Source organism: Pongo abelii, chromosome 9 (assembly GCF_028885655.2).
Source record: "Pongo abelii isolate AG06213 chromosome 9, NHGRI_mPonAbe1-v2.0_pri, whole genome shotgun sequence".
Taxonomy (NCBI): Eukaryota; Metazoa; Chordata; class Mammalia; order Primates; family Hominidae; genus Pongo; species Pongo abelii.
In genome coordinates this window covers 14,461,093-14,685,319 of record NC_071994.2, presented here as the reverse complement: position 1 = coordinate 14,685,319, position 224,227 = coordinate 14,461,093, and the positions used below count along the sequence as shown (strand labels likewise).

The following is a 224,227-nucleotide window of genomic DNA, read 5'->3' as shown; positions in this document are numbered from 1 at the left end:
CTGATGACAAGGAGACTTTATTATAGGGGAGGAAACAAACAGCTACCAAATTAAGACTATGTATGACATATAAACAGAGTATAAAAAAGTAGAAATGAGACAAAAGAAATAATCCTTCAGATGTGAAATAAGAGGAATAAAGCTTTATGAAAGACCCCTAAGCAGGTGATTAGTAGTTTACCAAACAGAAAGGCAGGAAGACATTTTGAATAGAAGACTTTAGCTTATTAGAAATGTGGGAGAGATCACAGCTAAAATAAATATATTAAAATTTAATGACAAGGAGGAGGAAGTCAAGAGTGAAAGCTGGAGAGATGGGGGAAGGCCAGATAATAAAGAAGTCAAATCATCAAAGAGTTAATACTAAAGTGTTGAACTAAATCTTGCAGACGGTAGGAGGCCATTGGAAAGTATTTCAATAGGAAAATTATAGGCTTGGATTTACATTGAAAAAAGTATGAAATATGGGAAAATAATTAGAAAGTATAAATTTGATTAAAGCAACTAGATTGTGGGAGGGAAAAATGGATAATTATTGTAGTGATTCAGAGAAGCAATGAAAAGTGGTAAGTTTTAGCCTGACTGGCTGATTAAACATGAAATGTGAAGGAATCCAAAATAATCCCCTAGTTTCTGGATTAGATAAAACCTACAGTGATATAAAGCATATAAGACACAACAGAATTGGATAAAATGATAAATTCTATTAGGGTAAGTTGAGTTTCAGATAACTAGAGAACATCAAAGTAGAGATGTCAATTAAGCAGTTGAAAATACAAACCTGGAGACAGAGGAAAGATCAGCTATAAACTGATTGATTTTGATGGTAATTAAAAATAGTGAGGGGTGATGTCACCACGATGGCAGACTAGAAAATAACCTAATCATATCTCCCAGAACAACAACAATTCTGCACCCTTTCCAAGTCAAAAGTCTCTCTGCAGGAGCCTCGGGATTCAGGTAGGAGTTTGTCAAATACCCAGTGGAGCCCAAGACCCAGAAGAATCATTTTCAGAGTGTATACCAACACCCAAGTGGCTGATTTGCCAAGATTTCTTGTAGATTCAAGCCCAGTAATGTCCTAGTCCTTGAAGGGGCTTGTTTAAAGTCTCATTTGGCTTTGAGCTTACAACCAAAACCATCTGCCAAGGGTTCCAGAAGGAATCATGCACACCAATGCCTTGGTGGAAAGGCTTGTCTGCCTGCTGACACTGATCTTGGCAGGGACCCTGAAAAGTGCACTGTGGCTCTGCTTCTGCCTTCCTTAGCTGAGATCCCAGCTCAGAGCTACTCACACAAGAACCCCAAAGGGAGACTCACTCATCTCTTGTAACCCAGAAATCTGAGCCTCCATGATGGGCTTGCCAACCTCTGTCCCACAGCAGATCCCAAGGGGGTCCACTCTCAGCTCCACGGCCTCTCACTGCAGTTGAGAAACTATCCCATCTGTGCTGAGATCTGCTGGGAAATGAGTACCTGTCTGGGCCAACAAGATGGGCTTTCCATCCTACATCACACAGGAGATCCCAAAGGAGCCCAGTCTCAGCTCCAGTCCCTTCTGCTGCAGTCAAGGAACTATCGCATTTTTGCAGGGTCCTCCTGTGAGACATGTGCCCTCTGAGCCAACAAGACTGGGCTCTATAACCTTTATCCCACAGCAGATACTGAGGGGGCCCAATCTCAGCTCTGGCCCCGCTTACTGCAGTTGAGGAACTATCCTATCTGTGCAGGAACTTGCTGGGTGGCATGTACCCCTCTACACTGAGATTGACCTCCTCATCCTCTGTCTCACCGAATATCCCAAGTGGGCCCAATTTCAGCTCAAAACCCTCCTGCTACAGTAAGGTAGCTATACCACCATGCCAGCCTCTGTTTCACAGCAGATCTTGAAGGGGGCCAATCTCAGCTCTGGCCCTTCCTGCAGCAGTCAAGAAACTAGCCCACTTGTGCAGGAATCTGCTGGATGATGCATGCTTATCTGAACTGACATGGGCCCACTAGCCTCCTTCTCACAGCAGCTCCCAAAAGGGCCCAGGCCTTTTGCTACTCTTGCTGCACTTGGGGACACAGCCCACCTGTACAGAGACTTGCCAGGAGGTATGCACCTATCTGGGCCACTGGGACAGTCATTCAGCATTTTCACACAACCCCAGTACCCTTCTTGAGTCTTTCCCAGGTCCATCTGGGTCAGAAAGCTGTGTCAACCTTGAAGCCTTCAAGAGGTTCACAGTAAGCCTAGGCTTAGGGTGTCTTATAATGCTGAGACAGCTGCAGTGGTCACAGGCTCTGGGAAAACAACAGTAAGTCAGCTTAGAATCCCTGGAAATCCCTCTAAAGGACAGGCATAAACAAAGCCAGTCTGTGAAGAATGAAATAAATACCTAATCCCTCAATGCATGGATATTGTCACACTTCCACAAGCATCAAGAACATTTAGGGAAATATGACCTCAACAAATGGACAAAATAAGGCACCAGAGACCAAACTTAAAATGATGGAGATGTGTGATCTCTCATACAAAGAATTCAAAAAAGCTGCTGTAGGGAAGCTCAATGAACTTTAAGTAACATAGAGAATCCATTTAGAAATTTATCATAGAAATTTTAAGAGAGATTGAAATAATTAAAATCAAACAAATCCTGAAGGTATAAAATACAATGAATGAAATGAAAAATGCAATAGTGAGCATAAACAGCAGAAGTGATCAAACAGTATAATCAGTGAGCTCAAAGACAGATTATTTGAAAATATAAATACAGAGGAGAAAAAAGAATGAAAAAATAATAAAGAAAGCTTACAGGACCTATGAGACAACGTTAAAGGAGAACATATTCAGGTTATTGGAGTTAAAGAGGGAATTGAAAAAGACAAAGGGGTAGAAAGCTTATTCGAATAAACAATGATATAAACTTTCTAAACCTGAAGAAAGATATAAATATCCAGGTACAGAAATGTTAAAGGTCATCAATAAGATTCAACACAAATAAGAACACCCCAAGACATAAACAAACACTAAAAGGTAAAAGACAAAGAGAGGATTCAAAAAGCAGGAAGAGAAAAGAAAGAAAATATAAGGGAGATCCAATACACGTGGCAGCAGCAGACTTCTTAGCAGAAATTTTACAGGCCAGGAGGGAGTAAAACAATATATCCAGAGTGCTAAAGAAAATGCCAAACAAGAACACTGTACCCAACAAAGCTATCCTTCAGAAATGAAGGAGAAAGAAAAAGCTTTAACAGACAAACAAAAGCTGAGGAAATATATTGTTACTAGACCTGTCCAACAAGAAGTGCTAATGGAAGTTCTTCCAACCCAAAGAATAGAATGCTAAGGTGACTGTTACACTGTTATTGTGATTGTGGTGTTTAAACCATTTATATCTTTAGTAAGAAGACTAAAAGACAAAACTATTAAAAATAAGAATATTTTAAACTATTAAAAATAAAAATATTGCCTATTTAAAATAGGTAATATTTATCATAGAAATTTTAAGAGAGATTAAAATAATTAAAATCAAACAGAAATCCTGAACGTATAAAATACAACTATTTTAAACCAGCATTATTTTTTATAAAGTAAATTGTGACTTCAAAAATTCAAAATATGGGGAGAGAAGGAAGTTAATGTATGCAGGGTTGTTTTCTTCTTTGTGTTGTGTGTGATCAGTTCAGTTGGTGTCAGTTTTAAACAACTTGCTATGGCTATAAGATGCTTTATATAAGTGTCATGGAAACCACAGAGTAAAAACCTATCATTGATATCCTAAAAATTAAAAGCAATGAATTAAAACATGCTACCAGAGAAAACCACTTACATACAAAGGAAAACAGTAAGAAAGGAAGAGAAAAGTTACACAACAACTATAAAACAAGTAGCAAAATGGCAGTAGTAAGGACTTACCTATCAATAATAACACTGTTATTAAGTAAATTAAATTATCCAATTAAAAGACACAGAGTGGCTGCATGAATTAAAAACAGAACCCAACTATATGCTGCATATAAGAAATTCACTTCACTTGTAAAGACGCACACAGATCGAAAGTGAAGGGATGGAAAAAGATATCCCATGCAAAGGCAAACCAAACATGAACAGGAGTAGCTATGCTTAGATAACATAAAATAGACTTTAAGTCAAAAATTATACAAAAAGGCAAAAAGGCCATTGTATAATTGATAAAAGGGTCACTTCAACAATAGGAGATAACAGTAGTAAATATGTATGCACCCAACACCAGAGCACCCAAATATATCAGCAAATATTAATAGATTTGAAATGAGAGATATACTACAATACAATAATAGTAAGGGACTTCAACAACACACTTTTGGTGGTGAACAGATCATCCATGCAGAATATCAACAAAGAAATATTATAGTTAAACTACACATGAATTGGACCTAACAGACATTTAGGGAACACTTTACCCAACTGCTGCAGAATACACATTCTTCTCATCAGCAAATGGAATAACCTCCAGGATAGACCATATTTTAGCCACAAAATAAGTCTCAACAAATTCAAAAAAGTAAAAATTGTATCAGGACCACAATGGAATAAAACTAGAAATCAAGAACAAGTGGAATTTGGGAAACTGTACAAATACATGAAAATTAAACAATATATCCTCAAACAACCAATGGGTCAAGGAAGAAATTAAGAAGAAATTTTAAATATTTTTGAAACAAATGAAAATGGAAACAAAACACACCAGCATCTATGGGATACGGAAAAAGTATACTAAGAGGGAAGTTTATACCAATAAATAGCTACATTAAATAAATTTCAAATAAGCAACCTAACAGTGCACCTGAAGGAACTATAAAAGGAAGAATAAACCACCCTGAAATTAGTAGAAAGACATTTTTAAAAGATTAGAGCAGAAATAAGTGAAATCGAGACCAAAAAACAATACAAAAGATCAGCAAAATGAAAAGTTGAATTTTGAAAAGGTAAAACAAAATTGGCATAAAAAGGAGAATAAAAAGGAGAATAAAAAAGAGAAGCCCCAAATGAATAAAATTGGAGAAGAAAAAGGAAACATTACAACTGAAACCAAAGAAATACAAAGGATCATTAGAAACTATTATGAGCAACTATGTGCCAATAACTTGGATAATCTAGAAGAAATGAATAAATTTCTGGACACATACAACCTACCAAGATTGAACTATGAAGAAATAGAAAATCTGAACATACCAATAATGAGTAACAAGATCAAAGCAGTTATAAGCAGTTTCCCATCAAAGAAAAGCCCAGGATCTCACAGATTCACTGTTAAAGTCTACCAAACATTGGAAGAAGAACTAATATCAACTCTACTCAAACTATTTCAAAAAATTAAAGAGGAGAGAATAGTACTCAACTCATTTATAAGGCTAGAATTACTCTGATGCCAAAACCGAACAAGAACACAACAAAAACTACAGGCCAATATCCCTAATGAACATAGATGCAAAAATCCTCAACAAAATACTAGCAATCTGAACAACATACTAAGAGAGATTATTTATCATGATCTGTTGGAATTAAACCTAGAGATGCAAAAATGGTTCAACATGTACAAATCAGTAAATGTCATAAGTCATATCAACAGAATAAAGGACAAAAACTATATGATTATTTCAATACAGGCTTAAAAAACATTCAATAAAATTCAACATCCCTTCATGATAAAAACCCTCAACAAACTGGTATAGAAGGAACATACCTGCACATGATAAAGGACACATATGACAAGCCTACAGCTAATATCATACTGAACAAAGAAAAACTGAAAGCCTTCCCACTGAGATCTGTAACAAGGCAAGGATGCCCATTTTCACCACTTGTATTCAAAATAGTACTGGAATTGCTAGCCAGAGCAATTAGGCAAGAGAAAGAAATAAAGGGCACCCAGATTGGAAAGGAAGAGGTCAAATTATCTTTTTTTCCAGATGACATGATCCTATATTTAGAAAAATATAAATACTCCATGAAAAAACTCACAGGACTGATAAACGAATTCAGTAAATTTGCAGGATATAAAATCAACACACACACAAAATCAATAGTGTTTCTACATGCAAACAGCAATCAATCCAAAAAATAAAACAAGAAAGCAATCCCGAGATCTTTCCAAGATGGCCGAATAGGAAGAGCTCCAGTCTGCAGCTCCCAGCATGAGTGATGCAGAAGACGGGTGATTTCTGCATTTCCAACTGAGGTACTGGATTCATCTCATCGGGACTTGTTGGACAGTGGGTGCAGCCCATGGAGTGTGAGTCAAAGCAGGGCAGGGCATCACCTCACCTGGGAAGTGCAAGGGGTCAGGGAATTCCCTTTCCTAGCCAAGGGAAGCCGTGACAGACAGTACCTGGAAAACTGGGACACTCCTGCCCTAATACTGCGCTTTTCCAACAGTCATAACAAACACCACAACAGGACATTATATCCCACTCCTAGCTTGGCGGGTCCCATGCCCATGAATCCTTGCTCACTGCTAGCACAGCAGTCCGAGATTGAACTGAGAGGCGGCAGTGAGGCTGGGGGAGGGGCATCTACCATTGCTGAGGCTTGACTAGGTAAACAAAGCAACCAGGAAGCTCCAACTGGGTGGAGCCCACTGCAGCTCAACAAGGCCTGCCTGCCTCTGTAGACTCCACTTATGGGGGCAGGGCACAGCTGAACAAAAGGCAGCAGAAACTTCTGCAGACTTAAATGTCGCTGTCTGACAGCTTTGAAGAGAGCAGTGGTTCTCCCACAATGGAGTTTGACATCTGAGAACAAACAGACTGCCTCCTCAAGTGGGTCCCTGACCCCCGAGTAGCCTAACTGGGAGACACCTCCCAGTAGGGGCCGACTGGCACCTCATACAGTGGGGTGCCCTCTGAGATGAAGCTTCCAGAGGAAAGATCAGGCAGCAACATTTGCTGTTCTGCAACGTTTGCTGTTCTGCAGCCTCTGCTGGTGATGCCCAGGCAAACAGGATCTGGAGTGGACCTCCAGCAAACTCCAACAGACCTGCAGCTGAGGGTCCTGACTGTTAGAAGGAAAACTAACAAACAGAAAGGAATAACATCAACAAAAAGGACATCCACACCAAAACCCCATCTGTAGGTCACCATCATCAAAGACCAAAGGTAGATAAAACCAAAACGATGGGAGAAACCAGAGCAGAAAAGCTGAAAATTCTAAGAATCAGAGCGCCTCTTCTCTTCCAAAGGATAGTAGCTCCTTGCCAGCAACGGAACAAACCTGGACGGAGAATGACTTTGAAAAGTTGACAGAAGTAGGCTTCAGAAGATCAGTAATAATAAACTTCTCTGAGCTAAAGGAGGATGTTCGAACCCATCGCAAGGAAGCTAAAAACCTTGAAAAAAGATTAGACGAATGGCTAATTAGAATAAACGGTGTAGAGAAGACCTTAAATGACCTGATGGAGCTGAAAACCATGGCATGAGAATTACGTAGCCAATTCGATCAAGTGGAAGAAAGAGTATCAGTGATTGAAGATCAAATTAATGAAATGAAGTGAGAAGAGAAGTTGAGAGAAAAAAGAGTAAAAAGAAACAAACAAAGCCTCCAAGAAATATGGGACTATCTGAAAAGACCAAATCTACGTTTGACTGGTGTAACTGAAAGTCATGGGGAGAATGGAACCAAACTGGAAAACACTCTTCAGGATATTATCCAGGAGAACTTCCCCAATCTAGCAAGGCAGGCCAACATCCAAATTCAGGAAATACAGAGAATGCCACAAAGATATTCCTCAAGAAGAGCAACCCCAAGACACACAATTGTCAGATTCAACAAGGCTGAAATGAAGGAAAAAATGTTAAGGGCAGCCAGAGAGAAAGGTCGGGTTACCCACAAAGAGAAGCCCATCAGACTAACAGCGGATCTCTCGGCAGAAACTCTACAAGCCAGAAGAGAGTGGGGGCCAATATTCAACATTCTTAAAGAAAAGAATTTTCAACCCAGAATTTCATATCCAGCCAAACTGAGCTTCATAAGTGAAGGAGAAATAAAAGCCTTTACAGACAAGCAAATGCTGAGAGATTTTTTCACCACCAGGCCTGCCTTACAAGAGGTCCTGAGGGAAGCACTAAACATGGAAAGGAACAACCGGTACCAGCCACTGTGAAAACATGCCAAATTGTAAAGACCACGGATGCTAGGAAGAAACTGCATCAACTAATGAGCATAATAACCAGCTAACATCATAATGACAGGGTCAAATTCCCACATAACAATATTAACCTTAAATGTAAATGGGATAAATGCCCCAATTAAAAGATGCAGACTGGCAAATTGGATAAAGTCAAGACCCGTCAATGTGCTATATTCAGGAAACCCATCTCACGTGCAGAGACATATACAGGCTCAAAATAAAGGGATGAAGGAAGATCTACCAAGCAAATGGAAAACAAAAAAAGCAGGGATTGCAATCCTAGTCTCTGATAAAACACACTTTAAACCAACAAAGATCAAAAGAGATTAAGAAAGCCATTACATAATGGTAAAGGGATCAATTCAACAAGAAGAGCTAACTATCCTAAATATATATGCACCCAATACAGGAGCACCCAGATTCATAAAGCAAGTCCTTAGAGACCTACAAAGAAACTTAGACTCCCACACAATAATAATGGGAGACTTTAACATCCCACTGTCAACATTAGACAGATCCACAAGACAGAAAGTTAACAAAGATACCCAGGAATTGAACTCACCTCTGCACCAAGTGGACCTAATAGACATCTACCAAACTCTCCACCCTAAATCAACAGAATATACATTTTTCTCAGCACCACACTGAACTTATTCCAAAGTTGACCACATAGTTGGAAGTAAAGCACTCCTCAGCAAATGTAAAAGAACAGAAATTATAACAAGCTGTCTCTCAGACCACAGTGCAATCAAACTAGAACTCAGGATTAAGAAATTCACTCAAAATCGCTCAGCTACATGGAAACTGAACAACCTGCTCCTGAATGACTACTGGGTACACAACGAAATGAAGGCAGAAATAAAGTGGTTCTTTGAAACCAAAGAGAGCAAAGACACAACATACCAGAATCTCTGGGACACATTTAAAGCAGCATGTAAAGGGAAATTTATAGTACTAAGTGTCCACAAGACAAAGCAGGAAAGATCTAAAATTGACACCCTAACATCACAATTAAAAGAACTAGAGAAGCAAGAGCAAACACATTCAAAAGCTAGCACAAGGCAAGAAATAACTGAGACAAGAACAGAACGGAAGGAGATAGAGACACAGAAAACCCTTCAAAAAATCAATGAATCCAGGAGCTGGTTGTTTGAAAAGATCAACAAAATTGATAGAACGCTAGCAAGACTAATAAAGAGGAAAAGAGAGAAGAATCAAATAAATGCAATAAAAAATGTAAATGGGATATCACCACCAATCCCACAGAAATACAAACTACCATCAGAGAATACTATAAACACCTCTACATAAATAAACTAGAAAATCTAGAAGAAATGGATAAATTCCTGGACACATACCCTCTCAACACTAAACCAGGAAGAAGTTAAATCCCTGAATAGACTAATAACAGGCTCTGAAATTGAGGCAATAATTAATAGCCTACCAACCAAAAAAAGTCCAGGGCCAGACGGATTCACAGTCGATTTCTATCAGAGGTACAAAGAGGAGCTGGTACCATTCCTTCTGAAACTATTACAATCAATAGAAAAAGAGAGAATCCTCCATAACTCATTTTATGAAGCCAGCATTATCATGATACCAAAGCCGGGCAGAGACACAACAAAAAAAGAGAATTTTAGACCAATAGCCCTGATGAACATCAATGCAGAAATCCTCAATAAAATACTGGCAAACCAAATCCAGGAGCACATCAAAAAGCTTATCCACCACGATCAAGTTGGCTTCATCCCTGGGATGCAAGACTGGTTCAACATATGGAAATCAATAAAAGTAATCCATCATATAAACAGAACCAAAGACAAAAAAACCACACGATTATCTCAATACATGCAGAAAAGGCCTTCGACAAAATTCAACAGCCCTTCATGCTAAAAACTCTCAATAAACTAGATATTGATGGGACATATCTCAAAATAATAAGAGCTATTTATGACAAAACCACAGCCAGTATCATACTGAATGAGCAAAAACTGGAAGCATTCCCTTTGAAAACTGGTACAACACAGGGATGCCCTCTCTCACCACTCCTATTCAACATAGTGTTAGAAGTTCTGGCCAGGGCAATCAAGCAGGAGAAAAAAATAAAGTGTATTCGATTAGGAAAAGAGGAAGTCAAATTGTCCCTGTTTGCAGATGACATAATTGTATGTTTAGAAAACCCCATCATCTCAGCCCAAAATCTCCTTAAGCTGATAAGCAACTTCAGCAAAGTCTCAGGGCACAAAATCAACCTGCAAAAATCACAAGCATTCCTAACACCAATAACAGACAAACAGACAGACAAATCATGAGTGAACTCCCTTTCACAATTGCTTCAAAGAGAATAAAATACCTAGGAATCCAACTTACAGGGGATGTGAAGGACCTCTTCAAGGAGAACTACAAACCACTGCTCAACAAAATAAAAGAGGACACAAACAAATGGACAAACATTCCATGCTGATGGATAGGAAGAATCAATATTGTGAAAATGGCCATACTGCCAAGGTAATTTATAGATTCAATGCCATCCCCATCAAGCTACCAATGACTTTCTTCACAGAATTGGAAAAAACTACTTTAAAGTTCATATGGAACCAAAAAAGGGCCTGCATTGCCAAGACAATCCTAAGCCAAAGAACAAAGCTGGAGGCATCATGCTACCTGATTTCAAACTATACTACAAGGCTACAGTAACCAAAACAGCATGGTACTGGTACCAAAACAGAGATATAGATCAATGGAATGGAACAGAGATGTCAGAAATAATACCACACATCTACAACCATCTGATCTTTAACAAACCTGACAAAAACAAGAAATGGGGAAAGGATTCCCTATTTAATCAATGGTGCTGGGAAAACTGGCTAGCCATTATGTAGAAAGCTGAAACAGGATCCCTTCCTTACACCTTATACAAAAATTAATTCAAGATGGATTAAAGACTTAAATATTAGACCTAAAGCCATAAAAACCCTAGAAGAAAACCTAGGCAATACCATTCAGGACATAGGCATGGGCAAGGACTTCATGACTAAAACACCAAAAGCAATGGCAACAAAAGCCAAAATTGACAAATGGGATCTAATTAAACTAAAGACCTTCTGCACAGCAAAAGAAACTACCATCAAAGTGAACAGGCAACCTACAGAATGGGAGAAAATTTTGGCAATCTACCCATCTGACAAAGGGCTAATGGATAAGAATCTACAAAGAACTTAAACAAATTTACAAGAAAAAATCAAACAACCCCATCAAAAAGTGGGTGAAGGATATGAACAGACACTTCTCAAAAGAAGACATTTATGCAGCCAAAAGACACATGAAGAAATGCTCATCATCACTGGCCATCAGAGAAATGCAAATCAAAACCACAATGAGATACCATCTCACACCAGTTAGAATGGTGATCATTAAAAAGTCAGGAAACAACAGGTGCTGGAGAGGATGTGGAGAAATAGGAACACTTTTACACTGTTGGTGGGACTGTAAACTAGTTCGACCATTGTGGAAGACAGTGTGGCGATTCCTCAAGGATCTAGAACTAGAAATACCGTTTGACCCAGCCATCCCATTACTGGGTATATACCCAAAGGATTATAAATGATGCTACTATAAAGACACATGCACACATATGTTTATTGCAGCACTATTCACAATAGCAAAGACTTGGAACCAACCCAAATATCCATCAATGATAGATGATTAAGAAAATGTGGCACACATGTGCCATGGAATACTATGCAGCCATAAAAAAGGATGAGTTCAGGTCCTTTGTAGGAACATGGATGAAGCTGGAAAGCATCATTCTGAGCAAACTATCGCAAGGACAGAAAGCCAAACACCGCGTGATCTCACTCATAGTTGGGAATTGAACAATGAGAACACATGGACACAGGATGGGGAACATCACACACCGGGGCCTGTCATGGGGTGGGGGGCTTGGGAAGGGATAGCATTAGCAGAAATATCTAATATAAATGATGAGTTAATGGGTGTAGCACACCAACATGGCACATGCATACATATGTAACAAAGCTGCACGTTGTGCTCATTTGGAAATCATCATTCTCAGTAAACTATCTCAAGAACAAAAAACCAAACACCGCATATTCTCACTCATAGGTGGGAATTGAACAATGTGAACACATGGACACAGGAAGGGGAACATCACACTCTGGGGATTGTTGTGGGGTGGGGGGAGGGGGGAGGGATAGCATTAGGAAATATACCTAATGCTAAATGACGAGTTAATGGGTGCAGCACACCAGCATGGCACATATATACATATGTAACTAACCTGCACATTGTGCACATGTACCTTAAAACTTAAAGTATAATAATAATAAAATAAAAAAATTTTAAAAAAGAGAAAGCAATCTCATTTACAATAGCTACAATTTAAAAAAAATACCTAGGAATAAATTTAACCAAAGAAGTGAAAGATCTGTACAAGGAAAACTATAAAACTCTGTTGAAAGAAATGTAAGAGAACACAAAAGATAATAAGATATCTCATAATCATGGATTAAAATGATTAATATTGTTAAGACATCTATACTACCCAAAGAAATCTACAGACTCAATACAATCCCTAAGAAAATACCAATGACATTTTTCACATAAATAGAAAAAAATCCAAAAATTCATATGAAACTACAAAATATCCTGAATAGCTAAAGTAATCCTGAGCAAAAAGAACAGAGCTGGAGGCATCACACAACATGATTTTAAATTCTACTACAAAAGTATAGTAACCAAAACAGCATCGTACTGGCATGAAAATAGATACAGAGACCAATGGAACAAAATAGTGAATCCAGAAATAAATCCACACACTTACAGCCAACTCATTTTCAACCAGGATGCCAAGAATACACAATGGGAAGAGGGCATTCTCTTTAATAAATGAATGCTAGATGACGAGTTGGTGGGTGCAGCGCACCAGCATGGCACATGTATACATATGTAACTTACCTGCACGTTGCGCACATGTATCATAGAGCCTAAAGTATAATAATAATAATAATAATAATTAATAATAAAAAGAAAAAAAATTTAAAAAAAATAAATGATGCTCAGAAAAATCAATATCCATATGCAGAGGAATGAAACTAGATCCGCCTCTCACCATGTACAAAAAAGCAACTCAAAATAGATTAAATATTTAAATGTAAGTCCTCAAACTGAAACTAGTAGAAGAAAACATTGGGAAAACACTTCAGGACCTTGGTCTGGGCAAAGATTTTGGGTAAGACTTCAAAAGCACAGACAACCAAAGCAAAAATAGACAAATAAGATTACATCAAACTAAAAAGCTTCTGTACAACACATGAAACAATCAACAACCTGCACACTAGGAGAAAATATTCACAATCTCTTCATCCACACAGGGGATTAATAACCAGAATATATAAGGAACTTGAGCAACTCAATAGCAGAAAGCCCAACTAATCTAATTTAAAAATGGTTAAAAGACCTAAATAGACATTCCTCAAGAGAAGACATACAAATACTCAACAGGCATATTTTTAAAATGCTCAACATTACTAATAATCGGGAAAATAAAAGTCAAAATCACAATGAGCTATCATCTCACCCTAGTTAGAATGGCTATTATCAAAAACACAAAAAAATAACAAATGTTGGTGGGAATGCAGAGAAAGGGGAATGCCTGTACATCATTGGAAAGAATGTGAAATAATACGGCCATTATGGAAAACATTCTGGAAATTCCTCAAAAAACTAAAAATAAAACTACCATATGATCCAGCAATCCCACTGCTGGGTATATATCCGAAAGAAAGGAAATCAGTGTATGAAAGAAATATCTATTCTCTCATCTTTACTGCAGCACTTTTCTTTTTTTTTTTCTTTTTATTATTATTATTATTATTATTATTATTATTATTATACTTTAGGCTCTATAGTACATGTGCGCAACGTGCAGGTAAGTTACATATGTATACATGTGCCATGCTGGTGCGCTGCACCCACCAACTCGTCATCTAGCATTATGTATATCTCCCAATGCTATCCCTCCCCCCTCCCCCCACCCCACAACAGTCCCCGAAGTGTGATGTTCCCCTTCCTGTGTCCATGTGTTCTCATTGTTCAATTCCCACCTATGAGTGAGAATATGCGGTGTTTGGTTTTTTGTTCTTGCGATAGTTTACTGAGAATGATGATTTCCAATTTCATCCATGTCCCTACAAAGGACGTGAACTCATCATTTTTTATGGCTGCATAGTATTCCATGGTGTATATGTGCCACATTTTCTTAATCCAGTCTATCATTGTTGGACATTTGGGTTGGTTCCAAGTCTTTGCTATTGTGAATAATGCCGCAATAAACATATGTGTGCAGCACTTTTCATAATAGCAAAGATATGGAATCAACTAAAGTGTCCATTAATGGATAAATGAATTTTAAAATGTGGTATGTATACAAAATGGAATATTATTCAGCTATAAAAAAGAGTGAAGTTTTGTCACTTGCAACAACAGGGAAGAACTGGAGGTCATTACGTTAAGGGAAATAAGCCAGGCACAAAAAAACAAATACTGAATGTTTTCACTCATATGTGGGAGCTAAAAAAGTTTATCTCATTGAGGTAGAGAATAGAATAGTGTTCAGCAGAGGCTGGAAAAAGAAGGGAGGAGGGGGTGATGAAGAGTTTCATTAATAGGTAAAAAATACAATTAGACAGAAGGAATAAGTCCTAGTATTTGATAGTACAGTAGGGAAATTATAGTGAACAATAGTTTACTATATATTTCAAATAGCTAGAAGAGAAGAAATGTAATGTTCCTAACATAAAGAAAAGATAAATTATTGATGTATGAACATCCTAATTACCCTGATTTTAATACACACTGTATACATGTATCAAAATATCACATGTACTTCAAAAATATGTACAACTATGACACAACATTAAAAATGTTTTTAAATGTTTTAATTTTAAAAAATGGAAATAAAAGGGTGTCAATTTCCAGCAGTTAAGGACTAGCTTCCTGCAATCAAAGCCTCCTACAAAGAACAACAAAAGGAAGCCGATTTTTAAAAATATCATTTGTTTGAAGGCTGGAGATCTGAGATTTAAGGAGACATGCTTCCAGAGTGGAACCAAGAGATAACCCAGGCTTTTGGTACAACATTTTGCCCAGAGGCATTTTCTAAATCACAAACATCAAATTAGAGGTTAAGAAGTAGAGAAGAGCTTTCATTACTCTCAAAAGATTGTAAAGAGTAACCATAAACACCCAGGACTTACTGTTGTGATCCTTAAAAGGGCTATATCCTAACAGTAAAGTTGAACGAAAATAGGCTATACCTCTAATAGAAGGATACTCAGACTCAAATCAGGTCAATCACATGATATTAAAGTGAGCTTCACCAAAACTAACATTCTACCAAAAACAAAAATAAATCATTTCAGGAGGAATATAATATCACCCAGAGCATTCAGTTATCACTACAAATTTTCACACACAATGTCTGAAATTCTGTCAAAGTAAAACAAGAAATGACTGAGTAATGTCATCAAGATGACAGAGTAGGAGATACCAGCCTTCATCGGCACTGACCTGCCCTACCGCAAACACACATACATACACAAAAAACATATATAGATGGCTATCCACAAACCAAAATCACCCTGAGAAGACTCAAGGGAGCAAGAAAAAATCTGCAGCAACGCAATAGAGCACAAAAAATGGAGAATATTCACACAGAAAGGATTGCTGGTGAGATCAGCATGTTTGTGATAACTGGAGATGGCTAGGAACAAAAATGAAATGCAGAGACTATTAGTATCAGCCACATACAGGAACCACCATCATCCCCAGTGGCCTGCTCCACAGACAACACTGGCATCTTTTACTTTTTTACTTTTTACATCCAAGAGACAACCAACAGTCATTCCTGCAGGGGAACCTCAGAGAGAAAGATGCAGCTGTACACCACTTTCCCCTCCAAAGGCAGCCTCTGTTGAGCCCCTAAAGGAATGGAACCACTATCTTTCCCAACCCTCAACCCTTGAGTAGCAGCCGCCCTGCAAGTGCCCACATTCCAGACTTGGGATCTAGGGCTGCACTGCACATACCCACATATCAGACACCAAAGCCATTGACATAGCAATCTAGTTCATATTCCAGACCCTGAAGCCAGGGTCTCTTTGAATATGACCATATTCCAGGCAACAGCCACCATAGAGAACTGGGCACCTGAGCCCTGTATCTCTGCATATGTCTCTGCTCAGCTCCACAGTTGCTTCACAAGCACCTATGCATTGCATACTGTTACCAACAAGACAGCAAGGGTGCCAGTGCCCAAGCCACCAATGCCAGTACCACCTCAGATTCAGGATTCATAGACCCTCCACAAGTACCAGTGCTTCAGTGAGATATTGCTCCTCACTGAAGGGCATTAGCTGTGGGGGTCCACCCGCAGACCCTGACCCAAACGACAGATGAATAAAACCTACACTGATACACAGATAATCTCTTTTGCCAGTCCTGCTGAGTGTCCGACCGCCTGCACACCAAAAGGGGTTTGTCACTGCGACCAGCCCTGAGCAGTTCGCACTCCAGGCATTTATTTAGTATACAATAAACAACAAAAGCTCTGAGTCAACACACATGTGGATAATTAACATGGTTAAGAGAGTAGTTCTAGGAATAATTAAAGCTCAGGTACTGCCATCTAAACACCATTAGGGGGCAATATCCCTGGTCGGCCTCCCTGCAAGAGGGTCATCTGGCTCAAAGGTTAGTTAATGGAGGTAGGGTAAACAGACTTAACTGGGGAAGCCTCTATTGTCCCTAGTATTTACCCTATGACCTAACGCTCTAAGATAAGAACTGGCTGCCTTCAGCCTGTTCAAGTATTACAAGCTATGTAACCTTTTGGCCTTCCAAAAGGTTTGTAACTATTTCTTATAACTTTTCCTAATATTTCCCTTTAATATTTCTGCCACCATCCTGAGTGAATCCCAACATTTCAGGCTTCATTTCTATGGCCACTCCACAGGTACCACTCAGCACACATCAGTACCAATGCCATTTGGGCTTGCAAGTAGGATCCAGTGTCAAGAGAACTTCCATCACTACAACATCAGGATCAAGAAGACCTTAGCAGCTACTACCACCATAAACCCCAACAACTCACACTACTGCAACAAACATCCACACTGTTGCATGCTGAGGATCCATGTAATCTTTGTCAGTACCAAACCCAGCTGACAGAGCTGCAAAGAGACTGCACAGCTGTGCACTCAGTGATGCCAGAACTGCTGCTGCATCCCACCTAGCAAACACTCTTGTACCTCCTTTTTACCCATAGGAAAAGTTGTTTATACAACAAAAACTAGTCTGTAAATTCTAGTATAGGTGACTGCTCTACAAATGCACAGAAATCAACATAAGGCAGTAAGGAACATGAACAACTAAGGAGACATACTACCAAAATAACACAGTCTCCCAGTAGCTGACCCCAAAGAAATAAAGATGTATAAACTGCCTCACAGACCATTTAAAATAATTGCTTTAAGAAAGCTCAGCAAACTTCAAGAAAAAACAGATAAACAATTCAATGAAATAAGGAAAATAATAAATGATCAAATGAATACACTTAACAGAGAGATTAAAATTATTTTAAAACAACAAATTTTGGAGCTGAAAAATACAATAAATGAAGTAAAAAATGCAATAGACCCAGTAATGCGATTGCTGAGTCAAATGGTATTTCTGCTTCTATATCTTTGAGGATTTGCCACACTGTCTTCCACAATGGTTGAACTAATTTATACTCCCACCAAAATTGTAAAAGCATTTCTTTTCTCTGCATCCTCTCCAGCATCTGTTATTTCTTGATTTTTTAAATAATTGCCATTCTGACTTGCATGAGATGGTATCTTCCTGTGGTTTCGCTTGCATTTCTCTAATAATCAGTGAAGTTGAGCTTTTTTCATATGCTTGTTGGCCACATGAATGTTTTCTTTTGAGAACTGTCTATTCATGTCCTTTGCCCAGTTTTTAATGGCATTGCCTGTTTTTTTTCTTGTAAATTTGTTTAAGTTCATGGTAGACTCTGAATATTAGATCTTTGTCAGATGGGTAGATTGCAAAAATCTTCTCCCATTCTGTAGGTTGTCTGTTCACTCTGATCATAGTTTCTTTCTTTCTTTTTTTTTCTTTTTTTTTTTTTTTTGGGGAGACAGAGTCTCTGTCATCCTGGCTGTAGTGTAGTGCAGTGGTGTGATCTCAGCTAACTGCAACCTCTACCTCCTGGGTTCAAGTAATTGTCTGCCTCAGCCACCCAAGTAGCTGGGATTACAGGTGCCCACCACCACACCCAGCTAATTTTTGTATTTTTAGTAAAGACAGTGTTTCACCATCTTGGCCATGTTGGTCTTGAACTCCCGACCTCATGATCCACCTGCCTCAGCATCCCAAGAGCTGGGATTACAGGCATAAGCCACCGCACCTGGCCTGATGATAGTTTCTTTTGCTGTGCAGAAAGAAGTTCTTTAGTTTAACTAGGTCTGTTTTGTCAATTTTTGCTTTTGTTGCAATTGCTTTTGGCATTTTCATCATAAAATTTTTGCACTTGCCTATGTCCTGAATGGTATTGCCTAGAGTCTCTTCTAGGACCTTTACAGCTTTGGATTTTACATTTAAGTCTTTAATCCATCTTGAGTTAATTTTTCTATAAGGTCTAAGGAAGGGGTCCTGTTTCAATTTTCTGCATATGGCTAGGCAGTTCTCCTAGCACCATTTATTAAAGAGGGAATGTTTTCCCCATTGCTTATTTTTGTCAGGTTTGTTGAAGATCAGGTGGTGGTTCTAGGTGTACAGTCTTATTTCTGAGTTCTCTATTTTGTTCCATTACTCTACATGTCTGTTTTTGTACCAGTACCATACTGTTTTGGCTACTGTAGCCTTGTAGTATAGTTTGAAGTCAGGTACCATGACGTCTCCAGTTGTGTTCTTGTTGCTTAGCAAAAATTTTAAAATAGTTTTTCTCTAATCCTGTGAAGAATGTCAATGGTAGTTTAACTGAAATAGCATTGAATCTGTAAATTACTTTGAGCAGTATGATCATTTTCATGATATTGATTCTTCCTATCCATGAGCACGGAATGTTTTCTCATTTGTTTGTGTCCTCTCTAACTTCCTTGAGCAGTAGTTTGTAGCTCCCCTTGAAGACATTCTTCACTTCCCTTGTTAGCTGTATTCCTAGGTATTTTATTCTCTTTGTAGCAATTGCAAATGGAAGTTCATTCATGATTTGACTCTCTGCTTGTCCATGTTGGTGTATAGGAATGCTAGCAATTTTTTTAGGTTGATTTTATATCCTGAGACTTTGCTGAAATTGCTTATCAGCTGAAGAAGCTTTTGGGCAGAGAGATGGAGTTTTCTAGATATACGATCATGTCATCTGCAAATAAAGATAATTTGACTTCCTCTCACCCTATTTGAATACCTTTGTTTCTTTCTCTTGCCTGATTGCCCTGGCCAGAACTTCCAATACAATGTTGAACAGGAGTGGTGAGAGAGGTCATCCTTGTCTTTTGTTGGTTTTCAAAGGGAATGCTTCCAGCTTTTGCCCATTCAGTATGATGTTGGCTGAGTCTGTCGATTATTTTGAGGTATGTTCCTTCAATACCTAGTTTATTGAGAGTTTTTAACATGAAGGAATGTTGAATTTTATCAAAGGCCTCTTCTGCATCTATTGAGATAATCATGTGGTTCTTGTCTTTAGTTCTATTTATGTGATGAATTACATTTATTGATTTGTATATGTTGAACCAACTTTGCATCCAGGGATGAAGCCAACTTGATCATGGTGGATAATCTTTTTGATGTGCTGCTGCTGGATCCCATTACTGGGTATATATCCAAAGGAATATAAATCATCCTATTATAAAGATACATGCACACTTATGTTCACTGCAGCACTATTCACAATAGCAAAAACATGGAATCAACCCAAATGCCCATCACTGATAGATTTGGTAATGAAAATATGGTACATATACACCATGGAATACTATGCAATCATAAAAAGGAAGGAGATCATGTCCTTTGCAGGGACATGGATGGTGCTGGAAGTAATTAGCCTCAGTGAACTAATACAGAAACAGAAAACCAAACACCACATGTTCTCACTTATAAGTGAGAGCTGAACAAAGAGAACATATGGACACACTGGGGGGAACAACACACACTGCGGCCTGTCAGGGGTGGGGTGGGAGAGCATCAGGAAGAATAGTTAATGGATCTTGGACTTAATACCTAGGGGATGAGTTGATCTGTGCAGCAAACCACCATGGCACATGTTTACCTCTATAACAAACCTACATTGTGGTGGCTCACACCTGAAATCCCAGCACTTTGGGAGGCCGAGGTTGGTGGATCACGAGGTCAGGAGATCAAGACCATCCTGGCCAACATGGTGACACCCTGTCTCTACTAAAATACAAAAAATTAGCCGGGCATGGTAGCACACGCCTGTGGTCCCGGCTACTCAGGAGTCTGAGGTGGGAGAATCGCTTGAACCCGGGAGGAAGAGTTGCAGTGAGCCGAGATCACACCACTGCACTCCAGCCTGGCTAGAGAGCGAGACTCCATCACAAAACAAAACAAAACAAAACAAAAAACCTACAAACCTGCACATGTAACCCAGAATTTAAAAGCTGAAAAAACAAACCCAAAAATTTAATAGAGAGCATCAACAGCAAAACTGATCAAACCCATCTGGGAAGTAAAAGAGTATTTTAAAATATGCTGATATGGCTTGGCTCTGTGTCCCCACCCAAATCTCATCTTGAATTGTAATCCCCATGTGTCAAGGGAGGGAGTTGGCTAGATTATGGAGGCAGTCTCCCCCATGATATCCTCAAGACAGTGAGTTCTCATGAGATCTGATGGTTTTATAAGCATCTGGCATTTCCCCTGCTTGCACATCCCTCCTGCTGCCTTGTGAAGAAGGTGCCTTGCTTCCCTTTCCCCTTCCATCATGATTATAAGTTTCCTGAGGTCTCCCAAGCCATACAGAACTGTGAGTCAATTAAACCTGCTTTGTTTATAAATTATCCAGTCTTGGAAAGTATCTTTATTGCAATGTGAAAACAAACTAATACATATATATTCAGAGGAGAAAAAAAGAATAAAAAGAAATAAAGCTTATAGGATTTATGAAACATATATAACATTTACATGTTATATAATAGAAAGCCCAGAAATAAATTCACACATATACAGTCAACTAATCTTCTACAAACGTGCAAGAATATGCAATGAGGGAAGGACAGTCTCTTCAATAAATGATGTAACTGCATAACAAATGGGAAATCTGAATATCCTCATACAGAAGAATAAAATCGAATTCTTATCTTACACCATACAGAAAAATCAGTTCAAAATGGATTAAAGACCTGAATGTAAGACCTGAAATTATAAAACCGCTACCAGAAAATATATAGGGGAAAAACTCATGACATTGGTCTTGGCAATGATTTTTTTTTTTTTTTATTGCACTGGAAGTACAGGCAGCAAAAGCAAAAATAGACAAATGGATTTACACCAAACTAAAAAGTTCTTGCTCAGCAAAAGAAACAACAGAGTGAAGAGGCAGCATACAGAATGGAGAAAAATATTTACAGACCATATATCTGATAAAGGGTTAGTATCTAAAATATAAAGAAACGCCTACAGCTAATGGCAAAAAAAAAAAAAAATCAAAGAACCCAATTTTAAAATGTACAAATGACTGAATATACATGTTTCTAAAGAAGATAAGCAAATGACCAAAAGGTACATAAAAAGGTGGTTAACATCACTAATCATCATTTAATTTAAATCAAACCACAAGGAGATACGATCTCACACCTGTTAGTATGGTTATTATGAAAAAGTCAAAAGATTACAAGTGTTGGCAAGATAAGGAGAAAGTTATCAATTATATCTCAATAAAGCTGAGGGGAAGAGAAAATTATTACAGGGCAAGTTGGGTGGGGTTTAGGAAAGCATATGGACAGGGGAAGAATTGTGGTTATGGTTGCAAATCCATTGTAGTCTGCCATATGGTTACAAATGTTCATATCTATTCCACAAGCAAAGTATACCTACTCCCTTTCTAGAGCACCAAAAGGTGCTCAATTTAATTATGGCTAAGATTTCAGGATCTTGTATCTAAATTAGGTGAGAAAGTAGCCAAGTATGAATAAATATTAACTAAAATGCAGATCATCTTCACCCTACATACCCAACTTATAATGGTCAGGCAAGAACAGGAAAATTGCAATAGATAATGCTTTTCAGAAAGGGATCCTGTGGGGACATGACGCTTCCCAGTCCATTGTTCTCTTTTACTGCCTGGGAGTGGTTCCTGATGGAAGAAGTTGAAAAATTTTAAATTTGCGGTATCAAGATTTACTATAAAGCTACTGGAATTGAAATTGTTTGGTGTTGGCATAAAGATAGACAGAAACTGAAATAGAATATAGAAACCAGAAAAAGAACCACAAAGATTTTGACCTCTACCTTATACCATATAAAATCAATTTCAGATGGCTCAAAATGTAAACAGAACAATAAAACATTTAGAATATAACATAGGAGTATATCTTTATTAACTTTGGATAGGAAAAAAAATTTTAACAGGACACACTAAAGATTACCCAGAAAGATAACATTAATAAATTAGATTACATTAAAATTTGAAATTTATCATCAATAGACATCTTCAAATGAATGACAGAAGATAATTTGAATACATATTCCTGGCAAAAGACTCCTATTAAGAATATATAGGCTGGGTGCAGTGGCTCATACCTGTAATCCCAGCACTTTGGGAGGCCAAGGTGGGCATATCATTTGAGTCCAGGAGTTGGAAACAAGCCTGGGCAACATGGCCAAACCCTATCTCTACAAAATAATTAAAAATTAGCTGGGCATGATGGCTCATGCCTGTAGCCCCAGCTACTCTGGAGGCTGAAGTGAGAGGATCTCTTGAGCCCAGGAGGTTGAATCTAAAGTGATCCAGGATTGCACCACTACACTCTAGCCTGGACAACAGAGTGAGACCCTCTCTCAAAAAAAAAAAAAAAAAAGGAATATATAAAGAAATCCTACTAAGTACTAAGAAATAGACTAATATAAAATTGGATATAAAATGTGAATAGGTACTTCTCAAATGAGGATCACCAAGTATCCAATAGGCATATAAGAATGTGCTCAACATCATTAGCATTAAAGGAAATGAAAAACCTCAAATACAACTCTACTACAAATATGCTAAAATACAAAATTACAAAAAATAAAAACATCAAGTATTAGTGACATGTGCAAGTCTCATATTGTGTATGAGGGAAGCATAAATTGATATTTTTAGGAAGCTGTTTAGCAGAATCAACTATAGCCAATTAAAAGTATGCCCTATGACACAACAATCACATTCCTAGGTATATATTCCTAGGTATAACAGAAATTAGTCCATATTTGAACAAAAAAATGTTTAGAATGTTTCTAGTAACTTTATTCAAAAATAGAAAACTGGAAAAAATTGAATCATCCATCAACTGTAAAAAGTGTTCAAGAATCTTGCTCTTTAGTTCAGCTAAAACTGGGTTCTTGTCACTAAACCAGGAAAATTTAGGCATGCAAACACATTGAAGGGTGAGTAGAACAAGATTTTACTGGGTGAAAAGAGAAAAAAAAGAAAAAAAAAACTCAGCAAAGTGAGATGGAGTACTGCTAACAGGCCCCTGACCTCACAGATTGGATCCCAGGCCACCATACAGGAACTGAAGAGAGCAGGCTCCTCTCCTGCATAAGGCCTGAATTCCCCCTGGCTCCACCTACTTCCCCCAGTGTACATGTCAGCCTCCAGTCTGCTGTGGGCATGCCCAGACAAGCCCTGGGCAGGTTTCCCCATCTGCACAAAAGCATCTGATGTAAACACTTGTGGGGCAGGTGGGAGATTCTCCAGGGACCTTTTTTTTTTTAATCTGCCTAAGCATTTGGCTGTCTCATTATCCTCTTTAATGAAGTACATCTAACTGTCATTAGAATAAGGATACAGGTAAGGATGAAGACCAATCTTAACTGCTTCTCCTAACAGAGGGTGCTGTTCAGGAAAATGGCAGTCAGCTCTCCCTCAGAGGCCTATCTAAGGGTCGTTGGTAAAGGGGCCATTGTTGGAGGTTCTGGTTGCATGACCATTTGGAGATTGATGGCCTGAAGGTGAGAAGAGACAAACAGGGTTATTAGAAAACACGTATCAAAATGAAACAAGGGGTGGGTAAGGACAGCTCAGAGATCCTGAGGCCTTTTATTAGTTTGCACAGGGAGAGGGAGGCCAAAAACCTGACTGGTAAAAAAAGAAAAAAGAAAAAAAAATGTTTGCCCTTTTGCTAGCATGTGAGGCTTCTGGGTCCCTTCCCCTGAGCCCAATCCTAAGCCAACCAGTTTAAGGTTTGAGAAATTAATTCTTCCCAGTTTGGAGAATGCATCTGAGGGGAGTGTTCCATAGTATGGATGAGAGGTGAAGCCAGCTGGACTTCCTGGGTCGCATGGGGACTTGGAGAACTTTTCTGTCTAGCTAGAGGATTGTAAACGCACCAATCAGCACTCTGTGTCTAAAGGATTGTTAACGCACCAATCAGCACTCTGTAAAAATGCACCAATCAGCACTCCGTGTCTAGCTAAAGGACTGTGAACGCACCAATCAGCACTCTGTAAAATGGACCAATCAGCAGGATGTGGGTGGGGAAAAATAAGGGAATAAAAGCTGGCCACTCCAACCAGCAGTGGCAACACGCTTGGGTCCCCCTCCATGCTGTGGAAGCTTTGTTCTTTCGCTCTTCACAATAAATCTTGCTGCTGCTCACTCTTTGGGTCCGCACTACCTTTATGAGCTGTAACACTCACTGTGAGGGTCTGTGGCTTCATTCCTGAAGTCAGCGAGACCACGAACCCATGGGGAGGAACAAAAAACTCTGGACATGCCACCTTTAAGAGCTGTCACACTCACTGTGAAGGTCTCCAGCTTCACTCCTGAAGTCAGTGAGACCACAAATCCACTGGAAGGAAGAAACTATGGACACCTCTGAACATCTGAAGGAGCAAACTCTGGACACACCATCTTTAAGAGCTGTAACAGTCACCGTGAGGATCCATGGCTTCATTCCTGAAGTCAGTGAGACCAAGAACCCACCAGAAGGAATAAATTCGAGACACATGGAGACACAATTATGTATCAGTGAAGAGAGGAAGGGAAGGAAAAAGGAAAAAATAAGGCATTTTTTTCAGAGGAGTCCTACAGGTTCAGGATGCATTCGAAAGGGGTACAGACTGAAGATGAATGACTACTCATCTAGAAAGAGGGGAGTAGGTGTCCCTGGTTACTTTCTCTTCCTAGACAATACCCAAGGTATATCAGGGAGGGAAAGTGAGACATTCCTCTTTCTTTCCTCTGTCCTTGTATCCCCAAGTCCTGGCAACCGTGATAGGGTGCCATCCATAGGTGTCAAAGCAGCTTTTACCCATGTTAATGGGGAGGGGATGTGGAAGGGAATATTTGCTCTTACCCTATCTCCTCTGCTGTCAGTAGCCTTTGAATTCCCTAGTCCTCGTTTTGCACCATGGATACTAGCATGACCTTATCCATGAAATGGGAAGCAAACCTCATATCTGACCTGAATAATTTAGTTTGCCTATTTATATTTTGACTACATCTGCATTTCACCAAAAATCTTTAAGGCTGCTTTTATTTCTCAAAGATTAAAGTCATGTGAACTAAAAGGTACCACAGCTTTTATCTTCCTTTTTAAAAAATATTTGATCCAAGTGCTTATCTTCCTTTAGGCCAATTAATTAGCACCTTTTTTAATAGACATAACACATACAATACATACATAACTACACAGACAGGCAAAAGAAATCCAGCAGCCATAAGATTTTTCATTTGCTAATCTCCTAATTGGATTATTGGTCTCTGGGTGGAGCCCTTTAAGAGACAGGGCTAGGAAAACATGCAGCTTCTAGGGTCTAATAAACAGGAACAACTGGGAGGCAAAATAGATTTTGAGAGAGATCCATCCACTTTTAATTCCTGGGGTTCCATGACAAAAACCTATTTCTTCCCAAAACAGGGTGAGTGGTGCCTTCGCTGTTTTTCCCAAGGAGTCCAATGACCCCAGGAGTTATCTTAAGGCCTCACATGTGTGTATCGAGTGGAAAGACAAAAATGGAGAAAAAGAATTTAGACAACTGAGAACAAAACCTTTTTCCAGCAAAACAAGATCCAAGAAAAGAAAAACATAAAGGCCTTTTTAAATATACCTATAACTTGGATATCCACTTTTAATTAAGTTGAGTGCTCTTTAATGCTCATTTACCATGCAAAAATCCTAAGCCTTTGAGAATAATGCTAAGTCTACTCTGCCTGCGCCCTATAAATGGAACAGCATATGAATAACACCTGGATAACAGCACTTCTGTTTACAGCATGTTTACTAAATATTTTGAGCCCAGTGTTGAAATCTACTGTACCAAAAAAAAAACACTTTAAAAATATTACTGCTTATTGACAATGCACCTACTCACCCAAGAGTTCTGATGGAGATATACAAGGAGATAAAGTTTTTTCATGACTTTTTTTTTTCCTCCTGAGGTTATGAGTTTATTGCTCTATAGGATATTAACCATTTCATGACTTTTAACACAATATCTATTCTGCAGCCAATGGAGCAAGGAGTAATTCTGACTTTCAAGTCTTATTATTTAAGAAATACTTTTTTAGGACTATAGTTGCCATAGATGGTGATTCTTCTAATGGGCCTGGGCAAAGTGAATCCGGGAAAACCTTCTGGAAAGAATTCACCCTTCTAGATGCCATTAAGAACATTTTTGATTCATGGAAAGAGGTCAAAATATCAACATTAAGAAGAATTTAGAAGAAATGAAGACCAAGCCTCATGGATGAGTTTGAAAGGTTTAAGACTTCAGTATAGGAAGTAACTGTAGACGCGGTGGAGATAGCAAGCAAACTAGAATTACAAGTGGAGCCTGATTGTAACAGAATTGCTGCAATCTCATAAAACTTGATTGCATAAGGAGTTGCTTTTTTCTTTTTCTTTCTTTCTTTTTTTTTTTTTTTTTTTTTGAGGTGGAGTCTTGTTCTGTCACCCAGTCTGGAGTGCAGTGGTGCAATCTCGGTTCACTGCAACCTCCGCCTCCCAGGTTCAAGCGATTCTCCTGCCTCAGCCTCCCGAGTAGCTGGGACTACAGGCGCCCACCACCACACCAGGCTAATTTTTTGTATTTTTAGTAGAGATGGGGTTTCACCGTGTTAGTCGGGCTGATCTTGATCTCCTGACCTCATGATCCGCCCACCTCGGCATCCCAAAGTGCTGGGATTACAGGAGGAGTTGCTTCTTATGAATGAGCAAAGAAAGTGGTTTCCTGAGATGAAATCTACTCCTGCTGCAGATGCTATGAGCACTGTTGAAATGACAACAAAGGATTTAGAATACTACACATACTTAGTTGATAAAGTGGTGGCAGAGCTGAAGAGGATTGACTTCAATTTTGAAACAAGTTCTGTGAGTAAAATGCTATCAAATAGCATCACATGCTACAGAGAAGTCTTTCAAGAAAGGAAGAGTCAATCATCATGACAAACTTCCTTGTATTATTTTAGGAAATCACTACAGCCATCCCAACCTTTAGCAACCACCATCCTGAGAAGTCAGCAGCCATTAACATCAAGGCAAGACCCTCTACCAACAAAAGATTATGACTCACTAAAGTCTCAGATGATCATTGGCATTTTTAACAATAAAGTATTTTAATTAAGATATTTCCAGTTTTAAATACAATACTGTTGTACACTGAATAGACTACAGTCTAATAGTCTAATAACTTTTTTTCAGATGGAGCCTCACTTTGTCACCCAGGCTGGAGTGCAGTGGCACAATCTTGGCTCACTGCAACCTCTGCCTCTTGGGTTTCAGCGATTCTCCTGCCTCAGCCTCCCTAGTAGCTGGGACTACAGGTGCACACTTCCACACCCAGCTAATTTTTTTCTATTTTTAGTAGAGACGGGTTTCACCATGTTGGCCAGGCTGGTCTCGAACTCCTGACATCAGGTGATCTGCCCACCTCAGCCTCCCAAAGTGCTGGGGTTACAGGTGTGAGCCATTGCCCCCAGCACTAATAACTTTTATATGCATGGAAAAACCAAAAAATTACGGTGATTCACTTTATTGCAATATTTGCTTTATTGTGGTGACCTAGAACTACACCCACAATATCTCCAAGGTGTGTCTGTATTTATGTATACATAATATTAAAATAATTCAAAGATCTAATATAGGGGCAAGTCATATTACAAATTAGATGGCTCAAATTTTAAAGGTATCAATCCTTCCTGTGGTAAATTAGAGGTGATCATAAACTCTTTGACACTCCTTGACCACAGAAAAAGTCAAGTCTAGGTCCCTTTCTCTTGAATCTAAGTGGACTTTGAACATTTTGACTCACAGAATATAGGAGAAATGATACTGTGACTTTCTGGGCCCAGGCTTTAAGAGGACAACAGCTTCCATTCTCTATACCTTAGAGCACTCTCTCTGGGACCCCTGAGCTGCTATACAGGAAGTCCAGCTACATTGACACTGCCCTGCTGTAGAAGCCACCTGCAGTGGCTTTCATCAGAGTCTCAGTTCAGCCAGCTTTACTTGCCAGTATATCAGGCATGAGTGAGGTCCTCTCAGACCCTTCAGACCAACCTATCCATCAACTGAATATCACCAAAATTAACAAGCTGAGAGAATACATGGACACATAGATGGGAATGACAGACACTGGGGCCTATCCAAGGGTGAAGGGTGGGAGTAGAGAGAGGATCAGGAAAAATAACTAATGAGGATCAGGTTTAATACCTTTAATACCTGCATGATGAAATAATCTGTTCAACAAACCCCCATGACACAAGTTTACCTATATAACAAATCTGCACAGGTACTCCTGAACTTAAAATAAGAGTTTAGACACAAAACTGATTCTAAATTTATGTGGAAATTAAATGAGACAAGAATGTCCAAGTTTATGTTGAAGAAGAATAAAGTTGGAGAACTCATGCTACCAAATATCAAGACTTATTCTAAAGCTACTAGTTTCTTGAGACACTCTCTTTCTGGGGGAGCCCTGAGGGGCCATATTAGAAGCATAACTACACTGAGACTGCAGAACTGGAGAAGCCACCTATAGAGCCTGTTGTCAGAGTCCTAGCAATTGAGATATTTACTTTTAATAACTGTCCCAGTTATTAAGACACTTTATGTGTAAAATATGCCAACAAAACAGAATAGAGTTCAAAAATAGATGCACACATTTTTAGACAATTTATAACAAGAACAGTTCAGAGCTGTATAAAGTATAGTTTTCAATAAATTGTCTTACATTGGGATAAAATATACTTATAACTTTTAATAAATTTATAAAAATGAATCAGTTCCAGGCAGATTATAGATCTAATTGTTAAAGATAATACAATCAACAAAATATTAGCAAGTCAAACCCAACAGCATATTATTTACAAAGAAACAGAATTATTTAAAATGACCAAGTTAGATTTATCCTAGAAACGCAAGGGTGGTTCAACATAAGAAAATCAATCAGTGTAATATATCAAATTAATAAAACAGGGGAATAAAATGATATGATTATCTCAATTGTTGCAGGAAAAGCATATAACAAAATGCAACACCTTGCATGATAAAAGCTCAGAAAACTAGGAATAGAGGAAAAATTTCTGAACATTATAAAGGATATTTATGAATGAATACAGATAACATGATTATCTATGGTAAAAGACTGAAAGACTTCTCTCTAAGATCAGGAACAAGACAAGGATGCCCTCTTCCACCTCTGCTATTTGACACTGTACTGGAAATTCTAGCTAGAGTAGTTAGACAAAAAAAAAAAAAGAAAGAAAGAAAGAAACAAAAGGCATCTAAACTGAAAAGAAAGTGGCAAAGCTCTCTCTGTCAGCAGATAACATTATCTTCTACATAGAAAATAAAAAAGAATCCATATAACAGCTAGTAAAAGCATTTATCAAAGTAGCAAGGTATAAGATCAACACGCAAAAATTAGTTATGTTTTTATATACCAGTAATGAACAATCCAAAAAGGAAATCAAGAAAGCAATACCATTTAAAATAGCATCTAAAAAACTAAATACTTAGGAATAAAACTAACCAAGGAGGTGAAAGATTTGTATGCTAAAAACTAGAAAATATTGCTGAAAGTAATTAAAGGAGATCTAAATAAATATAAAGACATATGTGTTCATGGATAGAAAGTCTTAACATTGCTAAGACATTAATACTGTTACCCAAAGCAATATATAGATTCAATGCAATCTCTATCAAAATCCCAACAGCCTTTTTGCAAGAATGGAAAATAAGTTCTTCAAATTCATTTGGAATTACAGGCCAAAATGATCTTGGGAAAGAACAATAATGTTGGAGGACTCACACTTCCTGACTCCAAGAACTGTAGCAAAGCTACAGTTATTGAAAGTATGGTAATGGCATGAAGACAGACATACAGACATACTGAAAAAAATTGAGAGCCCAGAAATAAAGTCTTGCATATATGGTCAATAGATTTTTGTCAAGAATGTCAGGACCACTGAATGGGGAAGGGACAGTCTTCTCAACAAATGCTGTGGGAAAATTGGATATGTATATGCAAAAGAATCAAGTTGGACCCTTACTTTATACCATATACAAAAATTAACTGAAGAGAAACTCAACATCTAAACTTAAACAAAAGACAAAACTATAAAATGCTTAGAAGAAAAGAGTGTGGAAAATATTTATAAGACTGGATTTGGCAACAATTTCATAGATATGACACCAAAGGCACAAAGCAGCAAAAGCAAAAAGAGATAAATTTGACTTAATCAAAATTAAGAACTTCTGTGCATCAAAAAACACTCAAAAGAGTGAAAAGACAATCTACAGAGTGGCAAAATAGTTGCAAATCATATATCTGACAAGGAATTAATATCCAGCATATATAAAGAACTCCTATAACTTAATAACAAAAAATTTTCAAAGTGGGCAAAGAACTTGAATAGACATTTCTCTAAAGAACACAGACAATGGCTAATAACCACATGAAAAGATGTTCAGCATCACTAACCATTAGGGAACTGAAAAATCAAAACCACAATGAGATACCACTTCATACCCATTGGGACAGCCATCACTAAAAAAGGAAAGGAGGGAGGGAGGAAGGAAAGAAAGAAGAAAGGAAGGAAGGAAGGAAAGAAGGAAACAAGTGTTGGTGAGGATGTGGAGAAACTGGAAACTTGCGTCTGCCGGTGGGAATGTAAAATGTTATAACCTCTGTGGAAAACAGTATGGCGGTTCCCAAAAAACTTATACATAATATTACCATATCTTCCAGCAATTCCACTTCTAGGTATATGCCTCCAAAGAACCAAAAGCAGGGACTCAAACAGATATTGGTATACTAAGTCAATGTCAACATTATTCATGATAGCCAAAAAATAGAAACAATCCAAATGGCCATCATCAGATGAATGAATAAAATGTGTTATATATGTATGCAATAAAATATTATTGTCTTACAAATGAATGAAATTCTAATGCATTCAACACCTTGAAAGCAAACCTTGAAAATGTTATGCTTAGTTAAATATGCTAGGCACAGAAAGACAAATATTGTATAATTCCACTTACATGAGGTATCTAGAATAGGGAAATTCACACAGCCAGAAAGCAAAATAGAGGTTACAAGGAGACGGAAGAAGAGAAGGGAAGATACTGCCTAATGGGGAGAGAGTTCTTGTTGGGATGATGAAAAAGTTTTGGTTATAGATAGTGATGACTGGTATGCAGCACTGTGAATGTATTAATACCACTGAATTGTATACATACAAATGGTTTAAATAATAAATAATATGCTAAGTATATCTTACCAAAATTAAAAAGGATAATACAATAGGCTTCTAGATTTTAGCATAGGTGATTATCATCATCATCTTGGAGCTGCTAAAGATTTCCTAAAATAGATACAGAGAGCACTGATCATGGGGGAAAATATTGATAAAATGGTATACATTAAAATCAGGAACATCTATTAAAGGACACTATTTAGAAAGTGAAAAGGCAAGCCACAGACTAGGAGAAGGTATTTCAAAGTATACAGTATCCTAAAAGGTTTACTTTCAAGTTTTGGTAACTTCAAAAGTACAAAATCAAACAAATCATTTTATCATTTAATTACTTAAATTTATTTTACATGTATTTAGTTTTATGAATTTTTAATAATACAATTTAATGTCCATTTTTCATTTCAGTCACTCTGAAGATGGAAATTTTTTTCTATAGAGTCAGTTTGGTGAACATGAAAAAACCAGTGCCACATAGCACAGGGAGGTCTCCAAGAACCCCTATGTCTTTCTATTGAGCCCCAAAGCCCCATCCAGATCTCTTCATCCTTCTTGATGAGTTTTCCTATAGTACCTTTACTTTTTTTTTTATTATTATTATACTTTAAGTTTTAGGGTACATGTGCACAATGTGCAGGTTAGTTACATATGCATACATGTGCCATGTTGGTGTGCTGCACCCATTAACTCGTCATTTAACATTAGGTATATCTCCTAATGCTATCCCTCCCCCCTCCCCCCACCCCACAACAGGCCCCGGTGTGTGATGTTCCCCTTCCTGTGTCCACGTGTTCTCATTGTTCAGTTCCCACCTATGTTCTCACATGAGGTGTTTGGTTTTTTGTCCTTGCCATAGTTTGCTGAGAATGATGGTTTCCAGCTTCATCCATGTCCCTACAAAGGACATGAACTCATCATTTTTTATGGCTGCATAGTATTCCACAGTGTGTATGTGCCACATTTTCTTAATCCAGTCTATCATTGTTGGACATTTGGCTTGGTTCCAAGTCTTTGCTACTGTGAATAGTGCCACAATAAACATACGTGTGCATGTGTCTTTATAGCAGCATGATTTATAATCCTTTGGGTATATACCCAGTAAAAAAAGAGCCTGCATTGCCAAGTCAATCCTAAGCCAAAAGAACAAAGCTGGAGGCATCATGCTACCTGACTTCAAACTATACTACAAGGCTACAGTAACCAAAACAGCATGGTACTGGTACCAAAACAGAGATATAGACCAATGGAACAGAATAGAGCCCTCAGATATAATGTCACATATCTACTACCATCTGATCTTTGACAAACCTGACAAAAACAAGAAATGGGGAAAGGATTCCCTATTTAATAAATGGTGCTGGGAAAACTGGCTAGCCATATGTAGAAAGCTGAAACTGGATCCTTTCCTTACACCTTATACTAAAATTAATTCAAGATGGATTAAAGACTCAAATGTTAGACCTGAAACCATAAAAACCCTAGAAGAAAACCTAGGCAATACCATTCAGGACATAGGCATGGGCAAGGACTTCATGTCTAAAACACCAAAAGCAATGGCAACAAAAGCCAAAATTAACAAAAAGGATCTAATTAAACTAAAGAGCTTCTGCACAGCAAAAGAAACTACCATCAGTGTGAACAGGCAACCTACAGAATGGGAGAAAATTTTTGCAATCTACTCATCTGACAAAGAGCTAATATCCAGAATCTACAATGAACTCAAACAAATTTACAAGAAAAAAACAACCCCATCAAAAAGTGGGCAAAGGATATGAACAGACACTTCTGAAAAGAAGACATTTATGCAGCCAAAAGACACATGAAAAAATGTTCATCATCACTGGCCATCAGAGACATGCAAATCAAAACCACAATGAGATACCATCTCACACCTATAGTACCTTTTCTTTACAGCATATCTAATTTGAAACCATGTCAGTTCATCAGGGAAGTTCTAATAACTAACTCAAAGAAAATGTGTCATGACCTCATCAGTTTCTTTCTCCTCTTGACCTCTATACAAATGATCTCACTTTAACTTCAAAAATCACCTCTATATACCAACAAGAACTAGGAAAAGCATCTTTTATCAAGCCTCCAATTCCTCCACAAACATTTTTCCCTTTTTTACTTTAGGTGCTAATCTCCTTAAATTTGTATAGCTGCACATGTGGTCAGGAAAGAATTCAAAAAGATGCACTCCAAAATAACATTCAATATTCACTTACACAGAGAAATGGCAAACAGCTCACTCTGCTGAAAAGTATTTTCAGGGACAGGCACGGTGGCTCATGCCTGCAATCCCAGCACTTTGGGAGGCCGAGGCAGGCGGATCACAAGGTCAGGAGTTCGAGACCAGCCTGACCAACATGGTGAAACCCTGTCTCTACTAAAAATACAAAAATTAGCCAGGTGGGGTGGCATGTGCCTATAATCCCAGCTACTCAGGAGGCTGAGGCAGAAGAATCGCTTGAACCTGGGAGGCAGAGGTTGTAGTGAGCCGAGATCATGCCACTGCACTCCAGCCTGGATGACAGAGTGAGACTTCATCTCAAAAAAAAAAGGATTTTCAGTTCTGATACACCAAGCACTTTGTGACATATTTTTTAAGTTTAAATTGCATATAATATAGAGGGTCTATAAATAATATCAACTGACAAGGATATTAATAATTCATAAAATCATCATGCTATGATGGGTGTTTTTTCTCTTTTATAAACTTCCTGACATATAAAATACATGTACATAATAATTATAGATCGTATCACATATTACACATTTTATTTTCAGGCTATGGAAAGGTATTTTATCTATATTTAGCAACTTGAATTAAGCACAGAGTCTCACTGGGCATAAAATATTATCTCTAAAGAGTTTTTGTAGGAAGCTGAAAAAGTCTGCAGTGACTGTGCACTTTGGTTTTGGTTTTTGGGTTTGTTGTTGTTGTTGTTGTTGTTTGTTTGCTTGTCTTTTGGCTGTTTGCCTGACATTTGGCAGGTCATCACCAGGCACAGGATTAAGTGCACATTGATTGGGAGGCCGAGGCGGGGGGATCACGAGGTCAGGAGATCAAAACCATCCTGGCTAACACGGTGAAACCCCGTCTCTACTAAAAATACAAAAAAATTAGCCGGGCGTGGTGGCGGGCGCCTGTAGTCCGAGCTACTCAGGAGGCTGAGGCAGGAGAATGGCGTGAATCCGGGAGGCGGAGCTTGCAGTGAGCCGAGATAGCGCCACTACACTCCAGCCTGGGCGACAGAGCGAGACTCCGTCTCAAAAAAAAGAAAAGAAAAAGAAAAGGATTAAGGGCACATTGAAATCTGTGGTCTCTCTATTTTATAATTTACTTTACCCCAAAATGCACACCTTAACTGTACAGAAAAACAACGTAAAGAACGGAGAAGATCAATAGTTTGCTCAAACAGGCAACTACCAAATAAAAAGGAGAGTTAAGGACCAGAGCCCAGGTTTATTGATTAGTACCCTTCCCTTCCCCCTCGACCTTGTGGGGATTAAAAATAAAAAGACTTGTTAATACTAACCTATTACAAAAGTGATGAAGAGGGCATTTGCTTGCTAATGAAGTCTCTGCAGAGGCAGCCAGAAAATCGGCCTGCGGCTGGAGTCAGGCGCAGCGAGTATGACGCTAACATGGGCCGGAAAGGGTTCGTCTGTGTCAGACCCCATCCCACACCTCATCTTTCACTGCTGTCCTGAGAGCCAGCATGCTCAGAACAGTTTCGAAGCCCCCAGGGCGCCTGTGTCGGCGCGGGTCTCCACGTGGAGTCCCCTGGCGGCCGCTCTAGACCATAACGGCTGCGTTGGAACCTCGCGAGAAGAGATGAGGGTCACCGCCGAGGAAACATCGCCCATCAGGCAGGTGCTGCCTCCGGAACTCTGAAGCCGAAGATCCGGAACTAAGGGCACCAACTGCAGGATCACGCCTCTCTGGCCTTGTAGTCAAGTCAGTGTAGGGCATGGTCCGGTTTGGACCATAAGTTCTTCTTCTTCGAGTTTCAATTTTGTACGTTTCTCTTGTTTGCTCCCCAACACAGTGCTACAGGAGGGTTTTGTTTTGTTTTGTTTTGTTTGTTTGGCGCTGAGGAAACAGACTTTGAAAGAGTAAATGATAAGAACAAGGTCACATAAGGTAAGATTTGAACTCACAACTGGTAAGATATGAACTCAAGTTTGACTCTTTCCACTATACCTTTCAATTTCAAGCTTAATGGGCCATCTCAAAGGCAATTTAAGCCTTAAGAGTTCATGGTTTATGTAAGTGAAAGGAAATGTTTATAAATGAAAAATGTAAAGACAAGATCTTAGACTTTGACAATCTCCCCTTGGAGACTGGGGAGATTGTCAAAACCACATGAGAAAAGTTACAAGACAAATCGATTTAAAAAAAAAATTGGTTGCAAGAAACAAAAGCTCTCTCTTACTAGTTTTAGCAAAATTAAGATATATTTGTTATAATATATGGACAGGTATTTTACATAATATAAGGACCAGAAATCAGCCAGGTTTCCGAAAGGAAGTGGAACTAGAAAATGGAAAGCCATCATAATCTCGGGAAGTTCTGTTCTTCCATCTCTGCTTTTCTCTGGGTGTCTTCTCTATCCTCTCACTCTCAAAACTTACTTTTTTCTACAATTTTGTCCATTAGAGAAGAGCATGGCAATGCCACTTCTCCTAAATTTTTACATCTTCTCAACAAGAGACCAGCCTGCACAATCTTGGAAAGAGTATATCATGAACTCGCCTTGCTTTAGATGTTTACCTTTGACCCAATCAGCTAGGATAAAAGAATAATTATGGATATTAAATATGGATGCTAGGGAGAATAACACAGGTTATATACAATCTAATGATAGCTATCTGTGAGTTGTAATTTTCTTATCTATTGAACACCCTCTCTATATTTTTATTGGTTCCTAACTTATGAAGCCCACCTTTCCAAAATATAACATATCACTCTATTTTCCAGCCTCCCCTGCATCTGGTGTAGGTATATGACATGGGTTCTTCCAGTCAGGTGCCCCTGAACCAGACTTTAATTTAGAGGGAAACAACAATGAGTAAGAGAATAAACCATGGCAACCAAAAGCCCAATTTTTCTGACCCTGTAAATGTGGGGATATGGGTAATTTCTAGAGGGATTGATGTTATTGGGACAGTCACCATATTCTATTTACTAAATCCTAATTTAAGGTTTGTAAGTGAACAAACAATTTGAGAGGTAACTAATGGATTTCTCAAGATGGTAATATTGGTGGTTTCATGCAAAACCCTCTCAGGGAACAACAAAGTAGTAAAAAATAGGCAGCTGTTGGTTGGATTTCCCTCTAAAGTTTAAGTTTCTTATCCCCCCCGCAAATTAACATTAATTTGTTTTCATATTTTCCTACAGAAAAGGAACACACTTATTCTTTCATATCTCTATTGTATCTTAGTGAAAAATGCCACGAAATCGTCTGTGGATAAGAGAGGAAACAAGAATGTTGGGGGTAAGAACTAAATACCAATTGAGTGAATAAATGATTATAGTGCTGCGATTTCTAAATATAAAAGGGAAGAGACTGTATTATGTATAATAGACTGTAATATGTATTATGTATAATAGAGGGAAGAGACCTCTATTATGAACTCCTCAAATGGAGGAATGTTAATAGAAGTGTCCTGAAATTGTTATGTAGCATCTGCATTTTCCACATTCAGCCTCAACACATAAGCTATTTATCAGGCTCACATTAAATAAAGCAGAAATTATGAATTTATCAGCTACATGTAAATGACCCAACAACATCTAAAACCACTCATGCTCTCAGAAAACCCTGACTCTGGAAATGGGTAAAGAAATCTCTTTTTGGCATCTATAAATTATTTCAAGCTAAGCTGATGACGTGATTCTAAATGAGATAACCAGATTGTGGAAACTACATTCAGGAGAAGCTGCAGGCCACAGAGTTTTATGGTCAGTGATCACAGTAACACTGTGCTTTCAAGATTACCCCCAAAACACATGACTCTTTTCCCAGTCAACTTCATCAAATATGGCAGGTATTCACCCATATTGCTGTATGATTTTGCATTATCCACTCATTGTTGGATGATGGAACCAGATTAGGATTAAACCAGCAGGATTAAAGTTTGGTTCAGGAAAATTCCCAACATCACAAGTCTATTATTACTTCCACTTATTTAAGAACTGCCTGATCCTTTGCAAGAATTATACTAAGAGCCTTACATAAAACAAGCAATGAACCCAATATTTTCTCTCCTCATTTTCAAGGTTGTGATATTAAAGATGTGGATTCCTAACCCCCTTATCCATTTATCTGGTCTTGATATTGGGGAAAAAATAGTTGAAATGTATTTGAGAATAAATAAATTTGTTATTGTCCATATTACTGTCTTTCTAATGAGATCTACCATTATCTAAGAAGACACAGAGCTCTGGTTTTATTTCATGCATTAAGACATTCCAATGGCCATTTCTCCCTATTCTTACCACTAACTATATCTAAAACTTTGGATAAATACAAGAAGATCTGGAAAAGTACAGATAAGGAAGAATAAGATTTAGGGACCTTTGAACCCAAAGAATGATATGTTAGTCAATTTCCTGAGTTTTCTTTTTATTGCATATATCTCAAACTAGGTTCCCAGTTGAGATATACCTACTAATGTTTTGAAGCCTGCAATTTCAAATACCTAGGAATAAATTTAACCAAGAAGGTGAAAGGAAAACTATAAGTAAAACTACAGAAGACTGATAAAAGAAACTGAAGAGGGCACAAACAAATAGAAAGACATCCCATGCTCATGGGTTGGAAAAATGATGATACTAACCAAAGAAATCTACAATTTCAATGTATTCCAAATCCAAATACCAATGTCATTTTTCATAGAACTAGAAAAAAGAATCCTAAAATTTGTATGGAATCAAAAAAAGTTTTCAAATAGCCAAAGCAATCCAAAATACTTAGAAGAGAGGGACTTGAGACATTTTCAACACGCAGAAATATCCTAACGTCCCTAACTTGATCATTACACATTCAATAAATGTAGCAAAATATTACATGTACCCCACAAATATGTACAAATATTATATCACTAAAAAATAAATTTTAAAAATAAAAATTTGATTGATATAACTAAACAAGAAAAACAAATATATAAAAGAACTCAACACCACCACCAACCAGTAAGATGTAATTAATATTTATAGAATATCTAACATCAGAATATATACTCTTTTTTTTTTTTTTTTTTACTTTTAGGTTCAGGGGTATATGTGTGGGTTTGTTATATAGTAAATTGTTATTATGGGGGTTTATTGTACAGATTATTTAATCACCCAGGTCCTAAGCATAGTACCTCATGGGTAGTTTTTCAATCCTCACCCTGCTCCAAACTTCTACCCTCAAGCAGGTCCTGATATCTGTTGTTACCTTCTTTGTGTTCATGTGTGCTGGACATTTAGCTCCCACTTATAAGTCAGAACATGCAGTATTTAGTTTTCTGTTCGTGTGTTAGTTTGCTTAGGATAATGGCCTCCAGCTCTATTCATGTTGCAGCAAAGGACATGATTTCATTCTTTTTTATGGCTGCATAGTATTCCATAGTGTATATGTACCATATTTTCTTTATCTAGTCTACCGTTGATGAGCATTTAGGTTGATTCTATGTCTTTCCTCTTAAGAATACACATTCTTTTTAAGTGTCCATGGAACATTAACCAAATAAGCTATATTTTGGGCCATAAGACAAACTTTGAAATATTTAAAAGAATTGAAATCATATGGAATGTGTTCTCTCACCAAAATAGAATCATACTAGAAACCAATTAAGAGAAAGATAACAAAAAAGCTCCAAAATTGAAAACTAAGACACTTTTAAATAATTAATGCTTTAAAGAGGACATTTCAATGAAAAATTTTTAAAATTCAATTAAATTATAATGAAAATACATGATATCAAAATGTATAACACTAAATGCTTACAGAAAACAAGAAAATTGTCAAATAAATACTGCAAACTCTCACCTAAAAAAACTAGAAAAAGAAGAGCAAAATAAACCCAAATAAATCAGGAGAAAATAATAAAGATAAGAAAATAAGTCAATAAAATTAAAATTTAAAAAGTAGAGAAAATCAGTACAACAAATAGTTGATTCTTTTAAAAGATCATCAAAATCAACAAACATCTAGCAAGACTGATCAATAAAAAGAAAGAGAAGACAAAAATTATCAAACTCAGAAATAAAGTATATTACTACAGATAATTTATATCTCAAAATAATATTAAGAGACTACTATCAATAATTCTATAGACAAAAATTTGACAACTTTGATAAAATGAACAAATTTTCCCAAAAAGCACAAACTACAACTCAATATGAAATAGATCATTTTAATGGCCCTGTAATTGTTAGAAAAATTAAATTTGTAATTTTGAAACTCCTGAAAAAGACATCTCCAGGCCTGATTTCACTGAAGAATTCTACCAGATGTTCTTAGAATATTCAACACCAGTTTTTCTCAATATTTTTCAAAAAAACAGAAGAGAATGAAACATTTCCCAACTTATTTGAAGAAGCCAATATTATTCTGATACCAAAATCAAATAAGACAAAGATAGTACAAAAGAAGAAAACTATAGATACATATCCTTCAGAATATAGACACAAAAATCATTTACAAAGTATTAGCAAATACAATTCAGCAATACTTAAAAATAATTTTCCACCATGACTTATTCCAGATATACACAGCCGGTTTAGTACTCAAGAAGCAATCAATGTAACCCATCATATTAATAGGCTAAAGAAGAAAAATCACATGATCATGTCAGTTGATGCAAAATAAACCACATTTGACAAAATTTAACACCCATTCATGATATTTTAGAAAGCTCTTAGAATAACAGAAATGTAGGAGAACTTCCACAACCTGATAAAGAACACCTGCAAAAAAACTTACAGCTAACATTATATTTCATCTTTAAAAATTGAATTATTTTCCCCTAAGATTGGTAACAGTGCAAAGATATCATCTCTCACCATGCTTACTAGCACAGTACTAGAAGTCTTAGCACAGATCAATAAGATAAAAAAAGAAAAAGAAAAAGCATACAGATTGTAAAGGAGAAAATAAAAATAATAAGTGAGTTCAGCAAGGTCACAGGATACAAGATTAATGATCAACATACAAAATTAATTATATTTTTATATAATAGCAGTGAACATATGGACAACAAAATTTAAAACACAATACTATTTAAAATTGCTCAAACAATTAAATACTTAGGTATAAATTTAGCAAAATATGTACAGGACTTATATTTTGAAAATTATCTAATACTAATAAAAGAATTCAGGAGGCTGAGGTGGATGGATCACCTGAGGTCAGGAGTTCAAGACAAGCCTGACCAACCTGGCAAAACCCCATCTCTACTAAAAATACAAAAATTAGCCTGGTGTGGTGGCATGTGCCTGTAATCCCAGCTACTCAGGAGGCTGAGGCAGGAGGATTGCTTGAATCTGGGAGGCAAAGGTTGCAGTGAGCAGAGATCATGCCACTGAATTCCAGCCTGGCTGACAAGAGCGAAACTTCACCTCCGAAAAAAAATAAATAATATAAAAGAATTCCAAGTAGGTTACATAAATGAAAAGCCATTTATTGTTGTGGCTGAAAATCTCAACATAGTAAAAAGATTAATTGTCCCAAAATTGACATATAGATTTAGCAAATTCCTATCAAAATCCCGGAAACATTTTTTGTAGATTTAAATAAGATTATCTAAAATTTCTATGGAAAGGTTGAGAAGCTAGAATGGCTAAAAATTTTTTAAAGAAGAATAAAGTGAAAGGAATCATACTACCTGATTTTAATACATATAACTACAGATATTAAGACTGTGTGGTATTGGTGTAGCAACAGATACATGGATAAATGGAACAGAACACACAATCCATAAGTAGACTCATAGAAGTATGGCTGACTGATTTTTTATAAAAGTAATTCCAAGTCTTTGCTATTGTGAATAGTGCCACAATAAACATACGTGTGCATGTGTCTTTATAGCAGCATCCAAATGTCCAACAATGATAGACTGGATTAAGAAAATGTGGTACATATACACCATGGAATACTATCCAGCCATAAAAAATGATGAGTTCATGTCCTTTGTAGGGACATGGATGAAACTGGAAATCATCATTCTCAGTAAACTATCGCAAGGACAAAAAACCAAACACTGCATGTTCTCACTCATAGTTGGGAATTGAACAATGAGAACACATGGACACAGGAAGGGGAACATCACACTCTGGGGACTGTTGTGGGGTGGGGGGAGGGGGGAGGGATAGCATTAGGAAATATACCTAATGCTAAATGACGAGTTAATGGGTGCAGCACACCAGCATGGCACATGTATACATATGTAACTAACCTGCACATTGTGCACATGTACCCTAAAACTTAAAGTATAATAATAATAAAAAGAAAAAAAAAGAAAACTATTTTTCTATATTTATTATAATGCTTTCTAAATTTTGTTTTTAAAACATTTAATAAATCTGTATATTATTCTTATATATAATGTGAATTTAAAAGATAACTTTTTCAATGGTTATTAAATTGTCAAAACTAAAAAAAAAAAAAGTAATTCAACAGAGGAAGTATAGTCATCTCTAAAAATAGTGTTGGACTAACTGGATAACCAGTGGCAAAAAATAAAAGAAAAGAACCTCAAACTAAAGTCTCCTACCTTATACAAAAATTAACTCAAAATGAATAATATGTTTAAATATAAAATATAAAACTATAACACTTTTAGAAGAAAGCATAGGAGAAAATATTTAGTACCTAGGACTCTAGAGCTCTTTAACATGACCTTAAAAACATGATCCATCCATAAAAAACACAAATCAATACATTTTACTTCGCCAAAATTAAGTTTTGTTTTGTGAAATACCCTTGTTAGGAAGATGAAATGACAAGCTACAGAGTAGGAGAAAATACTTGCTAACCACATCTCTGACAAAGGATTTGTATCTAAGAATATCCTTCTTAAAATCCTTAAAACTCAACAGCAGAAAATACACAAATGATCCAACTTTAAAACCAGCAAAAGACGTGAAAAGACATTTCACTGAAGAAGATATACAGATGGCATAAGCATATAGAAAGATGCTCAACATCATTAGCCACCAAAGAAATGCAAATTAAGACCACAATGGGATATCACTACAAACCTATTACAACAACTAAAATAAGAAATTGTGACAATATCAAATGCTGGAGATGATGCAGAGAAACTGGATCTCTCTTACATTGCCAATGAGAATATAAAAATGATACAATCACTCTCGAAAATAGTTTGACATCTTATTTAAATACTAAACATACACTTACCATTAAATTTAGCAAGTGAGCTCCAGGGTATTTATCTTGGACAACTGAAAACTGATGTCTGCAGAATTTACACATGACTATTCATAGCATCTTTATTTGTAATAGGTCCAAAACTGGAAACTATCAAAATACCCCCTCAAGAGGTGAATAAACTCTAGTTGTTCATACCGTAGACTACTACTCAGAAATTAAAAAGGAGTGAACTACATTGTTACACATAACAACTTGATGGATCTCAAAGGTATTTTGCTGGACAACAACAAAAAAGCCAATTACGAAAGGAACATACTGAATTATTCCATTTATTTGACATTATCAAAATGATAATAGTGAGGATATGAAAAACAAATTAGTGACCACCAGAAGTTTAGCATTGTTGGAACAATAAAGATATAGCATGAGGGATATCTTCATGGTAATAGAATAGTTCTGTATCCTGATTATGGTTGTGATTATGCAAATATGCTTATGTGCTAAAATGACACATAACTATACACACACACTATATCAAGGTTAATTTCCTAATTTTGATATCGTCATATAGTTATGTAAGATGGTACCATTCTGAAAATCTAGATTCAGGACACAAGGACCTGTCCATACTAGTTTTGAAAATTCCTATGAATTTATAATTACTTAAACATAAAGTTTTTTTTAAAATTCTACATCCTTCACTAAACTCAGACTTCAGAGAAAGTCGTCGTGTTCCATGCCAAGCAAGGAGATGAAATGTGCACAGCATGTCAGTCACTGGGAAAAGTCCTATCCATTCCAGTTTCCCCTTGCTTGCTGCCACAGCCTGCCTGAAGTACCTCTAAATGCATAGTTTTGTGTTGCCTAGGGGTTAATCTGTAAGTGAAAATAGTATTTTCATTAATTAGCCACTTCTTGGCTCTCCCCAGAATCACACACCAGAACAGAAGCTCATTGCAAACTTCAAGTAGAGGTGTCCAGCGTTTTAAGAAAATCTGTGAGAAAAATATGTCAGGAATCCCCAGACATTGTGAAAATATGGGTGCAGTATGGCAAAAGATGCTAAGTTACGAACTCCAATCCTGCTCCTTCAGCTTTTTCCAACTTAACCACTGCGCTTACCTGGGGGTGTAGGTAGGGAGAGTCGGAATGTTGGTTCATTCAGTTGTGGCAGAACAAAAGCACCCCTGAGAAATATCTACCTGAAAACCAACTGAAAGGCCTTACAGTGATACGTTAGAGGGCTCTTCATACAACTTAGAATTGTCCTCCTCCTGTGGCTCAGAAACTGTCATAGCTGGCCTGTAACTTCAGTGGGTACAAATTATCTGAGACCTCCACATCAGGAAATAGCCCCTTGGAAGAGTGACAGAAAACCAAGGATCTCAAAGGCTCACTATCCTTTTAAAAGGACCCTCTTATAAAGGACCCAGGACTATCAGTTATAGATGTTATGGAGGTGGGAAGAACAAAAGGAACCAAAGTCCAAAAATCAGCTTTGGTAAAATAAGAGAAATCCAGGGAAGGTCAGAAATACCAAGTCTAGTTGCCTGTAGAACATAAAAGCTGTATATGCAGGATAAGATTGTTGACCTAGGTCAAGAATTCTTGACCATACAGGTACATAGTCATCATATCTACAAACTGCTCTGAAATAATAAACTTTCCTTGTCTGAGTTGAATGTTGAGAAATTTAAAATTCTGTTAGGTCATCACCTTCTGTCTTCATCTCGGCTTTTTCTTGATGTATATTCCTTTCAAAGGCTGAACTAAAATAATAATTAGTGATAGTGTTATTTTCTTCCAGGCCATACAAATAATGACTGGCATATTTCTTCACTGCCTGGGACTGCTCTGGATGTATTTGTTATTGACACAAACTATTGCATTTGAAGCCACATATATTCCTCTTGCATTACTAACGGCATATCCATTTTGGTCATCCTTGCTTGTGAGTAAATAATCAAATTTCTGATTGTTATTCATTAATTTATTCATTACATTTAATGACTGTTTATCAGTCAAGCAGTGTGCCAGAGACTGAACACTAAAAATGCACAATCTCTATTCTCAAGGAACTCATTTTACCTGGTTGAAAATAATATACCAATATGAAAAAACTTAGATTCTTATCAGTGACATTCTTTAATAATAAGAGTCTATTTTGTTAAAAGTCTACCTTTTACATTCTTCTAGGATATGGAGAAAAATGATAAGATGCCCAAGGGGCATTTTGGGAAAACAGAAAATTGTTGGTGACTATTCAACTGCCCATATGGTATTTATTTTGCCAGTGGGGCAAATAAAAAATGAGAGAGCATAACTGCTGAGGAAATAGTGGGATATATACAATTTGTGTAGGGAAAGAAACATAAAATCTTTGTGTTGTATTCGAGAAGTATTTGGTAAAATTGAACAGAGATTTTGAAATTGAATTTTATTGTGACTGATAGTATGAGTGATGTGCCATTGTCTTTAAAGGGGATATCATGAAGAAGATATTATGGTAGTTGATGTGCCATGTTTCCCACAAAATCCTGAGTGAAGTTTATTGTAATATCACATTTGTAGTTTGATTACTCAACCAGTACTTATTGAGTACTATGATGTGTCAGGCACCGTTTTAGGTGCCTGAGATACATTAGCAAACAAAACAAAGATCCCACTTCTTATGGAGCTTTTATTCTAGCATGCTGTAGTATATTAGAAGATGATAAGGCTATAGAAGCAAAAAGAAAAAGAGTAGGCTAAGGGGGACTGGAATTTTTTGGGAAAGTGGCAAAGGGATATATGTTATCATCTAAAATTGGATGGTTGAGGTAGGGCTCATTGAAAAAGTGACTCTATTACTGATCTATTGTTATATAATAAACCACCAAAAACCCAGTGGCATACAATTACAAGCATTTATTTTTTACTCATGCAGACTTGGCAGAGATTCAGCTGCTCTTGGCCTGGTTTCAAGCCGTAGGACAGGTCCAGATCCACTCCATATGTATCTTATTGCCTTTAGACTAGTGACTACTAGAGGCATATTCCTCTCACAATGAAAAGCAAGAACACAAGAGGACAATCCTAATCACACAAGACCATTTCAAGCTTTGGCTTGGGTCATGTTTGTTAAAGTCCCAGCTAAAACAAATAAAATGATCAAGTCCTAAATTAAAGAGCAGGGAAGCATAATCCAAGCACCATGAGATCATGGCAAGAGTATGAAAATATATTACTATTACGTAAAAGTAAAAAATTGTGACCAACAGTTCAAACTACCATAGTGACATTTGAGCAAAGACTTGAAAAAGTGATGGTTTTGACCGCAAGGATATGCTGGAAAAGAACATCTCAGGAGAACATTCAGAATGAAGTCTTCACTGAAGCGTTCCTAGAAAAATGTAGTCAGTATTTCTGGAACAGAGTGAGCAAGCACAATAGTAGTAGAAAACAAGTTAGAAAAAATAATGGGGTGCCTGTTAATATAGGGCTATGTAAGCCATTGTAAAGATTTTAGCTTTTACTGTAAGTGAAATTGGAGTTATTATAGTGTTTCATAAACAGAGTTAAATAATCTGGCTTAGGTTTTAAAAGAATCACTTTGGTTTCTGTGTTGAAAAGAGAATGAAGGGGTCCAAAGAGACTTTTTAGAAAGCTACTTCAAAAGTCCAGGTGAGACTCAAACAAAATCGTTAGTAGTGAAGGTGGTGAAAGTAATGATGTAGATATAAGTTGAGGTAGAGCCAATTTAATATCTTGATGGATTGGGTATGGAGTGTGAAAGAAGTTAAAGATAATGCCAGGGTTTTTATTCAAGCTAATAGAAGGAATGACTTGACATCAACTAATATGGGGAAGACTGTGTACAGAACTGGTTTTCAGAGGAAGACAATGAGTTTGCTTTGAAAATGTTGAGTTTGAAATATTTATTTAATATTCAACTGGAGATGTCAAGTAGCCTGTTGGACATGGAATGTAGAGTTTAGAAGACAGAATTAGAATAAAAGATACAGACTTGCAGAAAGGACAAGACTTCATCAACCAAGTATCTGCTGCCTTCAAGAGACTCACCTAATACATAAGGAATCACATAAACTTAAGGGAAAGGGGTAGAAAAAGATGTTCCACGCAAATGGACACCAAAAGCTAGCAGGAGTAACTATTCCTCTATGAGACAAAACAAACTTTAAAGGAACAACAGTTAAAAAAGACAAAGAGAGACCTTATATAATAATAAAAGGCCTTGTCCAACAAGAAAATATCACAGTCCTAAATATATACGCACCTAACGCTGGAGCTCCCAAATTTATAAAACAATTACTACTAGACCTAAGAAATGAGATAGCAACACAATAATAGGGGGGACTTCAATACTCCACTGGCAGCACTAGACAGGCCATCAAGACAGAAAATCGACAAAGAAACTATTGATTTAAACTATACCCTGGAACAAATTGACTTAACAGATATTTACAAAACCATTGTACCCAACAACTGCAGAATATACATTCTATTCATCAGCACATGGAACTTTCTCCAAGATAGACCAAATGATAGGCCACAAAACAGGTCTCAATAAATTTAGGAAAACTGAAATAATATCAAATATTCTCTCAGACCACAGTGGAATAAAATTGGAAATCAACTCTGAAAGGGACCTTCAAAACCATGCAAATACATGGAAATTAAATAACCTGCTCCTGAATGATCATTGGGTCAACAATGAAATCACAATGGAAATTACAAAATTCTTTGAACTGAATAATAATTACACAACCTATCAAAACCTCTGGGATACAGCAAAGGCAGTACTAAGAAAAAAGTTCATACCCTTACATGCCTACATCAAAAAGTCTGAAAGGGCACAAATAGACAATCTAAGGTCACACCTCAAGGAACTAGAGAAACAAGAACAAACCCAACACAAACCCAGCAGAAGACAAGAAATAACCAAGATTAGAGCAGAACAAAATGAAATTGGGGGAAAAAAGCAATACAAAAGATAAATGAAACAAAGAGCTGGCTCTTTGAAAAGATAAATAAAATTGATAGACCATTAGTAAGAGTAACCAAGAAAAGAGAGATGATCCAAATAAACTCAATTAGAAATGAAATGGGAGATATTACAGCTGAAACCACAGAAATACAAAAGATAACTCAAGGCTACTATGAACACCTTGTGCACACAAATTAGAAAACCTAGAGGAGATGGAAAAATTTCTGGAAATTTACTACCCTCTTAGATTAAACCAGGAAGATATAGAAGCTCTGAACATACCAAAAACAAGCAGCAAGATTAAAATGGTAATAAAAAATTGCTAACAAAAAAAAAGCCCAGGACCAAATGGATTCACAGCAGAATTCTATCAGACCTTCAAAGAAGAATTGGTACCAATCCTACTTACACAACTCCAAAAGACAGAGAAAGAGGGAATCCTCCCTAAATCATTCTGTGAGGCCAGTATCACCCCCATACCAAAACCAGGAAAAGGACATAACAAAAAAAGAAAACTACAGACCAATATCCCTGATGAACATAAATGCAAAAGTCCTTAACAAAATACTAGCTAACCGAATCCAACAGCATATCAAAAAAGTAATCCACCATGATCAAGTGGGTTTCACACCAGGAATGCAGGGGTGTTTTAACATACTCAAGTCAATAAATGTGATACACCACATAAACAGAATTAAAAACAAAAATCACATAATCATCTCAATAGATGCAGAAAAAGCATTTGACAAAATCCAGCATCACTTTATGATTAAAACCCTCAGCAAAATTGGTATACAAGGGACATACCTCAATGTAATAAAAGCCATCTAACAAATCTACAGCCAACATAATACTGAATGGGGAAAAGTTGAAAGCATTCCCTCTGAGAACTGGAACAAGATAAGGATGCTCACTCTCACCACTTCTATTCAACATAGTGCTGGAAGTCCTACCCAGAGCAATCAGACAAGATAAAGAAATAAAAGGCATCCAAATCAATAAAGAGGAAGTCAAACTCTTGGTGTTTCCTAATGATACAGTTGTATATCCAGAAAACCCTAATGACTCATCCAAAAAACTCTTAAAACTGGTAAATGAATTCAGCAAAGTTTCAGGATATAAAATTAATGTACACAAATCAGTAGCTCTGCTATACACCAACAGCGACCAAGCTGAGAAACAAATGAAGAACTCAACCCCTTTCACAACAGCTGCAAAAAAATAAAATATTTAGGAGCATACCTAACCAAGGAGTTGAAAGACCTATGACAGAAATAAATAGAAATACATCCCATGCTCATTTGCTGGGTAGAATCAGTATTGCGAAAATGGCCATACTGCCAAAAGCAATCTACAAATTCAGCACAATTCCCATCAAAATACTACCATCGTTCCTCACAGAACTGGAAAAAAGATCCTACAGTTCATATGGAACCAAAAAAAAAAAAAAGCCTACATAGCTAAAGCAAGATTAAGCAAAAACAACTAATCTGGAGGCATCATATTACCCAACTTCAAACTATACTATAAAGCCATAGTCACCCAAACAGCATGGCACTGGTATAAAAATAGGCACATAGACCAGTGGAACAGAATAGAGAACCCAGAAATAAAGCCAAATACTTACAGTTGGTGTATCTTTGACAAAGCAAACAAAAACATAAAGTGGGGAAAGGACACCCTATTTAACAAATGGTGTGGGGATAATTGGCAAGCCACATATAGGAGAATGAAACTGGACCCTCATCTCTCACCTTATTCAAAAATCAACTCAACATGGATCAAGGACTTAAATCTAAAAAAATATATATAGACGATAACATCGGAAGAACCCTTCTAGACATTGGCCTGGGCAAAAACTTCATGACCAAGAACCCAAAAGCAAATGCAACAAAAACAAAGATAAATAGGTGGGACTTAATTAAACTAAAGAGCTTCTGCACAGCAAAAGGAACAGTCAGCAGAGTAAACAGACAACCCACAGAGTGGGAGAAAATCTTCACAATCTACACATCTGACACAGGACTAATATCCAGAATCTACAAGGAACTCAAACAAATTAGCAAGAAAAAATCAAACAGTCCCATCAAAAAGTGGGCTAAGGACATGAATACACAATTCTCAAAAAAAGATATATAAATGGCCAATAAACATATGAAAAAATGCTCAACATCACTAATGATCAGGGAAATGCAAATCAAAACCACAATGTGATACCACCTTACTCCTGCAAGAATGGCCATAATCAAAAAATTTAAAAAAAAAAGATGTTGGCATGGATGCGGTGAAAAGGGAACACTTCTATGCTGGTGGGGGAATGTAAACTAATACAACCATTATGGAAAACAGTGTGGAGAGTTCTTAAAGAACTAAAAGTAGAATTACCATTTGATCCAGCAATCCCACTGCTGGGTATCTACTCAGAGGAAAAAAAAGGTCATACAAAAAAGGTACTTGCACCCACATGTTTATAGCAGCACAATTTGCAATTGCAAAAATATGGAACCAGCCCAAATGTCCATCAATCTACAAGTAGATAAAAAAGCTGTGGTATACATTTACAATGGAATACTACTCAACCATAAAAAGCAACAAATTAATGGCATTCACGACAACCTGGATGGAATTGGAGACTACTATTTTAAGTGAAGTAACTCAGGAATGAAAAAGCAAACATTGTATGTTCTCACCCATAAGTGGGAGCTAAGCTATGAGGCTGCAAGGGCATAAGAATGATACAGTGGACTTTGGGGACTCAGGGGAAAGGGTGGGAGAGGGTGAGGGATAAAAGACTACAAATTGGGTTCAGTGTATACTGTTCAGGTGATGGGTGCACCAAAATCTCACAAGTCACCACTAAAGAATTTACTCATGTAACCAAATACCACCTGTTCCCAAAAACCTATAAAATTTTTAAAAAATAATAAATGTAATGACAAAAAAGAAGCTTAAAAAAGTAAGAAATCTTAAAAAAATAGAATAAAGAGTCATTGGCATCTAGTAATGAGACTAGATGAGATCACCAAAGAATAAATAAACATAGAAAAGAAGAGATAACTAAGGACTAGAGCAGCACTGTCCAATACAATAGTCACATGTACCTACTGAACCTGGAAAATGCAACTAAACTGCCCTGAGAAGTGGTGTAAAGATAAAATACATATAAATTTCAAAACTTAGTATACATTTTAAAATGTAAAATATATAATTATTTTATATTGATTCTCTCTCGAAATAATTTTGGATATGTGAACTTATAGAAAATATATTATTAAAATAAGTTGTATATATTTCTTTTTAGTTTTCTTAATATGGCACTTGGAAACTTACAATTACATATGTTGCTTGCATTACATTTCTATTGGACAGCCCTAGACAATATTGTGACTGAGGACAGTGCTATGATTAGGTTTGTTTTAATACTATCACTCTATGAGTAATAAGAGATTAGATTTAAGAATGTTAGAGAAGTTAGAAGAGGCTACTGCAGTGATTCAGACAAGAAAAACAGGGCCTTAATTCATTTTAGAGGTGCCAAAAATATAGGTTCTGTCTTAGTCCATTTTGTGTTGCTGTAATAGAACACCATAGGCTAAGTAATTTATAAAAGAAAACAAATGTACTTCTCACAGTTCTTCAGGCTAGGGACTCTAATATCAAGATGCTGGCATCTTGTGAGGGCCTTCATGCTGCATCATCTCATGATGGAAAGTCTAAGGGCAGGCCAGGTGCGGTGGCTCACGTCTGTAATCCCAGCACTTTGGGAGGCTGAGGCGGGTAGATCACGAGGTCAGGAGATCAAGACCATCCTGGCTACCACGGTGAAACCTTGTCTCTACTAAAAATACAAAAAATTAGCCAGGCACTGTGGCGGGCACCTGTAGTCCCAGCTACTCGGGAGGCTGAGCTGAGATCATGCCACTGCACTCCAGCCTGGGCCACAGAGCGAGACTCCATCTCGGGGAAAAAAAAAAAAATCAGCAAAACAGGTAGTTGGTATTTTGCAAAGTTTAACAAAATTGACAAACGTTTAGCCATACTAACCAGGAAAAAAAGAGAGAAGATTCAAATAAGTAAAATCTGAAATTAAAAAAGAGACATTACAACTGATGTTGCAGAAATTCAAAAGATCATTAGTGACCACTATGAGCAACTATATGCCAATAAATTGGAAAATCTAGAAGAAATGAACAAATTCCAAGATACCTACAACCTACCAAGATTGAACCATAAAGAAACCCAAAACCTGAACAGACCAATAACAAGTAATGAGGTCAAAGCCATAGTAAAAAGTCTCTCAGTAAAGAAAAACCTGGGACCGATAGATTAACTGATGAATTCTGCCAAACATTTAAAGAACTAGTAGTAATTCTACTCAAACTGTTTCAAAAAAATAGAGGAGAAGGGAATACTTCCAAAGTCATTCTATAAGGCTAGTAAAACCGTAATACCAAAACCAGACAAGGACACGTCAAAAAAATAAAAAGAAAAAAAAAACTACAGGCCAATCTGATGACTATTGATGCAAAAATCCTCAACAAAATAATAGCAAACCAAATTCAACAATACATCAGAAAGATCATTCATCATGACCAAGTGTGATTTACCCCTGGGATGCAAGGATGAATAAACATACCCAAATAAATCAACATAATACATTATATCAACAAAATGAAAAGTAAAAACTATAAGATCACTTCAATTGATGCTGAAAAGTCATATGATAAAACCCAATATCTCTTCATGATAAAAACTCTCAAAAAACTGAGGATAAAAGGGACATACCTCAATATAATAAAAGTCATTTATGGCAGACCTACAGCTAGCATACTGAATGGGGAAAAATGGAAAGCCTTTCCTCTAAGATCTGGAACACAAGAAGGATGCCTGCTGCCACCACTGGTATTTAACATAGTACTGAAAGTCCCAGCTAGAGCAATCAGACAAGAGAAAGCTATGAAGGCCATCCAAATTGAAAAGAAAAAAGTCAAATTATTCTTGTTTGCACATCATATTGTCTTATATTTGGAAAAACCTAAAGACTCCACTAGAAAATTATTAAAACTGATAAACTCAGTAAAGTTTGCAGGATGCAACACCAACATACAAAAATCAGTAGCATTTCTATATGCCAACAGTAAACAATCTGAAAAAGAAATTTAAAAATTAATCTAATTTGTAACAGCCACACATAAAATTAAATATCTAGAAATTAACTAGGGAACCAGGAAACAAATCCACACACCTAGAGTGAACACATATTCAACAAAGGTGCCAAGAACATATGCTGGGGAAAAGACAGTCTCTTCAATAAATGGTGATGGGAAAACTGGATATCCATATGCAGAAGAATGAATATCTCTCACCATACACAAAAATCAAATCAAAATGGATTAAAGACAAATCTAAGACCTCAAACTATGAAACAACTACAAGAAAACATGAGGAAAATCTCCAGGACATTGGTTTGGGCAAAAATTTCTTGAGCAATACCTCACAAGCACAGGCAATCAGAGCAAACATGGACAAATGGGATCACATCAAGTTAAAAAGCTTCTGCACAGCAAGGGACACAATCAACAAAGTGAAGACACAACCCACAGAATGGGAGAAAATGTTTGCAAACTACCCATCTGACAAGGGATTCATAGCCAGAATATATAAGGAGTTCGAACAACTCTATAAGGAAAAAAATCTAATAGTCCGATTAAAAAAATGGGCAAAAGATTTCAGTAGACATTTCTCAAAAGAAGACAAACAGGCATATGAAAAGGTACTCAACATCACTGATCATCAGAGAAATGCAAATCAAAACTACAATGAAATATCATCTCACCCCAGTTAAAATGGCTTATATCCAAAAGATAGGCACTAACAAATACTGGTGACGATGTGGAGGAAAGGGAACCTTTGTACACTGTTCATGGGAATGTAAATTATTACACCCACTATGCAGAATAGTTTGGACGTTCCTCGGACAACTAAAAATTCAGCTACTATATGATCCAGCAATCCCACTGCTACATATATACACAAAGGAAGGGAAATCAGTGTATTGAAGAGATATCTGCACTCCTATATTTATTGCAGCACTATTTACAGTAGCTAAGATTTGGAAGCAACCTAAGTGTACATAAGCAGATGAATAAAGAAAATGTGGTACGTATACACAATGGAGTACTATTAAACCATAGAAAAGAATGAGATCCACAACTGTAACAGCTCTGCTCCCACCTCAGGTCTGCAACACAGGAGAGCACAATTCCAGTGCTCACTGCTGAGACACTTTCCACAATTCTAGCTGTGGAGGCTCCTAGCCCACTCCAGGGCAAGCACTGCCATCTCTGGCCCAAGACTATAATCCTTACGTGGCCATGCTGCAGGCTCACCATAGAGTGACTGACTTTGTATGCATCCAGATTAAAAATGATGTCCTGCTATTGGTCCTGGGTTTGGGAAAATGTCTGCAGCTTTTCCTAGCGCCTTTCCCTCTCAATGTCTCCAAGCTTCTCCCTAAGTTAGCTCCAGGGCTTGGGAGAAATAAAATGCTCCCCCTCAGCCTGGGTTGCTTGGATTTCCAGTGGAAGGATGAGTCACAGAGGGAGGCTTTCTGCTTCTCTCACACAGTGGGACTTCACTCACTTTTATCAGCCAGACATCATCACGGGGACTGTTTGCCCATGCTTTCTTCTCCAGGATCTGGGTGTCCTTAACAACACCAGTGAGTTTCTGTTTTCCTTTTTGAATTAAAGCTCACAGAGTTGATCTTTATGCACTATTTTTTTTTATTTCCAAGTTGCTAATGTATGCTAAAAGCCCCTAATCTGCCATCTTGGAAAAAAAATCGAAACATTATATGTAACTATTACAACACTACAACAATAACACAGTGTAACAGACTATCCTCATTTTACCAATGAAAAAAGCAAAACTCAGTTATAGGTTAAGTAATTTTCCTGAGTCACAGAGAAAGCAAAGAGCAAAGAACTCAACCTCAGATCCTTCTTACTTCAAAATTCTATTTAGTATTGACGTGTGAGTTTCCAGATTTTTCTGGGAAAACAACATCCCTCTCCCATACTACTAACTGACCTGTTCATTTCTTAATGCTGTGGAAAGTTTTATGCGTTCATAAATGTTGTATCTGTGAGGAAAATAAATTTCTGATACACCATAACTGCCATCTTTCTAACAAGTGTCACGAAATGATGGAAGATCTCAGAAAAAACTACTCATGGAAGACACTGTATAATTCTTCTATTTAAATATGTAAACTGAAGCATCAATATTTTATGAATGATATTTTCTATTAATAAAGTATTTAAGCATTATATTCAAAGTATTTTCATATGAAGTCACCAAGATATAACACTTCCCAGTAGTAAATTCATTAATTGGGTGCATTTTCTTGTAAGTCACATATTGGCTTAATAAATTATGATTGACAAAAACTAAGGAAACATTGATACTCCTTTTTCCATAAAGTCACTTCAGAATGCCCTTAGATTCTATTTCCAATACATATATTAAATTAGTAGCCAGAGATTTCATGGCTTTCTCCCATCTCCACAAATAAAAAAAAAACCCTTGAATTATATCCTGAATGATTTTCTCAATGGTCCCATATTCTTTATGTTAAAACATTCCGGAATTCTCTTGCTTTTTAAATTTATACGTAAACATAATGACTGGGTATTAATAAATGTGATCTTTGTTTCCAGTTTATCTTCACGGGGGCCTTTACAGTATCATTAGAAAAGATACGTTCACCATTCTTGGTAAGTCAGAATGCTTATAGCAGCTCTAAAGTTTTATTTGCCAAAAGAAGGAAAGTCAGTGGGTAGGCAGCATTGTCTGTGTGTCACTAGAAACCTATATATAATTGAAGAATAGATTTTTAAAATGTAAGAAATGTAAGTTTCCATTGCATTTTCAAACAAAAACAGAATACATGCCTGTTACTGAAGTCATTGTTATATTTCATTAGTTATAAAAATAACTCAGGATGTATGAAGTTAATCAAGAAACTAAATTTCTACATGACACATCATTTAATGCAAATTAAAATTCAATTAAGATGTAAATACAGCTATCTTGAAATGACCCAGTTTCTGTTATTACCTTCTTTTTCTCTTGCTTCTTTCTTCACATGTCTAGAAACTTTTAATTGTATGGGGGCTACTGTGTATGTGGTGTTTTAAAGAGTCTGGATCATGTTGATTTCCTTTAGTGAATATTGCATTTTGCATTGATAGGAAGTGAGGTGAAAGAACAAGAAATTAGAATAATTATGTATGTAAATGCTAGGAGATTGACTTCTGGAATGGCAGACTGAGAACTCCATGAAATCGTTCCTTAACAAAAACAGAGAAACCACTGGCAAAACAACCAAAAGTAATGATTTCAGAGCATTGGAAATTAATCAAAGACACAGCTAAAACAGAAAATTATCTAAGAGATACTAGTAAACCTCAGAAAAACGGAGAGATCTATAATGTTTTAATTTGAGGCTAATTTCCATCCCCTCTCCCTTCAAGCTCCTTGGCAGAGTATGTATGAAAAGCCAGCAGTATAGCAAGCAGCTGAGAGGACCGACATCATGCGATGCTCTAAAGTGCCATCATCTGAGCACAGTCAATATTTTGTCTGAAATTGCACCTCTGTTCCCAGGATATTTTGGCTATTTTTTGGATAAAGATTTCAGCTCAGTGACAACAAAGTCCTACCACTAGATGGCTTAAACACTATCAATCTGCTAGCAGTAGCACAGCTTAATAAGGCTATGAATTCAGGTAAATAAGGGCTTGGTCAGAAATTTAAAAGACGATCTTGAATAACTAGATAATCATAAGGAGCTTTGAAAAGCTCTGACATATTCTTGGAGATCTAAAGTCCCTCACAAATATGGAAAGCTATGTGCATGCCCAGGAAGCAACAAAGAAAGAAAAAAAGCCCACCACTCATTTACCTCTGGCTGACTATGGGGCCCTAGGCAAGGAAGAAGTGAAAGCTGAAGCTGTCTTATAAACTAACTGAAGTTTTAAGCATATATTCTCATACACACTCTCCTTGGCAAAGGATTATTGACTGACATTAAATTACACTGAGCCAGGGATGGCTCCTAGGAAGCAGATAACCCATGGGCTTGACATTGAGGGAATAAAATATTTACAGAATTAATCCAGGAAACTTAACAAAGAAAAAGGAATAAGAAAAACAACAACAAAAGCAAAAATAGCAAACCCTGGGGGTGGGGAAGCAATTAAATACCAAATATGCGACAATGTATTATGTAAAATGTCAATTTTTCTAAAAAGAAAACATGCAAGGAAACTGAAACATATTTTACATACACAGGAGAAAAAAAGCAACCAACAGAAAAATATTGCTATGGGGGCCAAAATTTGGTACTTTAACTACTCAAAGACTTTAAATTAGATCTTTTAAATATGGTCAGAGAACCAAAAAAAAATTGTTAAAAGAATTAAAAGAAAGCATGAAAGTGATATGTCACCAAATACAGAATATCAATAAAGAGATAGAAATTATAGATTTTAAAAAATTAATACGTTAATTGGATTTCCCATAGAAATCACTTTAAAACATGACTGAAAATATACACAACAAGAAATAAGGCCATCTCCAGTGATGCCAGGCATAAGTTCAGCTCAAACCATCCTAGACTCCAGACTAGTCCTACGGACCCAGACTCTACACCTGCCCTAGCACCAGGCCAACCCTAAGCTGCAGGCCAGTCCCTGTAGCCCAAGTATCCAGAGGACCCAGGGTCTAGGCCTGCTCCAGCAGACCCAAGGTCCAGGCCCACCCCAGTGCACCCCATTGCCAAAATGAGCCACATGGAATGAGGCACCATGACCAGGCTTGAAGACCCATTCCAATGCCCATGGACTCAGGACCCAGACTCATCCCTACAGACTTGGTTTAGACTAGCCCCAGCACCAGGCCAGCCCCATGGACTCAAAATGCAGACCCATATCAGTGGTCCCAGGTGCCAGGTCCATCACAATATCTGAGTGACCTCTAAAGAGTCAGGCTCAAGGTTCACACCAGTATCAGCTCAGCTCTTGTAGACTCAGGCTTCAGGCTGGCCCCCGTGGATACAGGCTCCCGGCCCTTCCCCATATGCCAATCAACAAGTCCACCAAGGTAGATCAAGGCTACAGGCACAACTCCACAGAACCAGGATTCAGGCCTACCTACCTGCTAACCTGGTATCAGGCCATCTTGCCTGAGGACTCCAGCAGCAAGCCAGCCATACCAGATATCCTGCCCAGAATCTTTGAATGAGCTCACTGGTGAAAGTCTTTTCCAGACAAAGCCAGTATGAAAAAACTGGAATAAGGCTCCTACTTCAAATGGACAGATATTAATATAAGGCAAAAAAAGATGAGAAAACAAGAAGACATACCACCAAAAGAACACAATGTGCTCCCAGTAGCTGACCCCAAAGAAATGGAAATATATGAACTTCATCATCAATAATTCAAAATAATTGTTATTGAAAGGCTCAAGGAACTTCAAGAAAATGCAGATAATTTTATAAAATCAGGAAAACAATAAATGACCAAAATGAGAAATTTAACAGAGTGAATAAAATTATTTTGAAAAATTAAATAAATTCTGAAGCTGGAAAATAATGAATGAAATTAAAAATACAATAGAAAGCAGCAACAACAGAATTCATCAAGGAGAAGAAAGACTGTGACATTGAAGACAAGGCATTTGAAAATATACAGTCATAGGAGAAAAAAATGAAAAGGACAAAAAGTCTATAGGATTTGTGGGACAAGATCAAGAGAGGAAATATTCAAAATATAGGAGTTCAAGAAGGAGGAGACAAAGACAAATGGGTAGGAATATTATTAAAATAACATAAGAAAGCTTTCTAAATCTTGGAAAATATATAAATATCCAGGCACAGGAAGGTCCAAAGGTCTCCAATTAGATCAATCCAAGCAAGATTACACCAAGATATAATCAAACTGTCAAAAATCAAAGACAAAGAGAGGCTCCTGAAAGCAACAAGAAAAAAAGAAGTAACTAATGTATAAGAAAGTTTCAATAAGGCTAGTAGGAGATTTCTCAGCAGAAACCTAACAGACCTGGACAGAATAGGATGATATATTCAAAGTGGTGAAAGAAAAATACTGTCAACAAATAACCCAGGAAAGCTGTTCTTCAAAAATTAAGAATGAAGACTTTCTCAGACAAACAAAAGCTGAGAGAGTGTATTATCCTGTGATGGAAGGGTCAAAGCTTACAAAATTTTCGTTAGATAGGAGTAATAAGTTCAAGAGACCTTATGGTGCAACATGATGACTGTAGTTAAAAACACCAGATGTAACAGAGGTGTTGGAATTATCATACTGTGACTTAGAAAAGCTATGATTAATATGCTAAGAAACATAATGGAAAAAAGTGGGCAACATGCAAGAACAGGTAAGTAATGTAATCAGAGAAACAGAAATTCTAAGAAGTAATAAAAAGGAAATGCTAGAAATAAAAAACCTTATAACAGAAATGAATCATGCCTTTGATGGGCTCATTAGTAGTCTGGACATGTCTGAGGAAAGAATTAGTGAGTTTAAGGATCAGTAAATAGAAGCATCCAAAACTAAAAAGTAAAGGGAAAAAAAATGAAAAAAAGAAAACAGGACAAAAATCCAAGAACTGTGAGATAAAGACAAAAGAAGTAACGTGCACAATGGAACTGCCAAAAAAAAAAGAACAAGAGGGAACGGAAGAAATGTTTGTAGCAATAATGACTGAGAATTTCATAAAATTAATATCAGACCAAACCACAGATCCAGAAACTTAAAGGACACTAAGCAGAATAAATGCCAAAGACATACACTTAGGAAAATTATATTTAAACCGCAGAAAATCAAATATTTAAAAAAACTTGAAAGAAGTTGTATTAGTTTGTTCTTGCACTGCTATACAGAAATACCTGAGACTGAGTATTTATAAAGAAAAGAGGTTTAATTGACTCACAGTTCCTCAGGCTGTATAGGAAGCAGGATAGCATCTGCTCGGCTTCTGAAGAGGCCTCAGGAAACTTACAATCATGGTAGAAGGTGAAAGGGAAACAGGCACATCTTACATGACAGGAGCATGACCAAGGTGGGGGGAGGTGCCACACATTTTTAAATAACCAGCTCTCATGATAACTCATTCACTATCATGAGAACAGAGGGGGAAATCCACCCTTTTGATCTAATCACCTCTCACCAGTCCCTACCTCCAAAATGAGAGATTACAATTCAACATGAGATTTGGGCAGTGACACAGATCCAAACCATGTCAGAAGCCAAAAAAAAAAATTACCTATAGAGGATCAAGGATAAGAATTACATAGGACTTCTCCTCATGCACCATGCAAGTAAAAAGAGTGGAGTTAAATATTTAAAGTATTTGGAGAAGTGCCAACCTAGAATTCTGCACTCTATGAAATTATACTTCAGAAGTGAAGGAGAAAGAAAGATTTTCTCAGACAAGCAAATTTGAAGAAATTTGATGAGAGTAAACCTGCCTTGCAAGAAATGTTAAAATAAGTTTTTTCAGGAACCAAAAAACAATGATATTTGTCAGACTCAGAACTTAATAAAGAAAAAAGAGAATTAGAGAAAGAAAAAGTGAAGGTAAAAAATTAAAACTTTTATTTTTCTTATATTTAACCTAACAGTTTGCTCAAAATGATGATAGCAGCAATGTATTCAATGATCATACCTATGAATAAGTGTAATGAAAGAAAGCAATGATACAAAAGATGAGAGGAAGGAATTAGGAGTACTTTGTTAATATAAGATACTTGTACTATCTGTGAAGGTAGTATATTGTTATTTGACAAATAGAGTTGGATTAGTTGTAAATGTATATTGAAAACACTGTGGTAATCACTTTAAGAAGTTTTCTTAAATACTTGATTTGCTAATAAAGAAGAGAAAATAGAATCACATAAAATGTTCATTTAAGCCAAAGAAAAAGGTAGAAAAACAGTATAATCTGAAAAAAACAAGCAAGGACAAGGGAAATGAATAGAGACCAGTCATAAATATATGACAGATATTAATCCACCTCTATCAATAATTACTATAAACACCAGTGATCTAAATGCACCTATCAAAAGACAGAGATTTTTGAAGAGTGGAACAAAAAACAGTATTCAACAATATGTTGTCTATAGGAAACCTGCTCTAAATATAGACACATATAGATTGAAAAGTAAAAGATATCACATGTTAACACTAATTATCGCTTCTCGGCTTTTAGGCTAAGATCAAGTGTAGTACATGTGAACACTAATTGAAAGAAAGTAGGAGTAACTATATTAACTTCAGACAGAGCAGACATCAGAGCAAGGAAAATTATCAGGAATAAAGAGAGGCATTACATAATGATAAAGGGGTCAATGTATGTGGCCAACAGCAAAGTAATAAAATACATGAGGCAATAGCTGATAGAACTACAAGGAAACATATATGGATCCACTATTAGAGTTGAAGACTTTAACTCCTATGATTAATAAAGACATTCTGCAAGCAGAAAATCAGTATATACAGAGTTGAACTCAACAGCACTGTCAATCATCTGGATATGATTGACACCAATGCAATACTCATACAATAAAATAATACATTTTTCTCAAGGACACTTATAACAGCCCCTAAGATAGACCATGTTCTGAGTCATAAAATACATGCTAGTCGATTTTTAAAAATAAATATTGTACAATTTATGCTCTCAGATCACACTGTGATGAAAATAAAAGCCACATTAGAAAGGTAAGCGAAATGATTTCACTTTGACTATGTCACCTCTCCACAACAATGGCATAGCACCCACCACACAGAAAGGATTTCCTTAGTCCCAAGATTTCTACAAGGGAATAAAGAGGGAGCCCATGGTGGACATCCAGCTTCCTCAGCATTCTTGGATGTTTTGCAGGAGGCCCACTTGCCAAATGGGGAACATTAGAAGTATCAGCAGGGGTAGACGATGTGGTGTCAGCTAGAAATAAAAAGCTGGGGCCCACAGCAACCAGCATGTGAATCTTGGCTGCGGCTCTGTATTCTGGTCAGCAGAGGCACCCGACCAGAGAGATTAGCCAAAAGCATCTCTCTGCAGGAAGCACAGTTGAGAGATTTGCCAGGCTCAAGTCTTTGTCTAGCTTTGACACCCAGCATCAGAGCTCTGCATAAGGCTCTCCCAGGCTGAGAAGCAAGTCTGCATTTGGACATTACTACAGAGTGTACCTTCGGGCCCAGCTCAACATGATTAGCTAAGCAGTAACCCAGCCTCAGAGACCTGCATAAGGATTTATCAGGCTGGGAGGCAAGCCAATATATGAGCGTATCTATGAAGCAAAGCATCTGGCTCTGCCTGACACTAGCAGTTGAGCAGAGGCCCCATCAATCTTCAGAGCCCAGTCGGAGGTTCTGTCCAGACCCAGGCGGGGAGGGAATCCTATGACTACACATATCTGTGGAATATAGTCTCTGACCCTAACCATTTCAAATAACATTTCCATAATTGAATTTACAGAAGGAAAAGAGAGAAGGGAAGAGCAAGCATATTTAAGAAAATAATGGCTGAAAACTTTTCAAATCTGGAAAAAGATGGCAACATGCAGATACAGGAAGCTCAGAAGTCTTCAACCAAATTAAACCCAAAGAAGGGTTAACCGAGACATATCATGTTCAAACTAACAAAAATCAAAGACAAAGAATTCTGAAAGTAGCAAGAGATAAGAAACATATCATATTCAAGAGGGTTCCAATACAGCTATCAGCAGACTTCTCAGCAGATATCATGCAGGCCAGGAGAGAGTGAATAATATACTTAAAGTGCTGTAAAAAACAACAACAGCAACAACAACAAAAAAAAGTCAACCAAGAATATTTTGCCTTGCAAAGCCATTCTTTTTTTTTTTTTTTTTTTTTCTTTTATTATTATTATTTATTATTATACTTTAGGTTTTATGGTACATGTGCGCAATGTGCAGGTAAGTTACATATGTATACATGTGCCATGCTGGTGCGCTGCACCCACCAACTCGTCATCTAGCATTAGGTATATCTCCCAATGCTATCCCTCCCCTCTCCCCCCACCCCACAACAGTCCCCAGAGTGTGATGTTCCTCTTCCTGTGTCCATGGAATTGAACAAAGCCATTCTTTTTTTTGATTTTTTTTTCTTTTTTCTTTTTCCTTTTTTTTTTTTTTTTTTGACACAAAGTCTCACTTTTGTCACCCAGGATGGAGGGCAATGGCATGATCTCGGCTCACTGCAACCTCGCCTCCCGGGTTCAAGCGATTCTCCTGCCTCAGCCTCCTGAGTAGCTGGGATTACAGGCACCTGCCATCATGCCTGGCTAATTTTTGTATTTCTAGTAGAGACGGGTTTCACCATGTTGGCCAGTCTGGTCTCAAACTCCTGATCTCAGGCGATCTACCCACCTCAGCCTCCCAGAGTGCTGGGATTGCATGTGTGAGCCACTGTGCCCGGCCCTTGCAAAGCTATTCTAAGGAAATAAGGGAAAAATTAAAATTTTCCCAGACAAAAAAAAAAAAGCTAAGGGGGCTCATCATCACTACACATGCCTTACAGGAATCATGAAAGGGAGCTATTTAAGCTGAAACCAAAAAAACGACGACACAAATTCATAACAAAAAACATATAAAAGTATAAAACTTGGTGGTATAAATAATACAGTCATATTCAGAATATTCTAGTACTATAATGGTAGTACACAAAGCAATTTTATCTCTAATATGAGTGTTAAAAGACAAAACTATTAAAACAACTATAACTACAATAAACTAAGGGATACAAATTACAAAAGATATACATTTTGATATCCAAATAACAAATAGGGGAAAAAGTAAAATGTAGACATTTTGTATTGAAAGTTAAGTTGTTGTCAGCTTTAAAAGCCGGGTACAACTACAAAATATTTTATTTGTGCCTCATGGTAACCACGATACAAAAACTTATAATAGTTGCACAAAATATAAAAACTAAGAAATCAAATCATACCACCACGGAAAATCATCAAATCAGAAAAGACGGTAAGAGAGGAGGAAAGAAACAAAGGATGGTTTAAAAAGAAAATAAACCACAAAACAGCAATAAGAGTTCTTACATATTAATAATTACCTGGAATGTAAATTGATTAAATTCTCCAATAAAAAAATTAAGTAACTAAATGGACTGAAAAACAAAATGCAACTATATGCTGCCTACAAGACGCTCACTTCACCTTTAAGGACACATATAGGCTGAAAGTGACGGGGTGAAGAAAGGTATTTCAAAAAGTGGGTGAAGAATATGAACAGACACTTCTCAAAAGAAGACATTTATGCAGCCAACAGACACATGAAGAAATGCTCATCATCACTGGCCATCAGAGAAATGCAGATCAAAACCACAATGAGATACCATCTCACACCAGTTAGAATGGCGATCATTAAAAAGTCAGGAAACAACAGGTGCTGGAGAGGATGTGGAGAAACAGGAACACTTTTACACTGTTAGTGGGACTGTAAACTAGTTCAACCATTGTGGAAGACAGTGTGATGATTCCTCAAGGATCTAGAACTAGAAATACCATTTGACCCAGCCATCCCATTACTGGGTATATACCCAAAGGATTATGAATCATGCTGCTGTAAAGACACATGCACACATATGTTTATTGCGGCACTATTCACAATAGCAAAGACTTGGAACCAACCCAAATGTCCATCAATGATAGACTGGATTAAGAAAATGTGGCAAATATACACCATGGAATACTATGCAGCCATAAAAAAGGATGAGTTTATGTCCTTTGTAGGGACATGGATGAAGCTGGAAACCATCATTCTCAGCAAACTATCGCAAGAACAAAAAAACAAACACTGTGTGTTCTCACTCATAGGTGGGAAATAAACAATGAGAACACTTGGACACAGGAAGGGGAACATCACACAACGGAGCCTGTCATGGGGCGAGGGAAGGGGGGAGGGAAAGCATTAGGAGACATACCTAATGTAAATGACGAGTTAATGGGTGCAGCACACCAACATGGCACATGTATACCTATGTAACAAACTTGCACGTTGCGCACATGTACCCTAGAACTTAAAGTATAATTAAAAACAAAAAGAATTTTAAAAACAGAAAAAAAAGATATTTCCTGAAAATAGAAGCCAAAAAGAGAAGAAATAGCATACTTAACACCAAATGTCAACAAGTATGTGAAGAAAACAAGCCCTTCATATTGTCATTGGAAGTGTCAAATGACACCATGACCTTGTAAAAATATGTGGTCATTCATTCAAAATTTAAATATACACCTGCCATATGACCCAGCAATTCCTTGCTAGGCACTTACCTCTGAGAAATAAAAACATATGTCAAAACCAGAAAACAAAAACTTGCCCACATGTTTATAGGAGTTTATTCACAATAGCCAAAACCTGAAATTGAACTAGGCAAGAAAACTTTTATCTGAAATGTTTTAGTTATTTTAGAAATAAAGCCTAGGTTTTTTAAATAAAGGTTAATAATTCCTGATTTTCTCTGGCTGCAATAAAAGTATAAAAATGTTTCTTAAAATATTCTTTATAGCATCTCACTGGGCATGGTGGCTCATGCCTGTAATCCCAGCACTTTGGGAGACCAAGATGGGCAGATCACTTGAGGTCAGGAGATCAAGACCAGCCTGGCCAACATAGTGAAACCCTGTGTCTACTAAAAATACAAAAATTAACCAGGCGTGATGGCGTGTGCATGTAATCCCAGCTACTTGGGAGGCTGAGGCATGAGAATTGCTTGAACCTGGGAGGTAGAGGTTGCAGTGAGCCGAGATCCCATTACTGCACTCCAGCCCAGGTGACAGAGCGATACTCTGTCTCAAAAAAAAAAAAAATGTTTATATGGTCTCTATTTTCAAAAATTACTAAAAAACAAAACGAAACTTCATAGTAGATGGCAGGGTCATAGAGGGTAGCTTATCCCATGCCTCACACTTTTTTACTGCATCTGGCTCTCATAGTGCCCCTTCATGCTCCTCTTTCTTAATTTTTAATAGCTTTATTCAGGCATAATTGACATATAATAATCAATAAACTGTACATATTTAAAGTACGCAAGTTGGTAAGCCATTAATACAATAAGACAGTGCATATGTCACCCCCAACAGTTTTCTCTGCCCCTTTGTCATCCCTCTTGCTTATCCCTCCTCAAAACCCTCCCTCCCCCAGGCATCTACTTATCTGCTTTTTATCACTACAGATTAATTTGCATTCTCTAGAGTTTTATACACATGGAATAATACAGTATATATGCTTTCTTGTTTGACTTATTTCATTCAGCATAATTATCCTGAGATTCACTCATGTATATAAATTATCAATCCCTTTTTATTTCTAAGTGATATTCAATTTTATGGATATATCAAAATTCATTTATCCATTCACCTATTGATGGAGCTTGCATTGTTTCCAGTTTTGAGCTTTTACAAATAAAGCTACTATGAACATTTACAAGTCTTTGTACAGACTTATGCCCTCATTTCTCTTTAGTAAATACCTGAATCATAGGGTATATGCATGTTTAACTTTTCAAGAAACTGCTAACCTGTTTTCCAAAGTGGTTGTAGCATATTACATTTCCACCCACAGGCTGAGTATTCCAGTTCCTCCATACTTTCACTCTCTTCTTACAGTGCACTTATTGTATACCTTTTTGTATTAATGATTTATCAAATTGTATACTTTGAATATGTCCAATACCACCCCAACCGAGAGCGGGAATCAAAACAAGTGTTTCTGCTTGTTTTATTCAGATAAGTTTTTCCCAGAACATCTTCATGCTCCAGAGAAGAACATCTGCTCCATGGGGCCTTATTGATGCATTTCCTCAACAAGATGGCTCTTTTCTAAATAAAAACAGATTATTTTGACATAACTATTGCCTATTGTATAGTTGAGAAAATGAAATATTTACCAAATATACTTCATTTTAAAGACTGGATTATGTCAACATACCAAAATTTACTAAGCAATACAGTTGTATGTTTACATAATAATAAACATTTTATTTTAATTTGTCTTTCTTTAAGGGAGATTTGTTCCAAAAGAATAAATTAGTTGAGATCACTATACAACATACAACAGCAACTTCGATAAACATATCCTTTATCCAGTGAAATTGGTTTCAGAATTCAGTCGTTTAATTATTATCTAATTCATATTAGATAGAAGGAAATATACATATCTTTTTAAATTTAACTTTTATTTTAAGTTCAGGGGTACATGTGCAGGTTTGTTATATAGGTAAACCTGTGTCATGGGGGTTTGTTTTACAGATTATTTCATCACCCAGGTATTAAGCCTAGTACCCATTAGTTATTTTTTCTCATCCTCTCCCTTCTCTCACCCTCACCCTCCAATAGGCTCCAGTGCGTTGTTTCCTTCTATGTGTTCATGTGTTCTCATCATTTAGCTCCCATTTACAAGTGAGAACAGGCAGTGTTTGGTTTTCTGTTCCTGCATTAGTTTGCTAAGGATAATGGCCTCCAGCTCCTTCCATGTTCCTGCAAAGAAAATGATCTTCTCCTTTTTATTGCTGCATAGTATTCCATGGTGTATATGTACCACATTTTATTTATCCAGTCTACCATTGACGGCCATTTAGGTGGAATCCATGTCTTTGTTATTGTGAATCATGCTGCAGTGAACATACACATGCATGTGTCTCTATGACAGAATGATTTATATTCCCTTGGATGTATTCCCAGTAATGGGACTGCTGGGTCAAACTGTAGTTCTATTTTTATGTCTTTGAGGAATCACCACACTGTCTTCCACACTAATTGAACTAATTTACACTCCCACCCACAGTGTATAAGTGTTACTTTTTCTCTAAAACCTTATCAGCATCTGTCATTTTTTGACTTCTTAGTAATAGCCATTCTAACTGGTGTGAGATGGTATCCCATTGTGGTTTTGATTTCATTTCTCTAATGATCAGTGATGTTGAGCTTTTTTTCATATGCTGGTTGGCCACATCTATGTCTTCTTTTGAAAGATGTCTGTTCCTGTCCTTTGCCTGCTTTTTAATGGGGATGTTTGGTTTTATCTTTGTAAATTTGTTTAAGTTTGTTACAGATGCTGGATATTAGACCTTTGTCAGATGCATAGTTTGCAAAAATTTTCTCTCATTCTGTAGGTTGTCTGCTCACTCTGTTGATGGTTTCTTTTGCTGTGTGCAGAAGTTGCTTGGTTTAATTAGATCCCATTTTTCAATTTTCAAATTTTGTTTTTGTTGCAATTGCTTTTGGTGTCTTTGTCATGAAACCTTTGCCGGTTTCTATATCCAGAATGGTATTATCTAGTTTGTACAGGATATATTATATATATGATATCATACATATCATACATATCATATACATAATTATATATAATTATATAATATATAATGATGTATAATCATATATCATATATAATTATATATATGAGATATATGATATATCATATATTATATATCCTGTACAAACTAGATAATACTAGATAATTTCCAATGATCAAATGATTATATATGGTATATATCATATATATTATATTATTATATTATTTTATTATTATATATTATATTATATTATTATATTATATATTATATTATATTCTATATTCTTTGTCTATAAATGTAGACAAAGAAATAAAATATAGTATATTTTATATTCTATATTATATACCATATATCGCATATATCATATATATTGTATATCATATATATCATTATATATCATATATTATATATTATATAATTATTATATATTCTATATTCTTTGTCTATAAATGTAGACAAAGAAATAAATATAATAAATAAGGATCTTCTTAATATCATATCACCTCTCTGATCCTATACATGGACAAAGTGCAATTATGCAGCAGCGTTATACATATGCATGAAGTTCTCTACCATCTTCAAGATAAAATCCTAAATATCTAGCTAGATAGCACCTATCTTTCCAACAAAATTTTCTACAGCTCTCCTTCTTCCACTCCAAAATGAACCATAACAAACTCCTGAAATGTTAGTTCTCTGATATTCTGAAACTATGGCACTATGAATTTGCCTACATTATTACAATTTTTTACATTCTATTCACATTTAACATGCACTTGTTTGTCTTCCTCAATAGTCTGAAAATTCCTTGAGTGCAGAGACCATTTCTTTTCTTTTTATCGACTAATGCAAGGCATAGATTGCAGAGTATAGAATAGGCATTCAATAAATAGTCAGTGGATAAATAAACTTGTTTATTGTATCAAAAGTTTTATCATCTCCAAAATTGTTTATTCCTATTGGGATCCTGACAGATCTGCAGTTCTGACAGTCTTTGTAATGATCCTACTATGCTGAAAAGATCAGAATTTATATAAACCTTTTACTTTTAAAAAAACTTTTACTTTAATATACTTGTCAATGATGCATATGGATAATTTCCAATGACCAAATGATTATTTTTCTCTATTGCAGGTGTCTTATACTTTAGTAGCAAACATCGTAAGTGCCTGTATTTCAGTGATTGGTCTGCTTTTACTATCAATTGAGTTTATAATACATAGTAAAAGTTCAAAAAATTCTCTTTGGCCACATGTAAGTACCAGGTTTCTGTGAGAATCTCATCACAATTTTAGAATTATGTGTTAAATATTTACTAAGTGATCAGAGTACTTAAGTACAATGCAAGTCATGGAGGTGACCCTCACCATTAGTCTACCTCATGGTATATGCATCTATTAAAAATGTGAATCAAACTACAAGTTATATTTCTAAACCTAAGACCACCCAAAACCTCAAGTAAACAAATGAAAGCTATTATACATATTAATAGATGCATTTTGAGTAACTAAGCATTATATTCAATTCTGGACCCACCTGATAGCCATGATATTTTTATGATGGGCAGCTCAGTTCATTCCAGGTACCTGCATCTCTGAGGTCAGTTCTCCCAGGCCTTAAAAGATCAAGTTTGTTATAGCAAGACTTGGTCTTCCAAGAAGGAATTGGCATACTCATGTACCTGTGATACCCAAGGGCTTATGTTCAATGTCAGGGCTGTAGTTTACAGACAGAATAAAGCTGAACTCTGTACATGTATGTAATTTTGAATGCATGTAGTCAGTTCTATATCATTCATGACTATGTGGACATTTTTGCACTGCCTGCTTTGAGTCTGTCAGTTGTTCAGCAGGTCTGTGGGAGTCTAACTGTGTTCACATTTGCATTTCAATATCTGTGTATATCTATGTTCCCATTCATGTGGAACTGTGGACATATGTGCATTTATCTGTATACATTTGTTGGTGTAGAGAGAAGGGGCTAGGAGGGCAAGAAGGTAGAAGTCAGTGCTAAGCAAGTTGTGTAGAAATTGAAGCTATAAGGGCCAAAGTCTTCTCTAGGATTTCGGTCCTTCTGCTCTATCCCATCTGCCCAGGGCTTGATGAAGGGCAAAATAGTGGGAAGTTTTACCAATACTTAGAAATCAGCTTTTCTGAATTGAACCCATTGGATATTGCCTGTATTTAAATTCCTAACTAATTAAGTAAATTCTCCTTACTTCAACATCCAAAACTCTTGGTTAATTATCTAGTTGCAAAGATTACACCAGTTTGCATTTTGCTGGATTTTTCTTATTTCTATGTAGCTTTGAAAGTGATTTTACAGTGAGTGCAATGGTATACCTCCTTAGGAACGATTTATGTCTCTGATTCAATAAAGAAATGAGTTTAGAAATTTTAAACTACTTGCTCAGAGTCACGTGGCTAGTCACTTCAGATCATTTTTTCTAATGCAGAATGGTTTTAAATTCTAAATTATCTTACCCCACAAAATTGAGCTTTTACAAAAATCAATTCAGTGGCACATCAAAGAATCATTTTGCTGCTGCAGAGAATGCTAATATTTTATGATACACACCCTGATGGATACCTTAAAGTGGTATCTTAAATAAATAGAAACATAAAGATGTTGCTTAAGATTATATTTGTATAACAAGAATGGCTCATTTTATTGGATTGATATTTAATTATGATCTTAACTCTTTCATTTTTCTAATTTATCTCTTAAACTATCAATATTCATATTAGTAGGAAATCCAGAATCTTCCTTCTGAGGGCCCCTCTCTCTTGACCCTCTCAAGTTACTCAAAACCACTGGGATCCAAAGGTTTGATATTGACTCCAAGCCCTTAGTTAACAGAGTCATGTAGTATCTCATCAGTCCGCCAGTGTGCCCTTAATTTCCACTGCCATGGTTCAGTTACTATTAAATGACGCCATTATTTAACACTGATTTGAGTAGCCCATGGTGACCTTGTCATAAAAGTGCATTGAGTACTGAAGAGGCTTGGGCTTCCAATATTACAGATTCTGTATTCTTGTCTCCAACCCAGCTATACTGTCAGGATATGGGTCTATTGGGGCTTATAGACAGAGGCACAATCCCAGGAGGAAATTCCTACCCCCAGGTCACATCAGCCCTTGTGTTGAGTCCAGGTTACAAGTCCAAACATTCTTTTCTTTCATTGTTTCTCTTTAGTGTCCTTTCCTATCAACAGGGCAAATTTATATAAGTTTCTCTATTAAATAAGTTCTATAACACTAAACCTCAAGGGTGTCACAATTCCATCTTCCCCAGAGATTTATTGGCCTCAATGAAAATTTCCTGTTATTATCCACAACAATAAACAGGAAAACACAATCAATGATTCTCATCATCCATTTGGCAGAAATATATCAGTATATCATCATCCTCAATAATTATCAGTTGTAATTACAATTAAAAAATATTTAAAATTCTATTGTTGAGGGTGGAGGATAGGGTGGGTAGTTTTTCTCTTCTATTTTTCTTCTTCAATTTTAAGATACCTTTATTATTTCTAAAGTGCTCACATAGAAAGATCTGTAAGGAATGTACATTTTCTTTTTGGATACAGAAAAGTGGCAAACTCCTTTCAGAATATCTGTTCATATTAACCATCTTGGAGTTGTTTGTGGCAAGTATAGTCAGCCACTGGGCATCCCAAGCAAAAAAGAGAGGAAGATAAAGATGCAGTGAGTATCCCATTTTTCCCTTAGTAAATCAGAAGATGTTGTCTTCTGTTATGAACACTATTTGAATAACTAAGGTTTTGATATGAATTAAGTATAAATAATGCCATCACTAAGCTGTGATTGTAGATAGCTGAAAACACTCAGCACTAACTGTCGTGCACTTATATGGGTCCCTCCACAACTGAATAAATAATTTTCCCTTTTATAAAGGTGTTTTGCATTACAGGATGCTTTTATGTCCATACCATATGAGAGAATAAGGTAGAAGATATGTGATTTTCTGGCTCAGGTCTGTCTAATTCTACAGACATTACCCTGGAAACAAAAAGTTTTGTAGAAGTTGTTACCAGGCATGGGGATATGGGACTACTGAAGTCTGGAGCCTTTATTTCTCAAAATTTGGGAGAACAAGTTGAATATCTAAGTGTAGAACTTTAGTGTCTTCAGAAACCAAGATTTGGGAGTAATGGAGAAGTTGAAAAAGATGGTAAAGCCTTTTTTCAATAAAGCTATTTTCCTACTTTCTCCATATCAACTACTTCACGTCTAAAGGAAAACTTTACCTCCATTTGACCTCAATCTCACTAAATCAGAGAACTTCAGTGAAAGATATGCCTGCCCTTTTTCCCCAGTACCCACTCAACAGGCCGAGGCTTAAAGATCTATGAGATCGTAAAAACAACTGAGGAGACCACAGTTAACACAAAGAAGAAAGTGAGTTGTCCATATATCCTAGAACACATGTGTAGAAAGGTTTAGGAAATTTAAGCTTCCTCCCCATTTTACCACTTTCTAATCTCATCTGTTTGACCCTTTGACCTGCCTTCTTACCTGGGTCTTAATCTCTTCAGGTTGCTGTTCTGTCCCTTGACTTTTCCAACTGTACCTCTATAGTTTTTGTATAGGCAACACCATATATACCTACAGCTTGGTAGATGTGTACCACCTATAAATTTATAATAATCCAAATGTTGAATCTCCACCCTAGACCTTTCTACTGAGCTCTAGGCTCATATTGCCAACTTCTCTCTAGAGAGTTTGATTCAAATGATTCCAAAGCACCTCAAATAAAACATATCTAAAACTGAACTAATCATCTCACCCACAAAGTCATTACCTTGTCTTTTCCATTTAAGAGCACCACCATCTATCTACCTGCCTGCCCTGGCCAGGGAGCTGAGAAATACTCTCAAATTGAAATAATCTGACAATCCTTTTTATATGATCCCCTAAATGTATTTCAATTCTGTCCTCTGTTTCTTCATCTCCCCAAATGAAAGTTTAAACAGGAAACACTTACCACACGAAAGCCTGATATTCTAGCACAACATTCATTTCTGTAATAATTTAGCCCAATCTACTTTCTTGACTTCATTTCCTACCACTCACCCCCATAAATGCTGTGCTCTAGCCTCACCAATTTGCTTATCATTCCATAAATATGCCTTGTTAAGTTTACCATCTTAATTTATAAACAGCTTTGTTTAGGAATCTCTATTTTGAATTAACCTGATAAAATGAATTAGGAGGGAGAGGAATTTATCATATAGATTTCTTTTATTGTATTTCCCACTTTCTCTTGACACTCAGAGGCTACATCTTCATTTGTACTGCAAAAGTCACTTGCTTTTCAAAACATGTGAATTAGCTATAATTCCAGATGAATTAGGGTATTGAAAACCTGTTATCTGGATCACTGATTGCCTTTCAATGAATTTTCTTTAAGTAAGGTATTAAAATGGGGAGCTGAAGTTCCATCTAAAGGTATTCAAACTCGAAATCTCAAAAAAATATGGCTCTACCTAAAAGCAAAGTAAACAAAAACACACCAAACACACACACACACACACACACACAGTCTTAATTCTTCTCTGAATAAAGTGAAAAGAGAACAAACATGGATTGGGTATATAAGAACATATAGATTTCTACTCCAACTAAATAGAATTTAAACTGACAGGTATTCAATGCTATACTTAATAATGCAATCAAGTTTGAGTAGAAAACAGTATGTCCTTTATGATCAATCATTGTCTTGGGGACTGTCTTTTCATATAGCATTGTCTTTGGCTTTCAATCTATAGAAACAAAAAGGAAGGGAGGATGGAAACCAGGGAGAAAGGGAGAGAGGACAAAGAAAGAAACTAAAAAGTATCAAAAGCACGTGGTTTAATTCAAAAATCTCGCCTGGTGGGGTGGTTCACACCCGTAATTTCAGCACTTTGAGAGGCTAAGGCAGGGGAATTGCTTGAGCTCAGGATTTTGAGACCAGCCTGGGCAACACAATGAGACCCCATCTCTACAAAAATAAAATAAAGTAATAAAATAAAATAAATAAAATGCATATTTGAAAAAATTACCCAGGAGTGGTGGCACATCCCTGCAGTCCTATAGCTACTTAGGAGGGGGAGGTGGAAGGAGGGCTTTTGCCCAGGAATTCAGGGTTACAGTGAGCAATGATAGTGCCACTGTATTCCAGGCTGGGTGACAGAGAGAGACCTCATCTCTAAAAAAATAAATAAAATAAAAATCTCAATGAGGAGAATACTTCTATTAGAATTATTTCCAAAATTCTACCCCAGATTCTATAGTTCTTTATTTTAGAGTGTGCTAATGATCAATTTACTGATATCTAACTTACCTCAGGTTCATGGCAGAAGGAGATCCTTTCTCTACATATTAAAGAAACCATTGGTGAGCTCAGTCAAGGAGGAAAGTTTAGTGGCAAATGAAGAACTTCATTCTGTTCAAGAGGCTTCTTGGAAAATGTAATTTCATTAAATCCATCTCAGTATTCTCTTCCACCTATTTCATTAATAAAAATTAAAATTGATGAATATGGTTATTTTTGTCTATGTGAGGAACTGTGCATGAATTTATCTCAGTTTGAATATGGTCAGCCTGAGTTAAGGGATTCTTCCATACAAGAGAAATTCTATGAATGGGCACATGTTTCTAGAGTAGAATCTATACCTAAAATTGATAATGATGTAATAAATGCTAACTCGAGAAAATTATTTCATTGTGAGAAGGAGACTTTGCATAAATGATAAATAATCCCATTGCTTGTGAAGGCTTCTTTGCTGATTAGCTCTAAATACTACTTCTAATTATTTCTTTCTCACTGGATATTATTAAAACATGCATAGCTTACCTATAGTGAAGAAGGTATATTACAATTAGCCATATCTTTATGTTATTGAGACTAAATGAATTAATAGCTACTGGATTTAGTTTGTCTAGAAAGTCCAGCTCCCAAAACGTTACATATTTTTGCCCATAATTTTACACTGTGGCTTATCACACTCAAATTTTAAGTAAATTATCTTAGAAATGTTTTATTGTGTCTGTAAGGATGCTTCCTATTTTTTAAATTTTCTTTGATCTCCATACCCCACTCCTCCTTCCCTCCCTCCATCAGCAATTGTTCCACTTTATAAAACATGCATATTTTATTTGTCAGTATCTCCCCAAAAATGTATGGCATTCTATTGTAGGAATATATTTGGAATCCATGAAGATCATACCCACGCATAAATTACATGCACAAACTTTGCTCCTCCTAACAGTAAGTTTTAAAGATCTATCCATGTGGCTATCAGTACCTCTATCAGTTTATTTTAAGTGCTGCCTAAAGTCTGTGCCATGCACCCAGCACATTTATACTTTTGCTGTCCCAGGAATGGGCAACTGGGTTCCCCCTGTCTTGCCCCTTAAGTAATTTGGGGGGATACAAATTCAAGATTAGAGTATCTATGTTATTTATGTGTATGCCATTTGTTTATGAAGTGCAAAAATTTCTACCATTTAGAACAGCCTTCTGTTGCAGGTCCTTTATTATTGTGTACTTTTTCTTCAGTCTAGTCTGTATACTTTTGTTCTCTTAGGAATTCACAGATTCTGGTTCACCAAGAGAGTTGCTTCTTATTTTTCAATGTGGCAATGGAATTTTTTTGTAAGCGTGCTCCTTGGAATTGGAGTTCATATGAAGAATAAGTAGCATCTGTTTGGTCTACCTTTATGAACTAGAAACCACAACTGTGAGAGAGACTTGCATAAATGTACAGGTTGAGAAGAAATACAAAGCAGGGAGTAATATTTGAATATACTGGGGAGAAAAAGATAATTGATGGATTAAGGTTTGTAAGCCCTTTGAAGGACATGAGATTATAGCACAGGAACAGATTGCACTTTAGAACAGAGGAAAAAGACCTAATTCTGATCAAGTAAGAAAATAGTGAAAAATTAGCTTTAATGTAAATGTTCTTTATCCATTCCTCCATATGAGAAGGATAAGAAAGAACATGAGAACCTTCGTCTTTCCTTTGAAAAAATTGACAAGGCAGTCATTTAGGAGTGAGAGGTGGTAATGAATAAAGTACTTGTTTGGATTAAGAGTTGCCAGGAATCAGAGGCAAAACTGGCCAAATTATACGCAACGATTTAATTAGAAGCACAGATGAAGACACTGGACTTTCAGATGACATCTTTGTTGGGTGTCTATCCATGCCATGGTGAGAGTTTCCCTAAAATATCCTACACAGGAAAGGTGGCATTACAAGGTGGCAAACTTGCATTTGTGGGTTTTAATAAGATGATAATTAGTGGATCTGTGGGATCCAGGCTGAATGAGGAAGGATATGATGCCAGAAATTTTGAAAGAAATGTAGAGATCGGGGGCCAATAATCTGAAAAGGGGCTGCTAACACCTAAGATGGCTTTGTGCAAACTAGACAAAAGTACCCCGTTCAAAAGGACAGATTGCTCAATAACAGCTCCTCTGGGAAAATGAAATAGAAGGTGAGTCTCCTCTGAACAGTACAATTAGAAATTGAGGCCCTTTCCTCCTAGCTGATCAACCCAGCACCAAGGGAGTCTGCCCTGCAAGTGGAGACCAGGTGCAACTGCAGCCCCAATCTTTGACCCCATTGACATGCATCCTTGAACAAGGTCCCAGCTTCAGAGCCTGAGCTAGTTTAACACAAAGAATAGCTCTAGATAGGGAGTCATGACATGGCAAATCTGAAAGATATTTGTTTTTGATCACAGAGCAGGATATCACAATTGAGATACTGGAAAGAATGAGCTGCAAATGTAAATATAGGGTAGCTGCTCCATTTATTCATACATTCATCATAAACTACTTTTTGACAATCTACTTTGCACCAGGCATAATTCTTGCTTCTGGCAACAGATTTAAACAAAAGAGACAAGATCCTGCCTTCAGGGAGCTTATATTCTAGGGAAAGGAAGTCAGTGACACTATACGGATCATGCACTGGTCAACAAAGCAAATACATAAAAATTTAAAAGGCCAATCTCTCCCCATAAAAAAAAGAAAAAGAATCATAGTCACCCTTGGAGGGTGTTCATTATTTCAAAATTTCATAAGTAAAGAGATAAAGCATACATCTTGCCTTTCATTTTTATAACAGTTTCATTGAGAGATAATTCACATATTATCAAATTTACCTATTTATTTGTGGGTTTTTTTCTTTGTTTGTTTCTTTGTTTTTTTTTTTGAGGTGGGGTCTCACTCTGTTGCCCAGGCTGGAGTGCAGTGGTGCAATCTCAGCTCAGTGAAAGCTATGCCTCCTGGGTTCACACCATTCTCCTGCCTCAGCCTCCCGAGTAGCTGGGACTACAAGCACCCGCCACCACGCCTGGCTAATTTTTTGTATTTTTAGTAAAGCCAGGATGGTCTCGATCTCCTGACCTCGTGATCTGCCCGCCTCGGCCTCCCAAAGTGCTGGGATTACAGGCATGAGCCACTGCGCCTAGCCTAAAATTTACCTATTTAAAGTGTATAGTTTAGTGGCTTTTAGTATATTCACAGAGTTGTGTAAGTAACACCACCTAATTTTGGACCCAAACCCATTAGGAGTAATTCTTATTCTCCACCCACTTACCTCAGTATTAGCAAATCACTGGTCTACTTTCTGTGTCTGTGGATTTGCCTACCAGGGCTATTTTATATGAACGTCTTTTGTGACTTGCTTCTTTCACTTACCATAATGATTTCAAGGCTTATTCATGCTGTAGCATAAACTAGAACTTTGTTGTGTTTCATTGTCAAATAATACATTATATGGATATACCATATATTGTTTGTTCATTCATTAGTTGATAGGGATTTGGGTTGTTTTCATTTTTGGCTATTAGGAATATGTAAGAATGCTCCTATGAACATTTGTGTGCAAGTTTTTTTTGTAATGAGGACTTTCCTGACTCCCCTCATTTACATTTCCATTGATCCCACCTCCCTTTCATACTTTATCATTCTCCTTAGCTCTCATTATTCTTAACATGCTATAAATTTTCCTTATGAATCTTATTATTGTTTTCCTTATTATTAGAATTTCATCTGTTTTGTTCACTACCGTATCCCCAGCATTGAGAACAATGCCTAGCACATACTGGCACTCAGTGGAAATTTGCTAAATTCATTAATCATAACAACGGCAAACATAAAAGAGTTCAACAAACATGACTGTCATCTTTTACTCATAATTAGCCAGCTGATGCTAACACTTTAATAAATTAGACAAAACCTTGCAATCATTCATTTGTTCCTACTATGTGTTGAGGATAGTTGTTAAACACTGAATATACAACTCAAACTGTCAGGTTCAGCATGAAGGACATATATGCACCCGGTTATCACAGTGGAATATGTTTGTAATCGCAGTGGAATGTGTTTGTAAAACATCTTTAGTTTTCAGAGTTCTGCAGCATGAGCGTATGAGGTACCTGAGCGGGTATCATCTCCACTCTACAAAATAATAAACTGAGGACCAAAGGAGTCAAGGGCAGTGCTGTACCCACCACATCTTGCAGAGGATTCTAAGTGGCAAGGAGCTTCTGACAACGATGCTGCTTCTAAGCGGGGATGTGTCTGGGGTTAGCAGTGGGGCCACCACGTGATCAGTCCGCCGACAGATCAAGCATAGCCTCTTCCTCCTCGGTGGGTCAGGCCCAAGGACAGAGGATGATGCCCACACAGCCAGGAAAGGGCGGCATTGTTGTCAGCCGCCACCCCACCCTCGTCTTGGGAGCCTGCAGGCTCCGCGGAGCCACGGGAGCCCCACCGCGCTTCAGGTGTCCGCGAGGGTCTCTCGGACAGCCGCGCTCTTGGACGTTAGAACCCCGCGAGGCAGGGTGAGGGGCGCCACCGAGGAAGCGCCCATTGGGCTCCCGGGGCTGCCAGGCCCCGAATTGAGGAAGTTGACTGCCAGATCACACTCTCTTGGCCCACGCGTGAGTGTAGGGATCCCTGGTTGGATTTTCACTGGCGCTGGGAATAAAACTAGCACCTGCTGAGGGTCAGGTGTTCCCCACGACCCCACAGTCCCAGTGTTTTCCAAACCACTTCCAGTTGGAAAGAGCCTTAATTAATACGCTGTGGCACTTTTCACGTATTTCTTTCAATACCTTTTCTTCCAATGTGTGTTTTCAATAAGTGACCTGTTTGACACACCCAGCATCCTCTCATGTAAAAATAAATTGGCTAATTCACAGGAGGAGAATATGGAGATAGTGTAGTGAATTCGGGATCGCAGGGTCATGTTGTGGCAATAATGACTCTTACTTTCCATCTTTCACCATATTTCTATATTCTTTTTAGCTTAGGAGATGCACCTTGGGTTTTGCACTAGAGATCATATAAACAGAAACTCATATTTTGGATGATAGGAATGGTTGATTTCCAAGAACAGTAACTTAAGAGTTTCCCTGATTGTGTATTCCCTTTCCTGGCTGACCTACAAAGCTTTAGTAGGGAGAATCCTTAACCAGGATTATATAAGTAGATTCTGCTGCTGCTCCTCTGGAGCAGGCCACAGAGTCCTCGTGTGAAAAGTGGCTCTTCTGAGAATCACCTCCTGAAGTTCATATTGTCTGCGTGTATAAATTCAATTTGATCCTTAACATTGAAACCGAAGTTTGCTTTCTCAAGACCTTTTAGTACCTGCCGCATGTCTCAGTCAAGTCTGTTCTATCTCCTTGGGTTCATCTGCTATGGAAAAAGACAGTATGTGTCTTTGGGGTAACCTTCCAAGGCTGCCCAAAACTAATTCAATAAATGCCAGAGAACCTATGCTCTAAGGCTGAACTTCCCAAACATGTTTCATGACTGGCATAAACAAATCTACCCATTTATACGTAATGTGGTAATGTATCATATATTTCCTGGTAACACATCAGCCAAGAAAGGGAATACACAATCAGGGAAACTCTTAAATCACTGTTCTTGGAAATCAGCCATTCCTATCATCCAAAATATGAGTTTCTGTTTATATAATCTCTAGTGCAAAACTCAAGGCACAAGATACGCGAAATGGGTAGAAAGGATTCTGCAAGCAATTATTGTATTCCGACAATGTGCAAACTCATTGCTAGAGCCAGATACTGTGACACTGTGAGATTTTGCAGCAGCGATGATGTATATGGGAAGACGCTTAAAAACCATAAGGTACTTAAATATCACGTGGTAGTGGAAATGTCAGCGGTCAGGAATGGATGGAGTGCCGTGTGGGAAAAAGAAGTGTAGGCCAAATATACCTGGCCCCAATGTGCCACACAAAGAATGTGTACTGTGGCCCAAAGACAACAAGGAGCCATTGAAAGTTTTTTTTTCTTTCCAACTTTTATTTTAAGTTCAAGGGGTACATGTCCGGGTTTGTTACATGGGTAAACTGCATGTCATAGGGGTTTGGTGTATAGATTATTTTATTACCCAGGTAATAAGCATAGTACTTGAAAGGTAGATTTCCATTTTTTTTTTTTTTTTTTGAGACAGAATCTCACACTGTCACCCCAGCTGGAGTGCAGTGGCACAATCTCAGCTCACTGCAACCTTCACCTCCTGGGTTCAAGCGATTCTCCTGCCTCAGCCTCCCAAGTAGCTGGGATTACAGGTGCCTGCCACCATGCCCAACTAACTTTTTATATTTTTAATAGAGATGGTGTTTCACCATGTTGGCCAGGCTGGTCTTGAACTCCTGTCCTCATGATTTGCCTGCCTTGGTCGCCCAAAGTGCTGGGATTACAGGAGTGAGCCACTGTGCCCAGCCCAATAGGTAGATTTTCTATCTTCACCTCCTTCCACCATCCACCATCACTTAGGGCCTAGTGTCTATTGTTACCTTCTTCATGTTCATGTGTACTCAATGTTTAGCTCACATAAGTAAGAACATGCAGTATTTGGTTTTCTGTTCCTGCATTAATTTACTTAGGATAATGACTTCCAACTCCATTCATGTTGCTGCAAAGGACATGATTTTGTTCTTTTTTATGGCCACGTAGTATTCCATGGTGCATATGTGTCATATTTATCTAGTCCACTTTTGATGGGTATTTAGGTTGATTCCGTGTCTTTGCCATTGTGAATAGCATGGCAATGAACATACAAGTGCATGTGTGTTTGTGGTAGAATGATTTAAGCAAGTGATTTCTACATGTGATTTCTGTTTTAGAAATGCCACTGTGGTCACATTGTAGAGGCTGGATTTAAGCTTTTAGGTTCCTTTGCTGTGGTGATTGGGTTGTTTCATATTTTGCTATTTTGTAGCAAATTGTAACTCAAGGGAATAATTCAAAGGAATGGTGTGAAATAACCTGTAGGGTCCAGCCCTACAGGGCCTGTGGGTTTTTCTCTTCGTGTGCAGAGACAAGAGACTGTAGAAATAAAGACACAAGACAAAGAGACAGCAGAAAAGACAGCTGGGCCTGGCGGACCACTACCACCAAGGCGCGGAGACCGGTAGTGGCCCCGAATGCCTGACCGCGCTATTTATTGGATACAAGGCAAAAGGGGCAGGGTAAGGAGTGTGAGTCAACTCCAGTGATCGATAAGGTCACGTGAGTCATGTGTCCACCAGACAGGGGGCCTTTCCCTTTTAGGTAGCCGAGGCAGAGAGAGAGAGGACAGCTTATGCCATTATTTCTTCTATGCTCTTCTCAGAAAGATCAAATACTCTCACTAATTCTGCTACTGCTATCTAGAAGGCAGAGCCAGGTGTACAGGGTGGAACATGAAAGTGGACCAGGAGCGTGACCGCTGAAGCACAGCATCACAGGGAGATGGTTAGGCCTCCACATGGCTGTGGGCGGGCCTGACTGATGTCAGGCCTTCCCCAAGAGGTGGTGGAGCAGAGTCTTCTTTAACTCCCCTCCGGGAAAGGGAGACTCCCTTTCCAGGTCTGCTAAGTAACGGGTGCCATTTTCACAATATTGATTCTTCCTACCCATGAGCATGGAATGTTCTTCCATTTGTTTGTATCCTCTTTTATTTCATTGAGCAGTGGTTTGTAGTTCTCCTTGAAGAAGTCCTTCACGTCCCTTGTAAGTTGGATTCCTAGGTATTTTATTCTCTTTGAAGCAATTGTGAATGGCAGTTCACTCATGATTTGGCTCTCTATTTGTCTGTTATTGGTGTATAAGAATGCTTGTGATTTTTGTACATTGATTTTGTATCCTGAGACTTTGCTGAAGTTGCTTATCAGCTTAAGGAGATTTTGGGCTGAGACAATGGGGTTTTCTAGATATACAATCATGTCATCTGCAAACAGGGACAATTTGACTTCCTCTTTTCCTAATTGAATAACCTTTATTTCCTTCTCCTGCCTAATTGCCCTGGCCAGAACTTCCAACACTATGTTGAATAGGAGTGGTGAGAGAGGGCATCCCTGTCTTGTGCCAGTTTTCAAAGGAAATGCTTCCAGTTTTTGCCCATTCAGTATGATATTGGCTGTGGGTTTGTCATAGATAGCTCTTATTATTTTGAGATATGTCCCATCAATACCTAATTTCTTGAGAGTTTTTAGCATGAAGGGTTGTTGAATTTTGTCCAAGGTAATTTATAGATTCAATGCCATCCCCATCAAAGTACCAATGACTTTCTTCACAGAATTGGAAAAAACTACTTTAAAGTTCATATGGAACCAAAAAAGAGCCCGGATCGCCAAGTCAATCCTAAGCCAAAAGAACAAAGCTGGAGGCATCACGCTACCTGACTTCAAACTATACTACAAGGCTACAGTAACCAAAACAGCATGGTACTGGTACCAAAACAGAGATATAGATCAATGGAACAGAACAGAGCCCTCAGAAATAATGCCACATATCTACAACTATCTGATCTTTGAAAAACCTGAGAAAAACAAGAAATGGGGAAAGGATTCCCTATTTAATAAATGGTACTGGGAAAACTGGCTAGCCATATGTGGAAAGCTGAAACTGGATCCCTTCCTTACACCTTATACAAAAATTAATTCAAGATGCATTAAAGACTTAAATGTTAGACCTAAAACCATAAAAACCCTGGAAGAAAACCTAGGCATTACCATTCAGGACATAGGCATGGGCAAGGACTTCATGTCTAAAGCACCAAAAGCAATGGCAACAAAAGCCAAAATTGACAAATGGGATCTAATTAAACTAAAGAGCTTCTGCACAGCAAAAGAAACTACCATCAGAGTGAACAGGCAACCTACAAAATGGGAGAAAATTTTCACAACCTACTCATCTGACAAAGGGCTAATATCCAGAATCTACAATGAACTCCAACAAATTTACAAGAAAAAAACAAACAACCCCATCAAAAAGTGGGCGAAGGACATGAACAGACACTTCTCAAAAGAAGACATTTATGCAGCCAAAAAACACATGAAAAAATGCTCACCATCACTGGCCATCAGAGAAATGCAAATCAAAACCACAATGAGATACCATCTCACACCAGTTAGAATGGCGATCATTAAAAAGTCAGGAAACAACAGGTGCTGGAGAGGATGTGGAGAAATAGGAACACTTTTACACTGTTGGTGGGACTGTAAATTAGTTCAACCATTGTGGAAGTCAGTGTGGCGATTCCTCAGGGATCTAGAACTAGAAATATCATTTGACCCAGCCATCCCATTACTGGGTATATACCCAAAGGACTATAAATCATGCTGCTATAAAGACACATGCACACATATGTTTACTGTGGCACTATTCACAATAGCAAAGACTTGGAACCAACCCAAATGTCCAACAATGATAGACTGGATTAAGAAAATGTGGCAAATATACACCATGGAATACTATGCAGCCATAAAAAATGATGAGTTCATGTCCTTTGTAGGGACATGGATGAAATTGGAAATCATCATTCTCAGTAAACTATCGCAAGGACAAAAAACCAAACATCTCATGTTCTCACTCATAGGTGGGAATTGAACAATGAGAACACGTGGACACAGGAAGGGGAACATCACACTCTGGGGATTGTTGTGGGGTGGGGGGAGGGGGGAGGGATAGCATTAGGAGATATACCTAATGCTAAATGACGAGTTAATGGGTGCAGCACACCAGCATGGCACATGTGTACATATGTAACTAACCTGCACATTGTGCACATGTACCATAAAACTTAAAGTATAATAATAATAAAATAAATAAAAAAGAAAAAGAAAAAGAAAAAAATGCAGACCCCACACATTCATCTAAAATGCAGGTTTTATTATAAAATAAGTCCTTAATAGATTACACTTTACTAAAATATGTGATTTTCATTATTTTTAAAATTTTGTTCTGGAACATATTTTGAAAAGAATAGCAAATTGTAATAGCTACAGTACTAATTGTTGTTTTATTTTGGGGAGGGGATTGATGGAATTATGTAATGTTTGAATTGAATAATTTTGATTTTGTTTTACAAAGGTTGCAAATGCTGACAGAAATATCCTGACAAATAGAATTTATAATATTATGTTTTAAGTACACAACATTGTCATGGAGCGGAGAGATCGGGGTCACCTGCATAGAGCCTTATCTATGACTAAGAGGGAGTGGTTGCAGTGAAGTCAAATAAATGAAAAAAATAAATAAATTTTTAAAAAAAGAAGATCTCACTAAAAAAAAAAAAAAAAAAAAAAAAATGGGTGCCTTCCAACGCACTGGCACTACCGCTAGACCAAGGTCGGCTAATGGGAGCCCGCCCAGGCACTGGCATTACCGCTAGACCAGGGAGCCCTCTAGGGGCCCTGTCCAGGTATGACAGAGGGCTCACCCTCTGCTGGTCACTTCTCACCGTGTCCCTTCAGCTCCTATCTCTGTATAGCCTGTTTTTTCCTAGGTTATAATTGTAGAACAAAGATTATTATAATATTGGAATAAAGAATAATGCTATAAACTAATGATTAGTAATATTCATAGATAATCATATCTATATTCTATGTCTAATATAACTATTCTTATTGTAAGTATTTTCTTTATTATACTGGAACAGCTTGTGCCTTCAGTCTCTTGCCTCGGCACCTGGGTGGCTTGCTGCCCACAAATAACCAGCGAGGTTGTTTCTAATAAAATCTGGAAAAGAAAGCAAAAGTAGTGTCCAAAACTATAGGGGAATCGGGAATCTGATACAAGTAATTGGAGAGAGGTTGAAGGGAAACAGGAAAAAAGCATTATGGCATTTGACTTTGTGCCAGTTCCTATTATTCACTTCCCAAAACAACTCTGTGGGATTAGAAAACTAATTCTCTGAAATATTAAGTAGAACTTAAAATTAGTAATTAATATAGACAACTGTTATTAGTCTAAAAGTAGTTGTACCAATTATACAGTTAGCAGTCAATATAGACAAGATTTGAACTCGTCTGTATCAACTTGTTTCACAACACTATGTTCCATTTTCTTAGTTTCATGTGTCATTGGTACATCTATTTGGTAACTGATCCTTAGGAATTAGTGGATGATGTAAATCAGAAAGAAAAATAATATAAGTAAAGATTTTGAAACCAAGATCTTAGACTTCAGAGTTGGCTATTGGCAAAATATTGAGAAAAAATCTGAACTAGGTAACAAACAAAGATCCATCAGATATTGTAAAATCTAAAGAGTAAATTCTCAAAGCCATAGGGCAAGAGTTATAAGAAAGACAAATCAATAATTTAAAAATACTTTGGCTGCAAGTAACAGAAAACAACTCTTGCTAGCTTAAGCAAAACAAAGAAACATGTATTTTCCAAGGGCAGGAAGACATCTCAGCTTCAGAAAAGGACTATAACTAGGAAATTGAAAGTTAGTAGGAACTCCAGTAGTTCTCTTGGTCTATTTTTGATTTTTGATTTTTCTGGATGTCTTCTCAGCTTATATGGTAGAACACATTAATGTTCTTCATTTCAAGAGTTTATATAATCTTATCTAGAGGCAAACCCAAACTAAGGTTATAATATCTAAGTTCTAAATATACAATTCCTGGGAAAGTGACACTGATGGATCCAACATGAGACACATTCCCCACCTCTCTTCCAGTTAGTACAATAAGGGAATAATTCCTACAGATGACAAGCATGAAACTGAGGTGAGTGGGCCACATACCCAAAATGGTGTCCACAATAGTGAAATCATAGAGATAATTTATGGCTGCCATCTTTTAAACATTCATGGCTGCCATGTGTTAAATATCTTCCCTACTTTTTTATTGGTCACTAAGTTGTAAAAGCTACCTTTCCCAAAATGGAATCCAAAAAATTATATTCCCTTGCCTCCCTTGAAATCAAAGTGCAGGCATTTGATCTAGGTTCTGCCAATTACATATTCTTGCACTAAAGTTTGATTTAGGAGAGAACAACAAAAGAGACCCTACAGTAGGCATCAACTGGACAGATGATGGCCCAGGAGACAGGGAAGGTTTTATCATGATGCCAGTTCTACAACAGAGTTCTGGGGCAGGAAATGGCAAGAGCACTTCCTTCTCAGTTTTGATCAGCAATTTGTCTCTGGGCATTTTTTGAAAAGCCTACCCTTCCCAGTGATTATGTGAGCTCACTCATGTTCTATGTTGCATAAACAAGCCATATTAAATTATGCTGTCTGCATCTTAGCTTCCTAAGGACCCACAGGATGTCATTTAAAATTGGTAAAAATGTATAAAATCTAATAGGACAATTAGAATTGCCAAGAGGTTAGCTATGTCCAAGAGAGCATATTAGTTGATTAATTTTAAATACCTATTTCAGGGAACAGTTTCATTATTTAAAAATTAAAGACAACAATAATAGGTTTCTCAATGACCTTTAAGTGCTTATCTGATATCACTATTTTTAAAATCACTATGTTTATTTTTTCTATGTTGCCTTTTAGAGATAGATTCCATTCATCCTTTCTAATGTCTACACCATATTTTGGATAACATGCCATCATCTCACATTGTGTTGAAAGAAGAAACCAGAATGCTGGGGGTAAGATTAGTGCTACTTGAGTGGATAAATGATTTTGGTGTTGCAGATCCCAAATATTTAAGGAAAGAGACATTGATTCCTCTATCTCAGTTACCCAATGGGAGAGAGTTGATAAACTGAGTCCCAGCAATCCTAATGCTGCGATTTTCTCTTTGTCTGTGTGTATCTATAAAGAGTTTGAAATAAAGCTGAAACTGGGTCCTAAAGGAGATGGCAAGGTCAGGGTCATAGTCAAGAGATAATCTAGATCATAGGGCTTTGTGGACACTGATCATCTCATAGAATGATGCTCTCAGTGCTCTTTCTCTACATTTATCTCAAGGAAGTTGATATTTTGGAGCACTATCTACTCTTTTCCCCCAACCAAACCTAATATGCTACCTATTTTTGCATAATACAGCCTAATTATTGGGGATTTGAGTGAGCTCAAAAACCAAACTGTAAGATAGTATGGTTCAAGAAAGTGCCTAAGATCACAGGGGCCAAAATCTTGGGATTCAGCAGGACTGATTGCAAGTGTTCCTCCCACCCCATGGTATTAAAATCAAAATTGCTATCACAAAAAAACATTTTTATATTAACTGATTGATAGGTATGGTAAAATATGCATCAGAGAAAGGATCTGGATCCATGTATTTTGCTGACTTGGCCCATAAACATGCCACTAGAACACCTTCATTTGCCTGAAAGCCACCATACATCTGCTAGTTACTAAAAACCCTCATGAATAATCCCTATGTGAGCTACATGTAGCAATTCTAAGCACTTTTATGGCTGCTACCTTCTTCTATCACCTTGGCTTCTCCTCAGTTTTTGGACAATTTTGAGGGCTGAACAAGAATAGTAGCAGAGACTCCTGAGATTCAGAAACATGGAAGATATACTCCCTCCCTTCCCTTTCTATCACCTAATTTGTAACTCTCTTAAAATATATGTATTGTGTCATTGATTCTGACATTCTTTTCTTATAGGCTGCTCAAATAATTATTGGTCTGATCCACTGTGCTCTGGGAAAAACCTGGATACATTTATATATTAATCAATCTACTTCATTTTCAACAATCTACTTGCCTATAGTCTTTATGTCAGGATTCCCATTTTTGGCATCCTCACTTGTGAGTAAATTCTTTTTCTGATGAGCATTTATTTATTCATTCAATATATTTAATGACTGCTTCTGTGGCCAGGCAATGTGCTAGAGACGCCATTTGTGAAAAGGTATAATCCCTGCTGTCAAAGAATTCAGTCTTGTATCTTTGAAGATATTTTAAAGTGGTAAATTTATTTATAAAATTCTTTCATACAAAGAGTTTATTTAGTTGAGTAAACATTGGGGGTCAAAGAATGGTAAGGTTCCAAAAGGGTATTTTAGACAAATAGTAAGTGGTTAATGAGTGCTCAGCTTACTTATAAAGCTCATGTTTCCTAATAATATAGGCAATCTGAGAGCCAGAACTTCATTTCTGGGGCAATAGAAGGAACTATTAAAAGTAGTTCCACAAAGGAGAAAAGAAGAGCGATCAGGGCATTATTGGCCCAAGAGGAATTTGAAAGAATTCAACAGGGATTTCCTTTTTTTTTTTTTTTTTTTGAGCTGGAGTCTCACTTTGTTGCCCAGGCTGGAGTGCAATGGCGCAATCTCAGCTCACTGCAACATCCACTTCCCAGATTCAAGCAATTCTCCTCCCTCAGCCTCCCAAGTAGCTGGGATTACAGGCGCATGCCACCATACCTGGCTAATTTTTTCTATTTTTAGTAGGGACAGGGTTTCACCATGTTGGAACAGGCTGGTCTCGAACTCCTGACCTTGTGATCCGCCTGCCTCAGCCTCCCAAAGCGCTGGGATTACAGGCGTGAGCCACCACACCCGGCCTCAATAGGGATTTCTAAGGAATTTATATTATGTCTTACAGCGCAGAGTAAAATATTCCTCCTTCCATTTTCCCACACACTTCTCAGTAATATCTATCTCCCAAAAATATTTTAGTTCATTCACTCAGTAAAAATTTACTGAATACCTACTATAGACCAGGCTTTGTTCTAAGTGCTTCACTTACAGCAGTGGATACAATAGACCAAGATTAGAAACATATAACCTACCAACACTGACTCTTGAAGAAATAGAAAATCTGAGCAGAACAATATTAGTAAAGATTGAATCAATAATCAAACCCCCCCCCCCCAAGTGAGACTGTCCTTTAGGACTGTGGGTTGCATGGGAGCAAGGTGAGGCCTGTGACTACCAGCTTTCCCCTACTTCCCTGGTGACCTATATGACTCAGCAGAGGCAGCCATAATCTCCCTGGGAATATAACTCCATTGGACTGGGAACCACGCCCCCAGCCCACATAGCAGCCACAGCAAACCCTGCCCAAAAAGAGGCTGAGCTCAGACACTCCTATCCCTGCTCCCACCTGATGGTCTTTCTCTACCTGCCATGGTAGCCAAAGATAAAGGTCATAATCTCTTGGGAGCTCTATGACACTGTCCACTGCCTGAAAAAACTGAATACTTTATCAGATGTTCCTAGGGCAAGTTTGCATCCTCCCTATAAGACCACCGCTGATAGACTCTTGAAAGAATCACCTCCTGGCTGAAGACCAACCAAAACAAAACCAGTGCACTAAACAAAAACACAACCAAGACCCTCACAGAGTCCACTTCACTCTCCTGCTACCTCCACCAGAGCAGGTGCTGGTACCCATGGCTGCAAGACCTGAAGACAGATCACATCACAGGACTCTTTGCAGACACTCCCCAGTACCAGCCTGGAGCCCAGCAGTACTGCTGGATGGCTAGACCCAGAAGAGCAAAAACAATCACTAAAATTTGGCTGTTAGGAAGCCCCATTCCTAGGGGAAGAGAGAGAAAACCACATCAAGGGAGCACCCTGTGGGACACAAGAATCTGAACAGCAGCCTTTGAATCCCAGATCTTCCCTCTGACATAGTCTACCCAAACGAGAAGGAACCAGAAAAACAATTCTGGTAATATGACAAAACAAAGTTCTTTAACATCCCCAAAAGATCATATCAGCTCACCAGCAATGGATCCAAACCAAGATGAAAGATCCAAATTGCCAGAAAAACAATTCAGAAGGTCAGCTATTAAGCTAATCAAGGAGGTGCCAGAGAAAGGTGAAGTTCAACTTAAAGAAGTCAAGAACATGATACAGAATATGAAAGGAAAATTCTTCAGTGAAATGGAGAGCATAAATGAAAAACAATCACAACTTCTGGAAATCAAGGACACACTTAGAGAACTGCAAAATGCACTGGAAAGTCTCTGCAATAGAATTGAAAAAGCAGAAGAAAGAACTTCAGAGCTTAAAGACAAGGTTTCAAATTAACCCAATCCATCAAAGACAAATAAAAAGAATTTTAAAAAATGAACAAAACCTCTAAGAAGTTTGGAACTATGTTAAATCTTCAAACCTAAGAATAATTGGTGTTCTTAAGGAAGAAGAGAAATCTAAAGGTTTGGAAAACATATTTGAGGGAATAATCAAGGAAAACTTCCCCAGCCTTGCTAGAGATCTAGACATCCAATATAAGAACCTCAAAGAACACCTGGGAAATTCATTGCAAAAAGATCATTGCCTAGGCACATAGTCATCAGGTTATCTAAAGTCAAGACAAAGGAAAGAATCTTAAGAGCTGTGAGGAAAAAGCACCAGGTAACCTATAAAGGAAAACCTATCAGATTGATAGCAGATTTTTCAGCAGAAACTCTACCAGCTAGAAGGGATTTGGGTCCTATATTTAGCCTCCTTAAACAAAACAATTATTAGCCAAGAATTTTGTATCCAGCAAAACTAAGCTTCATAAATGAGGGAAAGATACAGCCTTTTCCAGACAAACAAATGCTGAGAGAATTCACTACCAAGCCAGCACTACAAGAACTGCTAAGAGGAGCTCTAAATTTTGAAACAAATCTTCAAAATCACAAAAATAGAACCTCCTTGAAGCATGAATCTTACAGGACCTATATAGCAATAATACAATGAAAAAAACAAGGTTTTCAGGCAACAAATAGCACCACGAATGGAACAGTACCTCACACCTCAATACTAACATTGAATGTAAATGGTCTAAATGCTCCACTTAAAAGATGTAGGATGGCAGTATATATAAGAATTCACCAACCAAGCTCCTGCTGTCTTCAGGAGACCCACCTGACACATAGGACTCACATAAGCTTAAGGTAAAGGGGTGGAACAAGATATTCCATGCAAATGGGCACCAAAAGTGAGCAGGAATAGTTATTCTTTCAGCAGACAAAACAGACTTTAAGGCAACAGCAGTTAACAAAGACAAAGAGGGACATTATACAGTGATAAAAGAACCAGTCCAATGGGAAAATATCACAATCCTAAATATATACGCACCTAACAATGGAGCTCCCAAACTTATAAAACAATTACTGCTAGACCTAAGAAATTAGATAGACAGCAACACAATAATAGTGGGGTACTTCAATACTCCATTGACAGCACTAGACAGGTCATCAAGACAGAAAGTCAACAAATAAACAATGGGTTTAAACTATACCCTGGTTAAATGGGTTTAACAGATATTTACAGAGCAATTCTACCCAACAACTGCAAAATATACATTCTATTCATCAGCTTATGGAACTTTCTCCAAGATAGACCATATGATAGGCCACTAAACAAGTCTCAATAAATTTAAGAAAACTGAAATAATATTAAATACTCTCTCAGACCACAGCAGAATAAAATTGGAAATCAACTCCAAAAGGAACTCTCAAAGCCATGCAAATCCTTGGAAGTTAAATAACCTGCTTCTGAATGATCATTGGGTCAACAATGAAATCAAGATGGTAATGTAAAAATTCTTTCAACTGAACAATAATAGTGACATGACCTATCAAAACCTCTGGGATACAGCAAAGACAGTGCTAAAAAAAAATCAATAGCTTTAAATGCCTACATTAAAAAGTCTGAAAGAGCACAAATAGACAACCTAAGGTCCCACCTCAGGGAACTGGAGAAACAAGAACAATCCAAACCCAAACCCAGCAGAAGAAAAAAAAATAATAAAGATCAGAGCAGAACCAAATGAAATTGAAACAAAACAAAACAAAAAAGCTGATTCTTTGAAAACAATAATAAAATTGATAGAACATTAGCCAAATTAACCAAGAAAACAAGGGAGAAGATCCAAATAAGCTCAATTAGAAACAAAAAGGGAGAAATTACAACTGATACCACAGAAATGCAAAAGATTATTCAAGGCTACTATGAACACCTTTACATGCATAACCTAGAAAACCTAAAGGAGAAGGATAAATTCCTGGAAGCATACAGCCCTCCTAGATTAAACCAGGAAGATATAGAATCTTTGAACATACCAATAACAAGCAACAAGATTGGAAATGATAATTTTTAAAAACTGCCAACAAAATAAAGTCCAGGACTATACAGATTCACAGCTTAATTCTGTCGGACATTCAAAGAAGAATTGGTACCAATCCTATTGACATTATTCCAAAAGACAGAGAAAGAAGGAATCCTCCCTAAATTATTTTATGAAGCCAGTATCACCCTAATATCAAAACCAGAGAAGAATATAACAAAAAAAGAAAACTACAGACCAATATCCTTGATGAACATAGATTTTAAAATCCCCAAAAATATACTAGCAAAAAAAATACTAGCAAACTAGAATCCAACAGCATATCAAAAAGATAATCCACCATAATCAAGTGGGTTTTATATCAGGGAGGCAGGGATAGTTTAACATATGCAAGTCAATAAATGGAATACACCACATAAACAGAATTAAAAACAAAAATCACATGATCATCTCAATAGATTCATAAAAAGAATTTGACAAAATTCAGCATCAGTTTATGGTTAAAACCTTCAGCAAAATTCGCATAGAAGGGATATAAAGGCAATAAAGCCATCTACAACCAACCCACAGTCAACATTATGCTGAAAGTGTAAAACTTGAAATTCTTCCCACTGAGAACTGGAACAAGACAGGGATGCCCACTTTTGTTACTTCTATTCAATATAGTACTGGAAGTCCTAGCCAGAGCAATCAGACAAGAGAAAGAAATAAAGGGCATCCAAATCAGTAAAGAGGAAATCAAACTGTTGCTGTTTGCTGGTGACATGACCGTATACCTAGAAAATGCTAAAGACCCTTCCAAAAACCTCCTAGAACTGGTAAATGAATTCAGCAAAATTTCAGGATATAAAATTAATGTACACAAATGAGTAGCTCTGCTATACACCAACAGCTACCAAGCTGAGAATCAAATCAAGAACTCCGCCTCTTTTACAATAGCTGCAAAAAAATAAAAATAAAATACTTAGGAATATACCTAACCAAGGAGGTGAAAGACCTCTACAGGAAAACTACAAAACACTACTGAAAGAAATTGTAGATGACACAAACAAATGGAAACACATCCCACGCTCAGGGACAGGTAGAATCAATATTGTGGAAATGTTCATACTGCCAAAAGTAATCTAAAAATTCAAAGCAATTACCATCAAAATACCACCATCATTCTTCACAGAACTAGAAAAAACAATCCTAAAATTCATATGGAACCAAAAAGAAACTGCATAGACAAAGCAAGACAAGCAAAAAGAACAAATCTGGAGGCAGCACACTACCTGACTTCAAACTAAACTATAAGGCCATAGTTACCAAAACAGCATAGTACTGGTACAAAACAGCATACTACTAGTATAAAAATAGGCACATAGACTGATTGAACAGAACAGAGAACCCAGAAATAAACCTAAATACTTACAGCCAGCTGATTTTCCATGAAGCAAACAAAAACATAAAGTGGGGAAAGGACACTGTATTCAACAAATGGTGCTGGGATAATTGACAAGCCACATGTAGAAGAATTAAACTGGATCCTTGTCTCTCATCTGCTACAAAAATCAACTCAAGATGAATCAAAGACTCAAATATAAGACCAGAAACCATAAAGATTCTAGAAAATACATCGGAAAAAACTCTTCTAGACATCGGCTTGGGGAAAGACTTCGTGACCGAGAACCCAAAAGCAAATGCAACAAAAACAAAGAAAAATAGATGGGACTTAATTAAACTGAAAAGTTTCTGCACAGCAAAAGAAATAATCAGCAGAGTTAACAAACAACCTACAGAGTGGGAGAAATCTTCACAATCTATATATCCAATGAAGGACTAATATCTAGAATCTACAAATAACACCAACAAATCAGCAAGAAAAAAACAAACAGTCCCATCAAAAAGTGGGCTAAGGACATGAATAGATAATTCTCAAAAGAAGATATACAAATGGCCAACAAGCATATGGAAAAACGCTCAATATCACTAATTACCAGGGAAATGCAAATCAAAACTGCAATGTGATACCACCTCACACCTGCAAGAATAACCATAATAAAAAAATAATAGATGTTTGCCTGGATGTGGTGAAAAGGGAACACTTTTACACTGTTGGTAGGAATATAAAATAGTACAACCGCTATGGAAAACAGTGTAGAGATTCCTTAAAGAACTAAAAGTGATCTACCATTTGATCCAGCAATCCCACTACTGGGTATCTACCCAGAGGAAAATAAGTCATTATACACAAAAGATACTTGAACATGCATGTTTTTAGTAGCACAATTTGCAATTGCAAAAATATGGAACCAGCCCAAGTGCCCATCAATCAGCAAGTGGATAAAGAAAATGTGGTATGTATATACCATGGAATACTACTCAGCCATAAAAAGGAACAAAATAATGGCATTTGCAGTAATGTGGATGGAATTGGAGTCTATTATTCCAAGTGAAGTAACTCACGAATGGAAAACCAAACATCATGTGTTCTCACTCATATGTGGAAGCTAAGCTATGAGGACACAAAGGCATTGGAATTTAGGGACTCGAGAGAAAGGGTGGGATATGGTGAGGGACAAAAGACTACACATTGGATACAGTGTACACTGCTCAGTTGGTGTGTGCACTGAAATCTCAGAAATCACCAGTAAAGAACTTATTCATATAACCAAACATCTCTTATTCCCCAAAAATCTATTGAAATAAAAATTTTAAAAACCCTCCCAATAAAGAAAATCCCAGGACTTTATGGTTTCATTGGTGAATTCTACTAAATATTTAAAGAATTAATACCCACCCTCAAACTCTTCCCAAAAATTGAAGAGGAGGAAATACTTCCAAACTCATCTTATGAGGCCAACATTAGCCAGACATCAAATTTAAACAAAACACTACAAGAAAAGAAAATTATAGGCCAATATCCCTGATAAATATAGATGCAAAAATCCTCAACAAAATACTACAAACCAACTTCAACAGTGCATTAAAAAGATCATACATCATGATAAAGTGTGATTTGTACCAGGGATGCAAGGATGATTCTGCATATGCAAATCTATAAATGTGATATGCCACATTAAAATGATGAAGGATGCAAACCATATGATCATCTCAGTAGATGCAGAAAAAGCATTTGACAAAATTCTTTCATGATAAAAACTCTCAATAAATTAAGTCTAGATATGAAATGCAGTTCAACACTATAGATCCTCTACGTGACAGTCCCACAGCTAACATCACAGTCAATGGGGAAAAGCTCAAAGCTTTTCTTCTAATATCAGGAATAAGAAAAGAACACCCACTCTCACCACTTATATTCAATATATTACTGGAGGTTCTAGCTGAAGCAATGAAGCAAGAAAAATAAAAGCCATATAAATTAGAAAGAAGTAAAATTGTTTCTGCTTGCAGATGACATAATCTTGTATACAAAAAACCCTGAAGACTCCACCAAAATCTGTTAGAACTGTTAGAATTCAGTAACTGAATTCAGTAAAATGGCAGATACAAAATGAACATGCAAAAATCAGTAGTGTTTCTATATACTAACAATGAACAATCTGAAAAAAGACACAAGGAAACAATTCCACTTAAAATAGCATCAAAATAAATAAATAAAATATGAATAAGTTTTAACAAGGAGGTAAAATATCTGTACACTGAAATCTATAAAACAACAATGAAAGAAATTGAAGGAAACACAAATAAATGGAAAGATATCCTGTGTTTATAAATAAGAAAGATGGATATTGTAAAATGGTCCATACTATGCAAAGTGATATATAGATATAATGCAATCCCTACCAAAATTCCAATAACATTTTTCACAAAAATATATTTTTAAAATCCTGGAATTCATATGAAACCACAAAAGATCCTAAATAACCAAATCAATCTTGAGCCAAAAGAACAAAGCTGCAGGCATCACATTACTTGATACCAAAATCAATTATTAAGCTATAGTAATCAAAACAGCATATTACTGGCACAAAAACTGACATATGGATCAATGGAGCAGAACAGAGAATCCAGAAAAAAATCTATACATTTATCTTCAATTGATCTTTGACAAAACTGCTGAGATCACACAATGTGGTCAAGACAGACTCTTCAATAAATGATTTGGGGACAGCTGGATATCCACATGTAAAAGAATAAAATTGGACCCTTATCTCATGCCACATATAAAAACCAACTCAAAATACATAAAAGACTCAAATGTAGGACTGAAACTATAAAACTACTAGAATAAAACAGCAAAAAAATGCTTCTTGACATCAGTCTGGGCAATGATATTTTGGCTATGACTCCAAAATCACAGGCAGCAAAAGCAAAAATAGACACATGGGTTTGCATCAAACTAAAAAGCTTCTGCACAGCAAAGGAAGTAATCAACAGAGTACACAGACAACTTGCAGAATGGGAGAAAATATGCGCAAACTACATATCTGATAAGAGACTAGTATACAAAATGTATAAGGAACTCAAGCAACTTAAAGCAAGAAAACAAATAACCTGATTTTTAAATGGGCAAGAGACTAAATAAAAATTTCTCAAAAGAACACATACGCTATGTCAACAGGTATATTTAAAAATGCTCAACATCACTAATCATTAGAAAAATGTAAGTTAAAACCACAATGAGATATTATCTCACATCTGTTACAATGACATTTATCAAAAAGGCAAAATATAAAAGTGTTGGTGAGGGTGTGGAGAAAGGAGAATATTTGTATGCTGTTGGTAGGAATGCAAATTAGTACAGCCATCATGGAAAATAGTATGAAGGGCCCTCAGAAAATTACAATGAGAACTACCATATGATCCAGCAGTTTCTGTTCTGGGAAAATATCCAAAGGAGATGAAATCAGTACGTGAAAGGGTATCTGCACTCCCATGTTTATTGCAGCATTATTCACAATAGCCAAAATATGGAAAAATATGGAATCGACCTAAGTGTTCATGGATGTATGAATAGATTAAGAAAATGTGGCATTCATACATATATATACACAATGGAATATTATTCAGCCTTTAAAAAAGAAGAAAATCCTGTCATCTGCGACAATATGGATGAACCTAGAGCATATTATGTTAAGTGAAATAAGCCAAGTACAGAAAAACAAATATTGTATGTATTAGTGTGTTTTCACACTGCTATGAAGACATACCTGATAGGGTTTGGCTGTGTCCCCACTCAGATCTCATCTTGAATTCCCATGCATTGTGAGAGGGACCCAGTGGGAAGTAATTGAAACATGGAGGCAGGTCTTTCCCGTGCTGGTCTCATGAGAGCGAATAAGTCTCACAAGATCTGATGGTATTATAAGAGGGAATTTCCCTGCCCTATCTCTCTCTTTGCCTGCTGCCATCCACGTAAGATGTGACTTGCTCCTCCTTGTCTTCTACCATGATGGTGAGTCCTCTCCAGCCACGTGGAACTGTAAGTCGATTTAACCTCTTTCTTTTGTAAATTGCCCAGTCTCAGGTATCTTTATCAGCAGCATGAAAATGGACTAATACAGTAAATTGGTACCAGTAGAGTGGGCACTGCTGAAAAGATACCCAAAAATGTGGAAGCCACTTTGGAACTGCTTAACAGGAAGAGGTTGAAACAATTTGGAGGTCTCAGAAGAAGCAAGGAAAATGTGGGAAAGTTTGGAACTTCCTAGAGACTTGTTGAATGACTTTGACCAAAAGCCTGATAGTGATATGGACAATAAGGTCCAGGCTGTGGTGGTCTCAGATGGAGATGAGGAACTTCTTGGGAACTGGAGCAAAGGTGACTCTTGTTATGTTTTAACAAAGAGACTGGTGGCATTTTGCCCTTGCCCAAGAGATTTGTGGAACTTTAAGCTTGAGAGTGATGATTTAGGGTAACTGGCAAAAGAAATTCCAAAGCAGCAAAGCATTCAAGATGTGACATGGGTGCTGTTAAAGGCATTCAGTTTTATAAGAGAAGCAGAGCATAAAAGTTCAGAAAATGTGCAGCCTGACAATGCAATAGAAAACAAAAATCCATTTTCTGAGGAGAAATTCAAGCCAGCTGCATAAATTTGCTAAGTGATGAGGAACCAAGTGTTAATCCCCAAGACAATGGGAAAATGTCTCAGGGCCATGTCAGAGGTCTTCATAGCAGCCCCTCCCATCACAGGCCTGGAGACCTAAGAGAAAATGGCTTCATGGGCAAGGCCCAGGGTCCCCGTGCTGTGTACAGCCTAAAGACTTGGTGTCCTGCATCCCAGCCATTCCAGCTGTGTTTGAAAGGGGCCAACGTAGAGCTTGAGCAATGGCTTCAGAGAGTGCAAGCCCCAAGCCTTCTGTGAGTGCACAGAAGTCAAGAACTGAGGTTTGGAAACCTCTGCCTAGATTTCAGAAAATGTATCAAAATGCCTGGATGTCCAGGCAGAAGTTTGCTGCAGTGGCGAGGCACTCTTGGAGAACATCTGCTAGGGCAATGCAGAAGGGTAATATGGGGTGGGAGCCCCCACTCAGGGTCCCTACTGGGATACCATCTAGTGGAGCTGTGAGAAGTGGTCCACTGTCCTCCAGACCCAGTATGGTAGATCCACTGACAGCTTGCACTGTGCACTTGGAAAAGACAGAGACACTCAACACCAGCCTGTGAAAGCAGCCAGGAGCGAGGCTTTAACCTGCAAAGTCACACAGGCAGGGCTGCCCAAGACCATGGGAACCCACCTCCTGTTTCAGTATGACCTGGATGTGAGACATAGACTTAAAGGAGATCATTTTGGAGCTTTAAGATTTGACTGCCCTACTGGATTTTGGACTTGCATGGGGCCTGTAGCCCCTTTGTTTTGGCCAATTTCTCCCACTTGGAATGGCTGTATTTACTCAATGCCTGTACCTCCATTGTATCTAGGAAGTAACTAACTTGATTTTGATTTTATAGACTCATAGGCAGAAAGGATTTGCCTTGTCTTAGATGAGACATTGGACTGTGGACGTTTGAGTTAATGCTGAAATGAGTTAAGACTTTGAGTGTCTGTTGCAAAGGCATGATTAGTTTTGAAATGTAAGGACAGGAGCTTTTGGAGGGACCAGGGTGGAATGATATGGTTTGGCTGTGTCCCCATCCAAATCTCATCTTGAATTCCCATGTGTTGTGGTAGGGACCTGGTGGGAGGTAATTGAATCATGAGGGCAAGTCTTTCCTGTGCTGTTCTCATGATAGCAAGTAAGTCTCACAAGACCTGATGGTATTATAAGGGGGAGTTTCCCTGCCCAATCTCTCTCTTTACCTGCTGTCATCCATGTAAGATGTGACTTGCTCCTTCTTGCCTTCTGCCACGATTGTGAGGCCTCCCCAGCCACATGGAACTGTAAGTGGATTAAACCTCTTTCTTTTGTAAATTGCCCAGTCTCAGGTATGTCTTTATCAGCAGTGAGAAAATGAACTAATACAATACCCAAGACTGAGTAATTTATAGAGAAAAGAGGTTTAATTGACAGAGTTCCTCATGGCTAGGGAGGCTTCAGCAAACTTACAATTATGACAGAAGGCAAAACTGGCACATCTTACATGGCAGCAGGTGAGAGAAGTGAGTGCTGAGCAAAGGGGAATGCCCCTTATAAAACCAGCAGATGTTGGGAGAACTCACTCACTATCACGAGAACAGCATGAGGGTAACTGCCCCATGATTCCATTATCTACCATACATGGGGATCATGGGAACTACAATTCAAGATGAGATATGGGTGGGGACACAGCCAAACCATATGACCGTATGGTCTCACTTATATATGGAATCTAAAGAAGTCAGATTCATAAAAGCATGAAGTAGAATGGTGGTTGTCAGGGTCTGGCACTTAGGGGACATATTGGTCAAAATGTAAGAAGTTTCAGCTAAACAGGAAGAATAAGCTCTAGACATCTATTGTACACCATTATGACTACAGTTAATAAGGTATTATATACTTTAAAAATGCTAAGAGAGTAGATCTTAAATGTTCTCACTCCCCAAAAAAATACTATGTGAGTTGATGTATATGTTGGTTTGATTATGGTAATCATTTCACAAAATATACATATATCAAAACATCATGTTATACATCATAAATATTTAAAAGTACTGTGGGAAAATAATAAAATATAGAGGAGGGTAAAGAAGCATGAGGTTAGTGCAGGTTACAATTTTTTTTTTTTTTTTTTTTTGAGACAGAGTCTTGCTCTGTCATCCAGGCTGGAGTGCAGTGGCCTGATCTCAGCTCACTGCAACCTCCACCTCCCAGGTTCAAGTGATTCTCCTGCCTTAGCCTCCCAAGTAGCTGGAATTACAGGTGCCACCACTAGGCCCAGCTAATTTTTATATTTTTAGTAGAGACGGGGCTTCACCATGGTGGCCAGGCTGGTCTCAAACTCCTGGTCTCAAGTGATCCACCTGCCTCAGCCTCCCAAAGTGCTGGGATTACAGGTGTAAGCCACCATGCCCGGCAGGTTACAATTTTTATAGAATGTCCAAGCCTCATTGAAAAGAAAACATTTGAGCTAAGACTTGAAGGAGTGAAGTAATAAGCCACTGGATATCTGGAGGAAGAGTGAGAAGGAGAACAGGTCTTAGGCTAAGAACAATCCTAGAGTGTTTACTGAAGAAGAGGCCAGTTTGGATGGAGCAAATTCAGCTAAGGGAAAAGTGGTAGAAAAGGAGGTCAGCTATATGATAGAAGACATGATAATCTAAGGATCTGTGATCATTGCATGTATGAATATCATTGACAGCCATTGTAGGATCCTGAACAGAGGAACGACATGATCTGACTTAAGTTTAAAGATCATTAAGAAATTATAATGGAGCAAAGGTCAAAGCAAGGAGACCTCCTAAAATCTGATTACAGTTATCCATGAGAGATGATAGTGGCTCAAACCAGGGAGGTAGCAAAACAAAAAGTAGTTTGTTTAGGATATACTTTGATAATAGAGACCATAAAATTTCATAATGGATTGTATCTGAGATGTGAAAGGGGAAAAAGAGAAATAAATAAGACCCCAAAATATTTCCTCAAGTAACTAGAAGAATGGATTTGACGTTGTCTAAAATGAGTAAGACTATGAGTAGAGGTGGTTCGAAGAGGGGAGAATTTCAAGTGTTCAATTTGGGACACATTGGGTTTGAAATCTTTTTTTAGACACCAGGTAGAGATGTCAAGTGCCTATCTGTATATGAGTCTGGAGTTTGAGAGAGAAATATAAGTGCGAGATTATTGTCATATTCATGGTATTTAGTACTGTAAGAAAACAAGAAATTATCAAGAAGGGATCTCAACTGTGTAGATGGGATAGAGTAAAGGACCAACGCTTGAGACCTGGTGTACCTACAGCATCAGGAATTCAGATTGAAGAGAAGGGAAGGGCAAAGACAATTGAAAAAGAGAAAAATAAGAGAGTATGCTATATTGAAAGTCAACTGAGGAAAGTAGATCAAGAAAAAAGGAGCAATCAACTCTTGAAGACTACAGATTAGGCCAAGTTAGATAAGACAAGATCTAAAATTGTTATTAGATTTTATAACATTGAGGTAATGAATGATCTTGACAAAAAGAGGTTCATTGGCAAGGTAGAATTGAAAACCTGATTGGAGTGGGCTTAAGAAATAATTGGAAGACAAGATAGCAAGTTTAGATAACTCTTCTTTGAATTTTCCTGCATAAAGAATAATAACAATATGGCAGTAGCTGGCAGAGCAAGTGCAGTGTGTGTTTTCATTCTGACAGTGATTAACTGGGTATGGCCTCAAAGTTATGATGGGAATCTAATACGTTGAGAGCATTGGTTACCCAGTGTGGATAAGCCACACATGGGTTAAATACATTTTTATGTCATATTATTTTTATGTGACCACGCAGTAAGGAAGCCAGCAGTCATCACAGAGTCAAAAGTGAAGATTAGTTTTATCTAGCCTTATTGATTATTCAGGGACCCACAGTACAATTTCACTGGTTAAAATTACCCCCAACCTCAGCCAGTTATTTACCCTTATCCCTAGTGTCTTTACATATTAGTTACTTCTATTCACTAATTTTTAAACCTAGTATATGCACTTCTGCAAGTCATCTAAATTCCATTTTGAACTAAGGATATAAAGAGGCAAACAAATGTGTGTATAATTTTTTTCAACATATTTGAGTGTTACTATAGAAACACAGATCATAGATGCTTGACTCAGATGGTCACCACAATTGGAAGAAAGGAGGGAGGCTTCCCAGAGGCAGATACTCTTGCACAGAGGCTTAGATCCTTTGCAGTAGCTGTTTTCTCTCCTTAAGATGCTGCTGCAGCCTCAAGCTTGATGCTTATTGTCATGCAAATCACAGCTTAAATGTCATCTTTTCTGAGAAACCTTTTTGAAAAACCTCTTGAATTTCACCTTCAGTGTATCCTTTATCATATCATTCTGTTTTATTTACTTCATATTTTAATATGACATGAAAATCTCTTCTCTATATGTTGTTCATTTGTTTATTATCTGTCTCTAACACTATTTACTGTGAATTTTCAGAGGCCCCATTTTCTGAGAAAGGAACATGCTCTGCTCCCCTCATTACAGACTAGATAATCATATAATGTCATTTAAAAACTGCATACACACATGCAGTTTACACCAATGGAAAAAAAATCAATTATTGATACACTGAAAACTATTGTCCTTCCAACCATGCCAGAAAATAATAGAATATTCAGTATAAGCTACATTTGGAAGCTAATACATGACACTTGCATTTCAAAAATTAAACTGCAGATGAACTATTTTCAATGCTGTTTCTGGTTAGTAAAATATTTTTCAATAACATTATATTGAACTTCTGTGAACATGAACTCACCAAATTATAACAACATATATTTTCTAGCAATAAAACTCATATATTCGGTAAGAAGTTATTAAATAAAACCAGGTAAGTTTTTATTTACCCTCCATGCTATAAAATCATGTTAAAAATATCCCTGTATTTTATGCCAAATACAAGCATCACAGTAATCCAGTAATGATTCTGTATGTACTAAAGAACCATTGGATTTATAGCTGGGTGATTTTTCCAGGGGCTACCACAGAACTGCAACAGCAATTTTGGTATTTCAGCCTAATTCCTCTTAAGTTTCAACTATTCTTTGGATGGGCTTCATGAATGTTATTAAAGTTCTGAGAATCTCTTGTATGATAATGAAAATATTCTTATGTATGCCTCTTTTTGTTCTCAGTATGTTATATCAGGAATTTTTGCAATAGCAGCAGAGAAGAAACGTTCACCAAGGTTGGTAAGTCAAAATGATTAAAACAATTTCATGCTGTGTTAGGTGTAAGAGCCCTGGCCTCAGAAAGTGGTCAACTCATGGGTTGGTTAGAAAAATTTAGCAACAACAGTATAGGCTTTTAAAAATAAAGTTTTATTACAAAGAAAGAATGCTGCAGAAGAGTGCGGCAGGGCATCTCAGCAGGAGAGGACTGAGCATGCCACAGTGGATTTTTCCTTAGGGGTATTTATGGACCTTAAAGCGGGAGCTTAAGGGTGATATGCATGTTAAACGATTACATTTGCAGACATTTTGGTGCCTTAATGTCAGGAAGGGTAGCATGAGTTTAGGCATGCATGCGTTCCAGAGATATCTAGAAATTCTAGTTACTTATAAATTTTAAGTTGAAAAGAGGCCTGGAACTAGGTGCTGACTTTAGATAACAGGGAAATCTAATTACTTCTAAATTACTCAAATAAGGAATTTTTTGTCTCAGATGACCGGCTTGATGGTCACCAGGTGGTCTTCAACCTCCTCATTTCAGAGAAAAAAATTAAATTTATCAAAAACAACGATATCTGTAAGGAGCACATATCATAGTTTCTGAAACAGTGCAAGTCTATCTAAAATACTGCTTTACAATACTTTACGTTATTTTTAAATGGGTATACTACAACAGAATTAGTTGCTAATTTTATAAAACACCAAAAGAATACAGGATGCATGAAGCAAACTAGAAAGTCAGATATGGAAATTTAAATAAAATATATTATTTTTTTCAAATTAAGATATCAAGTATGATAGAACAAATGTATATAGATACATTGAAACAGTAGGAGAGAAAAATATGATTAGAATAATAATGTTAAGATTTATTGGATGGCTTCTATGTGCGAGATGCCTTACAAAGTTTTGGGATAATAGCTCACAGCACAGCAAACCCTATCAGGTTGATAATATTATATACCTATTTTATAGATAAGGAAACTGAGATACCAAGAGCATATGCAACTATCCCTAGATGTATATTAATTAATAGATCTAGATTTTGTAAGGGATGGAGCTGAACTTTGAATCAAGTAACCTTAGGTTAAGAATTCAAACACGTAATCATTGCTTAGGGAATATGGCAGAAGGAATAAATGCTTAGACTAAGAAGGCTTTGGGTGGGAAGAATCAGAGAGGGCTGAACAGGAAGTCTTGGTTAAGAATAAGATAGGATCCAAGTTCTCTGTGAGCTCAGCAAAACAAAGTAAAGTGATGCATGGTATTTATTTACATTTATTCACATATCTATCTTTTGTTTCTCTTTATTTATTTCTGTATTTCAGCATTTCAAATTGGGATTACTTTCTCTCTAGCTGAGATATTCCCTTCAACTTGTTTTTGCACAAAAATCCTGGCAATAAATTCTCTCAGCTTTTGGTAGTTTGAAAACCACCTTATATTGTCTTTGTTTTGAAAGGTTCTTTAGCTGTATATAGCATTCTAGGTTGGCAATTATTTTATTTTACTTCAGCACTTTAAAGATGTCATTCTGTTGCGTTGTGGCTTACATCTTTGCCATTGTGAAGTTTATGTTTGTCTTAGCTTCTCAGACTACTTTTACAGTTTTCTCTTTTAGTTTCTAAAAGATTTACTATGATGTACTTAAATACGGTTTGCTTTATATTTACCTCATTTGGAATTTGCCAAATACATGTATCTACGTGGGTTGACTATCTGGGTTGACATTTTTCATCAAATTCTGAATATTGTCACCCATTTTCTCTTCAAATATTGCTTTTTCAAAATTGCCTTTCTATTTCCCCCTACCTCCAGGATTCCAATTATATGTATGCTAGATATTTTCACTGTATAGACATATCTCTTACACTTTTTTCTTTTTCTTTTATTCTTCTTCTCTTTACTTCAATTTCAACATTTCTCTCTTGCCCTTTGCTTCAGGTCATTAATGCTGTTTGCTACTGTGTCTAATACGCTGTTAAACTCAGTTATAGAGTTCTCCATTTCAGTGAATGTATTTTCTTTTTTTTTTTATTTTTTAATCATACTTTAAATTTTAGGGTACATGTGCACAACGTGCAGGTTAGTTACATATGTATACATGTGCCGTGTTTGTGTGCTACACCCATTAACTCGTCATTTAACATTAGGTATATCTCCTAATGCTATCCCTCCCCACTCCACCCACTCCACAACAGGCCCCAGTGTGTGATGTTCCCCTTCCTGTGTCCATGTGTTCTCATTGTTCAATTCCCACCTATGAATGAGAACATGCAGTGTTTGGTTTTTTGTCCTTGAGATAGTTTGCTGAGAATGATGGTTTACAGTTTCATCCATGTCCCTACAAAGGACATGAACTCATCATTTTTTATGGCTGCATAGTATTCCATGGTGTATATGTGCCATATTTTCTTAACCCAGTCTATCATTGTTGGACATTTGGCTTGGTTCCAAGTCTTTGCTATTGTTAATAGTGCCGCAATAAACATACGTGTGCATGTGTCTTTATAGCAGCATGATTCATAATCCTTTGGGTATATACCCAGTAATGGGATGGCTGGGTCAAATGGTATTTCCAGTTCTAGATCCCTGAGGAATCGCCACACTGACTTCCACAATGGTTGAACTAGTTTACAGTCCCACCAACAGTGTACAAGTGTTCCTATTTCTCCACATCCTCTCCAGCACCCATTGTTTCCTGACTTTGTAATGATCACCATTCTAACTGGTGTGAGATGGTATCTCATTGTGGTTTTGATTTGCATTTCTCTGATGGCCAGTGATGATGAGCATTTTTTCTTGTGTCTTTTGGCTGCATAAATGTCTTCTTTTGAGAAGTGTCTGTTCATATCCTTTGCCCACTTTTTGATGGGGTTGTTTGTTTTTTTCTTGTAAATTTGTTTGAGTTCATTGTAGATTCTGGATATTAGCCCTTTGTTGATGAGTAGATTGCAAAAATTTTCTCCCATTCTGTAGGTTGCCTGTTCACTCTGATGGTAGTTTCTTTTGCTGTGCAGAAGCTCTTTAGTTTAATTAGATCCCATTTGTTAATTTTGGCTTTTGTTGCCATTGCTTTTGGTGTTTTAGACATGAAGTCCTTGCCCATGCCTATGTCCTGAATGGTATTGCCTAGGTTTTCTTCTAGGGTTTTTATGGTTTTAAGTCTAACATTTAAGTCTCTAATCCATCTTGAATTAATTTTTGTATAAGGTGTAAGGAAGGGATCCAGTTTCAGCTTTCTACATATGGCTAGCCAGTTTTCCCAGCACCATTTATTAAATAGGGAATCCTTTCCCCATTTCTTGTTTTTGTCAGGTCTGTCAAAGATCAGACAGTTGTAGATATGCAGCATTATTTTTGAGGGCTCTGTTCTGTTCCATTGGTCTATATCTCTGTTTTGGTACCAGTACCATGCTGTTTTGGTTACTGTAGCCTTGTAGTATAGTTTGAAGTCAGGTAGCACGATGCCTCCAGCTTTGTTCTTTTGGCTTAGGATTGACTTGGCAATGCGGGTTCTTTTATGGTTCCATATGAACTTTAAAGTAGTTTTTTCCAATTCTGTGAGGAAAGTCATTGGTAGCTTGATGGGGATGGCATTGAATCTAATGTATTTTTCAATTCTAGAACTTCCGCTTGATTCCATTTCTAGTTTCTAATTATTCTGTGAAACTTTCTGTCTGTTCATCTATTTTATCCATTTTTTCTATTTTCTTGAACATATTAATAGGAGTTATCTTAAAGTCCTTATTAGTTTTAAGTCTGTTAAATGGATCACGTATGACACTATTTCTATTATTTTTGTTTCCCTAGTGTTTTTTTTTAAATACGGTCATGTCTTTTAACATGTCTAGTAATTTTTTATTAAGTACTCAAAAATATGTATTAAAAAGTACAGCAATGTCAGCTGATGCTTAGTTCTTCCAGAGTGAGCTCACTCATCTCTCCCCAAGGTTCATAAACCAGAACCAAGGCTGAATGGCAGTTAGTTCGTATACTTCTAATTTATCTTCTAATTATAGCATATAACCCTCCAAGGTTTTCAACTGAGAACATGGTATGTCTTCAAGTAACTTCTCTCTTGCAGTCCTGAACCATGTTTTCTCAGCACAATTACATGGCCAAAAACTATGTTCTGTTTCTCAGCTGCTTTCTTCTTAATTCCTTCTCCTACTGACCAGAAAGGCATCAAAATCTGGCTAGCATGTTAATAGAAAAATTTGTTATGAAGCTTACTCATTTCTCTGACCACTTCTTCTACTCAGGAGCTTATCTCCTCAGGTTTACGTTTTCTTTCCAGACCTGAAAGAACACAAAAACCCTATAGTGATTCCTCTCTCCCCTAGCAACTCCTACTTAGACATAATCTGAAACCTCAGCCTCTTGTCCTGGCAAATGCCCCCAAAGGCCTACATGGTGAAACTCCATCTCTACTAAAAGTACAAAAATTAGCTGGGTGTGGTAGCAGGCACCTGTAATCCCAGCTACTCGGGAGGCTGAGGCAGGAGAATCACTTGAACCCAGGAGGTGGAGGTTGCAGAGAGCCGAGATCATGCCATTGCACTCCAACCTAGACAACAAGAGTGAAACTCTGTCTCAAAAGAAAAAAAAAAAGAAAGAGAGAAAAGAAAAGAAAAATTACCTGTAGAACCAACATCTTCTCACCTTTCTGTGTCTTTCTTAGGATTCACAATCCCTTTATATTCCTGAATGTTTTAGAAGTTTTCTGATGCTTTTATATAGATGAAATACCTTTTGTACTATATCATGCTTTTCTAGTTGCTTTCAGAGGCAACACTAGTCTGCCATACCTTTTTTATCATACCAGAAGCACAAGTTTTGTCAATGTTTTTATGCCTATTGGATCTCATTGTTTTCTTTCTGATATTGATTATTTGTGTGCTTGCTTTGTCTTGGTTAGTCACACCAAGGATAAACGAAATGCAAAAAACCCTATAAATTAACCTATAAATGTATGCCTTTGAAAACTACAGTGTACTGAAAGAAGACATAAGAGGAAATAGAATATATTGATAGTCCTATAACTATTAAATGAATTAAATCTGTAGTTAGCAAAATTCCCACACAAGATAAATTTAAGCTGTGATGGCTTCACAAACAAATTCTATCAAATACTTATAACATCAGTCTTAAATTATTTCAGAGAATATAAAAGAAAGTGGACTTCTCAGCATATATTATGAAGTCAGTAAGCCTTGAAGTCAAGATCAGGCAGAGACATGATGAGAAATAGAAAATAAAGCAAATATCATGTATACATGTACATATAAGCAAAAATTCTAAACAAAATATGAATAAATCAAATTAATTATTATATAGAGAAGATAATATGATATAAAAAGTTATTTTTATTACAGGATGTAAGGTTGATATAATATTAAAAATTAAAAAATGTAAGTTGTTACATTAGTAGAATAGAAAACACATATCAGCATCTCAGTAGATAGTGCAAATGCAGTTGATAAAATTTAAAATCATTCATACTGTTTTTAAATCTTAGAAAGCTAGGTGTAGAAAAATGTAAATCAAACATTATATGTCATGCTAAAACAATAAGAGCTTTCTCTTTAATCAGGAATAAAACAAAAATGCCAGTACCAAGATGGTTCACTTAGGCCCAATGATAATCACAAAGAAAAACAACACAGAAGATACACATGAGATTGCTTTTTAAGTTAAAGTGTATCACTACAAAAATTAACAAATCACAGAGGAAGAAAACAAGATTGGAAGGAAAAAACAAAGGAACTACAAAATAATCAATAAATAATTAACAAAGCGACAATAGTAAGTCCTTTCCAATGAATAATTACTTTAAATGTAATGGATTAAATTCTCCATCAAAACACATAGAGTGACTGGATGAATAAAAACAAGACCTAATTAATTATCTGCTGCATACAAGAGACTCATTTTAGCATTGAGGACACACATGAACTAAAAGTGAATAAATGGAAAAAAAAAATTCCTTGCAAATAATAACCAAAAAAGACCAAGAATAGCTATGCTTATATCAGACAAAATAGACTCAAAGGCAAACACTGTAAAATGAGCCAAAGAAGGCAATTATAAAATAACAAAGGGGTCAATTTATCAAGATAATATAACAATTGTACATATATATGCATCCAATATCAGAGCACCTAAATGTACAAAAGGGAATATTAATATATCTGAAGAGAAGATAAAAATAGAATGCAATACAATAGTAAGGGACTCAGCACAAAGTTTGTAGAAGTAAGGAAATAATAAAGATCAAAACAGAAATAAATAAGAGACTAGAAAAATAATATAAAAGATAACCAAATGAAGATTTGTTTTCATTAAAAGATACATAAAATCAACAAACCTTTAGCTAAGACTTTAGCTAGACTAAAAAACCTTTAGCTAGACTAAAAAAAAGACATAAAATTTGAAATGAAAGAGACATTGCAACTGATACCACAGAAATAAAAAGAATCATAAGACACTACTATGAATAACTATACATGAACAAATTGGATAACCTAGAAGAAATGAATGCACTACTAGAAATGTAAAGCCAAGCAAGACTGACTCCTAAATAAATAGAAAATCTGAATAGACCAATAATGAGTAAGGAGATAGAGTCAGCAATAAAAAGTCTCTTATCAGAGAAAATTCCAGAACCTGATTGCTTCACTGCTGAAATATATCAAACATTTAAAGAACTAATAACAATCCTTCTTCAAATATTTTTTAAAAATTGAAGGAGAATAATTTCAAACTGATTTTACAAGGCCAGCATTACCCAGATACCAAAGCCAGAAAAAAACACTGTGAGAAAAGAAAATCAAAGGCCAGTATCCCTAGTGAACATAGATGCAAAAATCTTGGACAAAATTCTAGCAAAACAATTTCAATAACATATTGAAAGGAACATCCGCACCCCACGTGGCACCCCCCAGGACTAAGAACCAGAATGTACAATATCTGCTGTCACCAGCAACCCCTCCCACTTGCCCAGCAGAGCCACTATGCACTAAGCATGCCCTCCCATAAAACAAGGACCAGCCCTCCTGGGACCCACCACCACTAATGATTCTACCAACTCAACCACCAGAGAAAATATGCACCATGAACATTCCCCAGGGTCCAAGGATAAGACTGTCCATCACCCACCATCACCAGTGACCTTGCTCAATTAACCTGCAGAGCAACTAGGTGCCACATGTACTCCTGGAGTCCAAAGACTGGCTCACCTGATGGCCCAGAAAAACTGCACCACTAAACTCATAAATACCTGCAGTCTCTGTGCACACACAGACACCATTGACATTGGTTACAGTCAAAGAAATCACACAGAGACCACTACTGAAAGAAAATTAAATCACACAGAAAGAAATCACCCAGAACCACCAAAGCACCCTACTCACACAATACTGTAGAACACATCTAGAAGAAAAAGATTTCTCCTATAAAAAAGCTATTCCATATAATTGGAAGAGGCACTTTTCCACAAGATGCACAGATATCAAAGTACAGACACACACGCACACACACACAAAAACCATGAAAAAGCAAGTAAACCTGAAATCTTCAAAGAATACAATAATTCTCCAGTAGCAGAACCCAAGTAAAAGGCAATCTATGAAATGCATGAAAAGGAATTCAAAATAATAACTTTAAGGCACTCAGTGAGATACAATGGAATACAGATAGACAATTCAGTGAAATAAAAAAAAATTATGAACTAAATGACAAATTCAACAGAGATAGATATCATAAAAAAGCAAAGAGAAATCTTAAAGCTGAAGAATTCAATGAATGATATAAAAAATACAATTGAGAACTTCAACAATAGACTAACTCAAGCCGAAGAAAGAATTTCCAAACTTGAAAACAGGTATTTTGAAATAATTCAATCAGACTAAATAAAAAGAAAAAAACAATTTAAAGAAATGAAGAAAGCCTATGAGACTTATAGAACACTCTTAAGCAAACAAATATTTGCACTATGGGGTTTTTGGAAGGAAAACAGACTAGGAAAGGCATAGAAAACCTGTGTAATGAAATAGTAGCTTATCACTTCCCAAGTCTTGGGAGAAATATGAACATCCAGAGTCCAGGAAGCTTGAGTGTCTCCAATAAACAACCCAGAAATGTCCACTCCAAGGAACGTTAGAGTCAAACTGTTAAAAGTCAAAGGCACCCATCCCTCTAGGCTCAATTTGCTTCCATAAGAGACTTTAGTCCTAGGGGAACTGTCAGACCCTGTGGTCTTCCACATCAGACAAAGCTGGTCTGACTTGGGCCCTCCTTGGTTTGATGGCCTCACCCAGGGCCCCAGTCTGGCCATGCCTGCTTACAGAGCAGTCTTGGATGCCCTGGGGGACCCACACCATAGCTTCTGCACCAGTGGACTGTGCCTGACTGGTGGAGAGCTCCAGTGAGGTGGCCCCTATAGCCATGCACCAGCCCACACATTCCCTCCTCATACTACAGCTTCCCATAAGCCCATGGCAACTCCCCACATCACTTTGATGGCACATGTCTGCGAAGGCGGGTTTTGCTTTACTGGCCCCACCAGCATGCAGGAGTGCAGTATGCTTTCCCATCCTTGCCGACCATAATTGCAGATAAAGCCTTGAAGGGCAAAGGGTCAGTAAGCCCCACCCCAACAAGCACCCAACCCTTGCACTAACACTGCACAGAGAACAGGGGATCCTCCCACACCCTAAGCGATCACTCCTGCTTGCAGAGCACAGAGAAGGCACTCAGACCTGCACTGGCCAGCACCCTGTCCCAAGCCAACACCACCTCCATTGCAACAGGGCACACAGTCTCCAGCAGGGGACCCCAGCTGCCTTGCCTCTGCCACTGTTGTGAATGCCCACAGGGAGGCAGACACCCTGCATCTACTAACACTCTGCTACAGATGCCGCACCTCAGTCCCCCCAGCACAGTGGAATCCAAACCTCAAGGAGCCAGAGAACAAAGTTGGGGCCCAATACAAGTCCTCCAGAGTTAGAGCAGGCAGTTCATGGGTTGAGAGCTGAGCACTGGCCCCCTAAAATCTCCCAGAAATGAAGCCAGTCAGCTGAATCCACCTTATACCACAATCAAACCCTCAAGGTCATCAAATAGGATAAAAGAAAAAAAAAATCCAAAGGTCAGCAACCTCTAAGACTGAAGGTAGATAATCCCCTAAAGATGAAACAGAACCAGTGCAAGAATGCTGAAAACTCAAAAAGCCAGTGTGCCTTCTTTCCTCCAAAGGACCACATTACCTCTCTAGCAAGGGTTCAGAACTGGGCTGAGGCTGAAATGACAGAAATGTAATTCAGAATATGGATAGAAACAAAGTTCATTAAGCTACAAGAATATGTTATAACTCAATGCAAGGAAGCTAAAAATCATAATAAAACATTGCAGGAGCTGACAGAAAAAATAGACACTATAAGAATTTCACAATGTAATCACAAGTATTAATAACAAAATAAACTGAGCAGAGGAAAGAATCTTAGAGCTTGAAGACTGGCTTTCTGAAAAAAGACAGGCAGACAAGAATAGAGAGAAAAGAATGAAAAGGAATGAACAAAACTTCCGAGAAATAAAGGATAATGTAGAGACTGGATCTATGATTGATTGATGTACCTGAAAGATATGGTTGGTTCTATGCAGAGAACAGAACCAATTTGGAAAACATGTATCATGATATCATCCATGAGAACTTCCTCAATATAGTGAGGGAGACCAACATTCAAATTCAGGAAATGCAGAGAACTCCAGTAAAATACTCTACAAGATCATCCACAAGACACACAATCATCAGACTCTTCCAACACCAATATGAGGAGAAAAAATATATTAAAGGCAGTGAGAGAGAAAGGCCAAGTCATGTACAAAGGGAAGCCCATCAGACTAACAACAGACCTCTCAGATGAAATCCAACAAGCCAGAAGAGACTGGAGGACAATATTCAATATTCATAAAGAAAAGAAATTCCAAATCAGAATTTTATATCCAGCCAAACTAAGCTTCATAAGTGAAAGAGAAACACGATTCTTTTTAGACAAGCAAATGCTGAGGAAATTTGTTACCACCAGACCTGCCTAACAAGAGCCCCTGAAGAAGGCACTACATATGGACAAGAAAGACCATTACCAGCCACTACAAAAACACACTGAAGTACACAAACCAGTGACACTATAAAGCAACCACATAAATAAGTTGGCAAAATAACCAGCTAACATCATGATGACAGGATCAAATACACACATATCAATATTAATCTTAAATGTAAAAGTGACAAGCTGGGTAAGGAACCAAGACCCACCAGTATGTGGTCTTCAAGAGATCCATCTCACATACAATGACATACACAGGCTCAAAATAAACAGATGGAGAAAAATCTACCAAATGGTAAACAGAAAAAACCAGGGGTTGCAATCCTACTGTCTGGCAAAACAGACTTTAAATCAACAAAGATCAAAATAGACAAAGTAGGGCATTACATAATGATAAAGGGGAGGTCAGGAGGTATATGGAAAATTTCTGCTCAACTTTTCCATTAACCTAAAACTGCTCTTAAAAAATTACCTATTTTGGCCAGCCACGGTGGCTGACGCCTGTAATCCCAGCACTTTGGGAGGCCGAGGTGGGCAGATCACGAGGTCAAGAGATCGAGACCATCCTGGCCAACATGGTGAAACCCCGTCTCTACTAAAAATAAAAAAATTAGCTGGGTATGGTGGCACATGCCTGTAGTCCCAGCTACTTTGGAGGCTGAGGCAGGAGAATCGCTTGAACCCGGGAGGCAGAGGTTGCAGTAAGCCAGGATCGCACCACTGCACTCTAGCCTGGCAGCAGAGTGAGACTCCATCTAAAAAAAAAAACCAAAAAAAACTATTTTTAGAAAGTCAACTTGATCCCAAAATATATGTGTAAATAAAAAAGGCTGCGATAATCTTGAAGAAAAACAGTGTGGACGTACTCTCTCAAATTTTAAGACTTATTAAAACTTTAAAAAGACAGTATGATATTATCACTCAAATAGACCAATAAATAGAACAGAATAGTTTCCAGAAACAGACACATGCTTACATAACCATTTGATTTCTGACCAAGGTGGCACTGCAGAGCAATGGGAACCAAGCAGCCTTTTCAGTAATTAGAGCCATCTGAACGTGACTCGTGTGAAAAGAATGAAACTTTAGTGCTACCGTACACCATACACACTCAAAAAAGTCAGTTTCAAGAAGATTTCAGATATAAATGTGAAAAGTAAAATTAAATGCTTCTAAATGATAAGTGTATATTTTCATGATTTTTTGGTGGGTAAAAATTTCCTAAACCAGATATAAACAGCAAAATACATTAAAATTAGAAACTTTGATTCACCAATTGGCACTATTCACAAAAACTAGGTAAGCCACACAGGGAAAGTTAATTTTACAATTATCACCAGTAAAAGACTTGTATCCACAATATATCAAGAACTTCTAAAAATCAATAAAAAGTGCAAATAGCCCAATAAAAATAGACAAAATCCTTGAGCAGCCACCTTATACAAAATGATATTCAAATGGCCAATAAATTCATTAAAATATAATTAACCTGAAAAGGAAACCCTTATACGCTCTTTTTGGGAATGTAAATTGGTACAGCCATTATGGAAGACAGTATGGGGATTCCTCAAGAAATTACAAATGAAACTACCATATAATCCAGCAATCCCTCTTTTACCAAAGGAAATGAAATCAGCAAATCATAGACATATCTGTACTCTCATTTTCATTGCAGCATTATTCACTATAGCGTATATTTGGAAACAACCTGTGTCCATCAATGATGAATGGATAAAGAAACTGGTACACACACACACACACATACACACACACACACACACAATGGAATACTGTTAAGCCTTAAAAAAAAAAAAAGGAAGTACTGCCATTTGCAACAACATGGATGAACCTGAGGAACACTGTGCTAAGTGAAATAAGCTATACACAAAAATAAAAAGAATGTATGATCTCACTTATATGTGGAATCTAATAAACACCAAATACATTGAAACAGAGAGTAGGACAGTGGTAATCAGAGGCAGAGAGGGGAGGAAATGGGGAGAAGTAGATCAAAAGGTACAAACTTGCAGTGATGCAGGAAGAATAAGCCTAGAGATCTAACGTACAGCATGAGGACTATAGGTGATAACATATATTTAAAATTTGCTCAGTGAGTAGATTTTAAGTGGTCTTACCACAAAAAAAGTAATTATGTGATGTGATGGACATGATCTTTTGTGTGACAGTAGTAATCATTATACTATGTATATGTGTATCAAAACATTATACTGTATAACTCAAATCCATTGCAAAATGGTACAGCTGTTTTGTAAGACAGTTTGGCAAAAACGATAAAAATAGAAAAAAATAAAAGTGATACGCTTAAGCTCATTAAAAATTAGGAAAATAAAAATTAAAACCACAATGAAATACTACAGCAAACTTGCCAGAATGGTTAACTTATTGGCAAGAATGTAAAACAACTACTAGTGGAAGTTTAAATTTCTACAACCACTGGAAATTTGACCATATCTTCCAGAGTTGAACATATGTTTACCCTATGACTGAGTAATTCTACTTCTAGATATAGGCCTATCAGAAATGCTTACATATGTTTTATGAAAGGAAATACAAGTTTATAGCCTCCTTTTTCACTGTGGCCAAAACTGGAAATAACCCAAATGTGCATTGGTAAAAATATGGATAGACAAATTATAGCACTCAGATAGAATGGAAAATAACATAGCAATGAAAATGAACAAAACTACTACTAAACATAACAACATTGATGGATTTCATACAAACATAATTTTGAGTGAAAGCAACAAGGCACAAAACAGTACATACTGCATGATTACATTTATATAAAGTTCAAAAATAGACAAAACGAATCAATGGTATTGGAAGTCAGCTAGTGGTTTCTCTTATGGAGGAGGATGGGAATAGAGAATGAAAAGAGATATAAGTGATTTCTGGGTTGCTGAATATGTTTAGTGTCTTCATATGGGTGGTGGCTACATGAATGCTTACACTTTGTAATAATTCTCTAAGCTGCATACTTTAGAATGCATGTTATGCATCAATGTTTATTTTTAAAACGATTTCAATGTAATTTACCACATTAAAGGATAAGAAAATATTTGATCATCTTAAAAGATGTCAAAAAATAATTCAACAAAATCTGTAATCATTCATGGTAAAAAGCTATTAGGAATATCTAGGAATGTCCTTTTGATGACAAAAATATTTATTAAAAATTTACAGCAAATATCATACTTGATAATGCAACTTTAGAAGCATTCCTATTAAAACGAGGCACAAGACAAGAATAAACACTTTCATTGTTACTACCCAGTATAGAAATTTGACATCCTGGTTAATGAAATAAGACCAAAAAAAGTCAGAAATATAAATATTGGAAAGGAAGAGCCAAAACTCACTATTTTAAGAAGGTAGGCATGGCTTCTCCTGGGGCCTTGGAAAAGACCTGTGCGTTTGAGAAACTCAGAGACAAGTGCCTTTAGCTTCATTGTGATCTGCCCCTGCAGAGAACATTGGGTTTATTCATGATGTCAGTATTTATTGCATTCTCTTCACATTTACTGTTACTAGTTTTTCTCTCCCATTAGAATGTAGCACTTTCTTTTTTGCCTCAACACAGGGCCCATAAGAATTTTATATTTAATGAGGAAATGAAATATCTGCATGCAGTATCAGAAAACCATGTGTATTATTGGAATCCTGACACATTTGGAGGTTGGGAACCCTTAGAGTGAACTTTGATTCAGAAAAAATTCAGAAGTTATAACAAATCCTCAGCTTTAACATGTTTATCAGTAATGCAAACTAATAACTTCATGTCAGCTTGTTTGTTCCACATATAACTAGTTGACATTTTGTATCTATTCCAGTTGATGTATGCCATATGGATGAATTTAAACAGTTTTGGCTGTGCAATAATTGGTTTACTTCTAATTGCATGTGAAATTATACTCTTTTTAACGAAAGATGAAAATATTCAGTGGCCACATGTAAGTACAAGGTTTTACAATATTTTTTTCACAGAAACTTACACTTTAAATTTGTTTGTAAATGAGCAGAGCCTATTTTGGTGTTGGACAAATGCAGAGGTGATCAAAATTAACAATTCACATTTGGCATGACAAGTAAGGATCCAAACCACTGAATAGACCTTTAAAACTGGGACCAAAACAAACCTCAAGAAATCAAATGGTGTTACATAAAATAAAATAACTAAAATGTAGATTATTGAGATTCAGATGAAGGATGATGGTAAAGATATAAAAACCTTAAATAAATATAGATATCTCTTCAAAATAAGGATATATTGGAAGTTGGCATGCTCACTGACACCATGTACTACATACATTCTAGTTATCTGTCTCCCCAATCCTTATTTGCAGTGCCCAGAACTTAATAGATGTCTAATAAGTGTTTGTTGAGTGAATGTAAATACTTTTTATTTTACTATCCTCTCTGAAAGTATTCCCAGCAAAATACTCCTGAAAATCAGTAATCAGAAATTCTCTGTACGCAATAGGCAGGTTAAGTCCCAAGTCCCCTGAATATGCTGTAAATTCACCTTTTTTTCACATGGCACTAACCATTTGATTTGAAGGTAAATATTATGGATATGAAAATTGAAATGGAAAAAAAAAGATGAACATATGGTCATTGGCTAAATGTGCATGGGATTCCTGGTCGCTTAAAATTAGAAACCTATATATATCGGAATGGGGGAGACGATACCCTAACACTTCAGGATGTCAAAGACCTGATGGAATTAGGACAAAGAAAGGAAATCCCACTTTTTTCAAATTTTAAAAATGACAGGATAGTTAGGACAGATATCTGCAGTTCAGAATTTTTACACTCATAAGCATTATTGGCGTTTTGGTCATTTTAGGACTACCCTTAATATTTTATGACACCATGTGTACTGCATGCCTTATGCAGAAGGAAGGTCTTAAGAATTCTGAGGCCTATCAAGTGTTCATATCTCTATTTCAAATCCTGCTTCTGCTTTATTGATGTGACAGCTCAGTACATATCTGGAAGTTTTGTTTTTATAGGCTATAGGAGTAAATAAGAATACTTTAAATACTTGATTGAGTAACTAGCTGGTAGGTCTTAGAGGATATCACTCATATGCACAAACACAAAAGATATAGAGCAAGGCCTAAGACATCACAGTATATTCAAAGGTCAGCCTGCCCTACTCCCTGGAAGTTTATTTTGTCACACATCATGGGCAGAACCCTATCAAGCAAATTTAATGACAAGGAGGTTGAAGTATGATGGCTTTCCATACCTAAAGCTACTATAGAGGTCAAATAAGAACTAAAGCCCTATAGGGGAAGATAGAGTATGAAAAAAACCTCTATATGAGTTTTTTTTTTTTATTTCAGTTCCTAAAAGTTTTTCTTCAACACCAATACTGAAATATGCCATACTAGAACTCATGCTCTACAATCTCAGTTGCTAGCATTGTCGTTTGTACATAACAGATTCACTCCCAAATGCAAGAAGTCTGAGGATTAGTAAATATGCTGTTCTGGCTGAGGGGTCAGACACAGCAAGCTCTGAGGCCTTTCCTTATGGCAGACCAATTTGGAAATTACAGGATATCAGTTCCTTTCCTCCCAGGAGGCTCTTGGCATCTGTGAAAATTTGCCTATATTATTGCCAAGAAGAATCTTTGTTTACCAAAAGCTACCAGGATGAGCAGCCTTTCTCAGGCATTCCACAACCATTCTTCTAAAGAAACCACTCAAGTGTTCAGGAAAGAATCAGAAAATATCTGCCCCAAGTAACTTTCTAAATCTTTCAAGACAGAGAAATGGCTAGCAGCTTCTCTTGCTAACAACAGGTTCAATTTCTCTTCTTTCTCCACAGGCACACAGCCACATTTATTTTATAATAAATTTATTTGTATAATTATTGATCAAAGATAAGTATATAATTAATTATAAATTACTTTTTAATATTCTATTTCATTTCACATAGGATTTGAAAGAGCTTAAGGAATACCTGTAGTAATATAATTAAAATATATCTAAAATGAGTAAATACTTTAAAAATGTTTATTAGCATAAATTGTTATAAGTATATAGTATAGTGATATATGTGAGGAGACTTCAAAAAGTTTGTGGAAAATGGAGTTAAAAGATTAAAAATATGAACTTTATTTCTCAACATAAGATCCACCAAGGTCAAGACACTTTTGTAAGCAATACAAGCCATTTAGTCCATCTCTAAAGGACTGAGGGTCCTGGTATTTTAACCATGTCGGTAAAGCATTTTTTTTTACATTATTAACTGAAGAGAAATGGGTGCCCTTCAAAGATTTTTTAAGATTAGAAAACAAAATAAATCCAAGGGAGCCAAATCAGGACTGCGAGGTGGATGCCTAATGATTCCCCATCCAAGTTCTCACAAAATTGCCCTTGTTTGCCAAGAGGAATGAGCAGAAGCATTGTTGTGGTGGAGAAGGGCTCTCTGGTGAAACCTTCCCAAGCATTTTTCTGCTAAAACTTTAGCTAACTTTCTCAAAACACTCTTATAATAAGCAGGTGTTACTGTTCCTTGGCCCTCCAGAAAGTCAACAAGCAAAATGCCTTGAGCATACCAAAGAACTGTTGCCATAATATTTGGTTTTGACTGATTCCAACTTGCTATGACTGGACCACTTCCACCTCTTGGTAACCATTACTTTGACTGTGCATTGTCTTCAGGATCATACTGGAAAAGCCATGTTTCACCCCCTATTAAAATTATTCCAAGAAATGCTTTAGGATCTTGATTCCTCTTGTTTAAAATTTTTATTGAAAGTTCTTCTCTTGTCTGCAGCTAATCTAGGCACAACAGTTTGGGGACCTATCAAGCGGAAAGTTTGCTCAACTTTAATTTTTCAGCCAGAATTGTGTAAGCAGAACGAACTGAGATATCTATGGTTCTGGCTATTGTTCCAACTGTTAATCATGGGTCCTCTTCAATTAGGGCATGAACAAGATGTTAATTGATGTGGATGGTCTGCGACTGCACGTTTCATCTTCAACATCGTCTCATCACTTCTTAAAACAAGTTATCTATTTTTTGTTTGTTTTTCAAAATGATAGACTGGAGTCTTTGTTAGCACACTGCACCCACTTGATAAGAGCAATATAGTGTGTAGATTCATGCTATGAACTTTTATCCGAGAAGGAGCACAGGAACTCAACAGAAAAACTGAAACAAACTTTGAATACCTTGAAAGGAGTGGCAGACAGCAACTTGCACTATGAGTCCGTTGGAAAACTGTGAGTCTTGAGAGCATGAAAGGGAGACAGACTTTCTCCATGATACAAATTCCCACTTGGGAGCTGGGCAATCCAGGCCATGAGGGAGTGACTTAACCCCACCAGGAGCTGGAGCTAATTTGGTGAGAAGTGGGGAGTATATGAGAAGGAATGGCATCAGGATGTGCTTTGCATGAACTCCCAGATGTCAGTGAGGACAGAAAGAAGGCATTCCTGATCCTAACTCACAGGGAATCTTTCAGAAACCTGCCAGCTAACTCAGGCAGTGGTCATAGGTTGAGAGAAGCTACAAACTGAGATGTGTGATCTCATCTCAAGTAAGAATGAGACGTAATCTCAATAATCTCAAGGCCAGAACCAAGAGGCAAGAAGAAAGCTTGCTCTTGCTACAGGTCCAAAACTGGGCACCCCTGTTTTGTAGATCATATTGGGACGGATGTGGCCTGAAAGCCACATCCTTCTGTTTCTGTCTTGGTTGGGAAGTTTTGCATTCTGAGCATGAACTGTCGAACTCAGCTGGCTGTTTCAGCTTTCTGCCAGCAGAAGTTTGTGTATATAAGACCAACTGTGCCAAAGGCATGGGAGCTGGGTGGGTCTTACTGCCACCTGCTACCCCTTTTCCCCATACAGACACTTTTGTGCAGCGAAAGTGGTTATACCCCTCCCTGCAACATTGTCCCAGTGGCCAGGGAGCTGCCCTCTGACCCCCATCAGGGCCACCATTTGTACCCACACTTGGGGAGCTAGAGCACTGACTTGCCTGATCCAACCCTCACCCGGCTTTGCCCTTCCACTTGCTTTGGTAGCAGAACATGGACAGGAATTTTTGAAAGTTCCATGGGCTCACCCATTGCCTAGGATATCTGAGTATTTACCCTGGGTAATACAGACCAAGCATAAATTCCACAGCTGCCACTGCAGCTGGCTCTCTACTGCATGCACCACATCCTCGCCAGAGGTCAACTGGCCTAGCCCATTACAATATCTGATGGCACAATAACAGCACTCAAGAAGAAGAAGGCTTTCTCATGATCTCAGCTAACACTATTGACTGCACCACCACAGTTACTCAGGAGGCCTTGAGCCCATTCATATGCCCAACACATTACTAAAAATCTAACAGTGGAGAAAGCCACAATGCCAAGGATATTTATAACCAAGGAAATCTTACAGAGTGTAAGCCACTCCCGTGCCACCATCATTAGAGCTGGTACTTGCACCTGCCACTGGGAAACCATAGGATGGGTCAGCCTGGTCCAGCTCCACTCAACATCACCTCTGGAGCTAAGAGTGGAGTCCAGGCTACTGCACATCTCACAGACCAGTCCATAGCCTGAAGCATCAGAGAGCTTCTCCAGATGGCTGACTAGAGATTTTCAGTGACAAATTCTCGGAAGGAAAAACCAAAATTACACTTGGATGATCACAGCGCAAATGGAATATTAAGAGGAGAGTGCTGGAGCTTTTTGGAGAGTCCACTGGAAAAATCTATGATACACAAAAAAAGAAAGGAACAAGAAGCTGGTAGAACTTAAACCCCAAGAGACAACAGTATTCTGTGGAAAGTGAATGGAATGCTTTCAGCCTCTGTAGCCCTTGTGGCAGCCTTCTGGTATCCAAACTCAAGGAGAGCTTATTTGGACTTGTAAGCCCAAGTATTGGATTGGCCTGTGATTTGGGGACTTCTCAAGGGCATTACACTGGGCTACCAGCTTGTGCAGGTTCCTTCCTTTCCCCCTAGACTTGAGCTATAGAAGCAAGTGCCATACTGGATGTGCAATCATTATGGGACATTGTTCTGCTATGGGACTTTCAACCCTTGTGTCTTCACATCACCAGATCACTTGCCGACATTTCCCATCATCAGCCTGGATTGCGGCAGACCCACAAGATGATGGCTAGAGCCAGAGGAGCATCAGGATTCACAGTAGTCTTGCTCTCCAAGATTGCCACTCCTGGGGGAAGGAGGAGTGTACCACATCAAGGGAGCACTCTGGGAAACAAAAGAAACTAGAATGTGGGCTTTTCTCTGTCCCAGATCTTCCCACTGTGGGCAGGAAGCACCTGCACCTCCTTCAACAAAGGCACGGGTGCAGTCTTGGGCTTAGTAGGGGAAGACTGGTTCTGCCCTAGCAGTTGAATAGCCCTGGTGCTTATAAAGGGACTTTTCATACCTCTCACCATTTTGCATAAAGAGACTTTTTATCTCTCTCACCCACCACTGAAGACACCACCAGAGCTTCTCCCATGGGAGCTTGGCAAGAGTGCACCTGTAGGCGGCCTTTATGGAACATTCTGAGGTGATAGCATCACCATAGGAGGTGTGCCCTCTGGGTTCAGGATTGCATGAGGAGTGGAGTCCCACTCCCTCTATACAAGAAACATCAGCATTTCTGCAGATGGACAAGGTCCCTGTCTGATCTGAATATCCAGAGCACTAGGACAAGGGTGTGACAGGGAGTTTGATCACTTTCCTCCTGGCCTGGTAGTGGAAATGAAGTGGCTCTTTCCGTCCCCCCACTGCAAAGGCATCAGTGAATTTCACCAGGAGCTCCCCCAGCCACCTCATCAGGGATAGGGCTTTTGCTCACCAATGGGGTATTGAATATACCCACCTGCTTCAGCCACAGCCAATTCTTACCCACAGGTGCCTCCTACTGGCCTGAAGGCTAAACTGCTCAACCCAGTTTAAAAAAAAAAAAAAAATGGAATGCACACCACTGGGGAACAAGATAAGTTTCCTGAGAACTCTGCCATTCTGACCTCAAAGGAGACAATAAGCCTGCTCATACACCCAGTACATCACTACTATGAGCAACATCTGAGAAAGCTATAATATAAAGATTCTCTATAACCAAGGAACTTATACAGTGTCTTTGCCACTGAAAGCACCACCCAGAGCTGAAGCTAGGTCATCATAAACTATACATTATTGTCACATCCTCAAGGTATAAAAAGAAAACTTAGTCCAGTCAAAAAATAAATTCAAAAATAATGAAAAGAAATAGTCTCTCCAGATGAGAAGAAGCCAGAAAAATAATTCTGGCAACATGGAAAAGCAGAATCTTGCAACACCCTGAAAGGATCATATTAACTCTTCAGCAGTGGATCCAAACCAAAATGAAATATTTGAAATACCAGGTAAAGAATTCAAAATATTGATTGTAAATTTGCTCAATTAGATCCAAGAAAAATTTTAAATCTAACAAAAAGAAATCAAAAATAAATTCAGGATATGAATGTAAAATTTTCTAAAGAGATAAATACTTTTTTAAATAAAACAGAGAACACCTACAAATGAAAGACTAATTTAGGGAATTACAAAATGCAGTGGAAAGTATTAACAATGAACTGTACCAAGCAGAAAAAAAGCATTTCAGAGCTTGAAGACATGGCTTTTGAATTAATTCAATCATATAAAAATAAAGAAATAAACAAAGTTTCCAAAAAATATGGGATTATGCAAAAGTTCCAAACCTAAGAATCATAGATATTCCTGGCCAGGCTCAGTGGCTCACATCTATAATCCCAGAACTTTGGGAGGCCAAGGTATGCAGATTGCTTGAGCTCAGGACTTTGAGGCCAGCTTGGGCAACATGGCAAAACCTAGTCTCTACAAAATATACAAAAATTAGCAAGGCATGGTGGCGTGTGCCTATAAACCCAGCTACTTGGGAGGCTGAGGCACAAGAATCACTTAAACCCAGGAAGTGGAGGTTGCAGTGAGCCAAGATCATGCCACTGCACTCCAGCCTGGGTGACAGGGTGAGACTCTGTCTCAAAAGAAAGAAAGAAGAAAAAAGAGAATCATAGATATTACTCATAGATATTCCTGAGAAAGAAGAAGAAAAAGCAAAAAGTTTGGAAACCTATTTGTGAGAGAATGATTAAGGAAAACTTCCCTAGTCTTGCCAGAGACTTAGACATCCAGATTCAAGAATCTCAAGAACTTCTGGAAGATGCATTGCAGAAAGGACATTAGGAAGGCATACAGTCATCAAGCTACCTAAAGGCAACATGAAGAAAGAATTCTAAGAATAGTGAGACAAAACCATCAAATAACTTAAAAAGAAAAATCTATCAGACTAACAGCAGATTTTTCAGTAGAAACCTGACAATCCAGAAGGGATTGGGGTCCTAGCTTTACTCTTCTTAAACAAAATAACTGTCATCCAAGAACTTTGTATCTTGCAAAACTGGTTCATAAATGAAGTCCTTCCCAGATAAGCAAACACTAAGGGAATTTGCCACCATTAGATCAGTCTTGCAAAAAATACTCAAAAGAGTTCTAAACATCAAAATGAAATATCCATATGCACCAGTATAAAAACACTTAAAAGTATAAAACTCACAGGGATTATAAAACAGTAGCACAATGGAAAATAAAAGCAACTAGGTAACAATCAACATGATGACTGGAACAGTACCTTACATATCAATATCAACTTTGAATGTAAATGATATAAATGCCCCACTTGAAAGATATCAATGGTAGAATGGATTTTGAAAACACAATCCAAATATCTACTGCCTTCAAGAGACTAGTAAAGAGTCTTATAGACCCAACGACATAAAAATACTAAATATATATGCACCTAATATCAGAGTTACCAGATTCATAAAACTGCTAGATCTAAGAAAAGAGAAGACACCAATATAATAATAGTGGGGGACTTCAACAGTCCACTGACAGCACTAAGCAGATCATCAAGGCAGAAAGTCAACAAAGAAACACTGGACCTAACAGACATTTACAGAACATTCTACCAAAAAAAAATTGCATAATATACATTCTTCTCATCGGCACATGGAATATTTTCCAAGATCACATGATAGGCCACAAAAAAGCTTCAATGCTTTTTAAAAGATTGAAATTTATATTACATATCTTCTCAGACCACAGCAAAATAAAACCAGAAATCAATTCCAAGATGACTCTCAAAATCATACAAATACATGGAAATTAAACAACCTGCACCTGAATGAGCTTTGGATCAATGATGAAATAAAAATGGAAATTTAAAGATTTTTTGAAATTATTGATAACAATGGCACAAGTTATCAAAATCTCTGGGATATCACAAAAGTAGTGCTAAGTGGGAAGTTTGGGCCAGGCACAGTGGCTCACACCTGCAATCCCAGCATTTCGGGAGGCCAAGGCAGGTGAATCATTTGAGGTCAGGAGTTCAAGACCAGCCTGGCCAACATGGTGAAACCCCATCTCTACTAAAAATACGAAAGTTAACTGGGCGTGGTGGTGGGCATCTGTAGTCCCAGCTACTCAGGAGGCTGAGGCAGAAGAATCGCTTGAATCGGGGAGGCGGAGGTTGCAGTGAGCCGAGGTCGCGCCACTGCACTCCAGGCTGGGTAACAGAGCTAGACTCCATCTCTAAAAAAAAAAAAAAAAAAAAAAAAAAAGATGAAAGTTTGTAGTCCTAAATGTCTACATCAAAAAGACAGAAAGATCACAAATTGAGAGCCTAGAAACATGCCAGAAGGAACTAGAAAAATAAGAGCAAACCAAAACCAAAGCTAGAAGAAAAGAAATCACTAAGATCAGAGCAGAATAATGAAATTGAAACTAAAAAAAAAATACAAAGGATCAATGAAATGAAAAGCTGATTCTTTGAAAAGATAAACAAAATTGACAGACAAATATCTAGATTAACCAAGAAAAGAAGGCCGGGCGCAGTGGCTCACGCCTGTAATTCCAGCACTTTGGGAGGCCGACACGGGTGGATCACAAGGTCAAGAGATCGAGACCATCCTGGCTAACATGGTGAAACCCCGTCTCTACTAAAAATACAAAAAAAAAAAAAAATTAGCCAGGCGTGGTGGTGGGCGCCTGTAGTCCCAGCTACTCAAAAGGCTGAGGCAGGAGAATGGCGTGAACCCGGGAGGCGGAGCTTGCAGTAAGCCAAGATTGCACCACTGCACTCCAGCCTGGGGGACAGAGCAAGACTCCGCCTCAAAAAAAAAAAAAAAAGAAGAGAGAGGATTCAAATAAGCCCAATCAGAAATGAAAATAGAGACATTACAAGTGATTAGACGGAAATACAGAAGATCATCCAAGACTGCTATGAACATTTCTATGCACACAAACTAGAAACTCTAGAGGAAATTGACAATTTCTGGAAAACATGCAATCTCCAAGCTTGAATCAAGAAGAAATAGAAATCCTGAACAAACCAATAATAAGTACTGAGATTGAATCGGTAATTTTAAAAAAATCTCCCAACAAGAACATAAAAAGAGCCCAGGGCAAGACAGATTCACAGCCAAATTCTACCAGACCTTCAAATAACTGACATACTTAAAATATTCCAAAAAACCAAGAAAAAGGGAATTCTCTCTTACTCATTCTACAAAGCCAGTAGCACCCTGATACCAAAGCCAGGAAAGGACACAACAAAAAAAGGAAAACTACAGACCTAAATCCCTGATAAAATTAAATGTAAAAATCCTCAGCAAAATACTAGCAAACTGAATCCAACAGCACATCAAAAAATTAATTCACCAAGATCAGGTGGATTTCATCCCAGGGACACAATGATAGTTTAACATATGCAAGTCAATAAATGTATTCACCTCATAAAAGGAACTTAAAACAAAAACTATATGATAGACTCAAAGGGTACAGAAAAAGCTTTTGATAAAAGTCAGCATCTCTTCATGATAAAAAACCCTTAACAAACTAGGCATAGAAGAAACATACCTCAAAATAATAAAAGAGGTTGGGCGCAGTGGCTCAAGCCTGTAATCTCAGCATTTTGGGAGGCTGAGGCAGGCAGATCACTTGAGGTCAAGAGTTAGAGACTAGCATGGCCAACATGGTGAAACCCCCTCCACCAAACTTGGCTAATTTTTATCTTTACTAAAAATAAAAAATTAGCCAGGTTTGGTGATGCACACCTGTACTCCCAGCTACTCGGGAGTTGAGCTCCCAGCTACTCGGGAGGCTGAGGCAGGAGAATCGCTTGAAGCCAGGAGGCAGAGGCTGCAGTGAGCTGAGAGCACGCCACTGCACTCCAGCCTGGGCGAAGGGAGAGAAACCTTGTCTCAAAAAAAAAATTAAATAATGATAAAAGCTATATGTGACAAACCGACAGCCAACATCATACTGAATGGGAAAAAATTAAAAGCATTCCCCTTCATAACTGGAGCAAGACAAGGATGCCCACTTTTACTACTCCTATTCAACATAGTACTCAAAGTCCTGGCCAGAGCAATCAGGCAAAAGAAAAATAAAAAAATAAGGCGCATCCAAATTGAAAAAGAGGAAGTCAAATTATTTATCTTTGCTAGTAATATGACCTTATGCCTTAAAAACCCTAAAGACTCCTCCAAAAGACTTCCAGATTTGATAAATGAATTCAGTAAAGTCTCAGGTTACAAAATCAACATACACAAATCAGTAGCACTGCTATATACTAATAACAACCAAGCTGAGAATCAAATCAGGAACTCAATCCCATTTACAATAACTACAGAAAAAAACACCTAAAAATATACTTAACCAAGGAGGTGAAGGATCTCTACAAGGAGAATTACAAAACACTGGTAAAAAGAAATCACAGACGACACAAATGGAAAAACATCCCATGCTCGTGGATTCAAAGAACCAATATTGTGAAAATGACCAGACTGTTCAAAGAAGTCTACAGACTGAATGAAATTCCTATCAAGAAACCACCGTCATTTTTCACAGAATTTACCCCAGTAACAATGACCATTATTGAAAATTCAAAAACCCATAGATGTTGGTGAGGATGTAGTTAAATGGAAATGCTTATGCACTATTGATGGGAAGTAAATTAGAACAACCTCTATGGAAAACAGTATGGCGATTTCTCAAAGAACTACAAGTAAGTCTACCATTCAATCCAACAATCCCACTACTGGGTATCTATCCAAAGGAATAGAAGTCATATCAAAAAGATACCTGTACTCATATGTTTATCACAGCACAATTCACAATTGCAAAGATACTGTGATAGTTAATACTGAATGTCAACTTCTTTTGGATTGAAGGATGCAAAGTATTGCGCCTCAGTGTGTCTGTGAGGGTGTTGCCAAAGGAGATTAACATTTGAGTCAGTGGGCTGGGCACCATTTAATCAGCTGCCAATGCAGCTCGGATATAAAACAGGCAGAAAAACGTGAAAAAGCCAGAGACTGGCTTAGCCTCCCAACCTACATCTTTCTCCCATGCTGGATGCTTCTTGCCCTCGAACATCAGACTCCAAGTTCTTCATTTTTGGGACTCGAACTGGCTTCCTTGCTCCTCAGATTGCAGACAGACTATTGTGGGACCTTGTGACCATGTGAGTTAATACTACTTAATAAGCTCTCATATATATATGTATATTATATATATATTATATATATAACCCTATTAGTTCTGTGCCTCTAGAGAACCCTGACTAATACAGATATGGAATGTATCTAAGTGCCCATCAACTGATGAGTGGATAAAGAAAATATGGGAGATACGTATATATACACCATGGAATATATATACACCAGCAATAAAAGAGAACAGAAAGCCAAATATACATGTTCCCACTTATAAATGTGGCTAAGTTATGGGTACTCAAGGCCATATAGAGGGTTATAATGGACAATGGAGACTCAGAAGGGGGAGGGTGGAAGGGGAGTGAGGGATGAAAAACTACCTATTGGATACAATGTACACTATTCAAGTGATAGGTATACTAAAAGCCCAAACATCACCCCTAGGTAATTCAGTCACATAAACAAAAACCATTTGTACCCCTAAATCTATTGAAATTTTAAAATTTGATTTAATTTAAATATAAAAGTGATGCTTTTAAAATCTTTTTAAAAAAATTCCATTTGTAAACTGCCTATTTCTCTGGAGCATTCCCTTCATAAACTTTTTGGTTTTCTTGTGTTTTGTTTTGTTTTGTTTGTTTTGTTTTGCTTTTGAGACAGGGTCTTGCTCTGATGCCCAGGCTGAAGCACAGTGGCGTGATCATGGCTCACTGCAGCCTGGACCTCCTGGCCTCAATTGATCCTCCCACATCAGCCTTCTTAGTAGCTGGGACTTATAGGTGCACACCACCAGGTCTAGCTAATTTTATTTTAGAGGTGCCGTTTCATCATATTGCCCAGGCTGGTTTCAAATTCCTGGGCTCGAGTGATCTGCCCACCTCAGCCTCCCAAAGTGCTGGGATTACAGGTGTGAGCTACCACACCTGGCCCCTCATAAACTTTTTGTAAAGCATCAATAGTTTATGAATTCATTAGTCTTCCACCCAGGCTTTGACATCAATTTTATGTTTGTTCTTTCTTCAATTTTAGCAGAATTCATGTTTCTCTGGTAGGGGCTCTTTTCAAACTGACTTCTTATCCTTCTAAGTGCCTCAAACTAAATCCTGTTAAAACATGTTACAACAACTTGGTGTGAGTTTATTTTGGTGCAAAAAATTTTTGAAATCCGTGCATAGTTTTTCCATAGTATGCATTTCCCATAAACTTTTTGAAGACCCCTTGTATTAGATTGAACCATTTGAAATTGCTGATATCAGACCATTTTTAATCTACAAAATTGTCAGTATTGTATGATCCAATCCAATGTATTAGACTATTCCAATATATGCAATTTGGAATGTGATCCTTGTGAAATCAAGAGGAAAATAATAACGTAGATATATAGGTTTTAGAATACTGTGAATTACCAATATTGACACAGTTTTTGTACTAAGTTTCCTGATAGGCAAAGTGAAAATGAAATTCAATCATCATGTGAATAAATGATCTATTAGGCAGAAATGCTTCAGTTCATTATGAATAAAATGATTCCTGTAATAGTACTTTACAATCATTTATTCGTGTATAGTTCAGTATAATAGACATTGTGTCATGAGGTAGACCAGCGAAAATAAACTCCTTGAAGGCTATGATTTTGTCTGCTTCAGATACTGCTGCATCCCCAGCATCTTAGACAGGACTTGGCACAAAAGAGGCACTAATTTTATGTGTGAACATTCCTATAGCAAAGTCTAGAGTAGCTTCCAAAAAGCTATTTCTTATTTAAAAAAAAAAAAAAAAAAACTTCTAAGGAAATACTAGGAAAACTGTAGAGTCAAGAAATTGTGGACTAACAATGTTGCTTCCTAATGGCCTGTTTTGATCAAGAGATAAAACCTTGAGAGATGGGGAGTTCATGAGATTACATACTTCAAACTATTTCATAAATAAATCATGGACCCATGATAAGAACTGAGTATCAGACCATTTTCAGGTGTATATTATTCTGGAATTATTACAACATGAAGATATTTGTAATGACATTAGGGTTGTTAAAATTAAGCAAGCAGATAGTAAATAAGAAGATTTATGTTCTCTAATAGAATTTGAAAAGTAAGGTTTTCAATAGATGAGCTCTCATTCATTCTGACAGAGTTATTATTATAACTGGGACTTTTCTTAATCCATTCCAGCACATAAATCAGGTTTCCCATATTTTATGCCATAAATCATGTTTTTAAATATATTAACTGGAATATTTTGGTGAAAAGTATGTCACTCAAACCAGCCTTAAAGAATTACTTAATAATACTCTTGGAAAAAAATCTGGATTCAAGGATTATAACTTCATAGTCATCTCATTAGAAAAATTATTTATAAGATTAATAAAAATAACCAAAGAAATTGAAACTTAGAAAATATATGACATTATTAGATAAAAACAATAAAATTACAAAATATGCATCCAAATTAATTTTCTTGCTTTAAAATAATTGATAGCAAATATTTTTAGTGGAAATTATTATTTAACGTAATCAATTGTCTCCGGTGGCCACTCCTACTTTGTGACAATTAAATAATGTCATTAGCATTTAGGAAGATGTCTGTCCTCTTCTCTAAGTAAAATATGCCTGAAGCTCTTTTGAAAGGCATTCCAATTTCTAGAATATCATTTAAGATTCAAGAGAGACCAAATATGATCATTTTTGTCTCACTGTCTGTCAAATCTTTATTACCAATAGTCAGAAGAGCAATTTCTGCTCACCCTAATCCTCAGTCATGTTCAAATGAAAGAGTCTCATAAGAACCATTCATTATAATAAATTCATTTAGTATAATCTATTCATATTCAATCTATTCATATTGTATAATCATTAATTATACATTCATTTAGTATAATGTATTCATATGACTATATTATAATTAATATTAATAGATTATAATATATTCATTTAGTATAATCTATTAATATGATTAGTATAATCTATTAATATGATTATACTAAATGGATGTATTATAATTAGTGATTATACAATATGACTAGATATAATATGAATGGATTATATTATATACAATAATATATATTATTATACTATTATAGTTAATATAATATATAATAGTATAATATATACTATTATAGTTAATACAATATATAATACTATAATATATATAATACTATATTCATAGTATAGAATATAATATATAATGTGATTAAATTGCCTATTAGGCAGAAATCTTTCAGTCCATCATGGATAAAAAGATTTCTGTAATAGTACTTTACTCTAAAACAATTTGCTCATGTAGAGTTCAGTATAGTAGACATTGCATCATTAGGTAGACTCGTGAAAATAAACTCCTTGAAGGCTATGATTTTATTAGAAATTATTAGAATTTTATACATATAGTATATTCTATACTATGAATATAATATACATATGCTATGACTATAACATATGTATTAGTCCATTTTCACACTGCTGATAAAGACATACCCAAAACTAGGAAGAAAAATAGGTTTAATTGGACTTACAGTTCCATGTGGCTGGGGAAGGTCTCACAATCATGGCAGAGGGCAAAAAGCACTTCTTACATGGCAGTGGCAAGAAAGAATGAGGAAGAAGCAAAGCAGAAACCCCTGATAAGCCCATTAGATCTCGTGAGACTTAATCACTATCACAAGAATAGCACCGCAAAGGCCCGCCCCCATGATTCAATTACCTTCCACTGGGTCCCTCTCACAACACGTGGGAATTCTGGGAGATAAAATTCAAGTAGCGGTTTGGGTCGGGGCACAGCCAAACAATATCAATATATTTATAGTACAATAAATTTATATCATTTGTTCCAACTTGAAATGGAAGAAAATGAAAAGAAGGCCATAAATAGTCTTCTCAAATGTTGATACTAACAGAGTGAGCTAGAGAAATGCATGTGGAAAGCATTTTGGCAGTATTTACCATAAAACACCTTTTTTGAAATCCATTTTAATCATTCAAAAGATAGAAAACCTTGGATGAACCAAAATGTGTAGCAAACTTAAATACTGTATTTCCACTTAAATATTCTATAAATATTAAGTATTGTTAAGCTTCTATATAAATATAAACTTCTTGTGGCATAATTTTAATAAAAAATGAGATACACTATTTTCAACTATAACAATGTTATAGAAACACATAAATGAGAAAACAGAAATCACAATTTTGTAAGTCTGCCAGAACTAGGATGGAAGGCACCCGAGAGAGAGAGTAGAGTAAGGGAAGAAAAGGGGACTGGAACCAAGTTCTAAGCAACTCCAACATCCAATAGTACTAATTTTGCTATTTTAACTTATCCAAGTCTCATTTTCTTCTACTCTAAGGTGAGAATAATAATGCTACCTACCACAAAGGATTATTGAGTGAACTCAATGAAATAATGCATATAAAGCATTTAACACAAATTCCTAACCATCTAATAAGTGCTCAACAAATGTTTGTTATTATAGTATTACCTTATATACAGGCAAAATCATCACATTGTATTAAGGTGATGGTACTAGTATTACAGATGAGTTTTCTATTTTCTAAATTTATTGCAATTTTATGTTATCTATATGTTTCTAGAAATTTCAGAAATGTGAAGATCTCTAAGGAATATAGATTTTCTTCTTTTTTATTTAGAAAAGTGGAATCATGCTTTCAATGTATTTGTGGGTATTCTCCACCTTGGAGTTGATCTTGGCAAATACAGTGACCAGATGGATAAAAAAAGCAAATCATCATGACAACAATACCACGTAATGTGAGTGTTTCATTTCTCTGACTAATTAGGAAGTAGTAGTCTGTTATGAACCCATGCTAAGGGATTAAGATTTCAGTAGAAGCTTTTTCTGCTTAATGTTTCCACAAAACACTGAACATGAGCTGAAGCAGTCTGGACTAAATTTATCTGTGTACAAATGAAGATAAACAATTCTCCTAGATACATTTTTAGGATCAAAGGGGTGTGTGTCCATATCCCCATGAGAAAATGTAGTAGGAGATGTATCATTTTCTGGCTCACGTCTATTTCATTTGAAAGATAATTGCATGGAGATCAGTCTACTAGGTCTGTGGCCTATAATTAACAAATACAGTTTAGGTCCCTGGCACCTGGGAGCCTTGGAGCAGAAGGAAGATAAAACATGTTGGGAGAAGAGAGAGAACATGTCCTACTATCAGACACTGCTGGTCTTAGGTGACACCAGCGATACACAAATAATGTATTTCTCTTCTCCAAGCATCTCCTGGAAATAGGCAAACAGCAACCTTGACATTCAAACCCATCCACAACTGCCTGAAAGTGAATCAACCTCAGATCTGATCGGAGAGAAGGAATGAAAATGAAGAATCCAAATAGTATGAGGAAGTGAGGGAAATACAAGAGAACATCGGGTCATAGCTGTGGACTAGGCTGGAACAGAAGGAGTAAACCCCTAGTTACTCTGCATTTTCCAAACCCTATCCTGGACCTTCAACATGTAAGTGATGGGTTATGTATTAAAGTAACCTGAAATAAAGGAAAACTTCTCAAATGGACATTGGCCATATGATTGGAAAAACTATCAGTTTCGAAGAGAAAGATTCAGGTAACTTAATTTAAAAGCCACCAGTGACCATGAGATCTGGTTCTCAAAGCTCCATATTCTCTGGAATAAAATGCAATCCACATGTTTTAAGGAAAGAAAATATTCTTGCTATGTAAATAATGATGAAGCCTCAGAACACCAAGGAAAAGGGGGAAATAGCTGAGTTCTAGCCCAAGAACATGGAAATAATTAATTTAGAAATCCTCATAATGACAGGAAAGTGTAAGAGTGAGGAGCTTGACAAGCCTGAAACACAGCATTGGAGGAGGTGAGTGACTAAACAATCTCAGCTGAAAAACTCAGGGGACATAATGGTATAATGACCTAAACATTGTAAGAATATGAGATTAAGACTTGGGTAAAGGGTCAGGTTTGTGATACTACAGGAAGTAGTAGCCAAGTGGTAAAGTAGCCCAAGTCATAAGAAAAGGCATACAACAATTAAAAACTGAAATCACGGTTGTAGCTAAAAGCAAAACAAACATCTACAAAACAAAAAACTATTGATGTCTGTAAGCAAATTCCAGTCCCTGGGTTCCTAAGTCTTGACCCTCTTCTGCAGGACCTGAAGAGAGTTGGCCTTATGAAAGGAAAAACTCACAGAAAACAGAATGTTGGGAAATGAGAGAAGAGAGTTATCAAGAAACTTTTTAATGTTAAATTATGTTTTGTATACTGTTTACAGTTACACCATACAAATAACACTGAATAAAATACAACCTTATGTTAACTATAATGACATTAATAAATCACCTTCCATTTATTCTAAATTCTTTCATCACATAGTAAATATCAAGCATAGCACTATACTCTTAACGGTTTAATTTGATTAATTTAACTTGAAACTAAATACTCATGTATGTTCTCTTTAGATTTTTAGTGTTTATAATGCATGGCCATTCATTTCTAATCTAAAATGAAAACATCAAAAGCATATGTACCCTTTCCTGGGGGTAAAAAAAAATCCTAAATGGTGAGAATAATCCCATTAACATCCCTTCCAAAATGGCCACCCAAAATTTTGTGGTCTGACACAGACAGTCCTCACTCATCAGCTTTTCAGATTTGATTCATCTGCCCAGAGAAACGTGAAGTAGATGACTCAAGAAGAGGCTCGGGGTCTCTCAGAGTCCAAGTAGGAATTAATCTTCTTATTAAAGAATAAGCTGAAAAAGTAGAGAAGAGAATATATGGAGAAAAGGAGTATTTGTTTGTTTGTTTGTTTGTTTATTGATTTTGAGACGGGGTCTGGCTCTCTCCCCCAGGCTGGAGTGCAGTGGCGCATCTCGGCTCATTGCAAGCTCCGCCTCCCGGGTTCACGCCATTCTCCTGCCTCAGCCTCCGGAGTAGCTAGGACTACAGGCGCCCGCCACCACACCCGGCTAATTTTTTGTATTTTTAGTAGAGACGGGGTTTCACCGTGTTAGCCAGGATAGTCTTTATATCCTGACCTCGTGATCCGCCCGCTTCAGCCTCCCAAAGTGCTGGGATTACAGGTGTGAGCCACTGCACCCAGTCTGGAGTGTTTATTTTCATATGATTGCGTCCTTCCTCTGAATCCCTGCAAGTTGTGTCTCTGAATCACCTATCAGGTCTAATTCAGAAAAGGAATTTAATTGGGAAGAATTTGGAGAGTCATTTATTAGGATACTTCAATGACTTAGAATAAGACCACTCAGGATATATTAATGATCAACTTCTAACACTTAACTTACCTCAGGTTCATTGGCACAAGGAGATTCTTTCTTACATATTAAAGAACAGAATCATCATAACCTCAGTCCAGGATGAAAAAGTTTCATGGTGAATGAATCATCATTTTGTTCATGACCTCAGGCCAGGATGAAAAGGTTTAATGGTGAATAAATGGTCATTTTGCTCAAGTGACTTTCTAGAAAACATACAATGAAGTTTGTCCCAAAGTTTCTTTCCCTTATTCTATAATTAAAAATTAGAATACATGGCCGGGCATGGTGGCTCATGCCTGCAATCCCAACACTTTGGGAGGCTGAGGAAAGTGGATCACAAGGTCAGGAGATTGAGACCATCCTGGCTAACACGGTGAAACCCTGTCTCTACTAAAAATACAAAAAATTAGCCGGGCGTGGTGACGGGCGCCTGTAGTCCCAGCTGCTCGGGAGGTTGAGGCAGGAGAATGGCGTGAACCCAGGAGGCGGAGCTTGCAGTGAGCCGAGATCGGGCCACTGCACTACAGCCTGGGTGACAGAGCAAGACTCCGTCTCAAAAAAAAAAAAAAAAAAAAAATTAGAATATGTAACTCTGGTTATATTTTCTGTTTGGAGATACTGAGCATTCTCAGTCTGGATCTGGTTGTCTTGAGTTAAGGAATTATTTCACCCAAGAAAACTTCCAGGAGTGGTGACAGATTCTCCAAAGTAGGCATAATAAGCAAGATGGATGCAAGGAGGAAGCATAGGTTGATAGGGTAATATTTTAAATGCTGACTCAAGGAAATCATTATTTCATTACTAAGAGTAAAATTAGCATGAAGTATAAGCACCCCCATAGCCTAGATAGTCTTCTCTAGATCAATAATAGTTCTAAACATACTATACTCTAACTACATTATTTCTGAGTAATTTCTCCTCAATGAACACTTGAAATTTGTATAACCTGCCAGTAGCGAGAAGGCAGGTTATCCATATTTTTATAAAGTTGAGACTGCATAAACTAATGCCCACTAGGTTAACACGAAATGTTTTAACAACAGCTCAGCCTTCAGTTTTCTAGAAGGTCCAGTTTCCAAAAATTATAGCATTCCTTATGCCTGATGTCTTAGATACAAATAATGATACTGTATAGTTTTTTCACAGTATGAATTTTATGAAACATTTTACTGAGATTATCTCATTAGATCTGTTAAATCTCTACCCTATTTTTATTTCCTTTATCTCTACACTTTACTCTCAAATATCTCCCTCATGAGGAACCATTCCTTTGTATTTAATATAAATGGTTTTTTAAAACCACTTTTTAATTTTAAGCTACTTTATATGATTAATACATAAAAATTTATACATATGTAATGCATAGATCTCAGTGAGCTTGGGGATAGGTATACACCTATGAAACTATCACCACCATCAAGGCCATAAACACATTTATCACGTCCCAAAGTTTCTTCCCACACCCTTTATTATTACTGCTTTTTACTTTTTCTTTGGGTATTAACATTTAACACACGGCTACCCCCTTAGCAATTTTAAGCACACAATACAGTTTTATTCACCATAGGCACTATGCTATAGAGTAGATCTCCAGAGCTTAGTTATTTTGCATAACTAAAATGTTGTGACTTTTAACCATCATCTTCCCATTTATCCCTCCCACAAGCCACTGACAGCTACTATTCCACTCTCTGCTTTTAAGAGTTTGGCGATTTTAGGCTATTATTTAAAAGAAAAATACAACAGATGCTGGTGAGGTTGAGGAGAAAAGGGAACACTTCTACACTGTTGGTGAGAATGTAAATTAGTTCAGCCACTGTGCAAAGCAGTTTGGAGATTTCTCAAAGAACTTTAAACAGAACTACCATTCAACTCAGCAATCCCATTACTGAGTATATATCCAAAAGAAAATAAATCATTCCACCAAAAAGATATATGCATTCACAAGTTCCATCACAGCACTGTTCACAATAGCGAAGACGTGAGATCAATCCAAGTGCCCATTAATGGTGGACTGCATAAAGAAAATGTAATATATACACCATGGAATACTACACAGGCATAAAAGAGGGTGAAATCATGTCCTTTGCAGCAACATGGATGCAGCTGGAGACCATTATCCTAGGCAAATTAGCACAGAAACAGAAAACCAAATGCTGCATGTTCTCACTTGTAAGTGGGAGTTAAACATTGTGCATACATGGACATAAAGATTGCAACAATAGACACTAAGACTATCAAAAGGGAGAGGAAGAAAGGGGGAAAGGGTTGGAAAACTAACTATTGGGTACAATGCTCACTACCTGGGTGATGGACTCAATCATACCCCAAACCTCAGCATCACGCAATATACCCATGTTTCAAACCTGCGTGTGTACCCCTGAATCTAAAATAAAATTTGAAATTATAAAAAATAAAATTATATAACTTAAAAAAATATTGCTGAGGAGCGCCTCTGCCCAGCCGCCCTGTCTGGGAGGTGAGGAGCGCCTCTGCCCGGCCGCCCTGTCTGGGAGGTGTACCCAACAGCTCCACAGAGACAGCGACCATCGGGAGCGGGCCATGAGGACGATGGCGGTTTTGTTGAAAAGAAGGGGGGGAAGTGTGGGGAAAGGAAGGAGAGATCAGATTGTTGCTGTGTCTGTGTAGAAAGAGGTGGGCATAGGAGACTCCATTTTGTTCTGACTAGAAGAAATTCTTCTGCCTTGGGATGCTGTTGATCTATGGCGTTTCCCCCAGCCCCGTGCTCTCTGAAACATGTGCTGTGTCAACTCAGGGTTAAATGGATTAAGGGCGGTGCAAGATGTGCTTTGTTAAACAGATGCTTGAAGGCAGCATGCTCTTTAAGAGTCATCACCACTCCCTAATCTCAAGTACCCAGGGACACAAACACTGCAGAGGGCTGCAGGGACCTCTGCCTAGGAAAACCAGAGACCTTTGTTCATGTGTTTATCTCCTGACCTTCTCTCCACTATTATCCTATGACCCTGCCATATCCCCCTCTCCGAGAAACACCCAAGAATGATCAATAAATACTTCATAAATAAAAAATAATAATAAATAAAATAAAAAAATAAAAATACAAAAATTAAAAAAATATATTGCTGAGATGGAAAAATAAATAAAATGGAAAAAATTTTAAGAGTTTAGATTCCACATAGTGAGATCATACAGTACAGGTATTTGTCTTTCTGTGTCTGGCTTATTTCACTTAAGATAATATCCTCCAGATCCATTCATGTTCTCACAAATGAAAGGATTTCTTTCTTTTCTAAGGCCAAATTACACACACACACACACACACACACACACACACACACCACAATTTATTCACTCATCCATTGGTAACATTTAGCTTGTTTCCATATCTGACTATTACGAATAATGCTGCAATGAAAATGGAAGTGCCAAATTTCAAATCCTTTGGCTATATATCCAAAAGTGAGATTGTTTGATCATACGTCAGTTCTATTTTTAACTTTTCTAGGGATCTCCATATTGTTTTCCATAACAGCTATACTAATTTACATTCTCACCAACAGTGTGTAAGTGTTCCCTATTCACCACATCCTCACCAGCACTTGTTATCTTTTGATTTTTAATAATAGTCATCCTAACAAATGTAAGATGCTATCTCACTATGGTCTTGATGTACATTTCCCTGATTATTAGTGATGTTAAGCACATTTTCATATACTTCTTGGCCATTTCTATGACCTCTTTTAAGAAATGCCTATTTAGAAAGTCATGGAATAAACTTAAGTGTCCATCAATAAATGATTGGATTTTTAAAATGTGGTGTGTATATACATACTGTGGAATACTACTTTGCTGTGGAAAAGAATTAAATCATGTCTTTTCAGCAACATGAATGAAACTGCGGCCATTATCCTAAATGAAATGACTCAGAAACAGAAAGTCAAAAACCACACATTCTCATTTATAAGTGGGAGCAAAAGCCGGGCGCGATGGCTCACGCCTGTAATCCCAGCACTTTGGGAGGCCGAGGGGGGCAGATCACGAGGTCAGGAGATCAAAACCATCCTGGCTAACACGGTGAAACCCCGCCTCTACTAAAAATACAAACAAAATTAGCCGGGCATAGCGGCGTGCGCCTGTAGTCCCAGCTACTCGGGAGGCTGAGGCAGGAGAATGGCGTGAACCCGGGAGGCGGAGCTTGCAGTGAGCCGAGATTGTGCCACTGCACTCCAGCCTGGGGGACAGAGCCAGACTCCGTCTCAAAAAAAAAAAAAAAAAAAAAAGTAAGTGGGAGCAAAAAAGTTGTTACACACGGACATACAAGGTAGAATAATACACACTGGAGACTCCAAAAGGTGAGAGTGTGGGAGGGAGTTGAGGAATGAAATACTACCTATTGGGTACAGTGCACACTATTTGGGTGATGAGTACACTAAAAGCCTGGGTCCGGACTTCACCATACAATATGTTCATGCAACAGAACTGCACTTGTACCCCATAAATCTATTTTTTAAAATTGCCCATTTTTAAATTTGGCTGCTTTATTTTTTTTTTAGCTATTCAGTTGTATGTGTCCTTTGTATATTTTGGATATTAAATCCCTTATCAGATATATGGTTTGCAAATATTTTCTCTCATTCCATAGGTTGCTTTTTCATTGTTTTTCTTACTGTGTGGAAGCTTTTTAGTTTGATGTAGTCCCACTTGTTTATTTTTGCTTTGTTGCCTATGCTTTACAGGTCATATCTAAAAGACATCATTGCCAAGATAAATGTCAAGGAGCTTTCTCTCTGTGTTTTCTTCTAGGAGTCTTAGGGTTTAAGATTTTAAAATAAATTACTTTATTCATTTTTACTTCATTTCTGTGTTTGGTGTAAAATAAGTCTCCAATTCATCCTTTTCCATGTTAATATCCAGTTTTACTAACACCATTTATTGAAGAGACTACCCTTTCCCCATTATGTAGTCTTTCTGCCTTTGCTGAAAATTAGCTGGCCATCTATGCATGGGTTTATTTCTGTTCTCTCTATTCTGTTCCATTAGTCTATATATCTGTTTTTATGTCAGTACCACTCTGCTTTCTTTACTATAGCTTTGTAATATAGTTTGAAATCAGGAGGTGTGATGCCTCCAGCTTTGTTCTTGCTCAAGATTGCTATGGCTATTCAGAGTCTTTTGTGAGTCCATACAAATTTTAAAATTGTTTTTTCTATTTCTGTGAAGTATACTGCTTTTGATAGAATAGACATTTTAACAATATTAGTTCTTCCAATCTATGAACATGGGATATCTTTCCATTTATTTGTGTCTACTTTAATTTCTTTCATCAACATTTTATAGTTTTCAGTGTACAGCTTTTGCATTTCCTTGGTTAAATGTATGCCAGTGTTTTCACAATTTTTCTCTGTTAAACATCATTTTGTGTGTGTTTATTGGTTTCCTGGTTTTGTTGAATTGTCTCTGTGTTCTCTTGCAGCTCACTGATGTTCTTTAAGATGATTATTTTGAATTCTTTGTCATGCAGTTCATAGATATCCAATTTTAAAGGTCAACCACAAGAGCTTCACTTGGTTCTTTTGGTGGTGTCCTATTTCCTTGATACTTTGTGTTCCTCAAAGCTTTGCATTACTGTCTTCACATTTGAAGAAGCAGTCAGTGTTTCTAATCTTTACTGGTTTTCTTCAGTAGCGAAAGACCTTCACAGTGAGCCCAGCCAGAGATTCTGGGGGCCTCATGTACTTTTTCTATAATGTGCACACTCTATTTCTCTTGTTCCTTCTTAGTGGGCAAGTCTCAGGATTGTGTGCCTTCTTTCAATCCAAAGTCAGGCCTGATGCTAACAGCCTGCCATTTATTTTCCCTAAGGCAATGTCCTGAAGTTTTAAAGGTTGTGCATCTTTTTTTTTTTTTGAGATAGAGTCTCACTCTGTCACCCAGACTGGAGTGCAGTGGTGCAATCTCGGCTCACTGCAACCTCTGCCTCCCAGGTTCAAGCGATTCTCCTGCCTCAGCCTCCCAAGTATCTAGGGCTACAGGCACATGCCACCATGCCTGGCTAATTTTTTTGTATTTTTAGTAGAGATAGGGTTTCACCATGTTAGCCAGGATGGTCTCCGTCTCCTGACCTCAGGTGATCCGCCCTCCTAGGCTCCCAAAGTGCTGGGATTACAGGCATGAGCCACCACGCCCTGCCTCATCTTCTTTCAAAGCAGCAGTGTCAAGCCGGTTGCTAAGATCCACAGCTGCTGTTGAGATCCAAGTGCTGTCTGTGGGAGCTCATTCTGAGCTGTGCATGGGAATGTGTGGGGTACTATTCAAGGTGGGGTTCCCAGGGTGCTAGGAGAATGTGTTGGCTATTTGGGAAGCCCTCCGACAAGTCATTCTTGAGGGTTTATGGGCAGGCCTCTTGGTGGAGTTCAAGAGCTGGTTATCGCAGTGGAATATGTTTGTAATTGCAGTGGAATATGTTTGTAAAACATCTTTGGTTTTCAAAGTTCTGCAGCATGAGCATATGAGGTACCTGAGCAGGTATCATCTCCACTCTACAAAAGAATAAACTGAGGACCAAAGGAGTTAAGTGCAGTGCTGTACCCACCACATCTTGCAGAGGATTCTAAGTGGCAAGGAGCTGCTGACAATGATGCCGCTTCTAAGCGGGGGTGTGTCTGGGATTAGCAGTGGGGCCACCACGTAATCAATCCGCCGACAGATCAAGCACAGCCTCTTCCCCCTGGGTGTGCCAGGCCCAAGGACACAGGATGATGCTCACACAGCCAGGAAAGAGCGGCATCGTTGTCAGCCCCTACCTCACCCTCGTCTTGGGAGCCTGCAGGCTCTGCGGTGCCACGGGAGCCCCACCGCGCCTCACGTATCCGCGCGAGTCTCTCGCACAGCCGCGCTCTTGGGCGTTAGAACCCCGCGAGGGGGGATGAAGGACGCCACCGAGGAAGCAGCCCCCACCGGGCTCCCGAGGCTGCCAGGCCCCCAGCTGAGGGCGCTGCCTGCAGAACCAAGTCCCCCTGTCCCTGTGCTAAGAGGGTAACGCGAGTGCCCGAAGCCCTGGCCTGGTTACCATTCGCGACTCCCTCGTCCTGGGTTCTCCCATTGCCAGGAATGTTTTACTAGTAACCATGGTATAGTTGAGACGATCCACTCTTGTCCTACGCATTTCGGCACAATACAGGCGTCTAGGAGGCTTACCTGGCATTGCCTGAGAGAATCTTCCATCCATTTAAGTAAGTAAACACCAGCGGGCATGTTGGCCTTGTGAGTTGTGGCACCGTGAAAAACCAAGGCCTGCAGTTCTCAGCATATGCCCAATTTGAGCTCCTGTTTGAAACCACTGTTGGTTTTCCCTTCTCTTCCTAATGGTTCAGGTGGCCATAAGACATCCTCTTGAGCCTGAGTGTCAGTTATTTTATAAGATCTCTGTTTATCACCTTGAGATGTTCTGCAGGGTCCCTAAAGTGAATTTCGTGTATTCACATAGCCTAGATTTTAAGTCGTTGCATTCCAGACTTACCATTCAAATTTGGAGTTTCAGCTTGCTCTTTAGGACAGTAGTAATAAAACTACAATCATGGCTACATTTATTGCACAGTGTTACATACTAGACACTTTTCTAAATTATCTATTAATACTAATTTTATGAATGCCATGAGCTCATATACTAAGACCTCAAATAGCATGAAATGAAATCCAGCCAGTTTAGTTGTTTGCAAACTGCAGGAACACATAGAAACTTTGCTGTACTTATACATTTATTTGACAGTCACTGAGCTCCAAAAAAAAAAAAAAAGTACCATGCACAGTGCTTAGAATCTACAGTTACAAAGACGAATATGACAAAAACATACAAAAAATATGACTTATTGGTGGAACTGAAACTGATCAGAAATGGCTGGACTATGGTTTGAGAAATTAGCCTGGAAAGGAAGCTAGAGGGCACATCGTGAAAGCCTCTTGTATGTTTGCAGACTATTCTAAAGTCAGTAGGGAGCCTCTTAAATGATATGATGATATATGAAGAACTGCTGTGGCTGAGATGTGGGGAATAGGCTGAAGGAGCAATGAAATGAATAATGAATGTTAGAGGACAGACGATCGAATAAGAAATCTTCATAATAGTCCAAGCAAAAAATGAGATCCTTGCGAACTCAGCTAGTGATCTTTGTCTACCATTTCTGTCTCTACACCCACCCCTCAATACAGTAACAGATTTGGATTTGGAGTTTTCCATGTTTTAATGGGTTGGTTGATTTGGTTCAGCTGGGTTGGACTGGCTTTTGGGAAGACTAAAGGGGAGGAAGTTGGAAGGGAGCAGTGAGGTATTCAAGTTTAACGATACTTCAGTTGGATTTCTGGGCACCATTTTAATTCCACTGAGGAACAGAAGTTTAAATTAGGAATGGGACAAAAGCCAAGTGCAGGATATGGAAAGCTCATGGAGAAGGTTAGAGGAGAGCTCCAATGCAGTGAGCATGTGGGAACCCAACAGACTCATTCCTAAGATATAAGACTTATGTCAGTGAAAGTAATCTAAAACGACATGGTTAGAGGTGACATCAGTGAAAATGGCACAGTGGGGAACACCAAGCAATTAATAAACTGGAAAAACCTTTCAGAAGCAACATTCTCACAACTCTGAAAACTAACCAAAACTTGCGGCAACCAAGAAATGCTTGATCAAGAAAACACAAGGAAATGTTGGAAACAGACTTTTGTGACATTTTAATTTATCCTAGTCTCATTTCCCACTCCCCAGCTCGTCAGTGCCCTTGAATAAAACAGCCTTCATTCTCTATACGTATAGGTACCCAGTAACAGAGGGAGCAAAGCAAATCTTGTCCTCAAAGAACTGCAGCTGCTTGTTAGATCTACCTGGTGGTTCCATAGAGAAACTCCTCAGAGAACCTGCCTTTACCTCGCCTAAAATAGAACTATCCCGGAGCTCAGGTAAGCAGTGGCATTTGTCAAAAACATGTAAAGGAAAAACCATAATAGTCATTGATTTCTGAGGCAAGGAATAATGGTTGGGACAAATAATAGACTAACTGAAAAGTTTGGGAGAAAAGGCCAGGGAATTAGATGCTTTGAGTAACAAACTCCCACATATTTCTGATAATCTAGAAGGCCACAGACATGCCATGGGCTAGACAGATGCTCAGAAAAGACCTGAAAACATCCTAAGGTCTCACCTTCGGATAATGTTCAGACTCTGCACAAGTAGGAAGTAAAGGATAAGCAGAGTGGTCTTTAATGCATTTTGAGTTGATTTTTGTATATGGTGTGAGAAAAGGGTCCAATTTCATTATTCTGCATGTGGATACCAGTTGTCTCAACACCATTTATTGAAGAAGCTGTCCTTTCTCCATTGTGTGCTCTTGGCATCTTGCCAAAAATCTGTTGACCGTAAATGTGCAAGTTTATTTCTGAGTTCTTCAGTCTGTTCCATTGGTCACTCTGTCTGTTTTCATGGCAATACCATGTTGTTTTGATTATTATAGCTTTGTAATATATTTCAAGATTATGTAGTGTGATGACTTCAGCTTTGTTCATTTTGCTCAAGATTGCTTTGGCTAGTTGGGGTCTTTTGTGATTCCATACAAATTTCAGATTTTTTCTCTATTTCTGTGAGGAATAGATTGAATTTTGATAGAGACTGCATTGAATCCATAGACTGATTTGGGTAGTATGGATATTTCAACAATATTAACTCATCCAATCCATGAACATGAAATAGCTTTTCATTTATTTGTGTTTTCTTCCATTCCTTTTATCGATGGTTTGTAGTTTTCAGTATATAAATCATTTAACTCTTTGGTTAAATTTGTTTCTACATATTTTTTATAGTACTGTAACTGGGTTTGTTTCCTTAATTTATTTTTTGGATAGTTCATTGTTAGTACAAAGAAACCCTTCTGATTCTTGCATGTTGATTTTTTTTTTCTTTTTTTTCTTCTTTTTTTTTTTTTTTTTTGAGATGGAGTCTTGTTCTGTCACCCCAGGCTAGAATGCAGTGGCATGATCTTGGCTCACTGCAACCTCCACCTCCCAAGTTCAAGTGATCCTTAGGCCTCAGCCTCTTGAGTAGCTGTGATTACAGATGTGTGCCACCATGCCCAGCTAATTTTCGTATTTTTAGTAGAGACAAGGTTTCACCATGTTGGCCAGGCTGGTCTTGAACTCCTGACCTCAAGTGATGCACCTGCCTTGGCCTCCCAAAGTGCTGGGATTATAGACATGAGCCACCACATCCAGCCGCATGTTGGTTTTTAACCTTGAAACCTTCCTGAATTTGCTTATTAGTTCTAATAGTTTTTTGGTGGAATCTATTGGATTTTCTATATATAGGATCATGTCGTCATGTCTATGGGGTTTTCTATACATAGGATTCATTTCCTATCTGGATGCCAATGTGTCCAGGAAGTGGAACATGGAGTCAAGCAAGATTATTCTGTAGACTTGAGATTTAACATTCTTTACCCAGTTGAGTTTTTCCTTGTTGCTATTTCTCCCTTTTAGAATGAAAATGTCTATCCTATGCCTGTCACACTATTGTATTTTGGAAGCACAAAGCTTATTCACTTCACAGGCCCACAGCTGGAGGGAAATTTATCTCAGGATGAATCGTGCCTTGAATCTCATGCGTATATCTGATTTAGATGATACTCTTGACTTTGGACTTTTGAGCTGTTGCTGGAACAAGTTAAGACTGGTTCTCTAGGGATAGAATGACTGCATTTTGTATGTGAGGACATATGTTTTGGGGGGCTATGGGATAAATGCTATGGTTTGAAGGTTTGTCCCCTCCCAAATCATGTTGAAATTTAGTTGCCGTTTTATCAATATTAAGAGGCAAGACCTTTAAGAGTGATTCATCCATGATGTCCCTGCTCTCATGAATGGATTAATGCCTTTATCACTGGAGTGGGTTTGTTATTGAGGGAATAGGTTCATTATAAAAGGAAGAGTTTGGTCCTCTTTTGCCTCTCTATCTCTCACCATCTCTTTGCCTTTCCACCATGGGATGACAACAGTAAGACCCTTGCCAGATGCCAACTCCTCAATCTTAGACTTCCCAGCTTCCAAAACTTTGAGCCAATAAATTACACAGTCTGTGGTATTCTATTACAGCACAAAATGGACAAATACAACTTGAGAGGAGCCTAATATATGATGTATCCTGGAGAATGTTCCATGAGTACTTGAGAAGAATGTGTATTCTGCTGCTATTAGAAGAAATGTTCTTTATTTGTATATTAGGTCTATTAGGTCTACCGTGTAGTTCAAGTCCAGGATTTTCTTAACGATTTTCTGTCTGGATGATCTGTCCATTGCTGAAAGTGGGATATTGAAGTTGCCTACTATTACTGAATTGCAGTTTATTGCTCCCTTCATATCTATTAATATTATATATTTGCACACATTTATATGGTGTTCCAATGTTGGGATTGGAACACCCAATTTACAATTGGGTAAATTACAATTATGTAATTTACAATTACATAATAATTGTAAATATATATTTACAATTGTTATGTCCTTTTGATGAATTGACCCCTTTATCATTATATAATTACTTTATTTGTCTCTTTTTATGTTTTTTTACTTAAAGTCTATCTTGACACATATAAGATAGCTACCCATGCTCTGGTCTCCCTTTGTATGGAATATCTTTTTCCATCCCTTCACTTTTAGTCTAAGAGTGTCTTTAAAGGTGAAGTGAGTCTCTTATAGGTTCCATAGAGTTGGGTCTTATTTGTTTATTCATTCAACCATTCTGTCTTTTGATTGGAGAATTTAATCTATTTACATTTAAGGTAATGTTTGACAAGTGAAGAGTTAGTATTGCCATTTTGGTATTTGTTTACTGACTGTTTTGTAGTTCCTTTGTTCTTCCAATCTTGCTGGCTTCCTTTGTGATTTGTTGAATTTTTGTAGTGATATGCTTTGATTTTTTTTTATCTTTTTCATATCTGTTATAGGCTTTCTTTTTTTTGTTTTGGTTTTTTAGTGTGTTTTTTTATACTTTAGGTTCTAGGGTACATGTGCACAACGTGCAAGTTTGTTACATAGGTACACATGTGCCATGTTGGTTTGCTGCACCCATCAACTCATCATTTACATTAGGTATTTCTCCTAATGCTATCCCTCCCCCAGCCCCCTGACAGGCCCCAGTGTGTGATGTTCCCCACCCTGTGTCCATGTGTTCTGGTTGTTCAACTCTCACCTATGAGTGAGAACATGAAGTGTTCTGTCCTTGTGATAGTTTGCTGAGAATGATGGTTTCCAGCTTCATCCATGTCCCAGCAAAGGACATGAACTTATCCTTTTTATGGCTGCATAGTATTCCACGGTGTATATATGCCACATTTTCTTAATCCAGTCTATCATTGATGGACATTTGGGTTGGTTCCAAGTCTTTGCTATTGTGAATAGTGCCACAATAAACATACGTGTGCATGTGTCTTTATAGTAGCATCATTTATAATCCTTTGGGTATATACCCAGTAGTGGGATTGCTGGGTCAAATGGTATTTCTAGTTCTAGATCCTTGAGGAATCGCCACACTGTCTTCCACAATGGTTGAACTAGTTTACGGTCCCACCAACAGTGTAAAAGTGTTCCTATTTCTCCACATCCTCTCCTGCACCTGTTGTTTCCTGACTTTTTAATGATCGCCACTCTAACTGGTGTGAGATGGTATCTCATTGTGGTTTTGATTCGCATTTCTCTGATGACCAGTGACGATGAGCATTTTTTCATGTACCTGTTGGCTGCATAAATGTCTTCTTTTGAGAAGTGTCTGTTCATATCCTTTGCCCACTTTTTGATGGGGTTGTTTTTTTTCTTGTAAATTTGTTTAAGTTCTTTGTAGAATCTGGATATTAGCCCTTTGTCAGATGGGTAGATTGCAAAGATTTTCTCCCATTCTGTAGGTTGCTGCTATAGGCTTTCTTTTGTATTTACCATGAGGCTTAAATAAAAAATCTTGTAGGTATACCTATTTTAAGCTGATGACAACTCAATTTCACTTGCTTACAAAACCTCTACACTTTTACACCCCATACCACATTTTACATTTTTCTGTTACAGTTTACATCTCTAGGAAAGATTAAAATAATGGGAGTGGGTCAGCTACATCAAAAGTTATCTACTCAGTCTCACTTAAAGGTCATTATAGAAGAATAAAATCTAAGAGGTAGCTTTTGGTTTTTGCCAGGAAGTTATTGCTGTTTAGCAGAGAATAGTATCAGTGGGTTGATGCAAAAAGCTTTTTGCAAGGAATTGCTAAGTAGGGGAAAATCCCAGGCATCCATTTCAAGTGCCTTATCTCAAAATAATAATTAGTATTACTTGTTCTCTATATTTCTCTACAGAAAAGGAGTCCACTCATCCTCTATAACTGCTATACAATATCTTTGTTAAAATGCCGAGAAGATTTATCCTAAAAGAAGGCACCAAAGCAATGGGGGTAAGGACTAAGTGCTACTTGGGTTAATAAATGACTAGTGTTGCTTCTTCCTAATAGAAAAAGGAAAAGACACTGACCATATCTTCCCCAAAGGAAGGAGAATTGACAAAAGTGTCCTAAGGTGATGATAACTAGCCTAAAGCTAATTAGACTCAAATGTGATGGCCCCAAAAAAACATTCTGGAATAGTTAAACATTACCACAACCCACCCAGGATTCTAACAAATACATTCTGAGTTTGCTGATATATGAGAGGTCCATTTTCTGCCTGTGTCTGTAAACAGTTTGAATCAAAGCTCATCAATCATAAAGAGGTCAGGCAATGGGCTTAAAACCAGAAAAGGCTGTAGACCCTGGGGCACTGTACTGTCAACATGTGCCCCTTACATTCAGCTCAAGTGGGTCACATTCTGCTTCACTGATCTCCCGCTCAGCTCCCCTCAATCTTAGAATACTATACCCTTTTGTATTATCCACCAATATTTGTGGGACCTGGAATCACATTTGCATTTAAGTCAGCAACATTAAAGCTTGCACTAGGAAAATTCTCAATGTATCAAATGTATTATTATCTCCAGCTGGTTGAGACCTACCCAGTACACTATCAGAATGCAGGGCATACCTATATGCAGTAAAGCCCCATATACAGGAAGGGCAGGGAACTGGTGGTGTTCCCAATACAGTGGTGTTTTAGGTCTAGGTTGATTGCTTTTCATCTGCTTATCTGGCCTGGAAGATGGTGGTGACAATGTGTTTGAGAAGGTATAGGCCTATTACTGGCCACCTATTGACCTACCAGTGAGATCTACCACCTAAGAGAAGATGAAGGGTTTAGGATCTGTGATGGTTAATTTTAGATATCAACTTGACTGGATTAAGGAATACCTAGAAACCTGATAATGCGTTATTTTAGGGTGTGTTTGCTGCAAGAGTGTTTCCAGGAGAGACTAGCATGTGAGTCTGAATGGACCAGGTGGGGAAGATCCATCCTCAATATGGGTAGACACCATCGAATCTGCTAGTAATCTGAAGAGAACAATAACAGAAAAGGCAAATATGTCAGCTTACTGCTGGAACTAGGACATACTCTTCTTCTCCTGTCTTTTGACAACAACTTCAGGCTCTATGGCCTTTGGACTCCAGGACTTAAACCAGTGGCCCCCCCAGGTTCTCCGGCCTTTGGCCTTGGACTGAGAGTAACATCACTGGCTTCCTTGGTTCTGAGGTCTTCTAACTTTTGAACTGAGCCATGCTACTAGCATGCCAGGGTCTCCAGCTTACAGATGACCTCTCATGGGACTTCTCAGTCTCCACAATTCCATAAGCCAATTTCACTAATGTATGTATACATTCTATTGAGTTCTGTCTCTCTGGAGAACCCTGACTAATAGAGATTTTGGTACTAGGAGTGGTTCTAGAGGGGCAGAATTTTAAGAATTAGTGTACTTAATTGATTTGGGGGTTTCTGGAATCAGCTGTCTAATCTGGTTAGACCTGAAAGTACAGAGGGCTTTACTTCCAGTAGTACAGAGAGCACTGATAGTTCATGGTATGAACTTTTTATAAATATACACAAAATGAATGCATTTGATACTCCTAATTCACCACTTATAAGAGGCAAGAAATTTAGTCACTCTATACATAATACTTTTGAACATTTGTGGAAAACCAAGAAATATAATGACCTCAGTTGGTTGCTCTTATCATTGCTGGACAAAGTGACAAAAGAAAAGGATGAACTCAGGGATTCAGTTTCTCAGCTCCAGCTCCACATACATGACCTAAGACTTTCTAAGTGTGCCCTGGGGTCAGAATCTTCTCTCCTGCAGCCACAGGACTGAAATTGTCAGAAATAAAATACAATTCCTCATCATGCAATTGGCTGAATTATAATTTGATGGGATCCTGTAAGTTGGGATGGAGATATGTGGAAAGACCTTGATGAAACTGGGGACATTAAGCTCCTAAATTCTGATGAGCCTTGTTTGCCAACAGAAGTGGTCTGCCCCCCTACCCACAGTAGTATTAACCTTTCCACCTCTGTCTGCGGGAATTAGCTCTGCATTGCTTAAGCAAATAGTAATGGCCTCCCCTGAGGCAGTTGCCCAGCAAGACAATACTAATTCTTGTCTTGCTGAGGCAGTTGCCCAGCAAGACACTACTAATTCTATTTAGGACCCACCTTCAACCTTCTTTGCTTCTAGGCCTATAACTAGACTCAAGTACTCTAAAGTTGTGGTACAAAGTATGATCAATGAGGAAATGTACTATACCTCAAAAAAACAGCTTATGTTTTCTAGTGTATACATGTGTGGGAATTGATATTAAAGGTGTGGAATAATGGTGGAAGGAACATAAAATATGATCAGATTGAATTTGTTGATATGGGCCCACTAAGCCCATATTCTGCCTTTAATATTGCAGCTCAAGGAGTTAAGAAAGGTGCTAACAGTTTTGTTCGTTGGTTGATTGGTTGGTTGGTTAGCTGAAACATGGATCAAGAGATGACCTAAAGTGAGAGAGTATGAGGTGCCTGATCTCCCTTGTTTTACCTGAAAGGGATTCAAAGGCTTATATGGGAATGCTAGAGTGAATTTGTCATGTAAAACCTCCTCACCCACACTAGGAGGGTTCAGAGACATGCTTTTCACCAATACCTTGAGAAAAATATGTTATGACTAACTAGCCAACACCATAGATCTACAGAAGTCAGACTGTTCTGATTCTTGTTTTGACTCTGCTTTCTATTGTGGTAACTGCACCCACCTTGCCTTTGATGGTTGAGTGCTGTCATTTGACATCTGCTACCTCAGAATCTAATTATTCTACTCACATTTAAGTTTTCCAATGGGCACAGCCTCCAGAGAAGAACAAACTGCAGTCAGCCCGTTGGAAAACTTAAATGTGAGAAGAATAATTAGATTCTGAGGTAGCAGATGCCAAATGGCAGCACTCAACCATCAAAGGCAAGGTGGGTGCAGTCAGCACAACAGAAAGCAGAGTCAAAACAAGAATCAGAACAGTCTGACTTCTGTAGATCTAGGGTATTGGGTAGTTAATCATAGTGTTCCTAGATATGAAATAGATAGGAAGACTACTAAATTCTTACTTGATCTGTACAAGCAGAAAACTTTCTGGTCAAGTGAACAAAAGTCTACCTCAAAACATAAAAACAGAGAATTATGACCCCTCAATCAATTCCCAGACTTGAGCCAGTTTACAGATCCACACCCATTGAATGAAAGTAGGCCATGTCCCCACCAAGAAAGGACCCTGATATACTACCTAAAATTTATACTGGTAATCTTTCTCCCATACTTCTCCAATGGGACCTATGGCCTTTTACCAGCAGAACTATACATTGAGGAAAGGGAAATAATCAGAACTTTTGGGGAGTACTGGACACTGGCTCTGAACTGACATTGATTCCAGGAGATGCATACCATCACTGTGGCCCTCCATTTAGAGTAGAGGCTTATGAAGGCAGGTTATTAATGGAGTTTTAGCCCAGGCCTAACTCACAGTGGGTCAAGCTGGTCCCCAAACCCATTCAGTGGTCATTTCCCCAGTTCCAGAATACACAATTAGAATAGACATACTTTGCAGCTGGCAGACTCCCTACATTGGTTTCTTAACCTGTGGAGTATAGTGAGAAAAGATAAATGGAAGCCTTTAGAGCTGCCTCTACCTAGGAAAATAGTAACTCAAAACCAATACTGCATTCCTGGAGACAATGCAAAGATTAGTGTCACCATCAAGAACTTGAAAGATGCAGAGGTGGTGATGCCCACCACATTTGCATTCAACTCTCCTGTTTGGCCTGTGCAGAAGACAGATGAATCCTGGAGAAGGACAGTGGATTATTGCAAGCTTAACTAAGTGGTGACTCCAGTTACAGCTGCTGTACCATATCTGGTTTACTTGCTTCAGCAAATTAACACATCTCCTGGTACCTGGTATGCAGCTATTGATCTGGCAGATGCCTTTTTCTCCATCCCTGTCTACAAGTCCTACCAGATACAGTTTGCCTTCATCTGGAAAGGCCAGTTATACACCTTTACTGTCCTACCCCAGGAGTATATTAACCCTCCAAACTTACGTCATAATTCAGCCTGCAGGGATTTTGATTGCCTTTCTCTTCCACAAGATATCACATTGGTCCATTATATTAATGACATTATGGTAATTACCAGTAACTACTATGGACTTATTGGTAAGACATTTGCATGTCAGAGAATGGGGGGAAAGATGAGTAAAACCCAGGGTAAATCCTTCTATGTCAATAAAATTTCCAGGGCTCTCATGGTGTGGGTCATGACAAGATATTTGTTCTAAAGGCCAAGATGTTTCACCTGATGCCCCCTAGAACCAAGAAAGAGGCACAATGCCTAGTCGGCCTATTTTAATTTTGGAGGCAACACATTCCTCACTTGAGTGTCTAGGTTATCCACCAAGTGACACAAAAAGATGCTAATTTAGAGTGGGCCTCAGAATAGGAAAAGGCTCTGAAATAGATCCAGGTAGCCGTGCAACCTGCTCTGCCAGTGGGGCCTTATGACTCAACAAACTCAATGGCACTTGAGGTAACAGTGACAGAGAGGGAGGCCTCTATAGATAAGATACAGTGAATGACCTTGGGATTTTAGAGCAAGGCCCTGCCATGTTCCACAGATAACTGCTCTGCTTTTGAAAGACAGCTCTTAGCCTCCAACTGGGCCTTAGTAGAAACTGAATGTTTGACCAGGGTCCATCAAGTAACAATACAACCTTATCTGCCCATTATAAAATAGATGTTGCCTGACCCACTAAGCCATAAGGCTGGGCATGCACAACAACACTCCATCATCAAATGAAAGTGGTACATATATGATCAGGCCTGAGCAGGTCCTGAAGGCACAAGTAAACTACATGAAGAAGTGGCCCAAATGCCCATGGTTCCTACTCCTGCTATGTTGCCTTCTCTCTTGCAGTCTTCACTTACGGCCTCATAAGGAGTACCCCATGATCCAGGCAAAAGCCAAAAGTAGACAGCTATAGCACTTACCGCCCCTTTCTGGTACATTCCCGAAGGACAGTGGTGAAGGGACATCTTTTCAATGGGCAGAACTTCAAGCAGTGCACCTGGTTATGAACTCTTCTTGGAAGGAGAAATGGCCTGATGCGAGATTATATACTGATTCATGGGCTGCAGCTAATGGTTTGGATGCACAGAGACTTGGAAGGAACATGATTGGAAAATTAGTGAAAAAAAAATGGAGAAGAGGTATGTGACTAGACCTCTGAGTAGGCAAAGGATATGAAGATATTTGTGTCCCACATGCATGCTCACCAAAGGGTGACCTCAGCAGAGGAGGCTTTTAGTAATCAAATGGATAGGATAAGACCCATTGAGTGGACACTAGTTAGCTTTTTTCCCTAGCCGCCCTTGTTATTGACCATTGAGCTCATTGAAAAAGTGTCCACGGTGACGGATATGGAGATTATGCATGGGCTCAGCAATATGTACTTCTACTCACCAAGGGTGACCTGGATATGGCCACCACTGAGGGCCCAATCTGCTAGCAGCAGAGACCAACACTGATCCCCCACTATGGCACCATTCCCCAAGGTGCTACTTGGAGGCAGGTTGATTATATTGGACCACTTCCATCATGAAAGGGGCAGCATTTTGTCGTTACTGAAAGATGCTTATTCTGGACATAGATTTGTCTTTCCTGTATGCAATTCTTCTGTCAAAACTGCCATCCATGGATTTGCAGAATGCCTTATTCACCATCATGGTATTCCATGCAACATTGCTTCTGACCAAGGAATTTACTTTATAGCCAAAGAAGTTTAGCAGTGGGCTCATGCTCATGGAATTCACTGTCTTGTCATGTTTGCCATTATCCTGAAGCAGCCAGCTTACTAGAATGGTGGAATGACCTTTTGAAGTTATAGTTACAGTGCCAGCTTGGTGACAGTACTTTACAGGGCTGGGACAAGTTTCTCTAGAAGCCTGTATATGCTCTAAATCAGCATCCAATATCTAGTACCCTTTCTCTCATAGCCAGGATTCACAAGTCCAGGAATCAAGGGATAAAAGCAGGAGTGGCACCACTCACCATTACCCCAGTGACCCACTAGCAAAATTTTTGCTTCCTGTCCCTGTGACTTCATGCTCTATTTTTGTCAAACTAACAAGATGTCTGGTATAGAAGTCTTAGTTCCAGAGAGAAGAGTGCTTCTACCAGGAGCAACAACAATGATTTCTTTAACTCAAAGTTAAAGCTGCCCCCCAGCCACTTTGGGCTCCTCATGCCTCTGAGTCAACAGGCAAAAATGAGAGTTAACGATGTTAGCTAGGGTGATCAATCCAGGATGCCAAGGGTAAATTGGACCACTACTTCACAATGAATAGAGGTAAAAATGAATATGTCTGGAATACAGGAGATCCCTTAGGGTGTCTCTTAGTACTGTCATGCCCCATGATTAAGGTCAATGGGAAATTACAACAACTCAATCCAGGCAAGCCTATGAATGGCCCACACTCTTCAGGATTAAAGGTTTGGGTTATCCTGTCAGGTAAAGAAACATGACCAGCCAAGGTTGCATTATACCCAGGCACAACCCAAATGTAGACAGCTGTAGCACTATAGCCCCTTTCTGGGGGCATTCCTGAAGAAAATAATGAAGAAAAATCTTCCCAGTGGACAGAGCTTCAAGCAGTACACCTGATTGTATATTTTGCTTGGAAGGAGAAATAGCTGGGTGTGTGACTGTGTACTAATTCATGGGCTGTGGCCAGTGTTGTGGCTGGAATGTCAGGGACTTGAAATGAATATGATTAGAAAAGTGGTGACACAGGAGTCTGGAGAACAGGTTTGTGGATAGACTTCCGAATAGGCAAAACACATAAAGATATTTGTGTCCCATGTTAATGTCCACCAAAGAGCAACCTCAGCAGAGGAAGATTTCTTTTTTTTTTTTTTTTTTTAGACGGGGAGACGGAGTCTCTTTTTGTCACCCAGGCTGGAGGGCAGTGGTGCAATCTGGGCTCACTGCAACCTCTGCCTCCCCAGTTCAAGTGATTCTCCTGCCTCAGCCTCCCAAGTAGCTGGGATTACAGGCGCGCACCACCACGCCCAGCAAATTTTTGTATTTTTAGTAGAGACGGGGTTTCACCGTGTTGGCCAGGCTGGTCTTGAACTCCTGACTTCAGGTAATCCACCCGCCTCGGCCTCCCAAAGTGCTGGGATTACAGGCGTGAGCCACCACGCCCAGCCAGCAGAGGAAGATTTTAATAATCAAGTAGATAGGATGGCCCGTTCTGTGGATACCACTCAGCCTCTTTCCTCAGCCACCCCATCATTGTCCAATGGGCCCATTAACAAAGTGGCCATGGTGGCAGTGGCAGGGATGGAGGTTATGCATGAGCTCAGCCACATGGACTTCCACTCACCAAGGCTGACTTGGCTACAGTCACTGATAAGTGCCCAAAATGCCAGCAGCAGAGATGAACACTGGGTTCCTGATATGGTGCTATTCCCTGGGGTGATTAGCCTGGTGGCAGAATGACTACATTGGACTATTTCTATCATGGAGAGGGCAGTGTTTTCTTCTTACTAGAAATAGATACTTATTCTGGATATGGTTTTACCTTCCCTGCATTCAATGCCTCTGCAAAAACTACCATCCGTGGACTTACAGAATGCCATATCTATTGCCATGGTAATGCCACACAGCATTGTTTTTGATCAGCGAACTCACTTCAGAGCAAATGAAGTACAACAATAAACTCAAGTTCATGTAATTTGCTGGTCTTACCATGTTCCCCACCATTGTGAAGCAGCTGGTTTGACAGGATGATGGAATGAACTTTTGAAGACAATTACAGCACCAGCTAGCTGGCAATACCCTGCATAACTGGGGGAAGGTTCACTGTAGCAGAGTGTTTCTCCCACAGCTAGGATTCACAGGTCCAGAAATCAGGGAGTGAAAATGCGAGTGACACCACTCGCTATTACCCATAGTTAACTACTAGTAAAAATTTGTTTCCTGTCCTGAAACCTTATACTCTGCTTGTCAGATGTCTTTATTCCAATGGAAGAATGCTTCTACCAGGAGACATAATAATGATTTCATTGAACTGGAAGTTAGGACTCCCAACTAGCCATTTTGGACTTTTTATCTCTGAATCAGTTGGCGAAGAAGGGAGTTATTGTGCTAGAAGGGTTTATAGATACTGACTACCATGAAGAAATTTGGCCTATTTCTTCACAGTTAAGGAAGTATATATTAGTAATACAGGAAGCCCCCTAGGGCATCTCCATATTACCATGTCCTGTGATTAAGGTCAATGGAAAACTACAACAACTCAATTAGAACAGGACTACTGATGGCCCAGACTCTTCAGGAGTGATGGTTTGGGTCAACCCACCAAGTAAATAATCACAGCCTGCTGAGGTGCTTGCTGAAAGCAAAGGAAATATGGAATGGGTAGTGGGAGAAAATAATTATAAATACCAGCTATAGCCATGTGGCCAGTTACAGAAATAAGGACTGTAATTGTCATGAGTATTTTTCCTTATTTTGTTATGAACATGTTTGTGTATATTACATACCTTTGTTTTCTTCCCTCTCTTATCCCCTTATCATGTAACATAAGATGTGTTGTCTTTATGATATAGTTTTTAAGTTGTGGTATTTCAACAGAAGAGTAAACGTCACTCAAGAATTTTGCATCCTCTTCTGGAAAAGTGTTAGTGCATTTTTTGTTGTATTCATGACAGCTGTTAGGCAAAAGTATATCTTTCTTTGGAGATTAAGTATGGTTTCACAAGATGTGTAAGTGGACTGCTAAGTGGACACGAAGCTGACTTGTGATGGGTAATTTTATGTGTCAACTTATCTCTGTCAAAATGTGCCTAGATAGTTGTTCAAACATTATTCTGGCTGTTCCTGTGAGGGTGTTTGTGGATGACATTAACATTTAAGTCACTGGTCTTTGAGTAAAGCAGATTGCCCTTCATAATGTGGGTAGATTTTATTCCATCAGTTGAAGGTCTGAGTGAAACAAAAGGCTGACCTTCCCCCCTCCATTTCCCTCATCCCTCCCCTCATGGAGCAAGAGGAATTTTCCAGAAGACTGCCTTCAAGCTTCATCTGCACCATCAGCTCTTCCGTATCTCCAGCCTGCTGGCCCACACTATAAATTTTGGACTTGCCAGCCAAAATTTACAGAGTACATGTACAGATACATAGTAAATCAAAACGACTGAGGCAAGTCTAAATCATTTCAAGATGTTTGTTTGCCAAGGTTAAGGACATGCCTGAGAAAGAACCCAGAACCACGGGGAAAATTGTGACCCATACTTTTTCTGAAAAGGGTCTGGAGACCTCAGTATTCAAAGGCAAAAGTGCAGGTATTGAGGAAAGAGGAAGAAATTTTTTAAACGGTGCGACTAGATAAGAGGCAAGCAGTTGCATCCTCTTGAGTGTTTCATCAGCCATTCCCTGAATACACAATTTACACATGAGAGGGGGATACAGGAATAGTTACATATACATTTGGCTAGTCCAATAAATCTGCATTTTTACATAAGATAAAATAAACATAGGGTAGAGGAAGCAATCAGATATGCATTTGTCTCAGGTGAGCGAAGGGATGACTTTGAGTTCTGTCCTTTGTCCCATACCTGTGAAGATAAGGTCCTGAGATTTATTTTCCTTTTACTAACATATAATATATATTATACACACATATATGTATATATAAAATATATAGGGTCTGTTTCTCTGAAGAACTCTGGATAATACTTTTACATAATCTCAATACCAGAACAGAAACCCATATATTCCCTATGAACATGAATTTTAAGGTAATCTGATTGAAGTAGCTTTAATTCACTTAAAACTACCTAAATGGATGAGAGAGAAAGAATGGGCACCAGGGGGCAAACTAGTTGCAGGGCAGGTGATGTTGGGTTTTAATCTCCAATACGGCCCCTTCGGTGGTTGCACATATCCTAGTCACTGGTGTGTGCAGGTGGCTCTACTCCGGCTGGAGAATACAGCCCAGCTCCAAGCAGGCCCCAGAGAACCACTTCACATAAGAGCTATAGAAAACCAGGAGTCACCAGAGGGCCTGCTTGCCTGTTTTTTGAACAAGGTCTAGAGCTGTGATCCAGATTGGTTACAAAGGTCAGCACTGGTTGCAGGAGCAGGCAGAGCAGAGAGAAACTGAGGTCCAAGTCACAAACAAGAGAGGATGAGGGAAGTAAGGCAAGATCAAAATTTCCTATTTGGGATTCGCAGTGGAGAACAAGAGCTGAGTCTACAGGCTGGAGCTGGCCTCAGAGAACCAACCATGGGACGGAGACAAATATCAAGAAGAACCTTAAGGGTCCTCAGAGCCAACAGCTCTCCTTTTGTTGTGTGTCCTGGGCCAAACAAATAGGCCTCTGCTTTTTACTTAACTAGAACCAACTAGAAAAATAAATATTAGTTATCTCTAAAGGTTGCTATGAAACAAAAGCAAATACTCCCTGTTTAAATACATGAGGAGACTGCACCACCTAACTGTGGCTGCCGTTTCTCTACTCAGCCTGCTTTCTCTCTGACACATAATTCTTTCACTACTGCTTCAGAAGTACCAGGGTAAAGCAAACATTCTCCTAACCTCTCAGTCACCCAAACTGTAATCATCTGTGATAGATTTGATTTGAGTAATAATGTTGGCTCTCTCTTCTCACAGGCTGTGCAAATAATGATTGGCCTGATTCACAGTGCACTGGGAACTCTCTGGATTCATTGGATTTTGCTAAGAGAGGATTCAAGTGGTTCTGGTCCTATCCCTATAATTGCTGTAGTAATTTACTCATTTTTGTCATCATTTTTTGTGAGTAAACCATGGTATTATTGCTTTCAATTCATTTATTTTTTTCTACTGAATTCAGGTGTCTAGAAATGGGCTAAAGACCCAATCTCTAACTTAAAGGAGCCCATTTTTGTGTGACAGACTTAGAAATGCCTTATGTTTGTTGCATGTTTTAATAATTTTCTTGAGAGGGTGAGGTGCCTATAAGGAAAATATATTAAAGGAGTATGCTTGAAGAATAATAAAGAGACTGGCTATTTGGGTAACTATAAGGCTTATCTTTTGCAGAGTGAAAAATCCAAAGGCCTTAGCTTAATGCCTGGGGCTACAGAGGCAATTTTTGGAGAGATTGTATACAGAAAGAGAGGGAAAAAAAGGAGACCTAGGGGCACAGGAGGAATTTGGGGAAATTAAGCAGAGATTTCTAAAGTAGATGTTTTGAATAAGGGTATTATAATAATTCCATGGTAGCAGTTGCCAAAATTCCCACCAAGGGCACGCCCAATTACAGAAGCAGAAAGTTTACCCAAGGTTAAATTTCTCCATAGAAGAGAGTTTTATTACCTCCTTACCCACAACTTTGTACTTTTCAACCAAAAACAGGGCTTCAAGGGAGAGAAGATTTAGTATAACCCAGTCCCTTTTGCTTTGTGAAAAGGCCTCTGAGGCATCCCTGTACAGTCATTTCACCCAGAGAAGGGCCTGGTGATCTTTGCTCTGGATAAAAGACATTATTTTCTCTAAGGCTTTCCTATAGTGGGAGTCCTCAAGTGGAAGAAGACATTTACCAACACTGAGAACTTTCTGGAAAGAGTGTATGTAATAAAGACAAATCATTTAAACTAAAATAATACAATGAATCACCTATTGCAAATCATCTAGAAAGAATCCTCAGCCCAAGATATGGAAGAGGAGCATATGACAGATATTTAGCCGTAGATAATAATTATTCGATTTTATATCTATTGTGTATCAGGCACCTCCAAAAGGCACTTCAAGTTCATTTTACCTTAATTGCCACAACAACCCCATGAGATAGCTATCGTTCATCGCCATTTGACAAACAGGGAAACTGAGGCTTGGAGAACTTAAGTGACTCTCACAGAGTGACACAGCAATAAAGTGTCAGAGGTAAAAACAAACAAACACAAGCTAAGATGATTCTGCCTTCATGACAGGATTTCATTTTCCTGGGCTGAAGGATCCCCAGTCCCCTTCTTAGTATGTTTGAATCATCTTTTGTTATTGCTGCAGGCAGATTGAAGACAGGTATATGATTTACTGGAAAAAAATTAATTCTTGGTATACCAGAAACAACAATCCTTTCAATTAGTGCCAGAAGGTGATGATAGCACTTAGGGTATGATATTTGTGGAAGGCAACCTATAAATCTTCAGATCTAATGTTTTCTGAAACTGTTCCCACTGATGAAATTTTTTTTATAACATTATGGGAGAAACGTACTTCTTGCAAGTGAGAGCCATGACACTAGCCACTAGGAAATATTTTCTAATAATTCACTTCAAGGGATCAATAAATGACAATTAAAACAAGTGAAGTGCCTACAACTTGTCCTCATAAAATCATTGTGAGCTCCCTAAGTCCCATCACCTATGCAAAGGTCTCATTAATGACCAGAGACTTTAAAACATTTTTCATCCCTATAATAGAGAAAGAGTGAATCTATGCTTTAGAAATTGTACTAGCAGTCACTACAGACATCGAAGGGGGTTTTTCATGTTAAAATCACTTTCTTCAGAAATTCATTCAGTGCTACTTTGGATATTAGGAATGCCACTGGCTCTAGGGAAAGAAGCTATTGAGGGGATTATCATAAGGCATTGTGTGTTTATAAATGCTTATTTCTATCCCCAGTTCATCAACTCAGGATCCAGTAGTGTAATACAGAAGCCTGTTACAAGATATAAGGTATGTCAGAATATTTGGAGCAACTCTAAAGATTAAAATGTTACTTGGTGCAAACAAACAAAAAAAGAAATTACTGCTGGGCCAACTTTTTTGGGGAAAAAAAAACTTTTCCAAATGTTTAAATGAAAAAAAAATATTTAATTTTTGTAAAGATATCCTCCAGTGCATCCTCTGTGCATGAGTGTTGGAGGAGGATACAGTGTGAGCAATAATATTGTATACAGAGACAGACGTGAGAGTTTCCATGAAATAAATCATTTCAAGCTATCTCAACGAGCATACATAACCAAATAAAACTCAAGACAAGGTCTTACTCTGTCACCCAGGCTGGTGTGCAGTGGGTGATCACAGCTCAATGCAACCTGGAGCTCCTGGGCTCAAGTGATCCTCCAGCCTCAGCCTCCCAAATAGCTGGGACTTCAGGTGTGTGCCACCACACCTGGTTAATTTTTTCATTTTTTGCAGAGATAAGGGTCTTGCTATGTTTCCCAGGCTGGTTTTGAACTCCTGGCCTCAAGGCATACTCCTGCCTTGGTCTCCAAAAGTGCAGGGATTATAGACATGAGCCACTAGACCTAGCCACCAAATAAAACTTCGACCCTGAGAGTCAAAGCGTTGGGAAGGGAAGAAATGTAATTAGGATAAGATTAGAAAATTAGTGTCTAGTTAAGGAGAATGGATAAGAGAAAATAATGTGTGAAAAGAGAATTGCCTTCAGCAAAACCAGGTCTAGGAAACATCAGTTAGAACGCAAACCAGATATCATGACAACACATCTAACAAAAAGGATGGTCCTTTTGCTTTTAGAACTTCCCTCCTGCCTCCCACAGCCCCCTTGTGATTAGGATCACAGCTCTGGAGGCAGATGGCCTGAATTTTCCAATTCTGACTGCCTTACTAGTGCCTGTGTAACCCTGAGCAAATTACTTTACTCTGTGCCTCACTCTGCTCATCTAAAAAATAAAATGTGGTTAATAATAGTAACTACCTCAAAGAGTTGCTGTGAGGATTAAATTAGTAAGTAAGCATAAAGAACAGTACCTGGGGCTACACATGGTGGCTCATGCCTATAATCTCAGTCCTTTGGGAAGCCAAAGGCAGGCGGATCAGCTGAAGTCGGGAGTTCGAGACCAGCCTGGTCAACATGGTGAAACCCCGTCTCTACTAAAAATACAAAAATTAGCTGGGTGTGATGGCGCACGTCTGTAATCCCAGCTACTCAGGAGGCGGTCAGAGTGGTATCAGAGGCCATTTTTCTCAGCCCCAGATTGGAAGCTATAATTATGGGCATTAAGCTATTACACTTTTTTTAACTTCTATTCCCAAGGTAGCCACTGTTAATATCATTTTTCATTCTAGTCCTTTTTCTAAGGTTTTTTTTTTTTTTTGTAATTTGTTTGCAAGCAGAGTGAACATGTGACTTAGAAGTCATCTTGTGTTGCTTTTCCACGGAAAACCTTACATCCCCAGAGATATAAGTACAGATGACATCAAAGCCCATAAAGCCCCCATGTGATTTTGTAAACTCCCAGAACTGGCATTCGCATAGTTTAGTTTCTGTATTGGTGCATACTGTCCCAAATTTGCTCCACAACACCCAAAGAAACAGGTGTGAATAAACTCAGCCCCTTGACTGATTTTCACAAAAACTCACAAAAAGTTTTGGGTTTTTTTACTTGAGGATTGGTGGGGGAAGATTATGATTGTAATTTCCAAGTTCCAGTCACGACCTAGATCCCTTTGTAACTCTCTCCCTAATCCCCATCACTCTGTCTTCTGCCCTTTTTTTTCCATCTCCCCACTCCACCTCAATCAATCAATCTATCTATACATATATATATATATGTGTGTGTGTGTGTGTGTGTGTATATATATAATTTGCTGCGTGTCAGGCATGTTCTATGTGTGTAGGATGCATCAGTGAACAAACAGATGAAAATTTATTACCCTTAGGGAGCTTACATTCTAATAGCAGGATAAAAGCAATAACAATAAACAGGACAAACAGGGAAATAATATGGTATGTTAGAAGGTGATAGGTGTGATGAAAAAAAGAAAACGTAATAAGGGCTGCCATGGTTTTGTCTTGAGCATTTGGATGGATTCAACTGAGAATCTTAGACATGAAGATATTTAAAGCCAGGAGTCTTGCTGAGATCTCCAATGGAAAGAACACAACAAAGACGAAAAGAGAAACAAGAACTGAGCCCTAGGGCACTCCAACATGAAAAATAGAAAAAAGAGGAGAAAACAATAATTTTTTTACTTGAAAAGTTTCTTGGTTTAATCATGTTCTAAAGAGTAAAATATTATATCTTATTCATGTTTTCAAGTTAAAGCAGAAAATAAATGTAGAATATATGTTTTTGTTTGAGTTTTTTTTGTTTGTTTTTTGCTTGTTTGTTTGTTTTTTGAGACAGAATCTTGCTCTGTTACCCAGGCTGGAGTGCAGTGGTGCAATCTCAGCTCACTGCAACCTCCGCCTCCCAGGTACAAGCAATCCTCCCAACTCAGCCTCCCAAGTAGCTGGGACTACAGGCACCCACCACCACGCCCTGCTAATTTTTGTATTTTTAGTGGAGACGGTGTTTCATCATGTTGGCCAGGCTGGTCTCGAACTCCTGACCTCAAGTGATCTACCCACTTCAGCGTCCCAAAATGCTGGAATTACAGTCATTAGCCACTGTGCCCCACCAGAATATATGTCTTTTGTACCATAATTTTTAAATTGTTTTTTCAAATAATGTGCATTAAGTGACTCCCTTTTGGGGTGCAGATATTTGAGTTCAGGAACTTTTTTCTGAAAACATATATATTTATTTTCATGTAAACCTGGGAAAGTCTTTAGCTGTCTATTTAAGTATTATCTTAATTGATTCTTTTTTTAAGCATACAACTCAATAGTTTTTAGTATATTCACTGATATGTACAATTATTAACACAGTCCATTCAAAAACATCTTCGTCACCTCAAAAAGCAACTCTGTACCCCTTGGCTATCACTCTCATCCCCAACTTCCCATTCTCCCCAACCTTAGGCAACCACTAATCCACACAGGGTCTCCATTTATTTTCCTACTCCAGACATTTCATTAAAAATGAATCACATAATATGTAATCTCTTGTTAACTGGCTTATTTCACTCAATATATTGTTGTAAAAGTTCACTCATGTTGTAGCATATATCAGTACTTTATTCTTTTTATGACTAAACATTTCTATACACCATAACATTCAAGCTGAGAGTCAAATCAAAAATGCAATTGCATTTACAATAGCCACAAAAGTAATAAAATATCTAGAAATACATCTAACCAAGAAGGTGAAAGATCTCTACAAGGAAAACTAGTTAATACAAAATATTGCTTAAAGAAATCATATATGACACAAACAAATGGAAAAACATTTTATACTCATGGATTAGAAGAATCAAAATAATTAAAATGGCCATACTGCCCAAAGCAATCTACAGATTCAATGCTATTTCTATCAAATCACCAATTATCATTTTTAGCAGAATTAGAAAAAGTATTTCTAAAATTCATATGGAATCAAAAAAGAACCCAAATGGCAAAAGCAATCTTAAGCAAAAAGAATAAAGCCAGAAGCATCCACATTACCTGACTTCAAAGTATACTACAAGGGTATAGTAACTAAAGCAGCATGGTACTAGTGCAAAAACTGGCACATAGATCAGTGGAACCAAACAGAGAATTTGGAAATACATCTGCACACCCAAAACCAACTTATATTCAACAAAGTCAACAAAAATAAGCAATTGGGTAAGGATTCCCCATTCAGTAATGGTGCTGGGATAACTGGCCATCCATATACAGAATAATAAAACCGAACCCTCAAAAGCAATTGCAACAAAAACAAAAATTGACAAATGGGACCTAATTAAACTAAAGACTTTCTGCACAGCAAAAAAAAAGAAACTATTAAACTAAACAGACAGCCTGCAGAATGGGAGAAAATATTTGCAAACTATACATCCTACAAAGGACGAATACTCAGAATCTATAAGTAACTTAAACAATTCAACAAGCAAAAGACAAATAACCAAATTAAAAAGTGGGCAAATGACATGAACAGTCACTTCTTAAAAAGAAGACATACAAGCAGCCAACAAACATGAAAAATGCTTAATATCACTAATTGTCAGGAAAATGTAAACCAAAACCAAATGAGATACCATCTCACACCAGTCAGAATGGCTATTACTAAAAAGTCAAAAAATAGATGTTGGTGAGAATGAGGACAAAGGGAACACTTATACACTATTGGTGGAAAAGTAAATTAGCTCAGTCCCTATGGAAAGCATCTGGAAATTTCTAAAGAACTAAAAGTAAAACTACCACTTGACCCAGCAATCCCATTACTGCATATACACCCAAAGGAAAATAAATCATTTTACCAAAAAGGCATATGCATTTACATGTACATCACAGAACTATTCACAATAGCAAGGACATGGGATAAATCCAGGTGCCCATCAATGGTGAATTGAGTAAAGAAAATGTGATATATATATATATATACACATACCATGGAATACTACACAGCCATAAAAAAGAGTGAAGTCATGTCCTTTGCAGCAATATGGATGCAGCTGGAGGCCATTGTCCTAGCTGAATTAACGCAGAAACAGAAAACCAAATGCTAGTGGAGTTATAATAAGTGAGAGCAAAACGTTGGGTACATATGTACATAAAGATAAGAAAATAGACATTGATGAATGCTACAGGGGGAAGGCAGGAGGGAAGAAAGTTTTAAAAACTACCTCTTGGGTACTAACTGGGTGATGGGATCAATCATACCCCAAACCTCAGCATTATAAAATGCACCCAAATAACACCTGTACATGTGCCCCCTGAATCTAAAATGAAAGTTGAATTTTTTTAAGAATATGTGAATAGATATTGTTTTATTTCTATAGTTTATTCAGAAATAAATCTGCACACCCACACCAACTGGTATTCAACAAAGTCAACAAAAATAAACAATGGGGTAAGGAGTCCCTATTCAATAATGGTGCTGGGATCACTGGCCATCCATATACAGAATAATAAAACTGGACCCTCTGAATGCCTTTTGGATTTTCTTTACTGCCAAACTGCCCTGGTTAGAACTTCTATTACAAGGTTGAATAGATATAATGAAAGCATATCTCACTGTCTTATTCCTCATGAAAGCATTGAGTCTTTCGCCAATAGTTGTGTTAGGTGTGGATTTTTATCAGATGCTCCTTATCAGGTTGAGAAAGATCCCATCTATTCCCAGTATTTTGAGTGTTTTTATCATAAAACAGTGAAGGATTTTCACCAAATGCTTTGTCTATATCAATTGAGATGATCATATGTGTGTTTTTCTATTTTATTGATATGGCATATGAAATTAATTGTATAAGATAAAACCAACCTTGCATTTGTGGAATAAATCACACTTGCTTACAGTGTACAAGCATACCTCATTTTATTGTGCTTTGCTTTATTGCACCTCACAGATAATGAGGTTTTTTACTAACTGAAGGTTTATAATGACACTGCATCAAGCAAAGCTGTTTCTTCAACATCACGTGCTCACTTCATGTCTCCGTGTCACCTTTTGGTAATTCTCACAATATTTCAAATTTTTTATGATTATTATATTTGTCATGGTGATCTGTGATCAGTGACCTTTATGATTATTATATTTGTCATAGTGATCTGTGATCGGTGACCTTTGATATTAACATTGTTATTGTTTTGGCATACCATAAACTGTGTCTATATAAGATAACAAATTTAATTGATAAATATGTGCGTTCTGACTGCTCTACCAACCATCCTTACCCTTGTCTCTCTCCATCTCCTTGGGCTTCTCTATTTTCTGAGATACAACATTGAAATTAGGCCAATTAATAACCATACAATGGCCTCTAAGTGTTAAGTGAAAAGAAGAGCCACACATCTCTCTCTTGTCCAAAGTTATAAATGATTAAGCTTATGAGGAAGGCATATAGAAAGCTGAGACAGGCCAAAGTTAATCCTCTTGCACCCAACCATTAACATAGGTGTGAATGTAAGGGAAAAATTCTTGAAGGAAATTAAAAGTGCTGCTTGAGTTAACACACAAATGATAGGAAAACAAAACAAGCTTGTTGCTGATGTGGAGAAAGTTTTAGTGGTCTGGATAGATCAAACCAACTACAGCATTCTCTTAAGCCAAAGCCTAATCCCTAGAAAGGCCCTAATTGGCTCTTTTCAATTCAGTGAAGACCGAGAGAGATGAAGAAGCTTCAGAAGAAGAGTTTGAAGCTAGCAAGGTTGATTCATGAGGTTTAAGGAAAGAAGTTGTCTCCATAACATAAAAATACAAGGTGAAACAGCAAGTAATAATGTAGGAGCTGTAGCAAGTTATCCAGAAGATCTAGCTAAAATAATTGATGAAGGTGGCTGTATTAAACAACAGATTTTCAATGTAGATAAAACAGCCTTATATTGGAAGAAGACGTCTTATAGGACTTTCCCAGCTAGAGACAAACAGACAATGGTTGGGCTCAAAGCTTCAAAGGACAGGCTGACTCTCTTGTTAGAGGCTAATGCCTCTGATGACTGTAAGTTGAAGCTAATGCTCATTTACTATTCTGAAAATTCTAGGGCCCTTAAGAATTAATCTACTCTGCTTATGGTCTGTAAATGGCATAAGAAAGCATGGATAACAGCACATCTGTTTACAGCATGATTTACAGAATATTTTAAGTTCAATATTAAGAACTACTGCTCAGGGAAAAAAGCTTCCTTTTAAAATATTACTGCTCATTGACAGTGCACCTGGTCACACAAGAGCTCTAGTGGAGATGTATAAGATTAATGTTGTGTTTTCATGTCAGTTAACATAACATCCAATTTCCAGGGATGAATCAAGGAGTAATTTGTACTTTCAAGTCTTGTTATTTAAGAAATACATTTTGTAAGACTACAGCTGTCATAGCTAGTGATTCCTCTGATAGATCTCGGCAAAGTAAATTGAAGAGCTTCTGGAAGATTCGCCATTCTAGATGACATTAAGAGCATTAATGACATACACGAGGAGGTCAAGATAGCAACATTAGCAGGACTTTGGAAAAAGTTGATACTACCTCTCATGAATAACTTTGAGGGGTTCAAGACCTCGCTGGAGGAAATCACTGCAGATGGGATGGAAATAGGATGTGACTGAATTGCTGTAATCTCCTGATAAAACTTTAATGGATAAAGAGTTGCTTCTTATGGATGAGTAAAGAAAGTGCTTTCTTCAGGTGGATTCTACTCCAGTGAAGATGCTATGAACATTGCTGAAATGACAGTGAAGAATTTAGAATATTACATAAGCATAGTTGATAAAGCACCGTCAAGGTTTGAGAGGACTGATTCCAATTTTAGAAGAAGTTTTATGGTGGATAAAATGCTATCAAAAAACATTGCATACAACAGAGGAAACTTTTGGGAAAAGAAGAGTTGATGGGTGCAGCAAACTTCCTGTTATCTAATCTTAAGAAATTGCCACAGGCACCCCAACCTTCAGTAAACACCACCCTGATCAGTCAGCAGCCAGCAACATCAAGGCAAGACCCTCCACCAGCCAACACATTACAACTCACTGAGGCTTAGGTGATCATTAGCTTTTTTTTAGCAATAAAATATTCTTAAATTAAGTACATTTTTAGACATAAAGCTATTGCACACTTGCACACTTAATAGCCTACAATAAACTGTAAACTGTAGCATAACTTTTTTTTTTTTTAGGCGGAGTCTCTCTGTGTTCCCCAGGCTGGAGTGCAGTGGCACAATCTCGGCTCACTGCAAGCTCCATCTCCCGGGTTCATGCCATTCTCCTGCCTCAGCCTCCCAAGTAGCTGGGATTACAGGCACCTGCCACCACGCCCGGCTAATTTTTTTGTATTTTTAGTAGAGACGGGGTTTCGCTGTGTCAGCCAGGATGGTCTTGATCTCCTGACCTTGTGATCCACCTGCCTCGGCCTCCCAAAGTGCTGGGATTACAGGCGTGAGCCACTGCACCCAGCCAGCCTAACTTTTATATGCATTGGGAAACTAAAAAATTCATCTGTTACTTTATTAAAATATTCATTTTATTGCAGTGGCCTGAATCTCCAAGGTATGCCTGCATATTTCTTTTTCTGTGTTGCTGTATTAAGTTTACTAACATTTTGTTGAAGATTTTTGTGTCCATGTTCATAAGAGATCATGGTTTTTAGTTTTCTTTTGTTGTGATGCATTAGTCTGATTTTGATCTCAGGGTAATAGTGGCCTCATAGAATGAGTTAGGAAGTGTTCCCTCCTCTTCTATTCTTAGGAGAGTTTGTGAAGAAGGTGATTCTTTAAATATTTGGTAGAAGTCACCACTGAAGTAATCTGGGTCTGCACTTTTCTTCATAGAAGATTTGATTATAAATATAAATATCTTAATTTTTTATAGTCTATTAAGATTTTCTATTTCTTCCTTAGTCAGTTTTAATAGTTTGCATGTTTCAGCAGGTTATCTAATTTGTTGGCATATAATTGCTCATAGTATCCTTTTATAATCACATTTATTTCTATAAGGTTTGTAGTAATGTTTCCACATTCATTTCTGATTGTACTAATTTGAGACTTCTCTATTTTTCTTTAGTCTCATTAAAGGCTTTTCAATTTTGTTCATCTTTCAAAGAATCAACTTTTGTGTCCATTGATTTTATCTATTGTTTTTCTATTTTGCTTGTAAATAATTTTTGCTTTAATCTTTACTACTTTATTTCCTTCTGCTTTCTTCAGGTTTGATTTTTTTTTTTATTTTCATTATCTTAAGATGGAAAGTTAGGTTTTTGATTTGGGGTCCTTCTTCTTTTTTAGTATAGGCATTTACAGCTATAAATTTCTATCTAAACACTAATTTGTCTGCATCCTATAAGTATTGATTGATATGCTGTATCTTCATTTTCATTCATCTCAAAGTATTTTCTAATTTTCTTTTTATTTCTTCTTTAATCCCTTGGTTATTTAGGAGTGTGTTGTTAATTTCCACATATTTGGGGTTTCCCAAATTTCTGTTATTAATTTTAATTTTGTTCCATTGTACTTAGAGAAAATACTTTACTATTTCTAGCCTTTTAAATTTATTAAAATGTGTTATGCCCTAAACTCCGGTCTATTCCAAAGAATGTCCCATGTGCAGTTCAGAAAACCATGTATTCTTCTGTTGTTGGGTGAAATGTTCTACAGATGTCTGTTAGGTCTAGTTGGTTTATAACGTTGTTCAAATCTTCTATTTCCTTGTTTATGTTCTGCCTTGTTGCTCTACTCATCATTAAAAGTGGGTCATTGAAGTCCTTAACTACGATTGTTAAATTGTCTATTTCTTTCTTTGTTTCTGTCTGGTTCTGCTTTGTGTATTTCAAGCCTCTGTTCTTAGAAAATGTATGTTTATAATTCTTATCTTCCTGATGAGCTGACCTTTCACCATTATAAAATGTTCCTCTCTATCTCTAGTAGCACTTTTTTTTTTTTTTTGAGACAGAGTCTCACTCTGTCACCCAGGCTGGAGTGCAGTGGTGCGATCTCTGCTCACTGCCAGTTCTGCCTCCTGGGTTCACACCATTCTCCTGCCTCAGCCTCCCGAGTAGCTGGGACCACAGGCACCCACCACCACGCCCAGCTAATTTTTTGTATTTTTAGTAGAGACAGGGTTTCACCGTGTTAGCCAGGATGGTCTCCATCTCCTGACCTCATGATCCACCCACCTCGGCCTCCCAAAGTGCTGGGATTACAGGCGTGAGCCACCGTGCCTGGCCAACATTTTATTTTGTCTGGTATTAGTATAGCCATTGTAGCTTTCTTGTGTTTGTTCTTTGGATTACAAATATTTTTCTGTTTTTTTGTTTTCATTCTTTTTGTGTCTTTGAATCTAAAGTGTGTCTCCCATAGACAGCACATAGTTGGATGTGGTTTTTGTATCCAGTCTGACAATCTCTGCCTTTGATTGAATGGTTTTATTAATTCACATTTAATCTTATATTGAAATAGTTAGGTTTGCATTTGACATTTTACTTTTTCTCCATGTTTTATGTTTTTTGTTTCTCTATTCTGCCTTGACTGCTTTATTTTTTTGCTAAGTGGATATTTTCTAATGTAATATTTTAATTTTTAATAATTTTTTACTGTATATTTCAATTATTTCATTAACTGTCGCTCTAAGGCTCATCATATTTTAACTTATCAAAATCTGCATCATATTTATACTAATTTAATTCTGGTGAAATATAGAAACATTATCCCTATATAGCTCTATTTCAATACCTCTTTATGTGATATTATTGATGTATTACATCTCTGAATGTTACAAACACAAGATAACATTATCATTATTACTTTATATAATTCTATCTCTTTTAAAGAAGCAAAGAGAAGAAAAGGAACAAGTATACATTTACAGCTTTTGTTATTTACCATTTATTTACCATTACAATTTATTATTTATGATAAATTTTTTATTTATAATTTCTTGTTCTCCTCATTTGTTCCTGTGGGTTCAAGTTTAACATCTAGAGTAAATTCCTTAGCTTAAAATACATTTGCTCCCCTCCCCCCACTTTTGCTGTTATTGGCAAATATATTGCATTTCCCTATGTTATAGACCCAACAATACATTATATACATATTGTTTCATATTATTGCTTTTTAAATAAGTTAGTAGAAGAAAGCGGATAAATTTGCATTTACACTTTCTTTTATATTTGTATAATCTTCTTTTGTCAGTGATCTTTATATTTTCATGAGATTCAAATTACTATCTGTAGTCACTTGCTTTCAGTCTGAAGAATTTTGTTTAGTATTTTTTGTAAGTCATGCTAGCAACAAATTCTTTCAGATTTTGTTCATCTGCAAATGTCTTTTTCTTGTTTTCATTTTTGAAAGATAGCTTTGCTAGAAGTAGGATTCTTGGTTGACAGGTTTTTTTTTTTCTTTGAACCCTTTGAATTTGTTATTCCACTACCTTCTGGATTTCAGTGTTTCTGATTAGAAGTCAGCTGTTAATCTTATTGGAGTTCCCTTGTACGTCTCAAGTCATTTTTCTCTTGCTGCTTTCGAGATTTTCTCTTTGTTGGCTTTCAGCATTTTTCTGTGATATGTCTACTTGTGGATTTCTTTGTGAGTTTCTTCCTTGGGATTTGTTGAGATTCCTACGGGGTATAGATTAATGGCTTTGAATAAATGTGGAAAGTTTTCAGGCATTATTTCTTTGAATATATTTTCTGCTTCTTTCTCTTTCTCTGCTTGTCTGGTACTTTCATTATGTATATGTTGTTGTCCTTAATGGTATTTCACATCTCTCTAAGTCTCTATTCATATTTCTTCATTCACTTTTCTCTCTGTCTTTCAGGTTGCATAATCTCTATCAATCTATCTTGAAATTCACTAATTCTTTCTTCTGCCACTTCAAATCTACTGTTGTGCCACTCTAATGAATTTTTTATTTTAGCTGTTATAATTTTCAACTCCAGAATTTCCATTTGGTGTTTTAAAAATGATTTATATATCTTTATTGATATTCTCTATTTGATGCAATATTGTTATCACACCTTCCTTTACTTCCTTAATCGTGGCTCACTTAAGTGCTCAAACATCTTTATAATGACTATTTTGAAACATTTGTTTATTAAATATTATATCTGGTCTCTCACAGTTTTTGTTGCCTACAGTTTATATCATCTATGGGTCAAACTTGACTGTTTCATTGCCTGTTTTATATTGTTGCCTATTATATAATTGTTTTGTTGGAAACTGGGCATTTTAGATAATACATTATAGCAACTCTGGGTACTCATCCCCCACACCAGGACTTATTGTTATTTACTTGATTAGAAAAAAACTGTCTGGGTTGTTTCAGTGAAGTCTATTTCTCCCTCCTCACTGTTAAGCTCTGACGTTGCCCCTTATAGGGTGCAGGCTTGTGATGCCCACAGTCACCCTGGGATGACATTTATCTTGGAAAGGCTCTCTTTGTCTCTTTCCCTAACCATACCCAGCTGTTAAGCTCTACTAGTGCTTGCTGGTTGTTCTGAGGCAAAAACTGCTTCACAGAATAACCCAAACAAATTTGAGCTCCTTTGAGGGGATAGCTCCCAAAATCGGTGTTTGAGATTTGTTCCGACTCCAAAAGGGCTTTTCGTAGCTTTCCTTTTTCCCATTTCTCTCTGGGAAACTCATGGGCCTACAGTTTAGCCTGTATCTAAAATGTATCTGTGAACACCTACCAAGTGCCTTTTACCACAACTTTCACTGTTTTTGAGAGTACTTGTAAGCCTAAACTTCTCCACATGCTATAAATGAAGTCACCTCCTTTGGGAACAGAGTGGAGATTTCTATTCTATAGCATATTTCTCTCCCAAAATCTCTCAGCTAAGGATCTGGTGCAGGGGTGAGGAAGTGGGCAGGGACAATGGAGTCTTTCTCTTTAAGAGATAAGGGTTTGGTGAATGGGGGAGGGGACAGAAGCCCCAGTTCCTCTCAACTTGCATCTCATGATGTGAAACCCTTACCCCAAAGCCAGAAAAAGGTCAATTAGAGCCCAGTATTCTCAGTAGTGCCACATCTAAGATAGAGTCTCCATCCCATGAGTAAAAGCTAGGTAGAAGAGATCACCCATCTCTTGGCTGCATTCACTTGGTACTTAGCTTCAGCATAATTATTTGGGCAGGACCAGAAAGGCTAATTAGATGGCCTACCCCTCCTGAGAAGATAGTATAGCACTCTGACTGGGATCTTTGAGGAAAGGGAGCCCCGTGTTTTTGGCTATTCCAAACTAGAGTGGTCTTGCTGATCTGAGAGTAGGGAGGGAGGGTTCAGGTCTTGGTTCAGATACCATACCAGAAACTCTTACAGCGTTTACTGAGTAGATTTTCTTGAATAAATGTTCCTTTATTTGCTATATTCCATTAAAAAGGTTTACAGAGTACAGAGGTTTTAAATGATTAAGATTTTTGAAATAATTTTTACAAATTTGGCTGGGGAGCTGGTTCAGAGTTCCTCCCATTCTTATGCCGGAAGTGGGACTCTCCAAAAATAATAATGTTGTACACTTAATTCTATAAATAATTTATTAGAATTTTTAGGAACATAGATACCTTCTTAGGTGATCCTGGTTCATAAGCCTCTCTATCCTCATTAATGGACATAGGATAAGTGTGCAGAGGCACTCTAAGCATACCACAATCTGACTTTGAACTAAGGATGAATCTTTTTAGTTGACAACTCCAGCAGCATAGTTCTAGATATTCACAAAGCTAAAATTGAAAATCCTAATCACAGTATGCTAGATTATTCATCATTTAGTACGTCATGTATTAAATGCATTATTTATACATGACTAATACATACATGTATTAATACATGACCTGTATTAAATGTATTCAACTTTATTAAATGAAATTTTATTAAATGAAATTGTGCTTGTAATTATGTCTCCCCCATTAGATTAAAAGCTCCTTGAGTAGAAACCTGAGGTTTATTACATTGTAGGCATTGTATAATTAATGAACAAATAAATATTCCCTCTGAAAAAAAAATTATCCTACTAGCTCCTAGACAAATTTGAGGTGGAGTCCTGATATCAACCTCTGTGACGATCAAAGAAAGTCAGATTTTTTAAAACTTTAACTTGAATGTTCTAGCCAGTAGGACAGACTGATTGCTTCAGCAACATCTGTTTATGCTGTCCATAACCAATTTTTCTTTGTATGTCTATTACAGCTTACTTTAGCAATTGTAATGAACAGCATAACTATTTGTGTGACTACACTTGGTATAATTCTATTAAGCACTGAGATTGCAACTTTTGCATTAAATGCAACTACATACAATTGGTCAAACGTAAGTACCAATTTTAATAATAATTAGATCAAAATTTTAATATAAATGAAAAATTATGGTGAATGATGTATGTTGAAGTGAGTAAGGCATAGAAAAGGCCACCAAATGTGTCAATTATCTTTGGCATAGAAATGTAAAGATAAACTGTATTTTCTCTACGTTCTTGCTATAAGCATATTGAAAAATCAGTTTTTCTCAAAAATTTTGATGCACTGTAAACCTCAAAGAGAGATTAAAATTATCATTAAGATAAAATGATAGAATACTTAGAAACCCCAAAGACCTACCTGAAAAACAACTGTAGAAGTCAAACAGTTTAGAAAGGTGGCTGGATAAAAGAAAAACCTGCAAAAATTAATAGATTGTCTTCACACTAGAAATAACCACTTAAACATTGAAATTTAAAAAACAATCAAAAAAACAGCAAAACTATAAATGTTTAATAAGAAGCTTTTAAAAAGGACTGAATACTTTGAAAAATTATGTTCTTGAATGCAAATTTACAAAATCATAAAATTGCAAGTTTCTGCAAATTAACACATAATTGTGGTGCAATTCCATTTAGAATTTCAACAGCATTTTGGAAGTAATGCAATAAAATTACTCTACAATGCATATGGAGAGATGAATAATTGCATAAAAATGCCAAGAAAGTCTAGAAGTTACGTAATGATTGAGGAGGATCAGATAATTTGCTGCACTAGATATTAAAACTTGTTATTAGGCTATTATAATAAAAATAGTACAGTATTTACACACTAAAAGGAAAATTTAACAAAGAACAGAGAGTTGGAAAATAAATCTAAGTATAAGTGAACACATATTATTTTATAGGTGATAACATTACCAGTCAATAGAGAAAAGATGAAATTGGAAAAAAACAGTATTAAATCAATAAGCTATCAATTTCCAAGAAAATAATAATGGACACCTACTTTGTACCACATATAAAAATAAATCACAGATTAAGTATGTGTACATAAAAGCCATTAAAATTAGCATAAAATATAGAACCAATATATTATTTACATAAGCAAGAGAGAAAACCAAGAAAGAGGAAAGATAGAAAGACATTTTATGTCACAAATATTTGCATTTTTTATACAATACAGGCTGAGACAACAATAGCCTAAAGAGTTAAAATACTGCCCCAGTGGGCTGAGGGAGTGGGGTCCCCACCCCAGGGTGACAAAGAATAGGGCTGCCCCCTAGCAGACCCAGAAGACAGAACCACAGAGGATTATCCTCAGGCCTTAAAAATCTAACAAAATTTTCTCTGTTGGGTTTTGGACTTGCTTAGGTCTGCTGCCCACTTCTTTCTTTCTTATTTTCTCTACTGGAAATTGAAATGACTATCCTCTGCCAGTCCCACCATTGTATTTTAGAAGTAGATTACTAGTTTTCTGGCTTCATAAGTCCACAGACAGTGAGGAATTTTGCCCCAAGATGAATCATGCTATAAGTGATGATTTATAGCATGAATCTAGATGCTATAACTGATTTAGATGATGAGATTTGAGGATTTTTGATTTTATAATATTTAGGACAAGTTTAGACATAGAGTTGATTCTAGAGTGGGTTACAACTTTTGGAGATGTTGAAATTAGCTGAATATATTTTGCACGTGGGAAGGACATAAATTGAGGGGAACTAGAGGCAGACTGTTATGGGTTGAATTGTGTCACCAAAACATATATGTTGCAGTCCTAACCCATGGCACCTCAGAATGTGACATTTTGGGGGAATGGGATTATTCCAGGTATAATAAGCTAAATTAAGATGAGGTCATACAGGGGTAGGTAGATCATTAATCCAGTATGATTGGTATTCTTATAAGAGAGAAATTTGGACATAGGTACATAAGGAAGATGGCACTGTGTATTAGTCCATTTTTACACTGCTATAAAGAATTGACTGAGACAGCGTAATTTATAAAGGAAAGAGGTTTAATTGACTCACAGTTTTGCATGGCTCGGGAGGCCTCAGAAAACTTATAATCATGACAGAAGGCAAAGGAGAAGCAAGTACCTTCTTCAAAAGGAGGCAGGAGAGAGAGCAAAAGGGGAACAGCTACAGACTTTTAAACCATCATATCTCATGAGAACTCACTCACTATCATGAAACAGCATGAGGGAGCCACTCCCATGATCCAATTACCTCCCACCAGATCCCTCCCTCAACACGTGGGGATTACAATTTGAGATGAGATTTGGGTGGGGACACGGAGTCAAACCATATTATTCCATCCCTGGCCCCTCCCAAACTTCATCTCCTTCTCACATTTCAAAACACAATCATGCCCTTCCAGCAGTCCCCCAAAGTCTTAACTCATTCCAGCATTAACTCAAAAGTCTAAGTTCAAAGTCTCATCTGAAACAAGGAAATTTCCTTCCACTAAGCCTGTAAAATAAAAAACAAGTTAGTTACTTCCAAGATACAATGGAGGTACAAGCATTAGGTAAATGTTCCCATTCCAAATGGGACAAATTGGCCAAAACAAAGGGGCCACAGGTCCCATACAAGTCTGAAACCCAGCAGGGCAGTCATTAAATCCTAAAGCTTCAAAATGATCTCCTTTGGCTCCATGTCTCACATCCAGGGTACACAGATGCAAGAGGTGGGCTCCCAAGGCCTTGGGCAGCTCCACCCCTGTGGCTCTGCAGGGTAAAGCCTCTGCAGCTGCTTTCAGAGGCTGATGCTGAGTGCCTGCAGCTTTTCCAGGTGCATTGTAGAAGCTGTCAGTGGATTTACCATTCTTGGGTCTGGAGAATGGTGGCCCTCTTATCACGGGTCTAGTGGGCAGTGCCCCAGTGGGGACTCTGTGGGGGCCTCAACCCCACATTTCCCCTCTGCAGTGCCCTAGTAGAGGTTCTCCATGAGGGCTCCACCCCGTCACAGGCTTCTTCCTGGACATCCAGGCATTTTCATACATCCTCTAAAATCTAGGTGGAGCCCACCAAGCCTCAACTCCTGACCTCTGTGCACCCATAGGCCCAATACCATGTGAAAGCCACCAAGGCTTGGGGCTTGCTCCCTCTGAAGCAACAGCCCAAGCTGTGCCTTGGCCCCTTTTAGCCACAGCTGGAGCTGGTGCAGCTGGGAAGCAGGGCCCCAAGTCCTGAGACTGCACAGAGCAGCAGCAGGGGCCCTGCACCTGGCCCACAAAACCATTTTTTCCTCCTAGGCCTCCAGGCCTGTGATGGGAGGGGCTGCAGTGAAGATGTTTGACATGCCCTGGAGATATTTTCCCCATTTTCTTGGCTATTAATATTTGGTTCCTTGTCACTTATGCAAATTTCTGCAGCTGGCTTGAATTTATCCCCAGAAAATGAGTTTTTCTTTTGTACCATGTATCAGGCTGCAAATTTTCCAAATTTCTTTGCTTTACTTCCCTTTTAAACACAACTTCCAGTTTCAGATAATCTCTTTGTTCACACATATGTGAATACACTTCTAGAAAAAAACAGGTCACCTCTTAAACACTTTGCTGCTTAGAAATTTCTTCCACCAGATACCCTAAATCATCTCTCTCAAGTTCAAAGTTCCACAAATCTCGAAGGCAGGGCAAAATGCCACCAGTCTCTTTGCTAAAGCATAGCAAGACTGACCTTTGCTCCAGTTCCCAAAAAGTTCCTCATCTCCATCTGAGACCACCTCAGCCTGGACTTCATTGTCCATATCACTATCAGCATTTTAGTCAAAAGATTCAACAAGTCTCTAGGAAGTTCCAAACTTTCCCACATCTTCTTGTCTTCTTTTAAGCCCTTCAAACTCTTCCAACTTCTGCCTATTTCCCAGTTCCAAATTTGCTTCCACATTTTCAGGTTATCTTTATACCAGTACCCCACTCCTGGTACCAATTTCCTGTGTTAGTCCATTTTCACACTGCTATAAAGCACTGCCTGAGACTGGGTAATTTATAAAGTAAAGAGGGTTAATTGGCTCACAGTTTCACATGGCTGGGGAAGCCTCAGGAAATGTACAATCACGGTGGAAGGCAAAGGAGAAACAAGTACCTTCTTCACAAGGAGGCAAGAGAGATAGAGTAAAGGGGGAACTTCCACAGACATTTCAACCATCAAATCTCATGAGAACTCACTCACTATCATGAGAACAGCATGGGTGAAACCTCCCCCATGATCTAATCACCTCCCACCAGATCCCCCCTCAACACAGGGGGATTACAGTTTGAAATGAGATTTGAGTGGGGACACAGAGATGAACCATATCACCATCTGAACATAGAGGCAGAGATAGGAGTTATATTATTACAAGTCAAGGAACACCTGGGGCTACCAGAACCTGGATGAGACAAGGGAGGATTCTCTCCTATATGCCTTAGAAAGAGCATGATCCTGCCAATACATTTATTTTGAACTTTTGGCATGCAGACCCATAAGACAATAAATTTCTGTTGTGTTAAGCCACCAGTTTGTGGTACTTCATTATGTTGCCCTAGAAAATGAATACACGAGGACAATATGTAAGTACTCAATAAATTTAAAACATACTTAGTTGTTATGAAAATACCCCAAAATAATCATAATTGTGTGAGACTGCTAGGATGAATATTTACTCCTGATTTTCTAAATGTTGATCTTATATAATTTTAAATGGTGAATTAATATGAAGATTTTTTTTTTATTCAGATGGTTGGTATGCTGCTTTTACAATATTTACTATTCTGCACCATCTTAGAGATGACCATTGTAATCATAATCATCCAGTGGGTTACAAGAGCATTTCATCATGAAAAACACACTGAAGAAAGTGAGTAACTTTGTTTCTGGAAGTCCAGTCAAGATAAAGCCAGTTTATAATGAGGGCCCTCTCTGAGAGTTCAAAGTTTAGACTTGGTGAACAAGAGTGTTGCTTCAAAAGTAAGGTCAAGAGTATCTAAAAAAACATGATGAAATATCTTCTGCTTGATATTGTGTGGAATTGAAGTCAAACAACTTGCCCTGGCAAAACTATGTAGAAGTCTTTTAGACTTACATCTCCCAGGAGATTAACAGAGGAAATATATAGGCTAAAAGGGTTTCAGAGATCATACTTGTGATATGGGGATACTGACTGCTATAAACCCAAAAATTCAAATTTAGTTCTGAAATGTTGGTTTCCAACATTTGGAATATCAAATGCCTTCAGAAAATAAACATTTTAGGGGACACTGAAAAGAGTGCTTCTAGAATAGAACAGTAAGAACCTCCAAAAACCCATCCCTCAATAAAAGCAATGAGAATACTGAAAAAGTTGTCAAAATCAACTTTTTCAGAACTTTGGAAATTAGTCAAAGACCTACGACAATCCAATAAGCATTTATTCAAGTTAAATGGCCAAATCATGGTAAGAACAGTGAGCTCTATGGTATTGCAGCATGCCCTATTCCCATCGTCTTACCCTATCTCCTCAGTAGCCTTTAAAAGTAACAACCTTGCAACCATAGTACCTGTGGAAAAAAAACAGCCTAACAACCATAGGAAAGGACAAAATGGGATTTAAGTGCCCCAAAAAACCCCATTCTCAGAGAATTGTTGTTAACTTGTCTGGCAGCTCCCCAGACATCCCCACTGGCAAGACTCTTTAATTTGATTTCATTCAGAACTCAGTCACTGTAAACAGCTTTTCTTTCTGGGATAGAACAATCAATAGCATTTAACATCACAGCTGCCTGAGGCAGAGATAACAGTTGTGCCAAACAAAAGTTCACATTTTTAAAAAAATCTGAGCAGTAAGATGTCCATAGAATATTTTGAAATTATGACAATATCTGGAAACATAAAAGGTCACATGCATATGCAGGGATGTGTACATGCCAAGAAAAGACCTAAAAAATGGCCTAACCTCCCACCTCTGGCTGACCTGAAGAAAATCCAATTCAACCATTCAAGTTAAATGGCCGAATCATGGTAAGAACAGTGAGCTTTGTGGTATTGTAACTTGTCCTATTCCCATCCCTCACAACCCATCTCCTGCTTTTATGATAAAAGCAGGAAGTGATAGCTAAGGCAGAGTTGCAAACTCTCCCAGAGCTTTAAAACTTTACCCCAACACAAACACATGCAAACACGCACACACACAATCTCTCAGCAAAGTCTAGGAAACTTACTGGTTCAAAAGAATTAAGGAAATCTTTGTCCAATCACTAGCTGACCACTAAGTTAACAAAGCAGAATAACAAAGACAATGATAAAACCAACTCCTAGAGGGCTATGATTTACAATGTTGCCACACTATATTATTTTAAATGTTCAATTTTTAACAAGTAAAAATATAAAATATGCAAGGAAACAGAGAAGTATGGCTTAAATACAGGAGAAAAAACAGTTAATAAAAATTTTCCCCAAAAAAGTCTAAATGTTGAGGTTACTAGAAAAAAAAGGTATTTTAAGTCAGCAAGTATAAATAAGCACAAAGAACTTTTAAAAACCATGTCTAAAAAAACTAAAAGTATGAATGCAATGTCTCACCAAAAAGAGAATATTAATAATGACATAAAATAGAAACTATTTTTCCAAAAGAACCAAATAGAAATTGTAGGGCAGAAAATTATAATAACTAAAATGAAAATTTTACTTAAGGGTCTCAACAGAAAATTTGAGCTAGCCATCCACAAACTTGACAGTAGGTCAATTGAAATTACCTAATCTATGAAACAGAATGAAGAAAAATGAACAGAGCTTCAGACACCTTTGAAACATCAGCAAGCTTACCAAAATGTACATAATGGTGAACACATAAGGAAAGAAGAGACAAAGAAAAAAAAAATGGCACAGTGAGTTTGTGAAGAAATATTGGAAAATATATAGCTGTAAAGACTATATTTTGAATAAGTATCTCAAATCAAAAACCCAACTTTCCCCCTTAAAAAATCGGGAAAAGAAAACTAAACCTAAAGTGAAAATAATAAAGACTACAGTAGAACTAAATGAAATAGAAGATAGGAAAACAATAGAGAAAAACAATAAAACCAAAAGTTCCTTCTTTAAAAAAATCCCAAAATAACAAACCATTAAACACACTGACCAAGAAAAAAGAAGACTTAATTTACTATGATTACAAAGAAAAAACATTACTGACAGTGTTACAGAAGTAAAAATATTGAACAATCTTATGCCAACAAATTAGATAACCTACATAAAATGGACAAATTTCTAGAAATACACAAATGACTGAAACTGACTCAAGAAGAAATAGAAATCTAAATACACCTATCACAAGTTAAAGAATCAAATTAATAATCAAAAACTTTCCATAAAGAATAGCCCAGTCTCAGATAGCTACACTGTGAACTCTACCAAAGATTTAAAGCATTAATACTAGTTATTCACAAACTTTTTCCCAAAAAAAAGAGGAGGAATAAATACTTCCTAACTCATTTTATAAGGTTAGCACTAGTTTGGTACTAAAATAAAACAAAGACATTATAATAAAAGGAAACTATAGACTAATATCCATTATGAATATAGATGCATAAATCCTCAAAAACTATTAACAAATGGAATCTAGCAACATACAAAAAGTATTATATATCATGACCAGTTAGGATTTATCCTAAGAGTACAGAGCTGGTTCAATATATGAAAACTAATCAATGTATGCCACCTTACTAATAGAATAAAAGCCAGAAACCACATGATCACCTCAAAAGACATAGAAAAAGCATTTAAGAAAATTGAACACCCTTTTATGATTAAAAAAGTTAAAAAACTAGGAATAGAATGGAATTTTCTCAACCTAAATATGGGCATTTATTAAAAATTTATAGTTAACATAATACTTGATAAAGAGACACTGAATCATTTTCTTGTTAAGATAAGAAACAAGATATCTTGTCACTTATATTCAACATTGTATTGTAGGTTCTATCGAGGAAAATCAGGCAATAAAAAATAAACAAAAGAATTTAGTTTAATCAAGGAAAAATTGAAACTAACACTTTTTACAAATAACATTATCTGATCTTGTATAAAATGCTAAAAAGTCCACAAAAATCTAGTCGAACTAATAAATAAGTTTAACAAAATGGCAGAATACATGGCCAATATACAGAAACCAATTGTATTTTTGTATACAAAAACACAGTTACAGTAACATCAAAAGGAATAAATATACATATACTTCACATTTAGGAATAAATTTTTAAAAAGAAGTGTGAGACTTGTCTACCACAAACTCTAAAACATTATTGAAAGAAATTTAAGAAGATACAAACAAATGAAAAGACATCCCATGTTCATGGATAAAAGACAATATTTGAAGACAATATTACGATGGTAATACTCCCCAACTTAATATACAATTTAACACAACCCCTGTTAAATTACAGTTGGCATTTTTCAGAAATTGACAAGCTTATCCTAACATTCATATGAACATGGAAAAGACCCAAAATAGTCAAATCAATATTAAAAAAGAAAAACAAAGTAGGAAGTGTTAGGTTTTGAAGGGAAGGTAAGGGTTAAAGAAAGATACACACACACACACACACACACACAGAGGGCAGCTCAACAGCAAATGCAGGCTTTACATCCAGCATAAAACCTACAGAAGTGGGGAACCAGTGTAATGCCAGAGCCCACCGCTGCTTATAGCCTGGGGGTACTTATAGGTATGGGTGGGAGGGGTCTAGGCAGTATGGCTTGCTACCCGGCAGGATATTGATAAGATGTTCCCATGATGAGGTGGTTGTGGCCCTTGGTTTGGCAGAATGTCATCATGGTGTTCCTTGGACCTTTGCCCAGCAAGATATAATAGGGATGTTTCTTTAGTTGGGCCTTTGTCTGCCTTGTGGTCAGGTGGTTAGGCAGAATGTTTCTCACAGCCCGAACTCCTGTGAAATGTTTCACTTTGACCAAGGTCTGCAAAATAGCAGGGAATTTACAAAATGGTGCAGTTTGGACTAACAGGAAGGCTCGCACTTCCTAGTTTCAAAAGTTACTAAAAAATTACAGTAATCAAGAAATTGTGGTGTAGCAGGATGAGCCGTGGACAAAACTCCACAGACACTGAGATAGTGAAGGAAGTAGCTTTAATCAGCTGGAAGCATCGGCAGACTAGCATCTTAAAATCTGAGCTTGTTGAGTGCACAATTTCTGTCCCTTTTAAGGGCCCACAACGCTAAAGGTTTCACATGAGAGGGTTGTAATTGATTGAGCAATCTAGGGGGGGTACATGACAGGGGCTACATGCACCAGTAATCACAGTGAAACAGAACAGAATGGAAAGTTTGTTGTATGTCCTTCCATACGATGTCTGCAATCTACGGATAACATCAGTTGCTAGGTCATGGGCTGAATTTTAACTATCAGGCTAAGGTCAGGCAGGCCCAGGACTGGTTTTGGGTCTGGTTTGGGTCTGGTGCCTGGCGCCGGGCTGCCTGCCTTTGGTTTCGCTTCCTTGTTTCTTCTTAAAACAGGTACTGAGTATAAAACAGTATAGAACAATATGGGGAGGTCTCTTTCTCTCTTCTCTCAGTGGTACTGCCATAATGATAGACATAAAAATCAGTAGAACAGGATCAAAAACCCAAAAATAAGTTCTTACGTAGCTACTTGATTTTTGACTAGCATGACAAGACAATTCAATGGAGAAATAGTGGTCTTTTCAACAAATGGTGCCAGGACAACTGGATATCTGCATACAAAAGAATGAAGTTAGACCACCACCTCACAGAATATACACAAATTAACTCAAAATGCATAGACCTAGATTTAAGAGCTAACATTATAAAACTCTCAGAAGAAAATACAGGCATAATTATTTGTGGCCTGAATTAGGTAATGGTATATTAGCTATCACACCAAAAGCACATTTAACAAAAGAAAAATCATAGATAAATTGACCAAGGGAAGAAAACTACAGACCAACATGTCTGATGACTACAGATACAAAAATCTTCAACAAAAAACTAGCAAAACTAATCCAGCAACATATAAATATGATTATACAACAGGGCCAAGTGAGATTTATTGTAGGAATTCAAAGTTAGTTTAACATACCAAATCAATCAATGCAATATATTTCATTAAAATAATAAAGAGCAAAAACATGCTCACTAAACAAAGTGATGAAAGGAAATAGATTGTAATGGCTGATGATTTTATCTCCTTACTTATCTGTTTTCCCTAAATCCTTTCAAAATAGATAATTAATTCCAAAAACAAAAATCTGTAGTTTGGTGTCAACCTAAAACTCTGCCAGGAGCCAAAGGAATGGCATGTTTGTGGAATTCCTGTAAGATAATATGTGGGGGATCATGGCAGGAAATGAGGCTGTAGAAGTACATTGAGACCAGATCTTAATGGGGCTTAACTACACCTTATTAAAGAATTTTGAATTTAGTCTATAGATACCAAGGGTGCTCTTGCAGGGTTTTTAACAACAGTGTTTCTTGATCAAATTTTTCATTTATATAATTATTTTCATTAGAATATTTCCTGCAGCAAATTATAGCCCTTCCCCCCTAACCCCAACTCAAACTGCTAAATCAATCAGGAATCATCTCATGATCATAAGATGGCTTAGGCAGCATAATTTTTGGTTCACATCCAGCAGGAGAAACTGGCCTTTCTCAGAAGCTACAAGGAGACCTCTCTTTACTTGGCTTAATTACCTCAGGTCTGCTAATCTCTGAATTGAGTAATAGCAAAGGGAATAGGATTACCATGAAGGATTCAGACAAATCATTTGTAGTAGGATAATTTTGAGGGAGTCAACCAGAGTGTCCTCAGTCATTCTGGGAGGAAAATAGAGATAGAGATAGGAAAAAGAAGAACAAAGCTAGAGATGAATATAATTAGCTGGTTGCCCCAACAGGCAAGCCAAACAATGAGTACCTAAACCTAAACAATGAAGAATAAAGAGAAGATGATAAATTTGAAAGATATTTAGGAGGCTTATTAATGTCTTGTATGTTCGTTTCACACTCAATGTTAAATCTGAGATTAAATAAAATCAGTTTAATAAACTGCTTATCCCTTATTTCTATTTCCCATACTGCTCAATAACTACTGAACATAACTTTAAATACTAACCTGTATTTTACTTGATTAGGAAACTATTTTTTAAATCATGTATTTTCAGTTTTCTGTGTATGTGCTTATACAATATAATATTCTGCTGTGAACTTAAAAACAAAATAGAAAAACAGAGGTTTACTCAAGAAAAGAATGACACTGTTCCCATTAGAATACCTTCTACAGTGGCTCTCAAAAATCCTGTAGTATGAGCCAGATGGCTCTCCACTCCAATGGTTGTTCAGATATTTCTCTTCTGATCTAGAACATGAAGTAGAGTACCCAAGAGGAATCAGGACTCACCAGAGTCCAGTTAAAATCATTTTAAGAAGAATAATTTAGTTTAATATGGTTGTTGTAGTTCATTGAAACCTCTGATATCTGAGGAGTTATAGGTCTGATATGCCTTTGGCTAGGCCCCCCAGAACCGAGTAGGTACTGTCTTCTCAGTACACTTTTAACTAACCACATTCCAGGTTTACATATTTGTTCGTTTTTTGTTGTTGTTTTGTCTTATTTTAACTCAATGCCTCAGGATAAGGCTCTTATTTTAGACTATAATAATGATCAATTTGCTATCTCAATTCATCTCAGGCACTTCACCCTCGGAAATCTCACTGTCAGAATCCTTGGAAATCACACCACGCACAACTTCTATTTCTTCATAATTTGCAAAGAACCAGTGTGACTCCAGTCAAGAACAAAAGATTAATTGTGAATTAGCAAAGAACTCTAATTTTTTCAAGAGGCCACATGGAAAACGCATTCTCATGAAGTCCTTTCCATTGCTCTTTTTTCTTAGTTCTTCAATAAAGCATGAGATTTGATCACAAATTGACTCTTCCCTTTTTAAAAGCCAGTATGGGTTAACATGGATAAATACAGCCCCTGCAATCCCTGTGGTTGAGCGGATGTAGGAGAGTAGTGTTGAATGCCCACTTTATCTTAGGTTGGAGGAGACTGGCTTGAATTAAGGAACTCGTTCATCCAAGAGGAGAAAATACTCTGATTTTGGAAGTTGGCATAATGTTCATGTGATAATGTCAATACTCTTGCTCTCTCTGTATTTTTGTTTTCTCATCTGTAAAACAGAAATAATAGTCTCTAACCCACAGAGTAGATGGGAGGATTAAATGACAATATATCATTAAAAGAGCTTACAACAGCTCCTAACTCACAGTTGTCCCTCAATAAGTTTTTATTATTTATTATTTATCAGCTCTTATCATTATATCAGTAGCATAATGATATATGAAGCCAGATTGAATTTTTCCTGTTTTCCAAGAATTGGTGACTAGAACTTCCCTCTGAAAGCAGATGTACTCAAATATGGCCAGAAAACCACTTAAAATCTTGATGAAAATGTTATGTATTAAGTTGTGTCCCTCTCAAAAAAAATATTGAAGTCCTAATCCCCATTACTCAGAATATGACCTAATTTAGAAGTAGGGTCTTTAAATAACCAATCAAATTAAAATGAAGTCATTAGGAGACAGCCTAATCCAATATCACTGGTTTCCTTATAAAAAGGGAAAATTGGGCCGGGCACAGTGGCTCACACCTGTAATCCCAGCACTTTGGGAGGCCGAGGCAGGTGGACTGCTTGAGGTCAGGAGTTCAAGACTAGCCTGACCAACATGATGAAACCCTGTCTCTACTAAAAATACAAAAATTAGCCGGGCATAGTGGTGCACACCTGTAATCCCACCTACTCGGGAGGCTGAGGCAGGAGAATCGCTTGAACCCAGGAGGCAGAGATTGTGATGAGACTAGATCGCGCCATTGCACTCCAGCCTGGGTGACAGAGTGAGACTCATCTCAAAACAAAGAAAAGGGAAAATTAGACACAGATATGCACAGAGGGAAAACGACGTGAAGACACACAAGGAGAAAACCATGTAAAGATGAAGGATTGGGTGATGCCTCAACAAGCCAAGAAGAGCCAAAGATTTCTAGCAAACCAGGAGGAGGTCAAGAAGGATCCTTCTCCTCCAGGTTTCTGAGGGAGCATGACCCTGACAGCACCTTGATTTTGGACCTCCAACCTCCAGAACAGTGAGATAATAAATTTCTCATTTTAACACCTTGTTTAACCGCTCATTTTAACACCTTGTTACATTAGCTCGGGGAAACTAATGCAGATGCCTTTTCATTATAAGGGGCACTAGATTTCCCCCACCCCATGGAACATGTTAGGTGTTTATGAAAGAAGGTTATCCTCTCACCTCAGCATTCCACAGTAGGAGTGCAGCATTCGAACGGCTCTACTCTCTGAAGCTCGGGGAGCGAAGAAGCAGCTGTAAAGTGTGTGGCTGTTTACAGGAAGCATCCCTCTCCCCACTGATAGTCTTTGGGACCCAGGTGGGACTTGCTGACCTGATCTAGAAAAACCAGAGCAAAAGCCAGCAATGTTAAAAAGAAAGCATGGTATAGGAGCCTGCAGAGAGGGACCATGGACCACTCCTAAAAGTCAGAGCTTGCAAGAGGTAAAAAAGAAAGATACCTATTACCACTGCTTGCAGACCCCAACCCTGGAACACTAGAGGGAGATGAGACTGGAAGCCTCAGGTTACCTGAGAATTGCTGTAGCATGGGGAGAGCAAGGCATATGAAAGCACTTCAGCAAAATGCTGCCAATGGAGGGTCAGTACGAAGGTGTAACCAAATTACCAAAGAAGCTACTAATGCCTAGGAGAGAGCTTCTCAGAATTGAGTGGCTCTTAACTGTGGCCGGTAGAAGCTTCCACATACCCGCCTAGGTTAGGAATATAATCCACAGAAAGAGAACTATATTCTGACATGGGAGCTCATTAATTTCATTTAATTTTTTTTAAATAAAGGTTGTTTTTATATGTATAAAATTTGTCATTTTATAGGCGTATTTTAAATATGCATATTTTAATTTATATCATAATTGTATAATTTATATGCATATTTTAAATATGCATATTTTGTAACATAATTTTTAAAGTCTCTGCTGTTAACATTACATATTGAATGTATATATTTGGGTTGCCTGTTGTTTTTCAGTCTTACTCTGATGTTATCTCCAGGAGTCCGCCATACAATTTCTCCAGAGCCTCTGTTACAACTATCTTCTTCCAATCCATCCTTACCCAAGATCATGTTAAGTCCTAGAGACTGAACATATATCTCTACAAGCAGTGGGATCTCTCACAGTTCAAACTTTGTATGGGATACTTTTCTAATTCCCCATTCCATGAAATAACAAAAGAAATTAATACTGTATTTGCCCCGGTCAATTATGATACTATTTCTCACTTTTTCTACTTCAGCACTCTGTAATTGGCCTCAGCCTGTTCTGCCTACACAGATTAACATTGTATCCTCCTTTCTCCTATATTAGATGAATAAGTCTGTTCTTTTATTATCTCATTCTATTCTTTATTATTTACAATAGTAATTCCCACTAATACCTCTGCTTTTTATATATTTTTTGTACATATGACTTCTGATCTTTTTCTCTTACATACAAAGTATTATTATAAAAATGTACAGGCATATCTAATTATTATGTATTTCAGTATATTCAGGTCTGAAATTTTATATAATAAAATGGATATTTTATAATAAATTTAGTTGCCCTTTATATTACAGTTAAGCATTATATTGATCTCTTATGTAGATCTCATTATTTGTGGTTTATATCTCAGGATATGAAAAATATTAACCCTACATTTATTTTACTGAGAAATTTTTAAACCATCTGGATTTTGACTAAAATTCTCAGTACAGACTTCTAATTCCATCCGATGTGAAATAACTGATATCAGATTTACTAAAACCAGCTATGAAAACTGGGGAAAATGCATAAAACATCAATTTTTAAGCACTGTACAAAAACCAACAGGTTTCCATTCTTTGGAAATGGGAAACATACAAGGTGAGCCCCCACATTCACCCAGACTTCCCCTTGGAAACATTTTCTAGGCCATGTGGTAGGAACATAGAACCCAAATAGTTACAGTGGTGTTGCTGGATGGAAGCAGAGATTAAGTTTGAAACTGCTAATGTAGCTGGAATTTGATGGGCATACCTACAGAGATAGGGAAGCTATGGAACAGATACCTCAGAAGTCTACAAAGAAATTTTCCTTAGGTCCTTAGCTGAATCCTGGCCATATCCTTTAATACAACTTCAGAAGGCCTAACAGAAAGTAAATTTCTGGCCGGGTGTGGTGGCTCACGCCTGTAATCACAGCACTTTGTGAGGGAAGCCGAAGAGGGCAGATCACTTGAGGTCAGGGGTTTGAGACCAGCCTGGCCAACATGGTAAAACCCCATCTCTACTAAAAACACAAAAATTACTCGGGCATGGTGGTGAGCGCCTGTAGTCCCAGCTACTCAGGTGGCTGAGGCGGGAGAATCACTTGAAACAGGAGGCAGAGGTTGCAGTGAGCCGAGATCCTGCCACTGCAGTCCAGCCTGGGCGACAGAGCGAGACCCTGTCTTAAAAAAAAAAAAAAAAAAAAAAAAAAAAAAAAGGAAGTAAATTCCAAGGAGACTGAGAGCTGAGCATAGATTCTTGATCCTACACAGTGTGGTGAGTGGTGAAGTGCAGGCGCAGCCAAAAAGAGAGAAACCTTCTTGATCATCCCTGACATTCAAAGGATACTCCAGAGATGCTACAGCTTCTAATTAAGAACGATGAACTAGGAGTACAGGCTACACCTTGGAATAAGAAAAAGGGAGAAAAAGACGCACCATAACAAAGCCTAAAATCAGGATGCAAGATGATCTGCAAAAATGTAATTGCTGGTGTGCCTCCTCCAAGGAGAGGAAAGAGAATGGTACCCAGATCCTCACATTTTGAACAGATCATCTAGGAAAGAACACTTGGATACAGTAGAGAACAGACAAGAAACACCAGCAATAAGAAAGGACATGGTGTGAGGAAGCTTGCCCAGCCAGGAACCAACCGAGAGCCAAGAGAGGCTCCTGGACCTAGGGAAACAGGAAGAGAGAAACCCCTAGAACTCCAAAATGGGCTTTTGTGATCTTGGCTATGGGAGAAACCCTGTAGTGGATTCGCGACAGCATCAGGCCTGGCATATGGAGCTTCCTAAAGATTGCACAGAGATGTTGCCCCAGAAAGGCAACCCACACAGAATCCCACAAGCTTCAGCACCCAGAGCAGCCTCAGCTGGGAGCCATTTTGAAAGCCTGGATACTGGGGATCTACAGACACAGCTGCTGCCACTGAGCAGCTCCAAGGACAGAGAGGGAAGAACAGGTGCTCCCATGCACCAATGAGAGGGTACCTGCCGCCCTGCTATGGGCTGCAGTTGAGACTGAGACATAAATGAGCCACGTTCCCCACAGCTTCTTGCTCACACTGCTTGCCTGGGAGATGCCCCACCCTCTCTGGTCTTAACCCCAAGGCACCATCTTAAGAGTTGAATGCTGGACTGTGCCCTGCCCTTGGGCTGAGGTCAAACTAACACAATTACAGCTGCTGCCTAGGCAAGGAGTGACGGGGAAACCAGGCTATCTCATGCAAATATAGGACAGTACCCACTGATCTGCAACAGGCTGCTGTGAGACTGAGACGTAAGGGGATGACACTCCTCACAGCTTCTTACACATGCTTCTTGCCTAGGAGGGACCCCACCCTCCCTGGCCACAGGCCCAAGGTGCCATTTTGAGAGTTTAATGCTGGGCTATGCCCCATGGTCAGGCCAAATTCAAGTTGACATGGCTGCAGCTACTGCCCAGTCAAGGAAGGATAGGGCAGCCAGGCTTTCTGATGTATACCTAGGACAATATTCAATGCCCTGCCATAGGCTGCTGCAAGACCAACACTCAAGTGAACCACACTTCTCACACAGTCTTGCCCATACTGTTCGCCTGAGAAGGGCCTGACCCTCTCTGGTCACAAGCCCACAGCTGGCACCATTTTGAGAGTTTAACACTAAGCTGTTCCCCGCTCTTGGGCCAAGGTGAAGGTGACACAACAGCAGTCGCCACCCAACTGAGAGAGAGACAAGGAAGACCAAGGTCTCCAAAGAACACTTAGGACAATACCCACTGCCCTGCTACAGGCAGCTGTGGGACCAGGGAGTAACCCACCAAATCCATTGCAGCTTCCAGCAACACCAATACAGATGGCATGGGTCACTGTGGTTTCCTCCACCACTGCTACTGCCACACCACACCAGCTTCCCAGGAGCCTGAGACTCCACCCACACACCAGGCCCACTGCTCCCACTGCCCACTTCTAAGCAAGCAGCTTGGAGGCCCAAGAATGAGCCCTCTAGGACCACTAACACAAGGGCCAGTATAAGCCACTCTGGAGCCTTAAAACAGGCTCACTCACCCCAATGCTGCCACTACTAGGGCCCAAAGACTGGCTCAGTTGGTGTATTAGTTTGTTCTCACACTGCTATAGAGAAATACCTGATGGCCAGGCACAGTGGCTCACGCCTATAATCCCAGCACTTTGGGAGGGTGAGGCAGACAGATCACTTGAGGCCAGGAGTTCGAGACCAGCCTGGACAACATGGTGAAACCCTGTCTCTATTAAAATACAAAAATTAGATGGGTGTGGTGGTGCACACCTGTAATTCCAGCTACTTGGGAGGCTGAGGCATGAGAATCACTTGAACCCGGAAAGCGGAGGCTACAGTGAGCTGAGATCGTACCACTGCACTCCAGCCTGGGTGACAGAGTGAGACCCTGTCTCAAAAAAAAAAAAAAGGAAAAGAAAAAGAAAGAAATACCTGAGACTGTGTAACTTATAAAGAAAATAGGTTTAATTGCCTGGTGGTTCCACAGACTGTACAGGAAGCACGGCAGCATATGCTTCTGCAGAGGCCTCAGGGAGCTTTTCGTCATGGCAGAAGGCGACGTGGGAGCAGGCATCTTACATGGTAGGAGCAGGACCGAGAGAGAGAGAGGTGGTGCCCCACACTTTTAAACAACCGGATATCACACAAACTCACTCACTATTGTGACACAGTACCAAGGGGAAAATCTGCCCCCATGATTCAGTCGCCTCCCACCAGGCCCCATCTCCGATACTGGGGATTACAATTCAACATGAGATTTGGGCAGGGACACAGACCAAAAGCATATCAGTTGGCATCTAAGTCCCCAGCTAAAAGTCACCACAACCTTAACTAATAACTGTACCATAAGTCACCGAGGCAATCCCAGAGACCACTGACTTTGTGTACTGCAAAAGAAATCATACAAAGATCATACTACTGCCAGCACACAAAATCAAAGTCAAAGTCTGTTAATCAACAACATGTACACAACCTCAGAAAAAAAAAAATTCCTCTACCAAAGCAATTTCAAAAAATTGGAACAAGCGACTGCTGCACTAGATGCAAAGACATCAATGGAAAAACACAGGAAGCATGAGAAAGCAGGGAAATGGGACATCATCAAAGGACCATAATTGTCCAGCAACAGATTCCAACCAAATGAATTCCTTGAAATGCCAGATAAATAATTTAAAATATTGATTTTTAAAGAAGCTTAATGAGATGCAAAGGATATCTGAAAATCAGGCCACGAATAGTGTCTCGTGCCTGTAATCCCACTGTAATCCCAGCACTTTGGGAGGCCGCGGCAGACAGATCACTTGAGGCCAGGAGTTCGAGACCAGCCCGGGCACCATGCTGAAACCCTGTCTTTCTACTAAAAACACACAAAAATATATAAACTAATACAAGAAAATCAGTAAATGAATTCAGAAAATGAAAGAAAATAAAATCTCAGTACCTGAAGACATGTCTTTTGAAGTAATTCAGCCAGACAAAAATAAGGAAAAATGAATTATAAAGGATAAACAAAGCCTCTAAGATATCTGAGATGATATAAAACAACCAAACTTACAAATTATCAGTACACTCAAGGGGGAAGAGAGATCCAAAAGTTTAGAAATGGCCAGGTGTAGTGGCTCATGCCTATAAACCCAGCAATTTGGGAGGCCAAAGTGGGAGGACTGCTTGAGATCAGCAGTTCGAGACTAGCCTAGGCAAGAAAACAAGACTCTGCATTTACATTTTTTTTTAAATTAGCCAGGCATGGTGGCTCATGTGTGTCATCCCAGCTACTTGGGAGGCTAAGGTAGGAGGATTGCTTGAGCCCAGGAGTTTGAGGTTGCAATGGGCCATGATTGTGCCACTGCACTCCAACCTGGGTGACAGAGTGAAACAAAACAAAACAAAAGCTTACAAAACATATTTGAGGAAATAATCAACAAAAATGTCCCAAGAATATCAAGAGAGTTAGACATAAAGATACAGGAAGTCCAGTGATACCTAGGCAAACACATTGCAAAAAGGATCTCACCATGGCAATATTATATTCAGAATGTCTAAAGTCAATGAGAAAGAATTTTGTCAGTAACAATACAAAAGTTTCTAGTCACCTCTAAAGAAAACTCCATTAGACTAACAGCAGACTTTTCAGCAGAAATCTTACAGGCCAGAAGAGAATGGAATGGTATTTTCAAAGTGCTTAAACACTGTCAGCCAAAGAACTGTCAGCCAAGAATTTTGTGTCCTGCCAAAATAGGCTTCATAAATAAAGTCCTTTCCAGGCAAGCAAACACTGAGGGAATTTATCACCCCTACAAATGGTCACCCTACAGGAAATGCTCAAAGAGGTCTTAAACATGGAAATGAAAAATCTATATTCATCATCATTAAAACCCATGGAAATATAAAACTTACAGTTTGTATAAAACAATCACACAAAGGAGGAAAAGAAAGGAATCAAATGGCAACATGACAAAATTTTACTAAACCACAAAGACAAAAAGACAGAAACAAAGAATCTATAAAACAACTTGAAATCGATCAACAATATGACAGGAACAAAGCTTCACATATCAATATTAACCCCGAAAGTAAATGGACAAAATTCTCCACTGAAAAGATGCAGATTGGCAGAATGGGTTTAAAAAATAATCCAAGTATATGCTGCCTACAAGAAACTCACCTTACCCACAAAAACACATATAGGTTGAAAGTAAAGAGGTGGAAAAGATATTCCAAGCAAACAGAAATAAAAGCAAACAGGAGTAGTTATACTTACATCAGATAAAATAGACTTTAAATCAAAAAACAGTAACAAAGAACAAAGAAGGACATTATATAATGATAAAGTGATCAATTCAGCAAGAAGATGTAACAATCTTAAATATATATATGCACCCAACATTGGAGCACCCAAATTTACAAAACAAATATTACCACAGAAAACCAAATACCACATGTTCTCACTTTTAAGTGGGCGCTAAATGATGAAAACTCATCAACACAAAGGGAACAATAGACGCTGAGATCTATTTGAGGGTGAAGGGAGGGAGGAGGAAGAAGAGCAGAAACGTAACTATTGGGTACTGGGCTTAATACCTGGGTGATGAAATAATCTGTACAACGAACCCCCATGACATAAATTTACCTATGTAATAAACCTTCATATGTACCCCCAAACCTAAAAAAACACACACAAATATTACTAGACCTAAAGAAAGAGAAAGACAAGAAAGACAGCAACACAATAATAGTGGGGGACTTAACCACCCCATTTGCAGCACTAGACAGATCATAGGGAGAAAAAATTAACGAAGAAACATTGGCCTTAAATTGGACTTTAGACCAAATGGACTTAACAGGTATTTGTGCAGTGGTGCAATCTTGGCTCACTGCAACCTCCACTTCCTGGGTTCAAGTGATTCTCCTGCCTCAGCCTCCCAAGTAGCTGGGACTACAGGCATGCACCAGCATGCCTGGCTATTTTTTGTATTTTTAGTAGAGATGAGGTTTCAGCATGTTGGTCAGGCTAGTCTCAAACTCCTGACCACAGACGATCCACCCTCCTCGGCCTCCCAAAATGCTGGGTTTACAGGCATGAGTCACTGCACCTGGCCCAGAATATGCATTATTTTTATCAGCATATGGACCATTCCCCAAGATAGACTATATGTTAGGCCACAAAACTAGCCTTAAGAAATTTTTAAAAATTGAAATCATATCAACTATCTTCTCAGATGACAATACAATAAAGCTAAAAATCAGAACCAAGAGAAATTTCAGAAAGTATACAAATACATGGAAATTAAACAGCATGCTCCTGAACAATCACTGGGTCAATGAAATTAAGACAGAAATTTAAAATTTTTATGAAATGAAAACAAAAACACATCATACCAAAACCTGTGGGATACAGTGAAAGTAGTTCTATGAGGGAAATTTATAGCATTAAATGCCTACATAAAAAAAAGCAGAAAGATGACAAATTAACAGCTTAACAATGTACCTCAAGGACATAGAGAAACAAGGAGAAATCAAACCCAAAATTGGCAGAAGAAAAAAAAAAGATCAAGGCAGGACTAAATAAATCGGAAAACAAAAAAGAATAAAAAGGATCAACGAAACGAAAAGTTTGGTCTTTGAAAAGATAAAATTGATAAACCACTAGCTAGACTAATAAAAGGGAGAGAAGATTCAAATAAACACAATCAGAATTGAAAATGAAGACATTACAATTGATACCACAGCAATACAAAAGGCTCTGACATAAGGATTTGGGTGCTTACTTGGGAAGTGACCCAAGACTCACTGTGAAAAAAAATGGAAAAGTGATACAAAAAAAGGAAGAAAGTCAATAGACTATGTATTAATGAGTGAGTTCTGTTATAGGGAACTGGTGCTTAATCCTGTTGGAGACTCTCTAAGAGACAGATGAAACACACTTCAAAATTACTTATCTTAGGGGACAGAGAAGCTAGGGTAGTTATCCAGCATATGCACATTACACTGGATAGGAAAAATTCTTGTGGGATTAACTTCCCAGCACCTATGGCCTGCCCCATACCTATGCATTCTCAGAAAAGAAAGGAGTTGTCCATAGATGTGGAGACTGCCTGAAGATGCAGCATCAACAGCATTTGCTGCAGAGTTTGCTGGGAGTTTGAGGCTGCAGTGAGCTATGATCACATCACTGTAGTCCAGCTTGAGCAAGACCCTGTCTCAAGACCTCCAGAGTGGATAAAGGGGATATAGCTGCTGCATCAACAGCATTTGCTGAAGTAGGTTTGGACAATAATAATCTCCCTTGTATGTCTCTGGTCCCTTCTAGAAAGTTGGCACCACTTCTATAAACTCAATTAAAAGGTGGCAAATTTCATCTTCTACAATATCTGGTTAAACCTGGTCCCGAATGTCCCACGTGCACTAGGGCTTAGCCACCTACATGTCCTCATTCAGATGCCTCTTATTATTTCTGTCAATACAGTTTGGTTCATGTTATTCGTATTTACAAAAAGCTATTGAGTTACTTTATAGAGTTAGACAAATGCTAAAGTTCATTTGGAAAAACAAACAGGCAAGAATAGCCATAAAATATAATGAAAAAGGAAAAATTACATGGGAGACTAACCCTACAGGACATTAAAGTACACTGTAAACCCTCTATAATTAAAACATTGTTGAAGTAACACATGAATAGACAAATAGACCAATAGAAAGTAAGAGAAAGACCAGAATTAGAACCAAATGCATATAGAAATCTAGGCTGTGGCAAAGATGGCATTTCAAATGCCACTGAAGACAAGATGAACTATTTAATAAATTGCCCTGGGGCAACCAGGTAGACTTTTGGAAAAATATAAAATTAGACCCATATCTCATAGCATTCACAAAAAAATACATTTTACATGTATTAAGAATAAAAATGTAAAAAGTAAAACAATACAAGTATTAGAAGAAAACACAGCTAAATTCCTATTTAATCTTAGTGTTAGAAAAGGCTTTCAAACAATGACTCAAATTCATAGGTAATAAAAGATAAGATTGATAAATTTTACTACAAAAATTTTTTAAATTTTTCTTGACAGAAAACCACCCTAAACAAAATCAAAAGACACTTGTCAAACTTGGAGGATATACCAAAGACAAAGACCTAAAATCCCTAGTATATAAAGAACTCTTTAAAAATTAAGGGACAAAGGTCCAGGAATCTGATAGCAAAAATGGGTAAAGAAGTAAAATTCGGGCTAGGCATGGTGGCTCACTCCTGTAATCCCTGCACTTTGGGAGGCTGAGGCAGGAGAATCACTTGAGGCCAGGAATTCAAGACCAGTCTGGGCAGCATAGCGAAATCCTGTTGCTACAAAAAATTTTAAAATTTAGCTGGGCACAGTAGTGCGTGCCTGCAGTCCCAGCTATTCAGGAGGCTGAGGCAGGTGGATTGCTTGAGCCTGGGAGTTTGAGGCTGCAGTGAACTATGATCACGTCACTGCACTCCAGCCTGAGCAAGACCCTGTCTCTAAAAAATACAAACAACAACAAAAAAGTGAAGTCTGACTCCAGCTACCTTTTCATCTTTATTACATTCAATATCCTTCACTGTGAGCCATTCCCAACGTATCTCTACCTTCTCTTCCCCAAGACTTTTCCCTTTCCATACCCTCAACGGTGTTCTTTTTGTTTCGACCATCTTACAATGTTCTAGCCATCCCATCAACTTCATTTGTTCTTCATTGTTCACCTTCTTCAACGGTAAATGTGTCATGGACTATTCCATGCAGCTGTTTTTGTACTGTGCAATTCACATGATGTCTGTCATAGATATGTGGAATGCCCTCCCATGGATGGCTTCTGATTTTCTATTGGCTCTGACTTGGATGAAAATAGATCTAAGTTGATTACAAGTCTCTTTTCACTCGCTGTGACTCTACCCCTTTCTTGACTGCAGTTTACTGATTTCAAATGCCACCTTCTGTTTGAAGTCTTCCCTAATCTCTTCAAGTCCATCAAATCATTTTCTCCTCTGTTCTCCTGTGGGGACATTTATCTCTCTACTGTGGTGGTTATTTCATCCTGTCTCATGTTACAGCTAAATACAGCACACCCTGGGTGCCCAGTTCATTTCTGTGTCTCCCAGAGCAACCAGCCCAACACTTTCTTCTCCATGGAGATTATACCATAGACTCTTGTCAAATCAAACCATATTTAACTGGCTCATTAACCACAACAGGAAATAAATATGAATGAAACTGAGCTCTGAGCAGCACATAACCTGGCCTGCATCCAGGAAATAGAGGACTTCGGATCCTTCTAACCCTACCACCCAACTGGCCCCAGTACATTCATTCTCTCAGGAAAAAAAACAAGGTCCCCACAGCAAAGAAAAGGGAATAGGATAAAGAGATACGTGGCTGCTGGCAGAGCAAGGTGAGTCTGCTTAATCTGGTGGTTGGTAACTGGGAGTCGGTGATAAGGTTTTTCTACCAAATGAGACTTACAGCGAACTGGTGTGGGTAAAGGATAGGCAGAGTGTATTGTACTAGCTTTATTGGGTCTGCTCCAAGAAAAAGAAAGAGAAAGACAGGAGATGGAGGGGGATGGGAGAAACAAAAAGAAAAAGAATTTTTAAAACCACGTTAGAATGTATAAGTAGCCTAGAAAATTGAGCAGTGGAAGCCACCCAATGAACAGACACTGCCTTGGCAATGGGGCTTCCCTTGAGAAGCATAATCTCCATTTAACTAATATTGACATACCTGGGACCTTGGAGGATTCTTGTCCACTCTCTCACCCTGTTTCCTTTTCCAGAAAATGAGAGAATTGAACTCAATGTTGTCCAAGAGATTTTCTAGTTCTGAACTTTTCCTTTCAGCCAGTACTAACATATGCAAAGCAGCACTCTAAACACTATGAGAGGCCGGGTGCAGTGGTTCACTTCTGTAATCCCAGCACTTTCAGAGGCCGAGGCGAGCAGATCACCTGAGGTCAGGAGTTCGAGACGAGCCTGGCCAACAGGGTGAAACCCCATCTCTACTAAAAATACAAAAATTAGCCGGGTGTGGTGGTGGGCGCCTGTACTCCCAGCTACTCAGGAAGCTGAAGCAGGAGAATTGCTTGAACCTGGGAGGCAGAGCTTGCAGTGATCCAAGATCATGCCAGTGCCCTCCAGCCTGGGTGACAGAGCGAGACTCTGTCTCAAAAAAAATAAAAAAAAAAAAAACACTATGATGGACACAAAGATGGAAAAGATGGACTCCTTGCCCTCTGGTAGCCTTTACCCTCTTTGAGTCTTAGTTTTCTCATGCGTAAAACTGGGCGGGTGAGAGGATGAAAGGAAATGTATTTGTAAAGCACCTCTTAAGTACCCTATAACTGATATCTATTATTTGTAACATGGGATTCATAAACTTGTAGAGGGTTAAGATGATCCAATGAGCTAGAAGAAGCAAAAGGCCTTTTTAAATGTAAGTACGAGTCCGTATGTGAGGGACAATTCTGTCGCATTTATTTCTTGGCAGCATGAGTTCGATGGCTTCAGCAGTTCCGGTGGCCAATTCTGTGTTGGTGTTGGGACCCCACAATGGTTACCCTGTGACCCCAGGAATTATGTCTCAGGTGCCCCTGTATCCAAACAACCAGCCGCAAGTCCACCTAGTTCCTGGGAACCCACCGAGTTTCGTGTCGAATGTGAACGGGCAGCCTGTGCAGAAAGCTTTGAAAGAAGGCAAAACCTTGGGGGTAAGTGAGATTTGCCTTTGCAGGCCACAGACTGCACAGCTGGAGTGATGGCAGGGGGAAGGGAAGGCCTGGGAAATACACAAACACTACATCCCGCAAGTGGGGCTGAGTTGATCGCGCCTTGCCAAACACAGGTCTGTTAGAAAGCTCAGCTGCACAACATCACAGGCGGCCTCTGCGCAGACCTTGTATTTTCTGATTTAGGCATTTTAGGAAAGAGAAAGGAAAGCAACAAAAAAGCAGAGCGCTTGAAGGTTGAGCCTGTTGCCAGGATCCACGCCCAGCCCTGTGGCCTCTGAAGAAAGGGGTCCCAGCAAGACCAAAGTAGACCACAAGGTGGAGTCAGAATCCAATAAGATCGAATCAAATATTTGCCCAACAGGAAACAAAGCAGGTTAGGCAACCAACAACATAAATGGTCACCGCAACCCCTGAAAGGCTGTCCTGCGCAGGACAAGGAAAGGCCCATTTCACTGTGTAGCTGAATGATGACGAGCATGAATTTGGATGCAGACTGCCCGAGCTCCAACCCTAGCTCCACCCTCAAATAGTGCTCATGGGAACATAAATTGATACAACCCTTAGGGAGGGAAATTTGTATCTGCCAAATTTACAAAATATCCAATAATTCCATTGCTGGAACTTCATCCTCCAGATATGCCTGTGCCCACAAAAACTGTGATGTGTATGAGCTTATTCATTGCAGCGTGGTTTGTGATAACAAAAAAATTGTAATATCCATCAGTATAACACTGGTTAAGTCAGTATATTGGTTAAGTCAGTGTAATATACTGGTTAAGTCAGTGCATCCAAAGAATAAAATGTAGTGGAGCTATAAAAAGAACAAGAAAGCTCTTTGTGTAATGATAGGGACACACCCCAAGATATGAAGTTAATGGAAGAAAGTAAGGGGCAGACACTGTGTATAATTTGCTTACATTTATGTGAATTTAAGGAAGTAATATATTTGTATTTGCTACCACGTGTGTAATATACAAACATACACAGATGTTCTTTCATTTACAATGGGATTATGTCCCAGTGTACCCATCATAAATTAAAAATATCACAAGTCAAAAATACAATTAATACATGTAGCCTACCAAACGTCATAGCTTAGCCTCACCTACCTTAAACATGTTCAGAACACTTAGGTTAGCCTACAGTTGGGCAAAATCATCTAACACAAAGCCTATTTAATAATGATATTGAATATCTAATGTAGTTTATTGAATACTGGACTGAAAGTGAAAAGCAGAATGGTTGTATGGGTACTCCAAATACGGTCTCTACTGAATTCATGTCACTTTCACACCATAATAAAGTTGAAAATTTTTTTTGTTCTTTTGAGACAGAGTCTCACTCTGTCACCCAGGCTGGAGCGCAGTGGCGTGATCTTGGCTCACTGCAACCTCTGCCTCCCGGGTTTAAGCGATTCTCCTGCCTCAGCCTCCCAAGTAGCTGGGATTACAGGCACCTGCCATCATGCCTAGCTAGTTTTTGTATTTTTGTAGAGACAGGGTTTCACCATGCTGGCCAGGCTGGTCTTGAACTCCTGACCTCCGCCCATCTCAGCTTCCCAAAGTGCTGAGATTACAGGTGTGAGCCACTGCGCCTGGCCCACATGGCATTTTTTATAAGGACACCAGTCATATTGGATTGGAGACCCGCTCTACTCCAGTGTGACCTCATCCTGGCTGATTACATCTGCAACAACCCTGTTTTCAAATAGAGTTACATTCTGAGGCACTCAGCATTAGAATTTCAACATGTGAATTTGGAGGAGGGTTGGGGGAGGGGAGTATAATTCAACACATAACAATATCCTAAAGAAATAAGAGATGAAGGCAAAGATTTACACACAAGGATGTTTATCACAATGTTACATATAGTAGAAAAAAGTAGAAATAATCTCACCTGTTCAATAACTCTGTCTAAACTGCTTCACAGACCATCCATAATGGGATCTGAGCAGCCCTGAAAAAAACATATGTTCCAAGAATACTTAATGCCATGAGGAAGCATTCATGATGAAATATTAAGTTAATAAAATTCAGGGCCATGTTGTGCTATCAAGGTATATATTTGAAAAGAATAATGGGAGAATACACCAAAATGTAAACAGTTGTTTTCTCCAGGCGGGGGGGGGGAGATTATAGGTAGTTTTTATTTCATTTTTGTATTTCCCATATTACTTTTTAGACCATGAAAATAAAACATTTATTAAAATTAAAAGGAGGCCCATAGGGGAGGCAGGACCCAGTCTCAGAAACAAGACTTCAGCTTGTGGCTCTCCTGACAGGCCATCCAGATCATCATTGGCCTGGCTCACATCGGCCTCGGCTCCATCATGGCGACGGTTCTCGTAGGGGAATACCTGTCTATTTCATTCTACGGAGGCTTTCCCTTCTGGGGAGGCTTGTGGGTGAGTAATTCAAGTCCTCCTGCAGATGAGTTCCCAGAAGGTGTCAAGGCACTCAAGGCCACCTTGCCAAGTTGTGCAGCTGTGCCCTGCAGAAGGTTCCCAGCCACCCAAATGTGGGGGATAGGAACCTAGCCAGCCCTGGCCTTGTTCCGCAAGCATATTAGTTTGGTAGGGCCGCCCCAACAGAGTATAGCCCCACAGGTTGGGTGGCTTAAACAACAGAAATTTGTTATCTCACAGTTCTGGCGGCTGAAAGTCTGCGATGGAGATGTTAGCAGATGTTTTCCCCTAAGGTCTCTCTCCTTGGCTTGCAGGTCATCTTCTCCCTGAGCGTTTCCACGGCCTTTCCTCCATGCCTGTGTCCTAGTCTCCTCTTCCTATGAGGACACCAGTCATATTGGATTAGGGTCCCCCCGATGACCTCATTTAACCTGAATGACGGTTTTAACAACCCTATCTCCAAACACAGTCAGATTCTGGAGCACTACAGATTAGGGCTTCAATCTATGAAATTTGGTGGGGGATAGAGGGTGTGGACACAATTCAGCCCATAATATCAAGCTACAACCCTGCAAGGTGACATCCCCTCAAAAGGGATGTATTTTCTTTTTACTTTTTTTTCTTTTTTTTTGGAGATGGAGTCTCACTCTGTTGCCCAAGCTGGAGCACAGTGGTGCAATCTCGGCTCACCGCAACCTTCCCCTCCCGGATTCAAGCAATTCTCCTGTCTCAGCCTCCCTAGTAGCTGGGATTACAGACGCGCACCACCACGCCCGGCTGATTTTTGTATTTTTAGTAGAGAAAAGGTTTTACCACGTTGGCCAGGCTTGTGTCAAACTCCTGACCTCAGGTGGTCCACCTGCCTCGGCCTCCCAAAGTGCTGGGATTACAGGTGTGAGCCACCACACCCGGCCAAAAGGGATGTGTTTTCTTAATTCACAAAGAAAACATCCACATGTAAAAAATACACTGGGACTAGCCCCTGGCATTGTTGAACATAGGCCCACAAGCCTGAGCTCCAGGAGAAAAACACTCAGAAAAGGTGAAGAGTGGCTTCCCAGCTGTAGAACAGCAAGGGTTTGAGTGCTTGAGCAGTGAGGACTCAATCTAGATCTGCAGATGGGCTTTGGCGGCTCCATTTTGGCAAAATACCTAATATGTTAAATGTGTATTATTTTTCTGGAAGAGTCCATAGCTTTGGTCAGATTATCAGCGTGATCTGTGACTCCATAAAATGTTAAGAACTACAGTCCTTCTTCCACATCAGTTTATTACCTTTATGATTCCTTTGCAGTGTCCCCCTGCCCACACACACACACACACACACACTCCTTCTCCTCCCCTCTCCACCTTCCTTTCTCCTTTCTCTCCCTTCTGTTACAGTCTTTCTCCTGACTTACACACCTACCTGTGACACTAGTGCAACTTTCCTCATAAATGTCACAACTCCAGAGTAACCTAGGTGCCAGCCCAAGTCACGCTACCTCATAACAGTTAAATAAAATAGCCTAGAGCTATCTCCATCCCCCACAGCCACATAAGGTCTGCAAATGAGCAGGGCTCCTCTAGCGAGGCTCTGCACACACCCAAACTCAGAACTCAGCCCCTTTCCCTCCCAGAACCACTCACAAGATACCTGTTCCTGTATCTCCAACCTTCGTGGAATGTGGGGCTATGGAGGGGGCTAGCATCACCGCCACCCAGGCCTACCATTGAGCACACAATGCCTACCATGGAGCACTGGATTCCACCAAGTGCCAGTGAACAGCAGGCAGTTGTCCTGGCGTCTCAAATGCCTCACTGACCACGCCCTGTCCCACCAAGCTGCTGAGTCCCTTCGGCCCTCAGTTGTGCTCTTTGCTGCCTTCTTGATCCCAGGACTGTCTATTTCCCAAAGATCATCAATATCCTCTTCTGAAACAAAGGGTCATCTCCTCTGGCACCTCAGAAGGACTGAGAGGGACACCGAAAGTCCAGCCTTTCCTCCCCATCAAATCTCTGTAAACAGAAGAGTGTGAGCCTGAGATTTGTTTTTCCACTCATAGGAAAATATGGCTTTGGCCTTGGAAGGCGGAAATAGCTGGAATAAGTTTTCATTGTAAATAACTATTTCCACTCTACGGCTCATGCATCTGCCCTGGGTGGGAGGGAGTATGGAGTGAGGGTTAGGAACATGGAGTCTGAAATCAAGCTGCCTGGATTTGATTCTCAAATGTATGTACCATGGAGTGGAAACACTTATTTACAATGAAAACTCTGCTGGATGATGTTGTGTGAGTTTCAAATCTCTAAGCCTTAGTCTCTTCATTGATAAAATGGCAAAAGTAATAGTGCTTGATGGGCCACCATGCGGTTAAATGAGGCGAGGTTAAATAAGTACTTCATCTGTTGGGAGGAGGGCAGTGATGGGTTGCTAGTCGGTACGTGGCTTCTTTTGGGGCTGATGCAAATGTGCTAACTTAGATTGTAGTGATGATTGCACAACTCTATAAATATACTAAAAATAATTGCATCATATACTTTAAGTGGGTGAATTATATGATATATGAATTATATGTCAATAAAGCCTTTTTTAAAAAAGCATTTTCCATAGTGCCCCACAAATGGTAGTTCCTATTAAATATAGCTCATGCCCTCTCATACCACTGTTGCTGGCCCATTGGGCAAATGATGGCAGGCAATCCCATCAGCCACAGTGCCTGCAGAATACCAGTGTTGGATGAAATGCACGCAATTGACATCATCATCCTCATATTTGATGTTCAGCATCATAGCGACACAATGTTTATCTGAGTAACTAAAAGTTATTTGTCCAGATATGCAGACAGGCAAGGATTGATGTCAGGCTTCTATCTAAAAGCAGCAGAGAAGACGCTGGTAACCCCTTCCTTCTCCCCTCCAGAGCCCCCAAACCTAACTGAATCTTTATATAAAGATTGGAAAACAATAGGGTGTACATGTGGGAAAATAAAATACAAGGATATAGTCCAACATTTATTGAGCATCTACTATGTGCAAAGATATACTAAATGCCAGATGTAGGGCATAAGTTGTCTCATGACAATGACGCTTGGGAAGAGCTATAAAGTTTTCCATTTGGTAGATGAGGAAATAAAGATTTAGAGAAGTTAGTGACTTACCCAAGGTCAAGAGTTTCTAGCCAGAATTTAAAACCAGGTTTGCTGGATCCTAGCATATATATTTATCCCACCCCAGTGCCCTTTCATGCAGTGCAAAACAGCTCATTTTTTCTGTTCCCCATGTTGAGCTGATGGTTCCAGCAAAGGTACCCACTGTGTGTGACCAGAATCACAGAAGCCTGGGGAAGGGCACCCTAGCCCCTGACCTCTTTCTAAACCCACTCTGTTCTGCACCAGTTTATCATTTCAGGATCTCTCTCCGTGGCAGCAGAAAATCAGCCATATTCTTATTGCCTGGTAAGTTACACTCTGAGACCAGCTCTTCCAACTGGAGACCTATAGAATGGTGTCACAAAGGGGAAAATAAGGTCACATACGATTCCTCCCCCAGCCTTGCACCTACTATAACCAGACACAGGGTGCTCACACACATTCCCACTCATACAGACCGGCCACAGGAGCCTGGCCCTGGAGTCACATGTGGAAAAGTCCCAAGAGGATGCAGAAGTGAGAAGGGGCAATATGGTCACCTTAGTTAAGGCATCAGAGTATGGAGAGCGAGAGAGAGAGAGAGAGATAACAGCTTTCCTAAGAAGCCCTGCCACGGAGAGGCACAGAGCTCCCAGGGGCCCAGGGCTGCCCTCTAGCAGAGCAAGGAGCCAAGAGTACCTCCAGTACACAGAAGAGGCCTCCGGGGGAGCCGAAGGAGGCTCGGTCACTCACTTTCCTAAGGAATCCGGCCAACAGAACTCTGATAATCAACATGGACAAAGCTTTGTGCTCCCCTAGCAACAGACCAAGAAAGTACCTTCATTTGTCTCATAATCAGGTTACGAAGGGTAAAGGGTGACCAGGTCCCTACAACCAGATGAGATCTATTTGAAAGTCTTCAAAAGAAAGCTCAAAATATGGAAGCATATCTTTCTGCACATGGCCCAGAATCATGGAGCATCTGAGCTTATCACATCCCAAGACACTTAGGCTGAGACTCTATATATCCTATGGGACAAATAGGTCAAGCGTTTCCCAGAGATTATTCTTTTTTCTTTCTTTCTTTCTTTTTTTTTTTTTTTTTTTTTGTGAGACAGAGTCTCACTCTGTCCCCCAGGCTGGAGTGCAGTGGTTTGATCTCAACTCACTGCAGCGTCCGCCTCCTGGGTTCAAGCAATTCTCCTGCCTCAGCCTCCCTAGTAGCTGGGATGACAGGTGCACACCACCATGCCCAGCTAATTATTGTATTTTTTGTATTTTTTGGTATTTTGGTAGAGATGGAGTTTTGCCATTTTGGCCAGGCTGGTCTTGAACTTCTGACCTCAGGTGATCCGCCTGCCTCAGCCTCCCAAAATGCTGGGATTACAGGTGTGAGCAACCGCGTCCAGCCCCAAAGATTATTCTTGAGAACACTTCTCCCATGATATGCTCAATGAAGATAGTTACATGAACTTGGGAAAATCTCTATGTATTGTTTCCTCTCTGAAAGATCTAAAATCCTCATTAAAGGCTCTGAGAAGTCCTACCACGATGATGTTTACCTTTGCCCAACCCAACTATTTTCAAAGCTAACTTACCCCAAAACCTTTCTTGCACAGAACACCTCTTTACTTGCAGTGGAAATAGGGCTCCTGGGATTCACATTAAGAAACACTTTTTGATGAAAAGAGTTATAGAGATGGATGGTGGCAATGGTTGCCCAGCATTGTAGATGTATTTAATGCTACTGAACTGTAACACTTGAAAATGATTAGGATGTTAAATTTTATGTTGCATATATGTTAACACAATTTTAGAAACTGGGGGGAAGAAGAAACATTTGTTGGGTCTCCATTCATCTCAGCTATAACAGTTTTTCTCGCCCACCCTGACCCTCTGTGTTTTCTTCAGCTGTCTGGCAGTTTGGGCTTGAACATCGTCAGTGCAATCTGCTCTGCAGTTGGAGTCATACTCTTCATCACAGATCTAAGTATTCCCCACCCATATGCCTACCCCAACTATTATACTTACGCCTGGGGTGTGGTGAGTATCCCTCTCAACCAAAGATCCTCTAAGTTCAGAATTAGCTACATTTAGAAAACTCCCAGAAAGGGCCTGACAACCAAGCTTCCTCATTGAACACGGTAGGAAAAGGAGGTGCTTTCAGAATAGGAACAAATTTTAAAGTCCTTGACCCATAGCTTTAAGCACATGACCTTTCTCAGTTTGGGTTTCTGCCTTTGTAAAACAATACCTACCTTGTGGCAATGTTGAGAGAATTAAATGCAATTTTACAAAGAATGCATATGTGCCCACCAACCAGCACCTCTCCTCACATTCTCTGCCTTCTTGCCTATTACTATAAGCAAGAGGTTAGCAAACTTATTCTCTAAAGAGCCAATAGTAAGCAGTTAAGGTTTTGCAGGCCTACAGTTTCTGTCGTGCAGCTATAGCTGCCTTATAGCAGCCACAGAAAACACTAAACAAATGAATATGACTGTGTTCTGATAAAACTTTATTTACAAAACAGGCAGCAGGCAGGATTTGACCCATGGATCATAATTCGCCCACCTCTACTATACACTAGCACTGTCCAATAGAAATATGCAAGCCACATATGTTATTTTAAATTTTCTAGTTGCCACATTTAAAAGAGAGAGAGAGTGAAAGCAACAGGTGAAATTGATTTTAATAATCTATTTTATTTAACCCCGTATATCCAAAATATTGTCATTTCAACATGTAATCAGTATAAAAACTTGGTTTGCTATTTTGCATTTGGGGAACTAAATCTTTGAAATCCAGTGTATATTTTGCACTTATGGCACACCTCGATTTGGGACCAGCTGCATCTCAAGTGTTTAAAAGCCACATGGGAATTGTGGCTGCTGAATAGAACAGGGCAGCTACAGATGAGCTACCTGTGTCCCACGTAAATTCAATCCTCTGTCTGCGCAACTGAGTCCATCCTCTCCTACCTGCTCAAGTTCTCCTCCCCTCTCCCTCATCCCGTCTCTCCTCTACATCATCAGTCTTTCCCCCTTTACTGGGGCTTTTGCATCAGCATTAAGCATGCTTTTGTTTCTTAAAAAACAAACCAACCAACCTCCTCTTCGTTCTACTTCCTTTATCCACTACCGCTGTATCTCTCTGGCCGTCTTTGCAGACAAATTCTTAAAAGAATTGTCTGCACTTAGTGAGTCCAATCCTCTTCTCTCATATTCTCTCTGAACCTGCTCCAATTAGACTTTTAGCCTCGCTTCCCTAAACACCTGCTCTTCTCCAGATCCCCAATGGGGTGATTGATCCTTCTTCTCGGAGGGACTTTGCTTGGTTTCCAGGCTCCACCCTCACTGGTTGCCCTCTTCTCTGTCTCCTCTGCTAGTTCTCTTTTTCCCAATCTCTTAGGCTCAATAATTGGTTCTCTGGTTTTCTTTCTCTACTCATTTGTCTATCTCATTTAGTCTGGCAACTTGAAACACCTTGTCTATGACAATTGTTCTAGAATACGTGGCTCCAGCCAAATCTTCTCCCCTTCACACCAGTCTAGCATGTCCAATAATCAACTCAACAGCTCAAAGTTCATACGTCCAAGTCTGATCTCCAGATTTCACTTCCCAAACCTTCTCTACTCAGTTTTCCTGATTCCAGTTGATGGCAACTCCATCCTTCCTGTTGCTCGGGACAAAACCTTGGAGTCGTCAATGACCCTGTCTTTCTCTTACACCTCACAGCCAATCCCTCAGGCAATCCTGTTGGTTCTACTTTCAAAATGCATGCAGAATCCCACCATTTTCCCCCAGCCCGTCTACTCCCACACTGGCCTGAGCCACCGCATCTCTCATCTAGTCATGGAAACAGCCTCCTGACTGCTCCCGTTCTCCCACTCTGGCCTCGCTGCAGCTGTTGATAGCATGGCCGCCAGAGGGATCTTTTGGAAACATAAGATCCCATCACTTCTCTGCTGGCATCTTACTCAGAAAAAAAGCCAATGTCCTTCCAGCAGCCTGAAGATGCTGGCCCTCTGGTGCCCCCCGCCCCAGGCTCTGCTGCCATCCTCTGGTTCTGCTGCTGAATCACGGGAACCTCCGTGATGTTTTCTCCAGCACTCCAGGCATGTTTCCACCTTTGGGCCTGCAATGTTCCCTCTGACTGGGGAACTCTTCTCTCAGATGTTCCCACAGCTTCCTCCATCCCTTCCTCACCTCCTTCAGATCACTACTCTGCAACCACCTTCCCAATGAGGCCCACCTGAACAACCCAACACCCACGATCTCCCAGTAACCCGCTTCCCTTCCCCTTATCTATCTTTCCTGTAGTCTATGCATCTAACACCCTCTACAACTGACTTATTTGTTACATTTCATGCTTACTGCCTGTCCCTAGAATGAGATTCTTAAGGACAGGGATGTTTTTGGTTTCATTCACTGTCATACCTCAAATACCTAGAACTGTGTCTGGCACACGATTAACACTCCATAAGCATTTGTCAAGGAATAAATGAATGTGCCAGCTGTGATGCATACTCAGTAAACATCAACAGCCATTAACTGTTGTTTGTATTCGATCAGATCCTTTTATCTGCAAGAGACTTAAAGACTTACCTTTCCAAGATTCTTAGGCAAAGCCTCTCCCTAGAGACCCTATGGACCAAGTCCATGTCATTTTTCAAAAGTACCTTGAGTTTCTCCCCTCCCAGAAACATTTTATGGCTCCCAGATACTTTAGGATTAAAGTCCAAATTCCTCAGCCAGGCATTTGCCCTCCCTGGGGTATCTGGCTCTATCTCACTGTGTCCTACAGTTCACCTCCTTTCGAATCTCTCACTCACCCTGAACCCCAGCTACTCCCATCCACTGGGAGAGGCAGGCACAACCGAGTACTTGGGAATTTTCCTGCTGGGAAAGAACCAATCAGGGAGGCATGGACTGCCCAATACAAGAAATTAAGAAGCAAATGCTGGTGGAGGAACTAAGGGAAAGGAAGATGGGAGAAGAGTTTAGGAAAGACTAAACCCCAAGCAGCACAGCCAGGTGCCCTGGAGTAGAGGGAGCAGCAATTTTTGATTCAGAAAACTTGGCTTTTAATCTTAGTTCTGCCAATGATTGATCTTGGAATGAGAACCCGCCCCATGCCCACTACCCATTCCACTTTCAAGCCTCAGTCATCCCATCTGAACGTGGAGGGTCGGACTGCATCTGAGCTTTGCAAATAATGACCCAAGGAATGGAGAGACTCCAGGGTTTCCACAGCAGGAATTATTTTTCATCAAATAACAAATATCTCAGCTGCTTGAGGGACCCCTTTTCCATGAAATATTTTATGTGTAAAAAAATTTTATTTAAAAAAAATTGAAAAAGACCAGCATACTTTGCCCGGGCCATTCTACTCTAAGTCTCTGTGATCCATTGACTTAGACATCCTGCACTCCCCCTTTCCTGAGACAACTGCCTCTACCCTCACCCTCTCTAAATCCCTTCATGAGAATGAACCTCTCCCTCCTCAGTGCTCTGGGATACCTTTTTGCTGTTGTGTAGCTCTTACCCTATCTGATGTGAATTATAATTATCATCTGCATCTGTTTTCCTACTAGGTTGTGCCTCTCAGGATGCATTTCTTAGCCACTTCTACCAAGTAGATGTTTAATAATCACTTGCTAAATGGAGAGGAAGGAGAAGAAAAGGGGCTAAGGAGAGGCCTCTCCAAAAGAGAGAATTATCCAAGCATCTGGCTGTCACCAATGCTGTTTTTAAAAATCATAATTGAGATAATTGATGCCGGACATGCTGGCTCACACCTGTAATCCCAGCACTTTGGGAGACCGAGGCAGGTGGATCACTTGAGCTCAGGAGTTCAAGACCAGCCTGGGCAACATAGCGAAATCCCATCTATACAAAATATACAAAAATTAACCAGGCATGGTAGCGCGTGCCTGTAATCCCAGCTACTCAGGAGGCTGAGGCACGAGAATCGCTTGAACCCAGGAGGCAGAGCTCACAATGCTGAGCTCATGCCACTGCTCTCCAACCTGAGTGGCAGAGCAACACTCTGTCTCAAAAAAAAATTAAAAAATCACAATTGAGAGGCATTTCTTTGGTACCTACTGCATGCCATCGACCTTCACTATGAAATGTTCTCATGTCACATAATTGGAACCCAAATGGCAATGGGAGTCTCCTGGATGGACCTTTTAGATTGAAACTCGCTTCCCAGATACTCTGGAAGACTCCATACTCCTGGGTATTCTTGGGTAACAGCAAATGGAGGGTTTCTATTTCTCCTGGTTACCTCCTGCTACGGTTAATTTACTTCATTTTGGGGATCCTTTCACTGACTCTTCTTCCCAAGCCAGAGAAACAGCCCCAATTCCTCTCCTCCACAAAACACCACCGTCACAAGCCAAGAAAGTCTTTTCAGAGGCTGACTTTTTCCCAAAGGTTCAGATGAAGGGGTGGGCTGCCCCTCCACACCTGTGGGCGTTTCTCATTAGGTGGAACGAGAGACTTGGAAAAGAAAGAGACACAGAGACAAAGTATAGAGAAAGAAAAAGGGGGCCCAGAGGACCGGCATTCAGCATACGGAGGATCCACGCAGGCACCGGCCTCTGAGTTCCCTTAGTATTTATTGATCATTATTGGGCATGGCAGGATAATAGGATAATAGTGGAGAGAAGGTCAGAAGATAAACACGTGAACAAATGTCTCTGAATCATAAACAAGGTAAAGAAAAACGTGCTGTGCTTCTGATGTGTATATACATAAACATCTCAATGCCTTAAGGAGCAGTATTGCTGCCAGCATGTCCCACCTCCAGCCCTAAGGCAGTTTTCCCGTATCTCAGTAAATGGAATATACAATGGACTTTACACGGAGACATTCCGTTGCCCAGGGACAAGCAGGAGACAGAAGCTTTCCTCTTTCCTCAACTGCAAAGAGGCGTTCCTTCTTCTTTTACTAATCCTCCTCAGCACAGACCCTTTACGGGTGTTGGGCTGGGGGACGGTCAGGTCTTTCCCTTCCCTTGAGGCCATATTTCAGGCTATCACATGGGGAGAAACCTTGGACAATACCTGGCTTTCCTAGGCAGAGGTCTCTGCGGCCTTCAGCAGTGTTTTGTGTCTCTGGGTACTTGAGATTAGGGAGAGGTTTGAGATTAGGGAGTGGTAATGACTCTTAACAAGCATGCTGCCTTCAAGCATTTGTTTAACAAAGCACACCCTGCACAACCCTTAATCCATTTAACCCTGACTTGACACAGCACATGTTTCAGGAAGCACAGGGTTGGGGGTAGGGTTACAGATTAACAGCAGCTCAAGGCAGAAGAATTTTTCTGAATACAGAGCAAAATGGAGTCTCCTATGTCTACTTCTTTCTACACAGACACAGTAACAATCTGATCTCTCTTTCTTTTCCCCACATTCAGAGGAATGGTGGAGGTTTACATCAGAGCCCAGCAAACCACTGATTACTGAAGATTAGACATCCTTGCTTTGGGAAGTCTTCATTTTTCACAGGAGGCCTTTTCCTGTGGCGCTCAACTCCTTCTTTTTCGTCTAACCATCTCCCTGTTCTCTCTGTGGCTTGTCCATACCCTCCAATTCCTACCCACGGCCTCTCCAGAGCAGTGTCACTGCTCCCCTCTCTGACTCCAGAGCACACCCTCAGGTCTCCACACCCAAAGCAGCCTATCAAGGGGCTTCCCTAAACATGGTCATCTTTTTTCTCAGAGGTACACTACCAAGTCAATGTCGCAATAACAATTCTTTTACCCCCACACTTGATCCTTACAAAAACCCGGCGGGAAATTTCCCCCCACGAGGCTGAGAGAGGATAGGGGACTTCCGCAAAGCCACAAAGAGTCCATGGCAGGGCCCCAGTGAGGGGTCAGTTCGGACTCCCAGTCCCGTGCTCCTGTCCTCCCCATCTACTCTGCCTACAGAACCCTGGAATGGCGATTTCTGGCGTGCTGCTGGTCTTCTGCCTCCTGGAGTTTGGCATCGCATGTGCATCTTCCCACTTTGGCTGCCAGTTGGTCTGCTGTCAATCAAGCAATGTGAGTCCCAGGGCTCCTCAGTGGGTGGAAAGATGCCCCCAAAAAGGTGGAGACAAGGGAGCTCTTTGTGCTTTCCACTGCCTGCTCACAAGCAGGAGTATTTCCTCGGTGTCTGAGGCCTTTGGTGCATGGCCCATCCTTCTTAGCATGCCCCCTGTGTGCCTGTGTTTTCCAGGTGAGTGTCATCTATCCAAACATCTATGCAGCAAACCCAGTGATCACCCCAGAACCAGTGACCTCACCACCAAGTTATTCCAGTGAGATCCAAGCAAATAAGTAAAGCTACAGATTCTGGAAGCATCTTTCACTGGGACCAAAAGAAGTCATCCTCCCTTTCTGGGCTTCCATAACCCAGGTCTTTCCTGTTCTGACAGCTGAGGAAACATCTCTCCCACTGTTTGTACTCTCACCTTCATTCTTCAATTCAGTCTAGGAAATCATGCTATTCCTCTATCAAGAAGAAGACAGAGATTTTAAATGGGTGTTAACGAAGAGGGACTCCCTAGGGCACATGCATCTGCGTGTATGTGGGCATCCAGCCTGGGGCCTTGGCACACACACATCCATGTGCTCTGCTGCATGTGAGCTTGTGGGTTAGAGGAACAAATATCTAGACATTCAATCTTCACTCTTTCAATTGTGCATTCATTTAATAAATAGATACTGAGCATTCAATGTGTTCAAGGCTCTCTTCACGGCAGGAGGGGGCTGGACATTGACATGACACACGGTTTTGGACCTCAAGGAACTTCTGGCCTCAGGAGAGAGGACACCAGGACATCACGGGAGCAATTTTCACTCACAAAGGGCAACATGGGGGAGAGGCAGAAGGAGCCCAGAATGAAGTATGATTTATTCTGGCTGTGATGCAGAAAGCAATAAGGAGAGCAGAGGACAGATCTGGCTGGGGGAGCAACATCTGAATGGGGCACTAAAGGACAGTAAGGATTTTCAGTGTAATAAGGGACCACACGGTTTGGGAGGCCTTTGGAGAGAATGATCTGTCCTTTTAGATTCTGTTACCAATGAGGCAACCAAATTCACGAATGCGCAGGAATGTAGAAGGAATCTTCCAGAGACATAAGGCCAGTACATCATTATCTGTAAAAGGACTAATTCCAAAGAGAAATGGTCATGTCATTACAGTTACCACTTGTGTATTTACAGTGGTAACAGCATCTAAAAGGACTAATCCTTTCAGCAGACGACTCGCTCTCTCCAAAGGTCTCCCAAACAGCATCGTCCCTCATACTGAAAATCCCTCACTGTCCTTTAATGACCCATTTAGATGTTGCTTCCTGAACGAGGCAAAATTTAAATATTGTTATGTATGATAACCAATGGGCATCCAAGAAGTTGCGTTCTGAGGGGTTATAGCAATCATCTCTAAAGTCCAGCTGTTGTCAAGCTTTCCTTAGCTACAGAAGCACTGCAAGGATTTGTTTGTTTGTTGTTTGTTTTGATTACTAAATACAAAATGTGATTTTGCTCTTGTAAACAAGAGTTCTTGGGGTTCTTTGTTCTTGGGGTTATCTAAGAAGTTTCTTCTAAATGGCACGCAGTTAGAGGTCTGTCGCCTGTGCACCTGCATCTTCTCATTTTCTCTGATCAGGGATCCTTCTGATGCCCATCAGTTAGCCAGAAACAGGAGGGTTTTCATTTGCTAGAACTAAACGGGCCTTAGGAATTACAGACCTACCAAAAAATTGATTTTTTCAAGTGGAATATGAGGCATGTAATATCCTGGTTCTAGATCAGTCCTTCACACACCTGTTTTGTAAGCCAGGAGGTTAGGACATTGAGCTCCCCAAAAGGGACCCACCTGTTTGCACCTGGAGTTTGGCATCGCATGCACATCTGGGTAAACAGAGCAAGCCTGCCCCTCTCACCACCTCCTTTCTTATTACTGCCTCTTGCTGCCGCATCTAACTCCACACCTCCTTCTCATTCTGCAGAACTCTACCCCTCAACCCTGACCCTCCATTCTGTTCACAGAGCCTCCTTCCTGACATTTCTGATCTATGAGTTAATTCAGATACTGCTAACATAACTCACTTCCTGCAGTGTGGGTCATCCCAGAGAAAGCACTTTCTAATACATCTGGTGCTTCTCCAAATAGAGGTGCCTCTCCAAATAGAGGCACCTGACCCTGCCCTCCTGAAATCACCATGGTGCTTGTTGGAACAGATTCTTTCCTATCTATCACGTACTATATTAGTCCTGTGTTCTAGGCCCTTGTCCTGGGGGGACCAATTGCCAACCTGGGGTGACAGCTCATTGCATAAAATTTTATGCATTCTCTGCACCACTCCACAAGCCCTCCATCCACAGGGCTCCATCCCCTCCCTATCCACTCCATTGGAGCATAAAACCCGGAAGAGATCTCAGAGATCTGTGGCCCACCCAACTATTTAACCATAGCACCGTGGCAGTGCAATGGTTTAAATCTCCCCTCCAAAACTCATGTTGCAATTTAATTGCCATTGTAATGGCATTTAAAAGTGGAGTCTTTAAAAGATGATTAGATCATAAGGCCTCTGCCCTCATGAATGGAGTAATGCCATTATTTTGGATGTGGGTTAGTTATCACAGGAGTGGGCTCCTGATAGAAGGATAAATTTTGGCCCCTGTCCTCTCTCCACCTCATGTGCTCATTTGCCTTTCAGCCATGTTATGATGCATCAGGGCCCTCAGCAGATACTGGCACCATGCTCTCGGACTTCCCAGCCTCCAGAACTGTGAGAAATAAATTTCTTTTCTTTACGAATTACCCAGTCTCTGGTATTCTGTTATAGCAATGTAAAACAGACTAAGACACGTAGAGATGGAAATCTGCCCAAGGTCATCAACCCAGCTAGAGGTATAGCCAGGTCCAGAACCAGAACTTCAGGTGGCTGGTTCAGGACTCCTTGCAGAAGGAGGAGCATGTGGTAAAAAGAAATCAGGGTGATTAAGATTAAGACACTATCTTCACTTCCTTAGCTTGAAATGACACAGGATCCTTCGGGTGCCGCTTCACCAGCCAGAGACTTCGGCAGCCAGCAGCACCTCTGCTAGAGTTTTGCTCACGACTGCTGAGCTGGCTCCTCCCACTTGGCCCAGCAGGCTGTGCTCAGCTCATGCTACCGGCCCGGATCTCACACCCACCATGGGCAAGTTAGGCATGGAGCAGAAAGGGGTGTGTGAGCAAGCAAGCTGAGTGGGGTCTGGCCATGGTACACCTGTGCTGGCTGCTGTGGTGGGGCAGGCAGCTCCAGGGGCCAGCACAGGCACAAGCTCTGTGCAAGGCTATGACTGGACAAGGCATGCCTTAAGTGGCTTCCACCTTGAGCATTGGCATCTGGACAAAGGGAATGCATGGTGCCTGAACACTTAGAGACGCCAGCAACTGCAGAGCCCCAAGTGGGTGTTATAGCATGTCACAGCTCTGGCTCAGGGAGTACCAAGATCTGGGCTCCCAGAAGGGTCACAGCTCTTCTCTCATAGTCTGGCGAACGAGAGCATGTCACCACCCATAGCTTGGCAATCTGGCCAGAAACGTGTTTCAGCTTGGTTGTTTTACAGCTTGCTTGGTCCTGCTGCCCTGCTCCAGCCCACAGCTCCTGGGCTGGCCTGGCCCTGCCCTGCTTCCCATCATGCAGAGCAGCTGCCCAGCGTCAGTAGAAGGCAGGAGGGATACAACGTTGCAGCTCCTTTCACAGCCGCCATTCTGCGGGTGCTGGGTTTTTGTCTTGTGTCCAGGAAGAATGAGGTTACATGGATGACCAGAGAGTGAGCAAGGCAGGGAAGAGTTTTACTGAGCAATAAAACAGCTCTTAGTGGAGAAGGGCCCCAAAGCGGGTAGCCCCTACCCAGAGGTCGGTAGTCCCACGTGGCTGAGTCCAGAGGTTTTATGGGCTCAGAATGAGCGAGTGTGTGCTCATTGGTCCAGGGCAGGCCTGGTAAAAGCACCACTTGATTGGCTAAAAGACATCAAGGAAGTTCTCACTCCAGGTCATGGACTTTACCTGGAAAACTGGCAGCCCAGTTTTCAGGCTTCAGGCTCTTTGGCTTGAAGGTCAGGTTTCACTGAGGACCCACCCCTCTCTGCTTAGGAATTTGTCTGCCTCCTGCAGCTATCAACACCACTCTCAACTGGCTTTCACTCCCAATTTCCCATTCACTGAAGATACCATTCTCACGAAAGTCACCAATGCCCTTCATGTTCCCAAGCCCAGTAATTCTCTTTCCTACCTTACTGACATCTGCAGCATTTGACTCAGCAAACCACTTCTTAGAACACTGTCTCCTGGTACTGGTCTGGCTTCTCCAGGTGTCCTCTTCATTCTCCTGCATGAATAACTATTTCTCCTTTTATGCCTCCAATATGGCACTGCCCTTGGCCTGCTTCTCAGCCAGTGTACTCAACCCTATCTCTCAGAGCTGTTGTGAGTCTCAAATGTGCTAGTAAGTGCATGAAAATACTGCAGAGAGATTATATCAATCAAACCTAAGCCTCACCATCCTCCAGTTTTGGATTATTTATGAAGGAAGCCATGCTATTTTCTTGGGCAAGTTCAAGTGCCACTTCCACAGGGAAGCTAAGAGTCTGTATAAGACAGGAAAAAAACACAAGTTGATGGTCCTATCTTAAACTCAACATGTGCAAGTTTCAATGTGTGTTTTTCCTAATCTCACATTCAGCATGTCTCACACTCAACAAAATGTGTGGGGATTTTTCCCATGCTGACCTTTTCTCTGGTGGACATCGACTGGCTGTCCTATAATTCAGTTCACTTCTGACATTATCTAACTGGAGTTAGCATCAGATCTCGCAGCTCAAGGGTTCAGTCTCACAAAACTACACCTACTTCAAATGCCAGTCACGAGTCTGGATCACTGGACCTTCTGACCGACTGGCTGTAAATTATGGGTTGCCACCACTCCCTCCTGGGTTTGACTGTGCTACAGCAGCTCACAGAACTCAGGAAAGCCTTTACTTACGTTTACTTTTTCATTATAAAGGATACAGGTAACCAGCCAGATGGAAACATACATAGGGCAAGGCGTAGGGGAAGGGATGTGGAGCTTCCATTATCTCTCCAGGAATACCACCTCCATGTGTTTAACAACCCAGGAGTTATCCAAACTCTGTAGTTCAGAATTTTTTGTGGAGGCTTTATCACATAGACATGTTGGATTATTAACTCAATTTCCAGCCCCTCTTCCCTTCCCAGAGAATGGGAGTAAGGCTGAATGTTCCAAGCTTCTAACCATGGCTTGGTTCTTCTGGTGACCAACCTGCATCCAGGAGCACAACAAGAGTCACCCCATAAGAACAAAGGCACTCTCGTCACCCAGGAAATTCCTAGGGATTAGGAGCTCTGTGTCAGGAACCAGAGTCAAAGACCAAATATTAGAACAAAAGATTGTCCTAGCACCCCTATTGCTCAGGAAATTGCAAGAGTTTTAGGAGCTCTGAGCCAGGAGTCAGGGGCAGAGAACACATATATACTGTTATTATAATATAGGTTCCCATAGTCAGAAGCATCCAGGGTAAAGCAGACCTGTGGTGGAGTGAGGTTGGGGGCACAACGTGATCCACCACTGTTGACGCCAAGTGCAACCTGGAGGATTGTTTTTTGGTCTTGACTGAAAAAAATTCTGGTTTTTGTATTATGGCTAAAAAAAAATAGAACCGTGACTTTATGTTTCACAGTAGCTAATTCACACTTGCAGCATTTATAGCTCTTTCCAACCCCCCTAAGAACATTGGCACATCACATTGGAAAGGTATGCTTAGTCTTGGAAAGGTGCATTTCAATGTTATAGGTATGTCATGCCAAAGAAAGACACAAGATTCCCAGAAGCCCCAGCCCCAATACCATGCTGTGACCCACACAACCCTGACTTTCCCTTCCCAGGACTCTCTGGCCAGTGTATAGCATTCATGTTGCTGCACTGGCTGCTGACGGTAATTTCAGTCTTCCAAGGTGCTGACATGATGTCTTCAATAGCTCCTAGCTTTCCTGCAAGGCCCAGGATAAGGTTTGGCACATAGCAGCTACTCACTGAATATTTGGTAGAATAAAAAGTAGTCTCTTACTTCCAGAAGAGAAACCCTTACATATCCATGCCCTCAGTCATTTGGCAATATGAGGTACCTACTCTGTGGCTGGTGCGAGGCATACAGCAGGGAATAAAACAGATGCAGTTTTTGCCCTCCTAGAGATTGCATGCCAGTGTGTGACAGGCAAGCCGCATGTCACTTAAGTGAAGAAAAGTGAGATGAGGGAAATGAACAGGATGCTCATATAGATGTTATTGGGGAGAGGAAAAGTGGGACAGAGTTTTAGACTGGAAGGCCTCTCTAAACAAAGGCATTTAAATTGCAGTCTGGAGGATAAAGGCTAGCTAGCCACACCGGAAGTACAGTGAAAACCATTCCATGGGCCAGGCATGGTGGCTCACACCTGTAATCCTAACACTTTGGGAGGCCAAGGAGGGTGGATTGCTTGAGCCCAGGAGTTCAAAACCAGCCTGGGCAAAATGGTGAAACCCCATCTCTACAAAAAATACAAAAATTAGCCAGGCATGGTGAGTTCAAAACCAGCCCGGGCAACATGGTGAAACCCCATCTCTATAAAAAATACAAAAATTAGCCAGGCATGGTAGTCCTAGCTACTCAGTAGGCTGAGGCAGGAGGATCACCTGAACCAGGGAGGTCAAGGCTGTGGTAAGCTGTGATTGTGCCACTGCACTCTCAGTAACAGAGTGACACCCTGTCTCAAAAAATAATAATAATAAAGTAAAAAAAGAAAACTGTTCCATGCTCTTGCACTACATCACATGACAGAGACCACACAGCTCTCAAAGCCTAAAAACATTTTCTATCTGGCCCTTTACGAAACAACATTTTCCAACCCTGGAGACTGATGATCATGATGATGATAAAGTCGCTGTCCTTGGTGTATCAGAATTGTGATGTCCCATGTCACTCGCTCACGGTGGGGATGAAATACCATGACCCACAGCCCCTCCTGCCCTTGACACTCAGAGGCTCCCCTGGTGAAAGCAGTTAAGATGGACTCTGTACCCACATGATCATGGTTCAGGGAGGTGGTACTCAGGACATAGGTGCTGAACATCTGGACTAGGAAGTGACAGTGGACACAAGGAGGCAGCTTTGGGACATGGTTTGGCGCTGACAATCCTAGGGCTCATGGATAGATTGGACGGTATAGAGAAAGCTGAGAAAGAGAGGAAAATTGAGGACAAGTTTTCTGGCTCAGGTAACTGGGTGATGGTCCTTTACCGAGATGGAGAAGACTGAAATATAGAAACCAAGATTTTAGTAATATGTCCCTCAAGAACTTTGTGAAAGGAAAATAAGTCTTGGGACTCCAAAATCACTAAGCCAAGGGAAGAGTCGAGCTGCGAACTGAGTCAGGCAAACCTGCCATCTGTTTTATTACTAAATAAGATAGCTACAAAGATTAAAAAGCTATATACCTCCTTCACAATTTGCCCACAGGGAAGTTCCTC

At 38.5% G+C, this 224,227-nt stretch overlaps 3 protein-coding genes and 1 long non-coding RNA gene across 24 annotated transcripts; 3 read left to right on the top strand and 1 right to left on the bottom strand.

The window, feature by feature from the left end:
• The first annotated feature begins 35,965 nt into the window (after positions 1–35,965).
• On the top strand, positions 35,966–75,497 carry LOC100938640 (membrane-spanning 4-domains subfamily A member 12-like). Of its 2 annotated transcripts, none has more exons than XM_054524313.1 (7): positions 35,966–36,304; positions 37,565–37,661; positions 45,355–45,498; positions 56,256–56,312; positions 70,086–70,205; positions 72,547–72,664; positions 75,311–75,497. In XM_054524313.1, the coding sequence occupies exons 2-6, from the start codon at positions 37,614–37,616 to the stop codon at positions 72,655–72,657; spliced, it is 480 nt and encodes a 159-aa protein (XP_054380288.1). In that variant the 5' UTR covers positions 35,966–36,304; positions 37,565–37,613; the 3' UTR covers positions 72,658–72,664; positions 75,311–75,497. The 2 variants fall into 2 exon arrangements, with proteins under 2 accessions (XP_054380288.1, XP_054380289.1); XM_054524314.1 differs by having other exon boundaries at positions 35,969–36,304; positions 37,608–37,661.
• A 4,280-nt stretch (positions 75,498–79,777) lies between these two features.
• Positions 79,778–189,426, top strand: LOC100938589 (membrane-spanning 4-domains subfamily A member 8). 18 transcript variants are annotated; one of them, XR_008511039.1, is made up of 14 exons: positions 79,795–79,921; positions 80,971–81,134; positions 87,794–87,891; positions 88,863–89,006; positions 104,470–104,526; positions 118,466–118,585; positions 134,809–134,929; positions 146,235–146,377; positions 150,805–150,899; positions 161,635–161,778; positions 163,633–163,686; positions 177,455–177,574; positions 182,224–182,344; positions 189,187–189,426. XR_008511039.1 is itself a non-coding variant. In XM_054524302.1 (12 exons), exons 7-12 carry the CDS (start codon positions 150,855–150,857, stop codon positions 189,258–189,260), a joined length of 558 nt encoding a protein of 185 aa, XP_054380277.1. In that variant the 5' UTR covers positions 79,795–79,921; positions 80,971–81,134; positions 87,794–87,891; positions 88,863–89,006; positions 104,470–104,526; positions 146,235–146,377; positions 150,805–150,854; the 3' UTR covers positions 189,261–189,426. The 18 variants fall into 18 exon arrangements, 12 of the variants coding, with proteins under 12 accessions (XP_054380282.1, XP_054380277.1, XP_054380272.1 ...); XR_008511042.1 differs by having other exon boundaries at positions 79,810–79,921; positions 104,470–104,522; XR_008511038.1 differs by lacking the exon at positions 80,971–81,134 and having other exon boundaries at positions 79,797–79,921.
• Positions 189,364–209,441, bottom strand: LOC129048596 (uncharacterized). 2 transcript variants are annotated; one of them, XR_008511045.1, is made up of 5 exons: positions 209,351–209,441; positions 205,780–205,918; positions 205,034–205,093; positions 190,818–190,973; positions 189,364–189,673 (listed from the first exon to the last, which is right to left on the bottom strand). It is a non-coding gene; the product is annotated as an uncharacterized LOC129048596 (long non-coding RNA). The 2 variants fall into 2 exon arrangements; XR_008511044.1 differs by lacking the exon at positions 209,351–209,441 and adding an exon at positions 207,178–207,303.
• On the top strand, positions 201,641–217,376 carry MS4A8 (membrane spanning 4-domains A8). Of its 2 annotated transcripts, XM_024255434.2 has the most exons (7): positions 201,641–201,805; positions 202,897–203,116; positions 205,419–205,541; positions 208,919–208,978; positions 210,563–210,694; positions 216,590–216,703; positions 216,879–217,374. In XM_024255434.2, exons 2-7 carry the CDS (start codon positions 202,898–202,900, stop codon positions 216,981–216,983), a joined length of 753 nt encoding a protein of 250 aa, XP_024111202.1. In that variant the 5' UTR covers positions 201,641–201,805; position 202,897; the 3' UTR covers positions 216,984–217,374. The 2 variants fall into 2 exon arrangements, with proteins under 2 accessions (XP_024111202.1, XP_054380270.1); XM_054524295.1 differs by lacking the exon at positions 201,641–201,805 and having other exon boundaries at positions 202,798–203,116; positions 216,879–217,376.
• The last annotated feature ends 6,851 nt before the right edge of the window (positions 217,377–224,227 follow it).

Excerpts from the sequence above, each read along its gene's own strand:
- LOC100938640 (XM_054524313.1), top strand. The coding sequence starts at position 37,614 with ATGCCACGAAATCGTCTGTGGATAAGAGAGGAAACAAGAATGTTGGGG. Across the intron at positions 37,662-45,354 it reads AGGAAACAAGAATGTTGGGG|GCCATACAAATAATGACTGG; the intron begins GTAAGAACTAAA and ends ATTTTCTTCCAG. Across the intron at positions 56,313-70,085 it reads AGATACGTTCACCATTCTTG|GTGTCTTATACTTTAGTAGC; the intron begins GTAAGTCAGAAT and ends TCTCTATTGCAG.
- LOC100938589 (XM_054524299.1), top strand. The coding sequence starts at position 150,855 with ATGCCGAGAAGATTTATCCTAAAAGAAGGCACCAAAGCAATGGGG. Across the intron at positions 161,779-163,632 it reads CATTTTTGTCATCATTTTTT|TTCATCAACTCAGGATCCAG; the intron begins GTGAGTAAACCA and ends TTCTATCCCCAG. Across the intron at positions 163,687-177,454 it reads AGCCTGTTACAAGATATAAG|CTTACTTTAGCAATTGTAAT; the intron begins GTATGTCAGAAT and ends TGTCTATTACAG.
- MS4A8 (XM_054524295.1), top strand. The coding sequence starts at position 202,898 with ATGAGTTCGATGGCTTCAGCAGTTCCGGTGGCCAATTCTGTGTTGGTG. Across the intron at positions 203,117-205,418 it reads AAGAAGGCAAAACCTTGGGG|GCCATCCAGATCATCATTGG; the intron begins GTAAGTGAGATT and ends CTCTCCTGACAG. Across the intron at positions 210,695-216,589 it reads ATACTTACGCCTGGGGTGTG|AACCCTGGAATGGCGATTTC; the intron begins GTGAGTATCCCT and ends CTCTGCCTACAG.